Below are 269,686 nucleotides of genomic sequence, written 5' to 3' on the forward strand. Positions count from 1 at the left end.
TACTGCCGAGTTTATCTGGATGGCTTGAAACGATCTGAAGTTATTACAGACAAGAATCCATTGTTACGTTTCTGCTGAGAGGGTGGTGGAGATGGATTCAATTGTGGCTCTCAAAAGTAAATTGGACAAGTACCCGAAGAGAGAAAAAAATGAGGGCTGAGGAGTGCGACAAGATAAATTGCTCTCGCAGAGAGCTGGCACAGACCCAACAGGCCGAGTGGCTTCCTGTTCTATAATAATTCTATCAAGAATTTCTCTCCTCAAGTGATGTTCGACAGTTAACTTCATGTAGATGGATGCTATAATTCCTTATCATAAAAGCTGCCTTTGCTCTGTATCAGTCAATTTGGACAGGTTTTTCACAGTTACATTGTATAAGATGACTGATTTCCATAGGACTTTCATTGTTTCATGAAGTTAGCAATAAAAGCCATTCATGAAGAATTATTTACAGTGAACAATTATGCTTAAAATGTTGCCCCACTTCATTTCTTCCAACAATAATACAACAATGAGGGAAATATTTATTGTAGCAGCTACAGAAATTATTTGAAAATAAACCCAAATTTCCTTATTTGTTAGTCATAAAATCCTGTGGAATAGATGAAACACATTTAAAATGTTTACTCAATAATAATCAATTTAAACTACTTCTGTACTATTACTAAATGACAAAATTTTAATAACTTGTAAACTTGCAATATTGAGCTGTAAAGTGAGCTTTTAATCAGAAAACAGAGTACACCGACCAGCAAGAATGTTAACATGAAGCCTAGGCTGGGAAGTAGTGGCAGGGAAATTGCTGCTGGTCGATTTATTAAGAGTGGGTCCTTGAAGGACTAATTTAAATGTGATAAATACTGATTGTCTTCCAGGATATTTGTAAATGAAGAAGAAATTGAAATAATCCAGAGATAGTTGAAGATAAGATGTAGAAAAAATGTCTTCACAGATGTAGTCAGAGATAAAAATCTGAAATATTTCTGACCTTTCCTGCAAATTTAAGTCTATTGTGATGTGTGTAATGGACACATTGCATTTGACACTTAATATGTTTATAAAATAGTGCATCTCCTTTTGTGTTGATCAAGGGTTGTTGCAGAAAACAGTGTCAGCTCCTTGTATTTTATATATAAATTGTGCTATCTGGAGACATACTGCAAGGTAACAGTTTGAGCTTCCACTACAACTCCCACAATTTGATAGAAACTGTATGTGCTGCAATGGAAATGCTGCAGATGAGGCCGATGGAAGTAACTACCTGGTCCATGTTGGAACAAATGAGCTCCAAGCTCAGCATATGGCCCTGTGCTAAGTTGGTGCTAGATCCTTATGTTATGTACATAATATTCCTATTTTCTCCTGAGGCGGCCGCACACACCCGCGTGACGAAAAACAAATAAGCGGCGGAAATGAACAGCGCGCGCCGGACTTTCAGCGGCAAACCGCGGAGACAGTTCATCTGGATATGAAGGAATATCCTCCTTCATATTATGTGCAGGCTTTCATTCAGGCTTTCCAGTTCGACATGCATTTGGTTATGTATATCCAATAACCTGTAGCATGGTCCATCAAAGTTCTCATTTGTCTCATATGTTACAGAACTAATGTGTAACATCACTCCTGATGAGTTGGCAACGACGCTATCCCTTTTCTTGCACTAATTTCTGTGTATTTGTGCCAGTATCTTATGAACAGAGCCCTCTCTCCTGTAGCTTGGCTTCTAAATTACCTCCACTCTTTTTCCATGTCAAGTTCGGTCCTTCTTCATCTACTTTTCTTTCCATTATAGCTTTCTTATGATAAGCACATCAGTAAATGTACAACTGTAAAATGCAGCAGCAGGTCATTCATAATGCTTGTTTGTATTCCGTCTGCATCACATCAGACCATCACATGATGTTTTTACAGAATGACCCGAGGATGGTGCTAAAATGAAAAGGAACTTTTATGATATATATAACCAGTGCATATTCATGACAGTAAAAGGATGCATCAAAAATAATAACTGGGGAAATACTGCTAAAATACAGATCCTCAGTTTTTCAAATGGTGTTTTATTTGTGTAGGAACAGCTTTTGAAATCACACCAGTAAATAGGCAGTGCACTAAAGGCAGACAGAAACTGTCAGAAATTCACAGCCTCCAACAGAAAGCAAATCCAACTGATGTCTCCCTTCTGTCAATGCATAAACAAAGAAGTAGGGAGATAGGAAAACATAGACATGTTTCACAGATTTTAAGAAAAGTTGAGAACATGAACATTAACAAAGATTTTAGCACAAATCTCTTGACATAGTATCATCTTACAGCACAGAAGGAGGGCATTTGGCTGCTCAAGTCTGTGCTAGCTATGTGGAAAAGCTATCCAATTAGTACCAGCCCCCTGTTTGTTCTTTTCCCATAGCCCTGCAATTTTCAGCATGAAAGTATTTATCCAGCTCCCTTTTGAAAGGTAGTATTGAACAGCACGGTAGCCTAGTGGTTAGCACAGTTGCATCACAGCTCCAGGGTTCCAGGTTTGATTCCTAGCTTGGGTCACTGTCTGTGCAGAGTCTGCACGTTCTCCCCGTGTCTGCGTGGGTTTCCTCCGAGTGCTCCGATTTCCTCCACAGTCCAAAGATGTGCAGGTTAGGTGGATTGGCCATGCTAAATTGCCCTTAGTGTTCAAAAAAATTGGGTGGGGTTACTGTGTTACGGGGAGGGTGGAGGTGTGGGCTTGGGTAGGGTTTGGGTTAGGGCGCTCTTTCCAAGGGTCGGTGCAGACTCGCTAGGCCGAATGACCTCCTTCTGCACTGTGAAACCTATGAAATATGTTTCCACTATCCATCCACCAGGCATTGCATTTCTGATCACAATAACTTGCTGCGTAAAGGGATTCTCCTCATCTCAGCTCTGTTTATATTGTTAGTTGCCATAATTCTCTGTCCTCTCATTACTGACCATTCTTTCACTGGAAATAGTTTCTCTTTCATTACTCTATCAAAACTCTTCATGAATTGTCACTGTATTTACAAATTATGCAAGGGTTGTATCTGAACACACTAATCTTTTGTACCAGTTAGGTATCTGAACACAATGGCAAATGATAATACTGTAGGGAAGTCAGTCACTGCTTCACTTGGAGGGACTATTTGTAGCTTTGGTGATAGAAATCATCTTTTTATAGTTAACTATAGATAATAGATAAAAGATTTATAAAGAAGATCATTAAGAATAATTAACTAAATCAATATATATTAACCATAAAAGTAAGAAAAGCTTGTGAATTGATCAGATCAGATAAGCAAACTGCTAGAGTCTGCAAGGCCAAACTGGCAGAAAGGCCCTTTGTGTTAGAGAGCTGCACTAAGATCCCAGTTCCGTGTCCATGGCAACAACAAGTTACCCCATAGTTAGAATCTCTGGTGGGAAATTTGTTTCGCTATGGATACATACAGAAATCTTTTATCTCTTAATTTGACAGACAGACACTTCGGCTAAATTAAATGAATTATAGATTGATCAAAACCAATCACAGCTGTAAATAGGACGAAACTTAAAAGATAGTAATCTCCTTAAAAGTTCAGGTGTCGGGATGGGAAAGCCATTCTCGAATCAATTCAACCTATCTTCTGAAACCTATTCTGTCTGCTTGCTTTGCAAAACTGTTATTTTATTCTATTTTAAACTGCGCAGTCGTTTTGTACTGCGTATCTTGATTTAAAGAAATTACCAGGAGCTGTTATTGTACTTTGAATTCAACAATCTGTATTTGCGAAAGACAATCATTCTGATTAACTTGCTGCAGGGCGAGTTGGAACGTCCTAAATTTTGTACTTGAAAATTGAAGCTTACCAGTAGACACTACTAGCTGACAAAATAAAAGTTGAAAATTGCTTTTAACCCAAGAAGCCAGTCTTGAATTTCTGTTATTTGGTATATGGTACGGCGATACAGGTATACGAATAGACACAGTGATCCTACATTTGGACAGCGAGGAGAGAGGATGTAAAGGGCAGGTGTTACACCTCCTGCGATTTCATAAGAAGGTACTGTGGGAAGGGGATGAGGTGTTGGGTGTGATAAAGGAGTGGACCTGAATGTCGTGGAGTGAATGATCCCTTTGAATGCTGATGAGGTTGGAAGAGTACGTGTCTATGGTGGAGGCAGCATGCTGGAGGTGGTATAAATAGCAGAGGGTAATCCTTTGAATTGGGTGGCTGTTGTCAAGGGGAACCTGATTGTGGTTTTGGGAGGGAGGGGGAGGAGTGACAGAAGTACAATTGGGTCAAACACAGTTGAGAGCCCTGTCAACTACAATGCAATGTGGAGGGGAACGCTTGTTTGAGGAGAAAGGAAGCACCATTGGGGAAAATAACATCATCAGACAGTTGGGACAGAAATTGGGAAAATGACCAATAGTCTGACCTACAAGTGGCTCCAGTTCAACACTAAGGGTGGAATTCTCCCATTCCACCCTAGGGAGGTTTGGAGTGGAGAATTGTCATTGAGTGGCATGCCCAAGGCAGTTCAGTGTATGCTAGAGACTTTGAAGTGAGTGCAACACTGAAATAGTGCTGCCTTGTTCCTGGTGTACTGTTCACCACTCTACTGGGGCAAATTGATTCCTCTCCATCTCCATGCTGAGCTAATCTTCATTTACAGCACTGTTCCGCTGGACAACCCACCTGTGTCAATGTCTCGGATGTGGAGGATGTGGAGTCTGTGTGGGTAGAGTTGAGGAACCACAAAGGCAAAAAAACCATAATGGGAGTTATGTACAGGCCTCCTGACAGTGGTCAGGACCAGGGGCACAAAATGCACCACGAAATAGAAAGGGCATGTCAGAAAGGCAAGGTCACAGTGATCATGGGGGACTTCAATATGCAGGTGGACTGGGTAAATAATGTTGCCAGTGGACCCAAAGAAAGGGAATTCATTGAATGTTTACAGGATGGCTTTTTGGAACAGCTTGTGATGGAGCCCACGAGGGAACAGGCTATTCTGGACTTAGTGTTATGTAATGAGCCAGAATTGATAAAAGACCTTAAAGTAAGGGAACACTTAGGAAGCAGTGATCATAATATGGTAGAATTCAGTCTGCAATTTGAAAGAAAGAAGGTAGAATCAGATGTAAAGGTTTTACAGTTAAATAAAGGTAATTACAGGCGCATGAGGGAGGAACTGACGAAAATCGACTGGAAGCAGAGCCTAGTGGGAAAGACAGTAGAACAGCAATGGCAGGAGTTTCTGGGAGTAATTGAGGACACAGTGCAGAGGTTCATCCCAAAGAAAAGAAAGGTTATCAGAGGGAGGATTAGGCAGCCATGGCTGACAAAGGAAGTCAGGGAATGCATCAAGGCAAAAGAGAGAGCCTATAATGTGGCAAAGAGTAGTGGGAAGTCAGAAGATTGGGAAGGCTACAAAAACAAACAGAGGATAACAAAGAGAGAAATAAGGAAGGAGAGGATCAAATATGAAGGTAGGCTAGCCAGTAACATTAGGAATGATAGTAAAAGTTTCTTTAAATACATTAAAAACAAACGGGAGGCAAAAGTAGACATTGGGCCGCTCCAAAATGACGCTGGTAATCTAGTGATGGGAGACAAGGAAATAGCTGAGGAACTTAATAAGTACTTTGCGTCAGTCTTCACAGTAGAAGACATGAGCAATATCCCAACAATTCAGGAAAGTCAGGGGGCAGAGTTGAATATGGTTGCCATCACAAAGGAGAAGGTGCTAGAGAAACTAAAAGGTCTGAAAATTGATAAATCTCCGGGCCCAGATGGGCTACATCCTAGAGTTCTAAAGGAGATAGCTGAAGAAATAGTGGAGGCGTTAGTTATGATCTTTCAAAAGTCACTGGAATCAGGGAAAGTCCCAGAGGATTGGAAAATCGCTGTTGTAACCCCCCTGTTCAAGAAGGGAACAAGAAAAAAGATGGAAAATTATAGGCCAATTAGCCTAACCTCGGTTGTTGGCAAAATTCTAGAATCCATCGTTAAGGATGAGATTTCTAAATTCTTGGAAGTGCAGGGTCGGATTAGGACAAGTCAGCATGGATTTAGTAAGGGGAGGTCGTGCCTGACAAACCTGTTAGAGTTCTTTGAAGAGATAACAAATAGGTTAGACCAAGGAGAGCCAATGGATGTTATCTATCTTGACTTCCAAAAGGCCTTTGACAAGGTGCCTCACGGGAGACTGCTGAGTAAAATAAGGGCCCATGGTATTCGAGGCAAGGTACTAACATGGATTGACGATTGGCTGTCAGACAGAAGGCAGAGAGTTGGGATAAAAGGTTCTTTTTCGGAATGGCAACCGGTGACAAGTGGTGTCCCGCAGGGTTCAGTGTTGGGGCCACAGCTGTTCTCTTTATATATTAAAGATCTAGATGACGGGACTGGGGGCATTCTGGCCAAGTTTGCCGATGATACAAAGATAGGTGGAGGGGCAGGTAGTATTGAGGAGGTGGGGAGGCTGCAGAAAGATTTAGACAGTTTAGGAGAATGGTCCAAGAAGTGGCTGATGAAATTCAACGTGGGCAAGTGCGAGGTCTTGCACTTTGGAAAAAAGAATAGAGGCATGGACTATTTTCTAAACGGTGACAAAATTCATAATGCTAAAGTGCAAAGGGACTTGGGAGTCCTAGTCCAGGATTCTCTAAAGGTAAACTTGCAGGTTGAGTCCGTAATTAAAAAAGCAAATGTAATGTTGTCATTTATCTCAAGAGGCTTGGAATATAAAAGCAGGGATGTACTTCTGAGGCTTTATAAAGCACTAGTTAGGCCCCATTTAGAATACTGTGAGCAATTTTGGGCCCCATACCTCAGGAAGGACATACTGGCACTGGAGCGGGTCCAGCGGAGATTCACACGGATGATCCCAGGAATGGTAGGCCTAACATACGATGAACGTCTGAGGATCGTGGGATTATATTCATTGGAGTTTAGGAGGTTGAGGGGAGATCTAATAGAAACGTACAAGATAATGAATGGCTTGGATAGGATGGACGTAGGGAAGTTGTTTCCATTAGCAGGGGAGACTAGGACGCGGGGGCACAGCCTTAGAATAAAAGGGAGTCACTTTAGAACAGAGATGAGGAGAAATTTCTTCAGCCAGAGAGTGGTAGGTCTGTGGAATTCATTGCCACAGAGGGCGGTGGAGACCGGGACATTGAGTGTCTTTAAGACAGAAATTGATAAATTCTTGATTTCTCGAGGAATTAAGGGCTATGGGGAGAGAGCGGGTAAATGGAGTTGAAATCAACCATGATTGAATGGTGGAGTGGACTCGATGGGCCGAATGGCCTTACTTCCACTCCTATGTCTTATGGTCTTATGGTCTTATGGATCAGTATTGTGCTTGGGGTTGGGACTAGATGGGGCTCCTTGCCCCTGCTGCCACACACCAGCGTTTATCAGTGCTGCAGGACTCATGCAGTCATCACAACAAAGGTCAAAAGTTTGACCAAGGTTAGAGTGTGAGGTGAGGTGGGGATTGGCCTGACGAAGACGAGGAGAGCAATGTGGAAAGAGGGTTGTGCAAGGAGGTGGCAGGGAACGGCAAGCGCTCATGATGGCAGGCAGAAGGGCAAGGGGATGGATAAAGAAGATGAACAGTGGAGAACAAAAGGAAGAGAAAGGGTAAGGAAGTTGGACCTTGACAAAGCTGCACGAAAAGCTCACAAACAAGGCAATCAAAGGGATAGCACATCGTTTACTGGGTGCACTAAGACAGCAGTTGTGGTGGGTCGAGGTCCAAGCAGGGCACCTTGTAGGTGATGGGCTCAGGGAGGGGGTGGTTGAATTAAGGAATGGACTTCCTCTTGAGGCTTTTAGCCTTTTCCCTCTGTTGCTGACATCCTGCATAGCAAGTTGAAGACAGATAGGATGGAGAGAGTGATATGAGTATGCTGGATTGGTATTTAAATATGGCGCCGAGACCTTTGAGCCCACGAGCTGATGGCAGGCGGACAAATCAGCTGTCAGCTCATCACATAACTGAAGGGATGGCACTTGTGCATAATTAATGAGGTTCCAATTGCAGAATCTGGCATGGGATCCAACTAGCCTGGCCAATGGGAAAGGCACCGTCGGAGCCACCTGTCATTACACTTAGTCTGAAAATGAGAGAATTCTGCCTCAAATACCACAAGACAACTAGATGTTGCAATCCAGTTCCATTGCTCTCCGGTGCTGAAATTTCAGCAATGCTCCCCGGCAACTGAGAACTAGGGCTGGAAAGGTGGAAAATTTCCAAATAACTCTCATTAATAATCGCCACTGACAATGTCAAAAATTGATCATAATAATTTGTGTGTGTTTGTTAAAAAGATGCAATCAGAGCTTTTATTTTTGTCTGTTGACTCTTGAAAAGGAAGCAATGCAACAAACTGAAAATCTGAGAAAAGTGGTTGCAGTAGCAATGTATACTGCTGAAGGCAGCTGTTAGGCCGCTAAACCGCCTCTGTTGACTCCAGCAAATTGATGGGTGCTGGGGTGGGAAACAGGGTGACCAACCGTCCTGAATTTTCCGGGACAGTCCTGTAATTTGGCTTTTTGACCCAATTCCCAGGTCAGGCCTTCCAGGATGTGATATGTCTCAAATTTCTTTCTCTTGCCAAAGTCTTTCCACCCGTGCTTATGCTAGTCATGGCAGCTAAATGCTCTGTGAGTTGGGTTGTCCAGCGGGTGGTCGGGAGTAGCTTCGAGCAGCACAGGTTGTGCAGCGATAGTATCATCCATGTTATAAGGAACCGCCCCCGCTCCACAGTGTGCTCTTTGTGTGCAGTGTGTCCAGCAACCCCCTCCATCCCAACTTTTACAGATTTGCTTACACACCCCCCCCCCCCCCCCCCCCCCCCCCCCCCCCGCCCATGCCCTTTATTTTTCCCCTGCGGGAGTTTGTCACCCTGGTGGGGATGTGTAAATCAAGTCTTGGATTGCTTTTACACATTGTCAGGTACATTAATGCTGCCTCGTACACCTTACAGGGCTGTCACCAGTCACATTGCTAGTTAAATGTAAAATTACGGTTATAATGATAGAAGTAATTAGATAAAGCGTGTTGTTGTGAGATGCAGAGAAAGCTCAATATTGCATTTAACTGATGTTAAATGATATTTCTTTGGTTCCAAAGGAAAGTGCACAAATAGCTGTCACCCCCACCTGCACTCTCCTCCAACCCTACCAAAGAAAAAACATAGTGCTAGCAGCAAATTGGAGGGAATCATCAATAATGTGAAGCACCAGTCAGGTGAGAGTAGCAGAGTGCTCGGTTTTCTTTGAGGTAAAATAGTCGCAATGTTTTCAGGCTGTTAACGGATTGAACTCGTCATCATAATGAGTGGGTTCAATATCCATTCTCATTAGCACTCATCCTAATATCCATGGTGATGCAAAATAATCCTTCCACCACAGTGCTGCTCAAAAGCATGATCTCATTTTGATTTAAATGTATGGCATGAAGCATGCAGATGTTTCTGCGAGGGTATCTCAACTTGGAACGTCGGTTCATGGGGTATATAGTTTTATTTGTTTTGGAGAGAGACAAGTGTAAACCCAGTGAGAATAAACAGCCCAGTCGTCGTGTAACAATTATTAAAGACTATTTATTAAAGTAAAGAAAAGACAAATACACCTGAACAGGACTCCTCTGCTCAGACAATTACAGTATATGAATTACTAAGCACACACATGGTTTATGTAGAAAGTACCCCTTATTCTAAAATATATCTACGATTCCTGAACTCTGTAAGACTCACCCTGTTCCCCAAACAATATCCAAATTAAATAACCAGCCTATAGTTGCCACAAAAAACAGAGATGGGGAGAGACGCATATCAATTGGAGCCTTCTGAATACTGCCTACTGCTGCCTCAAGGCAGATTTCTACCTGGAGCTGGACATCTCGCATCCTATTATGTTTTGTTAAACTTTGTTTTACTGCTGATGCTAGGCAAATTCATGACAAGTAATATTTATCAAGTCCTTTTAACAATGAGGGAAAACAATTCAGGCAACAACACCACAGAATTTCAACAGTGCGGAAGGAGGCCATTGGGCCCATCAAGTCTGTACTGACCCTCTGAAGGAGCACCCTACCTAGGCCCATTCCCCAGCCCAATTCCTGTACTCCATAACCCCACCTAGCCTACACATCCTTGAACACTAAGGGGCAATTTAGCATGGCCAATCTACCTAACCTCCGCATCTTTGGACTGTGGGAGGAAACTCGAGCCCCCAGAGAAAACCCATGCAGACACAGTAAGAACATGGAAACACCACACAGGCAGTGAGACAAGGTTAGAATCGAACCCAGATCCCTGGAGCTGTGAGGTAGTAGTGCTAGCCATTGTGCCACCATGCCATCCAATAATACACTACAATAGCATAATGTTAAATAATAAATATCTGGTTCAATGTTGGAACTTCCAGATGGATCTGTAAATTTGCTGCCTGTTTAATCAAGTTTCTAATTATCAATATGAAACTTATATGCCAACTATAAGTGATTCACCATGACAGACAGCATTTAGACAGCCTGGTTAGAGTTTCCTCAAACAAATGGGCACAATTGCCCTGTCTTCTGTCCTGCTCCGCTTCGCCATTGTCTGGCACCTAATGAACCAGACTGGTTCCATCCCCTTAAATAACCCCTCAACCCCACCCACCTCCTCTTTGGATGCTCCTAATGCTTCTGTGATCAACTGCTACCTCTGTATACTGGAAACAGATGTTCACAAGAATGGGGGATCCCATCCCTAGCTCAGAGTGGCAGCAATGGTGCATTCCAGCTGAGGGAAATGGTTAAGACGGTTATGAATGGGGAGGAGAAAGGAGAGGTTTGAGCAGACTGCATTACACCAGACAAAAAGTAAGTGTGTTCCAGTGAAGGAGACGGGAAAACAGATAGAAGAAAATCAATGATAAGTGGCCACAAAATCCCAAGTAATCCAAGCACTTCCTTGGAGGGAGCTAGTAATGGGGAAACACTCTGACAAATGAAAACAAATGTGGACATGTAGAGTGATGTAGGAATAGGAGAATGTTGATATAACCCTGAGGGTATATTGTTTCATCCAGGCAGTATGTAGCTGCAATCAGGAACTGACAAGAGGCTGAATTCCAAGAGACATCCAAAAACCTCTGCCAGAATCCCCTCAACCTTGGATATGCCCAGAACATGTGGAGGTGATTCACACCGCCGGCCACCCCCTACACCGTGCACACCTATCTTCCATCCCTGCAAATAACTACTTTTCCGTGCAACCGGCATGTGGTCCCTATGCACCACCTTAAATTGGATGAGGCTTATTGCGGGACAGGGGTTAGCACTGCTGCCTCATGGTACCGAGGACCCGGGTTCAATCCTGGCCCCGGTTCACTGTCTGTGTGGAGTTTGCACATTCTCCCCATGTCTGTGTGGTTCACACCCCCACAACCCAAAAATGTGCAGGGTAGGTGGATTAGCCACGCTAAATTGCCCTTTAATTGGAAAAAATAGAATTGGGTCCTCTAAATTAAAAAAAAATTGGATGAGGCTTAGCCTCGCACATGACGAGGATGCATTCATCCTCCGCAAGGCTTCTTTCCATGTTCTGGCGCTCACCTCCCCACTCAACTCCTTCTCGCCTTTGTGCTTGATCTCCTCCACCGGAGCGCCCTCCACAACTATATCAACTGGAGCACAATGTACAAAAGTAAAGAGGTTATGTTAAACCTGTATAAAACCTGTATAGAATTTTGTGTCCAGTTCTGGGTCCCACTTTAGGAAGGATGCAACGGTATTAGCGTGTGGACAAAAAGCATTCTGAGGAATAGTTCTAGAGATGAGAACTTCAGCTACATTGATAGATTGGATAATTTGTATCATGTCTCCTTGGAGGAGAAAAGGTTTGATAGAGGTATTCAATATCAAGAGGGGTTTGGACAAGAGGGAGAAACTTCTCCCATTGGTGAAGCCATCTGGTTCTCAATCTCAAAGATTGAGAACCAGAGAGCACAAATTTCAGCATCATTTGAAAAAGGAGAATGTGCAGGCTACAGAGTAAAGTCGGAGGGTGAGGGTGAATTGCTACTTCTGAGAGCCAGTCTTAGACCTGATGGACCGAATGACTTTCTCTGCTGTGACCATTCTTATGTTCCTGATTACAGCATTGCCTAGTTCTCATTTTTCCTGACTAAATTCAAGAATAAAATATAATAGAGTTGTGTTAGAATAGGTTTCCTTTATTGCACTAAACTAACGTGGTTAGGTGTAAGCAATGGTTTGCTGGTAAGAATTACTTTTGGTTAGGCATCAGGCACATTAGGAATTATTTTAAGACGTCAAAAAGGGCAAGAGAGGGTTGGCGGGGAGGGGATTGTGGATTGTTAGAATTTCAAAAATCTGAAACTCCATTCCAATTTGCTTTGAATACACCGCTTTCTCTTCTTAACAGAGTTGAGTTGGGAGGCCAGAAACTAACCTGTCCTTGAGACACTAAACAGTTATATAAGTAAAATGATGAGGCTGTGTGCCTCATTTTAACAGCCGTTTACATTTAGCGGCTGCAGGCCAGCCTTCCACTGGCTCCGGAAACCTGGCAGCCGGATCAGAAAGATAAATGCTTGTGGGGCAGAATGAGCTGAGGTGCCCTGCCTGTGGCCCCTGTAAACCTGTTTCTCAATTCATGCAATTGGACCTCTGTGATCTCTCAATTCTCTCCCCTCACTTCAACTCTCCATGATCTTCAAAAGTTATGTTTTCGCCACAAACCCATGATACTGCCCGACACACAATGTCCTCCCTATTCTCCCAAACTGTGTTTTCACCCCCTCAGCATCTTACTGCACTTTGACTGCAACCTTCCTGCCCAATGGCTGGCCTTTTAATCTGGATGACGACCAGCTGGAGGGAAAAATTCAAACAAAATCGTGCCATTAAATTAAACCAGATCTCTGCATTATCCAGATTTCCAGTTTTCCTGACCATTACTAACTCCTCCCACATCCTCCCTGTATAAAATGAGACTATTTTATCAGACTTTCCAAATAATCTACCAATAAATAGACATACGTTTCATTTATCTGAGAAGGAGTGCACATTGTTGGAAGAGCACACCCGCAATCATTTGGGGAATATGAACCTGTGCCTTCATTCTCTTAGCCTTCGTTTAGTCAGCAATCTTTTAAATAGGTGAAACTCTGTATCTAATTGCAGCCAAACAGAAACTCGGCTTATTTTAAAAAAAAATTTAGAGTACCCTATTTTTTTTCCAATTAAGGGGCAATTTAGCATGGCCAATCCACCTACCCTGCACATCTTTGGGTTGTGGGGGTGAGACCCACACAGAGAGAATGTGCAAATTCCACATGGACAGTGACCCAGGGCCGAGATCGAACCCGAGTCTTCGGCGCCATGATGCAACAGGGCTAACCACTGCGCCACCGTACCATCTATGAAACTCGGCTTATAAGGATTTCCCAGCAGTTTTGTCTGGAAGTTTATTTTTTTTGTATTCTCAGGATAATATATTCTTCTACCTCACCGCCACCTCTCTTAACTCCTCTACTGTTATTAAATTATGAGATTGCTTATCTAACATCCAGTACTGGATGAGAAAAAACTTCCTCCAATTGAATATTGGGAAGACTAAAGCTATCATTTCTGGTCCCCACTCCAAACTCTATACGATAGCTATCAACTCCATCCCTCTCACTGGCAACAGTCATGGACTAAGTGAGTCTGTTGGCAAACTTAATGTCACATTTAATCCTGAGATGAGCGACTGACCTCATATTCATGCCATTTCTAAGACTTGCCTAAATCTAGCGCTGCAACATCACTCAACTTTGCCCCTGTCTCAGTTTATCTGCTACTGAAAACGTCAACCAAGTCTTCATTGCCTCTAGACTCAACTATGCCAAATCACTCTTGAATGGTCTCCCACATTCTACTCTCCGTAAGCTTGAGGTCATCAAAACTCTCCCACCTGCATCTTATGCTTGCTGATATACGTTGGCTCCTGGGCAAGCAACGTCTTGATTTTAAAATTCTTGATTTTAAAATGTCTTCAAATCCCTTCATGGCCTTGTCCTTCCCTATCTCTGTAATCTCCTCCAATCCCACAATCGTCCGAGATATCTGTACTCCTCACATTCTGTCTTCTTGTGTATTCCCAATTATAATTGCTCCACCGTTAGTGGCTGTGACCTCAGCTGCCAAGGCCCCTCCCTACATCTCTTCACCTCTCTATCTCGCTTGCCTCCTTTAAGGTAGTTCTTAAAACCAACCTCTTTGACTAAGCTGTAAGTCTTTTGACCTAAGATCTCCTTATATGCTCGGTGTCATACTTTGTTTTCTAAGCAGCTTGGGATGTTTCAATATTTAAGGCGTTTTATAAATACATGTTGTATGTTCACAGTTATATTTTATCTGGCCTTTTTACATTGGGTGTACATTCACAAGCAATACTAATCCTCATGAAGTCATTATACCTTTAGATTGCATGATGCTTATAGAAGGAAAGCATTGATTCCTCTAAGATATGTTGCATCATTGTGCCTACACCAAGAGCTTGTTTGATCTTTGGGTTTGTTAGGCCTCACCCCGGAGTCTAGAGGCCCTGAATACTCGTGATCATGTTGGTTGAGGTAATCGCTGAAACTTTACTTTGCTCAACAAGATAATATTGCCCACCCCATGGAAAAGACCAGAAAACACTTTGTGATTTACATCAGTTTTGGAGCAGCAAGGGGAAGTAAATTTATACTGAAAATCCTGGGTGCAGCTGAATCCTAAGATGCTATTGTCTCATTGCAGTATGTTTAGTCTTCTTATTGAAACCTTCAATGCATTTTCTATTTCTTTACTTTAAAAAAAATCATTAAAAATAAAATCTTTTGCAACAATTGTATTTGCTTCAACATATGTTTAATCTGCATAAATGATCTTAACCTTCATAATATCAGTGAGATAAAGGGCGAAATCTAACAGCCGTGCTGTACCTATCTCGGGATCCAATGCGACCCCCTTGACTTTTGGCGCAAAAAAAGTGCTCCCCGACACAATACACGCCCCCCAACCCGGCCCAACAGTTACAAGAAGCACAGCCAGAGGCAAAACAGCGAAGGAGACCATCCTAAGAACTGGCTACCAAAGGACCTTCGGATTTTGGGGGGTGTAATTACCCTCACAAGACCCACGGTGACACACCAATTGATCTCTCCTTATTAGACCGGCTGGTTGTACCTAAAGTTGATCAGTCACCAGGGCCAAATCAGATGGGAAATAAGGGTGAAAGTACTGAGGCACTGGTCATAACTTTCCAATCGGGAAAAGGGTGTAAGGATCAACACAATATAGGTCATTCAGTTTAACATCAGTTGTGTGAAAGGTTTTAGGGACGATAATCATTAAGCCACTTGGACAAATGTGAATTAGTTAGGGAAGACCAGCATGGATTTGTTAAAGGTAAAACCTAATTACCTATTTTCTTTTACCTTTTTTGTTAAAGTAACAGAGATGGTTGACGAGGGTAATGCAGTTGATGTGCGTTTTCAAAAGGCATTTGATAAAATGCTACATAATGGAATTGCTAGAAAGGTTGTAGCCTATGGAATAAAAGGGAAAGTGGCAGCATGGACACAAAGTGTGCTGAGTGACAAGAAACAGAGTACTGATGAGCATTTTGTGTTGGACTGGAGGAAGGTATGCTGTGTCATTCCCAAGGGGTTGGTACTGGGACTGCTGTTATCTGTATAAATATATATATTAATAACACAATTTCAAAATTTGCAGATGATACACAGCTTGGAAGTATTGTGAACTGTCAGGAGGACAGGGATAGAGCTCAACAGGCAATGGGCAGGCTGGTGAAATGGGTAAAAAAATAGAAGATGAAAGTTAATGCAGGAAAGTTTGAGGTGGTACATTTTGGAAGGAAGAATGAGGAGAGCCCATAGAAAATAAAGGGCACAATGCAAAACGAGTGCAGGAACAGAGAATCCTAGGGTTACACGTGCACAAATTGTTGAAAGCAGGTTGGCAAAGTGATTAATAAGGCATACAGCATCCTGGGCTTTATAAATAGAGGCAGAGAGGGGCGGCGCAGTCGTTAGCACTGCTGCATCACGGCATTGAGGACCCGGGTTCGATCTCGGCTCCAGGTCACTATCTAGGTGGCATTTGCACATTCTCCCTGTGTAGGATAGGTAGATTGGCCATGCTAAATTGCCCCTTAATTGGAAAGATTAAAAAGAAAAATTAATAAATGGAGGCAGAGAGTACAAAAGCAAGGAAGTTAGATGAACCTCTGTAAAATTGTGCTTTGGCCACAATTGGAAGGGGATTTTCAGGTCTCCTGTTGGCATGTTATCTGGCAGCGGAGAAGGCTCATTATTGTCCGTCGGCAGGATCTCCCAGTCCCACCGATGGATTTTGTGCAGCTTGCTGTCATGCCACTGGGGAACCCACCTTGGGGGTTTGCCTTCGATGGAACTGGAAGTTCCCGCCAGCAGGTAAGACCATAAAATCATGCCCATTGTGTTCTATTCAGGGAAACACACTTTAGGAGGACGTGAAGGCTTTAGAAATGGTGCAGGAAAGATGTCCAAGAATGGTTTCGGAGATGAAGGTCTGCAGTGGTTAGCTTGAACGAGCTATGGGTGTTCTCAGACGAGGAGATTTGATAGAAGTGTGTTGAAAATCTTGTGTAGGGGTGGCGGGTGGAGAGCTAAGGGTGTCTTGACAGAGTAAACAAAGAACATACAGTGCAGAAGGAGGCAATTCGGCCCATCGAGTCTGCACCGACCCACTTAAGCCCTCACTTTCACCCTATCCCGATAACCCAATAACCCCTCCTAAACCTTTTTGGTCACTTAAGGACAATTTATCATGGCCAATCTGAAGCGACCATCAATTCACTCTGAGTCACGAGTTGGAGTAAACTGTGGCTTTAATCGGCTCACAACTGAGCCTGCCTGTGACTGTGCTGAACTGAGGGCGGACTCGCAGGACCGCAGCACTTATACTTCCTGAAGGGGGCGGAGCCCGGTACATGCTCCTCATCTCCCCCTTTGGGCAGAGCCGCGCAACGGCTCACAGATGGAGACCACAGGGACTCAGTAATATTCAGTGTGAATTATAGTGGTTACACATTCACCACACACTCCACCTAACCTGCACATCTTTGGACTGTGGGAGGAAACCGGAGCACCCAGAGGAAACCCACGCAGACACTGGGAGAACGTGCAGACTCCGCACAGACAGTGACCCAGCGGGGAATTGAACCTGGGACCCTGGCACTGTGAAGCCACAGTGCTACCCACTTGTGCTACTGTAATAGAGAGAAATGATTCCCTTTGGAAAAAGGACCAAGGACCAGTGAACACCTATTTAAGAAGATCAGAAGAACAAACCCTGACATGAGTAAAAGCTTTCTTTACGCAGCGAGTACTTTGGATCGAAATGTACACCTGACAGTGCAGGGTAAACAGATGCAACTGGAACTTTGGAAAGAGAATTAGAAAAGTACCTGAAGCGAAAACATTTGCAGAGAAAATGCAGAAGAGTGAGACTATCGCAGTGAGCATGATTGGTCAAATGGCCTCTTTCTGTAACTATTCTATGATTCTGTCATGTTAGGCAGCATCTTCACCTGCCTCTGCTGTGTCTCTTGTGTGTTTTATTCTACTAAATAGAATTAATTTTAAGTTAACTCCAAGCCACTGACTTTGCCAGCTTCTGTACATTCTCCAATGTTGAAAATAGCATGGGTAAAGTTGAACAATAACTACAAATATTATTAGATTCAATGCTTAATATATTTGCTGAAAATATACAACCAAAGCATTGGGAATGGATATTTAAACATAATTCAGCAGTTCACCGAGACACCTGGATATACTCAACTCTTGAAGAATGTTCACTGGTCCCTCGTGCCACATGACAGAAAATATTTTAAAAAACTACAGGGGGAAAATCTAAACTAAGACAGGTACAACATTCTCCTTTTTTCTGTCGGCCTTAAAGGCCCATGTAAGATGGATTTTAATGGAACTTGTTACTGAATCAGTATTCCAGAATGGCTGCATTAGGACTGTAACCATCATTGTGGTGCAGTACATGGTGTCAGAATCAAGTGAGTATCAGGCACGTTATTAGGCCGAGTTAGAAGTATTATTCTGTCTGGGAACCTGCTACCAGAACCAAAAATATTTAATGATACTTGTACAGAAAGTTGGAAGATGCTGTATTTCAAATGAGGCCTTGCAGCATGAGTGACGCGGATTCAATTCCGGCTCTGGGTGACTGTCAGTGTGGCATTTGCCCGTGCCTGCATGGGTTTCCTCCTGGTGTTTAATCATAGAATCCCTACAGCGCAGAAGGAGGCCATTTGAGTCTGCACTGACCCTTGGAAAGAGCACCCTACTGAGACACAGGTCTCCACCCTATCCTCGTAACCCAGTAACTCCACCTATCCTTTTGGATACCGAGGAGCAATTTAGCATGCCTAATCCACCTAACCTGCATATATTTGGACTGTGGGAGAAAACTGCAGAACCTGGATTCCTTCCGTCCGTTCGTTTGTTTCAGTAGTGGATCATTTAGGGAACAGTGATCATAATTCAATAAGTTATCAAAGACTCATGGATAAGGAGGGGAGTGATCCCCAAATGAGGTGCTGGATGGGATATATCACAGGTTACTGTGGGAGGCAAGATAGGAAATAGCTGGGATCTTAAGAGATATCTTTGCATCATTTTGACTATACTTAGGGACAGAATTTATTCACATTTTTAAGCGAATGGACTTGTAAGTAATAGATGAGATGGTTTTGTGTGGCGAAGGTCATGTCTTACCAACTTGATAAAAAATTTTTGAGGAGGTGACAAAATTAATTGAGGGAAAGGCTGTGTATGTTGTCTACATGAACTTTAGTAAGGCATTTGACAAGATCCTCATGGCAGATTGGTATGAAAGGTAAAGTCAAATGGGATTTGGGATGTGCTAGCTACTAGATGTATAAACAACTGGCATGGGGCTTGGCAACAGAAGACGGAGTTAGCAGTGGAAGGAGGCTTCTCAGAATGGAGATCTGTAACAAGTGGTGTTCCACAGGGATCAGTGCTGTGGAACCACTGTTTGTAATATATTAAAATGATCTGGAAGAAAATGTAGATGGTCTGATTAGCAAGTTTGCAGATGACACTAAAATGATGGAGTTACAGATAGCGAAGGGGATTGTCAGAACACAACAAATTATAGATAGATTCGAGAGTTGGGCGGAGAAATGGCAGATGGAGCTCAAGCCGGACAAATTTGAAAGTTCAAATTCAGGTGTGAATGATACAGTAAATGGCAGACCCTTTGGAGCACTGACATACAGAGGGATCTGGGCATTCAGGTCAATAGTTCCATGAAAGTGACAATGCAGGTGGATAAAGTGGTCAAGAAGGAATAAGGCATCCTTTCCTTCATCACCAGGCCAATGAGTACAAGAGTTGGCAGATCATGTTACAGTTGTATAAAACTTTAGTTCGGCCACATTTGGAATATTGTGTGCAGTTCTGGTTGTCATACTACCAGAAGGACATGAATGCTTTGGAGAGAGTTCAAATAAGGTTTAGCAGGATGTTGCCTGGTCTGGAGGGTGTTAGCTGTATGGACAGGTTGAGGGCGGCACGGTGGTACAATGGTTAGCACTGCTACCTCACAATGCTGAGGACCCGGGTGTAATCCTGGCCCCGGATCACTGTCCATGTGGACTTTGCACATTCTCCCGTGTTTGCATGGGCCTCACCCCCACAACCCAAAAGATGGGCAAACTAGGTGATTTAACCATGCATAATTGCCCCTTAATTGGAAAAACAAATAATTGCGTACTCAAAGTTTAAAAGGTTTTGAGGACAGGTTGAATAAACTTGGATTATTGTCGTTGGAAAGACTGAGGCTGAGGGGAGACCTGATTGGGGTCTACAAAATTGAGGCATAGACAGGGTGAATAGTCAAAAGTTTTTCCCAGGGTGGAAGACTCAATTACAAGGGGAAACAGGTTCAAGGTGAGAGGGAGAAAGTTTCGGAGGGATGTGCAGTGGAAGTTCTTTATGCAGAGGGTGGGAGCCTGGAACGCATTGCCAGTGGAGGTGGTGGTGGCAGGCACAATAGCAATGTTTTAAGATGCATCTTGATAGACATATGAACAGGTGGGAAATGGAGGGATACAGACACTTTAGGCAATAAGTAGTAGGTCTAAATAATGAATCTGGATCAGTGCATGCTTGGTGGGCTGAAGAATCTGTCCCTGTGCCGTAATGTTCTTTGGTTACATGTTAGCCAAATGTGTGGTTTTTATTTTTGGTTTCAGCTAAAACTTTCTTCTATTGTGCTTCGAGAGGGTTATGGCATGAAACGTAAACACGCTGAGAGAAGTAAAAGGTACTGCTTAGCAACTAACAGCACCTCTAGGGTAGAAAGCCTTGTAGGTGTAGTTTTAGCTGTATTCATAACAGTTAGTTATAGAAGGCTAGAGGGAACGTCTTACTCTGCTTTGCTAGAAGAAAAGCCATACCAAGGGGTAATGGTTGAGAAAACAAGTGCAGAAAAGTTAAAGAACAGTTAGTTAAGGAATCAAGAGAAATCTCCAAGAAGTCTGAAGATAAAAGAACAAGGAGGAACTGGAACTAAAGCAGAATACTGTTCAGTAAAGCCACAGATAAAGCCGAAAAGAAGTTGGCTCATGAGAGGCCTGAAATATATCTGAAGATGTTCTAAGGTTTGTGAGATTTTATTACAGTTTGTGAGACATTATTTGAAATAATTTTGAAAATCAGTGGCTGGATCTCAGTGTTGGTATAAAAGCCTTTAAAATGAAGGAAACCTGAAAGGAGAAGAAGGAAACCTGGAACTGGATTCCTTATTAAAACAATGGAATGGAAAGGACAGTTGGAAAACCTGGAGAAGAGTCTTAAATAAACAGCTGGTGGAAAGCATTGTTTGAAAGAAGATTATAAAACTAATCTTTTTGGGAGTGGCGTTTGGAAACCCTGATATGACAATCACCTGGGGGGATTTTGAGAGAAATCCATTGGTCAGTTGAGTGACATTGGCCACTTGGTTCAGAGTGGTGAGTTATTTTTCAAAACAGTATACATTTATGAAGCTAAGGAGGCAGTAAAGGAGTCTTGCATCATAATCAAACTTTTCATGTTTAATAAATGTTTTTTTTCTTGTTGTTAAAACTAATCAGTTGTCCTAATTTGTTCCTTCACATTTTCTAGAAAAGTAACAGGAGACAGCATTGCATTCTGGAATCTTTCCATCCAATAGTAACACCACTGGAATCGTAACACTATTGTAACTGCTGGTGTTACCCCAGGTCACAGCCTATAATTTAGTTAGGTAATCAAGCTGGTGTGAATTGCTCCTGAATCAAGATGTCTTAGATTCTGTGTGTTTGTGCAAAAAGATACTGAACAAAAAGAAATCACTCACTAATTGTGCAACGAATTATAGATATTATTAAAATAAAAGCTTCCGTGAGTATTTAACCTACCGGCTAACACAAGATCCATACATGAGCATGTCAACAAGTCAATTCAGGGTTGCCAGCACCCATTTTATAAAAAATGAATCCTAGAATCACTACAGTGCAGAAGGAGGCCATTTGACCCATCAAGTCTGCTCCGATCCTCCGAAACAGCACCCTACCTAGGCCCACGCCCCATCCTATACCCATAACCCCACCTAGCTTTGGACATTAAGGGAAATTTAGCATGACCAATTCACCTAGCCCGCACATTCAGACTGTGGGAAGAAATTGGGGCACCCGGAGGAAACCCACACTGACATGGGTAGAAAGTGCAAACTCCACACAGCCAGTCACCCGGAGGCCGGTATTGAACCCGGATCTCTGGCCCTGTGAGGCAGCAGTGCTAACCACTATGCCGCCTGCACCTCTTCCATATTGCATTGGAATATCAGCCTAGATTTTATGCTCCGAGATTATGACTTGAAACCAGTTACTCCAGATTCCGAGGAATGACTGCTATTACTGAGCCACAATTGACCCATAGAGTACTGGCGCAACATATGAGCCACCATCTTCAGGAGTTGAGGGAGAAAACTAAAGCAAGAAAATCATGTTATCCAGTTTGATTTTTTAATAATTATTCTCCTATATTTCATCTCAGATGGCACTCTGCCCATGTCTTCATTTTGCATATTGTCTTTGTCATATTTCTATTGTGTAACCATGGGCAGTGCAAAGTTAACAGCAATTTCATTGTTCTAAAGGGGTTGATCTTATGCAGCATTTCACATCCGCACAGGTTAAGCTATTATGGGAGGGAAAAAATTAAATAGTTGATACTGAAAGGTGTCAACGTTAGGTCTCCATTAACACACTTATAGAGCTGTAGAGTAAGAAGTACTCACACATCACAGTCTATTTTGAAACATTCAAGGTCATTTTTCACACTATTATCCAGTCATTTGAAACATACAATTGAAATAAAACGGCATTTTCCAAATAATTTCAATTGAAATTTTGTGAATTCAAGTGAAGGAAGTAGAGTATAAAATATTTTATGAGTGCATATCATAATTATTCTATATAAAAGCAAATTACTGAGGATGCTGGAATCCAGAACGAAAGAGAAAATGCTGGAAAATCTCAGCAGGTCTGGAGCTTTGACAAAGAGTCATCGGACTCGAAATGTTAGCTCTTTTCTCTCCCTACAGATGCTGCCGGACCTGCTAAAATTTTCCAGCATTTTCTCTTTTGTTTCATAATTATTCTATATTGTATCAAAGTGGAAAATCTGTTCTTGGTCTCTGCATCCATACATTGTAAATATGTTCATGGAGGACACCTCTGGAGAAACTGAAAACACTTTTGAAAATACTTCAAAATGTTCGTGCTCCATAGTTTAACATATGGAGTGTAAAAGCTATGAAGTAACGTGATCCACTTCAATATTCTATGATAAATGATGGGTTCTGTGTTGTTGGAGTGGGAGAGGAGCTTGTCTGGAGGGGAGCAGGCCAGGATTACATAGAATGTGCAGCACAGAAACTCAACCTGTCTATTTTGTTTTTTTATACTCTACACCAGCATCTTGCAGTTCAGTTTACAGCATCTCACCCCTTTGACAGGTCCTTCTATGCCTTGGCCATAATGTACATGTTTTATCTCCTCTTTAAAGCAGTAATGAAAAAAATTGTATTTCATAAACCCCAGTTGCGATGTTGATAACACCATAGCTTAACCACCAGCCACCAAGGATGGATGGTAAAAATTGAAGGACGATGAATAGTTTGCAATTATGATTGATTATCTTTTGGATCAGGAAGTATAGAGAACCATAGAATTCTTACAGTGCAGAAAGAGGATATTCGGCCCATCGAGTCTGCAACGACCCTCTGAAGGAGCACCCTACCTAAACCTACTTCACCCCCCCCCCCACCCCATCCCTGTAACCCCACCCAACCTGCACATCTTTGGACACTAAGGGGAAATTTATCATGGCCAATCCACTTAACCTGCAAATCTTTGGACTGTGGAGGAAACTGGAGCACCCTGAGGAAACTAAGGTAGACAAGGGGAGAAAGTGAAAACTCCACAGAGACAGCCACCCGAGGCCGGAATTGAACCCAGGTCCCTGACACTGCGAGACAACAGTGCTAACCACTGTGCCACCATGCCGCCCCAGAACTTTTCTGAAGGGATTGAATTGGTGCACGATAAGATAGATTGCACATGATCTGCGGAGAGAGCAGGATCTTTTTTCTTTTTCAATAAATTCTTTCCTCATGTTTCTTATATTGGACTGCTTTTATAGGTTTGATATCTAGCCACGTCTGCACTATTTATAGTATTCCCCAAGCCTGATTTTGTGATGCCAGTTTGTACAAAACTGAGAACCACCATATAGCATCACAAAACTCTGGACAGAATTCTTTGTTTCAGAGACTTGAGTATTGACGCTGAGACTGAATTCCGTTGGGCTCACATTCCTGTTGGGGGCGAATGTTTTGGAGCAATTCGGAACATACCAATGATCCAGCACTCTGCCCATGTGAACCTGGAACAATTCTCATTGCCACTGGCTTCAGATTTGATGGGGCTTGAATTGACGCAGGGCAGCCTGACAAGCTGAAGCTGCTTACAAGCACTCCACTCCCCACACACTCCCATTCCAGCCAAGAAGATGGTCCCGTGAAGAGCTGCTCCATGATTCGCAGACCGAGCTTGGCTGGATGCTGGACATGGTAGTGGTGAGACAAGGCACTCTCTTCCCTAGGGTGGGCAGGAAGCTTCCACCTGCCGACGTCAATCGGGCCTGGGCAGAGGTGGCAGAGTGTTGTGGGCCTGACCAAGCAGACTGGCCTGAAGTGCTGCAAAAGATGAATGACCTCCTTAGGTCAGCTCAGGTGAGTCACTATTTCTGTGCCCCGAGCAGCATTCCTGTCCCCCACCCACCAGAGGCCAATAAGAACCTATTGATGAGACCATCAATTCACGAGACAAGGGCTTTAAGATATGAACAGTGGTTTTAATCTACTTACAACAGAGCCAGCCTGTAACACGATGACCCTGGATGAACTGGTCGGCTGGCTCTGGGCATCGATCTTTATACAGCAGTCCAGGGGGAGGAGCCGTGGGCGGAGCCAAGGGTGGAGCCCTGTACAAACTCCTATGCATTCCCAGTGCTACTCCCCCTAGTGGTCGGGCAACGCAACTGTGCTTACAATAATATGGTATATATATTACAGTGTGAATACATTCACCACACCTATATGCTCCTATTTCGCTAACATTCCTCCCTGCACCAAACCCCAACACTGTATTGTCTTCTCTGACGAGCTGCTTTGCACATACATGCCACCAGCTAGAGAACCCCATGTAACTCCCCTCCATGTGGGAGCACGGAGGGCAGCACGGTAGCATTGTGGATAGCACAATGGCTTCACAGCTCCAGGGTCCCAGGTTCGATTCCGGCTTGGGTCACTGTCTGTGCGGAGTCTGCACATCCTCCCCGTGTGTGCGTGGGTTTACTCCGGGCGCTCCGGTTTCCTCCCACAGTCCAAAGATGTGTAGGTTAGGTGGATTGGCCATGATAAATTGCCCTTAGTGTCCAAAATTGCCATTAGTGTTGGGTGGGGTTACTGGGTTATGGGGATAGGGTGGGGTTGTTGACCTTGGGTAGGGTGCTCTTTCCAAGAGCCGGTGCAGACACGATGGGCCGAATGGCCTCTTTCTGCACTGTAAATTCTATGATATCTAGGATGTGTCTCACCATGTCCATTATGTGTCCCCCTAGGAGAAGATGGTCCATAACACCCTCCACCATCCCACATCAGCGGGGGTCATAAAATCATAGAATTTACAGTGCAGAAGGAAGCCATTCGGCCCATCGAGTCTGCATCAGCTCTTGGAAAGAGCACCATACCCAAGACCACACCTCCACCCTATCCCCGTAACCCAGTAATCCCACCCATCCATTTTGGACACTAAGGGCAATTTAGCATTACCAATCCACCTAATCCGCACATCTTTGAACTGTGGGAGGAAACCAGAGCACCCGGAGGAAACCCACGCAGATGCAGGGAGAACGTGCAGACTCCACACAGACAGTGACCCAAACCGGGAATCTAACCTGGGACCCTGGAGCTGTGAAGCAACTGTGCTAACCACTGTGCTACCGTGCTGCCCATGCTACTCATGTTAGTGAAGAGGTTCCTGAGACACTCTCTGGGTCACACGGCACGCATGCTGCAACACAGCAGGTGGAGGTAGGATCTCCCGATGGGAGTGGACAGTCCGATCCCAGGAACCAGCTGTAGTCCGGATAGGTTTAGCACTTGTGGAAAGGATGATCCCATAACGGGTAGAGATGCAGACACAGAGCCAGGATTTGCAGGTGCAGTTGGAGGAGTCCAACCACCTCTGGGAGCAGGAGATGGTGCTGACAATGCGTGGCATCCAGGCAAATACTGAACAAGTGGCGACACGGTGGAAGCCTTGGGTGAAAAAGTCACAGCCTTGGGTCAGACATCAAAGGCTTGGCGCATGTTTAGTTGACGGCTGAGGCTCAGGACAGGGGAGTTCAGTCGCAGGCAGGCATTTACTGGGCCCACATGGACATTGCTGTGGCATTCCATATCTTGGCCCAGTCACAAAGGGTCATGGCTGTGAGCGTCAAGAGCATCAGTCGGGTTCTGACTGACCTAGGCCAGGCACAGACGGACCTAGCACGGTGTCAGAGGGACAGGGCCAAGGCAGTGAGGGCTTGCTGGCTGATGGAACTGCCCCAGTCCCAGTGCTCCATGGCTGAGGGTATCAGGACCCTGGTTGAGACGAGAGCGGGCCTCCAGGACTGGCAGCGCCAGTTTGACAGTGGAGCATCCGGAGAACAGTCCGCCTTCATCCCTGTCCCATGGATTAACCCAGGGGCCATCGTGCACTCCTTGGAAGGAGGAAGTATTCGGGTCCGTGCCTCCTGCAGGGGAGGTGCTGGAACACTGTTATCTGCAGCGTTGAGGGCCTGGGTTCGATCCTGGCCCCGGGTCACTGTTTGTGGAGTTTGCACATTCTCCCCATGTCTGCGTGGGCCTCACCCCCACAACCCAAAGATTTGCAGGTTAGATGGATTGGCCATGTTAAATTGCCCCTTAATTGGAAAAAAAATTAATTGTGTACTCTAAATTTATTTTATAAAAACTATAACTTCTAATGTTTACGAATACAAATATAAATTCCTTAAAATTACCTTTCTTTTTCTAACAGTGCATCCTACCAGCTAATATCATCACAAAGCCAACCAATTTTAGCCTGAGGAAATATTTTCCATATGTATTGCATCTATTTATAAAATCGTAAAAGGCTTGCTACATGCCCACCTCCTCTCAAGTCGCAATTATTTCCTTCAATCATGCTATTTCCATCAGACCTGCCTGTCAAACGCTTTGGTTAAAATTAAACTTACCTCATCCTTTTTACTCACCTCTGATCAATTCCACTGAGCTTGGTCTCTAAAGTAGATAGTAATATTTCTCATTGTTCATGGGAGCAGAACAAAATACTGCAAAGTGGTTATGTGCATGAAATCCTGTAATGGGGAAGGTATTAAATTCTGCAAAGGGGGTTTGTCACAGACGCTTTAAAAATGTTTCCTCCAAGTCACCCTTGAAGAATATATTTGTATATGCGTGTATATTTTATTCTTGGGTTGAGTAATTAAATTTTTTTCAAAAACAGCAGCAAATTATTTTATTAAAAAGAAAAGGTTAGTTTATTTCTCTTTGTTCCGTTGCTCAGGAGGTTACCTAAGAAAACAATCTAACACTAGACACACATTAGTTACAAATTAAAATAAAACTATATTTATACAAATGGAACAATACGATCTGTATTCGGTGCAGGCCTGGTATGTTTTGAAGTTAAGGTGTTATGCTGTCTGAAGTGATGACCTTGAGTTTGTAGCGTTATCTCTGCAGCTGTGATGGCTTCTATTGTTGAAATGCCAGAAGCTGCTTTAACAGATGAGCTCAGTAAATATAATCAGGTTTATAGGGGCAAGAACTTCTGTTCTGCAAGTGTGGCACTTTTAGGCTGCCAAGTTATTTAACAGCAACAGTAGCTTGTTTCTGGATGTCCCTCTTTGTCTCTCCCTGTTGCTTGTTATGTTGTTTGCTGCTGCACTGAAGCTTCTTCAAAGTGGATCTGCCAGCTTTCTTCTCTTTTCAAAGCTTTTTGAACGTAAGCTAAATGTGGCCACCATTATCATGTGGCCTGTACAAGAATATTAAGTCACTTTCCATACAAGGCAAGTGGTAATTCCATTACAGGTATCCAAAGTCTCCTTGCCTCCTGTGGTGCTCAAGTGTCAAGGTTGTTTACACCCTTGCAGTTAGTGTTTTTGTGTTTGGAGTTTCTGTTTATTCTTTTGTAAAACTCATAGGAGCAGAATTAGACCATTCGGCCCATCGATTCTGCTCTGCCATTCCATCAAAATTGATCTGTTCCTCATCTGCTACCTACAATGCTACAAACCAAAAGCAGGATTGCGAAATCAGCCAGAGCATCTCCTCCCTATAACATATGACCTAGGAGCAGGAGTAGGCAATTTAGCCTCCCGAGCCTACCACCCTCAGTGTGATCATGGCTGATCTCATCCTGGCCTCAACTCCACTGTCCTGCCCATTTTCTCCATAACCCTTCAACCCATTACCAATTAAAAATCTGTCTAACTTCTCCTTAAATGTATTCACTGTCCCTGCAACCACCGCACTCTGGGGTAGTGAATTCCACAGATTCACAACCCTTTGGGAGAAGTCTGTTTTGAACTTGCCACCTCTTATTCCAAGATTATGACCTCTCATTTTAGAATGCCCTTTAACATCTTGTTTTCCTCAATTATATCTCTCCTCACTCTTGTAAACTCCAGAGAGTCTGGTCCTAAACTGTTCAATCTCTCTCTCTTACGATAAATCCTTCATCTCTGGAATCAATCTAGTGAACCTCATCTGAACTGCCTTCAATGTCACTACATCTTTCTCAGTTAAGGGGACCAAAACAGTGCACAATACTCCAGGTGCGGTCTTACCAATGCCATGTAGCATTGTAACAACACTTCCTTGCCTTTTATATGCAATTCCTTTTGCTATAAATGCCAACATTTCATTTGCTTTCCTTGCATGCTTGTTTTCTGTGACTCATGCTAGTTACATCTTGCCATCCAGAAATAGACCTTTATGTCACCTGTGAATTTGGCTGTAGAACTTCTATCCCTGTATCCAAGTCATTAATATAGATTGTAAATAGCTGGGGTGCAAGGACTGAACCCTGTGGCACCCCACTAGTTACATCTTGCCATCCAGAAATAGACCCATTTATCCTGGTTCTCTGTCTGCTGTCCGTCAGCCAGTCTTCTATCCAAGCTAATACGTTACCCCTAATCCCATGTGATCTCACCTTGTGAATTAACCTTCTGTGCGAAACCTTATCAAATGCCTTCCGGAAGTCCAGATATACTACACCTACATGATCCCCATTATCCACTTTGCGTTTTACATCTCAAGGAAATTAGTTAAACATGATTTGCCGTTCAGAAAACCATGCTGACTTTGAAGGATAGCGCTTTAGCTTTCCAAATGTCCTGATATATCATCCTTGATGATTGATTCTTACAATTTTCCAACAAATGTTAAACTAACTGGTCTGTAATTTCCCACATCATGCCTCCCTCCCTTCTTGAATAAGGGTGTTACATTAGCATATTTCCAATCGACTCAAACCTTTCCCGTGCCTATGGAATTTTGGAATATCGTAACCAGTGGATCCACTATCTTTGCTGCCACTTCCTTTCGCACCATAAGATGTAGACTATCAGATCCTGGGGACTTGTCTGCCCCCAATCCAAGAGTTTGTGTACCGTTTCCCTATTGATGCTGATTGTTCCAAGTTCCACCCTTTCTATTACCTCTTAATTGCCCGTTCCTGTAGGAATGGTAGTGGTTCCTCCACTATGAAAACTTAGGCAAAGTATTGATTGAGCATCCTTGCCATTTCAGTGTTCCCTACTATTAACTCACCAGTTTCGCCTTCCAAGGGGCCAACATTCACCTTAGCGACTCTCTTCCCTTTCATGTATCTGTAAAAGCTTTTCTATCCTTTTTGATAGTCTGTGCTTTTTTTTTGTAATTTACTTTAGCTGTTTTATTACATTTTTAGTATCCCTTTGTTTATGTTTGAAAGTTTCCCAATCTTCCAGCCTGCCACTGGCCTTTGCAATATGATAGAAGTTAATTTTTGTCTTTATAATGTCCTTGGCCTTCTTGTTTAGCCATGGATGTTTTTTATCACTCTTCCTAACTTTCTTCCTCACTGGGATATATTTTAGTCATGAGGAATTGAGTATCTCCTCCTTAAACAACTGCCACTTCTCATTAGCTGTCCAACCTTTTAGCCTTTTTCTGGCCAGTCTATATGGGCCAAATCTGTCCTCAAGCCTATGTAATTCCCTTTGTTTAATTCCAGAACACTAGTCTGAGACTCCACTTTCTCACCCCCAAACTGAATCTTGAATCCTACCGCACAATGGTCACTACTCCCTACCTCCTTAACTATGAGGTCATTAATTAATCCCTCCTCATGACAGAATACCTAATCGAGAGTAGCCTCCTCTCTGGTTGGTTCCCCAACATATATTGTTCCAAGAAACAATTTCTAATGCTTTCAATGAACTCTGCCTCCAGGCTACCCTTGCCAATTTGATTCCACCAGTCTATGTGCATATTAAAATCACCCATTATTATTGCCATATCTTTCTTGCAAGCTCCCAGTATTTTCTGGTTTAAACTGAGCCCCACTGTAGAACAGTTTGGGAACATAGATTACTCCTACCAAGGACTTCTTCCCTTTGTTATTTGTTAATTCTACCCAGACCGATTCCACATCTTGATCTCCAGTGCTTATGTCAATTCTCATTACAGCACTGATACCATTCCTCACCAGCAGGGTGACGCCACCTCCTTTAACTTTCACTCTCTCTTTCTGAAATACTGCGTACCCTTGGATGTTCAATTCCCAGACCTGGTCTCCCTGTAACCATGCTTCAGTAATCCCCACAAAGTCATAACCTTTTGTTTCTATGTGTGCCATTAGCTCATTAAGTTTGTTCCGTCCCTGAAAAAAACAGGTAGTGGCCTTTCCGACGCTGCCGCCACTGAGGATACAGGACAGGGTGGTCTCCGGCACCTGGGTGGGGGAGGGGAGGGTGTCGGATATCTACCAGGAACTACAGGAGGCAGAGGAAACCCCGGTGGAGGAGCTCGAGGGCAAGTGGGAGGAGGAGCTAGGTGAGGAGTTGGAAGCGGGTCTGTGGGCAGAGGTCCTGGGCAGGGTTAATTCCTCCTCCTCCTCATCATGTGCCAGGCTCAGTCTACTTCAATTTAAGGTGGTCCACCGGGCACACAACGGCAGCGAGAATGAGCAGGTTTTTTGGGGTAGAAGACAGTTGTATGAGGTGCAAGGGCAGCCCTGCAAACCATGTCCACATGTTTTGGGCATGCCCGGAGCTTAGAGTGTTCTGGCAAGGGTTCGCGAGCGCAATTTCCAAGGTGCTTAACACACGAGTGTTGCTGAGTCCAGAGATAGCGATCTTTGGAGTGTCAGAAGACCCGGGAATTCAGGGGGCAAAAGAGGCCGACGTCTTGGCCTTTGTCTCCCTTGTAGCCCGGATTTTATTAACATGGAGGGACTCTAAGCCCCTGAGTGTAGAGACTTGGGTTACCGACATGGCTGGGTTTCTCAGCCTCTAGAAAATAAAGTTTGCCTTAAGAGGGTCTACGCTAGGGTTCTCTCGGAGGTGGCAACCGTTCGTCGACTTTCTCGGAAAATTAAAATGGCAGCAGCAACAGCAATCCGTTGGGGGGGGGGTGGGGGAGCAGGGAGGGGGGGTGAGTGCTTCATTGGGATGGTGTGGGAAGACTGGGTCGCGTGGGGTAATGTCTATTTAATTGTTATTGTATATTCTCTTTTTGCACTATGTTAATGTTCACTCTAGTTTGTTTTGTTATGGTTACTACTGTTTTATTATGAAAAATTCTGCAAAACCTTAATAAAAATACTTAAATTTTTCTTCTTTTTTTATTCTATAAATTTAGCGCACCCAATTCTTTTTTTCCAATTAAGGGACAATTTAGTGTGGTCAATCCACCTACCCTGCACATCTTTGGGTTGTGGGGGTGAAACCCACGCAAGCATGGGGAGAATGTGCAAACTCCACACAGACAGTGACCCAGATCGAACATAGAACATAGAACATAGAACAGTACAGCACAGAACAGGCCCTTCGGCCCTCAATGTTGTGCCGAGCCATGATCACCCTACTCAACCCACGTATCCACCCTATACCCGTAACCCAACAACCCCCCCCTAACCTTACTTTTATTAGGACACTACGGGCAATTTAGCATGGCCAATCCACCTAACCCGCACATCTTTGGACTGTGGGAGGAAACCGGAGCACCCGGAGGAAACCCACGCACACAGGGGGAGGACGTGCAGACTCCACACAGACAGTGACCCAGCCGGGAATCGAACCTGGGACCCTGGAGCTGTGAAGCATTTATGCTAACCACCATGCTACCCTGCTGCCCCAACCTGGGACCTCAGCGCCGTGAGGCAACAGGGCTAACCCTCTGTGCCACCGTGCTGCCCTTAAACAAAATTACTCCGAATGTGTCTTGTATTTAGATACAAAGTTTTAAATTTGTTTTAATATTAGATTTCCCTACTCTTCTATAATTCCTTGATGCATAAAGACAGTCACTTGTTTTGTCCCCCACTTTTTTATTTCCTGGTAACCATCCACCACATTGCTAACATGCACTCTTACCTCCTCCTTTAAATTGGGGTTTCTAGTTACCCCTACAACTGAACTCTTCCCCCACCCCCAACCTATTCAGTTTAAAGCCTTATCTACAGCCCTAGTTACCCAATTCGCTAAGACTCTGGTCCCAGCATGATTCGGATAAAGACCTTCCCTTCAGAACAAGTCCCCTCTTCCCTAGTACTGGTGCCAGTGTCCCATGAATTCAAACCCATTTCTCCCACACCAATCTTTGAGTCACGCGTTTACCTCCTTAATCTTATTGATTCTGTGCCCATTAGTTCATGGCTCTTGTAGTAATCCAGAGATTATTACCTCTTTTGGCTCTGCTTTATAATTTAGCTCCCAGCTGGTCATATCCCCTTCGCAGAACCTCTGTCCTTGTTCTACCTATGTCGTTGGTACCAACGTGGACCACGACAACTATATCTTTACCCTCCCACTCTTAGTTCCCCTGCAGCCCAGATGAGATATCCTGAACCTGAGCTAAAGGTAGGCAATACAACATTCGGGATTCTCGATCCTGGTCACAGAGAACAATGTCAATGCCCCTAACTATAGTATCCCCAATTAACACTACATTTCTTTTCCCCCGACTTGAATGGCTCCCTGTACCACAGTGCCATGGTCAGTTTGCTCATTCTCCGTGCACTCTACATTCCCGTCCAGACAGGGAACAAGAATCTCAAACCTGTTGGATAGGGATAAAGGCTGAGGCTCCTGCAACCCTACTTCCTGGATCCCTCTACCTGCCTCACTCGCAGTCGGCGTGACTGTTGCTACCACTGGCCGAATTTAAGTTTGTTATTCCAAGGGGTGTGACCGCCTCCTGGAACACAGGTTGTTGCTCATTCTGGGTGAGTGTGCTTAACACTCAATTTGTCTGTTTCGTTACTTAGCTTTGGAGTCGCCAGGTATCGTTAAGATACCGCCACAAGTTTCAAGGTCAAGTTCAAAGCAATAAAACCATACACCAATTAGTAAGTTCAAACAAGACACGTTTAATATATTACAGTAATCTACTAATCATGCATATAAACTATAAGACTAGGCTAATCCTACCACTACTAGGCCAAATACATATCTGGATAAGGGGACTGCCGGATCAGGGAACAATGGCTTCTAGCTTTGTCCTGGGTCCACAGGCTTCCAGTAGTTATGGTCTAAGGGGGTCAGGAGTGTCTATTCCTGTAGCGTGCGTTGTGACACTTACTTGTTGGCGGCTGCTTTTCCAGACCTCTCCTCCAAGGGGTTCTTCTGCTGCAACGGTGTTCTGCTGGGAGGGCTAGCTGGTCAAGGAGAGGCTGGCAGAGAGAGCGAGCTGGGGTCGGGGTCTCTGTTTTATACTCCTCTCATGGTCTTGCGCCCACCTGGGCGGACCCTCTATACTCTCTCAATCGATTGGGTCTCTTCCCAATCGATTGATTTGAATTCCCCAATAACGGGACAGTATCTCGATCACTGGGGCGGTTCTTGGGACTCATTGTTTTGGGCTTCTTTGGCGCCGGAAAGTCTAGCCTTCCATTTAATGTATCGATTAGTGTTAACTTGTTTCTTTTGTGTCTGGGGATCGCCTGGTATCACCTCATTAATATGCTAACTGTTTCTTTTCATAGCGTTGTCTGGTTTCAGCAACAGCCAATCTGGTTTCTGCAGCAGTCCAAATATACAAGCACTCTGCAAGCTGCTTGCTTTTTACAACCTGTCCAATTTTCCCTGCATTCCTTACAATCTTCCATTTTGTGTTTTGGCAGTGGTCCCCCCAGGTGGCTACAAGGTGTCCAGGCACCTCTCCCCCTCCCTCATGTGTCGCAGTGTCCAAAGCTCAGAATCCAGTTCATCAGCTCTGAGCCGCAGTTCCTCAAGCAACCAACACTTACTACAGACGTGCTCACTGGGAACCACAATCGGGTCCACCAGCTCCCACATCATGCATGAACAACACATCACATGACTCTCCATGTCTGTTTTATTGAATTAGTTCTTAATTTGGTTTTTGAACCCCAATTAGTTATTTTGTGAACTTTATAAAAAAACCTCTGAATAAGCAATTTATAAACTGTAATAAAGTGGGTTTTCAAATTTAACACAGTTTCCCTATTAGCCGATCAAATCGCAGCCTTCCTGTGCTGTCCTTTGAATTTTTTATGCCAGCTGGAACTCTGTCAGTGAGAGCCATGAAGAATCCAGCACTAGTTGTAGAATAGAAATAAATAATATTTTGTGTATACGCATGCGTCCTTCCACCTGCCACGCGCCTCCCGCCCCTATTCCTAGATATTCACATCAGTGGTGACTACCATATTCACCCCTGTTAAAAATGAGTCCGGCAGGGATGGTGGTGAACTATATACAGAATGTTGTGTTTTAAAAGTACAGATAATACAAATTCAGGCAGTCCGGTGCCTTGATCTGTCGTCGAGAGCGCCACTCCGTGGCCACTCCGGCGGCAGTGTGGTCTTCGGTGACTCCGGGAGTGAAATCCTCTTCGTCCGCAGGTGTGAGCAAGGGGAGGATGGATTGTCCCGGAGGGGGGGCTGCAGTGGGTTGCGCCGGGGGAAGGGAGGGTGGCGCGGGGGTGTATGTGGAACCAGCTGGTGCCAGGTCCCTGACAGAGACTGTGTCTTGGCTGCCGTCGGGATACGCTACGTAAGCATACTGCGGGTTGGCGTGAAGTAGCTGTACACTCTCAACCAACTGGTCCGCCTTGTGGAGTCGAACATGTCTATGGAGGAGAACGGGTCCTGGAGCTGCCAGCCATGTCGGGAGTGAAACCCCGGAGGTGGACGTCCTAGTGAAGGCAAAATTACGTTCATGGGGTGTTTCATTAGTCACGGTGCACAGGAGCGACCGAATGAGTGAAGTGCGTCGGGGAGGACCTCCTGCCAGCGGGAGGCCGAGAGATTTCTGGACAGTAGGGCCAGCAGGGCCTGAGGAATGAAATATTTTCCATTTCATGCTCTGAATGTTTGTCATCTCTTGGTTATGTCAGATGTGGATTAAAATAACCTCTATATTGGCTCATCAATTTTAGGATAATATCCCGTATATGACAATGTGTCACCTTCCATTTCCCGTATGCAGTAGTCATTCCTTCTTTTCTCTCTCGATCCTTTTTGTGCTTGTACTTGACATCATCCTTGTATGACTGCATAAGTCATTTGAGCTTTTTTCTGAGGAGATTATTTCATTATCTAATACCACTGAAGGACATCATTACAGTGCTGTAAATCTCGCCGTTTTTGAATGCGGCGTATTTTTGAGCCAATATCCGGGACAACCATGCTAAGGCGGGTGTGAAGTCTCCAGCCCATTAGGAGTTCCGCGGGAGCTACCCCAGTCACTGCATGTGGAGTGGTCCTGCATGAAAACAAAAACGAACCAGTCTCATGTCCATATACCCGGAAGACTGCTTCTTTAGGCCCTGTTTGAATGTCTGCACTGCGCGCTCCGCCAACCCATTGGAAGCTGGGTGGTATGGAGCGTATTTGGCGTATGCCTTTCATCTTCATGAACCTTGCAAACTCCTCACTTGTGAACGGAGTGCCATTGGCCGTGACCAGCACCTCCGGGAGGCCATGTGTGCTGAAAGGCAAATGCATCTTCTCGATTGTTGCGCAGGACGTTGTGCCTACCATTCTATGCACTTCTAACCATTTAGACTGGGCATCAATTAATAGAGGAACATGGATCCTTGAAAAGGGTTGGCGAAATCCGCATGCAAGCACACCCAAGGCCGCCCTGGCCATTCCCAGTGATGTAGGGGCGAGGCCGGCAGAAGCTTCTTGATGCTCCTGGCAAATGGAGCAGTCTGGGCCACCGTCTCAATGCCGGTGTTGAGGCCTGGCCACCAGACATAACTCCAGGCCAACATTTTCATTTTGGCCACACCCGGATGCCCATTGTGCAAGTCCTTTTTCCAGGACAATCACACGCATCCCCCACAAGACCATACAGGACTATGTGCCGAACCTTTGACAGGACTGGCTCCGGCTGGGTCCACTCACGGATCTGTGATGCTGTGACAGGCAAGGAGTCCATAAAATTTAGGGTTGCAACCACCTCACCAGTCGTGGGGGTTGACATGGGGCCGGTCGACAAAGGCAATCGGCTCAGTGCGTCGGCATTCCTTCCTGCAAAAGTCGCTGGACCTCTGACCTGGTAAATGCCTTGTCCTGAGCACTGTATCGTCTGCTCCTGGTGGCGACGGGCTTACAGTTGGGGGGTAAGAGTCGCAAAGAGCGAGGGAGGGGCGATCTTAATGGTCGCGAGGCTACAGACGGTGAGAGGGGGCAGGGGTCCACCGAACTTCAGGGTCAGGGGCCCACTGAACTTCAGGGTCAGGCTTCGGAGGTTACACTGGAGATCCAGTCCTAATAAGAGGGGAGCGCAGAGATGGGGGAGGACGTAAAGTTTAAAGTTGGCGTACTCGACGCCCTGTATCACAAGGTTTGCGACACAGTACCCCCGGATCTGCACGGAATATGATCCAGAAGCAAGGGAGATTGTTTGGGACACAGGTGAAAATCCAGAGGGAGCAGCGTATCCGAATGGACGAAGCTATCCGTGCTCCTGGAGTCGAACGTTTCATGCCCATTGACCCGGATGACCATCATAGAGTTCTTGAGGTGATGGGGCCGGGACTGGTCGAGTGTAACAGAGCCGTGCTGCGGATGACTGATCCGGTCGGCGGTAGTGGGGTGGTTGCAAAATTGCGACCTCCATGAGTCGCACATGACGGACGGCGTTAAAGGTGGTGGACAAAATGGCGGCCCCCACAGACTGCACAAGGTAGGTGACTCGTCAGAAGGGGGTGGTACTGGCAGGCATGATGCCACACTGCAGGATCTGTGAGCTTCAGGTCGGGCTTGGCAGGCTTTAGATTTGGGAACTTTAGGTCGGGCCAGGCAGACTTTGGCAAAATGCCCCTTCTTACCGCACTCGTTGCAGGTCGCGTTCCGAACTGGACAACGCTGCCTGGGGTGCTGGCCCTGGCCGCAGAAGTAGCAGAGCGGCCTCCTGGAGTTGGCGGGCAGATGTGCGGCACAGGCATGGGACATGCCCGGGTCGGGTGACGGCTGTGCCTCTGACGTCCACAAGGATGCCGCGTGGTCAGGCGTGAAGGCATCTAAACTCTGGAATGCTACCTCTAAACGAGGTAGATAGCTGTGCCGTGTCCTTGAGGTCGAGGGCACCCCCTTCGAGCAGTCGATGCCTGGACCGGACTCCGGCCACATAGGTGTCCCAGATCATGAGTTCCGTGTATTGCACTGCCGTAACTGCCTGGCAGTTACAATTCCTGGCGAGTACCCTCAGGTCATGCAGGAATTCTGCCAGCGATTCACCAGGGCGCTGCGCCGCGTGGTAAGATGTCGAGCGAACCCCTCATTCACCGGCCTCACGAACTGTCCTTTCAACAGTGCAACCGCCTCTTCGTACAAGGCCGCGTCTCTGATTAATAGGAAAATGTTGTGACTCACCCGAGCGTTGAGACGCAGCTTGTGCACCCCGGAGACGCCGTGAGTCGAGGAGTCGAGGTTGGCCTCGAACCAACTTAGCCAATGCTCAAAGATTGCAGTGGCTTCAGCTGCCTGCGGGTCAAGTTCAGTCGGTCAGGCTTAAGATCGGCGTCCATTGTGATATCTTAGCTTATTAAATTGATGGACCATCAATTCACACGAGTCGAGTTGTAGAAGAGAACAGTGAGCGATTTGGATCCCCAGGTAGTGGAATTTGTGTTGGGCTTATTTAAACGGCAGTCCCACCAGTGCTGCCCCTCCCCTTTGTAGGTTCACCTGGAAAACCCCACTTTTGCTCAGGTTGAGTTTGTAGCCTGAGAAGGCACCAAACTCTTTCAGGAGCGCAATGATTCCTTCCATGCTGCTTTGTGGGTCCGAGATCTAGAGGAGCAGGTCATCTGCGTAGAGCAAGTCTCCATGCTCTCTGCCTCCTCTTTGGATCCCCGTCCAGTTCTTTGCTGTTCTGAGAGTGATCACTAATGGTTCGATCGCTAGGCCGAACAGCAGCAGCGACAGCGGGCATCCCTGCCTGGTGCCCCTGTGCAGCTGGTAATACTGGGAGCTGGTGTTGTTTGTCTGTACTCTTGCCATGGGAGCATTGTACAGGAGTTTCACCCGTGAGGTGAATCCCTTTCCATGACCAAACCGCTCCAGCACCTCTATAAGGCACTTCCACTTGAATCTGTCAAAGGCCTTTTCTGCGTCCAGGAAGACGATCACTTCAGGTACTCTGTCCCCGGATAGGGTCATGATCACTTTCAGCAGGCGCTGCCAGTTTTTACACTTGATGCCCCGTCCATTGAAGGCAAGCATTCCGTATGCTTTCTTGACTACCTTGTCCACTTGTGTTGCCATCTTCAAAAATCTGTGGACCTGCACGCCCAGATCTCTCTGACTTTCTATATTCTTAAGTGCTTTGCGCGGTATATTTCCCCTCTATGTTAGACCTAAATGCTTTACCTCACATTTGTCTGGATTAAACTCCATTTGCCATTTCTCTGCCCAAGTCTCCAAACTATCTATGCCCTGTTGCATCTTCTGGCAATCCTCAACACCTATCTGCCACTCCACCAACCTTATTAATGAAGGAACTTCAATCTCCTATTGTCAAACCTCTCAAAATGGCATTGAAACATAGAACATAGAACAGTACAGCACAGAACAGGCCCTTCGGCCCTCGATGTTGTGCCGAGCAATGATCACCCTACTCAAACCCACGTATCCACCCTGTACCCGTAACCCAACACCCCCCCCCCCCTCCCCCCTCACCTTACTTTTTAGGACACTACGGGCAATTTAGCATGGCCAATCCACCTAACCCGCACATCTTTGGACTGTGGGAGGAAACCGGAGCACCCGGAGGAAACCCACGCACACACGGGGAGGACGTGCAGACTCCGCACAGACAGTGACCAAGCCGGGAATCGAACCTGGGACCCTGGAACTGTGAAGCATTTATGCTAACCACCATGCTACCGTGCTGCCCCGAAACAGATAGGAGTTCCATGGTAGCTTCTTTGCATATGAGTTTAATTAGTCGTTCTTTGTTCCTGGCAAGTTCTGGAGTCAGAAGTCTGGTGGCCTGAGAGTTACCAAGAGTTCAGACAATGGAGGTGTGAAGTCCATCAAGGGAACTGCCTAGAAATGACTCCTGGTAATCCACTTCCAGAGAATCATAGAACTTGCAGTGCAGAAGGAGGCCATTCGGCCCTTTGAGCACCCTACCTAGGCCCACTCCCATTCCCTATCACCATAACCCCACCTCACCTGCATATCTTTGGATACTCAGGAGTAATTTTAACAAGGCTAATCCACTTAGCCTGCACATCTTTGGACTGTGGGAGGAAACCGGAGCATCCGGAGGAAACCAATGCAGACATGGGGATAAAGTGCAAACTCCACACAGTCACCCGAGGCCAGAATTGAACCCGGGATCCTGGAGATGTGAGGCACTGTGCCACCATGCCACCCCTTCAACTTGTTAGCAGGAATTTACTCTTAGATGTGGCCTCAGTGGAGAGAAACTCCCTGATGGCAAAAATAAAGGCAAAGTGCCGTTGAATAGCGGGGTGTTTCTCAAAGCTGCAGCTGCCGAGAAACACCTCGCTAAACATACCCGACAGCGGGCTTAGTTTGAAATCTGCTGAATCACGGCTGATTTCGACACTTTGGTAAAAAGAAATTAAAGTTGACTTCATCATAGTGAACCAGAGTTCTTTAAAATATATTGTACATTGGTATGGTATGCCTGCTCTGCCTAAAGGGAGATCCTTCGTTCATGTCTGCTGCTGCTTCATTCTGAACAGTTTTCTTGCCAATTTTGTATCAGTGGTGATTTGTCATTGCTTTGCACTCTCAGGTGCAGGGCGAGGAGACAGGCAGGTTCCAAACCTACCTCCGCTAAAACAAGAATCAAACCCACACTCTTGGCATTTCTTTAAATCACATGCTAGCCATCTCGCAAACTGAGCTAACCAGCCTGAAATTGAATATTAAGTAACAGATTAAAAATAAAGTTGTCTAGCCACGGTTAACAGGTTTTCTGTCAATACAAAGTAATTAATGTTTTATCGACTTCTAAGTGTTACATCCTCATCATCAGTCCCAGGATATCATTGTACCCCAACTTCCTTAAGTCAGTGAAACATATGTAAATGTTTGTAGCTGGAGCCCTCCAGATAATATGGCATGAGTTACAGTTGTAAGTAACTCAAACTCTTACGTTTGCAACTTTATTTATAATAATCCATTCTCTCTCTACCCACACTTATTAAGTACAGTAATATCTGCAATTGTTCTCTGGAAATTTTGAAACTTAATTCATTATTTGTTCTAACAAATGCTGCAACACAAAACTTTCATAGTCAGCTACTTAGTAATACAAAGACAACAAAATGTTCTCATAATCTCCCTTCATTAACCAGGGTGACATATACTTGGGTGTTAATCCTACTGTATACATATATTTTTAACTCATTAGAATTATCTATTGTGTGGGATAGACAAATCTGTTTAAAATAAGACAGGATACACCCACAAGTTGAGCATCAGAAGGTAAAGCACAGGCATTAATAAAATGGAAAGTTTGTGTCATTGTGTGAATTGGGTTACCAAAGGTTACATTATTTTATTTATCCGAAAACAAAGTAGGCAGAAAATGTCATTCTGATTTGCATAAACGTCCATTCAATTATTAAACCCAACTTTTACATTCCAATGGTTTATTTTGAGGTTAAGTGAGAATTCAAAAGGGCAATTGTCAGTCAGTATTAAAATAAATGGATTCTAGAAACTTCCGATGTTCTTGAAAATTGTTGCTAATTATTACTTCTTACCTATCATTAAAAAAAACTCAGCGTTCAAACAAGAGAAAACGTAAAAGCAGTTATTTGCAGCTGTACTTCAGAATAACTCGAGGAAAGATTCTCTCTTGACTTTTTATTAGTTCATTGCCCAAAAGTCAACAAAAGAATATTAAAGGAAGCATCTTTGAGATCTTTAAACACAACTGAGTCACAATCTCTGATGGTTTAATGACATCATCCCATTTCACAGAGCTTTTCAAATGGCCTTTTTCCAGATGGTAAGATCCCCGATAACCACAACTTACACATCTATTCCAGCCATTGAACCTGCTAACCACAGTGTGAGTGATTCACCTCAGTTTTATTTATGTTATTGGGCCAAAATAACAGCGAAACTGATAGTGCACAACATCATTTGTGCTTAAATCGTACAGAAATATAGGGAAGAAGGAGATGAGTGCTTAAATACAAATATCCAAAATCTGCTGTCCATGTTGCATTGCCCCATCAGTAACTTTGTGTGAATAGCTGCTCACTGTCTGCATTTGAATGCTATGAAATTGCTGTATTTGTGCAATAGAGGCAAACTGGATCCACCACAAAAATTTAGGGCATGCAATTACTAATTCAAGTATGCTTTTAATAATATGATAATTGTTAATTACAGCCAATCAATTTCTCAAGCACTGGAAATTAGCTATTGCAAGTTGGAGTTTCTAAATGTTAATTTTTTTCTTACATTTTCTTTGTCTCTTTTACCCTCTTAAATCATTTTTTTCCATCTGTATATTTCTTTTTTTGTATTTTATTTAAGGTGAAATTACTCCCCTTTAATATACTCCCCTTTTTAGTTTATTCTTATGCTTAGTTCCTGTCCTTAAATCTAATTGGTTCTAAATTACCTTGATCGTTGCATTGGATCTCATCTGTCCTCTTGCCTCCAGTGTGCTATTCTCAGTTCACACAATAAATATCTTTGTGGGTGCTATTTCTTTGAGCTAAAGGTTGCAAGGGGTATGCCTAAGTAATGCTGCGAGATGCTGTATTACAGCAAGGTCTGGCCCATTATCCTCTTAGAAACACTGAATATTTCCACAGGGAAACGGAAAGTTGCATCTTCATCAAGTATACCGAATGTAACACATGGGGATTTCCACAATAAGTATGAAATGTGAGTGAGCTGTGCTTTGTTGCCTTTGAAAACATTTTTAAAATTGAAATTTTTTCAGAAGGCCATTAAAAATGGGTAAATGTGTTATTCTGTATGTCGGAAATTTAAACTTTAGTAACTTAATAACTAACGACAAACTTGAATAGATGATTTAATGTCAGATTAAATTTAGTAAAATATTGTTGTCAGAGGAAATGAATGGACCAGCAATCTTCATATTAGAGACAAACTATAGGGGCTGGTTTAGCACAGTGGGCTAAACAGCTGGCTTGTAATGCAGAACAATTCCAGCAGCGCGGGTTCAATTCCCGTACCGGCCTCCCCGAACAGGTGCTGGAATGTGGCGACTAGGGGCTTTTCACAGTAACTTTATTGAAGCCTACTTGTGACAATAAGCTATTATTATTATTATTATACTGCATAGTATAATGAGGGCATTAGTTTAGCTAATTGTATTTGTGGTTCCTCTGTGTCTCAATGTATAAATGCATAATATAGTCTGGCCCTAATTAATATCAACTTGGAAGATTCAAGAATTGATCTGTAAAAAGATGGATCTTTGCTGAGGCGTCAGTGAGCATTGATATATTTGTCCGGCATGGTAGCACAGTGGTTAGCACTGTTGCTTCACAGCACCTGGGACCTGGGTTCAATTCTCAGCTTTGGTCACTATCTGTGTGGAGTTTGCACGTTCTCCCCGTGTCTGCGTGGGTTTCCTCCAGGTGCTCTAGTTTCCTCCCACATGTCCCAAAAGACATGCTTGGAGGTGAATTGCACATTTTGAATTCTTCCTCAGTTCACCTGTGCACCTGAATAGGCGCCGTAGTGTGGTGACATGGGGGTTTTCATAATAGCTTCAATGCAATGGTATAATTTACAGTGCAGGGCCTTTTGGCCCATCGAGTCTGCACCAGCCCTTGGAAAGAGCACCCCTCCCAAGCCCATACCCTATCCCAGTATCCCCACCTAACCTTTTTGGACACCAAGGGTAATCAAGAGTTGCAGAGATATCTATATTTAGGAGGATGGATCCAAAATCGGCTGAAGATTGGTTGCAGTACGTTGAGTGTTCAGACTTTTTATTCAGAGCAAATAGAGTTGAGGAGGAGGGGAAGAAGAAGGCAATATTATTAAGCGTATGTGGGACCTCAAACCTACAATTTAATCCATAGCCTTATGTCCCGAAACCCGCACAATGCAAACTCGTTTTTAGAGATTACGGATTTGGTAAAAGGGTACTACCACCCAAAGCGCTCCATTATTTTGCAATGATTTAAATTCAATTCCATGGGGAGAGCCCCAGGGGAGGATATTGCAACCTATATAGCAAGAGTTAGGAATATTGTGGAACACTGTGACTTTGGGTCAACACTAAATGATATGCTGAGGGATTCTCAACATTTAGTGTGAGTGAAGAATATGGCAGCCGGCGCTGGGCAGCGGGGCGGGATTCTCGCCGTCCCCTGGGGATTCTCCAACCCGGTGGGGGGTCACATGCTACCAGAAGAGCCATTCTAGGCACAGCCGCAACAGTATTCAGAGTCTGCCGAGTGGCCATAGAATGAACAGTTCAACATCAATAAGCAGCATTGAAGATTTGAACATCAATAAGCAGCATTGAAGATTTTTCTGTGAGTGATCAGAATGTACTTCAGATGAATAATGTGAAAACAGGCAAGGGAGCCCCCATTACAGTGTATCATAGATCATAGAATTTACAGTGCAGAAGATGTGCACCGGCCTTTGGAAAGGGCACCCTTCTTTAACCCGCATCTCCACTCAGTGACCCCACCTTTTGGGCACTAAGGGGCAATTTCGCAGGACCAATCCACCTAACCTGCACATTTTTGCACTGTGGAAGGAAACTGTAGCACCAGGAAGAAACCCGCGCAGACATGGGGAGAAAGTGCAAACTCCACACGGATAGTCACTGAGGCTGGAATTGAATTTGGGACCCTGGAGTTGTGAGGCATCAGTGCTAATCACTGTGCCACCGTGTTAGAGATAGAGAAATACAGCACAGAACAGGCCCTTCGGCCCACGATGTTGCGCCGAACCTTTGTCCTAGGTTAATCATAGAATTTTGGACAATTTGTCATGGCCAATCCACCCAATCTGCACATCTTTGGACTGTGGGAGGAAACCGGAGTACCCGGAAGAAACCCACGCAGTCACGGGGAGGATGTGCAGACTCCACACAGACAGTGACCCAAGTCGAAATCGAACTTGGGACCCTGGAGCTGTGAAGCAATTGTGCTATCCACAATGCTACCGTGCTGCCCTTAAGAAGTTAACCTACACTCCCTTATTCTACCCTAATCCAAGTACCTATCCAATAGCCGCTTGAAGGTCCATAAATTTTCCGACTCAACTACTACCACAGGCAGTGCATTCCATGCCCCCACTACTCTCTGGGTAAAGAACCTACCTCTGACATCCCCTCTATATCTTCCACCATTTATCTTAAATTTATGTCCCCTTGTAATGGTGTGTTCCACCCGGGGAAAAAGTCTCTGACTGTCTACTCTATCTATTCCCCTGATCATCTTATAAACCTCTATCAAGTCGCCCCTCATCCTTCTCCGTTCTAATGAGAAAAGGCCTAGCACCCTCAATCTTTCCTCGTATGACCTACTCTCCATTCCAGGCAACATCCTGGTAAATCTCCTTTGCACCTTTTCCAAAGCTTCCACATCCTTCCTAAAATGAGGTGACCAGAACTGCACACAGTACTCCAAATGTGGCCTGACCAAGGTTTTGTACAGCTGCATCATCACCTCACGGCTCTTAAATTCAATCCCTCTGCTAATGAACGCTAGCACACCATAGGCCTTCTTCACAGCTCTATCCACTTGAGTGGCAACTTTCAAAGAACAATGAACATAGACCCCAAGATCTCTCTGCTCCTCCACATTGCCAAGAACCCTACCATTAACCCTGTATTCCGCATTCAGATTTGTCCTTCCAAAATGGACAACCTCACACTTGTCAGGGTTAAACTCCATCTGCCACTTCTCAGCCCAGCTCTGCATTCTATCTATGTCTCTTTGAAGCCGACAACAGCCCTCCTCACTATCCACAACTCCACCAATCTTCGTATCATCTGCAAATTTACTGACCCACCCTTCAACTCCCTCATCCAAGTCGTTAATGAAAATCACAAACAGCAGAGGACCCAGAACTGATCCCTGCGGTACGCCACTGATAACTGGGCTCCAGGCTGAATATTTGCCATCCACCACAACTCTCTGTCTTCTATCGGTTAGCCAGTTTGTTATCCAACTGGCCAAATTTCCCACTATCCCATGCCTCCTTACTTTCTGCATAAGCCTACCATGGGGAACCTTATCAAATGCCTTACTAAAATCCATGTACACTACATCCACTGCTTTACCTTCATCCACATGCTTGGTCACCTCCTCAAAGAATTCAATAAGACTTGTAAGGCAAGACCTACCCCTCACAAATCCGTGCTGACTATCCCTAATCAAGCAATGCCTTTCCAGATGCTCAGAAATCCTATCCCTCAGTACCCTTTCCATTACTTTGCCTACCACCGAAGTAAGACTAACTGGCCTGTAATTCCCAGGGTTATCCCTATTCCCTTTTTTGAACAGGGGCACGACATTCGCCACTCTCCAATCCTCTGGTACCACCCCTGTTGACAGCGAGGACGAAAAGATCATTGCCAACGGCTCTGCAATTTCATTTCTTGCTTCCCATAGAATCCTTGGATATATCCCGTCAGGCCCGGGGGACTTGTCTATCCTCAAGTTTTTCAAAACGCGCAACACATCTTCCTTCCTGACAAGTATCTCCTCAAGCTTATCAGTCTGCTTCACGCTGTCCTCTCCAACAATATGGCCCCTCTCATTTGTAAATACTGAAGAAAAATACTTGTTCAAGACCTCTCCTATCTCTTCAGACTCAATACACAATCTCCCGCTACTGTCCTTAATCGGACCTACTCTCACTCTAGTCATTCTCATATTTCTCACGTATGTGTAAAAGGCCTTGGGGTTTTCCTTGATCCTACCCGCCAAAGATTTTTCATGCCCTCTCTTAGCTCTCCTAATCCCTTTCTTCAGTTCCCTCCTGGCTATCTTGTATCCCTCCAGCGCACTGTCTGAACCTTGTTTCTTCAGCCTTACATAAGTCTCCTTCTTCCTCTTAACAAGACATTCAACCTCTCTTGTCAACCATGGTTCCCTCACTCGACCATCTCTTCCCTGCCTGACAGGGACATACATATCAAAGACACGCAGTACCTGATCCTTGAACAAGTTCCACATTTCACTTGTGTCCTTCCCTGACAGCCTATGTTCCCAACTTCTGCACTTCAATTCTTGTCTGACAGCATTGAATTTACCCTTCCCCCAATTATAAACCTTGCCCTGTTGCTCGCACCTATCCCTCTCCATTACTAAAGTGAAAGTCACAGAATTGTGGTCACTACCTCCTGTTATCGGTCAATAGTGGACCATTAAAAATGGAAGTAGACACCGCTACTAAAGATATCTTCAAGAAGGGGTTCAGCGTCTCAGGCTGCAAAACAGCTCAGTTAGATTGGCATCCAACAGCGAGAAGCCATTAAGATACTAGGAACGACTAAAATTCCTGTGAGCGATGGACAATAATCTTCCCAACTTCCATTAACTGTAATGTCTGAGGGGGATGGCGGCACGGTGTCAGAGTGGTTAGCACTGCTGCCTCACTGCGCCGAGAACCTGGGTTCGATCCCAGCCCTGGGTCGCTGTCCGTGTGGAGTTTGCTCATTCTCCCCGTGTCTGAGTGGGTCTCACCCCCACATCCCAAAGATGTGGAGGATCGGTGGTTTGGCTAGGCTAAATTGGCCCTTAATTGGAAAAAAAAGAATTGGGTACTTTAAATTTTTTTGTAAATTGTGATGTCTGGTTCAGGACCAGGTCTAATGGAGACTGGCTCCAGGAAATTAAACTCAACTGGCTGGAAATGTTCAGAATTAAAGAAGGGGGCCTGCATGAAGTAATTTGGAAGAATCAGGAAATATCAGACTTGGGTATCATCCAGCCAGTCCATTTTGCGGATGGACAGCCTCCATGTCCCTATGGTAAATATGGATAAAACAGTCCAAATGTGCAGAGACTATAAGTTAACAATAACCCAAGCAGCAAAGCTGGACAGATATCCTATTCCAAAGATAGAGAATTTATATGCAAGACTGGATTCTCATATATAAAATTGGATATGAGTCATGAATATCAACAGTTGGAGTTGGATGATACTACCAGAGGCTACATGACTATTAACACCTATAAGGGTTCTATCGATACATATGCTTGTCCTCCACCTTGCGGCATATTTTGAAGATTCATGGAAAGTTTATTACAGGGCTTGCTGTGTATTATTGTGTATTTGGATGCCGTATTGATTACGAGTACAACCAAAGAAGAACACAATGGCTAATCTAGAAGGAGTACTGCGAAGATTTTAGGAGGTGGGCGTTGAATTAAAAAGAGAAAAATGCACTTTCCAGCAAAGTCATTTACTTGGATTACCGTGTGGATACTCAGGGATTATGTCCTATGGAGGACAAAGTAAGGACAATAAAGGAGGAGCCGATCCCAAGAAACACCTCGGACCTCAAATCATTTCTGGGGACAGTTCATGATGAAAAATGAATGAAATGAAAATCGCTTATTGTCACAAGAAAGCTTCAAATGAAGTTACTGTGAAAAGCCCCTAGTCGCCACATTCCAGCGCCTGTTCGGGGAGGCTGGTACGGGAATTGAACCGTGCTGCTGGCCTGCCTTGGTCTGCTTTCAAAGCCAGCGATTTAGCCCTGTGCTAAACTAGCCCCGGGCGTTTCCTTCAAAATCTGTCATTACTATTGGCTCCTTTGCACACCTTACTGAATAAATAACTGAAATAGTTCTGGAAAACACCACAGAGAGAAATGTTTAATAAAGTCAAGCAACTATTGCATTCATCTTACCTACTGGTACATTTCGACCCGTCCAAGAAGTCATTGCTAATGTGTGATGCCTTCCCATACAGCGTGCGGACAGTTTAATCTCACGGAATAGATGATGGATCGGAGAGGCATATTGCATACGTGCGAAGGACCCTTTCAGAAGCTGATAAAGGGTATTTGCAGATAGAAAATAACTGTCTGTTGTGTACGGAGTGAGAATATTTCACCAGTATTTTTATGGAATACGTTTTATTGTTGTAATGACCACAAGTCACTGTTGGATCTTTTCAAGGAGGACAAGTCTATTCCGCCGATTGCATCAACCAGTGGCAGCACAGCAAATAAAATTGTGGACCAGCAGAGACCCACTGTTATCAAAGATAAGGCACAAAATATTAGCAGGTTGGCAGAATGAGAGGATTTCCGAAGACATGAAGTCATACCACATTAGGTGAACTAAGTTGTGAGGACGGCATCATCTTATGGGGAACGAGGGTAATCATCCCTGTATCAGGGACGGAATTGCTCCTTGCAGAGTTGCATAGTGCTCATCCGGGCATGTTAAAAATATGTAGATACCTGCCAGAAGCTATGCTTGCTGGCCAAGAATCGACACCGCTAATGAGAGATTAGTGAATCACTGTGATGAGTGCCAGTTACAGCAGACGTTACCTGCTGCAGCTCCTTTACACCCTTGGGAATGGCCAGGTAGCCATGGGTGCAGGTCCACATTGATTATATAGGACCATTTTTGGGCACAATGTTTCTATTAGTAGGTGCCCACCTCAAATGGCTGGAAGTATTTGAGATGAGATCCACAACCGCACATGCCACAGTCGAGAAGCTTAGTCAGTGCTTCACGCTCCATGGTTTATCTGAAATGCTCATATCAGATAACGGAACAGCTTTCCCAAGCACTGAATTTCAAAGTTTCAGGTCTTCCAATGGGATAAAGCACATTAGAACTATAGCATATCACCCCTCATCTAATCGACTGACTGCGCAGGAAGTCCAGATGTTCAAGGCTGGCTTGAAGAAACAATCAGCTGCATCCTTGGAAACAAAAATAGCTCGATCCCTCTTGGCATACTGCACTCGACCACAGGTATGTCGCCAGCAGAACTATTGATGGGTCGGCATTTAAGGACCAGGTTCAACTTTGTATTCCCAAATTTGGCGGGGAGGGTTTAGTAAGGCACGGGGAGTCTACAGAGAGTAAAAGTAAAATACATTTATTTAAACAACAAGTATTTACAAGAGCCCTGATTAAATCTCACCGGGTACTTTCTCCCTCTGTCTCGGTTCCACACCTTTTTATACAAGTGCTGGGAAGCTACCCCGCCCCTAACGGGGGAGCTCGTACTCCTCGAGAAGCACAAGGAAAACAATCATCCCCACACCGTATGTCCCGTGCTGGTTATTACAGAGGGTAGAGGCAAGACACTGCCACCAAAAGAAGAACCACAATTCAACTAAAGATGCAAGATCGTTCAAAATAAATGACCCAGTTTATGTGAAAAATTTCGGGAGTGGCTCGAGGTGGATTCCAGGAATTGTTGTGGCCAAGACAGGACCTTTAATGTATGAAGTGAGTGTACAAGACAGAACTTTGAGGAAACATATGGACCATCTGTGTGGGTGAGAGTCACCACAATAGCCAGATTTGTTATTACCAGCTGGAGGTGTTGTTGGCTGCCAGAGCAGTGAAAAGTGCAATCAGCCTGTGACAGGCGCGAACATTGTTCCGACTGAAACAGAGGAGGTTGATGCTTCTGTACCAGAAGAGAGACCCAGTGTGACAGTTTCTACAGAAACTACTCCAACAGAAGCACCCCAGTCGGGGAAGTTGCGCTGCTCTATGGGAATGTGGAAGCCATCAGAGAGACTTAAGTTTTTGATGGACTGATCAAAAATTTTGATTGTTGTAAGTTACGAGGAACTGAGGGGCAGCATGGTGGATCAGTGGTTAGCACTGCTGCCTCACGGCGCTTAGGGTTCGAGCCCCGTTCACTGTCCATGTGGAGCTTGTACATTCTCCCCGTGTCTGCGTAGGTCTCACTCCTACAACCCAATGATGTGCAGGGTAGGTGGATTGGCCATGCTAAATTGCCCCTTAATTGGAAATTTAAAAATAAAATTAGGGAACTGTCCAAGTTAACTATTATTCTGTATAGTAAGGAACTGCAAGGGGGAGGGATGTAGCTGCTGGCCCCTTTAAGGGGCGTGCATCTGAAGGGTCATGTGACCTGCTCGTCCAATCAGTCGCCAGCGCGCGAGATCGCCTGAGCAGATCATGGGCTTTTGCTCAATTCGATCCAGGAGGTGGACTGGCTGCACTACTCTGTAAATAGCGGGTTGTCCAAACATTCATTCTCTGTACCTAACTGGTGAAGCCAGGTTCCTACAGAAAGCATTGTGGAATGGCTGACACTGCAGCTTTACAGCTTTTTGTACCTCAGTTAACTATCAAATTTTTGAACTCAAGATTTCAACATGTTTGAAACCAAACAGATGTGCAAACCAGTGTTCTTTAACAATGAAGCACAGCAGCTAAACACTATGTCACCAGGCTCATCATTTTTGGCATATTTAACAGTGGCAACCACTCTATGCGGAACAAATGCAAGCCCCAGACATTCCATCACCTATGCAAAGTCTAAAGGGATAATATTGTTAGTAATAGTTACATTTGTTTGATGTTTTATCACACCCAAAACATCTTGTTCAATGAATTACTTTTGACGTGTTGCGACTATTATGTAGGAAAATGAGGGAACCATTGTGCGCGAATATCATCACAGACAGCAGCCACAGGAATGATCGGTAAAGTTTGAGGAAGGAATTTTGCCCATGACACAAGGGAAACTCCCTCAGTGCTCACTAGTATGTCAACCTAGATTGTGAACTCAAAATACTTACATGGAGCTTAGACCAATAGATAAAAATACTCCAGCCAAATTAAGCTAACCACTAAAGTAGTGCAATTTTTTATTCCTCCCCCACTCTCTCTCATCTGATGTGGGGAATAATATAGAGACCTAATCTCCCTTAGGTTTTCTCCCTACCTGACTGCTTCCCTCTCTGATCTTTAGGCTTTTGAAGCCCAATTTTGGTCTCATCTAATCACTATTTTCTGATTTTCATCCTCTTTTATTAATTTCTACTCTGATGGCTCTGTCACCTGTTTTATGAATCTTGGCACTTCACCTTGATTTTGTAATGCAATGAATCTGTACCTTAAAACATAAATGCAGCAATTATAGACCAGTTATCTCAGAGGCAGAAAGTACTTGGGATAAGGGAATATTTGATCCATGTTCATGTAAAATGTGCCCAGGTTATGAGCAATAGTCAGCTTGATAAATGGGAATTCTTTGAGGAAGTGATTAGATAGTGAATGTGAATGATGAGGTGGGTGTAAGTTACCTCAGTTTTTAGAAGATAGTTGCTAAAGTTCCACCATTGTGACTTTTTTTTGGAAGTTTAAGGCTCATGTAATTGATGGTAAATTAGTAGGGGATTAGGGTTAGGGTTATCGTTCAGTAGGTCTTATTGAACTCGTCATGGTCTTAAGTAGGTTAACTGTATATATGTATTAACTGCAAGAACTATGTGCATGTACACAGCAAAGGATTCAATTTAAGAGCTGTCTCCATGCTTGCTTGTACACACAGCTCTGTCCAACACTGGACTGACCCCTAGGTGCAGGTCATGTGTTTTGTTACATCATTCTGTGGGTAGCATTCCTGTACTTAATGCCATGTTGATCCTACATTTGCCAGACCTTTATACTACATCTGCTCCAAGTCTTTATCCAATGCATCTCAAGTTATTCTAGTTTATTCCTTGTATTTACTTTGTTATTACTCACTATCTCTAAGCCTCATAGGTTCAGACAGTCTAGAGGCCTTATAGGTTCCACATCTCATGTACACTACTGTCAGAGGAGTGGAGGCTCTGCTGTTGCAGGTAAATTCTGTTGATTTGGAGGATGTTCTGGAATCTGGGTATCTTTGTATCCTCTTTTTCCATTCCTTGGTATTAATCCGCTTTGTTGATTTGGCAATTGTGATGATAGGTGCTTTTTGTTCCATCCTGTTTCTTGTGGGGTGGATCTGTTCATTTGTCTACCATTTCATTTTCTTCTTCTTTCGTCGTGTTGGTTGCTGCAATGGTCTCTGTGACAGAAGATGGCCATTCCTATTATGAGGATGTGGTTTTTATTAAGCACATCTTTGCATTTGGCTGTGCGGTGTGTTGTCGGCAATGGACGGCCGCTACTTGGTTCCTGTATTGTCTGTGGTACTGTCATGTCAACTTGGATTTGCAGTCTTTGCTCTTTGCTGCAGTATTGACCTCATCAACAGTCATCAGAGACTGAGGTTGAACTCTTCTGGTTGTTAGTTTCTCTCTTGTCTATCATCCACTGGAGACGCCATGGTAACCATCTGAATGGTCGGCTGACCTGACCTATGAGGGCTTTCCAGCACCTGTAACGAAAATGGACAAACTGGCTCTGCAAAGAGAGAAGACAGTATGGAGTTGAAGTCCCAATCAGGATAGTCTTTCTTGTTTGAGCTTGAAGGAACTTGCAGTTCTGTATTATTTTAGACACTGGTTGTCTTGACATCTTCTGCTGTTTTGAAGAGATTCAGGGCCACACAGGCCACGATGAATACAGCACGAATTTGTAGAGTCAAAAGAAAAGAACTTTATTTACAATATGTACACAGCAGCAGTAGTTCACCATTGCTTCTTACTCTAGCTGGTACCACACTGGCCAGCTCTATTTATACAGATGAAACTGCAAATGATTTCCCTGCCCTCCTCATTGGGAGGGCTTGTGCTCCCCAAGAGTTCGGTGATAACCAACAGTCCTCAGCCAATAGTATTCAGCCAGGTTATAACATCCACCCCCACCCCCCAGAGTCCGAGGAACCCCGGACCCCCGACCCCCGGCCGGAATTCTCTGCCACCCGGGAATCGGCGGGGGCGGGAATCGCGCCGCGCCTGTCAGCGGGCGCCCGGCGGCGATTCTCCGGCCCGCGATGGGCCGAAGTCCCGCCCCTGACAGGCCGTTCCTGCCGGCGGGAATCAGAGCACCTCTGGTGCTGGCGAGAGCAGGCGGCACAAGTGGGCCCCGAGGTCCTGGGGGGGCGCGGGGCGATCTGACCCCGGGGGGTGCCCCCACGGTGGCCTGGCCCGCGATCAGGGCCCACCAATCGGCAGGCGGGCCTGTGCCGTGGGGGCACTCTTTTTCTTCCGCCGCCGCCACGGCCTCCACCATGGCGGAGGGGAAAGAGACCCCCTCCACCGCGCATGCGCTAGGGCGACGTCAGCGGCCGCGGACGCTCCGGCGCATGCGCGGACTCATGCCGGCCGGTGAAGGCCTTTTGGCCAGCTGTGGCACCGGTCGGCGGGGCGCCAAAGGCCGTTCGCGCCGGTCGGCGGAGCGGGAGCCACGCCGGCGCGGGCCTAGCCCCTAAAGGTACGGAGAATTCCGCACCTTTGGGGAGGACCGACGCCGGAGTGGTTCTCACCACTCCGGTACACCGGGACCCCCTGCCCCGCCGGGTAGGGGAGAATCCCGGCCCCGGTCGCCATGCAAACTGCCGGATCGGCTGATGTCGAGAAGGGCCATGTACCTGTCGTTCCTGAGTTTGGCGTGCTTTTGCGCCAATGTCCAGGTGAACCCTGCTGAGGGTTACGAAGCCTGCAGCTCATTAGGAGTTCCGTGGGAGCTACCCCAATCACCGCATGTGGAATGGTACTGTAAGAAAACAAAAAAACAAGTCAGTCTAGTGTCCATGGACCTGGAAGACTGTTTCTTGAGGCCCCTTTTGAATGTCTGCACTGCGTGCTCCACCAACCCATTGGAAGCCGGGTGGTGTGGAGCGGTGTGGGTATGCCGCTCATCTTCATGAACCCCGTAAACTCTTCACTTGTGAAAGAAGTGCCATTGTCCTTGACGAGCACCTCGGGGAGGCCATGCCTACTGAAAGATAAACGCATATTCTCGATGGTTGCACGAGACATTGTTCCCGCCATCCTATGCACCTTGAGCCATTTTGATTAGGTATCGATCAATAAAAGGAACATGGAGCCTTGAAAAGGGCCGGCAGAATCTGCATGCAAGCTTGCCCAAGGCCGCCTTGTCAATTCCCAGTGATGCAGGGTCGTGGCCGGCGGAGGTTTCTGATGCTCTTGGCAAACGGAGCAGTGTTGGGCCATCTCCTCAATGTCGGTATTGAGGCCTGACCACCAGACACAACTCCGTGCCAACATTTTCATTTTGGTCACATCCGGATGGCCACTGTGGAGGTCTTTTAATATCAGCTCCTGCACTTTATCCAGGATGACCACACGTGTCCCCCTCAAGAGGATACTATCTTCCATGCTGAATTCTGACAGCTTCGAGGAAAATGCCCGCAACTCACCCAAGAGCTGTCTTTGCTGCCCACCGTACAGGACTATATGTTGAACCTTGGATAGGACCGGATTTGTCTGAGTCCATTCACGGATCTGCGATTCTGTGACAGGCAATGACTCCATAAAATTTAGGGTTGCAACCACCTCACCGTTTGTGAGGGTCGACAAGGGGCCGGTCAACAAAGGCAGTCAACTCAGTGCATCGATATTCGCTATCTGGGTCCCTGGCTTATGCTCCAAAGAATACCTGTAGGCAACGAGCAGCAAAGCCCAGCGCAGGATCTGTGTGGAAGCAATGATCAGAATCAGATTATCATCTCTGAAAAGTCCCAGCAAAAGCTTATGATCGATCACGATAGTGATGTGGCAGCCATAAACATATTGGTGGAAACGTTTCACCGCAAAGACCACCGGCAGACCCTCCTTTTCAATCTGCGTGTACTTCTTTTCTGAAGCAGTCAACATGTGGGAGGCTCGATTCTCCATCTTGCGAAACAGGTTGGCCCCGATACCATATGGGGATGTATCATATGTGATGAGCAAAGGCTTTGCAGGATCATAGTGGGTTAGTAACCCGGATAATGACAATTCCTGCTTCTATCGCTGAAAAACGGTATCTTGCAGCTGACCGCAAACCTAGGCGTGATTCTTCTTCAACAGAAGGTGCAACGAGGCCAGCGTAGTTGCCAGATTGGGGAGAAACTTCAAATAATAATTTGAGGCCGAGAAAAGAATGAAGACCCGAAGCGTCAATTGGGGCGGGGGCCTGTTGAATTGTGCGCACCTTCTCCGCGAAGGGGTGCAAATCTTCGCGGTCCACCCGATAACCCAGGTAGACCACTTCCTTCGCCTGAAAGACACATTTTGCAAGACGTAAGTGGACCCCGTATAGGTGGCCAACCTGGCCTGTGCATTGGTCAATGTAAATGTCTGTATATCCTGCTTCATGTGGTCAAATGTCTTTTGGCTAACCACTGAGACCGCTGTGCCAGTGTCTAACTCCATCTGAAGTGGGTGACCATTGACCAGTACCATCACCTTAATGGTGGCCACTCGGGGAACTGCCACACAATGCAGCTGCAGACAGTCATCCTCCGTCTCCACATCCTCGGGAGCAGTACCATCAGGTTCATCCAAATGGAAAGTACGGCCCCTGGGATGGCCCCAGCTTTTGCCGGAACGACGGCCTCCCTGACTGGACCGGCATCTGCAATGGGGTCTGCATCCACAAGTACTACACTGACACGGTTCCTCGTCCATTGGTTCTGAAGAAGGTTCCCTTCGAGGAGGAATGTCTGATGGCCACTGGCATCAGTCCTTACGGCACCCCGCCCAAGGTACAGCAGGGGTGCGGGGAGATGCTTTTGGACAGAAGCGGTTGTGCCCCAAGGCGTGCACCTCCATTCCATGTAGCTCCTGCACTTCCTGTTCTGTGCTCTCTTGGGACAACGCTATCTGGATGGTCTGTTGATAAGTCAATGTTGGCTCGGCTAAGTTTCCTCTGGGTGGCCGCGTTGTTGATGCCGCAAACCAACTGGTCTTGGAACAAAGTGTCACCACAGTCACAGTACTCCGCAATCCTGCGCAGCCTGGATAAGAACTCAGCAAGGGATTCTTAAGGGGTCCTCTCTGCGATGTTAAACCGGTAATGCTGGACTATCATGGACGGGGTTGGGTTAAAATTCTGCCCCACCAAGGTCACAAGTTCATCAAATGTTTTACTGTCAGGTGTGGCTGGGTACGTAAGGCTTCCAAACATATGTGCACCAGAGGTTGTTAGCAAAATGACCACCTCCCGTTCGTTTATGGTGATGTTATTTGCCTGGAAGTAGTGGCATATCCGTTGTGCGTACTGGTTCCAGGTGGTGTGATGTGCCCCCGGGATTCTCTGTTTCGCCAGCCGGCCAATGGAGTTTCCCATTATGGGCAGCCCCACACCGTCGGTAAATCCCCAGGCTGACGGCGAAGTGGAGAATCCCGACAGTGCAGAATTCAGTCCAAGAACTTTATTTACAATAATATATACACAGCAGCAGCAATTCACCACTGCTTCCCTACTCTAGCTGGTACCACACTGGCCAGCTCTATTGTATATAGGTTAAACTACTAATGATTTCCTTGCCTCCCCTCCTCATTGGGGGGGGGGGGGGGGGGGGGCTCATACTCCCCAAGAGTTCTGGGATAACCAATAGTCCCCAGCCAATAGTTTTCAGGCAGGTTACAACACAGGCATCCCTGCACAAGAGAGAAAAAGACTGGTTATGGATAACATACATCAGGTCAAAGATTTGCTTTCCACCAAAACTTAACAGTTCTATAATCATGCCGATGACTGGAAGTTAGATCCCTCTGGCCCATAGACTGGTGTGTCTTTTGTTTGTAACTAGAGTCTCTCAACCACTTTGTCCAATAGGGCCGTAACACAGGCTCCCATTTCAATTTCAATTTTGTGAGATGGCCATTAACCAAAATGTGCACATTTCAATAGGAAAACCCAGGATCTTTGGCCACACCCAAGAAGCATGGCTGTATGTCCTCTTGCAGTCTTGACGTCGAATCATGTTTTGGTGGATTTTGTGTATTTAGATGTTTTGGTCTTCTAATTTGATTGAGTGTCCAATCCTGTTACATTGAAAGCATTGGGCTGAAATTGTAGGCCGCGGTCTTACCTGTGGGGATGCTTTACTCCACGAAACGGGCATGGTGGCTGCTGGTCTTTGAGGGTATTGCTAGTTTAGAGTGTCCCAGTTTCTGTGCTGGTTAACTAATTGGTCTGTGATTTCCTTTGTACCAGGGTATACGTCCCCCTCTTAAAATGGACCTGTGCTGCTCATGAAGTTCAGACTGCCTAACAATCTAGGTAGCTTTCTCAAGGAATAGATCTTTCTTTGCTTGCAGTATGTTTGAGATTGCAGCATCTGCTACCCTTACAACTATTCTACCCCTGATAAGTCCAGACTTTACGGGTGGGATTCTATGATCCTGTGGCTAAGTGTTGATGCCGTCGGAAACAACGTTGTGTTTCTCGACGGCGTCAACACTGTCTCAGGATCAGCAAAACTGGCCCCTATAGGGGGCTTGGAGGGCGCTGGAGCAGTTCACGCCGCTCCAGCTGCTGATCCGGCTGTGGGATGCACGCATGCTCAGTGGGTCAGGCACGAACCTGCGCATGCGCAGTCCCAACGGCGCGATTTCAGCATATGCGCAGTGTCTCCCTTGTTCACGACGGCCCCAACGCAACATGGCGCAGGAGTACAAGGGCCGGCGTGAGGAAAGGAGACAGAGAGGCTGACCCGCCGATCGGTGGGCCCCGATCGCAGGCCAGGCCACATCAGAGGAGCCCCCCTCCCCTCCCCACGGGCCGCCACCCGACCCTTCAACGCTTAGTTCCCGCTGGCTGAGAGCAGGTGTGGACGGTGCTGGCAGAACTCTGCGTTTCCACGACGGCCGCTCAGCCCATCCCGGCTCGAGAATCGACGGACCGACCTATTGTGGTGCATTTTCCAGTCCCACCCACCATGGACATTGTCGCGGGTGGGACAGAAAATTTGTCGGACCATTCAAAGTTCCGTTGACCTCGGGCAGGAATTTCGGGGCAGAAAATCCTGTCCGTTGTTCTACACTGCATGCGGTAGAACATTGCAGAGTGGAGTGTCCTCCAAACAAATAATGATGAGGCCATGGGCAGAGTTTCACTCTGAGGAGGAAGTAGATAAGGAAGAGGAGGAAGCCCATGTACATTGAGGCCATTCTATGTACATTAAGGCAGAGCAGCATCTAGACATGGACATGTATCCAGGTTTGATACCTTGCAGGAGGGGATCATTGTCAGACAGGTCCTTGTTCAGAATAGATTTTCATAATGTCCTTCAATATAGCAACTGCCATCAGACAGTCCCAGATGACTTACCTCCAAATAAGGATTCTTGTACCTTGATGCCACAGTTTCTCAAGGGACCACCCATCCCCACATTGGGTTTGATTCAGTCACATTCAAACTGTTGCAATCTTTCCATCAAACATATGCTCGTCAACATCTTATAAATGTAATAAGTCCCTGACAAGCTAGTCCCCTCACACTAATGCCATTGACTGAATGAGGCACCCATGCCACGAACTTGACCATAATCAAGCCATGTTCACAATGCAGATAATGACATAAATGAAGATTTAAAACCCTGTACACATTGAAACGAGTGTATATGTTGCATCAAACATGCAGACATGGCATCTCACACATGATGATTACACAACTGTGTAATAACAACTGATTGAATAATCCCATTTTAGAACTGGAGACCACATGCACCAACCGTGGCCAACATATGCCTCTGCAAACAGCACAAACTACCTTGTAACACCGGGATAGTCAATGCAACCACTGTAATGGGCACAGAAGACAATCTATATTAATTGGACAATACATGGCATACTGAGCTGCACTGACTGCTGGGATAGAAAATAGACCATACAGTGCAGAAGGAGGCCATTTGGCCCATCAAGTCTGCACCGACCCACTTAAGCCCTCACTTGCACCCTATCCCAGTAACCCAATAACCCCTCCTAACCTTTTTGGACACTAAGGGCAACTTATCATGGCCAATCCACCTAACCTGCATATCTTTGGACTGTGGGAGGAAACCGGAGCACCCGGAGGAAAAGGGGAGAATGTGCAGACTCCGCACAGACAGTGACGCAGCGGGTAATCGAACCTGGGACCCTGGCGTTGTGAAGCCACAGTGCTATCCACTGTGCTACCGTGCTGCCCACAATGGTGTTGATCAAAGAATATGTCTGTGAAGAAGTCTTTGTAGTCTTCTGTACGTTAACAACAAGTCTTTACTGACTGTCCGTAACTTTATATGTTTCTACAGTACAGAGTACAGGCAGGAACTATCTCCATGTCGAGGTCTTAAATGCCTCTGCTCAACACCACACAAACCCTATGATTCATGTGCCTTCTTACGTCACTGCATGGATATTAACCCCATATTTACCAGATCCTTATACTACACTGCCACACCAAGGTAAAAGTGAAACAAGATGAATGTCTAGCATCCAGCAATCATAGTATCTGGACATTAAGCGTCCATTAAGGGAACACTTAGATGGGAACTGAAAAATCGAGAACAACTAAGTGCTTGAGCCTTGGACCTCTGGACTCTTATATGACACAACAGAGAAGGAAGAAGCTCTCATATGCCTCACCAATCAGACCACATCACTGCTCCTAGTGAAGCCATGTTGAGATGCAACTCAGCAAGCAATACTCGACCTCATTTTTTTCTCATTCTTTTTGAGCTCTCTGTAGTACGGCACATACCAAGTCATGTAGAAGTGAAAAATATTTTTAACAATTGCTTAAATGTGTTGTATACATTGGGCAGCACGGTGGCGCAGTGGTTAGGACTGCTGTCTCATGGCGTTGAGGACCTAGGTTCGATCCCGGCTCGGGTCACTGCCTGTGTGGAGTTTGCACATCCCCCCCCCCCCGTGTCTGCATGGGTCTTACCCCTACAACCCAAAGAAATTTGCAGGGTAGGTCAATTGGCCATGCTAAATTGTCCCTTAATTGGAAAAAAAAAAGAATTGGTACTATAAATTTTTTTTTTTTTTAATCTGTTGTATACAACGTGAAAACAGTAACTACGGTGAACCCATTAGTGCTCAAGGCCCTGCATTTGCGCACACATCTAAAAGGTCCCCCCCCCCCCCCACATTTCCTTGGAGGAGGTAGAGGCAGGCTTCTCACCTCTCTGACTAAAGGGCAATGAAGAACGTGGTGGCCTACCACATTGTGTAGGTATCCACTGTGAATTCCTTCAGAATGTGACCTCTGCATGTCTGCATGGGCAGCCATGACGGAGCAGACCAGGGCTCTGACTGAGGGCCCAGTGAGGTGGAGGAGGTTAAAGACGCTGAGGAGCTCTCAATACCTTCACTGTCTTCAGTGACCTGCACAATCCTGGGTTGGTCTTCAGGTGTGGTTAATGGGGCCGGTTGCTGGTGCGCAGCAGTCATCCATTCTTGTAGGCACTGGGCCTATTGTGTGACCATCCTGTTAAAACGAGGCAGCTCCTTAGGTATTTAAAACAAAAATATTTTATTCAGACATTTTCATAAAAAACAAACTGAAGCAGAAGTAAAATTATACAATATTACAAATAATCAAAACCCACTCTGCCCCTGCTCCCCAACCATGCCCCTTCTTTCCGTCCTGCCATCCCCATTTTAGCCCCTTTATTCGCCCCTCAGTATACACATACAGGCGTCGGAATCTGGTGTCTAGGGGCTTTTCACATTAACTTCATTGCAGTGTTAATGTAAGCCTACTTGTGACAATAAAGATTATTATTCTTAACTCTACCAAATGTCCATACATCTGCCTGATTGGACAAGTACTGTCTCCCAAAAGGTGACTTCTCACCCCCAGTCTGGACCATCTCCTTGGCGTTATTCACCTTTTGTTGTACAACCACAACTATGTTACCCTCATGTATAGCGCACTTCAATGCATCTACGCATTACAATGTCTATTCACATGTGTTTTGAGTGCAGCTAAATGAGCTGCTTACACATATATGTCTCAATCTTAAAGCGAAAGTATGTGCCAAATCTTGCACATATGTAGCATGTAGATGTGACCCTTCCCTTGGACCTCTGAGTCTAACAGCCAAGTTACCCACTTTGCCCGAATGCACCAGGTCACTGAACAGTTTGTGGCACTATATCCGTGATCTCCTGTGGCACTCACCACTGCCACAATCTGAATCCAGGCCTTTTTGGCAGAAGCAGGCTGTTTGCAATGGCCAGTTGTGTACCTGATCCTCCTTCTCCTTTGGACCTCCTCTACTACGACTCGCAGGTCCTGGTTGGAAAGGCGTAGGGCAGCTGGCACCATCCCTTCCACAATGAATCCTCTGTGCGATATTTTATTAATTGATGAATTAATTCATGATAATGTGAGGCGAGAAGGGTCATTAGAAAATCAGAATATGTTGAATTGTTCTAATTCACTTTTGTATGCTTATGTGTGCTAACGATATACATCATTCCAGGTATGAAAACACAATGGTTTGGATGTGAGAAACACTCCACATGTAGGTTTGGTACAGTGTATGTTGCGGCTGGCATTCCAAGGTGACATGCTGTGCTCAACGACAACTAACAGCTTACTCCATCAGGCCTTACTTACTTACTCCATCTTATTCAGACTATTATACTGCTACACTGTATAAATGTTAGAGACCTGTCCAAGGGGCAACAGTGTGGACATATCCAGAGAGACGAGGGGCAATAGAGCAAGTGGCAAGGATAATAAGACAAATGTTGTTCATTCATGCACTGAGTAGCCACCTTCCTAATCATTGCATATTATTTGCATCAAGGAGTGGTGGCAAGACGATACCATCTCCATGGCTGTGTCTTGGGAATCCACTCAATGGTTTAATTCAGCACACTTTTCATTAGGAAACAGCAATGATAATACTCCCATAGGAAAATAAACCCATTACATAAGAAACATAAGAACTAGGAGCAGGAGTAGGCCATCTGGCCCCTCGAGCCTGCTCCGTCATTTGGCTGATCTTTTTTGGACTCAGCTCCACTTTCCGGCCCGATAACCCTTAAACCCTTTATTCTTCAAAAAATTATTTATCTTTATCTTAAAAACATTTAATGAAGGAGCCTCTACTGCTTCACTGGGCAAGGAATTCCATAGATTCACAATTTTGACTTTGGGTGAAGAAGTTCCTCCTAAACTCAGTTCTAAATCTACTTCCCCTTATTTTGAGGCGATGCCCCCAGTTCTGCTTTCACCCGCCAGTGGAAACAACCTGCCCGCATCGATTCTATCTATTCCCTTCATAATTTTATATGTTTCTAGAAGATCCCCCCGCATCCTTGTAAATTCCAACGAGTACAGTCCCAGTCTACTCAACCTCTCTTCGTAATCCAACCCCTTCAGCTCTGGGATTAACCTAGTGAATCTTCTCTGCACACCCTCCAGCACCAGTACGTCCTTTCTCAGGTAAGGAGACCAATACTGAACACTATACTCCAGGTGTGGCCTCACTAACACCTTATACAATTGAAGCATAACCTCCCTAGTCTTAAACTCAATCCCTCCAGCAATGAAGGACAAAACTCCATTTGCCTTCTTAATCACCCGTTGCACCTGTAAACCAACCTTTTGCGACTCATGCACTAGCACACCCAGGTCTCTCTGCACAGCGGTATGTTTTAATATGTTATCATTTAAATAATAATCCCTTTTGCTATTATTCCTACCAAAATGGATAACCTTACATTTGTCAACATTGTATCCCATCTGCCAGACCCTAGACCATTCAATTCACCGATCCAAAGCCCTCTGCAGACTTCCGGTATCCTCTGCACTTTTTGCTTTACCACTCACTTTAGTGTCATTTGCAAACTTGGACACATTGCACTTGGTCCCCAACTCCAAATCATCTATGTAAATTGTGAACAATTGTGGGCCCAACACTGATCCCTGAGGGACACCACTAGCTACTGATTGCCAAGAGAAACACCCATTAATCCCCACTCTTTGCTTTCTATCAATTAACCAATCCTCTATCCATGCTACTACTTTACCCTTAACGCCATGCATCTTTATCTTATGCAGCAATCTTTTGTGTGGCACCTTGTCAAAAGCTTTCTGGAAATCCAGATATACCACATCCATTGACTCCCCGTTATCTACCGCACTGGTAATGTCCTCAAAGAATTCCACTAAATTAGTTAGGCACGACCTGCCCTTTATGAACCCATGCTGCGTCTGCCCAATGGGACAATTTCTATCCAGATGCCTCGCTATTTCTTCCTTGATGATAGATTCCAGCATCTTCACTACTATCGAAGTTAAGCTAACTGGCCTATAATTACCGGCTTTCTGCCGACCTCCTTTTTTAAACAGCGGTGTCACGTTTGCTAATTTCCAATCTGCCGGGACCACCCCAGAGTCTGGTGAATTTTGATAAATTATCACTAGTGCATTTGCAACATCTCTTTTAGCACTCTGGGATGCATTCCATCAGGGCCAGGAGACTTGTCTACCTTTAGCCCCATTAGTTGGCCCATCACTACTTCCTTAGTGATAACAATCATCTCGAGGTCCTCACCTGCCATAGCCTCATTTCCATCAGTCACAGGCATATTATTTGTGTCTTCCACTGTGAAGACTGACCCAGAAAATCTGTTCAGTTCCTCAGCCATTTCCTCATCTCCCATTATTAAATCTCCCATCTCATCCTCTAAAGGACCAATATTTACCTTATCCATTCTTTTTTTGTTTTATATATTTATAGAAACTTTTACTATCTGTTTTTATATTCTGAGCATGTTTACTCTCATAATCTATTTTACTCTTCTTTATAGCTTTTTTTAGTAGCTTATTGTTGCCCACTAAAGATTTCCCAGTCCTCTAGTCTCCCATTAATCTTTGCCACTTTGTATGCTTTTTCCTTCAATTTGATACTCTCCCTTATTTCCTTAGATATCCACGGTCGATTTTCCCTCTTTCTACCGTCCTTCCTTTTTGTTGGTAGAAACCTTTCCTGAGCACTGTGAAAAATCGCTTGCAAGGTTCTCCATTGTTCCTCAACTGTTTCACCATAAAGTCTTTGCTCCCATTACAGGCCATCCGTTCTAGAATAATCTAATAGTTGGACAACATTTACAGCTTGACACTCACCTGACAACCCAAGGATCGGGAGGTGCGGCGTTCAGGAATTACTTCTCAGGCCAACAACTCAAGAATAGGGCGGCACGGTGGTTGGCACTTTTGCATCACCGCGCCAGAGACCTGGGTTCAATTCTGGTCTTGTGTGACTATCTGTGGAGTTTGCAAATTCTCCCATTGTCTGCGTGGGTTTCCTCCGGGTGCTCCAGTTTCCTTCCACAATCCAAAGATGTGCAGGTTAGGTGGATTAGCTATGTTAAATTGTCCCTTAATGTCTTAAGGTTAGATGCAGTTGCCGGGTTGGGGAGTGGGCCTGGGTAGGTTGCTCGTTCCGCGGGTCGGTGCAGACTCGATGGACCGAATGGCCTCCTTCTCCACAGATTGACAATTGCCGTTTATTTTTTAAAATTTTAGATTACCCGATAATATTTTTTCCAATTACGGGGTAAGTTAGCAAGACCAATCCACCAACCCTGCACATCTTTTTGTTGTGTTGGTGAGACCCACGCCGACACGGGGAGAATGTGCAAACTCCACATGTATAGTGACCCGGGGCGGGAATCGAACCCGGGTCCTTGGCGCCGCGAGGCAGCAGCGCTAACCACTGGGCCACTGGACAATTGCTCTTTATATCCCCTGGGCCATCCGATTTGCACTGGTGTCATCTCTGACCCCCACCCTTTCTAGGCTCGCCTATTCCCAACTCTGAGTGGGCCGCTATGGAAAGGGGGAGGAACAGGAGGTGTTGTGGGGGGGGGGGGGGGGGGGGGGGGAGAACCGCGTGCAGCACCAGTATGTCAACCCCTGGATCATCTCTACCCATTCTGGAGCAACACTAGCCCCAGCCTGTCTGCCCCACCCACTGCTGAGGCCTCTGGCCATGCAGCTGAAGGCTATTGCTAATAGAGAATTGGCAATCGTGATTAAGTGAGCACTTCACACAACCCAAGTGGATTCCAGTGGGTGGGTGGGCCATGTAGCATGTGGGAGTCACTGTCTTGCATCCCAATCACAGTTTGATTCATGGACACTGTGCCTGAAAACTGCGGGAGGCAACACCACACATGCAGCAGCCAACATCCGAACACCCAGGGGATGGGACACAGCTCCTGGGACATGTCCATGGCCGGAGGGTGGGTGAGTGCGACGGGGAGGGGAAGATGCCTGGAGAGATGGGCCAAGGGTTCGGAGGTCAGGCCACATTGTGGAAGAAAGTAACAGAGGTGTCATACTGGTTGTGGTCAAGGGTGTTTAATATGTTTTACAATTCTTCACTCTCCCAATGGTGCCACGGCCCCTAAACCCCTCACTCCCTAACTACCTCTCTCCCCCGGTACCCTCAGTGATCCTCGATGGGCTTTGCCTTCCTAGCTCTACCGCTACATCTCGGTGTGTCCCCAGGTTGTACATCAGAGGAGGAGGCAGTCAGCTGCTTACCACAACCCATGACCTTTGATGCCCCTGGTGGGAGTCCTCTGGGGGTTCTGGGGCCGGAGGGCCCCGGTGCACTTGTCGGCAGTTCAGCCGTGCTGCCCTGTTCCGGTTGGTGATTGTGAGATGCGGCCTCATCAGAGGGGTGGAACTCAGAGGAGCTGGTAGCCACCGTCGCAACTCCATGGGACAGGTCCGCTTTGCTACCAGTGCCCCCTCCTCCCACTCGGTGTCCCTAGGGCCCTGAAGTTCACCTTGGGACAGAGGGGCTGCTGGTTTGAGCTCTGCCTGAACAAAGAACAAAGAAAAATGACAGCACAGGAACAGCCTCTTCGGCCCTCCAAGCCTGCGTCGATCCAGATCCTCTATCTAAAACTGTCACCTATTTTCTAAGGATCTGTATCCCTCTGGTCCTTGCCCATTCATGTATCTGTCTCGATACATCTTGAATTACGCTATCGTGCCCGCCTCTACCACCTCCACCGGCAATGCGTTACAGGCACCCACCACCCTCTGCGTAAAGAACTTTCCACGCATATCTCCCTTAAACTTTTCCCCTCTCACCTTGAACTCGTGACCCCTAGTAATTGAGTCCCCCACTCTGGGAAAAAGTTTCTTGCTATCCACCCTGTCTATACTTCTCATGAATTTGTAGACCTCAATGAGGTCCCCCCTCAATCTCCGTCTTTCTAATGAAAATTATCCTAATCTACTCAACCTCTCTTCATAGCTAGCGCCCTCCATACCATACTTGGTGAACCTCCTCTGCAACTTCTCCAAAGCATCCACATCCTTTTGGTAATGTGGCGAACAGAACTGAACACAGTGTTCTTCAAAGTCGGAGGAGCAACCCGCGGGTGGGTCGCGGGCGGGTGTTGGGAGAGTCGCGGAGCCGTTTTCTGCGGTGCTCCAGATTGCACAAATCTCCGCGCAGCTGCCGGCTTTTCATAACGCCGGCTGCAAGCGGCCGCGAACATGTTAAAAACAAAAATTTGGCCGCATTGCGCATGCGCGCATGATAATCGGGCACACATGTGCAGTGCGGCCGCTATTTTTTTAAACGGTTGCTGCTTTTTGTTTTACAAGTTCTGTAGTGTTTTTATTCATTTAATTTTTTTTTTTTTCATTTATTTTATTCATTTTATTTTTAATTTGTTTTACAAGTTCGGTGAGTGCGGTTTATTTGATAGAATTTTACAGGAAAAAAATTCAGAACTTTGGACAGATGGAGACTCCATGGGCGCGATTCTCCGCGGCCGACTTTGCCGACGGCCCGACACGGCCCCGTTCCCGAGGTATTCACGCCCGGGAAATGGGCTAGGAGCGGGGCCGCGGCAATTACGTTCCAGATGATGTCGGAACGCGGCGACGCCACGAACACGCCCACGTGATGCCGCCCGACGTCGTAAAAAGGCACGGGCGAGCACAGCAACGGGAGGCCAGAGATGTCGGAGCCACGGAGGGCAGCCCCGAGGTTCATAGAGGCTGACATCGAGACGCTGCTCGATGAAGTTGAGCAGAGGAGGGGCATCATCCGCCCGAGAAGAGGACATCGCCACCCTGCAAGCGTGGTACGCCAGGCCTGGCGTGAGGTGGCTGCTGCCGTGAGTGCTGTGGGGCAGACCCCTCGCTCTGGGGAGCAGTGCCGCAAAAAGCTGCACGACCTCACCAGGGCTGCCAGGGTAAGTGCCAAGACAGTGCCCCCGGGTCACAACCATCCCTCCCCCCCCCCTTTACTTAATCACCCACCTCCCCCCAGGCACGGGGGGGTGGAGGGGGATTGGGGCAGAGTGAGTGGAGGGTGGTTCACTAAGTAGTCACAGACCCAGCGCTCTGGCCCCCCTGGAGAGATGCAATGGTCTCACAACACCCGTGAGCGGAACAAGACTGTAGGGGGTTCGCCCATTCTACACCCCCTCACCACGTTCGAGCAGAGGGCACTGGACCTTGTTGGGGGATCTGCCACCCGGGAGGTCGCGCAATGCGAGGTTGGCGGAGCTGCACCAAGTGAGACAACCCTGCATGAAAAACAACCCCCCCCCTCCCCCATCCTCTGTCCCTTCACACCCTGCCCACTGGGACACCCCCCCCCCCCCCCCAATCCTCTGTCCCTTCACACCCTGCCCACTGGGACACCTCTCTCATCCTCTGTCCCTTCACACTCTGCCCACTGGGACACCTCCCCATCCTCTGTCCCTTCACACCCTGCCCACTGGGACACCTCCCCCATCCTCTGTCCCTTCACACCCTGCCCACTGGGACAACTCCCCCATCCTCTGTCCCTTCACACTCTGCCCACTGGGACACCTCCCCATCCTCTGTCCCTTCACACCCTGCCCACTGGGACACCTCCCCCATCCTCTGTCCCTTCACACCCTGCCCACTGGGATAACTCCCCCATCCTCTGTCCCTTCACACTCTGCCCACTGGGACCGTCCAGCGCCCGGCCGAGCGTCACTAAATAACCCGTTTCATTCTCTTCCCTAGGACGTGATGCCGTACGACCAGGGCCGTCTGCCTCCAGGCGGAGACAGGCATCTGCCCCCACCGCACCCAGGGCCGCACGACAGAGGGTGCCCGATCAGCGGGGAGTCCCATCCTCCCCCACCGAATCTGTGGAGCAGGACATCCAGAGGGCGTCGACAGAGCAAGAGAGAGAAATGGCCCGCGAACGCCCTGCGGCCTCTCAGCGGGCCGATGACAGAGGAGGCGTCAACCCAAGACGACCTCGAGCTTGCGGCACAACTATCTCCCACACCATCCACCATCCCAGAGACACTCACCCCGGTTGGCCTATTTAGTGATGAGGCTCCTGGGTCACAGTCTGGGTCGCACATCACAGCTGAGCAGGTACAGCAGGTGGAGGTCGGAGCAGCCGAGGGCCCGGACTGGCGGAGGCCAGGCCAGGCCCAGCATCCAGCTGGCTCCCAGACGTTTTCCGAGTTCCTGGAGTTTCTCAACCCACCCGCACAGCCGATGCATCAAGAAACCCAGGGACACAATGACGGGATGAGGGCTGTCTTCCAGCATCTGCAGACGCAGTTAGAGGATTCGAACTGCGTCCAGGAGCAGGGAGTGGTGCCGCTCATGGCAGCAACCCAGGCCGACTCCGCACGGGTGGCATCCGCGGTGGAGGCAATAGGTCAGGTTATGCAAGGCGTTCGGCTTAATGTGCACGTGTCATCCTCGGCCCTGGAGAGGGTTGCCCTCTCACAGGCAGCAATGCGCCAGAGCCAAGACGACATTGCCGGCGCGCTGCTGGCCTTGGCCGAGTCTCAGCAGGTCATGGCCCAGTCGCAGCACGCCATGGCACAGTCACAGCAGTCGATGGCACAGTCCCAGCAGTCAGTGGCGGAGAGCATCAACCGCCTGACACACGTGTTGGATGGCGTCGTGCACTCACAGGTTGAGATCGCACAGTCCCTGGCGGGAATGTCTAACTCCCTGGACTCCGTCTCTGCAAACCTTCGGATCCTGGTAGAGGCCGTTGCAGGCCTCCAGGACTGGCAGCGCCAGGTGTCGGTGGCGCGACGGGGCATCTCCCCGCTCGCACCTCTGTCCCACAGTGAGGCCCGAGGGCCACCGGGCTCCCCGAGGGAGGAGGAGGTTTCGGGGCCCGTCCCATTAACTCCATCACGGGACGTCCCGGCATGCTCGGCCTCCCCCCGTCCCATCCCTGGTGCATTGGGTGGGCAGCGGGCAGAGCAGGGTGGCACAACGTCACCCGAGACGCTCGCAGAGCAGCCTGGCCCATCAAGGCCGGGTTGCCCCAGGAAACGCTTGCCGAAGGAGAAACAAGTCGAAGGGGGCGATTCGCAGCAGTCCTCCTCCACTCCTGCTGTATCATCTGGGGAATCACTTAGACGTAATGGTAGGGCCCGTAAGGCAACAAAGAGAGGGCACAGTTTAGTTGTAGGGGCTAGGGCATCTGTAAATTATTGTTAACATTAAACGCACTGTTCCACCTTACTTGTAATACCGTGTGATTGTTCCACAGCCACAGGGATCGTGATGGTGAACGAGTGTCGCTGGGGTTGACGAGCGGTGAAACTTCGGTGCCGGGTGTGTAGTCCCTTCCCCCCCACCCCCTCCCACAGCGTGCACGTGATGGAGTGTCCGTGACAAACTCAGCGGCCACCAAGGGGAATGGTTCAGCTATTGCCATGGGTCAGACTCTCTCTAACGATTCTGAGCTCACAGCTCATTGCTGAGCGGGCTGTCATCATTCCACATGGCACTGATCACACCCGCTGACACAGCCATCAATGTTGTGCCATACCGTTGTGCCGCAGTGGCAAGGGTGATGTCGAAGTGGAGCAGTGTACACGGAGAGGGTGTGTGGTGGGGGTGGTGGTGGTGGTGCCAGTTGTGTGTTGATCCTCTGCATGACTAGCGATGCAGGTGGTGGTTTGCGTTCAGCGGGGACATCGCATGCAACATGTGAACCGTGCTGCCACCAAGGCGTTGCGTGCTCGCCGGGTCCGTCGTGCCGCCTCCTGGGCATCACCAGCACCTGGGCCGTGTCTGCGTGCTGCGCACGCCACTCCGTCAGCCTCCTCCCTCTCCTCCTCCTTCGCCTCCTCCTCCTCCTCCCTCTCCTCCTCCTCCTCCTCCTCCTCCTCCTCCTCTGTGCTGGCACCACTGCCACTGGCTTCTCCATCCGCCTCCTGCAGCAGGGCATCTCCCCTCTGCATCGCGATGTTGTGCAGCGCACAGCAGACCACAACAATGCGAGCGACCTTGTCGGGCTGGTACTGCAGGGCCCCTCCGGAGCGGTCCAGGCATCTGAACCTCATCTTCAGGAGCCCAAGGCAGCGCTCCACCACACCCCTGGTTGCTGCATGGGCCTCGTTGTATCGGGTTTCCGCATTGGTCTGAGGCCTCCGTATAGGCGTCATCAGCCAAGACCTCAGCGGATAACCCCTGTCGCCCAGCAACCAGCCCCTCAGCCGGGGGGGACGTCCCTCAAACATCGCAGGGATGTACGACTGTGCCAGTATGTAGGAGTCATGCACACTCCCTGGGAACCTTGCACAGACGTTCATGAACCTCATGTGGGGGTCGCATACCACCTGGATATTCATGGAGTATGACCCCCTCCTGTTTGTGAAGACCTCCCTGTCCCCTGCAGGCGGGCGCATGGGGACGTGAACACAATCGATTGCACCCTGCACCATCGGTATCCCGGCCACTCTGGCAAATCCACGAGCTCGTGAATCTTGACTTGCTCGGTCCTTGGGAAAGGTGACGTAGCGATCGGTGATGGCATAGAGGGCGTCGATCACATCACGGATGCACCTGTGCACCGATGACTGGGAGATCCCGGAGAGGTCCCCGCTCGGAGACTGGAAGGAGCCGGTCGCATAGAAGTTAAGAGCGACCATCACCTTGATGGCAACCGGGACCGCGTGTCCTCCCCCCGTTCCACGTGGGGCGAGGTGCGCCACGAGGTGACAGATATGTATCACCGTCCGCCTACTCAGCCGGAGTCTCCTCCTGCAGGTGATGTCCGTCATTGTTAGGAAAGAGATCCGGGCACGGTACACCCTCGGCCTTGGTCGTCGACTCTGGCGCCGAGGCTGCACCCTCACTCTCTCCTCCTCCTCCCCCCCCCCCCCCCCCCCCCCCCATGCTGCTCGACGACTGGCAACTCCTCGGCCCTTCCCTCTGCTGCTGCAGCTGGCCCTGCATCCACTGCGGGTTGTGGCTGTGGATGCTGCTGCATCTCCAAATGCAGTGCAGCGGCCCCAACCACTGCGCAGAACATCGCCGTTCTGTTCACAGACATTGTGCTAACCTACAGAAGGGTGGTGGGGGCAGAGAAACGGGACATGTTAGACGGAGGTTAGTCGACACCTCGACAGTTGCCTGCCACGGGATACCTGTGTGTCCCGGTGGCCTGGTCGCGCTGCTGACACGCGGGCAGCCTAACCCCTGGTCACTTTCTGCATCCAGCGGGCAGTTAACTACGTCCTCCTCACCGGTGCATCAGTGGCCTGTGGCCTACCAGTGGCCGTGTCCTCGTGACCGGCACGCCATGGCATGGTGGCAGACATTTTGTAACCGAGGTTGGACGAGTCACTCGCTCACTCTCTCCCTACCTCCCCACTCCCACTCCCCCCCTCAGTCTCCCACTCCCCCCCTCAGTCTCCCCCACTCCCCCCCTCAGTCTTCCCCACTCCCCCCCTCAGTCTCCCACACCCCCCCCCGCTCTGGACCCCCCTCCCATTTCTCGGGGATGCCTTCCCCGTTGTGGCCAGACTCCAGCAGTGCGCTGAGCGGTGCGCTGAGCGGTGCTCTCACCTCCTCGATGCTCTCGTCAGCCAGCACGACTGGTTGACGAACTTGAAAAGCAGGTGTGTTGGCCGGCGTGAAAACATTGCGTGATGACGTCGGGACTTCGGCCCATTCGGGCCGGAGAATAGCGGGGGGCCAAAAGATCGGGCTTCTGGTCGTGTCGGGGGGTCTGTCGAGGCCTTTGCCGGGAATGTCGACGTGAAGTTTGTGCGGCGTTCGGAGAATAGCGGGAGGGTGTCGGATCGGCGGCGCCGTGAAAATCGGCGCGGCCCGCTTTTCTCCGAACCAGCGTGAGAGCGGAGAATCGCACCCCACACTTTCCGACACCAGAAGGCTTCACCTTCATCCAACAGATTCCATTGGAGGATCGTGTATGAGGGTCAAAGGGACCGAAAACCATTTCCTTCATTTTTGTCAGCAGCAAACAGTATAAGAGAAAATGGTGGGTCGCGCAGATCGGCCGGCGTGGGTCGTGAAGGTCGGCCGGCATGCGTCGCAAAGGTTGGCCGGTTGGTAAAAATGGGTCCCCGGAAAAAATGTTTGAAGAACACTGCTGTACGCAGTATTCCATATGTGGTCGAACCAAAGTCTTATACAACTGTAACATGACCTGCCAACTCTTGTACTCAATACCCCTTCCGATGAAGGAAAGCATGCCGTATGCCTTCTTGACCACTCTACTGACCTGCGCAGCCACCTTCAGGGTACAATGGACCTGAACACCCAGATCTCTCTGTACATTAATTTTCCCCAGGGCTTTTCCATTTACCGTATAGTTCGCTCTTGAATTGGATCTTCCAAAATGCATGACCTCGCGTTTCCCTAGATTGAACTTCATCTGCTATTTCTCCGCCCAATTCTCCAATCTATCTATATTCTGCTGTATTCCCTGACAGTCCCCCTCACTATCCGCTACTCCACCAATCTTAGTGTCATCTGCAAACTAGCTAATCAGACCACCTATACCTTCCAGATCATTTATGTATATCACAAACAACAGTGATCCGAGCACGGATCCCTGTGGAACACCACTGGCCAGAGTTCTCCATTTTGAGAAACTCCCTTCCACTACTACTCTCTGTCTCCTGTTGCCCAGCCAGTTCTTTATCCACCGAGCTAGTACACACTGGACCCCATGAAACTTCATTTTCTCCATCAGCCTACCATGGGGAACCTTATCAAATGCCTTACTGAAGTCCATGTATATGACATCTACAGCCTTTCCCTCATCAATCAACTTTGTCACTTCCTCAAAGAATTCTATTAAATTGGTAAGACATGACCTTCCCTGCACAAAACCATATTGCCTATCACTGATAAGCCCATTTTCTTCCAAATGGGAATAGATCCTATCCCTCAGTATCTTCTCCAGCAGCTTCTCTGCCACTGATGTCAGGCTCACCGGTCTATAATTATCTGAATTATTCCTGCTACTCTTCTTAAACAAGGGGACAACATTAGCAATTCTTCAGTCCTCCGGTACCTCACCCGTGTTCAAGGATGCTGCAAAGATATCTGTTAAGGCCCCAGTTATTTCCTCTCTCACTTCCCTCAGTATCTGGGATAGATCCCATCTGGACCTGGGGACTTGTCCATCTTAATGCCTTTTAGAATACCCAACACATCCTCCCTCCTTATTCCTACTTGACCTAGAGTAATCAAACATCTATCCCTAACCTCAACATCCTTCATGTCCCTCTCCTCGGTGAATACCGATGCAAAGTACTCGTTAAATTCTCACACATTTTCTCTAACTCCACGCAAAACTTTCCTCCTTTGTCCTTGAGTGGGCCAACCCTTTCTCTAGTTACCCTCTTGCTCCTTATATATGAATAAAAGTCTTTGGGATCTTCCTTAACCCTGTTTGTTGAAGATATTTCATGACCCCTTTTAGCCCTTTTGAGTCCTCGTTTCAGATTGGTCCTACATTCCCGGTATTCTTCCAAAGCTTCGTCTGCCTTCAGTCGCCTAGACCTTATATATGCTTCCTTTTTCCTCTTCGCTAGTCTCACAATTTCACCTGTCATCCATGGTTCCCTAATCTTGCCATTTCTATCCCTCATTTTCACAGGGACATGTCTGTCCTGCACTCTAATCAACCTCTCTTTCAAAGCTTCCCATATATCAAATGTGGATTTACCTTCAAACAGCTGCTCCCAATCCACATTCCCCAGCTCCTGCCGAATTTTGGTATAGTTGGCCTTCCCCCAATTTACTGTCACTTGACAACAACTCCTCCACAAACCACCTTCTGGACACAGTGACCGCAATGCACTGATGCAAATTTTCCCTGCAACAGCCAATCAGCGGCTCCACTCTGCTGCCCTCTGCTGGATACTTGCCTTCACTTGAACACGGAGGGTGTCTTGCTCAGGTACACCTTCTGGATACAGTGACCGCAATGCACTAATGCACATTTTCCCCGCAACAGCCAATCAGCAGTTCCGCTCTCTTGCCCCTGCATCATCTGGCTCTGCTCGTCCTGGCACCTCCCCGATGCCTCCTCAGTGATTGGGCCATGCCCTCCAGCACCTCGGCAATGCCCACCTGTGACTAGGACAAGCTCCGCAGCGCCTTGACCATTCCCATCAGAGGGCAAGACATGTTCCGCAGCACCTCATTAAGGTCAGCCTGGGACTGGGTCATGTCCACCAGCGAGTCAGACATTCTGCCAAGACCCTCAGCCATGGCCGTCACCAACTACGCGACGCCTTGGACACCTTCAATAATGCTGATGACATCATGCACCAGACGCTCCACTGTGGTTGCCACCCAAGCAGTGTTGCCTTGGTGCCACGCATTGCTGGCGACATCACCTCTGCCCATAGCCTTTCGGACTCCTCCAATCGCCTATGGATCTGCTGGATTTTCGCTGACATCTCCCTTGAATGACCTGACCACGCCCAAATGTCTCCATCAGCTCTGGGAATACCTCTCCCACAGGCGCAACACAGGCTGGGACCCAGCTGGGCCCTGGGACCTTCCCAGCACTATACTCAGCAAGGCCGTCAACAGTATTCACCATTAATTGGTCCACTTAATGAGGCCCCACAAGCTTCTCGCCACAAATGAAGTCTCGCTAGCTAATTCGCCGGCACAGCGCTCGCCAGCCCCCCACTAACAAGGTTTAGAGGCACTTGCTCAGCCAACCACAGTCAGCTCGCAAAAAATGGCACCGAGGTGTGGTGCCAAGGTTCGGGGATGCTGATATGGGGAGGCTCCTAGATGCAGTGGAGGCCAGGAGAGATAAGATGTCCTTGTGGTGAATGTAATATATGAATGTATATATACTAATTCACACTGTTATTGTAAGCACAGTAGTGCCACCCTACCACTAGGGGGAGTAGCGCTGGAAGCACTTAGGAACTTGTACTGGGCTCCACCCTTGGTTCCGCCCATGACTCCTCCCCCTAGTGCAGCTGTATAAGCATCCGTGTCCAGAGTCAGCCTGGGTCACTACGAGTTCATCAACTGTTACAGGCTGGCTCTGAAGTAAGTCGATTAAAGCCTAGATTCACATCGGAAACACGTGTCTGGTGAATTGATGGTTCCATCAGTCCTGTTCCCCCATGGGTCCCGGAGGGTCAGCCACAAAGCAGCCAGTGCTGTTTGGGACGAGGTGGCAGCAGCTGTAAGCTCTGGGAATGTGACCAGGAGGACTGGCCTCCAGTGCCGGAAAAAGGTCAACAACCTACACCGGGCAGCACAGTGAGTAGACACCAACACCCCTCGACCTAGACCTTACCGCTCCCACGCATGCATTCCACCCCTCACCACCCACACACAACTCACAATGCGACCCCAAACCCTCCTTTCATACTCCTCTCCCTTTAACCCCAACCCTTCCTTCACACAACCCCTCTGATCACTATGAACCACGTATGTGGCTAATGATGTCCTCTGTTGCACGTTTTACTATGGGCGTAAAATGCGTTTATTGGGGTGTATTAACTTCCAAGAGCTTAACACCGCTAGGCTCTGTTGTATGTATTTATTCAGCTTTAGGAGTCGCCAGTTGCCGTATAGACAATGTCACTAGTATTCCAAGGTCAAGTTCAAAGTAATAAAGACGATACACCGATTAGTAAGGTCCAAACGATAATATTTATTATACAGTAATAATAAATATTCATGCACACACTAAGAGACTAAGCTATGACTAAACTAAAGTAATCAGAATACTTATCTAACAGGAACAGGCAAGGTCAGGGAGCGAGGCCTTCGTCCTGGTCTTGGGCTGCAACCTTCAGCAAGCGTTCTGGTCACTGGGGGTTCTAGCGGGCTTAGTTCGCGTAGCGAGCGTCGTACTGGCACTTACGGTTCGGCGGCTGGTGCTCGACGGCTGGAGTCAGTGGATCTTCAAAGTCGTGGTCAGAGCCGGAGCACGGAAAAACAGACTGGACAACACGAGGTCCCTATCTTTTATAGGGGTTCCATTGTCCTTCCCTCTTCTTGGGCGGGCTCTACCTATTGGATCAATTTCTTATCGATACTGGATTAATTCCCCAATGCGAGGGGGTCTCCGTGATGGAGGGGGCGTTTCTTATGTCCTTTTGTTTGGAGGTTTCTGGTGCCTCGATGTCTGGGCCTTGATTAGAATGTGTCCATTCAGAACCAAATGTATCTATTGTGTGGGTGTTCAAGTCTGATGGCCTCATTAGCATGCAAAGCGTTTTGCCATTTGCACCTAGCTAAGGTCTTCTCACCTGAGCCCAAACTGGTTTCTGCTGCTGCAGAATGCAAAATGCTCTTTGCAGACTGCTGTTCTGGCTAAACTGTCTGTTTTCCAGCAGTCTTAGCGCTTGACCTATTTTGTAGCTCAGCATCCATTTTAGGTGGCTACACCTCTCTGTGTCTCCTCAGGAAAAGCTCTCCCACAATCGGCGGGAGTGGGCCCAGACTGGCGGTGGGGTGCTGGACTTGGAATCCTCGCCACCTTCGAGGAACGTGCCCTGGAGGCGATCAGGGTGGCCTAGGACAGAGTGGTCACCCACTCGGAGGTTGGCGGAAGGTTCCCGCTCACTAGAGTCAAAGAGTCATAGATGTTTACAGCATGGAAACAGGCCCTTTGGCCCAGCTGGTCCATGCCGCCCAGTTTCTATCACTAAGCTAGTCCCACATGCCCGCATTTGGCCCATATCCCTCTATACCCATCTTGCCCATGTAACTGTCTTAACTGTTTGAAAGGAAAAAATTATACCCACCTCTACCACTGCCTCTGGCAGCTCGTTCCAGATGCTCACCACCCTATGTGTGAAAAAAGTTCCCCTCTGGTCTCTTTTGTAACTCTCACCTTTCACCTTCAACCTATGCCCTCTTGTTCTAGAGTCCTCTACCTTTGGGAAAAGATGTTCCTATCTACCTTACCCATGCTCCTCATTATTTTATGGACCTCTCTCAGATCACCCTCAAGCCTTCTACGCTCCAGGGAAAAAAGTTCCAGCCTCTCCTTATAACTCAGACCATCAAGTCCTGGTAGCATCCTCGTAAATCTCTTCTGCACTCTTTCTAATTTAACAGTATACTTCCTGTAATAGGGTGACCAGAACTGAACACAGTATTCCATGTGTGGTCTTACCAACGTTGCCTGTTTTCGATCCCAACAGCGCCGCCAATACTGTTGCTAATATTAATGATAATGTTGATGAACCACAGGCCTTCCTTTATATCGATCAAATGACCACACGACCAGTTAGTTAGTTCAAAAGATGGTTTATTTACATACACAAGAGTAATCTCGACATGCAAACATAATATCTACTATGAGTTAAACTACACCCATCAGCTACAATAACCTATACTTAACTTCAGGGCGACTGACACTGTGCAAATGGATAAGGCCTCTATCTGGATTTCACTTGGCTGGTTCAAAGAAAGTGGCTCTGTCTCTGCTGGGCTCATCCATCAGGTAGCGATCGTTGGTCTTGAACTTGGCTGGCTGTTCCTGCTACAGTTGGGTTAGCACAGGCCGGATCCAAAAGAGACAGAACACATGGCTGTTCTCTCTTTTATCGCGCTCTTTGGGGCGGCCCTTAACCTTGGACCCAATAGTTCGACAGATCACTGTCTTCGATTTCGGCCAATAAAGGGGCGGGTGCCTTGGTGGATGGGCGGGTTCTTAGCGGTCATTGACCTTGGCAGTTGTGCTTTCTGAGTAAAGGGAGTGGCGCCGATCAGTCTGTGGCTGTACCGGTTGCGTGATTAGAATTCTATTGTCCTGGGAAAATGGGCCATTAAAATGTAAATGAGCGGGGGTTTTGATCAGGTTTGGTTACCTGTGTTTCAGATACACATAGGCTCTGTATCTGTCTGAGTCCTGGGTTGGCTATAATTCCCATGGTCCTTTGCAGGTGGCCATCTTCGATGGCTGCACTAATGTCTTGTACAACTTCAACAAGACATTCCAACTCCTGTGTTCAATATTCTGACCAATAAAACCTAGCATGCTGAATGCCTTCTTCATCACCCTATCTACCTGCGACTCCACCTTCAATAAGCTATGAACCTGTACCCCTAGATCTCTTTGTTCTGTAACTCTCCCCAACTCCCTACCGTTAACAGAGTAGGTCCTGCCCTGATTTGATCTCGCAAAATGCATCACCTAACATTTATCGAAATTAAACTCCACCTGCCATTCATCGACCCACTGGTCCAATTGGTCAAGATCCTGTTGTAATATTATATGACCTTCTTCACTGTCCATTATGCCACCAATTTTGGTGTCATCTGAAAACTTACTAACCATGCCTCCTACATTCTCATCCAATTCATTAATATATATAACAAATAACAGTGGACCCAGCACCAATCCCTGAGGCACACCGCTGGTCACAGGCTTCCAGTTTGAAAAACAACCCTCCATAATCGCCCTTTGGCTTCTGGTGCCAAGCCAATTTTGTATCCAATTGGCTACCTCACCCTGAATTCCATGAGATTTAACCTTTAGCAACAATCTACCATGCGGTACCTTGTCAAAGGCCTTGGTAAAGTCCATGTAGACAACGCCGACTGCACTGCCCTCATCTACCTTCTTGGTTACCCCTTCAAAAAACTCAATCAAATTCGTGAGACGTGACTTTCCCCTTACAAAGCCATGCTGACTTTCCATAATTAGCCCTTGCCTGTCTAAATACCTGTAGATCCTGTCCCTCAGAATACCTTCTAACAATTTACCCACTACAGAAGTTTGGCTCACAGGTCTGTAGTTCCCAGGCTTATCCCTACAGCCCTTCTTAAACAAGGGCACAACATTAGCTACCCTCCAATCTTCCGGCATCTCTGCTGTCGCTGTTGCTGATTCAGATATATCAGCTAGGGGGCTGGCAATTTCCTCCCTAGCCTCCCACAATGTCCTGGGATATATTTCATCAGGTCCCCGGGATTTGTCTACCTTGATGCGCTTTGATACCTCCAGCACCTCCTTCTCTGTAATATCCCGGCTGGGTCACTGTCTGTGTGGAGTCTGCACGTCCTCCCCGTTTGTGCGTGGGTTTCCTCCGGGTGCTCCGGTTTCCTCCCACAGTCCAAAGATGTGCGGGTTAGGTGGATTGGCCATGCTAAATTGCCCGTAGTGTAAGGTTAATGGGGGGATTGTTGGGTTACCGGGTATACGGGTTACGTGGGTTTAAGTAGGGTGATCATTGCTCGGCACAACATCGAGGGCCGAAGGGCCTGTTCTGTGCTGTACTGTTCTATGTCTATGTCTATGTACACTCCTCAAGATATCACTTTTTATTTTCCCAATTTCCCTAACATTTGTGCCTTCGCAACAGTAAATACTGATGAGAAATATTTATTTAGTACCTCTCCCATCTCTTGTGGATCTGCACATAGATGACCTTGTTTATACTTAAGAGGCCCTACCCTCTCCCTAGTCACCCTTTTACCCTTTATGTATCTGTAAAAGCTCTTTGGATTTTCCTTTGTCTCATCTGCCAAGACAGTCTCAACAGCATCTCGACAGCAGTTAGAAATCTTTTGAGAGAATCGCGCCCGTAATTTCTATTTCACTGCCAAGAGAGTAAACCTCACAAGTTTAACACAGGCCACAACTAGCCTCTACCTCACTAAATAAACTTACCTCCTATATTGCCATTTACAAATTGTCATTTGTAACTTTACTATAGGCTACAAATTTTAACATTTCAGAGTCTCTGTCAGACTCTATGGAAAAAAAACATTAAAAGAACATCTACAAAATATTAACATTTGTTGCAGACATCTGAGTTTCACTAATCATTATAATTACCACCACATTGCATGTGTGATAGGAACCTCAGCCAGCATTTTTAACTTTGCTTGTTACAGCATGTTAAAGGTGTCTTCTAAAACGGGCTGATTTGCATACATGGTTAGAAAAGGGCAGATCTTACAATGACTGGCAAACAGTTCTACTCCTTTCACATAAGCAGCTACTTCCTGGCTGGGGATTGATAAGATCTCAGTTCACCGGTCGGAAAGTTGTATCACGCTTAAAATATATTTCCTTTTGAAGGCAGACGTGAGGGGAGAGGAATCAGTTGATGCACAAGAAGCATGAGATGAACTCTGTCATTTTATTATCTGTTCTATTGTACAAGCGATGAGATACCAACAAAATGCAACATGTCAACCTACGGATAATATGGGAGCATTAGGAAGATACAAAGAAACTCAGTGAGTCAAAGTTTGTTACTCTTCATGTCTCTAACTTGCAGCGGTTTCCTTCCTAGACGTAAAGCATTTTGTTTGTTATTGACAGGCATTAAGCTTTGGTGACGTTGCCGTTCTTGTTCTGCTTCGAAGTATATTTAATCTTTGTATTTTGTCATGGGAATAGCATTTTGATTCTATAATAATATTCTTTGTGGCATACCTCTCATTTTGTTTTGCATTAATTGAAGTTTACAACTATTTGCATCTTGCATAGGAAGGTGGAAACAGATGTTTAACCCCTCAAGGCTTGCTTAAATCATGGCTTATCTGCATCTTAACAACATCTAATCAACCTTGGTTCCGTAATCAGTAATACCCATGCTGAACAAAGACCTATCAATCTCAGTTTTGAATGTTTCATCTGAGATAGTGTCAGCAGCTTTTTGAAGCAGGCCATTCCAAAACCTCTTGATATTTTAATAGTTCAGAAAATGTGATTTCTGCAAAAATATTGCACGTCTGAAAGGGAGTTGTGCCTATTATAAACTGAACTCCGGCTCGAACTCCCAGTATTAATAGTGCAAACTTTTCAAGATCTGAAACTAAATTGTTTTTAGAAGAGCCCAAACTGCAAATGACTTGTCCCAAAACAAACTCGGGAACTTGCCCATTTTCAGATCGGGCAGCTGTGGTTTGGGTTGTGGGGCGTTACAGTCCACTTTAATACTGGACTTATTTCTACCCTTAAATATTAAACAAATACTGTACCTTCAATTCCACAAAAGTCTCTGTAACTGGCTTCTATGCAGCTCCGCTTTCACAACTTGCTGATTTTTAAAAAATTTCACCAAGTTTGCAGTTACTCCAGAATCTGTTTATTTGGTGTATCTTGGCAGTGGGAGGTACTGAATTCATCTGAATTACAAAATAGCATTTAGTTCCCTTTTTAAAAATAAATTTAGAGTATGCAATTATTATTTTTTTTACCAATTAAGGGGCAATTTAGCGTGGCCAATCCACCTACCTGCACGTCTTTGGGTTGTGGGGGTGAGACCCATGCACAAGGAGAATCTGCAAACTCCACATGGACTGTGACCCGAGGCTGGGATCGAACCCGGGTCCTCAGTGGCATGATGCAGCAGTCTAACCACTGCGCTATTAAATAGCATATTAGAGCAATCATTTTTATGTTGCAATCAGAGTTTGACCTTCATTGTAAAAAAAAGGGCTTGCTAAGCTTGTTTTGCTGTTTCACTTCTCCTGATTATTATTTGAATGATGTCCATGGTCCATCCTTGAAATCTGCACTGTCTTAACTCGCAATTAGAGTTTCACCCGCTGCACATTTTCCACTGCACACTTCTCCAAAAAAAGTGAAGTGGAAGTGTGAGTAATATCTTCAATGTACAATTACTTAAAATTAGGCCAATGGTTTCCTCATCTCCTGCCCCATGACAGCAGTATGCTTTGCCGATATTTAATGCTTGCAAGTGGAGATCTAATAAGTGTAGATGCCATCAGAACTTTCATTCTTAGTTTCAACCCTAGGAATATCCAAATTGACAAACTGATAATGGGAGTTATTTGAGAGGTTATGGTCAGTGGAAAAAGCTCGTTGGGAAAAGTGACTACGTGAATTTTGCAAAGGTGTGTTCTTGGCCATGCTGTTCATAACATTTTCAAAAATCTGGAAAAGGGTGCTTGTTGCATTGCCATCTGACTAATATATATAAGGGGTTTTCACAGTAACTTAATTGAAGCCTACTTGTGACCATAAGCGATTATTATTATTATCATTATTATTATGCTAGCATTCAATAAGGTAAAGTCACCATAGTCCCAGATGACCATTGGGTGCTTTACCCTTTAAGGGGGCGAGCTGACAAGTGGTGATTTAACCTGAGGGTCAACACACCTCAGGTGAGAAAGCGAACCTTCATGAATAACCTCAGCAGGCATGGGAATTGAATCCACGCTGCCGGCCATGTTCTAAATCACAAACCAGCTGTCGTGTCAAAAACCACCTAGATAAACTAAGAAACAGCGTTGACCTGATGGGATAGGAAATGTGTGAAGAATTGAGTATTTGGCCTTAAGGAGGTCAGGTTTTTTTTATTCAGTATTATCTTTCCATTGTCAATGGACATTCTAACAATGTAAAAGCTCCCTACATCATAGAAACTCAGAAATGAATTTTGTTTTGAAATAAAGATAGAAAATGCTTGAAATACTCAGCAGCTCTGGCAGCATCTGTAGAGAGAGAAACAGGTTTAGCATTTCAGGCTGATGACCTTTCGTCAAATGTGTCATTGACCTGAACAGTTAACCCTATTTCTCACTCCGTACTCTGTTCCCAGAACTGCTGAGTATTTCCAGCAGCTTCTATTTCTATTTCCAATTTCCAGCATCTGCAGTATTTGCTGTTGTATTAATGAAGTTGTTTTCACGGGAGCTTAAATATGGAAGTACAAATAATATAGACAAAAGCAAGTATTTAACTTGGACCGCTGGCACAGAATTACAATACAAAATTAACAATTACCTCACAAGTAGCAGATCTGTGGTTAGATTCTAGGTAAAAGTAATTACTGCTGCATCACTTAACCCCTTTAAAAAAAATGAACTGGGCATCTGGAATGATTGAGATTGAACAAAGGAAAAATAAATATAGATAAAGATAGAAATGCTCTAATCATTTAGGAAAACATAGTGGTTGCTAACTTCACATGCCAATTTGGGTGAGGAAGGTTACTTGGTCCATCTTAATTCATTCATCCAGGAAAATTACAGTATTGCCACATGGCAGAATCAAAAAAAAATGATTCCAATGTTTTTATCTCCATTGCTGTAGTTGGAAGCTTATTCATGTTGATCACTCATTGTGCAAAGAAGAATTTCCTGATATCTATCGTAAAGTGCCCTTCTCCAGTTTATAACTGTGCTTATTAAATCCAATCCAGCATTGTTTAGCCCACTTAACATATCTTGTCCACTTTATTCTGTATTTTCTGAGCTGTTTCTTGCAATTCGACAGCCCCTTTGTTTTTTAGGGTGGCTGCAAATACAATCACTTTTCATTACGTTTACGAATCCAGGTCATTTATATAAATTAGCAACAGTATTGGCACTGAGAGCTGCTACACCAACCCCCCCCCCCCCCCCCCCCCCCATCTACATCATAGCTCATTTAATGAATATTTGTTTCCAAATTATTAAACCATACTTGAATCCATTATCAGGGTATACCCTGAATGTAACCAAGAAGCCAGTATTGGAAGAATACAGATATTTCAGAGGGTTGCAGGACTGAAAGAGGTTATAGGGAGAGGATAAGGCCATGGCCATGGAGAGATTTGAAAGCAAAGATGTGAATTCAACCCCTCCTCCCCGTACTCTATTTGTTTTAGCTGCTCACTCATTTCATCAAATTTAGTCTTCTGAAATTCTATACATAGCTCCTTGTCTTCAGTATATGACTCCAAGATCATGTTCAGCTTATCATTAAGTGATTGTCCAGCAATGATGCATCTTCTGTTTCTGCGTTATTTACAGATACCAGATTGAAATAAACATTGCGTCTTAGGGATTTCTTGAGAGAACAGGCCAAAAGGCGATGGGGACCATTACAATCTCTTGCCATTGAATCCAACTTGCCACATGTTGACAGTATGGGTTAAACAAATATCTCAAAGGTTTATTGATTAGACAACATAGAACATTACAGCGCAGTACCGGCCCTCCGGCCCTCGATGTTGCGCCGACCTGTGAAACCACTCTAAAGCCCATCTACACTATTCCCTTATCATCCAAATGACAATCCAATGACCATTTAAATGCCCTTAATGTTGGCGAGTCCACTACTGTTGTAGGCAGGGCATTCCATGCCCTTACTACTCTCTGAGTAAAGAACCTACCTCTAACATCTGTCCTATATCTATCTCCCCTCAATTTAAAGCTATGTCCCCTCGTGCTAGCCATCACCACCCGAAGAAAAAGGCTCTCGCTGTCTAATCCTCTGATCATCTTGTATGCCTCAATTAAGTCATCTCTTAACCTTCTTCTCTCCAATGAAAACAGCCCTAAGTCCCTCAGCCTTTCCTCATAAGATCTTCCCTCCATATCAGGCAACATCCTGGTAAATCTCCTCTACACCCTTTCCAATGCTTCCACATCCTTCCTATAATGCGGCGACCAGAACTGCATACAATACTCCAAATGCGGCCGCGCCAGAGTTTTGTACAGCTGCAACATGACCTCATGGCTCCGAAACTCAATCCCTCTACCAATAAAAGCTAACACTGTACACCTTCTTAACAACCCTATCAACCTGGGTGGCAACTTTCAGGGATCTATGTACATGGACACCGAGATCTCTCTGCTCATCCACACTACCAAGAATCTTACGATTAGCCCAGTACTCTGTATTCCTGTTATCCTTCCAAAATGAATCACCTCACACTTTTCTTTTTTTTTTTAAATAATTTTTATTGAGAAATTTTGATTTTATACAACAATAACGCACCTTAGTAAAATACCGAAAATAACAATAATATTAACAATCATATACATTCGCCCCATCCCCATGAACAACCCAGCATTTTAACAACAACGCAAATTAACACACTATAAAGTTACAGAATAAACACTACAATAATGCACCCCCCCCCCCGGGTTGCTGCTGCTATTGACCCAGTTACCTATCTCTGAGCCAGGAAGTCCAGAAAAGGCTGCCACCGTTTATAGAACCCTTGTGTTGATCCTCTCAGGGCAAATTTGACCTTTTCCAATTTTATAAATCCCGCCATGTCACTGATCCAGGTCTCCACGCTTGGGGGCCTCGCATCCTTCCACTGTAGCAGAATCCTTCGACGGGCTACTAGGGACGCAAAGGCCAGGACCTCGGCCTCTTTCGCCTCCTGCACTCCCGGCTCCATCCCAACCCCAAAAATCGCGAGTCCCCACCCTGGCTTGACCCTGGATCCAACCACCCTCGACACCGTCCCCGCCACCCCCTTCCACAATTCTTCCAGTGCTGGGCATGCCCAGAACATATGGGCGTGGTTCGCAGGACTCCCCGAACATCTGGTGCACCTGTCCTCACCCCCGAAGAACCTACTCATCCTAGTCCCGGACATGTGGGCCCGGTGCAGCACCTTAAATTGGATGAGACTAAGCCTCGCATATGAGGAGGAAGAGTTGACTCTCTCCAAGGCCTCCGCCCAAGTCCCGTCCTCTATCTGCTCCCCGAGTTCCTCCTCCCATTTAGCCTTCAGCTCCTCCACTGATGACTCCTCCACCTCCTGCATTACCTTATAGATGTCAGACACCTTCCCCTCTCCTACCCACTCTGTCCATCGTCCCCTGCGAGGGCAGCAAAGGGAATCCCTCTACCTGTCGCCTAGCAAACGCCTTTACCTGCAGGTATCTGAATATGTTCCCCTGGGGAAGGCCAAATTTATCTTCCAGTTCCCCCAGGCCCGCAAACCTCCCGCCAATAAACAGGTCCCTCAATTTGCTGATGCCCGCCCTTTGCCATCCCCTGAATCCCCCATCCGTGTTCCCCGGGATGAACCGATGGTTGCCACCCAGTGGAGCCTCCATCGAGCCCCCTGTTTCCCCCCGATGCCGTCTCCACTGTCCCCAGATTCTTAGGGTCGCCGCCACCACCGGGCTCGTGGTAACCCTCTTGGGGGAGAGCGGCAACGGTGCCGTTACCATGGCACCCAGGCTCGTACCTCTACATGACGCCATCTCCATTCTTTTCCACGCCGCCCCTCCCCCCTCCATCACCCATTTACGCACCATTGACACATTGGCTGCCCAATAGTACCCCAGAAGGTTGGGCAGCGCCAGCCCGCCTCTATCCCTTCCTCGCTCCAGGAACACCCTCCTCACTCTCGGAGTCCCATGTGCCCACACAAAGCTCAGAATACTGCCGGTCACTCTCCTAAAGAAGGCCCTGGGGATAAATATGGGCAGGCACTGAAAAAGGAACAAGAACCTCGGAAGCACTGTCATTTTGACGGACTGCACCCTCCCCGCCAACGACAATGGCAGCATGTCCCACCTCCTGAACTCCTCCTCCATCTGATCTACCAGTCTGGTAAAGTTATGCTTGTGGAGAGTCCCCCAGTCCCTGGCCACTTGCACCCCCAGGTACCTAAAGCTCTCCCCTGCCCTCCTAAGCGGGAGCCTACCAATTCCTTCCTCCTGGTCTCCAGGGTGCACCACAAACACCTCGCTCTTGCCTAAGTTTAATTTATAACCTGAGAAGGTCCCAAACTCGGCTAGTAACTCCATCACTCCCGGCATCCCTCCCACTGGGTCCGCCACATACAGTAACAGGTCGTCGGCATACAACGACACCCTATGTTCCTCTCCACCTCGCACCAAGCCTCTCCACCTCTCTGAATCTCTCAATGCCATCGCCAGCGGCTCGATTGCCAGTGCAAACAACAAGGGGGACAAGGGGCAACCCTGCCTGGTCCCTCGGTAAAGCCGGAAGTACTCCGACCTCCTCCTATTCGTGGCCACGCACGCCATCGGGGCCTCATATAGCAGCCTTACCCATCTTATGAACCCTTCACCAAATCCAAACCTCCCCGACACTTCCCATAGGTACCCCCACTCCACTCTATCGAAGGCCTTCTCCGCATCCAGCGCCACCACTATCTCTGCCTCCCCCTCAATCGCCGGCATCATAATGACATTCAGCAATCTCCGCACATTCGTGTTCAGCTGCCTTCCCTTCACAAAACCTGTCTGGTCCTCATGCACAACCCCTGGCACACAGTCCTCTATCCTGGTGGCCAGGATTTTTGCCAGCACCTTAGCATCCACGTTGAGGAGAGATATGGGCCTGTATGAACCACACTGCTGGGGGTCCTTGTCCTTCTTTAAAATTAACGAGATCAGTGCCCGGGACATCGTCGGGGGCAAAGTCCCCCCTTCCCACGCTTCGTTGAGTGTCCGCACCAGCAAGGGGCCCACTAGGTCCACGAACTTTTTATAAAATTCCTCCGGGAACCCATCCGGCCCCGGTGCCTTCCCTGACTGCATCTGCCCGATCCCCTTAACTAGCTCCTCCAGCTCAATCGGCGCACCCAGCCCCTCCACCTTCTCCTCCTGCACCTTCGGGAAAGAAAGCCCGTCGAGGAACCTCTTCATTCCCCTCCTCTCCCCCGTTGGCTCCGACCGGTACAGTTCCCCGTAAAAGTCCTTGAAGACCTCATTCACCTCTACCCCCTTCCGCACCACATTCCCACTCTTGTCTCTCACTCCAGCAATCTCCTTAGCCGCATCCCGCTTACGGAGCTGATGAGCCAGCATCCTACTCGCCTTTTCACCATGTTCGTACACTGCCCCTTGTGCCTTCCTCCACTGTGCCTCCGCCTTTCTAGTGGTCAACAAATCAAATTTAGCCTGCAGGCTGCGCCTCTCCTCCAACAGTCCCTCCTCTGGTGCCTCTGCATACCTCCTGTCCACCTCCAGCATCTTTCCCACCAGTCTATCCCTCTCACTCCTCTCGCTCCTCTCCCTGTGTGCCCGAATGGATATCAGCTCCCCACGAATCACTGCCTTCAGGGCTTCCCAGACCACCCCCACCTGAACCTCCCCCGTATCATTCACCTCAAGGTACCCCTCAATACTTGCCCGGACCCTCCTACACACCTCCTCCTCAGCCAACAACCCCACATCCAACCGCCACAACGGGCGCTGGTCCCGCACCTCCCCCATCTCCAACTCTATCCAATGCGGAGCGTGGTCGGAGATTGCAATGGCCGAATACTCGGCCTCCTCCACTCTCGGAATCAGTCCCCTACTCACCACGAAGAAATCTATCCGAGAGTAGACCCTATGTACGTGGGAGAAGAAAGAGTACTCACGTGCCCTCGGCCTCACAAACCTCCATGGATCCACTCCACCCATCTGATCCATAAACCCTCTCAGTACCTTGGCCGCCGCCGGCCTCCTACCCGTCCTAGAGCTGGACCGATCCAGTGAAGGATCCAACACCATATTAAAGTCCCCCCCTATGATCAGACCTCCCGCCTCCAGATCCGGGATCCGTCCCAACATACGCCTCATAAAGCCCGCATCGTCCCAATTTGGGGCATACACACTAGCCAGTACCACCTTCTCTCCTTGCAGCCTGCCCCTAACCATCACATACCTACCCCTCTTATCCGCCACCACCTCCGATGCCTCAAACAACACATTTTTCCCCACCAGAATCGCCACTCCCCGGTTCCTCACATCCAACCCCGAGTGGAAAACCTGCCCCACCCATCCCTTCCTCAGGCGGACCTGGTCCGCCACCCTCAGGTGGGTCTCCTGCAGCATTGCCACATCCGCCTTTAGCCCCTTCAGGTGAGCCAGTACCCTTGACCGCTTCACCGGCCCATTCAACCCTCTCACATTCCAGGTGACCAACCGGATCAGAGGGCGTCCCGCCCCCCTCCCCCGTCGGCTAGCCATAGCCCGTCGACTGCCCGCCCCAGGCCAGCATCCCCTGCTCGACCCCGTCCCCATAGCGACAACCCCTCACCTCTGTCCCCCCAACCCCCACCAGCTCCTTCTTGCCCCTACCAGCAGCAACCCGGTATTCCCCTTTCCCCCCCTCCCTTCCCCCCCAGGCTAGGAACCCTCCCAGCCGCGAACCGTCCTCCATTGTACTTCCGTGGGTCAGCTAACTTCTGCTGACCCCGGAAACTCCCGGCAATAGCCCGACCCCTCCCGAAGTGGGATCATCCCCCATCCTATCCCTCCTCCTGGCACCGCTCCAGCGCGGGGAAGAACCAGTTAAGGCCCCACCTCCCCCGTCACCGTCTCCACCCCCCAGCCCCGCAGTGCGGGAAACCAGAGGAAAGCCCGCGCTTTCGCCCTGCCCCACCACACCCTTCTGACGCAGCTCCCAAATATCAGCCCCCCTCCATACCCCCACTCCGACATAGAATACAACATACCCCCCCCGACCCTCCCCGCAAGATACACAGCCCAAACAATGCCTCAAGCACAAAAACAAAAACATAGCAGAACAACCCCTCCGTAAATAACCATATCAAAATTGCAAAAGTACTAAAACAAGACGAAAAAAACCGAAGAAAAAGAGAACACAGCAACAGCCGAATCCAGCACTAATATCTTACAGCCGACCTTGCAACCCCCAACCCCTAGTTCAAGTCCAGTTTCTCCGTCCGCACGAAGGCCCACGCCTCCTCCGGGGAATCGAAATAATGGTGCCGGTCCGAATAAGTTACCCACAGGCGCGCGGGCTGCAACATTCCGAACTTTATCTTTTTTCTATAAAGCACCTCTTTCGTCCGATTAAATCCGGACCGCCGCTTAGCCACCTCCGCACTCCAGTCCTGGTAGATCCGTACTACCCCATTCTCCCAATTGCTGCTCTTCACCTTCTTGGCCCAGCGCAGCATGCAGTCCCGATCACTGAACCGGTGGAACCGCACCAACACCGCACGCGGGGGTTCATTCTCCTTAGGCCTCCTGGCCAGTACTCTGTGTGCTCCCTCCAGCTCCAGGGGCAGATGGAGAGACCCGGCCCCCACTAGCGAATTCAGCATTACAGCCACATAGGCTGTCAGGTCCGATCCCTCTAGCCCCTCCGCAAGGCCCAAGATCCGCAGGTTTTTCCGCCTCATGCGGTGATCCAGCTCCTCGAAGCGTTCCTGCCACTTCTTGTGGAGTGCTTCGTGCCCCTCCACCTTACTCACGAGGACCACGGCCTCCTCCTCTCGTTCAATGGCCTGCGTCTGCAACTTCTTGAAGGCAGCACCCTGGGTGGACTGAATCTCTGACAGCCTTCTGTTTGTTTCCTGCAGAGAGCTCAGTACTTCATCCTTGAATTCTTTAAAGCAGCGCAGGAGATCAGTTTGTTGTTTCTGGGCCCAGAGTCTCCACTCCTCTGGAGCTTTGTCGGTGGCCATCTTGGATCCCTTCCCCCGTTTTTTCTGAGGAGCTGCTGCTGTTTTTTCCACCTTTCCACTCCGAGTTCGAGTCATGGACTGCAGGGAAAGTCGTTCAGCACACCTTCCCCCACCGGGAGACGTCGAAAAATTTCCATTTTGGGCTCTCAAAAGAGCCGAAAAATCTCTTTAAAACGGGAGCTCCCACATGTGTGGCTTACTGCTGCATAACTGCCACTGGAAGTCACCTCACACTTTTCTGCATTAAACTCCATTTGCCACCTGTCAGCCCAGGTCTGCAGCTTATCTATGGCCCTCTGTAACTTGTAACATCCTTCTGCACTGTCCACAACCCCACCGACTTTAGTGTCATCTGCAAATTTACTCACCCATCCTTCTACGCCCTCCTCCAGGTCATTTATAAAAATGACAAACAGCAGTGGCCCCAAAACAGATCCTTGTGGTACACCCCTAGTAACTGAACTCCAGGCTGAACATTTCCCATCAACCACCACCCTCTGTCTTCTTTCAGCTAGCCAATTACTGATCCAAACCGCTACATCACCTTCAATCCCATACTTCCTTATTTTCTGCAATAGCCTACCGTGGGGAACCTTATCAAACGCCTTACTGAATGTTCTTGCTTTGGAAGCAGTGCAACAAAGGTTTACCAAGCTGATTCCTGGGATGCTGGGACTGTCATATTTGAGACTAAGAAGGTTAGGATTATATCCATTATATTCATGAGAGTTTAGAAGAGTGAGAGGGGATCTCATAGACACCTCTAACAGGATTAGACAGGGTAGATTCAGAAGAATGTTCCCAATGGTGGGGGAGTCCAGACTAGGGGTCATAGTTTTAGCATAAGGGGTAAACCTTTTATGACTGAGGTGAGGAGAAATTTCTTCACCCACAGAATGGTGAATCTGTGAAATTGGATATGGAGTGACTCCCCTCAAATTACAAGCCTCTGGCGAGAGACTGGTGACTTGTTCCAAGAAAAAAAAATCACGATGGGAACAGATGAATGTCTGCCTTGCGCACCACTAGGTGCTGGAAGAGAAACACCAACTCGTAAAAATCACTGGCATTTAATGCAGCTTTCTCTGTTCTTATCCTGAACAATATTGCTCCTGGTGTTTGACTAACAGGATGGAAAAAAGAAGTTTCAGCCCAAATCATTGATTTTTTTTGTGAAAGTGAAAACCAATACACCATTGACATAATCTAACACTTCTCCACTAAACTATCCTGGATAACCCAGACACTCATGGGACTTCTGCTCTCTTTACTTTCCATTGCTGCTATGTGTCTTGGTCATACTTTCAACTGAAGTTGCCATCCCTTCCAAGATAGTCTCCAGGAATTTAAGATGAATCTCCAGGACACTGCTTCCAGGTACCCTGGAGAAATAGTATTGGCATTTAAAAAAAAATCAATTTTCTTTGCAAACTTTAATTTCTTTGTTGAAAGAAAAAATGGAGATGGTAAAATTGATAATTTGACAGTCAATAAATGTCCAATCTGGTAACAGTCTCCTCAATTTCCAATTAGAATGGGAGGTGATGTGCGGTTAGGATGAATGCATTGGGTGACTTATGGTGGAACCTAAATGCAGAACAGTCATGTGACAACACCTTTAGGAGTATTTCCAATCAGAGTTGGCAACCCTAGTTTTAGCATCAGTGATGTACCACAAATGAGGAAGAACCCTCCCAACCTCCACATCCACAATCCCTTGGTTTACAAAATCCACCTCGGAAATGCTAATCACCAGTAGTTCTTGATCCATGCAGGCTGAGCTCACCCACCCTATGCAGTTTTTACATCAAAGGCCTGACCTTGCAGAGCCACGATGGAAATCTCAGTGTTGAGAAATAAGGGTCATAGTTGAACACTTTTCTGTGCAAGTTGAACCACTGCCTCCTTAGCTCTGCAATATTTTCATGCCCACAAGCTTCCAAGTACCTGCACTCATCTAATTCTGGCTCCTGAACATCTCCAATTTTAGTTGCTCTGCCGTTGGTAGACTTAGACCTCACGCAGTTGTTCAAATAGGTTGGTAATCAGCCTGCTAACTATTCCAAATCTTCCCCATTATTTCCCAAAGGGGAAAAAGCGTGTGAAATTATAAAACAAACAAGTAAATTGGTGGCCATGCATTCAGCAGTCTAACCCAGGAATTCCCTGTGCAAACCTTTCCAACTCTCAATCTCTCTTTCTTTAAGATGCTCCTGAAACGCTACCTCTTTGACCAAGCTTTTGATGATCAGCGTTGATCATCTTATATGGCTTATTTTGTTTTACAACGCTCATCTGGAACATTATGAAAGTGTTGTGTTAAAGTTACAATACATGCATTTTTGGTGGTTGTTGTTGAAATGTTGAACCTAAAGCATTATTTACTTTTACATGAAAAGCAACAATCTGCTGGTTCTGGAAACCTGAAATAAAAACATCAGGTATTGGAAACGCTTAACAGATCAGACAGCATCCATGAAGAAAAATTACTGTGAGAACTGATGATGATCTGACCTGAGTGCTTTGAGAAACTTATGTTTTTATTTGTATTTGTTATTTACTTCTTTGAATGGTGCTGCAATTTTTAAGGTCCGTACAGAATCTGTAATATTCTAAATATAATTTCAATGACAAGCACAGGTAAAGGTAAGATAAAGCAGCATTTCAGGAATTTAGTAAATCTCTCCAATGCTAAGGTGACAGCTTTGAGAATTATTAGCTGTCCATTTCTAAAATTACTAGAAGCTAATTAAGAGATGTAAAATGTCCCCTCTAGAAGCAGTACTGTATGAGTGAATTTCACCTGCTTGCGGTCGAAAATTCAGTTCAGTGTTCACTACATATCCATACCAGTAAAATGAATGGAAGATAGCCATTGATAATGATAAATTCTCGGTTTAAATACATTTTGTTCATGTATTGGGATTTGCAAATGTACATCACCAACATTCCCCATTGTCAGGACTATAAAAATTGCATCCTAAACATTGGCCAACATTTCTAAATTCAATTTGGAAGCTTGCAAATAAGTTGGAATAACAAATAATATTGATTTTTTAAATTAAAATCTGTTACTGACGTAAACTACTTTTGGAATTCCTTTAGTGTCAGAATCGTGCCAGTAAACTCCAGTTCTGCGTTTTAACATGTTTTAAATAATTTGTAGAAAATAAGATTGTCTGTTAATTTTTTTAAAGTGGCATTTGGACGGTGTATTACTGGCACTTTATATAACAATGTTAATGACCTAGATTTCAGCTTACCCAATGGCATGTGACATTCAGATAGGTTGTAACATTCAGCTCCATGCCATGAATCGTTTACATCAAAAGTCTATGTTTTTAAAACAATAAAAGAAACAAGTATTTTATGCAAATTTAACAATAAGTAAGAGTCTCTTCTATATGTGCGCTTGTTGGTTAGAGACTTGACTTTCTGTCTGTTCCATGACCAGTTGATTTGAAACAACATGCTTGTGTTCACAGGCTACAGTGAACTTTTTTTTTTGTAGAGTTTGAATTTGCATATGAAATGCAGCCTCCACAATGTGTGCTATTTGCTTCAGTTGCCAATGGATGATGGCTCCTACCAGTCCACCTCGAGGGGGTTTTGCTTTTATACTCTGTGCTCTGCCCTGATGGTATACTCATGTGAGATTCAGCTGAGCATCTGACACTTCTCCAACTGCTCTTTCATCTTCCAGGAAACCCCAGCAAGAATGCACAAACCTTAAAGTTGCAACTGCATCTAGGCAAAGAAACTACGGTGTATCCAGCCTAAACCTTGCTCCGATCAGTCGGGTGAGCGTAATGATGTCCCTGGGACAGCTAGCTAAGGGGGCTAGCTTGGATGACCTAATCGAGACCTGCATTCAATCCTTTGGTAAGATTTCCTTTCCTTTCTGTAGAGCACATTGTTCACTGTGGATTGAAACCTTATCAATAGGTCTTTTCCCTCAACAACAGCTCATAGCAGCTGCCTTTCATTTAACAACTGTTTCATCATTTTGTAGAGTTGCTTTCTTTTAAATAAGTATGATTTTATTTTGTGATTTTTAGAACTATAAATGCATTTTGGAAGGTTATCTGATTAATGCATTTTGAAAGGTTATCTGATTTAACTGCCTATCACAAAATGTTTAATGGTCATTTATACCGAACAACTGTTGAAGGGCTTTATAAAATGTCATTTTAAGACCAGGTTTATAAAATGTCATTTTAAGACCAGGTTTTACTGTAGACAATCTGAAGCTATCACAGCTAGTTAACATGGACTACAGAGTATGCCTGTATAACATGGGCTTTGTTAAAAATAAATACAACCTTGGACAAAATATTTAATTGCATGGATGACAAAATATTTAATTGCATGGATACATGATTAAAAATCATTCTTTGATTTCAAACACGAGAAACAATAGAATGATCAAAAAATAAATCTTTAAAATATCAAAATAATCAGATTTAAATTATTTCATCATATTCAGATAACACAGCAGAAAGATTTCTTATGGTTATTCCTTCTGTGCAACCATGTTCCAAGGAATTATTTTTGATATGATGGGCTGTAATTGAGGGCTTGTGATGATAAGCTCCAACAATTTATCTTGCCTGAGCTCTGTGAGAGAAATGAATTCTGCCACAATACTGAGGAGAGTGGATGAGAACTGATGTGGTTCAGAAATGAATTTACATGTGCCTGTCTTTGTTTTGTACATACCTGGATCAGGGAGAAAGGTCGATCAGATAGAAACCAGTGTGTTTAACCAGTTTGAGAACACAGTATTCGTTATGACTAGCTCACAGAGTTCATCTTTCACAAGTACTTTGCAAAGCTCTATCAATTTTGGCAACTTCCTGTCAGGGTTAATAATGGGTTAGCCTTAAATAGATTGGCAGCAAAAGAAAAACACACATATAAATAATTATCAAACACCTGATCCAGACATTTTCTGCAGAGAATTGTAAAGCTGTATGTTCCTACTTGCATCAATTTGATGATTATTAAGCTTCAAAGCTTATGTGAGATGGCAGGATGGCATTCCGACTTTGTTGGTCAGTTTAGTTGTCCTTGAAAGACAGAAGATGAGATATATATTCTCCCTTATTCGGATGTTCTTTTACCTCTGCATAATACCTCTGGGAGCATCAGTCACAGGAAAGAAGTGTCAACATCCAGTGTGCGGTTTGGATTACAGTTTAAAGGACTTGAATAAATAAATAGGTGCTTAACGGCCAGCACGGAGGTGATGGGCTGAATGGCCTCTTTCCGTGCTGTAAAAGCTCTATCACTCTAAATAATCCCAAACAGCCAGTGTAAACCATTAATATTTGCACTACAGCCCTGCCAGGAGATAGATAACATGATCTCTCTGTTATTGAATTATGTTATTTCAAGCCTCCCACTATATCAATCCTGTTTCCTGGGACACTTCTTTGCTATGCATGTAAAGTTAAAGAAAAGTTGCTTTACTCAACCCTCATTATAAACGTCCCAGATATCCTTTAACATTACACATCTGGGCGGAGTATTACGGCCCCATCCCACTTTGGCGGGACTGGAAAGTCCTGCTGTTGGGAGGGGCTGTAAAATTCAACTCAACATATTTTGGATTTTACGTTATTTTGCTGCTTGATGGACTTGTGTATATACTTAAAAAGCAGCATGCAAAACTGCATCAAGATCAGCCCATCAGCATAACGATGTATTTCCTCATACTAATGTTAACATATCTCTCTATTCTGCTCAGACTATTTCACAGACTGAGAGCAAGCATGAAACAAAATCAAATTTCTGCTTTGTCATCATGTTCTTGTTTTAATAAATCTAGAGCATCCAATTCTTTTTTTTCCAATTAGGGGAAAATTTAGCGTGGCCAATCCACCTACCCTACACTTTTTATTTTTTGGATTGTGGGGGTGTGATGCACGCAGACATGGGGAGAATGTGCAAACTCCACACAGACAGTGACCCAGGGGTGGGATCGAACTCGGGTCCTCAGCGTTGTGAGGCAGCAGTGCTAACCACTGCACCACCGTGCGTCCTTTAGCCATCATGTTCAAATTGCTTGCTAATATCAGATTATAATGCCATTTAGACAGTAATAATTCGAGATATGAAATACTTAAGAAGCAAACTGTTTTGCAATGCCATTATCAAAGCTTCTTCAGGATACAACATTGGCTGTATAGCAAGCTTTGTGGTTGATTGGCAGCTGTCATCTGGATTGTTTTCTCTAATCTAGAATTACTTCTGTTTATGATGGTTGTAATCTTTGGAAAATTCATCCTTCTCAAATACACTCTTAATAGAATTCTAGAAAGAGCATTCTAGTTAGGCCCACTCCCCCATCCCTATCCCCGTAACTCCATAACCCCAAGTAACCTTTGGACAGTAAGGGGCAATTTATCATGGCCAATCCACCTAACCTGCACATCTTTAGACTGTGGGAGGAAACCGGAACACCCAGAGGCAGCCCACGCAAATAACAGAGAGAAGGTGCAAACTCCACACAGTCACACAAGGCCGGAATAGAACCTGGTTCCCAGGCACTGTGAGGCAGCAGTGCTCACCACTGTGCCACCGTGTGTTGCTGTCATGATTGTCCAGCCAACTGTGGCAATCATCTCTTCAACTGCAGTTGGTTGATTAAACCATCATTTGTTTCTGATGCTCAGAAACAAAACTTCCCTTGATCCTTTTTTCCGTGCTTACCAATGCAGAAAAAAGGATTTTTTGGTGAGAGGGGTTTCATGTTGAACGCACCCTTCGCTGCCGCAAAACCTGCGGGCGGGGGGGGGGGGGGGGGGGGGATGCCGTCAGCAGGACCGTGAGCTCCCGCCAACATGAACAGCCAGAAAATCCCACCCCATGAAAAATCATTGTGTTTAAAAAAACATTCTCTTCAACTTGCTTCAGTTTCTTTTGGCAATTATTCCATTTGTTAGTCTTCTTTCCCTTTACTTGAAAATGAAATGAAAATCGCTTTATTGTCACGAGTAGGCTTCAATGAAGTTACTGTGAAAAGCCCCTAGTCGCCACATTCCGGCGCCTGTCCGGGGAGGCTGGTACGGGAATCGAACCGTGCTGCTGGCCTGCTTGGTCTGCTTTAAAAGCCAGCGATTTAGCTGAGTGAGCTAAACCAGCCCCTGACTCTCCTTCTTTACCAGTAGTTACATCCTGTTGACTCTGGCAGCATCCTTGGAAATCTTTTCTGCATTTCCTCCAGTATTTCAATATCTAGCACTTTTGTAAGGTATTGTTCAATTATGTTTCAAGCTAGTGATTTCAAACTGAAATCCAATTGTTTCAGGATCCGTCCTCCTAAAGTCAAGTGAGTACATAAAAGAAAAAAATGAATTCATATTTAATGTAGGTCTAATAACCTGTTCATCTTAAAAGGTGAAATGAAATGAATGAAAATCGCTTATTGTCACGAGTAGGCTTCAATGAAGTTACTGTGAAAAGCCCCTAGTCGCCACATTCCGGCGCCTGTCCGGGGAGGCTGGTACGGGAATCGAACCATGCTGCTGGCCTGCTTGGTCTGCTTTAAAAGCCAGTGATTTAGCCCAGTGAGCTAAACCATGAATGGCAAATACAGCAAATTAAGAATACAGAATGCTGGAAATGCACAACAAATTCATCAGCTTACTGTATAACTGCAAATCTTTTCTCTTTGAACAGCCATAACCATATTGATTATTTTGTTTTCGGTGATGAATTGATATGGCAAAAAAACATTCAAGACAGCCTGTGATAAATGCTAAAACCAGTTTTGCATGACCTTAGAACAGTACAGCACAGAACAGGCCCTTCGGCCCTCGATGTTGTGCCGAGCCATGATCACCCTACTTAAACCCACGTATCCACCCTATACCCGTAACCCAATAACCCCCCCTTAACCTTACTTTTTAGGACACTACGGGCAATTTAGCATGGCCAATCCACCTAACCCGCACATCTTTGGACTGTGGGAGGAAACCGGAGCACCTGGAGGAAACCCACGCACACACGGGGAGTACGTGCAGACTCCGCACAGACAGTGACCCAGCCGGGAATCGAACCTGGGACCCTGGAGCTGTGAAGCATTTATGCTAACCACCATGCTACCGTGCTGCCGAGTCATATTGTTTTAATTAACAAAGACAAGCTAACAACTCCACCCTCTTGCTCGAATATTACAAAGGTTTATACTTGTTTCGTTTGAAGCTGCAGTTTCTTCAAACCGAGATAATGTTTCTAAAGTCTGCCATTAACACCACTAACCTATTGCAGGTGTGATTTGTGGATAATTTTCTCCCCTGTCCATTTTAAAATACCTTGAACTGCCAAGCAATACATTGTTAGGTTGGAGTGCAATTGCCAGGTTTCAGAAATGTTTAGGGTCTATCTGTAACACCAAGGCCTTATGATCATATCAGGCATTTGTATAACCCTGGAAGATTATAAATCACACTGGAACAAGTACATTTCAGAATGAATACATTCCCCGAAAGGAAATTTAAAAAGCGCTTGCAGATGTTGAGCACACCAGGAGGAGAAATTAAGTCCCATAGCACTCATTCTTTAGGCACTATGGGGCTGCTTAATATTTTCAAATGGCACCTTCTGACAGGAAATTCACAAGATGCCATCTTGGTAAAGGGGTAGGTCCAACCGTGCACTGAAAACTGCTTGCTGCTGATCATAGGCCAATTATACTGTTAATCAGTGTGCACCTCAGATTTGACACCAACATCACCATTGTCGACTGCCACGCTCCAAACTGTCCATATATTTTTTAAAAACAGAAAATACTAGAACAGTCTGGCGATATCTGTGGAGGGAGAAACACCGGTTAACATTTCGAGTCCATACGACTTTTCTTCAGAGTACAGCCCCCTATTTTATACTTTTTCGTAGACTATTGAAACATTAGATTAGACATTGACCGGAAAGCTTCAAAAATGCCTGCAATTGCATCAGAATTCAGAAGAAATAATCCAGCCACCAACCTGCAAGTAGTTCATGATCCTTTTTAATTAGTGCTGGTGATACGGTTGACTATGCCATTGAGAGTCATATTCAACTACGCATGCTCAATGGCATGGTCAACCGTACCACCAGCACTAATTAAAAAGGATCATGAACTACTTGCAGGTTGGTGGCTGGATTATTTCTTCTGAATTCTGATGCAATTGCAGGCATTTTTGAAACTTTCCGGTCAATGTCTAATCTAATGTTTCAATAGTCTACGAAAAAGTATAAAATAGGGTGCTGTACTCTGAAGAAAAGTCGTATGGACTCGAGGGCAGCAGGGTAGCATGGTGGTTAGCATAAATGCTTCACAGCTCCAGGGTCCCAGGTTCGATTCCCAGCGGGGTCACTGTCTGTGTGGAGTCTGCACGTCCTCCCCCTGTGTGCGTGGGTTTCCTCCGGGTGCTCCGGTTTCCTCCCACAGTCCAAAGATGTGCGGGTTAGGTGGATTGGCCATGCTAAATTGCCCGTAGTGTCCTAATAAAAAAGTAAGGTTAAGGGGGGGGGTTGTTGGGTTACGGGTATAGGGTGGATACGTGGGTTTGAGTAGGGTGATCATGGCTTGGCACAACATTGAGGGCCGAAGGGCCTGTTCTGTGCTGTACTGTTCTATGTTCTATGAACTAATTGCAGGTTGGTGACTGGATTATTTCTTCTGAATTCTGATGCAATTGCAGGCATTTTTAAAGCTTTCCGATCAGTGTCTAATCTAATGTTTCAATAATCTATGAAAAATGCTCTTGCTGGTGCTGAAGTAGTGTTTTTATTTAAAAGTTGTGCTAAACGTTGCTTCCAAACAAGGTGGTTGACAGGCCTTTTTCCTAGAATTGACCATTGTTCTAACAATGAAGAGACCTATGCAGAGCAGGTCTTCTTGTAGAGGGACGATGTACTCTCAGCAGATTGTCATATCCATCAAAGTTCTTTAAGGAGCAATTCTTTTCCTCAATTTCAGCGAGGACAAATGCATGAGATGTCTTCTTTATTGAAAAGGTTGTGACTGAAATCTGCCAACTGCTGCAACCTCAAAGCAGGGCAAGGACCACGTTGTCCAAGGTAATGTGACTTGTGGTTTTTAAATTTTATACATTTGACATCTTCCAAGCTGCTGCTGGAGATACAAGCAGCATCTCACAGATTGCAGTACATTAGTCCATAAAGGAGGCTACTGACTTTCTTTGAACAAACAGTTAACTTAATCTCATTCCATCTTGGAACAAACACCTGGGTTTGCATGGATTACAGACTTCACCTGTCATGCACACATGGGCATAATGAGATACAAACAGGCAGCTAATGAATACAGAGAACAGGACATCGCCAATCAGCAGGCAGAACACTTGGGGGTGGTTTCCCACTATAAAAGGCACGAGGCACGAACACTCCGCCTCTTTCCACTGGTGACATCTACAGTGTGAGTCAGGGTGTACATATCATATAGCTCCTACAGTACGTGGCTAAGAGCTAGTCTGGTTCAGTCAGACAGATTAATCACACTAGGTTAGCAGAGAGTTGAACTCTCAGAGGATTGAGCTAACTATCTGACAGGTTCAATAAATCATATTGAACTAACTTCAAGGTGTGGAGTATCTCTCAGGTAAAGCTGCATCCAGTTGCAGCCCGTGTTATCTTACTGTGCTGAACACGACATGGTACCAGGTGACTGCAATCCCTAGGTAATTTACCTTCATCTGTTCCGTGATGACCAGCAAATGTATCCCGGCACCATGGAGAAGATCAAGGCTCCTCAACAGTTCCGGACCTCCGGCAATCTCAGTGCCAACTGGCGGACTTTCAAGCAAAGGTTTCTGCTGTACATCAAAGCCTTATTACCTCGAGGGTGTGTCTTCTCCTTCTCCTCTCAACTGCGGGGGATCAAGCCATCCAACTCTTCACCTCGCTGAACTTCACCGAAGGCCAGGACAAGACAAAGTTTCAGACCGTCCTGGACAAGTTTGATAGTCATTGTAAAGTGGACACCAATGAAATCTTTGAGCGCTATATGTTCAAACAATGCCTCCAAGGTAAAGATGAATCTTTCAACTCCTTCCGAACTAATCTCCGTCGACTAGCGCTATCCTGCAACTTTGGTGATATTGCTGACTCCATGACCAGGAACCAGATCGTTTTCAGAGTTTACTCTGATCCTCTGAGAGAGCAGCTTTTAAAAATCAGGCATATGACCCTGCCAGTTGTGAGCATGAGCACGCTAAAAACCGGTATTTCCAATATAAATCAGCTGAAAAGGAGAAACATGCCTCCCACAAGGCTGAGAGTGTGCAGGCCATTTCCCGGATGCAGCATCTCAGCCTTGATGAAAGCAGCCATTTTGCGCGCTCTTCCTGGAGTCCCACGCATGCGCGATGTGACTAGGCCGATGAAGCGGCCGATTACCACTCTGCGCAGGTGCGAAAATCTGCCGACCGCACTGCGCAGGTGCGACGACGCAAGGAGCGTCATGACGTGCCTGAACTGCGGCACCGCCCACTTAAAGAAACACTGGCCTGCAAGAGGCAGACGATGTTTAAATTGCGGAAAGCCTGGACGCTATGCAGCCTTGTGCAGGTCTGCACCATCAGTCAAGGGCCAGCGCTCCCAATTCCAACGCAGACGCGTTCGGAGTGTACAGCAAGGTTTACAGGATTCTGATCTTGGCAGGACAACGGACCCAGAGGACGATTGCCTGGAGTCCTCCTACCATGTGGGCATCATTACCACATGTGAACATACCTCACCAAAATCATTACAACGCCTGCCCATCCTCACTGTGGATTCTGTGGACGAATGGCGTGTGGTGCTGCAAGTAAATCAATGCTCTATCCAGTTCAAGCTGGATACAGGTGCTTCTGCCAATCTCCTTTCACAGACGGATTTCAACCGCATCAAGAAGCCACCCAAGCTCCTTCCAGCAGTCTGCCAACTCCTGCACTATAACGGCAATGCCATCACAGCACTGGGATCCTGCCATCTGCTCGTCTCCAACAAGAGCGATCACGCAAGGCTACGGTTTGAGATCATCAAGCCAGACAGGGCCTCCTTTCTCGGCGCACACGCATGCAAGCAGCTACACCTTGTGCAGCGGGTCTACACAATGACCTCCCCCAACGAGGATCTTCAAGCCGGCATTGACGACATCCTGGCTCAGTATCCTGATGTGTTCGATGGGATGGGCACTCTGCCATATCGGTGCAAGATCCTGTTACGGTCTGATGCCACGCCTGTGGTCCATGCACCACGCCGGGTCCCGGCTCCATTGAGGGAGCGCCTGAAGGCACAGCTCAAGGATCTTCAGGACCAGGGCATCATTTCTAAAGTTAAGGAACCGACTGACTGAGTCAGCTAGATGGTATGTGCAAAAAAACCTTCAGGTGAGCTGCGCATCTATATTGAACCCAAAGATCTCAACCAGAATATAATGCGGAAACACTACCCCATCCCGAAGCAGGAGGAACTGACAAGTGAGATGGCACACGCCCGGTTTTTCACAAAGTTAGATGCATCACAGGGATTCTGGCAAATCCAGCTGGATGAGTCCAGCAGAAGGCTCTGCACCTTCAACACACCATTTGGCAGGACGACGGCACCTTGATAGGATTGAAGCCCGACTGGTGGCCTCGTGGTTGAGGTATCAGGAGGTGGAATAATAACGGATGGAAACAATGAAGAATGTGGTTGCGGGCGGGCAACAGTGCGCAGTGCCCGTCTGTTGCGCCGCACAACAGAGCTATCAGCAGTGACCCTGCAGTGCTCAGTGGAGAGGATATCAAAACTAACCATGCTGAGGAACAACCCTTGTCAGACAAGAAGCTGAGGTGTAGGCGAGGAGGAAGTGCAACAGGGAGTGGGCATATAAGAAGAGGATTGTGGTGAACACATCCTAACGCATCACACAACCTTGCCACCCGCACATTGATTCTGTATACACCTCCCGCTGCCTCAGAAAGGTAGACAGCATTATCAGAGACCTCTCCCACCCAGGCATTGCCTTCTTCCAGACCCTTCCATCAGGCAGAAGTTACAGAAGTCTGAAGACCCGCACATCCAGACTTAGGAACAGCTTCTTCCCCACAGCTACAAGACTCTTCAACAACTTCCCTTCGGACTGATCTGTTCTCTGTAAGAACACTATTCACGACGCCCTATGCTGCACTTGCTCATGTATTTGCTTTGTTTGGCCCCTTGTTCCGCACTGTAACCAATCACTGTTTGTTGATGTACCATTTGTCAATGTTCCCTGCTGATTATTCTTGTGTCTACTATGTACGTACTGTATACGTTCCCTCGGCCGCAGAAAAATACTTTTCGCTGTACTTCGGTACATGTGACAATAAATCAAATCAAATCAAAGATCAAAATCAAATCAGGAAAGGCAACTATAATGTAGACAGCCTTCTTGTGCCCAAACTCATCATGATATCACTGATGGGTAATCTCAACCACACCTCACCATGCACAATCATCTCACTCCTTACCTTTCCTCTATCACCATTACATAACACTATAAAAAAAACAACAAAATGTGCATTCCAATCCAAATTTATAGACTCATTATCACAATATAAATACAGGAAAAAATAATCAAGCCTTGTGTGTTTCCTTAGTGACTGCCTCCAATGTGTCTTTGCCTGTCGTGGTGTTCCTATGTAATGCCATCCAAGTGGCCGCGCCATGGCCGATGGAAAGTTGCTGACCTTCAATGGAGGACACTGCAGATGGACTTGCAGGTCAGCCTCTCACAGCTCTGGACACGGAAGGTTCAGTTTGAGTCTGTGCCATCTTAGCATGGGAGACAGCAATCTTGGCTAACTGGCTGACAGGGCACTGGCAGAGTGGGAGGGGTGGGAGTATGAATGGCTGTCACCCGCAGAGAGAAACACAGGTTCATACTGCATGAAGCCACTGCCATTCCCCAGGGTGTCCTGCACTCTTTGTAACCTGTTGGAGGATATATTGCCAGACTGATGTGAGGCTCTGGAGGAACACCTGAACTAAGTTGCCAGCAATCTGTGCTCGTGAGACAGAATACTGAGCTTCCCTGCAGCACCCTGACCTTAGTTTGTGTTGCACTGGAATCTGTGAAATAGGCCTACTAAATGGTCGTTTTACCAGGCTGTCAGCATTTGGCTGACTGCAGAGCTACCAGTCGCAGTTTGGGTGGTCCATGAGCAGACAATGCAGCCCCCACAGCTACAGTGCTTTCCTTAGAGGGATTTATCCTCCAACAATATTGTTTTTTATGTTTTTGAAAATAAATATCTGCTGTAAGCTGCAGCGCCCCTGCCTCAGCTGCCAACCATCAGATTGGGTCAGCAACCCGCGTGGGTGGGCAGTTCTCCTGAACAGGACAACAGCCCGGTGGTACCTACCCTAATTAGCTGCCACCTGTAGCAGGGAGGTCCCACCGGCCAGCCTTGTGTGTTGCTGACGTACATTTCTGTCTCAAAAACAAAGCATGACGAGCAGCAATGGTGTCGCTTGAGAACCCAAGTGGCATTAGTATAACCTTTTCATTTTTTAGCCTTCCTGCTAGCGATTTCTTTTCCATGTTTTCACTAACTGGAGAATGAGTGAGGGCAAAAATACAAATACAGTGGGAATGTTATCCCAGCATTCCTACCTCCAGTCTCTCATGAATCAAATGGAACATGATTTAATAGTGCACATTTGACATGCCATTGCCCCTAGCTACAGATTGCAAACCCCCCCCCAACACCGCTCCCCCACCGGCCACAGTGCCCATTCTGACCCAAAACCTTCTTGATCTTACATGGTCTAGCTAAATCCAGATGTGTCCTCAGGATACACATCAGAGGTAGGGACAGCCTGCTGCTTTTTATGGCCTTTGATGCCTTTGACGGATGTCCTCTGGAGGGCCTGGAGCCAGAGAGCCTGGGCTGGCTTATCGGTGTCACTGATGTCGCTGTGCCACCCTGTTCTGCCCGCTGCCTTTGAGATGATCTGGTGTCAGGAGGGGGGAATCAAAGGAATTGTACACTACTGTCGTCTCCCTGGTGGCAGGCCCCATGTTGGCCTCCAGCGCTTCCTCCTCACTGACTGTGCCCTTGGGTGCTGGAGGTCTTTATGGGATGGAGAGGCAGATGGAGTGAGCTCCAGAGGTCTCTGTGTTTTCCGGCTCCACCGATCCTGGCGCTTCCCCATTCTCCGCACTATGGTGTCGACTCCCTCAGCAATGCTCCTCTGTGACTCTGCCATGCTCTGCATTCCTTAAGCAATGTCCCTCTCTGTCTGGGACACGACTGTCAGTGCCTGGGACATGATATCGAGGCCCTCCGCCATGGTCAACACTGAGTGAGCCATGCCTTGGACACCAGCGCTCAAGCCACTGACCTTATGCTCCAAGCTTTCCACTGTGGTCGCCACCCTAGCAGTGTTAATCTTGGTACCACACATTGCCGACATCATCTCCTGCGCCCAAAAACCTTTGGGACTCCTTGATTCAGCTAAGCACCCACCAGAGTGCCGCTGACATACCCTCCTGAATCTCTCAGCTTTGTCCTAGCATCTCCATTAGCTCTGGGAGGACCTTGTCCAGAGGTTTGGCATCTGACTGGGATTCAGCTGAGCCCTGGGATGCAGCAGACCTCCGACTGCTGACCCCTTTGGATGTTGTTGCCTCCCCCTGATGTGCATCAGCAACTTTGTGGTGCTCACCAGATTGTGCCCCAGAAGCCTGTCCATTAATCTCTGCATTGGTGGAAGGTGGGGGTGATATTTGTGGCGCCTCGCCAGTGATCTCAATGGAGCTCTGCTCCAAGGTGCTCTCTTAGGTGGCAGCGGTGGGGACGATTCTGGATGGCCCAGCTCCATCAGATGGAGATCCTGCGAGAGAATGGACATGGTGTCAGTGAGAAGAATGGATGAATTTATCTGACATGAACAACTCACTTGAGACAGGTCATCTGGGTAAAGGGTCAGTGGATCCTCACCTCTGCGCGCAGGCCAACATTGCGGTCGATGATTGCTCTCTCCCCAGCCATCCCCGCGATCTCCAGGGCTTGTTTATCACAGTGGGTGAGAACTATGATCTGTGGTGTTCTGCCTCCTGTCTTGGCCCTTTTACAGCTATTATACAGAACAGACAGTGCAGAAGGAGGCCATTTGGCCCATCGGGTCTGCACCAACCCACAAGCCCTCACTTCCACCCTGTACCCGAACCCAATAACCCCTCCTAACCTTTTTCGACACTAAGGGCAATTTAGCATTGCCAATCCACCTAACCTGCATGACTTTGGACTGTGGGAGGAAACCGGAGCACCGGAGGAAACCCACGCAGACATGGGGAGAACGTGCAGACAGTCACCCAGCGGGGAATCGACCATGGTGCTGTGAAGACCCAGTGCTAACCACTGTGCTACTGTGTCGCCCAACTTATGGGCCAACTTAGTCTGCCGAAACAAAATGAGGGCATTGTGAGTCACATGCTTGATGGATCGGAGGCGGGGCTATGGCAGGTGGCATGCGTGGGGACCGCAATTGGATATGAAGGGGTTGTGCTCGTGGGAGTCAAGGGATGCTGAGGCACAACACCGGAAATGGGGAGGGTGTGAGGTGTCAGCCAGTGATTTGTGGGGGGGCAGGTGGAGCTGATGCCACGAGAGAGGTGGTAACGTACTTTTGCAGCAGAGCATGGTGCTGCAGTGGTTAGCACTGCTGCCTCACTACGCCGAGAACCGGGTTCGATCCTGGCGTTGGGCCTTTGACTGTGTAGAGTTTGCACATTTCTCCCCCCCACCCCCCAATGTTTGCGTGGGTCTCACCCCCACAACCCAAAAAGATGTGCAGTGTAGATGGATTGGCCACACTAAATTACCCCTTAATTGGAAACAAAACGTACCTTTGCAGCTTGATGGAGATCGTTTGTCTCCTTCCGACAATGTATGGCGGTCCTCCTGCTCATGCAGCCCACACTGACGGCTGCTGCCACTGTCTCCCAGGTGGCATTGGTGGCCCTGCTGCTGATTTCCCCCGCCCCCCCCCCAGGGCAACAGGGGGCAGGATTCTCCGAGCCCCGTGCCGGGTCGGAGAATCGCCGCAACTGCGCCATGCCGCCCCGACGCCGGCACACGATTCTCCAAGGAGTGGAGAATTTGCGCCGGCACATTGGGCGCGCGCTGGCCATGGTCCGCTGTCGGGCTGCCGATTCTCCAGCCTTGATGGGCCAAGCGGCCGTGCGGAAATGGCAGAGTCCCACCAGCGCAATCCACACCTGCTCGCAGTGGCGGGAACACTGTGCGCAGGGTCGGGGGGCTGGCCTGTGGGGGTGTGGGGGACTCCTTCACCAGCTTGGGGGGGGGGGCCTCTGATGGGGTCTGGCCCACGATTGGGGCCCATCGATCGGCGGGCCGGCCTCTCCAGCCCGGCACTATTTTGTTATGCGACCAGCCCCTGAACCCTCACGCCATGTTGCGTCGGGTTCGGCGTGTTGAGGAAGTTCCCCCAAGCATGCGCAGGTTGTCGCGGCGATACTGTGCATACACGGGTTGGTGCGGCGCCACTGCGCATGCGTGCTAGGAAGGGAGGCTGGAGCGGCGTACCGTTCCAGCGCCGTAGGGGGCCAGAATCGGTAGTGTCCGTGCCTGTTTCTTGCCGTTGTGAAAAGCGACGGCGTTCACAACGGCGTGGACACTCTGTCTCCATTTCGGAGAATCCCACCCAGGATGTCCCGTCCCCCTTCCACTGGGTCCTGAACCTGGCCAGGTCGGTATCCCAAAGCAAGGAGCAGGTCTGCGCCCTGCCATGCTTGTGTGTTGACCGGGTGTAAGTGGTGAGGGAGTGTTTTAAAGTAGCTCTTCCTTGTTAGGGGTAAGACGCTGAGATGCGAGTTTAGCGAATCAGATCAGATGGCGAGACAGCCATTAATGCCGAGAAACACGTGGAGCTCATTTCCAGCACTAAGTGCTGTTAAATATGGGCTGCAATCTTGCCAGCGCAGCCATCCGGAAACACCTCTGCAATCGTGCCCGAAATTATACTTGAAACTTTTTCCATACGCGTTTCTCGCTCTCTCTCCCACCCTTTCATTCCAGACTCCCCACCACACTCTGGGTGAAAAACATTCTCAGTGGGAGGGTCTGGTTAACTCAGTTTCACGGTGATCACATGGATCAAATTAACAGGAACATTACAGGGTTCAATCCTTGTTCCAGCTGACTCATGGCCTGTGTCCACATCCTACCAACAATAAAAATAGTCATAGCACTTTACCTTGTTGTTCCAAATACCAAAGGACTTGCCCTCAGGCAGAGAACTGAAGAAGATTGAATCAAGCATGAATTTAGTCTTTATTTGGTAAACTCACTGATTAACAGGAACACATTTTTGAAGTAGTTGTCACAAACTGATTCAAAGCCTTTGTCAGAATTATTCTAGTCTTGTTGGTGGGGAACAGATTCTAATGATGACTTGGATCACAGACGATAATGCTCATGTGCCTGGAGTTACCAAATGCTGTTATAGGAAACCATCAAGTGCCAGGCACATTACTCACAGGACAGAGATAAAACATGGAGGAAGAAATATTCCTGAACATGCACCGCTTCTGGTAGCTGGCCAGAATAGTACTGACAAAAGACAGATGGTCCACGAAAATCGATTAGAAAACATGAAAAGCAACTACCCAATTGGTTGTCCAGATGCCACCTCCACATATCCCAACTAAACTGGCAACTTGGAGCTGCACAATTAGCACAGCCTCATAATGCCCCTCGGCCTACTCACTCTAAGGAAGAGGGCAAAGCCCTGCCTTGCTCTACACAGTGAGATAGAGCGTTTTAATAGAGGTCAGGTGGTTCCTCGTGTCAATGACGAGGCCATTAAACAATGGAGAAGCATTTGTCATACATTGCCTAGTTTAAGATTGAAATATTGGCAAAGTCTTGCGTGTTCCAGCAAGGTGCGCATCCAACCTGGAAGAGCATAAAATAGCATGTAATGACGTTGGGCGCATATTGCGATGATATTTCGGTCAGCAGGCATACCCACTGACAATTATGGAGCTAACTGAAGGGATTACTTGCCCTATTACCTGGAATATTACGTTGCCGTGTGGTTTTTGGGTTGTCGCATGAGCCAAATGGGCAGGTGGGCAGAGGCGGAGTTACACTTTTGGGGGTCCGTGTTCTCTTTCATTGCAGGGCCCCTGCATCACACCCCACCCTCTGGTGACATGGCAGCCCTCCCCTAATGATGTAAAGCCCCACCACCAATGACATTAAGCCCTTCCCCCAATGACATCAATGCCGTCCTGACCCTCCCCACCCTCAGCTCACACAGTGCAAGGCACAGAAACCCAAAATCGCTGCTTAACTGTTGTAGTGCTCCTTAACTTATGACAAGAAGCCTGTACCGTAATTGATAAATTGATATCCAAGCTTACCTATTAGGCAGTATTACTGTAGAGATGGTCAATATTCTGAGGTGAAGGGCAGCACGGTGGCGCAGTGGACGGCGCCGAGGTCCCAGGTTCGATCCCGGCTCTGGGTCACTGTCCGTGTGGAGTTTGCACATTCTCCCCGTGTCTGCGTGGGTTTCGCCCCCCACAACCCAAAGATGTGCAGGGTAAGTGGATTGGCCACGCTAAATTGCCCCTTAATTGGCAAAAATTAATTGGGTACTCTAAATTTATAAACATTCTTTTTTAAATATTCCGAGCTGTATGTCTTGAGGTGAGTAAACTAGCTGATGAGCAACGGGGTGGAGAAATCAGCTGATGATATGACTGCAGCACAGCACAGGCCAGAATGAGCCAGAAAAGGTCCAGCGTAGGAGCAAATACTCCATTGAAGTGGAATATCCAGTCCAAATCTAATATCAGTCGCTTTGTAATTCTCTGGCAAGATTCCGTTCTTTGTCCAGAAAAGAGGAGACTTTCTGAAGACCTATACTGAGTGTGTTGGGGAATCCATCCATCCAAAAGGCAGTAACTTCAACTTGCAAAACAAGTGTTGATAGTTCTGCACCAACATTGCGAGCGACTCTGTAAAGGTGTGCCAAGTACAGGTTTCAAGAGACAATCCACTAAAAACGAGCAAACTGCACATGTCCAGAACTCCAACAGAGCTCCAGAAGAAGAACTGGCCTCCATAATGTGCACAGCAGAAACAGCGACCAATTCAGTCAGGTTTCAAAACGCCATGACAAAAATACACCCCCACTGCATCATCATGCAAAGAGACTGTGCGCATTTAAACTCTAATTATTCCCAAGATTTTCAATATTACGAAACAAACCTTCCAGTTCAAATGTCCGAATGGCCTGAGCCGCCTATTATTGACTCTCAAGCTGGGTCCACACCAGTTGAATGTCATTTGGTGAATGCTGAAGTAATGGAGCTCCCAGCAGAAACAAAACCACGGGGATCCCCTTCCAACAGCAAACTTGAGGAATGCCAAATGGGATTGCATCCCAACCCCCAAGAGGATGGATTGTTTGTTGGGGAAGAAACAAGGACAGAAACAATACTGGAATTTCCTGTCAACTGCCTGGCAGTAGAATCTAGCTTTGACTGCCAATCGACAAAATTCTCGATGTCCCAAAAAATGAAAATTCCTCTTGCTATTTAAACAGTGGAGTCTCTGGGCAAAAGCCAGCACACAAAATCCCCCTTTGAACTGCAAGGAACAGAGAGCCAATTTGAAAATCAACGGCCTCAACAATCAGTGTGAATTCAAAATAATACAATCACCGATCGAAGATCAAACGGCCAACATTAAAAATGGTGGATCAGGAATGTTAGTTCCTGACGGTTTCAAAAGTTGGGTCCTCCAGCTCCTCTCAAGATAACTAAACCGCCCCTAGAACCTGGTGTAGCTACCCCCTAGCGGCTGGAACTGCAGATTAATTGACTCTGGAAACGTCATCACACCTTGACATAAAACTGAAAGGTCTTTATCAAAGTATCAAGGCAGAATGTCCCATTAAATCTTTTCCCTACAGAATCTCAAATAGGAGAATTCATGGAATTGGATCACAGCACAGACGGTGCTGTTGCTTTGTGGACAGCAGCAACTGGATCATTTGTTTTGAATTAAGAATAGTGGAATTCCAAGTCAATATTCCAAAGCCCAGCCTTCTCGCTCTCAGCCGTGGCCTCTGGTCAAGTCAGCCCCGCCCAGCTTCTCGCTCTCAGCCGTGGCCTCTGGTCAAGTCACCCTGCTGCTCTCTGAAAACCAGAACACTGCCATCCGCCTGGCTCCCGCACCTCCCAACTGCTCACAACCATTGCTTGCGTGACCCAGCCTTGAGCCCCAACAACTTTGTGTGCTCCTGGCTGCTGCTGCTGGCTATCTGGCCTGGCTTCTGCTCTCCTGTATTCACTATCTGGTGTGATTGATGCACAGCCCTCTCATTCTTAACCCTGGCCTCTGCTTGAGTCGTCCCACTGACTGATACCCCCCCAAGAACCATGATGCTGGTGCTTGGCTGACCTTCGCACCTCCTGACTGCTCACGTCTTGGCCCTGGCTTGGTGGCCAGGGCTCAAACCTCTGTGACCACGTGTGTGCTCCTGCCTGGCCGCCTGGCTGATGGCTTTGTCTGGCCTCTATCCTTTGGGTGGTTTCCCACCAGCCTTCCTCATCCCTGGCCCAGAGGTCAAGCGTCTACCTGCTGCTCCCCTCAATGGCCGTTGGCTAGCACCACCACCTCACCTCGCTTAAAGCTTTGCCGCCTCGCACCCCAAAGTTAGGTCGGCGACTTCAATTTTGCCTCCGGCTGCCCACTGGGCCGAATGTTAGAAAGCTGGCTGCTGCTTCCTTCAAAGTTCAGAAACCTTCCACCAATTCAGGAGGTCTATCTGAAGTGCTCTCAGTCTCCAGCACCTCTCAACATCTGGCAAACTGTTTTCCCGCTCCAAAAGGGAGTCTGCCAATCAGCTCGATATTGTTCTGCATTGCCTGCTGATAGGCTCATCGGACAAATTCAGAGATACCAGGCTCTGATTTGTGCTCTCAGATCACAGTCACCTCTCAGTATGGGCCCCCCCATTTTCTGGCGCCCCATTCAGCAGCGCTGTGTGTTTCATTGTAAGTCCGTCTCTTCAGGCGGACAATCCATTTTTCCACTTTTCAATCACGGATGGAAAGGGGGCAGCTTTCCAATCAGAAGGCCCCTCAGATGTGGGGCACCCTCTCTTCCAGGACCTGAGTACTCGTGCCCCCCCCCCCCCCCCCCCCCCCCCCCGCGACGATCCAGAAAATCTCCAACTATCTTGCCTCCAAGACCCCTGGGTCTTACCTTGGGAATGGTCCCAGGACATAGGACCAGACTGCGCGCTGCAGTACCTCTTCTGGCCACTGCAGCACTGTTCCTGGAGGGATTGGAGAGCTGTCAGCTAATCAGACTGGCTGACAGTTCCAAAGCAGGACTTCCTTCCAAGGGCGAATGGAAGTCTAGCCCACTGCTAATCAATATTCAGCATTAAATGGCAGTTTGTTTCTAAGAGTCGGCCGCTGCGTATTATGCACCGACTCTCAGGTTGGCAAGCACTTTAATGCCTGATTGAGATATACTAAAACGGTTCTTCTAATTAGTTGATGTCAAAGTAATCATGATTGTGATCATTTTAATATTATACATTATTGATTCTGTAAGCTTTCAGGATGTTACAAGTTACATGTAAGAGCTTCTAGTGCTTCATGTGGATTGAGTGCAAAGAAAGATGGCTGAAATGAGCCAATTCAGTGGGAGAAATGTATGACTTGTAGGCCGGGATTCTCCCCTACCCCGCGGGGCGGGGGGTCCCGGCGTACCAGAGTGGCAAGAACCACTCCGGCGTCGGCCTCCCCAAAGGTGCGGAATTCTCAGCACCTTTAGGGGCTAGGCCTGCGCCGGAGTGGTTGGCGCCCCGCCGACCGACGCGAACGGTCTTTGGTGCCCCGGCACCACGGCTGGCCAAAAGGCCTTTGCCGGTCGGCGTGAGTCCGCGCATGCGCCGGAGTGTCAGTGGCCGCTGAAGTCATCCCGGCGCATGCGTGGTGGAGGGGGTCTCTTCCGCCTCCGCCGTGGTGGAGGCTGTGGCGGAGGCGGAAGAAAAAGAATGCCCCCACGGCATAGGCCCGCCGGGCGATCGGTGGGCCCCGATCGCGGGCCAGGCCACCGTGGCCCCCTCCCCCCCTCCCCCGGTATCAGACCCAGGGGCCCGCTCGCACCGCCTGCTCCCGCCGGCACCAGAGGTGGTTTAAACTACGTCGGCGGGAGAGGCCTGACAGCGGCGGGACTTCGGCCCATCACGGGACGGAGAATCGGCGCAGGAGTCCCGCCGACTGGCGCGGCGCAGTTCCCACCCCCGCCGATTCCCGGCTGGCGGAGAATTCAGGCCACGGCAGGGGCGGGATTTCCGTCGGCCCGGGCGGGTCGGAGAATTCCACCCGTAGATCGTGACACCTAACTGGACACCCAGATTTAGACTACCTGTTGCATCTCAGACTGAACTTGGTGACAAAGGAGCTCTGTGCTTGCATCGTTGGATGTATGGCCAGAGCTTTGCTGGTCAGAAAAAGTTGATGCTATGAGAGAATAAAAAGATTCCATACCAAGTTAAAAAAGATTTCCAGGATTCCAACAAACAGGTGCAAAGTTTAGAAATTTGTATTGCACAATAGCACAAATGGGGCATTGGTGCATCGGCTCTATATTATCCTCCCGAACATTCCTGTTGACTTCCATTGGATTGAATTGCAACAGGCATCCCATGCGATAATGCTCAATTAGCATCACCTCCGCCAATTGGATTTCGCCCCCACCCCAATGTTGGGACACCATTGTCAGGAGCAGATTTCAACTCTGCAGACTTTTGGGCACTGTGGGATTGGATTAGGTTTTAACTATTTTGAGTTGGTACAAGTCTGAAATTGCTTGGACTGGCAATTTTGAAGTGAATTTTTAAAATCTAGAAACGTAATGATGGTTTAATTTTAAAAAAAAGTGTATTTGTACTTTGCATATTTAAAATACGTGTGTTTATTGGATGTGAGCATCACTGACATGGCCAGTATTTTCTGTGTAATCCCTATTTATTTTTATTTGTCATGGAATGTGGACACCGCTGGCTAGGCCAGCATTTATTGCCCATCGTTAAATAGCTTTGAGAAGGTGCCGGTGCGCTGTATTCTGGAACCGTTGCAGTCCCTCTGCAGGCCATGTGGTGTAAATACATCCACAGTGTTGTTAGGTAGGGAGTTCCTGGATTTTGACCCAGCAACAGTGAAGGAACGGCAATATGTTTCCAAGCCAGGATAGAGAGTGGCTTGGAAGGGATCTTGCGGTGGTGGTGGTGTTTCCATGCATCTGCTGCCCTTGTCCTTCTAGGTGGTAAAGGTCTGGATTTGTAAGGTACTGTCGAAAGAGCCTTGGAGTGTTACTGTAGTGCATCTTGTATATTGTACTGTGCGTCTGCTTCATTGGTGGAGGGAGTGAATGTTGAAGGTGGTAGATGGGGTGCAAATCAAGTGGGCTGCTTTGTCCTGGATGGTGTCGAGCTTCTTGAATGTTGTTGGAACTGCACTCATCCAGGCAAGTTGAGAGTATTCCTTCACACTCTTTTTTCAATTTAGAGTACTAAATTCATTTTTTCCAATTAAGGGGCAATTTAGCGTGATCAAGCCACCTACCCTGCACATCTTTGAGTTGTGGGGGCGAAACCCACGCAAACACGGGGAGAATGTGCAAACTCCACATGGACAGTGACCCAGAGCTGGGATCGTTCCTGGGACCTCAGCGCCGTGATGCAGCAATGCTAACCACTGCGCCACCATGCTGCCCTTCCTTCACACTCTTGTCTGTGCCTTGTGGACAGGCTTTGTGGAGTCAGGAGGTGAATTATTCTCCGCAGGGTTCCCAGCCTCTGACCTGCTTTTGAAGCCACATTATTTACATGGCTGATCCAATTCAGTTTTTGGTTAATGGTAACCCCTAGGATGTTGATAGTGGGGGATTCAATGATGGTAATGCCATTGAATGTCAAGGGTTGATGGTTAGATTTTCTCTTGTCAGAGATGGTCATTGCCTGGCATGAATGTTTCTTGCCACTTGTCAGCCCAAGCCTGGATGTTGTCCATGTCTTACTGCATTCGCATGTGGACGGCTTCAGTGTCTGGGGAATCGCAAATGGTGCCCAACATTGTGCAATCACCAGAGAATATCCACACTTCTGACCTTATGATGGAGAAAAGGTCTTTGGTGAAGCAGCTGAAGGTGGTTCGACCTAGGAAACTACCCTGAGGAACTCTTGCAGTAACGTTCTGGGATGGAGATGTTTGACCTCCAACAAGTAGACATCTTCCTTTTGTGCGAGGTATGACTACAACAAGGGAACATTTCCCCCCTGATTCCCATTGATTTAGTTTTGCCAGGGCTCCTTGATGCCACACTTGGTCAAATGCTGCCTTGATGTCAAGGGCAGGCATTCTCACCACACCTCTTTAGTTCAGTTGTTTTGAACATGCTTGGACCAATGCTTTAATGAAGCCAGGAGCTCAGTGGCCTTGGTGGAACCCAGACTGAGCATTGGTGAGCAGGTTGTTGATCAGTGCCATTTGACAGCATGCCAATGACAACATTCACTTATGCTGATGATCAAGAGTAGACTGCTAGGGCCAGGAAGTGGCTGGATTGGATTTTTCCTGTATCCTGTGAATAAGATATCTTGGCAATTTTTCACATTTTTGGGTAAATGCCAGTGTTGTAACTGTACTGGAACAGCTTGGTAGGGCACATATCCTCAGTACTGTTGCTGGATGTTGTCAGGGCTCATAGCCTTTTCAGGATCCAGCGCCTTCATATCCTGTGCAGTGCATCAGTGATGCTGGTGATCTTGGAGGCTGAGGTAGTTCATCCACTCAGCGCTTCTTGCTGAAGATGGTTGAAAATGCTTCAGCCTTGTTGTTTTACTGGACTTGATGCGCTTCCCCCATTATTGAAGATGAAGATATTTGTGGAAACTCCTCATCCAGCATCTAGTTAGTTGTTTAATTATCCATCACCATTTATGACTGGATGTCACTGCAGAAAATTGATCTGCTCCATTGGTTGTGGGATCATTTATGCTCTGCCTAGCATATGCTGCTTCTGTTGTTTGAAAACATGAAGCCTATGTTGTAGCCTCACCAGGTTGTCACCTAATTTTTAGGTATGCCTGGCTCTTCTATACTCCTCATTGGACCTGAATTAAAAAAAAATTAATTTAGAGTACCCAATTATTTTTTTTTCCAATTAAGGGGCAATTTAGCATGGCCAATCCACCTAACCTGCACATCTTTGGGTTGTGGGGGCGAAACCCACGCAGACATGGGGAGAATGTGCAAACTCCACATAGATAGTGACCCAGGGCCGGGATCCTCATTGGACCAGAATTGATCCCCTGATTTTATGGTAATGGTAGAATGAAGTGATATGCTGAATCCTAAGATTACAGGTAGTGAGTGGCCACAGTTGTGCTGCTACTGGTGGCCCACAACATCTTATTCATGCTCAGGTGTGAGCTGAAATTTCTGTTCAGTCATGGACGATGTACCTGTGGCAGATACAGGGGTGAGGTCAATACATTGGTTCTTTCACCACCTGCCATAGGTCTAAGCTGACATATTTGTTTTTCAGGACCCGGCCAACTCAGTCAGTGGTGTTACTAAGCCACTATTGGTGATGGGCATTGAAGTTCCCCAACCACAGTGCATTCTTGCTAGTCTCAGTCCTTTTTTAATATGGAAGAGTACTGACTCCTCAGCTGAGGGAGAATGGAACTTTCCTTGGCCATGCCATGTCGACCCCCCCCCCACCACCCGGGGGGATGGCACAGTGGCATAGTGGTTAGCACTGCTGCCTGACAGTGCTCGGGCCCTGGGTTCAATTCTAGCCTTGAGTCACCACCTGTTTGGAGTTTGTACTTTTCCCCTGTGTCTAGGTGGGTTTCCTCTGGGTGCTCTGGTTTCCTCCCACAGTTCAAAGATGAGCAGGTTAGGTGGATTGGCCATGCTAAATTGTCCCTTAGCATCCAACAGGTTACGTGGGGTCATTGGGTAATGGAGATGGGCTTAGGTAGGGTGCTCTTTCAGAGGGTCGGTGCAGACTCGATGGGCCAAGTGGCCTCCTTCTGAACTGTAATGATTCTATGATTCTTCTAAGTTTGACCTGATGCCATGAAAGTTCTTGGGCTCCAGAGTCAATGCTGAGGAGTCCCTGGTCATTTCCCTCCTGACTGTATAACACTGTGCTGGCACCTCTGCTGTCTGTCCTGCTGGTAGAACAGGCTATACTCAGGGAAGGTGAAGGTGGCATAAGATATGATTTGGTGATTATGTCAGGCTGTTGCTTAACTGGTTTGTGGGCAGCTCTCCCAATTTTGGCACAAGCCCCAAGATGTTAGTAAGGAGAACTTTGCAGGATCAACAGGACTGGGTGTGACATTCTGTTGCCCAGGTTGGTATTTTGTCTCATGCCACTTTACCTAAACTTCACAACTATACTCATTTGTGCTATGGATATGAACTTTCCAGTAACACACAGGAGGGTGTGATCTTCATGGTGCCATACACCATTGGGACTGAAAGATCTCACGAGGATGTATATGTCATTTCTTCCTTTTACATTGTAAGGGTCCTTCTTGCTTATTCCCGGTTTATAAGAATTGTTGGTTAATTCACTTGTGTTATGACTCCAACTAGCCCAGGATGTTGTAACAACATTCTGTTCGTTTATTGGAGTCAGACCGAGCTCGACGACAGAATTATCTTCCTTTTGTGCAGTGTGCATGTTCTCTATGTAGCTAACTTCTATAGTTTCAGTTTCATAGGTTAAAATATGTAACACAGATGAAAAGATAAAAAAGATTCTATCACTAGTATTTTGCAGATTTGCAAGATTGTTTTTCTAATGAGCAGTTCCACAACAGATCTGCAAACTGTTTCGCTGTGATTTTGCAGTCAGTTTTGTAAGAGTAGTAAAAGCAGTTTATATCCAGCACTACCTCTCCTGCATTGTTCTCCCTCTCTCTCTCTCTCTCTCTCTCGAGCCCTCCATAGGTGTTCTCAAACTGCTTGTCCAACATCCAGCCCAAGAGCCCAAGATGAGTTGGGAAGACTAAAATCAGCTTTTGCTCTTTCCATAACATTCATGCATTCTGGGACTACCTCAGGATAGTGCTTGAAGAGGGCAGCATGGTGGCACAGTTCATGGTGCCTCACAGCGCCGAGGTCCCAGCTTTGATCCTGGCTCTGGGTCATTTCCGTGTGGAGATTGCACATTCTCCCCGTGTACGCGTGGGTTTCACCCCCACAGCCCAGAAGACGTGCAGGCTAGGTGGATTGGTCACGCTAAATTGCCCCTTAATTGGAAAAAAATAATTGGGTACTCTAAATTTTTTAAAAAAGGATAGTGCTTGAAGCTTAAATCCCGACGGCATTTTTTTCGTCAGAAGATATCAATAAACGTTCAGTTGGAAATGCTGCCATTGGTCTGTCTGTATGCTGACTGCAGATGATTGCAAAATGAAATGTTTATTTATTTGTGCACAGCCTCAACAAAGCCTCAAATACAAATGCAAAAGGTCTTCCTGCCAGACTCGGATCTTAGTATTCTGAATAGCGCCCAAAAGTCAGTACTTAAAGATCAATTCCTGGGTCACAAAGTAACTCTATTTAAGCAGTTGGGACATTTAAAAAACCTTATTGATCTGTTGTGGGGGGGGGGGGGGGGGGTGGGGGGCAGTATAATCACACAATCAAAGAGCTTGTATTGTGATTCTATGTTTTAACATTTTCTTGGGAGACTTTTCCCTAAAAAGACTTGAAGTGAAATACTCTCCTAATTCTCCACCCACTTAGGCTTTCCTCTCCTTTCCCCATGCTACTCTTATTTCTCCAGTAGTTGGGAGAGGAGATTTTGAGATAAGAACTCTTCCATGTTCATGTGCTCCTCTGGGTTGAGTCAAGTGATGATGTGCCGATGTAACATAGACCATAGACCATAGAACAGTACAGCACAGAACAGGCCCTTCGGCCCTCGATGTTGTGCCGAGCAATGATCACCCTACGCAAACCCACGTATCCACCCTATACCCGTAACCCAACAAACCCCCCTTAACCTTACTTTTAAGGACACTACGGGCAATTTAGCATGGCCAATCCACCTAACCCACACATCTTTGGACTGTGGGAGGAAACCGGAGCACCCGGAGGAAACCCACGCACACACGGAGAGGACGTGCAGACTCTGCACAGACAGTGACCCAGCCGGGAACCGAACCTGGGACCCTGGAGCTGTCCCAGCTTGTTCATACATGTTCAGTATGGAGCTAATTCGTGGCCTGACTTGCTTCCCACCACTTCTATACCTTCTGTTGCCATGACGTCTTACAACTTGACGTCAGACTTTGTTTTATAATGCTCCTGTGAAGGTCCCTGGGACATTTCATTTTATTAAAGGCACTATAGAAATGTAAGTTTCAGATGTTGTTGGCCAAAAGTTATTTGGACTTATCAATGAAAGTCAGTCAGTTTGAAATGCAAGTGAAACCTAGGATTTAAACTGGACCTGCTCTTCCACTTGAATCTTCACAGGGTTATACATTGAAGAGCTTCATTTGATAAGAGCAAAGGGTTAAGGAAAAACAAAATGCCTGACTGATAAATACATGATGGCTTTTAAGAGGAAAGCTTTCCTGCTGTGCTCCTACACATCAGAGCTACCCTCAGAAGTCCAGGGGCCAAGCTGCCTTTGGAAGTTGAGACGTACACAAGCTCCAATCGCTACCTATTTGTGGGGATAATGCACTACCCGATCTAACACATGCAGAGCCGAAATGTCACATCTCCAAATGAGGCTTCGGAGTAGTGTACATTGCTTTGAAATGTTTAGTTCTTTGAGAGGAGGGATCAATAATGTTCGACAGAAGAGTTCTGCATCACGCACACTCTGAACTTTAACAACCAAGCTGATGATGGAATACATTTTGGCCATTAGAATGTATTTTGTTTCAAACACAAGAGTCAACCATATAATTTGATGCACGCCCCATCAGATCTTTAAAACTAGAGCTGGATTCTTATTCTAGTTCAAAAGCACATTCTGTTTTCTACAACAGTAACTTTGGTGGGTAAGCTGTTCTTGCCACAAACGGCAGCTATTTATTCCATCTACATTTTAGTGGTTGATTTGACAGAATATGTGGTTAGTCCCAGTTACAGAGTACAGATTCAGAATCATGAAGGTACATTTAATTCTTAAAAGATGCACAGAAATTTAAACAAATGTCTTCTCATGCAGCTCAAATTCAATCCCACATAATGAAAGTACAAACAACCACAAAAAAACATAGGAGAAAGATTCCTGTGTTATTTCCGTTTGTTTGGTCAAATCTTTTGATGCAGAAACCGTAACTATTTCTACATCTCCCTTTCCCCATGTTTAGCTATCTCTGTGCAGTACCCAGGACACCATATTTTGTGCACAATTAGTTCTGAAGCTCCACTTCGCACACATTAAAGTCTCTTTGACAATAATTTTGAACGACAGCTGACAACAATTAATATTGCAATGCTGCAATTGGCTAAAGAATATTTATTGTTGACAGTTACGCTGCTGTCACTTTTGACTTTTTGGCAGAAATAATACACTTCCCCTCAACAGAACAAATGGAACTATCTTTGAGTTTTTGTGCATTATGTTATTCTAACTATTAGCACTGTGGAAGAATATAAACAAATAGTTATTGGTCTGTGTGTGACTGTGAGTGAGGTTGTATGAAGTGGATCAATCGCTGATACTAAAGTCCTGAATTTGACCCTGCCTGCCTGATTGGACTGAAAGCAGGTGATTAAAACAGTGGTAGACCATTTCCCACTGCATTTCTGATGTGCTCCTGTTGCCACTATTTTGCACAGGTACTTTTCGGAGATGGCAGATGCACCTGTTACAGTCAGATGGAGACCACATGAACGTATTAGTTTGGGTCCCACGTTGCAATTAGGGACCACAACACAGTTTTACCAACAAGTCATGGTAGTCTCGTTCAGTGCCAGAAACTAGAAATCCTATTCAGCAAATGGATCCAGGGCCAGAGGAAGCCTAGAAAATTAAGTCACTTTTCAATTATAAAATTTCCTTTTGGATCAGGTGAAATTGAAACAGTCCTGTGGACTCCATAGGGAAACCCTGGACCGACACTGGCCCATATTTCCCACTCACCCCTCTTAAGAACATATCTGACTACCAGAAACCATTCCTTTGGATCCCAATGCTGAACTCCTGAGGCCATAAACAGGCACTTCCCACTTGGCCTGGGTGGCACACTGCTGGTCTCATGCGGATGAGTTAGATTCCAGGAATGCGCTCCGTGGAGGACCGATGGCTTCCCTTCACCTCAGCTACCACCCACATCATTACTGCCAGGTGTTAAAATCTGGTCAGCTCAAGATAATACGAATCCCCACAATGCTCCATCCATCCCTGGGAGATGTAACTGCGGTCCGGAAAGCTCACCGTTAGATATGTACTGCATTCGGCCACACAAATAGCAGACAAAAGAATAAGATCACTTTGGTAATCGCTGCAGACACTAGCCTTATTTGACCTATTGGAGAACAAGCTCCTTGGCAATTTATCAGTTTACACATCTGTCAGTTAGCTGCAAAGGATCTCAGCCTTCCCCTGTGGTAAAATGGATGACAAATGGGGGTAGATGTGTTTGTGACATATACCAGTTGGAATTGTTTTGTTACCTGTGTGGTAGGTAACATGTGCTACTCAATCCTTGGTTAGTGATGAGGTATTCTGAATTTCGATGAAGAAGATTCAAACTCGCCCAGTAGTAACAAAAGGTTTATTGATTAACTACAACAATATTTACATGAGTTCTTTACTTTAACTTTGATACTACTGTAGTGATAAGGTTAACAAGATCTAACTACGGTAACTATACGTAACTCCACTAGCCATCTAAACTAGTCTGCTATTGCTTTGGTCACAGTGCACCCAAGAGAGAGAGAGACCCAATGTGGCTGCCTTTTATACCCCTGTTGGTCCGGCCCTCTAGTGATCATGTGGTGCTACTGATTACACATTAACCCCTTGTGTACATGCACACATAAAGATCACTACAGGAATGACTTATGACTTTGCCTAATATTCATCCCTTTTTTTTAAATTTAGAGTATCCAATTATTTTATTTTTCCAATTAGGGCAAATTTAGCGTGGCCAATCCACCTAACCTGCACATCTTTGGGTTGTGGGGTGAAACCCACGCAGACATGGGGAGAATGTGCAAACTCCACACGGACAGTGACCCAGGGCCGGGATTTGAACCTGGGTCCTCAGCACGGCAGTCCCAGTGCCAACCACTGCACCACATGCTACCCTTTCTGCCTGATTTTCATGAATTAGAATGCTTTCCCAGGAAGCTACGCAACTGAGACATCTTGCCACCCAAACACGTACATACTTGCTAACTACCACTGCAATCTGTGAACATTGCCATCAGCCAGGAGAGGCTTTTAAACACCACAGAGGACACTATTGTATTGCTGGAGGGAAAGGAAACAATTGTTCCAACTGCTAATAAAATCTATTTCATGTGTAGGTAACAGAGGGAGCAACAATAATAGACAAGAATTTAAGAGAATATAAGGAAGCACTGAAGGCGGTTATCAGAGGGGAATTCATCTTGATTTGGGCCCACAGGGAGAAGACAGAACGGGCGGAGTTGGACAGGCTGGTAGGGGAAATTTTACAGGTGGACAGGAGATATGCGGATTCTCTGGATGAGGAGCTCCTGAAGGAGCATCAGAGACGGCAAGTGGAATTTGGGCTCCTGTCCACAGGTAAGGCAGAGGGGCAGCTGAGGAGGGTAAAGGGGTGGTGTATGAACATGGGGAGAAAGCTAGTAGGATGTTAGCACATCAGCTGAGGAAACAGGAGGCGGCGAGGGAAATTGGGAAGGTAAAGGATATGAGGGGGAAGGTGGTGGTGGACCCGGGGTGGTAAATGATGTGTTTTGTGAATTCTATAGTTGACTTTATAAATCGGAAACCCTAGCCGGGGAGGAGGGTATGAAGTGATTTCTGGGGGGGCTAAAGTTCCCAAAGGTAGATGAGGAGCAGGTGAAAGGCCTGGGGGGCCCAATTGGGCTTGGGGAGGTGATAGACGGATTGGGGGCGATGCAATCGGGTAAGGCCTCGGGACCTGATGGATACTCGGTGGAGTTCTACAAAACGTTTTCTGGGTTACTGGGGCCGCTCCTGGTTATGGCTTTTAATGAGTCAAAGGAGTTGGGAGTGCTCCCCCAACGTTATCACGAGCATCGTTTTGAAGCGGGATAAGGACCCAGAGAGCTGTGGATCATACAGCCGATCTCCCTTTTGAATGTAGACGCTAAATTGCTGGCAAAGATCTTGGCCACACGTATAGAGGACTGTGTCCCGGAGGTAATCGGGGAGGATCAGACGGGATTTGTGAATGGTAGGCACCTGACGTCCAACATTAGATGGCACTTAAATGTTATAATGATGTCAGCGGAGGGGCGTGAGGTTAAGGTGGTAGTAGTCATGGATGCAGAAAAGGCTTTTGACCAGGGGCATGGAAGTATCTATGGGATATTCTAGGCAGGTTTGGGTTCGGGCAGGGATTTGTGAATTTGTTGCTATACCAGGCTCTGGTGGCAAATGTAAGAACCAACTGGGTTCGGTCAGAATATTTCAGTCTTTGTAGGGGGATAAGACAAGGATGTCTGCTCTCCCCACTGCTGTTTGCCCTGGCCATAGAACTCTGGGCAATGGCCCTTAGGCCATCGAATGTCTGGCGGGGGATAGTGAGAGGGGGGTGGAGCATAGGGTCTTGCTCTAGGCGGACAAATTACTCCTTTATATCACAGACCCGTTGGGGGGGGGATGGCTGGAATTATGGAGGCACTGGAAGAATTTGGGCGGATTTCAGGCTACAAGCTAAATATGGGAAAGAGCGAGGTGTTTACGATTCAGGCACGGGGGCAGGGAAGGAGACTGAGGGAGTTACCTTTTAAAGTGATGGGGAGGGGTTTCGGGTATCTGGGGATTCGGGTGGCTAAGGATTGGGGGCAGCTTCACAAGTTAAATTTGGGTAGAGCGGTTGATCAGATGAAAAGGGATTTCCGCAGGTGGGATTATGCTCCCGCGGAAACTGGCGGGGAGTGTGCAGACGGTGAAGATGACCGTCCTCCCGAAGCTGCTATTTTTTCAATGTCTCCCAATTTTTTTCCTGAAGGCCTTTTTTAGGAAAATGAATGCGGTGATTTTGTGTGGATGGTAAAACCCCAAAGGTGAAGAAGGCACTCCTGGAACGGGGTCGCAGGGAGGGGGGCTTGGCCCTCCCGAGTTTTATTAACTAATACTGGTAGGCCAACATATCGGTAGTCAGGAAGTGGGTAGTGGGGGAAGGGCCGGTTTGGGAGCAAGTAGAGGCGACATCTTGTCAGGGCACGAGCTTGGAAGCTTTACTAACGGCGCCCCTGCCGTTCTCGCCGGCTTGGTACTTCACAGGTCCGGTGGTGGCAGCCCTGAGGGTGTGGGGGCAGTGGAGACAGCACATGGGACTGTCAGTGTGGTCACCGATTTTGTGATAATCACCGTTTTCCTCCGGGGGGCTGGATGGGGGCTTTAGGAGATGGCAGTGGGCAGGGATTGAGAGATTTGGGGATCTCTTCATTGAGGAGGGTTTCCCGAACCTGGAGGCATTGGAGGAGGAGTTTGAGTTGCCCGGTGGGAATGGATTTTGGAACCTGCAGATACGGAACTTTGTTCGGAGGCAGGTTCCAAGCTTTCATTGCCTCCCTCTGAGAGGACTACAGGATAAGGTGATGTCAAAATCAGGAGTTGGGGAGGGGAGGGTCTCGGAGATAGACAAGGAATTAATGGAGTGGGAAGGGGTCCCAATCGGGGAGGTGAAGAGGAGGTGGGAGGAAGTGTTGGGAGGGGAGTTGGAAGTCGGAATATGGGAAAAGGCCTCAAGGAGAGTTAATTCATCCTCGCCGTGTGCTAGACTTAGCCTGATCCAGTTCAAGGTGGTTCATAAGTGGAGGATAGGTGAGGATATTGTTGGGGAAGCCTGCCGCATCATGTACATATGTTCTGGGCGTGTCCGAAGTTGAGGGGATTCTGGAGGGATTTGCGGACGTCATGTCAGACAGGGTGACTCCGAGTCTGGAAATGGTAATATTTGGGGTATTGGATGATCCGGGGGCCCGGCGGGGGGAGGGAAGCCGATGTTCTGGCCTTCTCCTCCCTGGTGGCCCAGAGATGAATTTTGTTGGGATGGAGGGACTCGGAGCCTCCAAAGTCAGGCATATGGGTTAGTGACATGGCAGGGTTTCTCAGTCTGGAAAAAAATTAAGTTCGCCTTGAGAGGTTCAACTCGGGGGTTTCCCCCGGAGGTGGCAGCCGTTCATCGACTTCTTTAGGAAAAATTAAACGTCACCAGTAAGGGGCGTGAGGGGAAAAGTGGGGGGGGGGGGGGGGGAAAATGGGAGGCTTGGTGTAGTGTAAGACAAGGACAGAGAACTTAATATGCGGGTAATCAGGAGATAGGGCTGGGGGGGTAGTAATAGGGTATGTTATTTTAATGTTGCAGCGTGTGTCGGCCCGCTCGGTTGTTTAAGAAATGTTAAATTGTTAAACTGTTACAAATACCTCAATAAAATATTTTCTAAAAAAAAAATGTAAGAGAATATCCAGAACCTAATGGGTTTAAATTCTGCTGAGTGGTGCTTTTGGTGCATTGTTAAAACACTCCACTGCGCTCTATTTTTGCAAAGCTATCTATTTTAAATAGGTGACTTAATTAAAATATCTCATGGAGAAAGTTTATACGAGTGTGTTAATCATCAGACTCAAGGGGCAGCACGGTGGCCTAGTGGTTAACACAACCGCCTCACGGCGCTGAGGTCCCAGGTTCGATCCCGGCTCTGGGTCACTGTCCGTGTGGAGTTTTCACATTCTCCCCGTGTCTGCGTGGGTTTTGCCCCCACAACCCAAAAATGTGCAGAGTAGGTGGATTGGCCATGCTAAATTGCCCCTTAATTGGAAAAAATAATTGGGTAATCTAAATTATTTTTAAAAATCAAAAAAAAAATCATCAGACTCAAATAATTTTCTGACTCAGTTGTGTGGGACTCATAGGTTTACGTCGGAAGTGATGGATGGAGATGGAGGGAGGATGGGTTAGTGCGGGTCAGGGACATGTTTGTGGACGGGATGTTTGCTGGGCTAGAGGAGCTGAGGAAGGAGGGAGTTTAGATATTGGCAGGTGCGGGACTAGTGCAAGGAGCTGCCTTCGTTCCCTCAGGTGCCGGAGTGTATCCTTCTGGAGAAAATGTTGCTCCCGGATGTGGGGGTAGATGGTAGGATTGGGGAATGATATGGGTGGTTAGGGGAGCAGGGTCCAGCCTTAAGTTGGGAAGGGAGATAGGATGGAGGCTTTGGTGCAAAGTAATGCGGCAAGGGAGTTCAATCTCCTCCTGCACAAGGACGAGTCTTATACAATTTAAGGTGGTGCACATGATCCACATGACTCGGGCCTGGATGAGTTGTTTTTTTTCCCCAGAGGTAGTGAAAGGGTGCGAGAGATGTGGGAGGGGGCCAGCAAACCATGCCCATACGTTCTGGGGGTATGAGGAATTAGAGAACTTTTCGGAGATGATGTTCAGGAACTTAGCGAGGATTGTAAGGGTTATGATGAAGCCGGACCCTATGGAGGGGACCTTTGGGGTGTCACAAGTGCCGGAGCTGCTGGAGGGGAAGGGGGCCGATGTCATGGCCTTTTCCTATCTGATTGCCCAGTGATGGATACTTTTGAATTGGAGGTTGGCCATTCTGCCGGGGGTTGCAGCATGGTTGGAAGACTTGTATGCGTTTCTCCGGTTGGAGAATCATATTTGCTCTAAGTGGGTCGGAGGAGGGCTTCGAGGTACGGTGGTTGCCGTTCGTGGCTATATTTTGAGGACATAGAACAGTACAGCACAGAACAGGCCCTCCGAGCCATGATCACCCTACTCAAACCCACGTATCCACCCTATACCCGTAACCCAACAACCTCCCCCTTAATCTACTTTTATTAGGACACTACGGGCAATTTAGCATGGCCAATCCACCTAACCCGCACATCTTTGGACTGTGGGAGGAAACCGGAGCACCCGGAGGAAACCCACGCACACAGGGGGAGGACGTGCAGACTCCACACAGACAGTGACCCAGCCAGGAATCGAACCTGGGACCCTGGAGTTGTGAAGCATGTATGCTAACCACCATGCTACCCTGCTGCCCCTAAAGGAGCTGTTTGTCGTGGGGGTTGTGGAGTAAATGGGGGGGGGGGAAATGTACAAACTATACTCTGTTGGATGTTAAGGTGTGTTATTATGTTGCATATGTTTGGAATAAAATAACCGTTTTTAAAAAATATATATTTTCAGTACAATTTCGACCTTGCAGAAGAAAATGTATGCTTAAGGAAAGTCGCTGTTCCAAAAGGATCAGGGTCGGGTGTATTTCCAGGTCATTGTACAACCAAACAGTGTAACTGTCCAGGCTTGCACATGAAGACTGGTCATTTGGACCACAGTCCCTACCCAGGGAAGCATACCTTCATGATCTCAGCGCCTTTGGAAAATTAAAGGGGCGAGGAATGAAAGTAGAAATCGGCAAATAAAATTACAAACTTAAACCTGTGGATTGCAAAGCAGCTTCTGTAATGAAAAGATCTGAGTTTGGAGTACATTTGGATTTGACATGAAATATTATTATTTTTTAAATGGTGACAATCAGGCATTGTTGAAACCGATGTTATATAACTAATACTTAGAAATTATTTGTAATATGCTTGTAGTTTTAAATGCTATCTTACAGTCACATGGGAATTCCCATTATAAAATGCGCGACTTATGTCTCAGTACCTGAAAAACATTCACTGTCCAGTCATTATACTGATAGCACTGATGTGTTCCTAAATGGTGTTCAAAAACAATTTTATCTGCACATTGATTGTCAGTACCACTGATGAGATAACTACCCTCATATTCTATGGTCTATAAATGTAAACTAGCATACACTTTCAGATTTAATCTTGAACAAAATGCATCCTAAGTGGCACATTGACAATAGTTCTGGTTGCCATAGCAGCTTGCTTTTTTGTGCGACTACAATACTCGAGGATGTAAAGTGCTTTGCAAAATTGCCGTTCTTTTGAATTTTCAGCAGCAACCTTGGTTGCATTACACCAAGGTACAGTTTCTATGAGCATGGAAAGATTGCAAAGATTTCTTGTGGCTCTTGCTGAACTGAAAGGGCCGCGCCAATATTTAGCACAGGAGCCAGCTGAAGTTTCATCCGAATGATGGGAGGGGGAACAAAATGGCAATTGGTAAAGGTTTCCATGGTAATACAAAACAGCCATTCAAGTAACATGCTGTGGCTTACAGCACTTCAGAGAATGCTATTCAGAACAGCTCAAAAATGAAATTGAAATTTCAAGAGGGAAATAAACTATATTTGCATTTTCATTCCTTGCACCAAGCATTGCTATTCATTAGAATTAGCCAAGTGGTTTTGGATGGACACGGCTTTTATTAAAAAGTGGACCATTTGAAGTACTTGTGCCACTCATGGAACATTCCAGTCTTTCCCTATTAGCAACTATTATTTTTACATCGCCCACAGCAGTACAGGACAATAAACAACATTATAGATCATAACCTGGGGCAGTTTACCATCATTGTTATTCCTTGCTCCCAAGCATAAAAGGAGAAAGAGGATATTTCCTTTTTTTAGTTCTCTGCATTTGCCACCAGCTTTTGTGACTTGGAAAAGCATTATATTTTACTAATGTACTTCATGAAAAATGTATTTTACGGTTAGCGTTTCTATATTCACTTCCTCGCTTTTCTCTGTCCAAAATTAAATCTCTTAACTTTTCAAATATTGCATTCAACTACTCTCCTAATCAAGCATTAGCTGAATTTTGGGAAGGCTCCCACCTCCCGCCCCACTCCACGCCCTACCAAGTAGCCGTAAAGACCAGGAAGTATCAACCAAGAGTTGGTTGCCCCAACTCATTAGCCAAAGGTGCAAATTAATAATGGAAAGCTGCACCTTAGCAAAGGTAGGCATCATTAGAATTGGAAAGAGAAGCAGATTCTGCCATGCACAATAATCCTGTTCAGTAATAGTAGCATCTGAGGCGGCACGATGGCGCAGTGGTTAGCACTACTGCCTTACGGAACCAAGGATCCGGGTTCGATCCAGGCACGGGTCCGATCCCGGCCCCGGGTCACGGTCTGTGTGGAGTTTGCACATTCTTATGTTGTAATATAAAAAAAATAATATTAGCATCTTATTCACAGCTATTTCTGCCCGTCTTGTCCTTCTTTATTGGATACCTGGACTATATTAACTTGGCAACTGATCCGCTCTCGAGTGATAACACCTTAATCAGCAGAAAAAATAAAATATATATTCAGATTAATTGAACATGATGGTGAGTAATTGGGGAGGAGAGATTTCTTACGATATTAGACACACAGGATGCAAGAAATCAGCCAGTAAAGCTTTTTTAAAAATAAATTTAGAGTACCCAATTATTTGTTACAAGTAAAGGGCAATTTAACATGGCCAATCCTTACCTAACCTGCACATCTTTGGGTTGTGGGGGTGAAACCCACGCAGACACAGGAAGAATGTGCAAACTCCACACAGACAGTGACCCAGAGCCGGAATCGAACCTGGGCCCTCAGCGCCATAGGCAACAGTGTTAACCACTGTGCCACCGTGCTGACCTAACAGACAGTAAAGCTGATGGTGAAAACATTATTACAAATATAGAAAATTCCTAGCTGCCGCAAGGATTAAAGTAAACATTCCTACAGTCAGACGCCATCACATCAGTTGACAATGTTTCGAAAAGCAGTTCCTTTTTGCAACTGTTTTCCTGATTGCCATGGTGGCCTGGTGGCTGTGGCCTGCCCACAGACCTCTGGTGCAAGTCGTGCCAGAGTCCATTTTGGTGAGAGCATCAGCACAACCACAGTGTGCATTCTACTGGAACAATGCAGAGCGGGCAGCACGGTGGCGCAGTGGGTAGCACTGCAGCCTCACGGTGCCAAGGTCCCAGGTTTGATCCCGGCTCTGGGTCACTGTCCATGTGGAGTTTGCATATTCTTCCCATGTTTGCGTGGGTTTTGCCCCCACAACCCAAAGATGTAGGTGCAGGGTAGGTGGATTAGCCATGCTAAATTGCCCCTTAATTGGAAAAACTGAATTACGTACTCTAAATTTATTTTTAAAAAGAATCCAGAGAAAGCAGATCATGACATCATAATAATAATAACCTTTATTGTCACAAGTAGGCTTAGATTAACACTGCAATGAAGTTACTGTGAAAAGCCTCTAGTCGCCACATTCCGGCGCCTGTACGGGTACTCAGAGGGAGAATTCAGAGTGTCCAAATTACCTAACATCATGTCTTTTGGGACTTGTGGGAGGAAACCAGAGCACCGGAGGAAGCCTGGGGAGAACATGCAGACACTGCACAGACAGTGACCCAGCCGGGAATCGAATCTGGGACCCTGGCGCTGTGAAGCCACAGTGCTAACCACTGTGCTACCGTGCTGCTTTAGCATGTAACGCTGATTTGATGCCAGTCCTGCCATTTTGGAGCTCAATGATCCAGTTAATGTCCTGTCTTAATCCACTCTGCCGAACATGTGGTTAGCTCCAGAAAGGACCCTTTCACCAATTCTACTTGAAGGGATAATCAAGCATTTTTTGATTAGTTGCTGATTGATTTATTTTGGCTGTTGTAACAATTGTCAAAGTGTTCGGTGCTCCCCAGTGTTGTGTGAAGTTGATAAAGTCTGCAGGGGGTGATATGGCACGTGCAGAAGGACTTGGCCCTAACTTCAGGAGTTCTGCACAATCCAGTTGTTCCAAGACATGGGTTCAGTTGGAGGCTCTTGGAATACAGCATGACAGGAAGATTGAGAGGAGGCCAGCAGAGCAGAATAAGCTGCTAGAGGAGGAAGGGGCGAAAGATTCTCACCAGGAGGCCAGGTGGCTTAGCGTATTGGGCCCATAATTCTCCTGGACAGCAAGGGTTATCAGCTTACCACATGGGGGCTGATGATTGCAGTGCACAACCTGCGCACATGTAGAAGCACTCATTCGGTGAAAGCCATTCTGCCACATGAAGCGTGATAGAGCTGAAAAATCATTCCACTTCCGGGGTCACTGGAGGAGCCCTGTATTTGGCAGAGTAGGTGTTAAGATTCATGATGGTTTGTTGTATTGCATAGCCTCAGCATCAGCATGACACAGTCTCTGCCACGACCTTTACTTCAAACAGCTGAGGAGCAGGAAGTGGAAGAGACGAAGTGGAAGAGAGGAGACAGCCAACACTGTGGGGCTGTCTGACAACTGATACCAGTAAACGCATCCACAATTCCATATTTGTCAACCTTACCTTCCCGCTGTCACAGATCATCACAGCGTCTGTGTGGTCACAATGCAAAAATAAAAGCCAAAGCAAGTTAAACAGTTTCAAACCAAATTTATAAATCAAAGCATGTTGCACACGAACATTAACTAATCATAGTTGTGCACTCCCTTAGTACCTGTCCTTTGTGTGCCTTTGCCTGTCCAGTCTCCGACAATGTGGTTGGTGGAACGCTGCTGAAGTTTGTAGGGAGACTGCAGATGACCTTGAAGGACGACCTTGAACAACTCTGGGCCTAAAAGGTCTGACTGGGGGACTACAGAATCATTGACAGCAGCAGACCGGTAAGAGAAAGGGTGATGGCATGGTGGGAGGACAAATACTGTCATCCACAGTTTCTGCTCCACAGAGTTACTGTCACCACACCTTGGCTGGTGTCTCAGCAGTTCAAGTAATCTGTTGCAATACAGGTTGTTGACCTAGGCCCCTTTGAACAATAGTACCTGCAGTTATCATGGCAGCAATTTGAACTAGCATGAGTGGAAGCTGAGCTTACATGAGAGCAAGCTGACTTTGCATGACAGAAGTCTGAGTTTCCAATAATATTGAGTGGATGATATTAGGGGGCGTTTACTATTTTGCAGTGGAAGGTAAGATTTCTTTGGCCATCGGATGCTGAATCATGCTTGGGTCCAAAAGTGCACTAATAGAGGTGCCCACCACTTTCATGGTAGCGAAGATTGGTTCCAAGGTCTGTGCAAAACACCATGCCAAGTTGTTGCCAGGCTCCTGCATACTTCTTGACATTCTCCTCAAGCTTTCTGGTAGCCCTGGCATACATGGTGCATGCCCATAACCCTTATATATGCAGTCTTCTGAATCCTCTCCAGTAGAACTTCTGTGCCACCTCATTTGGCAAGCTGACACCTGCACCACCCTTGCCCTGCCTGCAGCCACATGGACTCCTGGTGTCTCACTATGTAGATAGCAGTTTGAAGCTATCCTTAATGTGCTGTGTCAGTGGGCAAAATTCGCCGGTCCTTGCGATTCACTTTTCCCACCGGCAGCGCACCCCCGCCCGTGAGTTTCCCAGTGAGGTGGGGTGGTTACAATGGGAAATCAGTGGGAAGATAGAATCCCGCAGACAGCGAACGGCGCACGACTGAGCAATATGCGGCTGGGGGACTGGAGAATCCAGCCCAGTATTTGAGTAGATGGCGAGTGTGAGAGCCGGTGATGGTATTCATCTTCAAGTGTGAGGAGGAGATTTGGGAGGTAAGAGCTGCATGCTTATACCACCTGTAGTTCATAAATCAGAAAAGATTGTGGGATGATGGAGAAGTAGGATGTGAGGCGGAGGTTAAGGTGTGAGGACACCATCATCTTCAATGGATTCAGCCCTGCTACTGGTCATGGCCTCAGCAGTGGCCATTCTGATAATGGCCAACACTCTCTCCTCCATAGGGGTTTTAGGACATTCAGCCAGCCCTAATCCTTTCTGGTTTTTACCGACCCTCTATTTGTCTTGCAATTAGACAAGACCAGTGAGTCTGGTGCAATCTGTTTGGGAGATGTGGCTGTCATGCTTGTACAGCTGGCAGTGCATGTAAGCTGGGAGTTGTGAGGTTTGATGTAGTGCTGTGTGTGTGAGGACGAGGTATAGCAATGAATGTGAGGTATGGGTTCTGATTGAGCGAGAACATTCTTCAGTGAGTGAGAAGGGTATGGTGAATTGAACAGTGCCTGAGGCTGGTAATTGGATTGGATTTGTTTATTATCACGTGTACCGAGGTACAGTGAAAAGTATTTTTCTGCAAGCAGCTCAACAGATCATTCAGTACGTGGAAGAAAAGGGAATTAAACAAAATTCAAGAAAATACAAGAAAAGAAGATGGTGGGATATAACATGTTCAGACTCATTCACTGACATTAAGCACATACGCGTAATTCCACATTTTACAGTACTACCCCATGCAGAGGCGGATTTACAGTTTGTAAGACCCCATGTTCACCTTCATTTCTGGGGTCCTCGCACTTTTTCTCCCTCCTCCCACTCCTCAGTCTCTCCCATTCTCACAATCTCATTTACCTCGCTCGTCTGGGGTCTTCAAGGCGCCTCCTGTCTCACTTGTTGTCTACTCGTGGATAAGGCTGAATTTGGGGTGTGACGCCTCGCGTTTTGCTATTGCTGGCCTGCCCTTAACCCTGTGTCAAGTCACCTGCTCACCCCGACCTCATCTCATGGTGGTTTGACTTAGGTATCTCACTGTTGCTGGCCTTCCCTGGTCATGTCTCAAAACCATATACAATTCAGACCAGTGTTTCCCCACTCTTTCAGACTCACTAATCCGAGTCTGAATTTGCTCTGCCTTGCCTCCTGATCAGCAAATGCAGAGTAACCAGGCTCTGATTGGATGCCCAGTGAGCCGGCTGGCGTGGCCCACCCCCCCATTGGTCAGGGCCCTGTGCCTAAGGACAGTCTGTTTCATTGTAAATCCGGCTCTGATCCTAGGCTTGACTCCTGACATGGACAGCCATGGACACCTGGTCCCGATGCCCTCTGAGAATGTCTCTGAAGGGCATCCTGGCCTCTTATGTATAGAGCACATTGCTCCTTCTCGCAACTCCTCAACCATGGTGCTCGTGTAGCATTGGCAAATCTTGGAGTCTACTCTCCCCCGTATTGTACCATTCCTCTGTACTTCCCTGGTTAATATCAATTGTAGAATGACCTCCAACACCTGCTTCAGCCATGATGCTCCTTGCTTTGAGAGGTGTTAGTCTGAAGTGAGATTTACCTCATACTCACCTCTCCTGGTTTAGATCCTCTGCTGAGGCATGCCACCACTCCTCAATACAGTTAATGCAGGCTGCATACTGCAATCATGTTAATTAGCAGGCAGCAGGATGTTTATGTGCTGGCTACATAGGATGCAACAGATGCAGATTAGTCAAGCATTGCATTCCCGGCACCCATTTTCGAGCGCCGTCAAATTTAGCCACCAAAGTCTTAAATTCTGATTATTCCCCATTCATGTCAACATTATCTTTATGTGGGATAAAGGACCAACCATGGGTTACTTGTTTAGAAATAAATCACATACAATAACTTTACCAATGGAAATGTAGTTTAGAATATCAGACGGATGGCAGATGGCATTTTACAATTTAGTATTGCAAAAACAGTGTGATTTGCCCCATTAATCTGCTCTGCTTTCAGTCCCTACACCACACTGCATTTAATTTTTCTGAGGAGAATTAACTGACAACCTTCCAAATTTCTGCTGATGCCAAGCTCGATTTCGCCATCAGGGGATAGGAAATCTGTGATGATTATTTACCAATTTTTCCATGCAAATCTAGGTCTTCTTACAACCTCTTCCGCAACCTGAGTATGAAATGGAACTTCCCACATAGAAACCTCCAGATTCTAACCAGTATCTTGCTACTTTGTGCCACAGCATCTATTTAATGCAGTAATGACACAAGGGTATTGTCGACTGTGCTAACAAATTGCTAAGCATTGTTTTTATTGACTATAGACTAAACTATGGCCTACAGACTAGATACAACCCAACGTTTGCCTTTGTATTTCTTACTCCACTGCTTGCAACTGTTTCAATTTGCAGGTCTGAGGTTTAGAAATATTCTGTGCTGCTTTCACTGGTGGATATATTCTAAACGTGAGGACTGAAATCTGTTATCCCTGGAAGCTTGAGATGTGCAAATGAGTAGGACCTTTTATTTAAACTTTCTGTGATGTGTGAGGCTTTTTGACACTCAACTAAATAGCCGAGGATGACAGAAAACGTGGGTGATCCTGCTGAAAGGTACAAAACAAAGGAAAGTATCAGTATCCCTTTCACATTTCTGTGTCACTTTCTTGTAGTTGTCCCAGGGAGACGGAGACATTTTGCAGCATGTATTCAATTCTTGAATGCCTTCAGCAACGTCTCACTATCCATAGATTGGATCAGGATCATGAAGCTTGTAGTAGTCACCACTGATGTATATATTGTATATAGAGGATGTTGGTGTAGGTGTTCTGTGGTAAGGCCCTGTACTACAGGTACGGGGGTAGTTCCCTGCTTGCTGGCTCCGCCCAGTAGGCGGAGTATAAATATGTGTACTCCCTGTACAGCAGCCATTTCGCCAGCTGCTGTAGGAGGCCACACATTTTAGTGTAATAAAGCCTCGATTGCATCCAACTCTTGCCTTTGTGTAATTGATCGTGCATCAAAGCTTAACTGTTCCGCCTGTCAAGGTAGCCCAGAGAGCGTGAGCTGATGGGAACAGGGGACCAGATGGAAGCCTTCTCACCATATTTTTGGAATTGAGAACAAAGCTTTTGTACATAATAATTCTAATAGTCCTCTCCATTGTTTCTGGATGTCAACAACCACCACCAGGCAGGCAATGTTTCTTCAGCAGGGGGGTTCAAGAGACAGATATATTGACCAGATTGCAAATGCAATCTGTACCATTTGTTCAATCAAGCTAGCCCCAAAATCTTCCAACAAGTGGGATAGAATGAGCTGGCTGAGATTCTTGGCAAAGAAATAACTGAGGGGAAAAATGACGAAGGTCTTTAAAATGATGAAGTCATGAAGACATGGGTGGCACAGTGGTTAGCACTGTTACCTCACAGTACCAGGGGCCCGGGTTCAGTTCCAACCTTGGGTCACTGACTGTGCGGAGTTTGCATCCTCCCTGTGTCTGCGTGGGTTTCCTCCGTGTGCTCCGGTTTCCTTCCATAGTCCAAAGATGTGCAGGTGAGGTGGATTGGCCGTACGTAGTGTCCAACGGTTAGACAGGGTTACAGGGATTGGGTGGGAGAGTGGACCTGGGTCATTTCAGAAGGTCAGTGCAGACTCCATGTGCTGAATGGCTTCATTCTGCACTATAGGGATTTGATGATTCTATGATAGGGTATTTGTGGAGAAACTCTTTCCACTTGTCGGTGAGTCAAAATCAAAGGGAAATAAATATAAGATAGTCAGCAATAGAGATATTGCTGACGATAGCAATAAATAAAGATTTGAGGAATAATTTCTTTACACACTAAAGGAGAATGTCAAAGGAATGTGGGACTCTGTGACAAGTGGAGTAATTGAAGCAGATAGAATTAATGCATGTAAGGGTAGGCTTGGTACATGCACCGCAGAGACCGGATTAGTGGGATATTGGGTAGACAGGAGGGGAAAGCTTAGTCCCGACAGTGCAGAAGGAGGTCATTTGACCCATGGAGTTTGCACCGATCTATGTCCCAACCTATCCCTGCAACCGCATAACCTAACCTTCACATCCCTGGACATAAGGGGCAATTTAGCATGGCCAATCCACCTACCCCGTACATCTTTGGACTGTGGGAGGAAACCGAAGTGCCCAGAGGAAACGCCTGCAGACACAGGGAGGACGTGCAAACTCACACATACAGTGACCCAAGGCCGGTATTGAACCCGGGTCCCTGGCGCAATGAGGCAGCAGTGCTAACCACTGTGCTATCATGCCGCCCTAAATGTGTGGAGTAAAAACACCAAGTAGATCAGCTGGGCTGAATAGCTTGTTTCTGTAGATTCTATGTAATGTTGAAACATCAGAAACAAATATGTTTAAGCAGCATGGACATAAATGGACAGGGGCTGGTTTAGCTCACTGAGCTAAATCGCTGGCTTTTAAAGCAGACCAAGCAGGCCAGCAGCACGGTTCGATTCCCGTACCAGCCTCCCCGGACAGGTGCCGGAATGTGGCAACTAGGGGCTTTTCACAGTAACTTCATTGAAGCCTACTCGTGACAATAAGCCATTTTCATTTCATTTCATTTTCATTTCATTTCAAATGTAGGACATGATGTCTGTTGAAGGTGAAGCAAAATAATACTGCACATTTTTAAAAAAAATAATTTTTATTCAAGTTTTTTAATAACAATAACAAATTTTCTCCCCGCAAATTAAAACAAACAAAGCGTGTTTCCACGCCAAAACAAAACAAGAAAAGAACTCTCCCCCCCAAAATAAATAATAACAAATAGCAATACATGAAAGAAGAAAATAACATAACAAACCCACCGCCGCAAACCCCCCCCCCCCCCCCCCCCCCACCCCCCCGGTTGCTGCAGAGACCGACCACACTCTACCCCTTCGCCAGGAAATCGAGAAAGGGCTGCCACCGCCGAAAGAACCCCTGTACCGACCCCCTCAGGGCACATTTCATCCTCTCCAACTTGATGAACCTAGCCATGTCATTGACCCAGGTCTCCGAACTCGAGGGCTGCGTATCCCTCCACTGTAACAGAATCCTGCACCGGGCTACTAGAGACGCAAAAGCCAGAATGCCGGCCTCTCTCGCCTTCTGCACTCCCGGCTCCGAAGCTACCCCAAAGATTGCGAGCCCCCAGCCCGGCCTGACCCTAGACCCAACCACTTCCGACAATATCCCCGCCACCCCCTTCCAAAACCCCTCCAGAGCCAGACATGCCCAAAACATATGGGTGTGATTTGCCGGGCCACCCAAACACCTTCCACACCTGCCTTCCCCTCCGAAAAACCATCTCATCCTTGCCCCCGTCATGTGATCCCTGTGCAGCACCTTCAGCTGAATTAGGCTGAGCCGTGCGCAAGAGGAGGAAGAATTCACCCTCTCCAGGGCGTCCGACCACGTCCCATCCTCAATCTCTTCCCCTAGCTCTTCCTCCCATTTCGCTTTGAGCTCATCTACTGAGGCCTCCTCCTCCTCCTGCATCAGTTGGTAAATAGCCGAGATCTTCCCTTCCCCGACCCACGTCCCCGAAAGCACCCTGTCCTGCACCCCCCTTGGCGGCAGCCGTGGAAACTCCTCCACCTGCCTCTTAACAAAGTCCCTGACCTGCATATACCTAAAAGCGTTCCCAGGGGGGAGGTTCCACTTCCCCACCAGCTCCTCCAGAGTCGCGAACTTCCCATCCACGAAGAGGTCCCCAAACTGTCTGATGCCTGCCCTGTGCCAACTCCCAAATCCCCCACCTGTTCTCCCTGGCGCAAAACGGTGATTGCCCCATATCGGGGCCCAAACTGAGGCCTTCACTTCCCCCCTATGCCGCCTCCACTGTCCCCAGATTTTGAGAGACGCAACCACCACCGGACTCGTGGAGTACTTTGCCGGGGGGAGTGGAAGTGGGGCCGTCACCAAGGCCTCCAGACTCGTACCCACACAGGACGCCACCTCCAGTCTCTTCCATGCGTCACCCTCCCCTTCCGTCACCCACCTGCAAATCATCGCCACGTTCGCCGCCCAATAATATCCACACAGGTTGGGCAGCGCCAGGCCCCCTACCTCCCTTCTTCGCTCCAAAAATACCCTCCTTACTCTCGGGGCCTTCCGCGCCCACGCAACCTCAGAATCGACTTATTCACCCTTCTAAAAAAAGCCTTCGGGATCAACATGGGGAGGCATTGGAAAATAAACAAAAACCTCAGGAGCACTGTCATTTTAACCCACTGGACCCTGCCCGCCAACGAGAGCGGCAGCGCATCCCACCTCCTGAACTCCTCCTCCATCTGCCCCACCAGCCTTGAAACGTTAAGCCTATGCATAGCCCCCCAGGTCCTAGCCACGTGGACCCCAAGATACCTAAAGCTCCCCTCAGCCCTTCTCAACAGGAGTTCCCCTATCGCCCTCTCCTGACCCCCCGGGTGCAGGACAAACAGCTCGATTTTCCCCACATTTAATAATACTATACATTAATTACAACAAAGGCAGGTAGCTTGCATTAACAAAATTGCTGATCCTTAAGAGTAGAAGCATGACAAGTAGGATTATTACTATCATGCACTTACACAACAATTTTTTTTTCTTATTGCTTTTGGATAAATCTGAAGTGGATAAAGAAACCTGATGATTTTTATTATTATTTAACTGTTCTTGAACAGTGAATTATAAAGTGAAGTTCGGTACTCCTGACGATCGCAAAAATATTCTCTTCACTCTGAGGTACAGGGATGTTTAAAGTCAAAGACAAAAGCCTGCTCACTTCAATACAATCCAAGGTGCTGCACTGTTCAGTGTCTTGGCAAAAATAGAAATACAGTGCCCTAGCATGAGTCACGTGGCATCACTTATGCAACAGTGACAACCAATTCACTCCCACGCAGTGGTACTCAGGCTTCCACTGACTAGCACTCCCCATTTCGCTGTGCAACCAAAACCCCAGCCAATACAAACTTGACAAAAACAAGTTTTATTCATACCAATGCAGCAACCGGGTCCAAGGCTCTAAATACTTTATAAAGTTCAGATAGAGTTTATAAAATGACAGCACAGCTTTTATTTTTTTGTTGCACTCTCCATAATACATTCCTGCTACTATACCTTTTATGCATACAGCAGTATAAGATGGTCATTATTACAATGTTTTGCAGCATCTTTGTACACTGAGTTAGATTGTCAACTAATTACTGCCAATCTAGCATGCACCAGTCAATCCATTAGAATTTTCATCCAGATCCATCTGATTTATCTTTGCATTTTAAATAAGTACTTTGTTGCATTAGTGCTGGAAAGGCATAACTTTATGAAATAATGTCTGGTGCATGGTTTGTTAATAAGTATATATAATAGGGCAGCACCGTGGTGCAGTGGTTAGCACTGGTGCCTCACGGCGCCGAGGATCCGGGTTTGATCCTGGCCTCGGGTCACTGTCCGTGTGGAGTTTGCACATTCTCCCCGTGTTTGCGTGGGTCTCACCCCCACAACCCAAAAATGTGCAGGTTAGGTGGACTGGCCACGCTAGAGCTGGGGGGAGATGGTGGGGGTGGGGGGGAGATAGGACTGGGAGTGTGGAGTGAGGCTATGCATAGGGTAAATTGGACCTCCTTGTGCTCGAGGATGGGCGTGATTCAATTCAAGGTGGTGCACAGGATACATATGATCTGGGCGAGGATGAGTGTTTTCTTCCCAGGAATGGCACACCATAAGACCTTGAGACATAGGAGCAGAATTAGGCCACTCGGCCCATTGAGTCTGCTCCACCATTCAATCCTGGCTGATATTTTCTCATCCCCATTCTCCTGCCTTCCCCTCATAACCCCTGATCCCCTTTTTAATCAATAACCTATCTATCTCTGTCTTAAGACACTCAGTGATTTGGCCTCCACAGCCTTCAATGGCAAAGAGTTCCACAGATTCACCACCATCTGGGTGCAGAAATTCCTCCTCATCTCTGTTTTAAAGGATCATCCCTTTCATCTGAGATTGTGTCCTCTGCTTTTAGTTTTCCTACTCGTGGAAACATCCGCTCCACGTCCACTCTATCCAGGCCTCGCTGTCTCCTGTACATTTCAATAAGATACCCCCATCATCCTTTTAAACTCCAACGAGTATAGACCCAGAGTCGTCAACTGCTCCTCATATGACAAGCTGTTCATTCCAGGGATCATTCTTGTGAACCTCCTCTGGACCCTTCCCAAGGCCAGCACATCATTCCTTAGATACAGGGCCCAATACTGCTCACAATACTCCAAATGAGGTCTGACCAGAGCCTTAGAAGTACAGCCCTGGGGCGGGATTCTCCCCGACCCGGCGGGGCGGGAGGTCCCGGCGTGATGGAGTGGCGTGAACCACTCTGGCGTCGGGCCGCCCCAAAGGTGTGGAAGTCCCCGCGTCGGAGTGGTTGGCGCTCTGCCGGCCGGCGGGAACGGCCTTTGGCGCCACGCCAGCTAGGGCCGAAAGGACTTCGCTGGCCGGCGGAAGTCCGCGCATGCGCCAGAGCGTCAGCGGCTGCTGACGTCATCCCCGCGCATGCGCAGGGGAGGGGGTCACTTCCGCCTCTGCCATGGTGAAGATTATGGCGAAGGTGGAAGGAAAAGAGTGTCCCCATGGCACAGGCCCGCCCGCCGATCAGTGGGCCCCGATCGCGGGCCAGGCCACCGTGGGGGCACCCCCGGAGCCCGCCCGCGCCACCTGGTCCCGCTGGTAAGGTAGGTGGTTTGATCCACGCCGCCGGGAGAGGCATGACAGCGGCGGGACTTCGGCCCATTGTGGGCCGGAGAATCGTTGGGGGGGGGGGGGGGGGGGGGGGGGGGGGGGGGGAGGGGGGGGGGGGGCGCCGACCGGCGCGGCGCGATTCCCGCCCCCGCCGAATCTCTGGTGCCGGTGACTTCGGGACACAGCGGTGGCGGGATTGACCCCGGCCCCCGGCGATTCTCCAACCCGGCCGGGGGTTGGAGAATCCCGCCCCAGGTCTTGTACTCTCGCCCTCTCGACATGAATGCTAACATTGCATTTGCCTTCCTGGCTGCCGACTGAGCCTGCACGTTAACCTTAAGAGAATCATGAACATTGTGAACAGACGCGTGTGAGCAGCGTGGGCAAGGACCAGCGAATCACATGCACATGTTCTGGAGCAGCGAGAAGCTGAAGAGATACTGGGAGAAATATATACTGGGATGCTATATTTGGAACACTAGCTAAGACTGTTGGGGTAGAGCTCGGGGCGGAACCAATGGTGGTGATCTTTAGTGTAATACCGGAGCTGATGGAGGGAAGGAGGACCGATGTGGTGGCCGTTGCCTCCCTAATTGCCCGGGGAAGGATATCGTTGATTGGGGGCCTGCATGGCTTCCTACTGCTGGAAAAGATCAAGTTTTAGTTGAGGGGATCAGCGGAGGGCTTTGAGACACAGTGGGGACTGTTCATGACCATGTTTGAGGAATTGTTTGTCGTGGGCGGGAGAGAGGAGGGCGGGGTGAAAAGGGGGAAAACTGTGAACTGTGGAGGTGTTACTGATTTGTGTTTTTGTACTTTTGAATGTGTTTGGAATAAAATATATTTTGAAAAAAGAATTGGCCACGTTAAATTGCCCCTTAATTGGACAAAAAAGAATTGGGTACTCTAAATTTATAAAAACAGTAAGTGCACAATATGATATCAAAATCCTAATAATGTGGGATTTGCATCTGATATGATGGAGTCAATTTACAATTTTTCTTGTGAAGTAAAATGGCTCTCAAAGCTTCTCAAAATAGCTCACTTACTCAATGATTGCTGAAACCAGGTGTGCTCTCTAATTCCCTGGTTTGATAAACTCTTCACTCCCAGTCAAAGGTTATAGCATAAAGTGATCAGAACTGTAGTTTCCAAAGAGGCTGGCATGTTAAACTATAGTTTGACACTAGTTTGAATCCTCAACACTTCCGCCAATGTATTTGCAACCTTCTCTTCTGTAAGGAGAACAGTCCCAGATGCATCACTTTATTCATATAAGTCTTTAATTCCCGGAGCCATTCTTGTAAAGCTTGTCTGGACCGTATCCTAAAGTGTGGTGCCCAGAATTGGACACATTACTCCAGCCGTGGTCAAACCAGTGTTTGTGAACGTCATCATTGCTTCCTTTTGCACTCCTCTATGCCTCCATTTATGAAGCTGAGGATCCTGTATGCTGTCTTAATCAGTTTCTCAACTTGCCCAGACGCCTTCAATGATTTCCACACATATACCCCCAAGACCCACTGCCCCTGCTGTGGAATTGTATCCTGTATTTTATGTTGCGTTTCCTAATGCTTTATGCCAAAGTGTACCACTCCAGTTCCTCTGATATAAATTTCATCCATCACATGTCTATGCATTCCACCCAGACGACGCATGACCTTTTGAAGTCTATCACTATGCTCCTCACAGTTCAAACTATTTGCAAACTTTCTGTTCTTTGCATATTTTAATTGTGCCCTGCACACCCAAATTTAGGTCATTAACATAGATCAAGAAACACAATGATTCTACCACACCACGGAAGCCCAACCTTCCTCCTGTCCGAAAAACAGATATTCACCACTTCTCTCTGTTTCTTGTCACTCAGCAATTTCAAATCCATTCTATCAATATCCTTTTATTCCATGGGTTTCAACTTTGCTGACGAGCCTGTTATGTGGCACTTATTCAAATATCTTTTGGGAATCTATGTAGACCACAACAACTGAACTATGCGCATCACACGTTTGGTTATCTCATCAAAAATCAATCAAATGAGTTAAACATGGTTTTCCCTGAACAAATCCACGCTGGCCTTCCATAATTAGTCCATATTTTTCCATTTACTTTGTAATGGTCAGGTTTAGAGATCACAAATGCATGATGGTACTTTCAACAGAAGATTATATTATGATCCCGGGCCAAATCCCAACATTTGATAGTATACCGGACAGAAACACCAATATTTTATTTAATTTCTAAGATTGTGAGGAAAGGCTACTTCACTCCAGGAGTGATTTAAGCACCAAAAGGATATGGTGTATTAAAACAAACTTTATTATTCCCACAGTCTTAAAACTAACTTTAACATCATAAAGAAAATAGCCTATAATTATCATTTATACAATGCTTAACAACGAAATGAAATGCTAACTCCGAGCTGCTATCCTTTATCTCCCCTCAAGCAAAACCCATTTCAGGTTAAAATCCAGTTAGCAGACCCAGAAATACTTGCTGTAAAGAGATGTCTTGGATGGACTGCTTTGAGCGAGAGAGAGAGTCTTCAGGAATTAGCTTGCAGATTCTTGCCTGTGTCAAACTACAGTTTAACATGCCAGCCTCTTTGGAAACTACAGTTCTGCTCACAGGCAAAGTCTTTTTAACTAAACTGCTTTTGAGAGAAGCTGCTGGTCTGCCACAGTCAAATCTTTAACTGAACTGAACCTCAACACCTGACTGCTTCAGCCCCTGGCTCCTCCCATTAACTACATCATCTTACATGAAACTAAACACAATGGGCGGGATTCTCCATCCCGCCAGCTGGTCAATGGGGTTTCCCATTGTGGGCAGCCCCACACCAGGATTTTTTAAAAAAATTACTGCAGTGGTCATGCACACACACACACACTAACCCACGCTTTTAACCCTTACTGCACAAATACATATAATACAATATATCTGAAATTTCTACATTCATCACAATGAACGGAGTCAAGTGACATTACAAGGTGGAAATAGGCAATCTTAGTGATCAGGAGTGGGTCTGTGGTCAGAAAGTTATCATAACTGTACAGTTTGGTTCAACTTCAAGTAGCTTCCGGGGAGAGAGATGGAGTTAATGAACACAGTTTGTGGCAAGACTGAAGAGAATGGCTCTACTCCCCAATATTTATTTGCTTGAAATTTCAGCTCATCCGGTACTAAATGTTGGATAAGCAGTCTGATAAATCACAGATTGAGGGGATGGGTCGAGAGAGTTGGTGAGTGACGAGATCGTACTTGTGGAAAGAGATGTTGTGTTTTCAGTTGATGTCACCAGAGATGAAACCCAAGATGCACATGTTCTGTATGCTTCTAAACTACACTGGGAAGTCCATTCATACAGAGTCAATGGCATTTGTCTTTCAACATGTCTTTTCTACCAATAATTGAAGCATGCACATGAGAAATTGGACTTGTATGAAGGGAAGATGGGTTCAGGCTATTGAATTTGATGATCAGCCATGATCATAATGAATGGCGGAGCGGGTGGCATGCTGCCTCATGCGCCGAAGACCCGGGTTCGATCCCGGCCCCGGGTCACTGTCTGTGTGAAGTTTGTCCATTCTCCCTGTGTCTGTATGGGTCTCACCCCAACAAACCAAAGCTGTGCAAGGTAGGTAGATTGGCCAAGCTAAATTGCCCCTTAATTGGAAAAGAAATAATTGGGTATTCTAAATTTATTTAAAAATAAGATATATCAAAGTTCATGAACGGAGGTTGACTGGAGGGTTGATTTTTGGAGGGTGATGATTACCTTAAATTTTGCCATTCATTCATGTATTTAGTTTTCCAACAGAAAGGCCCGGCAAGATGTTTAGTACCTGTCTAGGACACTGAGTGTGCACGTGTGTGTGTATACTTTCCTGCAGATTAATGTACAGTCAGAGGTGATAGTGGAAGCAAATAAAAGGCAAAGCTGAAAGTTTTGTAGTTTAACAAATGCTCCCGTTTCATTCATTTGTAGATGTTTGAGTTTGGTTTGTGTTCGAGTGTTGACATTTTCTGTAGTATTTAATAAATCACTTCCTTTGCTCAAAAATCTACCTAAATATCTGAAGTTCTTTTGGAAGCTAACATCTTTACTGAGCAAGAGGATGGGTTTGGGGTTGACTCACTGAACCAATCGTCTCAACAATAAATGTCAACTCCATATTGATGTTGAGAGGCTACTGTAAAAATGCTTCTGAAGCATCACCACTCAAGGGTAAGTAGGGATTGGCAATAAATACTGGCCGAGCCAGTGATGCCCACAACCTGTAAATTAGCCTTTTAAAAAACTGACCTACAAATAATCATAGGTAGCAAGGAGGAGGCAACCAGATCAGAACAAAATATCCAGCCAGAAAGGCTAATGGATTACTCACAAGTGAAAAGAATCTGATCAACAATATAAGGATGTTTGGAATGAAAATAAAGTACAATCAATTCATTTTACCTAACTGCCATCGTTTCCATTCCAAATCAGAGGGCTATGGAAGCATTTGAAATAAACCAAATCAATTATCAACACAAACCCTTTAACGCTGCATGGCGAACATTTGCATTTTTATTTTTTTTTTAGAAAATATTTTATTGCGGCATTTATAATTTTAACATTTTAAACAGAGATCCGACACACACAAACACCCCACAATAACATACCCAACTCCCTCCAGCCCTAAACCCTAACTACCCATATATTAGATTCCCTGCCCTTATTCGTCACTACCATGCACCCCCGCTGCTGACGGTCAATTCTCCTTGAAGAAGTCGATGAATGGCTGCCACCTTCGAGCAAAACCCTGTAATGAATCCCTTAAGGCAAACTTAATCTCCTCTAGCCTGAGAAACCCTGGCATGTCACTGACCCAAACCCCCAACTTTGGAGGCTCCGAGTCGCTCCATCCCAGCAAAATCTGTCTCCGGGCCACCAGGGAGGCAAAGGCCAAGACGTCAGCCATTGCCACCTCTGGACTCGGGAGAGCACCCTCCCTACCAGGACCTCTGACATGACATCTGAGAATCCCTGCCAAAATCCCCTCAGCCTCGGACACGCCCAAAACATATGTACATGACTCGCAGGACTTCCCCACATCGCCCACACCTGTCCTCCACCTCCTCAAAAAACCTACTCATCCGGGCCACAGTCATATGAGCCCTGTGAACCACCTTGAACTGGATCAGGCTGAGCCTGGCACACGATGAGGATGCATTGACTCTTCTCAGGGCCTTCTTCCATAACCCGACTTCCAACTCTCTTCCCAGCTCTTCCTCGCACTTCCTCTTCACTTCCCCAATTGGGACCCCTTCCCACACCATCAATTCCTTGTATATTTCCGAGTCCCTCCCCTCCCCAACCCCTGTTTTTGACATCACCTTGTCCTGTAGTCCCCTTAGTGGGAGGCGAGAAAAGTTTGGGACCTGCCTCCGAACAAAATCCCGAACCTGCAGCTGCAGATACCGGAACTCATTTCCACCCGGCAACTCAAACTCCTCTTCTAGCCCCTCCAGGCTCGAGAAACCCTCCTCAATGAAGAGATCTCCAAATCTCTATATCCCTGCCTGCTGCCACCTCCCAACCCCCCCCCCCCCCCCCCCCCCCACCCCCCCACCCCAGAGCGAATCGGTGATTATCACAGATCGGTGACCACATCGACAACCCCTCCAGTCTCATGTGCTGCCTCCATTGCCGCCACCCTCGTCAGACTCGTGTCCTTACAAAATGCCGCCTCCACTCGCTCCCACACCGACCTCTCCCCCACTAACCATTTGCTAACCATCAATAAATTAGCTATTAGCTGGCCAGTAGTAATTAGTGGCCAAGTCCCCCTCCCTGTGCCCCCGCTCAAGAAGGACCTTCTTCACCCTCAGGGCTTTCCTGGCCCATATAAAATCCGAGATCGCCGCATTCATCTTCCTAAAAAATGCCTTGGGCTCTGTGGATAAAGATTGGAAGACACTGAGACAGGAACAGCACTCTCGGGAGGACTGTCATTTTCACAGTCCGTACCCTCCCCGCCAATGACAGCGGGAGCATGTCCCACCTTCGGAATTCCCCTTTCATTTACTCAATCAATCTGCCCAAATTTAATTTATGAAGCTGACCCCAGTCCCTTGCCACCTGAATCCCCAGGTACCTAAAACTTCCTCCCATCACTTTGAACGGTTTCTCCCTCAGTCTCCTCTCCTGCCCCCTTGCCTGGATCACAAAAACCTCACTCTTGCCCATATTCAGTTTGTAACCTGAGAACCGACCAAATTCTTCCAATATCCCCATAATTCCTGCAATTCCCCCCAACGTGTCTGTTATATAAAGGAGCAAATCGTCCGTATAGAGCAAGACCCTCTGTTCCACCCCCCCTCTCACTATCTCCCGGCAAATGTTCAATGCTATCAGCGCCATTGCCAAAGGCTCTATGGCCAGGGCAAATAGTAGTGGGGAGAGTGGACACCCCTGTCTCGTCCCCCGACACATACTAAAATATTGCGATCGAACCCGGTTTGTCCTTACATTTGCCACCAGTGCCTGATATAGCAACTGGAACCAATCCGCAAATCCCTCCCCAAACCCAAACCTTCCCAGGACATCCCACAAATACTTCCACTCCACTCGATCAAAGGCCTTTCCTGCATCCATGGCCACCACCACCTCAACCTCACGCCCCTCCACAGGCATCATTATCACATTTAGGAGCCACCTAATGTTGGACGTCATGTGTTGTCCCTTAACAAATCCCGTCTGGTCCTCCCCTATTACCCCCGGAACACAATCCTCTATCCGTGTGGCCAAGATCTTTGCCAGCAATGTAGCATCCACATTCAACAGGGAGATTGGTCTATGCGAACCATCCGCCTCAGAATAAAGGAAATCGATGCCTGCGATAACGTTGGGGGGAGCACTCCCACCTCCTTCGACTCATTAAAATCCTTTACCAGGAGCGGCAACAGCCCGTAAAACTTTTTATAAAACTCAACCAGGTATCCGTCTGGTCCTGGGGCTTTACCCGATTGCATCGCCCCCAACCCGTCTATAACCTCCCAAACCCAATTGGGGTTCCCAAATCCTCCACCAATTCCTCATCTATCCTCGGGAACTCAACCAGGTATCCGTCTGGTCCTGGGGCTTTACCCGATTGCATCGCCCCCAACCCGTCTATAACCTCCCCAAGCCCAATTGGGGTTCCCAAATCCTCCACCAATTCCTCATCTATCCTCGGGAACTCCAACCCCCCCCCCCCCCCCCCCCCCCCCCCCCCCCCCCCGCCGCAGAAATCGTTTCATACTCTCCTCCCTGGCTGGGGGTTTCCGATTTATAAAATTTACTATAAAACTCCCAAAACACAACATTCACCCCCGCCGGATCCAGAATTACCTTCACCCCCTATATCTCTCACTTTCCCAATCTCTCTCGCTGCCTCATGTTTCCTCAGCTGATGCACCAACATCCTGCTGGCTTTTTCCCCATATTCATACACCGCCTCCTTTACCCTCCTCAGCTGTCCCTCCGCCTTACCTGTGGACAGGAGCCCAAATTCCAGCTGCAGTCTCTGACGCTCCTTCAAAAACCCGGCATCCGGAGACTCCACGTACCTCCTGTCCACCTGTAAAATTTCGCCTACCAATCTGTCCAACTCCGCCCGCTCAGCCTTCTCCTTATGGGCCCGAATTGAGATGGGTTCCCCACTAATAACCCCTTCAGTGCCTCCAAAACAACCCCCACCGAAACCTCACCAGTGTCATTGATTCCTATATGTCCCCGGATGTCCTCCCTCATCCGCTCACATGTCTCCTCCTTCAATAACAGCCCCACATCCAACCTCCATTGCAAGCACTGGGCCTTCCTTTGCTAACTTTCAAATTCACCCAGTGCGGGGCGTGGTCTGACACCGCTATTGCTGAATATTCAGCATTTATCGCCTCAGCCAGCCGCATCTTATCCATAACAAAAACGTCTTTCAGGGAATACACCTTATGCACATGGGAGTAGAACAAAAACTCCATACTCCTCAGTCTCCCAAATATTCACGGATCAACCCCCCCCCCCCCCCCCCCCCCTCCCCCCCCCCCCCCCCCCCCCCCCCCCCCCCATGCGCTCCATGAACCCCCGGAGCTTCTTTGCCTTGGCTGATAGACCTAAAGATCGACCGGTCCAATCCTGGATCAAGGACCGTGTTGAAATCACCCCCCATAATCAGACAATGTGAATTCAGGTCCTGGATCGTCCCCACAAACCACCTAACAAACTCAACGTCATCCCAGTTCGGGACATATATATTTACCGATACCACGGCCATTCCCTTCAGCTTCCCACAGACCATAACATATCTACCCTCCAGGTCCGCTACTATATTCCCCACCTCGAATGCCACCCATTTATTAACCAAGGTTGCCACCCCCATCGTTTTAAAGTCCAATCCCGAATGGAACACCTGACCAATTCATCCCTTCCTTAACCTAATCTGATCCCCCATCTTCAGATGTGTCTCCTGCAACATGGCCACTTCCACCTTCAGTTTTCCTTAAGTGCACAAACACACGGGCCCTTTTGACTGGCCCATTCAGTTCCCGAACGTTTCTCGCGACCAGCCTGGTCAGGGGGCACCCCGCCCCCTCCCCTGCTGATCAACCATAACCTCTCCTAGTGGCCCATGCCTTGCACCTCCCCTGGCCCACCCTCAGGCAGCCACCTTCATCAATCCTCCTCCTCCTCCACTTTGCAAGCCCCCTCCCCATCAGCAGTATAATCCCCCAAAGTCGATCTTCAGCTCACCCCCCAATTTGCTTCCGTGAACTAGCCCGCCCAGCTAGCCTGGCAGCCCCCGCCCATGACGTCTAGCATCCTACCCCCTCATTGATTCCCCTCTCCCCACACTTAGTGCAAACAGTCAAAACAAAGGCAAGAAGTAAAAACAAACAAACAATCCTTCCCAAGGTCCGAACACATAGACCCACCCCTCATCCCTTAACAAAGCACCATATACCAGCCTAACCCCAAACAGAACTGAAAAACAAGAAAAACGAAAGAAACCCAAACAACAAAAACCTAACGTTTTTCACAACATAGTTCAGTTCTCCTCAATCAAAGTTCAAGGTCCACCATCCCATGCCAGTCCATTCTCCTTCATGAAATCTGCTGCCTCTTCCGCTGAGCCAAAGTACTGTACCCGACTCGCCTATGATTGACCGATGGGGGGCCAAACTTAACACCCTTCTTGTACAGGGCCGACTTGACAATATTGACGCCCTGCTCTTTGCGAGCTCTGCTCTCAGGTCCTGGTACACGTCTTCAATCTCAAAGTCTTCCAAAGTGCATCTCGTCTGCCTGGCCCACCTCATGATGCAATCGTACCACCATCGCCCTCAGCAGCTCACCACATTGGGGTTTGCGCATCAGTGCCCTGTGGGCCCGATCCACCTCCCAACTGCCGGTCAAACGCACCTTCCCCAAGCAGCTTCTCCAGCATATTCCCAACCCGCATCCGATCCTTCAGTTCCCTCCGGCAGACCCACGATCCAGATGTTCTGCCTCTAAAAACGGTTCTCCAGGTCCTCCACTTTCTCAAGCAGTCACTTCTGCTGGTCTCGCATCAGCCCAATCTCTGCTGCCATCGAGGTGGACTGCTCCTCATGCTCCCCCGCCAGCTCCCCCAACCTCTGGATCGCCTGTCCCTAGGCTGCCAGTCTCATCTCCACGCGGTCAACCACCGCCTTGATCGAGTCCACCGCCCAGGCCAGGTCCTCTGAACTTTCCTTTCGCTGTTGGGTGAACTTCTCATTCAGGAAACTCACCAACTGGTCCATCGACCACTGAGCTGACGGGGCCAGACTCTGCCCATCCGTCATCTCCGCGTGCATTGTCCGCTCCTCACTCTCCTCAACCAACTGGTTCGCTTTTTCCCGGGCACTTTTGGACCGCAGCGGCGCCATAAACTAGGGTCACTCTCTTCTGCTCTCACTTCTGCACCTTTTTCCTACAAAATTCCTGCGACAAACCAGCGTAAAGGCCACAAAAAACAACCTTGAGTGGGAGCTGCCAAATATAGAACATAGAACACACAGTGCAGAAGAGGCCATTCGGCCCATTGAGTCTGCACCGACCCACTTAAGCCCTCACTTCCACCCTATCCACATAACCCAATAACCCCTCCTAACCTTTTTTGAACACTAAGGGCAATTTAGCTTGGCCAGTCCACCTTATCTGCATGTCTTTGGTCTGTGGGAGAAAACCGGAGCACCCGGAGGAAACCCACGCAGACACGGGGAGAACGTGCAGACTCCACACAGACAGTGACCCAGTGGGGAATCGAACCTGGGACGCTGGCGCTGTAAAGCCACAGTGCTAGCCACTTGTGCTACCGTGCTGCCCAAATATGCGACCACTCACTTCATGGCCGCCATTGGAAGTCCGGCATTTAAACTGTATATATTCGAATGCGCTCCAAAAGTTCATTTGAGCCATAAGATATGTTTGTTAAGTTAAGAGACATAAAATTTGTTGTGATACCTATTTATTCTTAATTATCATGTCGAGGCTACTTGTCTTTCAACAACTACAGTTGCTACTGGGAGGTAAATATACAATGAGGCAACATGGATGGGTTAATTTGTTTGCTGGTCCTTTTCTGGTTAAATGGGCTGCAAAGAACATCACTTAATGATATGGCTGATCACTGAAGAGAGCTATACACTGACTATTTCATGTGACAAGTCGCATGGGAAATGGACACATGATGTTAATATTTATGCTGTGGAACAACAGTTGTCTCAGTGACTAGTGTAATACTGGAATTTCATAACTGAAAATTTTCCTTGTTAATACATGTTCTATGTAATAATGGGTAACCATTACTCCACTCAAAGACGGCACAGTGGCACAGTGGTTAGCACTGCTGCCTCACGGCGCCAAGAACCTGGGTTCGATCCTGGCCCCTGGTCCCTGTCCGTGTGGAGTTTGCACATTCTCCCTGTGTCTGCGTGGGTCTCATCCCCCACAGCCCAAAGGTGTGCAGTGTAGGTGTATTGGCCACGCAAAATTTCCCCTTAATTGGAAACATTTAGAAAAAAACAACTCCATTAATTATCAATATATTACACAGTATTTACAGCACAAGGAGGATGTCTTATGGAACAATGGGTAGTGTCCCGGTCTCTGATCCAGAAGTTCCGGGCAAAGGTTCCACTCTAGGCTTTGATGGCTATGGAAGGTGCATTCATAAAGTGGCCAAACAGGCTGATTGTCAACCTGCAAATCCATCCAACACACCAATGTCAGACGGTAAGATTGAGAGCGATCTTGGAAAGAAAGTTGGATCCATCAGTATCTATAATTCCAGATATTTTAAAATAATAATCTTTATTGTTACAAGTAGATTTCAACAAGTGTATTAAAAAATACATGTTGCCACAGCAACCCAGGCTCCCTGGGTCATCTGTAACACAGTATAGAAACAGGCCATTTGGCTCAACAAGTCCTTGCTGGTCCTTTATACAATGCATGGGCCTCCTACAACACTTCTTGATTTAATCCCAGCAATTGTAATAAATACATTGGAACTTTTATCAATATAGCACAAGGAATTGTTTTAAAATTAAATGGGGAGTAATTAACCATTTTCTCATGGTGATAATTAGAGGTATTGTAAAACTCACCACATAAATGTCACCTTATTTATTTTCTATATAACTGTGGCTGAATTATTGATATGTGACTATTGGTTTATCCAACCAATTGACTGGACACATTGTATAACCAATGCATCAGGTATCCCAAATTTTTACAACAGGAAATGATTTTCTAGCCCAAATAATTAATGAGTAGATTGTGCGGTGCATTGTTCAATAAAAAGCCCTTCATTGAACAAGTAAAATTTTAGGAAGAATTTAATGACAATTGATCTGATCTTACATGTGACAAGACTACACTCAGTTGGATTGACCCTTTGATGTAGCGTTTTTGTGCCAGCTCTAATGGAATTGAGTATTACTGAAAGAATATATTTTGTCAAAGCTTTTCATCTTGCACTCATCAGGCCAATGGAGGTGGGTTCCAGGAACACATATATAGACAAAGCCAATGACACAAGACGATACTTTGAATGCAAGTTTCTGGAACCCACCTCTTCACTCACCTGAGGAAGGAGCTGTGCCCCGAAAGCCAGTGATTCAAAACAAACCTGTTGGACTTTAACTTGGTGTTGTAAGACTTCTTACTGATTGGTTAAGGTATTACCATTGGAAATGATGCAGGAAAATACCTTGATTAATCAGTCCACCTTTCTGGTTTCAATTTAAACAAAGCTAGGAGTTAACTATCATAGAAAATAGGAGCAGGCGGAGGACATTGCATTTCGAGCTTGCTCCGCCATTTTTTGTGATCATGGCTGATCCTCCAACTCGATAGCCTAATCCCGCTTTGCCCCCCATATTCTTTGATCCCCTTTGCCCTAAGTGCTGTATCAAACTGCTTCTTGAAACATGTAATGTTTTGTCCTTAACTACTTCCTGTGGTATCAAATTCCACACGCCGACCACTCTCTCTGGGTGAAGAAATTTCTCCTCTTCTCTGTCCTAAATGGCCTACCCTGCATCCTCCGACTGTGAACCCTGGTTCTGGACACACCATCATCGGGAACATCTTTCCTGCATCTATCTTGTCTATTCCTGTTAGAATGTTATAGGTTTCTATGAGATTCCCCCTCATTCTTCTGAATGCCAGCGAATACAATCCTAACCAATTCAATCTCTCCTCATATGCCAGTCCCGCCATCCCAGGAATCCGTCTTTACTGCAGGCCCTCTAGAGCAAGAACATCCTTCCTCAGATAAGGAGACCAAAACTTCACACACTATACCAGGTCTGGCCTTACCAAGGCCTTGTATAATTGTAGCAAGACATCCCTGCTCCTGTACTCAAATCCTCACACTATGAAGGCCATTTGCCTTCTTTACCGCCTGCTGTATCTGAATGCTTACCTTTAGTGACTGGTGTATGAGGACACCCAGGTCTCGTTGCACATTCCCCTCTCCTAATTTATGGCCATTTAGCTAATAGTCTGCCATCTTTTTTGCATCATTCATCAGTTAATTGGTGCATCCTCCATATCAATGCCTCTGCCAAACAGAGTTCACTTGCCAACCAAACAGCACTCTCTGTTCATGAAGTATAAATTGTTGTTCCCTTTACATCAGTCATTCTTGTGAATTGCCTTGCTGAGTGCAAGCTGAAAAGCTTTGACAACATGTCTTTTTTCAGCAATACTCAAGATCTGTACTACCAAATGACTATGAATAGAATTGGTAAAGTCCACATGTTGAAACTATTCCAGATGGGTGAAGGTAGACCAGAGCATTCAACTCCTGTGCCCATTCCTTGATCCTTGAATCCATGACAATGCAGCAGAGTATTTTTAGAGTATGTGATATCATGCCAATTGCTAAGGAAATATTAAAACATGCAAGGTCATGTCCCTAAATGAGTAAAGTTCCAAAATTGAGTTCACAACTGATTTTTATGATAATTGCAAATTGGATTTACCTGAGCTGTGAGCTACAATCCCTGACATTACAATAGCTTTGGTCAATCATAAATGAGTAACAGAATGGTGGTGCAGACAGATGTAGCCCAAACTACATATAAATAGAAACTTTCTGCACATCTGTGATAAAACAAGACCTCTTCTCTTTGAGTCCCATGAAATCTATACTTCAGATTGTATTTTTGACTGTGAAATTGGCCAACACCAATAGCACTAAACAGTGTAAAACAAGGTGTCAATTCATTATCAGTGTGTTTTTGTGCTCCTGACGTTGACTCTTTCCAACACTCTGACATCATGGTCTGGCAAGTGAAATATTTCACCACTGAACAATGTGCCGTTCTCAAAGCAGCTTCTGTATAAAATTATTGGCATGATCTGAGTATGGAACAAATTACCAAAATAATTGTGGTTAAATTCCAAGACTTTATGACTGCAGGAAAATAGGAATGTTTACATAAGCAAAATGGGAGTACACAGAGATTAAAGAGTTGGCATTCCAATTTGTGTGACCTTCCCTCTCTGACAGATGCGGATGGGAACCTATGTCGAAACAGCTACCTGCTGGAAGTTATACTGACTATGCACCGCTTCAACATGTCATCCACAGAGCTGCTGCAGAAGCTCATCACACTATATCCTTTTGCTATGATATCAATTGAGCTGCACATCAGCACCGAAGTGAAACGGAACGTCTGGGTGGCAAACCATTCATATTAAACGGAATAGCCGAGTGGCAGAATAAGATGAATTTTAATTTAGTGACTTGTCAACAGGTTTATTCTCCTTTAGAATGTTTAAAAGCAAACTTGTTTTTTGATTATGGTCTACTATAAGAATAATCTCTTTGTTTGGTAACGAAAGTTCAAATTCACTAATCAGCCTATGTTTTACCCATATCACCAACAAATGCAACTCATATAGCCAGTACTAATGTATCCAAATTTAAATAAAGCTATCAGTGTTTCATTTTAAGACATAAAAAAATTGATTGATTTTACCTTTGTGTTGGTGAAAAGAAGGTTGACATTTCCATATCTTTTAGGAGTTTTTGCAAATGTCTCCTCTTTGGTAGAAAAGAGGGTTTTCATTCCAGATTAGCAAAAGTAAAAAGGAAAAACATTTTGTGCAGTTATGCATTAATGCAAAGCAAACTTTGTGAAATTCCCTCCTGCTGAGACTGATCCCCCCCCCCCCCCCCCCCCCCCCCCACCGAGAAGTTTGTCACAATAGAGTAATTTTCACTTCCGTTCTCAATTTTGCACTCTTACTCACTTCCACAGTTGATTAGAGGCCCATATTATCAAACAGTAATTCAGTAATAGGTTATAGTTATATATTGGGCGGAGTCTTCTGGTCCCACCAGCAGTGGGAAGCTTGGCGAGCGGGTAACAATTTGGCGTGAGGCTATGAATTGATTTCCTGATGGCGGGATGAACTTTATCAATTTCAGGACTTTAAAGGCCGGTTAAAGTTGGGTTGAGCTACCCATCAATTTCTGGAAGCACTTTTGCATCCTTTAGTAAGTCATGCATGCACATTAAAAGATCACCTCTCCGAAATTCAGCTCCCATCCCAAATTAAGTGACCCATCAACAATAAATTAGAACATTCACTTTCCTCATGCACAGAAGTGCACATAGCATGGTATCTTACTTCCATGATTAACAGTGAGTTGCCAGTGCATTTCCCTCTTAGAGCTGAGCAGCACAAGATCACGGGTGGTCAATGTCCTGCCTCACAGTGGAAATCAGCCCCACTTCAGCACCGGTCACCAAATTTAGACTCTAGAATGGAAGATTCCGGCCATCATCCTAAAGTTTCATCGCTCGCTAAGGAATACAGTAGTTTCTGTGTAAATGTTGAATACTTCAAGCGGTCTTCATTGCCTTGTTATTACCAATGAAGGTCTTTTGAAACAAAATTGTTTTCTGTGCTTTTATTTTTATCATTAACCAGAATTTAATAAAATTAGATATTCAATTGCAGAGCAATATCAGATCACCAGGGAGGATTTTGATCCCAGATCAAAATAATGAGAGCCCCATAGCTCAACTGAACCATTCTATATTGAAAATGAGGCCTGATATGAATAAGTGGGAAAAATAGACTTCTACAGAACAACAAGCTAATGGTATCTGGTTTCAACTTCAGAAACTTATAAACATTCTACTGGAAAATCAGACTGTCTCGACTAAATCTACATGGGTATCTATCCAATAGGAGTCTTACGACAGATGCAATGTTTAAACTTCATGCTATTAGAATTATATTGTGTTATAGAAATGATGATGGATACCCATTATAAATATCTATTTTATCTATTAAACTCTTAACATTGCAGAATGTGCTTGCACTAATTTTTTGTTTCCCAATGTGTCCAATTGAAACTTTGTTCAAAAACAGACCCTAATCAATGAAATATCCAGTGTTTAAAATAACCTAAGCCGCAAAAGCTACTTCAGAAGATGCATTAGCCATTATGATAATTAGCCTGCCATCCCACAGAATGAATAGAAGGCTTGTAGAGGGATGAAAAGCTTCCCAGATACTTGAAGAGGACACAACCATGCAGCTAATCATAGTGAAGTACTCCGTATGAGTGACACCGCATGATATTGGTTTATATGACACACATCATGTTGAGAACAAAAGATTGTTTTCCGCTGTTGCCCTCATTTTAGATTATAAAGAAAATAAACCCACAGTACAGGCATTTTCACTTGTCGGTGAAGACAAATATCATAGAATTTTCGTCCGTTTTGACCCTTGGGGTGATGATGTAATTTAATCAAATCATTAGATCGCTTTGTAAAATTGTTCTGAAAGTGAATTAGCTTAGAACCCAAACCAGAGCACCCCAAGATCATAATCATGAAGAGTGTGATTCTCCAGTGACTAATATCTACAAGTGGTGATTGCTTATTTGTACGTTTGCACAATCATTAACACATACTCCCAAGCTCAAATGATCATAAACTGCTCAGCTGAGTTTGATTCAATTTAAGGTTTTGCATAGGACACACCTGACCACAGCTTGGATAGGCGGATTTTTTTCCTGGGTTGAAGATAAGTGTAGTGCTGTTCTCGTGGGCCAGCTAACCATACAAAACTTCAGGTCCTGTCCCAAGTTGATAGGCTTCTGGGCCCTTTTCTTTAACAGCATGAGATACTCCACGTAGATTTGGATGCATATCCGCTGGTGGCCATATCTGGGGTGTCGGATTCGCCAGTGCTTCAGCCTGAGATGAAGGCTCGTTGATAGCCCGGAGGTGAATTCTGCTCGGGTGGAGGCCTCCTACTCTGCCTAATGCCTCGACTTGTTTAGGTGACCTCATGTCTTTTCTGCATTTGGAGAAGGTCAAGTACACCATCGAGGGGACAGTCAGTGGGGAGAATTCTACTTAAAATGGCAACCATTCATTTCCTTTTTTAAGGAGTTAGTCACCATCAGCTGTTAGGGGGTTCAGTTTAGTTTTTGTGTTAATTAGGTGTTCTGTGTGTTTTTGCTTTTTTTTTTGTTTTTCTCTTCTATTATGTATTTTGTCTGATTGCATTGGATTTTGTTTAATATGGAACATTTTTAATAAACATATCTTAAAATAAAAAAATAGTCTCCTTTTCAGCTCAGGATCAGTCTCACTCTTGCTCACCTGAAATTAGCATAATCCATAACTGGGGCCTATCTGTTCTGGAGTGCTTAGTCTACACTAGATAATTACCAATTACCAATCAAATATTCGTCAAACACTAACCAGAGAGTCTTAAAGATCTAATATGCCTTGAACAAGAAAATTATAGATAGGGTGTTTTCTCAGGCCATGAAAACAACCTTTGTGAATAGCAAGGGTTACCAAATGCTAATGGTAAACAAGTCTTAATTTCAAGTAAATGTTTCAATTGTGTTCAATAAGAAATTTGAATGATTTGTGCATGTAGTAAAAGAGTTTGCATTGTCATTGGCATTCTGGCATCTATTTTGTTATTCTGCCTGAAGATGATTTGCACCGAATGCTCTATTTAATTCTAAAGAAGATGTTGCAATATTCTCTTGTTGCTCAACTTCCTGCCCAACAGCAAGAAGGGAAGCAACATCAAATGCACCAGTGAATAAAAACAAAGTCTGAAAGACAAATTAAAACTGACTAGCCATGCAAGTAAATAAATGCCGCTACTCTCATTAGTCCTCACGAATCATAACCAGCATAAAAGGCAATTTCTTTGACCAGCATGTGTGACTGATTTCAGACAGATCTCAACTGTGACCTGGTAATATATTGTATATTTTTAACCACTGCTTTTAAATACATCTTAACATTGCAGATAATCGCCTCTGTTATGCTCACCATTGGAGATCTGAAATTAATTTCAGGGAATCTTTTGGTGTTGGTGGGGAGATATTTGAGATGTGCAAAGGGATAATGCTGCCCAAAGTAAACTATAAAGTGCTATCTTGTCCAGCAGTTGTCTTACAGAAGAAGTCTTTCATACTGGACTCAGTAATTCTCTTGTTGAATATAAATAGTGTTTCTTGGACACTTCAAATGAGAACTGTTTTCCTTAATGGTGACCTACATATCAGAATGCTCTAGAACAAAACTGTGCTGCAGCCTGCCTGAAGATCTGTTACTTTATAAGGTGAGGCTTTTCCTGGAAATAGCAACCACATCTATGAAAAGACGAAAAGCAAAGTGACTACCTGCAGAAGCTGCACATCTCATTTTACTCAGTTGGAAAGAATGTGGTTTAGTTTTGCAAATGCTTTATAGAAAATGAGAAAAGCTGTTTTTGTGTGTGTGTGCAGAGTGTACTGTGCTGTTTTTTCAACCTATAGTTTACTTGAGATGAAAGTTATTTTATAATACTATTTTAGAAGAGTGAGGGATCATCTTATAGAAAACTTATAAAATTCTAACAGGATTAGACTGGGTAGATTCAGAAAGAATGTTCCTAATGGCACGAGAGTCCAGAACTAGGGGCCATAGTTTGAGGATAGGGGGGTAAACCTTTTAGGACTAAGGTTTCCTCCCGTGCCTAAACACCCTCAATGTGATCATGGCTGATCCCATCCTTTCCTCAACCCACTGTCCTGCCCGTTCTCCATAACCCTTCAACTCATTACCAATTAACCATCTGTCTAACTCCTCCTTAAAATTACTCACTGTTCCTGCATCCCCTGCACTCTGGGGTAGCGAATTCCACAGATTCACAACCCTTTGGGAGAAGTAGCATCTGCTCCACGTCTACTTTATCCACATCTTTTGGCATCTTGTATACCTTGATTTGATCTTCCTTTATTCTTCTAAACTCTAGAGAGTCTAGGCCTAAACTATTCAATCTTTCCTCATGCAACAAACCCCTCATCTCTGGAATCAATCTAGTGAACCTCCTCTGAACAGCCTTCAATGCCACTACATCTTTCCTCAAATAGGGAGACCAAAACTGTGCACAATACTCTCGGTGCGGTTTTACCAATGCCTTGTACAGTTGCAACAACACTTTCTTACCTATATACTCAATTCCTTTTCCTATAAATGCCAACATTCCATTTACTTTCCTTATTATCTGCTGTACCTTCATGTTAGTTTTCTGTGACTCATGCATGAGGACACCCAGATCCTTCTGCATCAGAGCAGCCCGAAGTTTCTCCTCATTTATATCATAAGTTGCTTTTCCATTTTTTCGACTTCACACTTATCCACGTTAAACTCCATCTGCCACATTTTGGCCCACTCTCCTAACCTATCTATATCCATTTGTAAAAATTCTTAATTCCTCATTGCAACTTACTGTCCCACCTATTTTAGTGTCATCTGCAAATTTGACTATAGAACTTTCTATCCCTGGATCCAAGGCGCTAATATAGATTGTAAATAGCTGGGGTCCAAGGACCAAACCCTGTGGCACCCCACTATTTACATCTTGCCTTCCAGAAAAATACCCATTTATCCCAACTCTCTGTCTCCTGTCCGTCAGCCAGTCTTCTATCCAAGTTAATAAGTTACCCCTAATCCCATGTGATCTAATCTTGTGTATTAACCTTCTGTGTGGCACCTTGTAAAACGCCTTCCGAAAGTCCAGATATACTTCATCTACAGGGTCCCCATGATCCACTTTGCTTGTTACATCTTTGAAGAACTCGAGCAAATTAGTTAAACATGATTTGCCCTTCAGAAAACCATGCTGATTCTGATGGATAGCATTTTGGCTTTCCAGCGACAGATGTTAAACTAACTGGTCTGTAATTTCCCACATTCTGCCTCCCTTCTTTTTGAGTAAGGGCATTACGTGAGCATTTTTCCAGTCCACTGGAACCTTTCCCATGTCCAGGGAATTTTGGAATATTATAACCAATGGACCCACTATCTCTGCTGCTACTTTTTTTTAACACCCTAGGATGTAGGCCATCAGGCCCTGGGGACGTGTCTGCCCTCAATCCCAAGTGTTTGTTGAGTACTGTTTCCTTGTTGATGCTGATTGTTCCAAGTTCCACACTTTCTATTACCTCTGAATTGTCCGTTCCTGTAGGAATGGCACTCGTGTCACTACTCCCTAGTGGATCCTTAACTATGAGGTCATTAATTAATCCCTCCTTATTACAGAATACATAATTGAGAGTAGCCTCCTCCCTGGCTGGTTCCCTACATACTGTTCCAGGAAACAATCTCTAATGCATTGAATGAACTCTGCCTCCAGGCTACCCTTACTAATTTGATTCCTCCAGTCTATGTGCATATTAAAGTCCCCATTATTATTGCCATATCTTTCTCGCAAGCCCTAGTATTTCCTGGTTTATACTGCACTCACTGTAGAACTACTGTTTGGGGACCTATAGATTACTATTATCAGGGACCTTTGTTATTTGTTAATTCTACCCAGACCGATTCCACATCTTGATCTCCAGTGCTTATGTCAATTCTCATTACAGCACTGATCCCTTTCCTCACCAGCAGGGCAACATCACTTCCTTTTCCCTTCACTCTCTCTTTCCGAAATACTGCGTACCCTTCGATATTCAATTCCTAGACCTGGGGCGGGATTCTCCGACCCCCCGCCTGGTCGGAGAATCGCCGGGGGCCAGCGTCAATCCCGCCCCCGCCGTGTCCCAAATTCTCCACCACCAGAGATTCGGCGGGGGCGGGAATCGCGCCGGTCGGCAGGCCCCCCCCCCCGGCGATTCTCTGGCCCGCGATGGGCCGAAGTCCCGCCGCTGTCAAGCCTCTCCCACCGGCGGGAGTCAAAACACCTACCTGACTGGCGGCGCAGGTGGGCTCCGGGGTCCTGGGGGGGGGGGAGGAGGGCGTGGGGGTGATCTGGCCCCTGGGGGGGGGGGGGGGGTGCCCCCACGGTGGCCTGGCCTGGCGGAAGTGACCCCCTCCTCTGCGCATGTGCGGGGATGACGTCAGCAGCCACTGATGCTCCGGCGCATGTGCGGACTTACATCGGCAAAGTCCTTTTGGCCCCGGCTGGCGTGGCGCCAAAGGCCGTCCACGTCAGCCAGCGGAGCGCCAACCACTCCGGCGCAAGCCTAGCCCCTCAATGTTAGGGCTTGGCCCCTAAAGGTGCAGGGACTTCCGCACCTTTGGGGCTGCCCGACGCCGGAGTGGTTCACGCCACTCCATCACGCCGGGACCCCCCGCCCCGTCGGGTAGGGGAGAATCCGTGCTCTGGTATCCCTGTAACCACGTTTCAGTAATGCCCACCAAGTCATAACCTTTTGTTTCTATTTGCGCCATTAGCTCATTAAGTTTGTTACGAATGCTTCTTGCATTTAAATACAAAGCTTTTAAATTTGTTTAATGTAAAATTTCCCTACTCTTCCAAAATTCCTTCGTGCATAAAGACATTCACCTGTTCTGTCCCTTACTTTTATTTTCTGGGAACCATCCGCCACATAGCTTTAAAAAAATTAATTTAGAGTACCCAATTCTTTTCCATTTAAGCGGCAATTAAGCGTGGCCAATTCACCTCCCCTGCACATCTTTTTGGGTTGTGGGGGTGATACTCACGCAGACAGACATAGGGCGAATGTGTAAACTCTGCACAGACAGTGACCCAGGGCCGGAATTGAACCCGGGTCCTCGGTGCCATGAGGCAGCCGTGCTAACCCACCGTGCCACCTTGCCGCCCCATCCGCCACATTGCTAACCTGCATTCCTGTCTCCTCCTTTAAATTGGGTTTTCTAGTATCTCGTCCAACTGAACCCTCCCCCCCTCCCTCCCCCATATTTAATTTAATGCCCTATCTGCAGCCTAGTTATGCATGGGTCCCAGCATGATTCAGATGAAGACCGTCCCTTCGGAACAGTACTGTTCGGAACAATCCAGGGATTACTACCTTTTTAGTTCTGCTTTTTAATTTTGCTTTCTTTGTATGTTGCTATGTATATGGTCCAATGGAATTTGTCACTAAGCCGTAGAATTATAGAACTTACAGCGAAGAGGGAGGCTATTCACCCCATCGTGTTTCTGCTAGCTCTTTGAAGATGCAAATAATTGCATTATTTTGTTTTACACATATATTTTATACAGACAAGCAGCAAGGATTCATTTTAAATATGACTATACTTCCCAGTTATTGGGCGTTAATATTGCCTGCACCAATAATTCCACCTTTGTTTGCAGGTTATGTTGCAACTGCTCAAGAAACCTTGACTGTGACAGGGTAGAAGGAGACAAAGCACTGCTTGGTGTTTTGTTTGTTTACATTAGTTATTTAAGATTGCAAGGGCACTTAATGTTATACGTGTTGCAGATAATCAAATGTATTCATCAGCATTAATTAAAAATCAAAACAAAGCAAATTATCCACCAGAAAGTGAGGCAAATAGAATTGAAGAGTTATTGAAAAATGGGAATTACAGTCCTATCTTCAGTCAACCTTTCTAAATAACCATCTTTGCTGTCATGTTAAATAGATGCAATAGTCAGCAGATGGGAGTTTCTTTCAAATTGTAAGTAGATCTAAACTAGGTCAGACTGATCTATTCAGACTTTGAACTGCTCTTAAGCTTGTTCCAAGCACAGCGACAAGTGCTATACCATGTAACATCTGAGACTGCCTGAAGGATCAGTGGTCTAATTAAGTAATTGTAATTCAAAGTAGGATTTTAACTTCCTGCAGTCTGGAGAAGGGAGGCACAGCCTTAATAATGAGGGTCAGATCGCAATTTTCCACTAGAGATGTGTCATAATGCCAAAGATCAGCTTACTACCTGACTCGCAACCACACTACATGCAAAAAGTGGTATGACAGTACATTCAGGAGTAGTTTCACACAGCATCGTCTTCACAGCAACTGCAGTATAACTCCAGTTCAATGTGGTGTCAAGTAACAGATGAGAGCAATGTTAGCCCTTTCTGCCAGGCCTGTATTACACTATGTAGATAATATTCTGAGATCATTATCGGAAATATAACTGGACTCAGGGCGGCAAAGTGGCACAGTGGTTAGCACTGCTGCCTACGACGCTGAGGACCGGGGTTTGATCCGGGCCCTGGATCACTGTCTGTGTGGAGTTTGCACATTCTCCCCATATCTGCTGGTTTGGTTTCGCCCCCACAACCCAAAAATTTGCAGGTTAGGTGAATTGGCCACATTAAATTGCGCCTTAATTGGAAAAAAATAATTGGGCAAAAAAAAAGGAAATATAACTGGACTCATAGTGACGATGGCCGCAGTTCAAGTAAATTGGAACAAAGTCCTATAACGAGCACGTTTAGCCACGGTGTTTGCAGTGTCAAGAAACACATAGCTATAAAACACCACTCGGGTGTAATTCAGGTGATCGCACGGCCACACGCAGCCCCGTTTTCTACACCGAGGAGCTCCGTTCACCGGAACTCCTCAGTATAGTGAGAGACCAGGATGCCATTTTTAAATGCCATTCGGATCACCAAGGCACCTGACCCACCCCCAAGTTCCATGGGAGGGTCCCCAGCCCACCCACACAGGGCACCCCCAGCCCAATTGCCACCAACAAAAATGCCAGCTTGCAACCTGGCACTGCCAGGCTGGCACCCAGATGGCAGTGCCAGGTTGTCAGTGTGCCCAGGTGGCACCAACATTGCCAGAGTACCACCTTCAGGGCCTCCAATTCCCCAGGAGACCCCCACAAAAGTGCTGTTCCATCTGGTCCCCATTTGTGGAGAACAGTGCTGAACAGCACTTGCCCAAAGTCTCCAAGGCAAAGGAGATAGATCCCACCCCTCAGGTAACTCAGGAATTTGCACATTAAAGTGAGACTAGCTGTCTCACTCTAATTTGCAGATTTGTTAAAAAGAAATCCTGCCCACAATGGGTGGGATTTACATCTTTAAAAAAAATAAATTTAGAGTACCCAATTAATTTTTTCCAATTAAGGGACAATTTAGTGTGGCCAATCCACCTACCCTGCACATATTTTGGTTGTGGGGGCGAAACCCACACAAACACGGGGAGAATGTGCTAACTCCACATGGACAGTGACCCAGAGGCATGATCGAACCAGGGACCATGGCGCCGTGAGGCAGAAGTGCTAACCACTGCACCACCGTGCCACCCTATGGGTGGGATTTACATTGCAATGTCTCGTGAGATCTCGTTAGATCTCACAAGGCTTGCCTAGCTGGTTACATCCCCGGAGCGGAGTCTCCCGCCTTTTATCGGTCACGCTGCGCCACGCCGAGCTGCTTTTCAGGCACAGCGTGGCCGTTGGATCGCACCCATAGCTGTAGAGTTTTTTTCTGTTATCAGTAATGTTGTAGATTTTATTGGGAACTGTTTCAATGGATCAAATCAGGGAATGTGTCTCTTAGCATTGATAAGTCAATATATTTTAACAAAATAAAGGCATTGATGTTTCTGCTTCATTGAAAGTTAATTGATTCCTATTGCAGGTATTGGATAAAAGAGTTCTGGATCATGTTCAAAATGGATAAAAGTCTTTCAGAAACAATGGAACATTTTCAGGAATTGGTCCAAAAGATAGGCGAAGAGTCTCACTCCCGATTCATCGACACCTCTCAAATGTGAGAAAAACATTTTCACCCCATTCCTATATAAAGCAATTCCATTTGTAAAACTGTTAAAGTAGCACCAGAACTATTACATGTGTTTTACGAGTATGTATTGAGAAATACATATGAAGTGTAAGGGAGAAAATTGGAAGAAAATTGAAACATAATCTCTCTGGTCTCATACGTGATGGGACCTGTTGCGAGTGAAAATGGAAAATTTGGTGTTCCAGCCAAAACTTTATTCACTGTCAGCGCCATTAGAAAATCTAAACCGTGGATAAGGTGGGAAAATTTTGGCCAATATTTCTCAGCTAACCTATGAATTCTAGCCTTGGAGTCGCAGCACCAGACAGGTGCCGCACGAAGTAGTCGGCCGGGATTCTCTGAAATCCAGGCCAAGTGTTGACGCCGACGTAAACACCGGAGTGGTGTATGCCGCCGTCACCAGCCTCCTGGCCCAGCAACGTTTAAGGGGCTAGCATGGTGCCGGAGATCTGCGCGCTGCTCCGGTGCCGAATGGCGGCCCTGCACGGCCGGCGCAGATCCACGCATGCGCGTGACGGCTGTCTCCGCACCGGTCCCCGCGCAACATGGCGGAGCCCTACAGGGGCCCGGCGCGGAGGAACATAGCCACCGCCCGGAATGAGCACGCCCGCCGATCGGTAGTCCCGATCGCGGGCCTGGCCACCGTGGAGGCCCCCACGGAGTCGGATCCCCCCGCCCACCCTCAGGACGGCCCCCGGAGCCAGAACGCCGAGGTCCCACCGGTGGGACCACATGTGAACCACGCCAGCGGGACTTGGTGGGCACTCGGCCCATCGAGCGTGGAGAATTGCCGCGGGGGCTGCCTTCAACGGCCCGCGACTGGCGCCGCGTCAGCCCCGCTTGCGACTGGCGGGCCCGTGGAGAATCGTGGAAGCACTGTCTTGCTGGATTTCCTGCATGAACGCTATTCTCCGCCCCCGCGCCGAGCGTGATTCCGGCACGGAGGGTCAGAGAATCCCGCCCAGTATGTCTGAAAATGAACTTGATCAAGTGCATTGCCCTTAATGTTTGATAAAATAAATTGCATTTATAAAGCATCTTGTGTGATCTCAGGATATCCCCAAATACTTCAAAACCAATGAGATATTTGAAGAGTAGTCACTGTGGTAAGGCAGGGAATCTTGGCATTCAGCTTACACACAGCAAGATCCCAAAAACAGTAATGCTATAAATAACAAAAACTCCTGTGCCTTTGTTTGAATCTTTAATGTCCACCCGATAGAGACCACCGCCTTGATTTAATAACTCACCTGAAAGATGACCCCTCCGACAGTGGTGCATGCCCTCAGTGCTGCATGATCACATATTTAATGATATATAAGCTATTTGGTTGCTTATATAATATAATACATCTGGCAAATAATGTGATGCATGCAATGCACAGGTGACTCAACAGTACAGTAGTCCTGTTCTTTATTAAAGAATTCATGACTTTTCACATCAGTGATGAGAAGTGCTGACAGTTGGAAAGTCATTTTTATTGTGTTTTGAAGAAAAGTGGTTTAAAGAAATGCCTATTTTAGAACGATCAATTGTTGGAAGGTCAGGATAGAGTGACGTGGTAGCAACAATTATTCCTTTTTTTTAACCAAACACCTCTGACATTTAGGTAAAAGATTCATGGTGTGAAGAGAAGTCAATCAATTTGCCCTAACAAGGCACCTTAAATTTAAACTATCCTTTGCCTCATTGGGGATGTTTTTCTCCGTATTGTTAGTATCAGACATTCCTGTGGCTTCTTTAAAATTGGTAATTTCTAAGCAGTTTTGTGCCAGGGTCCTTTTGAGAGCTGGTTACGATTGTCTGAACCTATTTCACTGAGGACGCTCGAGCTATAAGAGAAAACCAACGCTGATCATATCATTGTAACTGTATTGCCGCTCAGTTTCCAGAAGAAAAATGACACTGTGCTCAACCGGTATCTCCCACAATACCCAATTCATATATATTTTTAAATGTCTGTTCAGTATGTGAAAGACAATAAAATAATATACAGTTTGTTCAAGTTCTGCTCCAAAATCCAAGTGTGGAGAAAAGAAATTCCAATTGTCTGTGGTACAAATAACTGATAACACATAATTTTTCATTTAATGTGAATTTGCTGAAGCTACGTTATCCATTCTGTGGTTTCAAACTCTCTCCCCATGTTCTGTCTAACACACTCTTGGGGATCTCAATTGTCTATTCTTTATTTTAACCATTCGGTTCCAATTTCCAAACTGCCTTCTTAAAATTGAACAGCTTCAAGATCCCCAACAAAATATTTAGATGATAGTTGAATTTGGACTGGGATTCTAGTCTTGTAAAACATTTATGATACTTGCTATTCCACAGTAGGTTCTAAAATTACAGCCCTACAGCACTCAGCAGAGTGCTTTACTGAAGGAATGGGAGTAGCAATATCATTTGGCATCATTACATGTAAGGAAAGAGCCAGAAACAAGGGAAGGACTTTTCCTGCATTGGAATTGATTAAAAGGGGAATTCGTTAATTCTGAGAATAATTGCTGGTTTGAAGCTGGTGTGAGATCTACAGGCTGGCAACAGTAAACTTGGAAGTGGAATATAAAGTATGGGAATGTGGTTAGAGATATGCGGGTTAGGTGGATTGGCGATGCTAAATTGCCCGTAGTGTTCTAAAAAGTAAGGTTAAGGGGGGGTTGTTGGGTTACGGGTATAGGGTGGATACGTGGGTTTGAGTAGGGTGATCATTGTTCGGCACAACATCGAGGGCCGAAGGGCCTGTTCTGTGCTGTACTGTTCTATTCTATTCTATATACAGATAAAAATGTTGATATTTCAATGGAACAGAATGAGATATCGATCTAAGATAAGGGGAGAGGAGAAGAGAATATTTAATTACCATGGTGCAAACATGGCAGCAGATTCTCAGAAGTACAGAACAGGTCTTGGGGCATTCCAACACATGCCTCATCTTGCCTAGTATGATGAACACTTTTGGAAGCAATATCTAGACCTCTTTTTGCTTACCTGGCAGAAATACGCGTGACTGGTCACGGAAAATCACTCAACGGATCAAACCAAACTGTAGCAAAAAACGTAAAGTTTCCCTCCTATTTGATCACTTGGAGCCAGGAGAGCTGGCCGAACACCTAACTTACCTCGAGTTCAAGTCCTTCCGCAGGATTTCAGTAAGTGTGCTGTCAACAAAATTGAGATATTGGAGGGAAAGTACTAAGATCAGATCTCTATTTTAAAATGATGTCTTCCCTTTACTATACGGAAAGAGACAAACCCTTCATCAGGTTATTCATTTAAGCCTCACACACTTACAGATAAATTACAAAGTAGAAAATTGTGATAGATACTGCAGTGATACTGCAGTGATTGATGGTGTGTGGGACATCATTAAATTCTGACAAAGCTGACAACACCAGCGCAGGAGTGAAGACAATGATCCACGCACTCCATTTACAATGCAGTCATATTCCATCAATCAAACTTGGAGTGAATCTCTTTCAGTTTCACTTTGAATTTCAAGGATTGATTCATATTGGCACCTCCAAAATCCCATCATAATGTCTAGTAGTTTGTTAGCCAGGTGACATCTTTATCCTTCTGTGGAAACAGTATATCTGTCCAAGTTTGGGTAATTTTGCAGCAATTAAAAATATTTTTCACGTTATCTCCAGAAAATACAACTTGAAGTATTGCTACATTTTTGCTCAAGGTTACCCTCATAGTATAAAATCATAAAATGGTTGCATGTCAGGAAGAGGCCATTTGGTCCGTTGTGTCCCTGTCTGCCCTCTACAAGAACAACTCAGCTAGTCTCACTCCTCTGCCTTTTCCTCATGGGCCAATTTTCTATACACCTAATTATTTAATTCCCTTTTGGAAACCAACATTGAACCTGCCTCCAGCACACTTCCTGAACTACAGAAGAACTTGTTTATGCTAAGATCTGAGGATCAGGGGCAGGATTCTCCGACCCCCCGCCGGGTCGGAGAATCGCCGGGGGCCGGCGTGAATCCCGCCCCCGCCGTCTCCCGAAGTCTCCGGCACCAGAGATTCAGCGGGGGCGGGAATCGCGCTGCGCCTGTCGGCAAGCCCCCACCCCCACCCCGGCGATTCTCCGGCCCGCGATGGCCTGAAGTCCCTTCGCTGTCATGAAAATGAAATGAAAATGAAAATCGCTTATTGTCACGAGTAGGCTTCAATGAAGTTACTGTGAAAAGCCCCTAGTCGCCACATTCCGGCGCCTGTCCGGGGACGCTGGTACGGGAATCGAACCATGCTGCTGGCCTGCTTGGTCTGTTTTAAAAGCCAGCGATTTAGCCGAGTGAGCTAATGCCGGTCCCGCCGGCGCGAATCAAACCACCTACCTTACCGGCGGGACCAGGCGGCGCGGGCAGGCTCCAGGGTCCTGGGGGGGGCGCGGGGCGATCTGACGCCGGGCGTGCCCCCACGGTAGCCTGGCCCGCGATCGGGGCCCACCGATCGGCCGGCGGGCCTGTGCCATGGGGGCACTCTTTTCCTTCCGCCTTCGCCATAGTCTTCATGATGGCGGAGGCGAAAGTGATCCCCTCCCCTGCGCATGCGCGGACTTCCGCCGGCCGGCGAAGTCCCTTCGGCCCCAGCTGGCATGGCACCAAAGGCCGTTCCCGCCGGCTGGCGGGGCGCCAACCACTCCGCGCAGGGGCCTAGCCCCTCAAGGTTAGGGCTTGGCCCCTAAAGGTGCGGAGACGTCCGCACCTTTGGGGCGGCCCGACGCCGGAGTGGTTCACATCACTCCATCACGCTGGAACCCCCCCGCCCCGCCGGGTAGGGGAGAATCCGTGCTCTGGTCTCCCTGTAACCACGTTTCAGTAATGCCCACCAAGTCATAACCTTTTGTTTCTATTTGCGCCATTAGCTCATTAAGTTTGTTACGAATGCTTCTTGCATTTAAATACAAAGCTTTTAAATTTGTTTAATGTAAAATTTCCCTACTCTTCCAAAATTCCTTCGTGCATAAAGACATTCACCTGTTCTGTCCCTTACTTTTATTTTCTGGGAACCATCCGCCACATAGCTTTTAAAAAATTAATTTAGAGTACCCAATTCTTTTCCATTTAAGCGGCAATTAAGCGTGGCCAATTCACCTCCCCTGCACATCTTTTTGGGTTGTGGGGGTGATACTCACGCAGACAGACACAGGGCGAATGTGTAAACTCTGCACAGACAGTGACCCAGGGCCGGAATTGAACCCGGGTCCTCGGTGCCATGAGGCAGCCGTGCTAACCCACCGTGCCACCTTGCCGCCCCATCCGCCACATTGCTAACCTGCACTCTTATCTCCTCCTTTAAATTGGGTTTTCTAGTATCTCCTCCAACTGAACCCTCCCCCCCTCCCACGGTTGCCTCATAGTGCCTTGGGTGCCATTCTGTGTGGAATTTGCACATTCTCCCCTTGCCTACATGGGTTTCCTCCGGGTACTCCGGTATCCTCCCACAGTTCAAAGATGTGCGGATGAGATGGATTGGCCATGCTAAATTGCTCCTTAATGTCCAGGGATATGCAGGTTAGGTGGGATTGTGGGGATAGGGCTGGGGAGTGGGCTTGGGTGGGATGCTCTTTTGGAGGGTCAGTGCAGACGCGATGGGCTGAATAACCTCCTCTGCACTGTAGGGATTCTACGGATAACCAGAGCCAAAAATATTGGCCATTTTTATTTTCTCACAGCTGGTTGTTCGTGTGCTCAATAAGTTTAATTGGTGGAATTTCTTACTGCTATTGAGCTGTACAAATATTTCTGTCACATATGGGAAGGTCCATAGTCAAACAATTTGCTGTAATTGTGATTTCAACAATTGTGCACTTCAATTTTGCAATTTAAGGTAGATTGAGACAACGAGGTATGAATTTATAACAACTCGAATATAACCGGCCTTTGCTTTGTCCAGTTTTCAGATTATCAAAATTATGTGTTGACTGGTTGTGTAAAAGACAATCCCACGATGGAACGCTCTGTTGCTTTGTGTAATGGTATCTCACAGTGGGTCCAGCTTATGGTTCTCAGTAGACCTACACCACAGCTACGGGCTGAAGTCTTCACCAAGTTTATTTGTGTGGCTCAGGTATGGCTGGCACGAGCTCATTTGATCAAATAATACTGTCAGCGTTGTTTGGTCACATTTACTATCACACTGTTAACCCAGTCGTCCCTGAGGTAAAGAAAATAATAAATCTAGTTTGTTTTACTTGTTCCCCACCTTTGTGTATCATAAATGAGACTGAGACAAATAAGTCAATTAAAATTTGTTTTATCCATGTTTTGGCTATATCTTGAAGTATTGTGAGGTACTATAATGATCCAAGGTTACACTTACAACAGTGCTATTCAATGTTATCTATTCACAGGAATGCAGTGGCAGACCATACTGAGTCAGAAACTCATGCAACTTTGAGAACCAAGTACAAAATGTAAAACTATGAAAAATGCTGTCCAAACAAAGATTTCAACAAAAGATAAAATATTAATTTGCCATTTGATCATAATTATAACTTGTAAGGGAATTTTTCTTTAAGACCACACACATAGGAAAATACATATTTCAACAATTACTATTTTGAATCCAGGTGGAGGTGTTAATGATGGGTTGCGGTACTGTAGATCTGAATCATTCATTGTTGTACTATTCTACTTGTTTGATTTAGAATGCATTGTCATCTTACCTTCTCCACAGAAACTCCAGCAGTTGCAGAACTTTAATACACTAATGGCTGTAGTTGGAGGTTTGTGTCATAGCTCGATCTCCAGACTCAAAGAAACTAGTGCCTGTGTCCCTCATGATGTTAATAAGGTTGGTGTTTTCTTGTCTGTCAGCCGCTTGTTACAGAGGTTGGTTTTCATATCACTTTGTGACGTTGCAAGGCAGCAATCAACTAATGCAAATTTGTTGAATATTGCAATTCTGACTGCAACAACCTCATTTCGCCCCCCCCCCCCCAACCCCCCCCCCCCCAACCCCCACCCCTCGCCCCCCAAATCCCATCTCTTCAGGGTGTGACTCATGCTGGGGTGTAACTCCATGGGCATCAAGTACCCTTTGATATCTTGTGGCCATTCTTCGTGTTTAAGCCTAGACAATATAGGTACAGGCTATTGGACTGTGGGAGACATTACCGGAAAGCTCAATGGTGTCATCACCAGATACCCGTTGATATGGAGCTTCGAGCAGCAGTCAGTGAATAGTAATCAGTATTCGAAACCCTGACTGACTTTCCCTTCCGAGTTCGGAAGTCCTTGGTCAACTTTTTGCAGCCCCTATTGCCATCCCATTGACAGCTTTTCTCTAGTAATTGACAGCAACATTCCAAGGGGCCAACAACTTTTTTCCAAAGGCATCAAGCAATCTGGTCCCTTTGTAATTGGCAGGTTCACATCTGCAGCCAGTACAATACAGTTGTTCCATTCAAGCATAAATGAAATGCCATGTTCTCTATGTACCTTAGAAGCTGTCAGTCAGTTGGAAATAAAGAAGTAAAGCAAAAAGTAATAGAAAATAATTTTGTCTTGATAGGAATGTTGGGGTTTAGCTGTTCTGATTAGGATATCGAATACAAACAGTGCTAAATATGGCATCAATGTGTCAGTGAAATGATAGGTTAAATGTTCTTCCCCTGTTTTTCTGTGCAACTATAAAAATCTCCACATCATATACCCTCTGTGAAAAATTACACCTTGTTAAAGAATTAGTGTCATCCATTTTCTGAAAATCTCTTTCAGTTTCAAATTGTCTATTTCCACCAGAACATGGCTGCATAAAGTGGAAAATCAGAAAAGAACAGTCAGCTCATCCAGCATATGCTTTCACAATGAAGGCAACTTGATTAGTATTCTATTCAAAGGACTTCTATGTTAGTCTCACTCCTGTACCTATGTTCACATCTTCCTAAGAACAGTGGGTGAAATTTCATGTAATTGATGGGGCAGCAGGGTAGCATGGTGGTTAGCATAAATGCTTCACAACTCCAGGGTCCCAGGTTCAATTCCCGGCTGGGTCACTGTCTGTGTGGAGTCTGCACGTCCTCCCCCTGTGTGCTCCGGTTTCCTCCCACAGTCCAAAGATGTGCGGGTTAGGTGGATTGGCCATGCTAAATTGCCCGTAGTGTCCTAATAAAAAAGTAAGGTTAAGGGGGGGGGGGGGGTTGTTGGGTTACGGGTATAGGGTGGATACGTGGGTTTGAGTAGGGTGATCATGGCTCGGCACAACATTGAGGGCCGAAGGGCCTGTTCTGTGCTGTACTGTTTTATGTTCTATGTTCAGCATGCCGGTTGGAGAGCCAGTGGGAAACCTGTGGCACATGTGAGGGGGAAGCCTGACTAGATGAAGTGCCTGTCACTGGGATTCAGGACCCCAGGGATAGAAATCCCGCCTGCTGAGAGATGTCAGCCAAATGCTACAGGCAGGTGCCATCAGGAGTGGTGGCTTCTGCCTGTAACGGATCCATATAGAGGCTTGGAAGGGCTACAGGCCACAGGCAAGCGCAGGTGGGTGTGGGGGTCATGGTACGACAATGGTTTCATGGTCATCATTGGACTTTTAATTGCAGGTTTCGTTTTTTAAAAATTGAATTCAGATTTCACCATCTGCCATGGCAGGATTTCAACCCGGGTCCCCACAGCAGTAACCTGGATCTCTGGACCACTAGTCTGGTGACAATACCACTACGCCACCTCCTCCCCCAAGTTGATTAGCCAATACTCTTCCATATTGAAGGTTACTTGGAGGAAGCATTGAGGGTAGCAAGAGCACAGAATATACATTGGATAGTAGTCTTCAATGTATGTCAACAAGAGTAGAAACAACCACTGTCGGCGCTCAGTAGCAGCATGTTTATATACTGTCACAATCTGTAATCTCCCAGCCCGACAAATCCCTTACTCCAGCATTGCATCAACCCAGAAGACAAAAACAGTGGGGAGTTTAAAAGAGCCTGCCAGAATCAGTAGCAAGCATGTTTTAGATTGAATTGAGTTGCTATAAACACTCATAGGATAAATAAAGCAGCTAGGCTGAATTAAGCAGTTCCACAACCAACAGAGCAAAGAAAGGCCATACCATCCTGGTCAAATACAGTATAATGATGGACGATCTCAGGCAGCTGGTGTGATACTGACCATTTGTATTCCCTCTTGAGACAAATTTCTACCCCCTTGTTGGACACTTGTACCGCACAGCAATTAAAAGGAAAACATGCTAAAGATAAAAGATTTATTTAGGTAATGACATTCAAACACACTTGTCTGTAACTCTGGGTTTTTCCAATATAGGTGATGAATGAAATGACTGAGCTGCTTTCGTCCAGTGGAAACTACAACAACTACCGACGCGTGTACAGTGAATGCATAGACTTCAAGATCCCTATTCTGGGCGTCCACCTGAAAGATCTTATCTCACTACATGAAGCCTTGCCAGACTATGTTGAAGATAACAAGATTAATGTACACAAACTGCAGACTCTCTACAACCACATCAATGAGCTTGTCCAGCTTCAGAACACTGCACCTCCACTGGATGCAAACAAGGACCTGTTGCATTTGCTCACAGTACGTCTCCCTTTACTCTGATAGTTTCTTAACTCATCTGGTGATAAACAATCTAAGGTCGACCACTAGTAGAGGCAAAAAGATTTATTTCATGAATCACTGGAGGTAAGGAGAGTCCCAGAGGTTTGGAAAATGGCTAATGTAACACCGCTGTTTAAGAAGGGAGGGAGGCAGAAGACAGGAAATTATGGGCCGTTTAGCCTGAATTCGTCAGATTTTAAAGTCTATTATTAAGGATGAGATTTTGAAGTACTTTGAAGTGCATGGTAAAATATGACTGAGTCAGCATGAATTCGTCAAAGGGAGATCATGCCTGACAAATCTGTTAGAATTCTTTGAAAGCAGTAATGAGGAAGCTGGACAAAAGAGAACGAATGAACATGATCTATTTGGATTTCCGAAAGGCCTTTGACAAGGTGCCGAACAGGAGGCTTCTAATAAGATAAGAGCCCATGGTGTTGGGGCATGGTACTGGCATGGATAAAGGCTTGGCTGACTGAGACAAGACAAGGCAGGATGTCAGCCGGTGACTAGTGGTGTTCCGCAGGGGTCAGTTTTGGTACCACAGCTATTCACGATATACATTAATGATCTGGAAAAAGGAACAGAGGGCACTGTTGCTAAGTTTGCAGATGATACAAAGAACTGTAGAGGGACAGGTTGTATTTTTCTGAAAACATTTTTTATTTAACATTTTTACACAAACCCAGCACCTCCAAAACACAAAATTAACAACCACCACTTCTGCTGGAACCCCCTCCTCTACCCCTCTTGGTGCAAATTTTACCTTTTCCAAGGCGAAAATCTCCAGCAGGTCCCCCAGCCACACCAAGACACGGTGGTGAGAAGCTGACCGCCACCCCAACTGGACCCACCTGCAAGTGATCAACGAGGTGAAGGCCCCTGCTCCCGACTGCAACTCTGACTGGTCCAACACCCCAAATATGGCCTCCGTGCAGAACTTCGGACATGGTGCTGAAAACTGACCTCCAATACCTCTCCAACTTCGGGCAGGATCAGAACATATGGACATGGTTGACTGGGCCCTTCCCGCACTGCTCACCGCTATCCTCCAACCCTCTCAAACAACCGGTAAGTCCTTGCCCTTGTCAAGTGCACCCTATACCCACTTTCAGCTGAATCAGCCCCAGAATCACACAGGAGGTCGAGGCACTTCAAACCATAATCCTCTAGCATTGTCTCTAACGCTTCCTCCCAATTTGCCATAATCCTCTCAATTGACTATTTCTCCTCCTCCATAATCCTACCATAAATCACTGAGACAACCCCACTCTCCAGCCCCCACCAACAGTATTTTCTCCAGCAATAAGGAGGGCTGCACCACTGAGAAACTCGGAAAAGTCTTTCTTGCAAAATTCCGCACCTGCAAATCTTAATTCCCTCCTCACACTGCAGCCCATTCTTCACCCCTAACCCCTCTAAACTTGAAATCTTCCCTCCAGAAACAGATGCTTCATCTCTTTCACTCCCTTTCTCCTCCCATCCTGGTACCTGGCATTCTTCCTCTCCAGCTCAAACCCATAATTCCCTGTTTTATTTTTAATTTTGAGTATCCAATAATTTTTCCAATTAAGGGGTAATTTAACATGGCCAATCCACCTACCCTGCACATCTTTTGATTTGTGGGGACACAACCCACGCAAACAGGGGGAGAATGTACAAACTCCACACGGACAGTGACCCAGAGCCAGGATCGAATCCGGGACCTCGGCGCTGTGAGGCTGCAGTGCTACTCAACTGTGCCACTGTGCTGCCTCATAATTCCCTCTTAAAGACATAACCCCCCGACCCTGTCCTCAACTTGAAATGCTGTTGAAATTGCCCTCCTTCAGCGTGGCCATCACTACTGAATTCCCAGACATAACAAGGCGACACAACAAGACACAGGGATAGGTTGTGTAGAGGAAGCAGAGAGGCTGCAGAAGGGTGTGGACAGGCTAGGAGATTTGGCAAAGAAGTGGCAGATATAATACAATGTAGAAAAGTGTGAGGTTATTCACTTTGGTAGGAAGAATAGAGGCATAGGCTATTTCTAAATGGGAAAAGGCTTCGGAAATCAGGAACACAAAGGGACTTGAGTCCTAGTTCAGTTCACAGTTAGGAAGACAAATGCAATGTTAACATTCATGTTGAGAGGGCTAGAATACAAGAGCAGGGATGTACTGTTGAGGCTGTATAAGGCTCTGGTCAGACCCCATTTGGAGTATGGTGCACAGTTTTGGGCCCTGTATCTAAGGAAGGATGTGCTGGCCTTGGAAAGGGTCCGAAGGAGGTTCACAAGAATGATCCCCGAAATGAAGGACTTGTCATAGGAGGACCAGTTGAGGACTCGGGGTCTGTACTTGATGGAGTTCAGAAGGATGAGGGGGGAATCTCATTGAAACTTGCAGTATACTGAGAGGCCTAGATAGAGTGGATGTGGCGAAGATGTTTCACTGGTAGAAGAAACTAGAACCCGAGGGAACAGTCTCAAACTGAAGGGACTATCCTTTAAAACAGAGATGAGGAGAAATTTCTTCAGGTAGAGGATGATGAATCTGTGGAACTCATTGCTGCATTGTGGAGGCCACGTCACTGAGTGTCTTTAAGACAGAGATAGATATGTTCTTGATTAATAAGGGGATCGGGGGTTATGGGGAGAAGGTAGGAGAATTTGCTTCAGCCATGATTGAATAGCGGAGCAGACTCAATGGGCTAAATGGCCTAATTCTGCTTGCATGTCTAATGGTCTTATGGCACCTCAATCACTGGGACATAGGTCTTTCAAAAATGCCAAGATAAGGATAGCCAAATCACCCAATTTGGCTCATTAATTAAGCACCTTGGGACATGTTACTATGGAAAAGGTGCTATATAAATTCAAGTTCTTGTGGAAACAAGCTGATTAACACTGGGTGAAATTCTCCCAAAGGGAGACAAAGTGCCGACGCCGGAGTGAAACCCAGAGTGTTTCACTCCGGCGTCGGAGGCCGCTCCTCGCCCCCTATCCCCCCCCCCCCCCCCTCCCTGGAGTGCTAGGAGCGGCGGCGCGTCAATCTCGCGTGCCGGGCCTTGACGCTTGCGTCAAAGCGGCATTGCCTGAATGACGCGGCCGGTGGCGCCTGAATGACGCCACCCGCGCATGCGCAGGTTGGCCAGCGCCAACCTGCGTATGGGCAGTTGCCGTCTTCCCCTCCACTGCCCCGCAAGACATGGAGGATTGATCTTGCGAGGCGGCGGAGGGAAAATAGTGCGCCTTTCAGAGACGCCAGCCCGACGATCGGTGGGCACCAATCGCGGGCCAGACCCCTCCTGAGCACCCCCCCGGTGCTCGATTCTCCCTCCGCCCCCCACAGGCCCCACATGCAGCGGTCGCACGCTGTTCACGCCGGCAGCGACCAGGTGTGGTTGGCGCCGGCGTGAACCGGTCGGGTTCGGCAGGCCGCTTGGCCCATCCGGGCCGGAGAATCGGCGCTCGACCGGAGCGGCGATTCTCCGAGCGGCCTGTCGCAAAATGCGACACGCCATTTTGGGGGGGGTGGGAGAATTGCGTGCGGGTGCCAGGGCGGTGTGGCATGATTCGCCCGGCGCTCCCGCGATTCTCCCACCCGGCGTGGGGTCGGATAATCTCGCCCACTATTTCTTCAAAGAATATAGAAGGGAAGTTTGAGAAAATATACTAATAATGCAGAATACTTAAGAGAAACCTAACATTTGGATAAAATAGTTTGAATCCTCAAAAAACCATAGAACCCCTATGGTGCAGAAGAAGCAATGAGCAGCATTGGCCACCAAGAGAGCACCCTCCCTGGGCCCACTACCCTGCCCTATCCCATAATCCCACCTAACCTGCACATCTTTGGGCACTGGGGGCCAATTTTATCATGGCCAATCCACCTAACCTGTACATCTTTGGGCTGCGGGAGGAAACCAGAGCACTTGGAGGAAACCCACCCTGACACAGATTTTGCCGCTAATCGATGGGGTTTCCCATTCTGGGGCAGCCCAATGCCATCGGGAAACCCCCAGGCTGCCGGTAAAACGGAGCATCCTGACGACGGAGAATTCAGCCCTTGCTATTTATGTTTTAAATATAAATTTAGAATACCCAAATCTTTTTTTTCCCAATTAAGGGGCAAATTAGCATGGCCAATTCACTTACCCTGCACATCTTTTTGGGTCGTAGGGGTGAGACCTAGGAAGACACGGGGAGAATGTGGCAGCTCCTCGCAGGCAGTGACCCAGGGCCAGGATCGAAACCAGGTTCACTGTGCTGTGAGGCAGCAGTGCTAACCACTGCACCACCGTGCTGCTATTGCTAATGTCATTTTCTGCACAATCCTATGATTGGTGCTAATATATCTCGCAGACTGGTGACTATTGGTGCTAAACTGACCTTAGCCCATATTCTAAATTATTGATTTTGGATCTAGTCATTGGTCACAAGCAACCAGTTCAGAATCTCTGGATCTGCAGCGGTGGACACTATTAATAAAACTCTTTGTCTCGTCTTCTAATCTGTTGTTCCCTGGGGGAAAAAAACTATCCTTTTGAAACCAACTCCCCTCAAAAAAAAATCAGCCTGAAAGCTACAAGGTGAGAAACGACCATTCTGTTGGTAGTTTGGTTTCACCTATGCATTCCATGTGAAAATGCCTGCGTCTAGATTTTATATCTGATAATTTTACTATTAAAGTCTGCAAAATAAAACTGTAAGGAGGTGCCATCTTCTTATTCATGTATTTAAACGGATATAATTAATTTTGATGTGTTGAATCAAAACATATCAGCAAATCACTTACACATGATTTCATCCCAAAAAAATGAACACAGAAATGGCGGAGACGCTAAATCAATATTTTGCCTCAGTTTTCACGGTGGAGAATACGAGTACCATCCCAATAATAACAGGTAATGCAAAAGTAATAGAAAGGGAGGAACTTAGTACAAACACTATCCACAGGGAAAAAGTGCTGTACAAACTATTGGGATTGAAGGCAGACAAGCCCCCAGGGGCTGATGCCCTAGTTCCTATGGCTTTAAAGGAAGTGGCAGCACAGATAGTGGATCCATTGGTCATGATATTCCAAAATTCTCTAGACACGGGAAATGTTCCAGTGGATTGGAAAAATGCTAATGCAATGTCCTTATTCAAAAAGGGAGGGAGGAATAAAGTAGGAAATCACAGACCAGTTAGTATAACATCAGTCGTTGGGAAATTGTTAGAATCCATTATTAAGGAAGTAATAATAGGAATTTGGAAAGTCAAAATGCAATCCATCAAGAGTCAACATGGTTTTATGAAGAATAAATCATGTTTGACTAATTTCATAGAGTTCTTCAAAGATGTAACAAGCCAAGTGGATAATGGGGATCTCATAGATGTGGTACATCTGGACTTACATAGAACAGTACAGCACAGAACAGGCCCTTCGGCCCTCGATTTTGTGCCGAGCATTGTCCGAAACCAAGATCAAGCTATCATTCTGGTCCAGAAGACATTTGATGAGGAGCCGCACCAAATGTTAATACACAAGGTTAGATCACATGGAATTAGGGTTAATTTATTAGCTTGGGTAGGGGACTGATTAACCACCAGAAGGCAGAAAGAGAGTCAGGATAAATGGGTCTTATTCTGATTGGCAAGGTGTAACTAGTGGGGTGCCACATGGTTCAGTTCTTGGGCTCCAACTATTTACAATCTATATTAATGACTTTGATAATTTGATAGAAGGTACTAGAGCCAAATTTGCAGATTGTGTTAAAATAGGTGGGATAGTAAGTTGCAATGAGGAAATAAGAAATTTACAAATAGATATGGATAAGTTAGGTGAGTGGGCCAAAATTTGGCATATGGAGTTTAACGTGGATAAGTGTGAGGCTATCCATTTTGGTCCGGAAAATGGAAAGGCAACCGATAGAGAAAAATCTCAGAGTGCTTCGATGTAGAGGGCTCTGGGTATCTTTTTGTGAATTGCAGAAAACTAGCATACAGGTGCAGCAGACAACAAGGAAGGCAAATGGAAATTTGGCCTTCATAGCTAAATGAATAATAATAATAATAATAATGATCTTTTATTGTCACAAGTAAAAGTAGGGAAGTGTTGCTGCAACTGTATGGGGCATTAGTGAGACTGCACCTGGAGTATTGTGTACAGTTTTGGTCCCCTTATTTGGGAGGGATGTAGTTGAGGTAGTTCAGGCGAGGTTCACTGGATTGATTCCAGAGATGATGGGTTTGTCTTTTGAAGAGAGATTGAGCAGTTTAGGCGTATACTCTCTCGAGTTAGAAGAATGAGGTACATAAGATGATAAAAATACTGACAAAGTAAATGTAGAGTGAATGCTTTCCCTTGTGGGGTAATATAGATCGAGAGGTCATAGTTTTAGGATAAGGGATAGCAGATTTAAAACCGAGATGAGGAGAAGTTACTTTTCTCAAAGGGTCGTGAATCTGTGGAATTCGCTACGACAGAGTGCGGTGGATGCCAGGCCATTGAGTAAATTTAAGGAGGAGAGATACAAAATTTTAAATAGTAATGTGCTAAAGGGTCATGGAGAACGGACAGGAAAGTAGAGTTGAGGCGAGATGAGATTAACTATGATTGTATTGAATAGTGGGGCAGGTTCGAGGGGCTGGATTACCTACCCTTGCTCCTAGTTTTTATGTAAGTCTTTCTTTAATTTTTTTAAAAAAGCTTTGCTAAGCACACATTTCATAAGGATCGAGTCCTTTAAAAGCATGCAACCTTTCCCTCCTTTGGTTTGTCTAAAGTGCATGGCCAATAATGAATTGAATAACTTATGAAAGGCAATGCAATGAGAATATAGAATACACATTATACATTGCTGATTCTCTTTAATCTTACCACACCACTTCCTTTGTGTTATACCGATAGCATTGAACTGAGCAGAACTCAGTAATAATGCTCTCTGAAAATTGGTGAACTTAAATTAAAGCAGATGAGCATTAATCTGATTCCACTGTTTCCAGCAGCCATTATTTTCAGCAAGTTCACTCACACTCAACCAGCTAGCTCCCCTTTGTATTTGTAGTTCTGTCGGCAGGAGGTACTATGCTTGAAATGGCAGCGGAGAGCTTGTATTAGCACAGATTCCCATGATCTGCCTGGAGCCTGTTCCTTGACCATTATTAGATGTAATCATACAAATTCAAATGGTGTTCTTAAATGCAGGGCGTTATGAGGGATTATTACCCTCTGGGCAGCCCCATTAGGACATGTGAAATAGAATCCAATTACTGATAATAAATCAAAACGTTAATCAGTCACTTAAGGCCCTGCAACTTCAGAGTGGGATCGAGTTAAATTGCACCTGCATTATATTTTGAATATTATCTTTCTCCAAAGATATCAGTCTATTTATTAAATAACATAATATCTAACATAAATCAATTCTTCCGAGGAGCAACAATCATTGTCTGATTACTGCTCCGTCGGACATTGCCCTGACTCAACACAGTTCCATATTTCTTCCGGGACCTTCCAAATCCAGTTTTCCCAGAAGTGTGGAGTACAGCGACCTGTAGAGAGGTCAGTCATAGCCAGCGGAGTAGAGTTGGGGAAAAGCAGGGCACACCCACTTTTTATAGCACAAGCTGATGTATGGTAAGTTTAAAGGTCCAGTTTAAATATCCGTGAGTGGGTAGGGTGGGTGAGGTAGGTGAAAAGTTTGGGTGAGGTGGCAGAGGAGTGATGCGGTAGTCTGGTCTGGGGGATAGGCAGTTCAGGTTGGGAGTAGTCAGCTTGGGGCGAGAGGTAGTCAGGTGGACAGGGGGTAGTCCATTTCTCAAGGTTGTGGAGAACATGAGCGGTCATCAGAATACCTGAACACCTAGCTGCATGCTCAGTTGCAGCATTGATGGAAGACTAGATTATGTTAATCACCTTGCCTGTTTACTTGGTCATAACTCTGGAATGGGGTAGGGGTGGGGTGGAGAAATAAAGAGATGGATACCCATTGACCTTGATATTGGTACTAGGATGGAATTGCTCGTGATAAGTATTGTAACAAGTGAAAGTTTCCTTTCACATAACAATGCATTAGGGAAGAGTCATACATTTATCATGTGTGTATTAAGCACTTGTTTTCCAGGAAGGTTATTTGTTTCCCGCGAGGGTTCTTGAATGCTCTTACTGGACAATAATTTACTGTTTGCTTTGTCTGGTTACGATGTGCTTTACTAGTGATCCTTAAGGAATGTCTTAATGCTAAACACAATGTTTCAATGTGTGAAAAAAAAATCCCAAGGAGCCACTCCAATAGTTCAGGTCTGCCCTCCACCTCTGAATTTCTTGCTCATCTCCGTGGTCCGGCAATAGAGTCACTACAGTTAGCCACACTGTTTCTGGATTAGGAAAGACTACAGTTAGGATCCTGATCCCCTAACTAGCGCATTAATAAACAGCAGGTGCGAATAGGATAAGACCTTGAATCATAGGATGGTTCAGCCATTCAGCCCATCATGTTGTGCTGGGTATCTGGAAGGAACAATTTACCTAGTGCCACTCTCCCACCTTTTCTACATAGCCTTGTTTCTTTTCAGTTAATAATTAAATTCCCTCTTGAATGCCTTGATGGAACCTGGCTTCACCATATTCTCAGATGTTGCATTCCATAATTATTAGCTATGTGAAAAGCAACTTTCCTCGTATCACCTTTGCTTCTTTTATCAATTACCTTAAGCCCTTGCACTCTTGTTCTTCATCCGTCCACCAGTTGGAGCAATTTCTTCCTATCTATTCTTCCCATGCCCCTCATGACTTTGAATACCCCCATCAAATGTTCTCTTTGCTTTAGCAATGCCAACCTTTACAATCTATCTAAATGAAGTTCCTCATTCTGTCAGTCTATCTGCAGTTAGCCCAATGCCGATCATCATTACTGCTCATATGAACAATGCTCACAGGGGTAAGGTCTTCATGGCCTGGGACAAGGTGCTTGCAAAGTCGTACCCCAGTGAGATAGTCAAAAGGAGGAATACAAGAAAGAAAACAGAAGCAAAATCAAAATGTTTGGTCACAATAGAGATCTTTTTCTGAAATATTCTGAATCTGAGCTATATTAAAAGCAGAGTTTGGTGCAGTTAAATGAAGCGTGACTCCAGCAACTACCATTCTATCATAAGCCATCAGTAACCACGGTTACTGGTCTTTTCTGTTAGGCAATAGGTGTGGTTTGAATAATCAGTAATCATTAAATCATTAATTGAAATGAATGAGTATAATGTTTCCGAATTAGCAAACCTGTCAATTGCTAATAGAAGATGCATGTCGAAAATGAGTCATATATATAGCACAGTGAGTAAAATCTAAAATATTTATTTCAAACTGCTGATGTAATTGGTATTCTGCATTATTTCAGCTTTCACTGGATCTCTACTATTCGGAAGATGAAATTTATGAGCTTTCATATGCACGTGAGCCAAGAAACAATAAAGCTCCAGTAAGACCATTTCTATCAAATGATGTTTGGTATTTCACACTAAATGCCATGTTGTGACACCCTTTAATGCTGATTATAGCTGTGATCATCTTGTCAGAGTGATCAATTAATTTCACGCAGATGGAGAAATTTGAAAGACAATCAGATTGGATTATATTCAAATCAGATGCTCCATGGCTCCTAAGACGTTAGTAACTGATTTCAGTTTGGAAGCAGCTGTGAATTTTTCTGGGAAACATTTTAGTTGAAAGAAAAGACATTCATACAATTTGGGAGTTAAACCAAAACCTATAACACAAACAGTTTCATCTCAGCATTTATAAATATCGTACAGGGTCAATGCTAATCCCAGTTGAGAAGCAAAGTGACCTGAAATTAGTCATTTTGGATTTCTCTGCAAAACATCTGAATCTGATTAAAGGAGGGTTGGATCATTTTGACTTTGGATCAGCCACCTGTTATCAGTACGGGTACATTATAAGTAGCTGGTAGTGTAAAACAGACAATATTCTATCAGCCAATATCAAAATTACTCCCAGGTTATTTAAAGTTCCGATATGTCTGGCTATTTAAATAACACGGCAATACTTGCCTGGCCCTCTTTTGTGTGTATATTCCTGTCCAACAGGAGTGCTCCAGTTAAGCCACTTTAGAATAATTCACTGATTATCTGTTTCAAAGTGTCTGTCGTCTTGCAAACAAAATAGAATGATTATGTGCACAGATGTTTCTGCATAAATGATATTTTACCAACCTTCGTAGGAATTTTCTACTTGACTTAATTATAGGGTCTACAATTGTCAGTATAACTGTTATGGATCTAGAAATGGTGTACATGCACTGCTTCCCAATCTAGTTAAGAGGTTAGTGATAAATCTCTGGTGACTATTGTTAAGGCTGTATTGGGTAGGTGTTTACACTGTATTCCTGCTAGTGTTGTCATGAATACATTTTAGACAGTCTGATGAATAATATGCCCATGCCTAGTGGTGCAATGGCCTCAGTTTCAGATCTCAGAGACCCAACTTAGAGGTCTACAAAATTCCAAATACATCACATATGTTACAATTCTGGCAAACAGTTCAATACCAGAGTTTCCACTTCATGTGAGACTCCTTACACCTTCTTAATCTAACCCCCTAAATAAATCCTTTTACTTCTTTCTCTTTCATGTGTTTATCCAGTTTCCTCACCCTAATCCTTAAGTGAATCCATGCTAGTCACCTCGATTACTCATTGGGGTTGTGAGTTCCACATTTTAGCCACTTTCCAGAAAAGAAGTTTCTCCTGATTTATTGCCAATGAAACGTTTTTAAGAAATGTGCTTGTTGTGCTTTTATTGTTCTTCATTTACCAGAGTTTAATAAAACTATGCATTCTGTTCCATTCCCTCTAATGCACATATCTAGTCTCCCCTTAAATGCAACCATGCCGATCAACTGCTCCGAGCAGTCGTGTATTCCACATTCTAACCACTCTCTCCAAGTAGTACGAATCCTTGTTGCATTTATTAGTGGCAACCTTATATCTATGGGCTCTAGTTTTGTTCTCACAATGGGTGATAACATTCTTTAACCGCTACCCTATCAGAACCTTTCAAAAACCTCCACAGGTCACCCCAGTGTCTCCTTTTCTGGAGTAGAGTCCTAAGCTTGTTCAATCTTTCCTGATACTTAGGGCGGCACGGTGGTGCAGTGGTTAGCACAGCTGCCTCACGGTGCTGAGGACCCGGGTCCGATCCTGGCCCCGGGTCACTGTCTGTGTGGAGTTTGCACATTCTCTCCTTGTCTGCGTAGGTTTCACCCCCACAACCCAAAGATGTGCAGGCTAACTGAATTGGCCACGCTAAATTGCCCCTTAATTAGAAAAAAAATAATTGGCTACCCTAAATTTTTTTTTAAAATCTTTCCTGATACTTCTCATTCCTGGTTACTTTCGAACAAATGTTATTTTCACCTTTTCTAGTGCCTCTATACTATATTCTTTTAAAAATAAATTTAGAGTATCCAATTCATTTTTTCCAATTCAGGCAATTTAGAATGGCTAATCCACCTACCCTGCGCATCTTTGGTTTGTGGGTGCGAAACCCATGCTGAGATCGAACCTGGGATTTTGGCGCTGTGAGGCAGCAGTGCTAACCACTGCCCCACTGTGCTATCCTGCCTCCATACTATTTTAATAATATGGAGACCAGAACTATTTATAGCACTCCAAATGTGGTCTAACTTCTACAAAAGTATAACTCAACTTGTCTGCTTTTCAATTCTGTTCCTCTAGAAAATAACCCCTGTGCTTTTTTTTAATTGGCCTTATTAACCTCTGTCTCAACTTTGTGATTTGTGTATCTGTACCCTCCAGACCCCTTTGGTCCTTTGCTACCACTGACATTAATTTAATTGGTCGATAGCTCCCTTAACTTATCTTGGACTTGTCCTATCCCCTTTATAAATATAAGAATCGCATTAACTATTTGCCAGTCCTCTGCTGCTCTTTCCTTTTCTAATGAATTATTGATCTATGTAATAGTACTGTAGCTATCTCTTTCCTAATTTCTTTCATCACACAATCCACCTGGACCACCTGTTCAGTATATCAATCTGCCCCTTTCTACCTTGTGTATCTTTAAATAATTCTTAATGTCATCTACTACTGTTGTGTCCAAAATGTTAATCGCCGCCCTGCTAAATTCCAAGGCAAAGTAATTATTTAAGATTTCTGGCATTTCACTGTCAATACTAATGCGTTTACCAGGTGTAACCATTAGTGGCCTTGTCTCAGTCCTCTTTTTTTAAAAATGTAAACAAGAACAATTTACTATCTCTTCATATTCCTTGATAATTTAATTTCTACATCAAATAAGTAACAAATACATCTGTCGTTAATTTAATAATTAAAACACAATGTCATGGAAAAGAAAACCTGCTTTGTTACTTGTCAACAGTTAATCAGCTTAGAACAGGGAAGATACAGAAAGTATACTGACATTGACACAAGTAACCTGAACAACGTTAACATCCAATAACTAATGCAGAAAACAAATTTGTTTGAAATTGTGCCAGATTGTCCAAACTACTGATGATAAAAGCATCCAACAATCATTTGAAAAAAAATGTTTTGCATTGGATGATTTGCAGATCAAAAGTAATTGATAGCTCTTTATGATTGTATCATTTAGCCAGCAACTCCTTGCAAGCCACCTGTTGTAGCAGACTGGGCCCCCGGAGTGTCAACAAAGCCTGATCCCAAGACCATCAGTAAACATGTTCAGCGGATGGTTGATGTAAGTTTTTCCCAATGACAATGCAATGTCATATATCTAGTTATTAGCTTTTGTTTTACTATTATAACAAGCTGTTATAACTGACTCAAATTCAAAAGGGACAGTACAGCTACATCAGAGATCCCTTTCTTTCCAAAACATTTATTCTCAAAAAGGGACTGATTTTATTTATTAAGATTGAACAGAAAGAATGCTCAATGTTTCCAGGTACTGAGCTTCCAGTCTAAGGAAAGCACTGAAAATGAGAGAAGCTTCCCAACAAGAGAAGGAATATCAGACACGGGTACTAAACATCGGATTTTTCTGTGGACATTTGAACCCGTTGTCAAATTCAAATGGGAGTCAATAGTTCTGTGTAAAACAGGGGAGGTGGTGGCATAGTGGTATTCTCACAGACTGGTAATCGGAGCGCCAGGGTAATACTCTGGGGGCCAAGGTTCAAATCCCGCTGTGGGTAGATGGTTGAAATTGGTTGACATATCTGGACCATGAAACCATTGTCAATTGTCGTAAAAAAAACCCAGCTGGTTCATTAATGCCCTTTAGGGAAGGACATCAGCCGTCCTTACCTGATCTGGCCTACATGTGATTCAAGATCCACAGCATTGTGGTTGACTCAAATGCCCTGTGGGGTGGACAATAAGTGCTGGCCAGCCAGTGACACCCACTCACCCAATCACTCATTGTGATTTTTCCCAGAGAGGCATTAACTGAGAGTGGGTGCCGCATCCAAAGTATAGCCGGTAGGCTCTCAAAGCAGAAGGGCCTTCTTGATCAGAGACTTCTAGCTTGAAAGCAGCAGTCGGTTTCCATGGAAAGCAAGTGCTGCAAAATGGAGATGCCCTCACTCCAAACATCTTCAAATTTAAAATAAAAAGTGACATCTGCAGCTGGACTACCCCTCTGGTGGTGGGAGGAAGTGCTACATCTAAACAGGACTGTAATAAAAGCAAAATATTGCAGATGCTGGGGATCTTAAATAAAAACAGAAAGTGCTGGAAAAGCTGAGCCGACCTGGCAACATCTGTGGAGAGAGAAACAGAGTTAACGTTTCAAAGTCCAATATGACTATTCTTTGGAACAAGGATGGGCAAGCCTGCCTGCAACTCTGGTTCTCCGATTTGCTGCAAGGAGGCCACCTCTAGCCAGCTAAACTGGCCCCCAGTGCCTGTGGAACATGGGGGCCCTTAATAAGTTTGATTGCTGTATGCACCACATGCGGGCAGGTAGCTGCATCTCATTTCCTCCAGAAAAGTGCCACTATTTTTGGTATTATGAGCTCCCATCTGCTTCTATTCCTGGCTCCTGTGGGGCCTAAAAATCAGGCGCCTGGTTACAGAAACTTTATTTGAAATTCCAATTTTTATTATATCTTCACACTCCTTCCTTGGAGCACAGTAGGAAATAGTGGGAGGATGCACTGACTGATTAACAATCTGAAAGGCTATGATGTGAAACATATCTTTAACAGATGTAATCATTTAAAATCAGCCAATAGGTTAGTCCTATATGGAGGAGAGTTTTAATGAGTACATACAGCCCATATGTTGCAGAAGGTATCGATATTCATTGGACACAAGTATCCTGTTGGATGCCAACCCACAATTTAATTCATTGCTCCACAACTGCTGTCTGCTCGGCAAAATAAGCTGTGTATTTTTCTAATTAATGAACAAAAGTGCATTTTTGGTTTGAAATTTGGCAGAAACAATTCAGTGAGTTGGCCAAACTCACCTGTGCCATTATGTAAGATTCATCTCCTGTGATCACTATCACAAATACTGGGCGGAATTCTCCACTCCCGCGATAAATCAGGAAGGCTGTCGTGAACTCGGCCGAGTTTCACGACGGCCTCGGAGGCCGCTCCTCACACCTTATTCACCCCTACCCGGGGGGCTAGGAGCGGCGCTCCGTAACTCTCGGCCGCCGGGCCTTGCGTCAAGGCGGCGCGCCGAGAATGACGTGACGGTGGCCCCTATGTGACTTCAGCCGCGCATGCGCAGGTTGGCCGGCTCCAACCCGCGCATGCGTGGCTGACGTCACGATGGCTGACGGCTCCAACCTGCGCATGCGCGTTTGCCGTCTTCCCCTCCACTGTCCCGCAAGACGTGGCGGCTTGATCTTGCGGGGCGGTGAAGTGGAAAGAGTGCGTCGCTTTGAGACGCCGGCCCGACAATCGGTGGGCACCGATCGCGGGCCAGTCCCCTCTCGAGCACGGCCGTGGTGCTCACTCCCCTCTCCGCCCCCCACAAGCCACAAACGGCACTTTGGCGTCCATGTTCACGACGGCAGCGACCAGTTGTGGTTTCCGCCGTCGTGAACCAGTCGGGAACGTCAGGCCGCTCGGCCCATCCGGGCCGGAGAATCGCCGGTCACCGTGAAAAACGGCGAGCGGCGATTCTTCCGAGCAGGGGGTTGGAGAATCGCGGGGGGGGGGGGGGGGGCTGGGGGGGCATGTCGTAAGTCGCCCGTCCCTCCCGCGATTCTCCCACCCGCTGTGGGGAGTGGAGAATCGCGCCCACTATTTTTTTATTTTACTTGTTTAATTTTTTTAACAATGTAGTCTACCCAATTAATTTTTTCCAATTAAGGGGCAATTTAGCGTGGCCAATCCATCTACCCTGCATATCTTTGGGTTCTGGGGGTGAAATCCACGCAAACACGGGGAGAATGTGCACACCCCACATGGACGATGACCTGGGGACGGGATTGAACCTGGGACCTCAGCGCTGTGAGGCAGCAGCACTAACCACTGCATGACCGTGCTGCCCCACAAATAGTATTTATATGTGTTAAATCCTGCGTGAAGTAATTCAATTGTTTTCTCACAGTCACTAAAGATGAGTGTAGAAAGGCACAATGCAATCATCTCTGCCATAGTGGATTGCTGCGTCAATTAATAATACTGCCTGCATTCAGTAAAGACAGGTTTTAGCCACTGTTCCACTTTTTTGATGTTTGCAAACATATGAAAGAGGAGGAGTAGGCCATTCGGCCCCTCAAGCCACATTTTAGCTGAATTTATGGTAAAGTTTGATTTCATGAAATGTGTTGCCCTAGCAATTGGCATTACAACATTCTCAGCAAACAGTTTTGACTTGTCTTCAGTGGTCGAGAAGAGGAGGAGAGTGCACATACATAGTGCACGAGGTCTGCCATGAGTCATCAGTGGAACCAGCACTCTCACCGCACGACAGCAAAGTTAGAGCTGTGAATTCAGACAGAGTACAAACAGCGATAGAATATTATAATAAAAAGTAATTTTTGTGTGGCTGTACAGTGACTTGTGGCTGCAGTTAGTTCAAAGGCATCTTGATGGAACAGCACACCAGTTTACAAGGGGAAAATATTGTTATGGAGGCAGCGAGATGGATGAACTGGGTACATCTAGTTATATACAAAAATGAGCAAGCTTTCCAAATACCTTTAACAGGACAACAAAGTCCATCAACAATTACATGAACAAAATGACTAGTACTCATGATTGCTCATTTCCATTGATAGATCAATTGATGCATTTATTCTTTTTCTTAATCTGTGCAGTCAGTGTTTAAAAATTATGACCATGACCAGGATGGCTATATTTCCCAAGAGGAGTTTGAAAAGATTGCTGCCAGTTTTCCGTTTTCCTTCTGCGTGATGGACAAAGATTGGTAGGTATAGCAATTTCAGGATGGTATAAAATATTACAATGATGTGACAGCAAACATCGGAACAGAATCACATGTTATAAATAGGCATCATGGATCAAACAGCATGGCTGTTGAAGAGTGGTATAGTCATCTCTCAAATGTAAGCTTATTGAATTTAGATGCACTTTTGCCCACAACAGAGCATCATACAGCACAGAAGATAGCCATTTTCCCAGTACACCTGTTTAACTATTTGAATGATTGATTCAATTAAGCCCACTCGCTTGCTTTTTCACTATTGCTTTGCAAATTTCCCCTATTCAAGTGTACATCAATTCCCTTTCAAAAATTAGTACTGGAGTTTGCTGGCAATGTAATAGCAAGGTAAAGGTGCAAGCTGTTATTAGTCTGTTTAAAAAAAAATCCAGCAGTTTGCAGCAAGAAGAGATACATGATAAATTGCTGGATAATTTATGAGATTGTATTGATAGTTTACAATCAACATCCCAACATGTTTCAATAAGTTGCTGTGGGGAGAATCTCATTTTATTTAGGAGGTCTTTGCTGATGTCTCTTTATTTAAAGGAGTCTCTGGGGTGGGGAGAGGGGGTGCGGGTTGGGTTACTCCCGTACTTGAGACAAGGGGGGGTGACCTGAAAAATCCAGAGATAGGGGCCTGAATAGTGATGTGGGGGATGGGGGTGGGGGATGTTTAAATTATGATGTGGGTGCGGGAGCGGTGGCCAGCTCAAAACGGCAGCCCGATAGTTTTGATTAGAAGTTAGGGAATCCATCGCAATCCTCGCTTTGCATAAATTTGCATGGTGAAGGATAGTGATTGCTTCCTGATAGGAGCGCGAATCAGTTACAGTTCACCTCCGGTGGGAGAACAGAGGGCGGGATTCTCCGTTGTCCGACGCTGACATCCTAATCGGCAATCGGACGGAGAATCCCTGGCTACATACGAATCGGAGATAATGTCTGTTTTCGGATACTCCGCCCCCGCCAAAATGGCATCATCGAGGACCTTACCTGAAGGCCTCCCCCGATGCTCCGCCCCCGATAGGCCAAATTCCACACGCCGCGGGCAACGTGTGCTCTCAGTTTTCGGGAACCCGGCGTGGTGGCTGCGGACTTTGTCCAGTGCTGCCACCATCGAGGGCGGGGTGCCGTGCTGCTGGCCGGGGGGGGGCTTCGGCGTGGGCTGGGGGGACTAGTCGGGTGTGCGGAGGGGGTGTTCAGGGAGGCACTGTTTGGCAGATTGGGTCCATGCTCGGCCGGCGTCATCTTATACAGCACGATTGCTGCAGGTTGTCACCGTGCGCATGCGTGGCCAACGACCTGGCAATTCTCCAGGCGTTTATATCGGTAAGGCTGTGCGTTTTACGTGGCATGGCTGCTAGCCCCTCACCGGTCGGAGCATCGTTGCGGGGGGGCACCAACGTTTTTGTCATGAAACCAGACACTTCCTCTGGACATAGCCTCAAAATCGGAGAATCCAGCCCATAGTTCCCAAACAGAGAATCTCGCCCACCTTTTCAGCCCAGAAAGGGAACAATTTAGAGGTTCACTCCTGCGGGTATTAAATTGTTCCTCGAGGTTTTCTAAAATATGTATTTTAATACATTTTTTACATTCCTTTTGCCTTGTATCTCTGCCTCTTATCTGAATCTTTTCATTTATTCTCTTTATTTCTCTTTCTGCATCAAATTTGATTATAATCCACCTTATTTGCTTCTCCATTGCAACTCTGTTTCTTTTGTCATCCTTAAACTCCATTGCTCAAGAAAATTGTTTCCATCGTTGACCAGGGTCCCAGATGTCCAATTATCAATTCACTCTTTCACAATTTGAGCCGGAAATGTTTTCATGAACTGAATGGTGAGGAAAAAACAACCCGACCCGCAGGACAATTCATGAAATGCCTCATTCCAACAAATTCTGGCCCATACCAACCCCAGCATATTTTCAGGCAGTGCATTCCACATCATAACTCACTATGTTTTTTAAAAAGTTCTCCTCATCCTCCTGCTGAGGGATCATTGACCTGTAACAGTAACCCTGTTTCTCTCGCCACCTGCTGATTATTTCCAACATTTTCTGTTTTTATCTCTACGTTTCCTCCACTGGCGCTTTTGCCAATCAGCTTAATTGTGCCCTCTAGTTATCCCTAACTGCTAATCAAAACTCTTCAGAATTTTGAATGCCTCTATTAAATTTCCTCTGTCTTAAAGAAAACAATATCCACTTCTTTAGTCTCTCCATTCTTGTATTTATTTCTAAATTGCTTGTGCTAGAACAGATAAAACACTGAAATCAAGGTGATTTATGCATATATCCTTTCTGTAATGTTATGGAGCACTAAATGACAAAGTATTAATTCCTAAAAATCACAAATATAGACACGACTCACCAATCCCACCAACGCTGCGACAGAAGATTCTAACCCTACAAAATTAACTAATTTATCTGCAAAGCAACAAAAAGACAGACTAAATTAACAAAGGACTAGCTGACTAGTTAACATGAACCAACTCTTTATACACACTGGAGGAGAGAATATTTTGCAGGGCACATGACTCATAGGCTTGTAATTGTAATGCTTGACACTGGAGAAAAAAAGATTTAGAAATACACCACTGCCAGCCTAATGTTCTGTTCTTGCGCATCATTTATTAGTCTAATAACAAATCCATTCTCTGTTATTTGGCATTACTGGAATAGGAATATATTTAACAGAAAATCTTTAAGTATGTATTTTAAAGATGTTATCAGTAAGCAAATCACCATTGTAAAGACTATTGCCATCAGAAATGCATTTAAAAGGATTTTCTAATGTTCTCTTTGTAATGCAGAAGTACCTCTTGATACAGCTCCCAGAATGTCATGCCCAGGAACATAGCCCATTTACAATGCATGAGCAACTGTTGAAAAGGCATGATACGCTCTTGGGTTGCAGACATTGTCAGTTTTGGAGAATGAGCTATGTAGGCTGACATGGTGGAAACCAATTTCTAGCCTTATGGACGGTCTGAAATCTAAGTCCACCTGTGACCACGAGTCGTATCAATGGCTCCAGTCAGTGTTCTGTTGTGGTTAAAGATTGAAACCACTCCAGTCTGTAAGTTGCAGTAACTAAGACTTTATTCTGAACAAATTTGAGAGACATAGCCCAACTCCTACAAAATATCTCACTGGTACTAAGGCTGTGTAACATATTTATATCTTTTGATTATCATCCTTTTAATAAGGACACAGGAGACCACACCGATTAAAATAAACGCCAATTTATTTACAACACAATGGGCGGGATTCTTCGGCCTCGCCTGCCTGGCAACCGGAAATTCCTGCCCGCGATCAATCAGCCTTTACATGGTCTGCATCCCGTCCGTGGCGATCTTGCGGCGGGCACAGCCAAAGAATCCAGCCCGATATATCTACTGCCTGGTAGATCCCTACCAGGTTCCTGTTCTGGCTGGCTGACCTTTTATACAGGAGTTGCCCCTAGCGGGAGAACTCATACTCGGCAAGGAGAACGGGGAAGATGATCATTCCCATCCTGTAGGCCTCGTGCTTGTAAATCTCATAAGAAGCATTATACTGGCTGCAGCTGCAGTTTAACTAACCGAAGGCTAAAGTCTTTATTCTTATTACAATTTTTTCTTACCCGTCCTGTGAAGGTCATTAAGTTTGTGATTGTTACTTCCCACACCAACATGCTGAGAAAGGGCTCTAATAACTTATTTTAGACCTGTTAATGCTCATACCTACATTTGCCTACTTTAAGTTAGCAATTTTGAATTATTTCAATTGCCACACTTCAGTTGTTAGGTGTGCTCCTAATGACACTGACCCTCCATCACCACAGGGGGATACAAAATAGCACGCCATGCCACCAAGGCACGAGCAGCACCTCATTCATATTACACTGAACCCATCAAAACTGGTGCTGACTGCAGCCAGTTATATATGCAACCAAATGGTCCTTTCTCTCACAAGAGACATATACGATATATTTGAAGTACATAATTGATACCTCCCCAGAAAAAATCAAAATCATCAGCATGCAGAACAGGGTGCTTCCTGAGTATGAACACAAACAGTTGCTAAATTACAGGTTTGCCTGTGGAAGAATTCTTCGATTGTATTCAGTATTGTACCAACATTGCTGTCAGTTGTGAACTATTTAAAATGTTGTGAAAAACATAGTGATCACTGAGGAGTAAATTATTTTTCATTTTCCATTACATTTTGGATAGTGAAGACTGAAATGATGATCCATTCTCTATCCAAAACCACTTTTTGCCAAAATAGTTTTTACAGACCTACTATATTTGTGTCATTCCACGTATGTAGAAAACGTATAAAATGAAAGATTCTCATTTTACAGTGAAGGACTAATAAGCAGAGAGGAGATAACAGCCTACTTCATGAGATCCAGCTCTATCTTCTCCAAGTCAGTCGTAGGCTTTCTCCATAATTTCCAGGAGACAACATATCTGAAACCAACTTTCTGTGACAACTGTGCTGGATTCGTAAGTTCCATTCATCTACTGTATAGTCTCCCGGCTTGTAAGATCTCACAGTGTCAGTTGTACAGTGGCCACTCTTTTATTTTAGTATCCAATTCTTTTTTCCAATAAGGGGCAATTTAGCATGGCCAATTCACCCACCCTGCGCATCTTTAGGTTGTGGGGATGAGACCCACGCAGACACGGAGAGAATGTGTAAACTCCACACGGACAGTGACCCAGGGCCGGGATCGATCCCGGGTTCACAACGCCATGAGGCAGCAGTGCTAACCGTTGCGCCATCATGCCACCCAAACAGTAGCCACTCTTGATTATTCATACATTTTCTACAAGTATTTTATGTGAATGTAGCTATAAAAGTAATAGTGTTGGAGAAGGTAGCTTTTCTGTATCTTTGTGTAATGGGTATGGTAATTAAATGCTGCTGAACTTGAAACCCAAAGGCCAAACCTCACCATGGCAAGTAGGGGGAAATTAGAATAGATTAAAATAGAATATAATCACTACAGTGCAGAAGGAGGCCATTCGGCCCATCGAGTCTGTACCGATCTTCTCTCAAAGAACCCCCTACCTAGGCCCACAAGCCACTCTATCCCCGTAACCCCAATAACCCCACCTAACCTTTGTACACTAAGGGGTAATTTATCAAGGCCAATCCACCTAACCTGCACACCTTTGGACTGTGGGAGGAAACCGGAGCACCCGGAGGAAACCCACTGGGGAAAACATACAAACTCCACACAGACAATGACCCAAGGCGGGAATTGAACGTAGGTCCCTGGCACTGTGAGGCAGCAGTGCTAACTAATGTGCCATCATGCCGCCCCAAATTGAATTTAATCAATCAGATCATTTGTTGGCCCCTAAAAATGGCCAGGCGAGCTGTAAGATTTTATGTTGGCCTTCACGAAAGGAAATCTATCACATGTAATCTGTCTGGCCTCGAGCCAAATATTTGATGTTTAATATCTCAGAGCAAATAAGGATGGGCAATATATGGTTGTGGCCAGATCCCAAGATACAATTTTTAAAAACTTTTATTACGTTCAATTTTCTGAAAAAAAATACTCTCAGTTTTGTCAAATTGCAATATCCTCAAAAGTAAAATGATCTGCATTTTTTTCCTTTTCAGATCTGGGGTGTTATAAAACAAGGCTACAGATGCAGAGGTAAATGACATATTAAAATGTCTCAATTATGCCGAAGAAGCTGATGAATTTCATATCAAACTCATGGTACATTAATTCAGATGAATCAGTAATATTGCTGAATTAATAGATTTACAATTACAAACAATTGAACAATTCTTTTTACAACTTCCAACTTTCTTATATACAGAGTTGTTAGATTTGCTCTAACACAGAATCCAGACTGTTTCTAGATGATGTTCCTCCAGAAAAATGAATTTTGTTGAAGTACATACTGAAATCAAACAATGTACAACTTGTAACCTTTTTGTGAATGCTTAAAACAGTACTAAACTTTCACATAAAGCATATGTAGTAAGAATTGGTGACCATCATTTTACCACAACCTTCAGTTAATGTTTTCAGCAATATCACAAAACCCAAACCAACCACACAAATAATGCTTAATATGTTATCCAACAACTTAATGTAAATCCTAACTGTCATAGAATTTACAGTGCAGAAGGATGTCATTCAGCCCATCAAGTTTACACCAGCCCTTGGAAAGAGCACCCTACCCACCCTACACCTCCACCCTATCCCAGTAACCCCACCTAATCTTTTTGGATCCTAAGGGTAACTACCAACATTAAAAGAAGGATTTCTGTTTCTTAAATGGAATTATAAATTCAAAACAGCTGTTGCAAAGACTTTGAAAAGACAGTTAGGCTGGCCGATGAGTTGAGTACTGATCCTTAAGTTAGAAAGGGTGAGTTTTGTACCATTCATATTATCCCAGGCCAGGGCAGCATGGTGGCGCAGTGGGTTAGCCCTGCTACCTCACAGCGCTGAGGTCCCAGGTTCGATCCCTGCTCTGGGTCACTGTCTGTGTGGAGTTTGCACATTCTCCCCGTGTCTGCGTGGGTTTCGCCCCCACAACCCAAAGATTACAGGGTAGGTTAATTGGCCATGCTAAATTGCCCCTTAATTGGAAAAAGTGAATTGGGTACTCTAAATTTTAAAAAAATATATTATACCAGGCCAGCTATATCTAACTTTTTGAACAATCTTAATGTGGTCTTGAATGTGAACAATTCCCTAACTGGGGATTTAGATGCAACACTTTGGGTGAAGGGAGTCAAACAAAATTTGCCTTCAAGTTGGTCGCAATGATGCTGAAAATGTTGGTTTAAGATCACTTGGAATGGGGCGGGGGGGATTAAAATGTGTGCTCAAGCTGGTGTAGTCTTTTCACCTCAACGTTAGGAATTTGCAGTGCAGACCACGCTGATGGGGCGAAAGTCTCATGTAAAATAAAATTAAGTGGTCTCAATCCAATTTTAACTTTTGTGACTCAGGACTATCCATTAATGCACTCAGCAGGATGTCAATAGATAATCCAGGCTGAAAAGTAAGCCAGCAGTTAGCATGTAAAAAATAAATCCGAGTAATGTTTTCAGAATACCTTGGGGCGGTGGCTTTATATGCAAGTACTTCTACATTCAAGAGGGTACGAGGGCTGGGCTTTAAGAAAAAAAACCAATATCACTCCCAAAGTATGCACGTGTAAGGATTATGATTTTATCGATGCTGAGATTGTGTAATTGCCTCTAAATTAGCAAGTAGATCATCTGCAAAGCAATATTGAACATTTAAAAATCTAAAGTTTTGTTCTAAAATCGTACAGCATGGTATGGAACAACATTATTACTATTGCCATAATAGAATCAGAAACATCATTTGTCTGTCTGTGTGGAGTCTGCACATCCTCCCCGTGTGTGCGTGGGTTTCCTCCGGGTGCTCCGGTTTCCTCCCACAGTCCAAAGATGTGCAGGTTAGGTGGATTGGCCATGATAAATTGCCCTTAGTGTCCAAAATTGCCCTTAGTGTTGGGTGGGGTTACTGGGTTATGGGGATAAGGTGGAGGTGTTGACCTTGGGTAGGGTGCTCTTTCCAAGATCCGGTGCAGATTCGATGGGCAGAATGGCCTCCTTCTGCACTGTAAATTCTATGATTTGTATTCTTGTAGCTCCTCAAAGCAACATATTTGGCTTTGCAATTACTCATTACTGAGCAGGAAAAAGTGAGAATTTATCGCAACAGTAAATTTTTGTCTTGCATCTGTTCCAGAACATTTTAACGCAGCATCAAATTCCTATCCATGCTCCCAACCTCTTTCCGAGGAACGTCCAGTGAGTTTATGCGGATGTAAAATAGTTCCTTTTCTGTTTGCAGATTGTGGTATGAACTGCCACAAACAGTGCCGAGACCTGGTAGTCCTGGAATGCAAAAATAAACCCAAGACCACAGATGCTAGTCCAACATCAAGCTCCACGCCCACGGCACTCTGTCCTGCAGGAACCAAAGGTCACAATACTGGTAATATTACACTTCCCACAGCATTGTACTGTTACACTTTAAACAAAATCAGAACCATTTCTCTACATTAATATATAATATACTTTAAATTGATTAGGATAAAAGATGTAGGGATTATGATCTTATAGATGCTGAGATTAGCAAGTAGCAATCTGGAAAGCAATATCGAACGTTTAATTTATTTTTAAAAATCTAAAGCTTTGATTTTGAATACTGGCACTTGACAAAATGTAAGTACTTTTCTTTGTTAAACACCTACAAAAATGTTTAAGAAGGTTTTAATGATGGGTATTATATGGGTATTATACTATTTTCCATTTTGTTATGTTTTATATTATCATTTAAAATTATCTGAGAATAATCAATTATGCTATTTCAATAGCTTTTCAGCCCTTCTTGGCCCTTCTAGGTCACAAACTGGCACCAGGCAGGAAGCCAAGCTCATGGGTGACTTGTTTTGAGATCTCTGTCAGTGCCATTCTGAAAATAGTTTCTCGAGATGCACAGAAGTGGTTTTGTTTTAGCCTGACTTTCCCTCTTGTTTGCACAGGTAATGCAGCCAACTTTGGGAACAAGGGCAATATTGGAAAGGGAGCAGGAGCCCTTTCTAATCAGCCTGTGTTGGTAATGTAAAGACATCCTAGTTCCCTGGGCTGACTTAATGCTAGACAAAATTAATCTTCAATAGTTGTCCAAAGTTATCGTTCAATGACCAATAGAGATAATGGGCGCAATTCTACCCCCCCCCCCCCCCCCCCCCCCCAACGCTGGGTGGGAGAATTGCCGGGGTGCCGTGCGAGTCCCGCCACGCCGCCCCGGCACCCGCACGCGATTCTCCCACCCCCCACCAAACCGGCGCACCGAGATTTATGGCTGGCCCCTCGGAGAATCGCCACTCACTGTTTGTAACGGGCGAGCGGCGATTCTCTGGCCCGGATGGGCCAAGCGGCCTGCCCAATACGAGGGGTTCACGCCGGCGCCAACCACACCTGGTCGCTGCCGGTGGGAACAGCGTGGGAACGCGGGGGGGGGGGGGGGGCGGCCTGTGGGGAGGGGAGGGAGGCAACCGCGCATGCGCGGGTTGGCGCCGGCCAATCTGCGCATGCGCGGGTGGCGTCAATTTACGGGGCGCCGGTTTTATGTGGCGCCAAGGCCCAGTGCGCGTAAATGACACAGCCCCACTCCTAGCCCCCTGGGGGTGGGAGAATAGGGGGCGAGGAGCAGCCTCCGACGCCGGAGTGAAACACTCCAGTTTTCACTCATGCGTTAGGACTTAGTCTCCCGATGGGAGAATCTCGCCCAATACAACAAAGTCAATTTGAGACCTTTATCTCATTTGTTATGAACAAAAGGGAATTTACCACGGCCTCGACCAGTCCTTGGATACTCCTGTCTTAATACAGGAACATAGGAATTGCTGGACAAGAAAAGATTAAGCTTGATCTAGTTGTTTTTTTACTATCCTGCTAGCTGAATGATACAACAGTATTGCAGTTTTTGACTAATCAAATCTGATCACCATCAAAAACTGACACGGGCAACAGATTTCAGCCAGCAAGTGGATATCAGGGTATATTATACAACTGAGTTTAATGTAATATCAGCTTATTTACAGAATTAATCATGTTAAAGGCATTTGAGCCAAAACAATCTTGAGATTGTTGGGACATTAATAGCATAAAGGTATTAATGTCCCAAACAAAACTCCTATTTCCAAAATGGTGTTGTTAGCCCCGAACTATACTCCCTATATACACACAACTGTGTAGCAAAATCTGTCTCAACTCCATCTACAAGTTTGCTGATGACAAGACCATAGTGGGTCGGATCTCAAACAATGATGAGTCAGAGTACACGAGGGAGACGACACAATCTCTCCCTAAATGTCAGCAAAACTAAGGAGCTGGTCATTGACTTCACGAAGTGAAATATCGTACACACTCCAGTCTGCATCAATGGTGCTGAGGTGCAGATGGTTGACAGCTTCAAATCTCTAGGGTGCACATCACCAACAATCTGTCCTAGGCCACCCATGCTGATGCTACGACGAAGAAAGCACAACAACACCTATGCTTCCTCAGGAAACTAAGGAAATTCGGTATGTCCACATTGACTCTGACCAACTTTTACAGGTGCACCATAGAAGCTAGCTGCATCACAGCCTGGTATGGCAACTGCTCGGCCCAAGACCGTAAAAACCTACAGAACGTCATGATCACAATCCAGTCCATCACGTGAACTCGCCTCCCATCCATTAACTCTGTCTACACCTCCCACTGCCTTGGGAAAGCAGGCAGCATAATCAAAGACCCCTCCCACCTGGGTTATTCTCTCTTCTAACCTCTTCCTTTGACAGGAGATACAAAAGTCTTGAGACCACAAACAGATTCAAAAACAGCTTCTTCCCCGCTGTTACCACACTCCTGAATGACCCTCTTGTGGATGGAACTGTTCTCTCCACGCATCTTCTCTATTGAGTAGTACTCCAATCCGTATGCTTCACCTGATGTCTATGTATTTACATTGTATATTTATCGTATGTTCTATGTTTTTCATTTATGGATCGATCTGCCTGGACAATCGCACAACAATACTTTTCACTGTACCTCGGTACACGTGACAATAAATCTAAATCTGTAAGTGGCCTGGTTGGATTTGTCCTGCTTTTTGTGGAGGTAGTTCCTATGTTGCAGCCATACTGAAACAGTTTATCTTAGTTCTGGAGCACAAGTCTCCAGCATGGGCTGTTTCAGGATCCCTAGCCTGTGCTGTATTCAGTATTCAATGTAATCTCTACCTTTTCTTTTCCAAATTGCACACCCAACCAGGTCATTTACTTCCTGAAAGTTATGCATGTAAGAATAAAGAGGTTTACTTGCAGTTCAAACACTCTAAATCTCAATCACTTATTTTAAAAATTTATGACACCTTTCATATTAACAATTTTGCAGGAAATGAGGATGGACCATTTACATACTTCAATGAGGAAGTGAATGATGATTCTGAACGCAAAGACCGCACTATTGTACTAATGGGGGGCTCAGCACAGAAGATCTCAGTAAGATTGAAGCCCATTGTAATGCATAAGGCTACACAGACTGATGCAGCTGGCTTGGACACAGATATCTCAGGGAATCAAACAACCTCTTTGGGAAGAATGAAGACACCAGATGCCTCCATGCTATCCCCAAACATACTTCCATTGTGCCCAAGTCCCATTCCAGCTCGCAGAAGACCCTGTGTAAAATGGGAAAATATGGCATCCTTTCACAAACCTAAAAGTGATGACTTTAGCAAGGAGCATCGACTATATCAACTAGACAAGGTACAGACACATTTTTATTTCAGAACATTTATCACAGTTGTGCAATGTAATAGGTAATTAAAAGGCAGAGTAAAATCTGGACAATATGTTTTGTTCAAAAGCCCTGTTGTTCAGCAAAATAAGATTTTGGCATGAACCTCATCTGTTCGAACTAAAACAATCCTTTAAAATCAAACTTCAGAAGACCCTTGACAGCTGGCTAATCCAGTGGTTTTATTAATCTGGAGAAACACCAAAATGTGGCAATTTCAAACCAGCACAGGAGACAATTGACTGCAAACGTGCAGTGGTAGCGAGGGACAGATGATGAAGGGATACTTTGAACAAATGTTCCTTTTCCCTCTCATTTTCTTCCTTGTTAAGTACAGTAAATGGTGGCTTTTTAAAACATTAAAGTACTTGCTTCTGATTAATGAAGCAGCTTCACAAAGTAAATTATTGAAGTCCCAGTTTTAGCTTCACATCAGCAAAGGTTAGCATCTGCTGATGTACTCCACTCACGCAGCTGTTGGGTTGCTGCAGACTAACATCTTTGAGCACATGACAAAGCTAATGTGAAATAATTAGACGTTCAAAACATGTGGAGATTTAATTTGGCCATTGCTGCTGTTTAGTGAGCAGAAGCAAAAACTGTGTCCAAATTTTCCTTTCCCTGATATGTGGATTCTGGGGACAATTTCAGCACCTCATTATTGCCCCAGCTCCTCACCATTCGCACAAATAACTTTACAGAGACTGTGAATCAGACCTGGGATTTCTCTGGGCCATACCCAATTATTCACTGGATAAGCATCCGTATTTTCTAGCTTTTGTTCCCATTTATCTTTCTTCTCATCCTTTCCTATTGCAGTAATTTATCCCGCAGATATACAAGCCAACCAGACTCTGCCTCAACCAAATGGCTATCTCTTATGTACATACCTATGTGCCAGCAATGTCAGGCTAGTCAGACCATAGGGGGTATCAGAGGTGAACACATTCCCGTGGTCATCTAAAATTCACATTTGGCCTCTATCCAGCAGAGGTAAGACTGTTATCGACACTTGGAACATATATTTAATCTCAGCATGGTTCCTGTGGTTTATCTATTGCGGATACTAGGTGAGTTGGCGTGGTTGGTGTAAGGGCAAAGTGTGGTGGGTGGGGCATGTGATGGCATTGTTGGCATACAGGTTTCTAAAGGGCCATGGGAGTGGGTGGTGGCATAAGTTGGCATGGAGGCTCTAAAATGCCGTGAGAATGGGCAGGGGATATAGGTTAGCATTGAGTGCATGAGGTGACATTAGTTGGCATGGATAAGGCATGAGGAGTGTGAAGGGGGATGAGTGTTGATGCAGTGCTGGTGCACTGAGGCAGGCCTTCGTCCCGGCACACCTTTGCACCCGGCATCGTCTGCGCACGGTCTGGATTCAACAGACCTGAACCCAGATAAACCTGCCACCCCAGAGCTTAAGTCCGACCTTCTGTGCCACTTTTTCCTGGGTTGTGTTCGCGAAAGCAGATAAATATCCTGATTCTGCGCCCCCTAGATTCTAGGCCTAAAAATCTAGGCCTATGTCTTTGTGTGCTGGCATTTCACCACCAGAGCAAATAGCTGCTCTGTGTAGTCTGTCAAATCCCTTTATCATTTTAAATACCTCCATTAGATCAGTGTTTTTCACATTTTTTTCCGGGGACCCATTTTTACCAACCGGCCAATCTTCGGGACCCACGCCGGCCGGCCTTCGCTGCCTACGCCGGCTGACCTGCCCAACCCACCATTTTCTCTTAGCTTGTTTGCTGCTGACAAAAATGGAGGAAATGGTTTGGGGTCCCTTTGGCTCTCGTACACGGTCCTCCAATGGAACCTGTTGGATGAAGGTGAAGCCTTCCGGTGTCGGAAAGTATCTGTCCAAAGTTCTGCATATTTTTCCTGTAAAATTTTATCAAAATAAATCGCCGAACATGTAAAAAAAATTGAAATAAAATGACTAAAATAAATGAAAAAATAATGAATAAAATAGATGAACAAAATAAAATGAATAAAGCCCCCCCACCGAACTTGTAAAAAAAGGCTGCGTCCGTTTTTTTAAAAAGCAGCCGCACTGAGCATGTGTGCCCGATCACCGATGCACATCGTTTTGCGCATGCGCACCGATGATCTGGCACGCATGCGTAGTGCGGCCGCATTTTTTTACATGTTCGTGGCCATTTTGAAGGCCGCTTGCAGCCGCCGTTATTAACAGCCGGCTGCTGCGGCTGTTGCGCGCAGATTTGCGTGATCAGGAGCGCCACGACAGTCGGCTCCACGACCCACCCAACACCTTCCTGCGACCCACATGCGGGTCGCACCCCCGGGTTTGACAATGACTGCATTAGATCATCCTCCGACCTTCTAAACCCAAAGGTAATAGAATAGAAATAAAATGCAGCCTGTCTTCAAACTTCAATCCTTTAGATGTAATGCTGGTGTGAAGATTGCCCAGGAGTGGAGAAACCAATTGAGATTTGACTTAAGTTTTACTGTTTGGCCATTAACACGAGTTATGCAAGAATATTGGGCGTGATTTTCCGACTCCACGCCGGGTGAAAGAATCGCGGGAGTGCTGGGCGAATCACGCCACGCCGCCCTGGCACCCCCACACGATTCTCCCACCCCCCCCCCCCAAAAACGGCGTGTCGCGTTATGCGACAGGCCGCTCGGAGAATCGCCGCTCGCTGTTTCTAATGGTGACCGGCGATTCTCCGTCCCGGATGGGACGAGCGGCCTGCCGAATTCGACCGGTTCACACCGGCACCAACCACACCTGGTCGCTGCTGGCGTGAACATCGCGCGAACGCAGAGTTTGGGGCCTGTGGGGGGCGGAGGGAGGATCGAGCACCAAGGGTGTGCTCAGGAGGGGTTTGGCCCGCGATCGGTGCCCACCGATCGTCGGGCCCCGCAAGATCAATCCGCCATGTCTTGCGGGGCAGCGGAGGGGTAAACGGCAACCGCGCATGCGCGGGTTGGCGCCGGCCAACCTGCGCATGTGCGGGTGACGTTATTTAGGCGCCACCGGCCGTGTCATTCAGGCCGCGCCGCTTTGACGCGAGCGTCAAGGCCCGGCGCGTGAGATTGACGCGCCGCCGCTCCTAGCCCCCCGGGGGGGGGGGGGGGGGGGGGGGGGGGGGGGGAATAGGGGGCGAGGAACGGCCTCCGACGCCAGAGTGAAACACTCCAGGTTTCACTCCGGCGTCGGCACTTTGTCTCCCTTTGGGAGAATTTTGCCCGTTATCTTAGCTCTGATGTTTGTGGTAGTTACCACTGATGTATTATAATGTATATATATGTATTTTGCGGTAAGGCCCCTGTACTACAGGTACAGGAGTAGATCCCTGCCTGCTGGCTCCGCCCAGTAGGCGGAGTATAAATATGTGTGCTCTCCGTACAGCAGCCATTTCGTCAGCTGCTGTAGGAGGCCACACATCTCTGTGTAATAAAGCCTCGATTACATTCTACTCTTGTCTCATCGTAATTGATAGTGCATAAATTTATTACACAGAGATGACCCGCAGTACGCTTACGTAGCGTACCCCGACAGCCGCCAAGACACAGTCTCCCTCAGGGACCTGGCACCAGCTGGTTCCCCACACACGCCCCCCTCTGCCCTGGCGCCACCCTCCCTTCCCCTGGCGCACCCCACCACAGCCCCCGCTCCAGGACAATCCATTCTCCCCTTGCTCACACCCGGGGATGAAGAGGACTTCGACACGCTCCCGAAGTCACCGAAGACCAAGCTGATGGCTGAGTCGCCACCAGCACTGCGACGCTCTCGACGACAGATCAAGGCACCAGACCACCTAAATTTGTAATATTTCCTGTGATTTTAAAAAGCAACTTGTCTGTATATAGTTCACCCACGCCCCTGCTGGACTCATTTTTAACAGGGGGTGAATGTGGTAGTCACCACTGATGTATTATACTGTGTATATATATGGTTTTACGGTAAGGCACCTGTACTACAGGTACAGGGGAGATCCCTGCCTGCTGGCTCCGCCCAGTAGGCGGAGTATAAATATGTGTGCTCTCTGTATAGCAGCCATTTCGTCAGCTGCTGTAGGAGGCCACACATCTCTGTGTAATATAGCCTTGATTACATCCTACTCTCATTCATTGTAATTAATAGTGCATCAATGTTATTAGGGGCGGGATACTCCGGTCCGCGGTGCAAAATCGCGTTCAGCGATCGGCCAGAGAATCCACTTTTATGCTGGAATGCGGTGCGGCGCCATTTTTGTGATGCTTCACCTCCTCAAAAACAGCATACTCGGGGAGTACGCGCACGCCATCGGGACGGCCTCAGGACATCACCTGAGGCCCTCCCCTGATGCTCCGCCCCCGATGGGCTCAGTCCCCGATGGCGTGGATTGGTGCTGGGGCAGCGCATAGCCGCAGAATCGGAGAATCCAGCCCCATGAGTTCCTGTGACTCTCATCTGTTCATTTACAACCTTATAGTGAACATTATCTGATTCAGAGCAATAACATTGCTTGCTCCAAATAACAATTGCATTAACATCAGCAAGATACAACGCGGACACAAAAAGGACTTTTTGACGACAGTTATCCCTACAACATGTTAAATCCAAACATCTGAAGGATTACATGCAATGATTTAAAAATATATATATTTTATTCAAGTTTTAGCATTTTATACAAAATTACAAAAAATTGGAAACAATAAACGCTACCAAGCGCAACCTCCCAAAACAACCCTGCAATTCAAGAAACAAGAACCCCACACTTACCTCCTCTCCATTTATACCCACCCTTACCCTTACCCCCCTCTAACCGGGCAGCATAGTGGTTAGCACAGTTGCTTCACAGCTCCACGGTCCCAGGTTCGATTCCCGGCTTGGGTCACTGTCTGTGTGGCGTCTGCACGTTCTCCCCGTGTCTGCGTGGGTTTCCTCCGGGTGCTCCGGTTTCCTCCCAGAGTCCAAAGACGTGCAGGTTAGGTGGATTAGCCATGCTAAATTGTCCTTAGTGTCCAAAAAGGTTAGGTTGGGTTACAGGGATAAAGGGGAAAAGGTGGAGGTGTGCGGCTTAAGTAGGGTGCTCTTTCCAAGGGCCGGTACAGACTCGATGGGCTGAATGGCCTCCTTCTGCACTGTAAATACTATGATTCTACCAGCTAACAATGACCAACTCTCTGAAATACAATACAAATGCCCGCCATCTCTGGTAGAACCCTTCAATCAACCCCCTCATAGTGTCTTTGACCTTTTCGAGTTGCAAAGATTCCATTAAATCTGCTAGCCATGCAGAAGCACTCAGCGGCTTTGCTAGCCTCTAACCCAACAGGATCCGCTTCCACTCCACCAATGGAGCAAAGGCAAGGACATCTGCCCCAGAACCCGTCCATAGCGCTGACACATCCGAGACTCCAAATATAGCCGCCAAAGGATTAGGGCTCCAGCTCAATATTTAGGATCACTGACATGGTTCTAAAAAAGGACCTCCAAAAACCCATCCGGGCTTGGAACAGGACCAGCATGAGCATGATGCGTGGGCCCTCGAACAGATCTCACACCTATCCTCCACCCCTTCAAAAAACTGACTCATCCTAGACTTGGTGAGCTGTGCCTGAAACAGTACCTTTGGCTGTATCAGGCTCGGTCTCGCACACGACGATGTGGTGTTCATCCTCTGCACTGCCTCACTGCATACCTCCTCCTCCAATATTGGCCCCAATTCCGCCAACCATTTAGCCTTTATCCCTTCCACCGAACTCAACTCTTCCCCTTCGATCCGTTCATACATTCCGGGTGCACTGCCCTCCTCTGCTCCCGAACAGGAGGGAATCCCCTCCAGTAAGGTGGCAACACCGGGAAATCCAAGAATATCCTCCTCACAAAGCTCCGTTGCTGTAGGTGTAGAATCATAGAGTCATAGAATTTACAGTGCAGAAGGAGGCCATTCGGCCCATCGAGTTTGCACCGGCCCTTGGAAAGAGCAGCCTACCCAAGCCCACACCACTCTGTCCCTTTAACCCAGTAATCCCACCCAGCCTCTTTGAACACTATGGGAAATTTAGCATGGTCAATCCACCTAACGTGCACATCTTTGGACAGTGGGAGAAAACCAGAGCTCCCGGAGGAAATCCATGCAGACATTGGGAGAATGTGCAGACTCCGCACAGACTCCCAAGCTGTGAATCGAACCCGGGACCCTGGAGCTGTGAAGCAACTGTGCTAACCACTGTGCTACCGTGCCGCCCTCAACATGTCTGAGCCAGACAGCCCAAATTACTGTTATATGCAATAATGTTTTTGTTCTTTTGCTGATGTAGGAAAGAACTCTGCTTCGAGAGGAGAAAGAAAAGCTGCACATTGAAAACACAGGTCTGCAGACAAAGTTATTGGAGGCACAGCAAGAGATTAAAGCTCTCACTGAACAACTAGATTTATTCCGAAAGCATATGATTATGGAACCAAGAAATTCCTCACTGACGCAAGAATAAATGTACAAAATTAGGTAGACTGTTTGTAACTAGTATTTCTGTACAGTACTGGGATCTATGTAAAATGTGAACAAAATACGAGGACTTTTGGTGAAAATTGATGGACATTTTCACATTACTTAACTGTGTTTTCTCATCAAGAAGAACTCGTAGCTAGTTTTTAAATTGGAATACGTAGAAGTAAGCATTACTACAAACACTAGACACTTTTATTAACAAAAAACATCAACTTTATAAAGAATCAAATGAACAGGAGTTTGAGATTGGGAGCAAATGGGCAATTGATCACTTCAAAGAAAGCTAAAAATGATAATGTTTTTAAGAGTTACATAATGGAGTTAATTTTTGGAGTTAGGATAAAACAACTGATCAGATTTACTGCCTATTATACATCTTTTATTGATAATTAGGAGAGTTGGATAACGAGCAGCTTTTCCAAAATCACTCATTTATACTACCGCTAAAAATTTATCACCTTGGTTTGTGTTACTCAAGTCTGGGGCTGGATTCTCCGCAACCTGACGCCGAAATCGCATCCAGCGCCAGGGCGGAGAATCCACTTTCGTGCATGGAATCAGGATCGGTGCCAGTTAACTGATTCTCCGGGCCGTGTATCCTCTACCTGTGGCCTTTGCTGGAGGCCTGCCCTGCCTCTGACCGGCCGAAGTCCCAAAGGCGTGGATCTAATGTGGTCCTGCCGTTCGGAATGCTTGCATGGCAGCTGCAGTCCGCAGCCGCCATGGTCGGGGACGGGCCAATCAGAGGGCATGGGGGGCCTCATACGGGACCGGGCTATTTTTGGGCGGGTGGTCCGGGTCAGACGCATGGCCGATCTGGGACACTATTTCCATGGTCCAGCTCTGCGGTTTGAGTCCGCCATGGAGCACGGTGCGGCTGCGGGAGGCTGCCGCCGTGTGCATGCATGGCCTCTGACCGGAAGTGCTAAAGCTGCCAGATTCACAACGGGTCCCTGCTAGCCCTCTGCAGGGCTATGAATATGGGGCCTTTTGATGCCAGTTTTTCTGGCATGAAAGGTCAAAGTTTTTACGGCAGCGTGGGGACACAGCTCCTGAAAGGGAGAACCAGCCTCTAATTTATAGACATTTCAAATGTGTTTGTGACTATTTTAAATAAACACAATGCATTGCAGCCACATTTCTTGATATATAACGAAAAATTCTGAAAGTTGTGAAAAGCTATATTGAAACAGTTGCATCGCCTTTGGGCAAGGAAGTTTTTGGGCAACGATTTGCACACTATACTCACCTACATAACAACAGTAACTGCACTTCATATGACCTTTGTGTTTGCAATGTCAGGAGAGACACAATAAGGTGTTCTCTTAGTACAAGTACTTTTTTTCTTTCACCCAGAAACTTCTTAAAAACATGAGAATACTGTACTTTTAAAGCCTCCCAAATAATGGATTGGCATGAAGATTTTATTTAAAGCTACAGATGTTACAAGGCCAATTATCAACCTAAAGCTATCTATTGCATTCCTCTCAATCTATGTACTTATACTTGATAAACCTTACAGGCATAATCAAGTCATCAAAGATGAATCATAATGACTTGAAGTTACCCGAGGTAGGATTACTCAGAAGCTTCACAGTTATAGCCCTAAGAATGTCACAGCTATTGTGAGAAAATCTCAGTCAACATATGCAATCACTTTTCATTTTTATGGGTGTTTATGGTCACGTAACACACAAAAACAAACTAGCCATATTCAGAGTTAACATTTCAGCTTGATGACCTTTCATCCAGCATTTTATTTTTTTAATTTCACATTTCCAGCATCTTCAGTATTTGCTTTCGTATTGTTGGCACTGTCTTCAGAACTGAGTTAATGAAATAAGCAAAATACTGCTGATGCTGGAATCTGAAATAAGATTAGAGGATGCTGGAGAATGGCAGTCCTCGGTTCTCAATGCTGAGTTCGGCAACTCAGACTCTGACCTTTGTCCTCCATCTTAAACTCCCCCTTTTTTAATATCCCATACATGTGTATCCTTAATGCAAACCTCCCTGCCCCACACTAGGCCACCCATCTTTTGTTCTTAAAGTTGCTACATGTTGCAATCTCTCACAGCTCAAACACATTCAGTTTCAGTGGTTAAATTCAGTAAGTGTACAGTAGCACATTCAGCAATAGCTCAAATATTCATTCACAAGTCCCTACAAATGAAGACTCTCATCGGGATTTTCAGGCACCCCCATATCATGTTTTGTGGCGGCTAAGGCTGCCCGCCAATGGGGTTTCCCGTTCTTTGCACCGCCACCTGTGGGACTGAAAGATCCCGTCAGCAAGAACGGCCTCTGTATTTTGAACTGGAATAGACGTAACTTGTTTGATTATACTGACCAGTTTATAACCAAACCACGCTGTTTAATTACTGCATGTTATACATCTCTCTGATGGTTAGCCATAACATTTTCCAGTTCATTCAAGCCACAAGCCTTTTGAGTTATAAAACAAGTATGCTGACATTTTAGCCGAGAAGCACCCATGAATGTTTGCAATGCCTATGTCAACGTAATGAAAAGATCCTTGTTGTCCAGTCATAATTCTGATGCAGCATCAACAAAGAAGTTGTCCTTAGCGTTTAGAATTAAATGGTATAAGGTTTGATTTGTCAGAAAACAAATGTCATGATTTTTGTCTGCCTGCATCAACTCAGGTAAGAGCACAGGCTGATACAACAAAACTAAGAGACATGTACATAGTTGAATAATGTAACTTTGTGTTTGTTATCTGAATGTAAACTCCACAGCAGCAACAAAAAGATATTCCATTAGCTCAATAAACCGACACTTCATTCTGTGTGTATTACAGTTTATATCAGCTAATGTTATTAATGAGTATGCATTGCAGTAAATTAGATTGGCATTTGGAAACTATGAGGCTCCTGTATATTCAGACTTACCTTAAAGTGTACATTTAAAATTGTCAGATCGGCAAGATGTAGGTAAAGATGTCAGCAGTAATTTTACTCAGATCGTAATGTAAAATGAAAAGTGGTCTGATGCCATTCACATTGAATCACCCCTTAAAGGCCCAAAGAGCTTTAAGGCTCTGTTAAGAAACTTTTAAAAAATAAAATAAGCAAGTAGTTGTGCTTTTTAGTGAATGTATATATGTATAATTGTACGATAAATATTTGTTTTTGTAACTTGTCTCGTTTGTGATGGTAAGTAATCTGTAGCATGATGTAATAATTAAGATGAATTCTTTTGTTTAAAGTAGCAAACATTAAACAAAATGTTAAAAAATCTATTTATTCCAGTCTGTTATTCTTTCAGAGAGAATCTGGGGCCCATTAGGCTACAGTTCCTATCTGGCCTTAACCTAGAGGGTAAGATTACCAATCGCAGCATTCTCTGTAACGTCAATCAGGGGCCAATCCTAATTTGTTTCAGCACAGTCCCAATGGGTCACAATGAACTGATTGATGCCAACGTCAACTTGTTTGGATGAATTGGTCTATTCCATTCTGAAACATTGGAATGGTAAGCTAACATTTCCACAGAACATCCAGGTGAATCTTTTCAGAAGTCCTTGGCAGCCGGGCACAAGCTCAGGCTTGTCTCTGAGATTTCCCGTACATTTCTGGAATATCTGCGGAGAACAGGCACAGCGCCTATAGCATTCGTTTGACACAGGTGGTTCTGTAAAGATATGTGCCCTAGTTGTGCAACTTGTTATCTTAAAAGGTAATTGACAGTGCTTGCTTGTGAAATCAGGAGTTCTGGTTTTTGGCATTTTCTTTTCTGCACTGTTTTTTGACATGTTAGTGGAGTGGCTTTGCCATGACGGTTTGCATATTTTGCACTCTGTTTTCCACTGTTCACTGATACAATTTCAAGAAGCAAAATTCTAAATATGATGGACGGATCCTTCCTGTTTATTCCCTTATTTTCCCTTTCGTTTATTTTTGGTCATTACATCTTTTTTTTTTAAATGTTTATATTGGTTTTCACAATTTTTATGGTACACTGTTCAGTTCGTATGTTAAATTACAAGTGTCATAACGCGCATGCAATCAAATAAAAGTAACCAAGGAGAAATTAAAATGACAAAAGAGATGGACCAAAGGACAAGATAAACAAAACACAAACAAACAAAGATCAGTTATAAATATTTATATCTCCATGTTTTCCCCTCTCACTGTAGTTCTGGGCCCCATTTGGCCGATCTGCCTCAGTTGCACTGCCTAGTGTTGGCCCTAGCGAGTATTACCCAGTGTGTTGCTTCTCCCTCTGGTTTTCCACTTGCCCTTGGGCCTGTCCCCTGCAACTATGCCCCACAAACTTTTTTATGGACTTTTCCCCCACTCCCCCCTACCCCTTTCCTCTGATGTGGAAGCCCTTTTCCGGCCCACGGAATGGCGCATTTTATCTTCTCCAGTTGGAGAAATTCAGTCAGGTCGGACAGCCAGTCTGCAGCTTTGCTGGTGCTGCCAATCGCCAGCCAAGCAGGGAGGCAAAGACTAAGACATTGGCCCCCCTCCCTATAAGGAGTTCTGGCTGATCTGAAACCCCGAAGACCCCCACAAATTTGGACATTGCCTCAAAGAAAGTCATCCAGATCCCGACAAGTCTGGGGCAGGCCTAGAGCATGGGTATGTGGGTGGCCAGGCATCCCTGGTACCGATCGCACTTGTCCTCCACCACCGGTTCTGGGTGAACATGGGTTCTGGGGTGGCACAGTGGTTAGCACTGCTACCTCACAGCGTCAGGGCCCTGGGTTCAATTCTAGCCTTGGGTCACTGTCTGTGTGGAGTCTGCACGTCCTCCCCGTGTGTGCGTGGGATTCCGCCGGGTGCTCCAGTTCCCTCCCACAGTCCAAAAATGTGCAGGTTAGGTGGATTGGCCATGCTAAATTTCCCCTAGTGTCTAAAACGGTAGGTGAGGTCATTGGGTTATGGGGACAAGGTGGGGCATGAAGGCTCTTTCAGAGGTCCAAGGTGAGACTTCTTGGGCAAAATGGCCTCCATCTGCACTGTAGTGATTCTATGATTCTAGGTGCGCACTGTGCACCAACTTTAGCTTCATTAGGCTCAGCCTGCGCATGTGGAGGTGGAGTTCGTTCTGTGGTGCTTCAATCCAAGGTCCTCCCCCCCCAAACATACACACTTCTGAGCCCAGTTCTTACTCCCATTCTTTCCTTGCTTCATCGGGGGGGGGGGGGGGGGGGGGGGGGGGGGGGGCATGCATACCTCTTCCAACAGTCATCCATACTGGTCCCCACAGTTCCTCTTCCTCAGGTCGCCCATGTCCAACAGTTCTTCAACTAGCGAGTGTCCTGGTATCTGGGGGTATATCATCATTTCTCTACGGATGATATCACCCTCTATATACCTCATTTCATTCTCTTTAGGTAGCCAGAAACTTTCAGGGAGTTCTTCCAGGGTCGCTAGTCTGTCGTATGTGCATGTCACTAACGGTCAGTATTCCCTAGTCGTCTCTCCACCTTTTGAAGATGGCGTCTACTGTTGCAGCCGTGAACCTGTGACTTTACAGATGGGGGTCATAGGGGATATTTCGGCTAGGTTGAAGTGTTTATCCTGGCCACAAGGTTTGCTAGTGTACACGGGAGGGTTTAAACTAGTACGGCAGGGGGTGGGTACCAGAGCAATAGGTCAGGAGATGAAAGCATTGAGGGAGAACTAGGGAATAGGGCCAGTATGGCTCTGGGGAAGAGCAGACAGGGAGATGTTGCTGAAAACAGCGGGTCTGGTGGCCTGAAGTGCATATGTTTTAATGCAAGAAGTATTACAGGTAAGGCAGATGAACTTAGAGCTAGGATTAGTACTTGGAACTATGATGTTGTTGCCATTACAGAGACCTGGTTGAGGGAAGGACAGGATTGGCAGCTAAACGTTCCAGGATTTAGATGTTTCAGGTGGGATAGAGGGGGATGTAAAAGGGGTGGAGGATTTGCGCTACTGGTTAGGGAGAATATCACAGCTGTACTACGGGAGGACACCTCAGAGGGCAGCGAGGCTATATGGGTAGAGATCAGGAATAAGAAGGGTGCAATCACAATGTTGGGGGTTTACTACAGGCCTCCCAACAGCCAGCGTGAGATAGAGGAGCAGATAGGTAGACAGATTTTGGAAACGAGTAAAAACAACAGGGTTGTTGTGATGGGAGACTTCAACTTCCCCAATATTGACTGGGATTCACTTAGTGCCAGGGGCCTGGACGGGGCAGAATTTGTAACGAGCATCCAGGAGAGCTTCTTAAAACAATATGTAGACAGTCCAAATAGGGAAGGGCCTGTACTGGACCTGGTATTGGGGAATGAGATCAGCCAGGTGGTAGAAGTTTCAGTAGGGGAGCATTTCGGGAACAGTGACCACAATTCAGTAAGTTTTAAAGTGCTGGTGGACAAGGATAAGAGTGGTCCTAGGGTGAATGTGTTAAATTGGGGGAAGGCTAATTATAACAATATTAGGTGGGAACAGAAGAACCTAGATTGGGGGCGGATGTTTGAGGGTAAATCAACATCTGACATGTGGGAGGCTTTCAAATGTCAGTTGAAAGGAATTCAGGACCGGCATGTTCCTGTGCAGGAGAAGGATAAATACGGCAAATTTCGGGAACCTTGGATAACGAGAGATATTGTAGACCTCATCAAAAAGACAAAGGAGGCATTTGTCAGGGTTAGAAGGCTGGGAACAGACGAAGCCTGTGTGGAAAATAAGGAAAGCAAGAAAGAACTTAAGCAAGGAGTCAGGAGGGCTAGAAGAGGTCACAAAAAGTCATTGGTAAAGAGGGTTAAGGAAAATCCCAAGGCTTTTTACACGTACATAAAAAGTAAGAGGGTAGCCAGGGAAAGGGTTGGCCACTGAAGGATAGGCAAGGGAATCTATGTGTGGAGCCAGAGAAAATGGGCGAGGTACTAAATGAATACTTTGCATCAGTATTCACCAAACAGAAGGGATTGGTGGATGTTGAGTCTGGTGAAGGGTGTGTAGATAGCCTGGGTCACATTGAGATCCAAAAAGACGAGGTGTTGGGCGTCTTGAAAAATATTAAGGTAGATAAGTCCCCAGGGCCTGATGGGATCTACCCCAGAATACTGAAGGAGGCTAGAGAGGAAATTGCTCAGGCCTTGACAAAAATCTTTGGATCCTCACTGTCTTAAGGTGATGTCCCGGAGGACTGGAGAATAGCCAATGTTGTTCCTTTGTTTAAGAAGGGTAGCAAGGATAATCCAGGGAACTACAGGCCAGTGAGCCTTACGTCAGTGGTAGGGAAATTACTGAAGAGAATTCTTCGAGACAGGATCTACTCCCATTTGGAAGCAAATTGACGTATTAGTGAGAGGCAACATGGTTTTGTGAAGGGGAGGGGGGGGGGGGTTGTGTGTCACTAACTTAATAGAGTTTTTCGAAGAGGTCACAAAGATGATTGATGCAGGTAGGGCAGTGGATGTTGCCTATATGGACTTCAGTAAGGCCTTTGACAAGGTCCCTCATGGCAGACTGGTACAAAAGGTGAAGTCACACGGGATCCAGGGTGAGCTGGCAAGGTGGATACAGAACTGGCTAGGTCATAGAAGGCAGAGAGTAGCAATGGAAGGGTGCTTTTCTGATTGGAGGGCTGTGATTAGTGGTGTTCCGCAGGAATCAGTGCTGGGACCTTTGCTGTTCGTTGTATATATAAATGATTTAAAGGAAAATGTAACTGGTCTGATTAGTAAGTTTGCAGTTGATACAGAGGTAGGTGGAATTGCGGATAGCAATGAGGACTGTCAGAGGATACAGCAGGATTTAGATTGTTTGGAGACTTGGCCGGAGAGATGGCAGATGGAGTTTAATCCGGACAAATGTGAGGTAATGCATTTTGGAAGGTCTAATGCAGGTAGGGAATATACAGTGAATGGTAGAACCCTCAAGAGAATTGACAGTCAGATATATCTAGGTGTACAGGTCCACAGGTCACTGAAAGGGGCAACACAGGTGGAGAAGGTAGTCAAGAAGGCATTCGGCATGCTTGCCTTCATTGGCCAGGGCATTGAATAGAAGAATTGGCAAGTCATGTTGCAGCTGTTTAGAACCTTAGTTAGGCCACACTTGGAGTATAGTGTTCAATTCTGGTCGCCACACTACCAGAAGGATGTTGAGGCTTTAGAGAGGGTGCAGAAGAGATTTATCAGGATGTTGCCTGGTATGGAGGGCATTAGCTATGAGGAGCATTTGAATAAATTCGGTTTGTTTTCACTGGAACGACGGAGGTTGAGGGGCAACCTGATAGAGGTCTACAAAATTATGAGGGGCATAGACAGAGTGGATAGTCAGAGGTTTTTCCCCAGGATAGAGGGGTCAATTACTAGGGGGCATAGGTTTACGGTACGAAGGGCAAGGTTTAGAGGGGATGTACGAGGCAAGTTTTTTACACAGGGGTAGTGGGTGCCTGGAACCTGTTGCCGAAGGAGGTGGTGGAAGCAGGGACGATAGTGACATTTAAGGGGCATCTTGACAAATACATGAATAGGATGGGAATAGAGGGATTCGGACCCAGGAAGTGTAGAACATTTTAGTTTAGATGGGCAGCATGGTCGGCACGGGCTTGGAGGGCCGAAGGGCCTGTTCCTGTGCTGTACTTTTCTTTGTTCTTTGTTCTTTGTTTTTCATTTGACAACACATTCGGAGAGCGGCTACTACCACTGGGTATCTTCAATGACTGGTGGAGGGGGGGGGGGGGGGGGGGGGGGGGAGTATGGTCATGACCAGGGCTCGGAGGGATGTCCCTGTGCACCTTCACTCAGCCCCTCACTCTTTCTGCTGTGGCCATCCAGTGGTAGAACTGTAGGTTTGGGAGGACCAGGCCTCCCTGACCTCTTTTCCTTTATTGGAACCCCAGATTCCATCTCCCATCCACAACACACACACACACAGACGCAAATGTCATGATTAATTTGTCTATTTGTTGAAGAAGGCCTTGGGGATGTAGATTGGGAGGGATCTGAGCAAGAGGAAGAACCTGGGCAGTACGTCCATTTTGATCATCTGCACTCTCGCTGCCAGCCAGAATGGGAGTGGGCCCCACCTCTGCAGGTCCCATTTACCTTCCTCCATCAGACTCGTCAGGCTCCACTTGTGGATCTGTCTCCAGTTGTGGGCTATTTAGAGCCCCAGGTAACAGAATTTGTTTTGGGCTTGTTTGAATGGTAGTTCCTCCAGCTCTGCTTCTCTCCCTTGTGGGTTCACCAGGAAGTCTTTGCTTTTGCTCAGATTGAGTTTGTAGCCTCCTTTAAGAGCTTCATGATCCCTTCCATGCTGGCTTGTGGGTCTGAGATATAGAGGAGCTTGTCATCCGCAGACAGTGAGACTCTATCCTCTCTTTCCACCCCCCCCCCCCCCCCACCCCCCAAAATACCTCTCCAGCCTTTCGCTGCTCTGAGGGCAATTGTCAGTGGCTAGTTTGCCAGGGCGAACAGCAGTGGGGACAGTGGGCATCCCTGCCTTATGCCCCTGTGCAGTGGAATTATTTAGAGTTGTTGGTGTTTGTCCGTACGTTCACCATGGGAGTACTGTACAGGCCAAGCCCAAACTGCTCCAGTACCTCTATGAGATATTTCCACTCAACTCTGTCAAAGGCCTTTTCTGCGTCCAGGGAGATGATCACCTCTAGTGTTCTCTCTTGGGATGGGGCCACTATCACATTCAGCAGGCACCTGTTTGATGTTAGCTGCCTGTCCTTGACAAAGCCCGTCAGGTCCTCCGCGACTACCTCCGGCACGCATCTCTCCAGCCACCTCACCAGTGTTTTTTCCAGGACATTCGATCTACATTGAGCAGCAAGATGGGTCTGTAGGACCCACACTCAGTCGGGGGGTCTTTGTCCTTTTTGGATATCAGCGATATTGAGGCCTGTGTCAGTGGTGGTGGCAGGGTGCCCCTAACCAGTGAGTCTGTGAACATCATCCGCAAGTGCGGAGCCAGTGCTGTTGCAAAGTTTTGTTGAAGTCCACCGGGAATCCATCTGGTCCCAGTGCCTTCCCCATCTGCATGGAGTTGATATTCTCCATGATTTACCCCAGTTCTAACGGTGCTTCCAGGCCCCGTCTTCTATCTTCCTCCATGACTGGCATGTCCAGTCCCCGAGTCCCCCTCAGGGCCAGGTGTACAGCCCCATGTAGAAGGTCTCAAAGGCCTTATTGCCCCTTTCCAGCGCGGCGACTAGCGGGTCATTGCTGTCCCTAACCTGGCCTATTTCCCTCGTGGCTTCCTCCTTTCTCAACTGGTGAGTCAGCAGGTGGCTGGCTTTGTCTCTCTGTTCGTAAAAGGTCCCCTGTGTCTGGTAGAGATGGGGCACTGCTTTCCTAGTGGAGAGCAAATCAAAGTCCATTTTTCCTCTTTGCCAGTAGTTCTACAGAGCTGTGGAGTACTGCCGGTCCACCTTCAGTATGGCTGTTGCCTATCTGCCCTCTCCTTCCTATCTCTGCAATCCTTCTATGCAATAATTTCTCCTCCAATCACAGCCTTCAGCGCCTCCCAGACCATGGAGGATGAAACCTCCCCATTCTGTTTGTTAATAATGTACCCGTCTATGGCCTGTGATATCGTTTGCAAAATGCCTTATTGGCATGGAGGGCCGTGTTCAGCCTCCATGGGGAGCGTTGGGCTCAGCCCATCTCCAACCTCATATCCATGTAGTGCAGAGCATGGTCGAAGATCACAATTACGGAGTATTCCGCTCATACTACCCCTGGAAGCACCAATTTCCCCATTACAAAGAGATTGATCCTGGTGCAGACCCTGTGTACCTGGGAGAAGAAGGAGAACTCCTTCTCCCCTGGGCGTGTGAATCTCCATTGGTCCACTGCCCACATCTGTTCCATGAATGTGCCTAGTTCCCTAGTTCCTTCACCATGTTAGATTTTCACCCCCCCCCCGCCCCACCCTGATATGGGGATAGATCTGTGTGTCCGTGGGTCCTATACACAATTAAAGTCATCCGCTCACAGCGCCAGGGACCCGGATTCAATTCCGACCTTGTTCTTATAAAGTGCTGCCTAGGCTCTGTTGAATTCTGCCCAGAGCTTGGCCGGGTCTGCCCCGATGTCCTGATACACCCAAATCGAGTGAGCGTACCAGTTGCAGGACTTGTCTGTCTTACCCACTTCAGGATTCTATCCTGGCCCTGGTGTGATAATATACACCAATATATCATGGTGCAGACACACACTGATGGACACACACAGGGACCAATCAACATGTACAAACACCGCAGCCAATCACCAGTTAGAATACACACACTATAAAGGCAGCGGGAACCATGGTGCCCTCTCATTCTGGGTGCTGCCTCTGAGTGTAACAGGAACTTATTCAGCCCAGCACAGACTTACAACACGTGCTGAGAGAATCAACTGGTTCGGACAAGGCTTAGGTCTCTAGTTCAAGTTAGCATTAATTAGACCCACAGTCATCGTGTGTTAGTTAGTTAGAAGTAGTTAATAAAATTGAGTTAAACCTTCATCAGTGTTGGAAGTGTCTGTTCATCTCTCAAGCCTACATAAGCCAACACATCATGGTACCAGGAGTTGAGGAATGCTCGCACTTCTGAGACCTACCCTTCAGTGATCTGCCTTCCACCAGTCTCCAGCCATCCTACAGAATGGACTCCGCTCGCCTGCCGCCGCCTCTCCACATTGCAGGGAATCTGGGCTCCAACTGGAAACTTTTCAAACAGCGCTTCCAACTGTACCTCAAAGCCAGGGAAGCTGCCTCGGACGCACGGAAGATTGCTCTCTTCCTCTTCACAGCCGGTGACCATGCTCTGCGCATTTACAACTCGCTCACCTTCGATGAGGGGGAGGACAAATCGAAGTTCAAGACCATAATTCTGAAGTTCGACAGCCACTGCGCGGTCGAGGTCAACGAGAGCTTTGAGAGATACATGTTTCAGCAGCGAATTCAGGGTAAGGACGAGCCTTTCCAGTCCTTTATTACCCACCTCCGCGATCTTGCGCAGTCCTGCAACTACGGATCCACCTCTGACTCCATGCTCCGTGACCAGATTGTTTTTGGTGTTCAATCTGAGCCCCTGCACCAGCAGCTACTAAAAGTAAAGCAGCTCACTCTCTCCACGGCCATTGAGATCTGTGTGCTTCATGAACATGCCTCCATGCGTTACTCCTGTATCCAGGCTGCTGAAACAGCGCGACAAGCCCCCTACGAGGCAGAACGGGTCCAGATGATAAAATCTCTTCAGGCTCTGGACCTGAATGATGGCGGCCATTTCGCACGTTTTCTGCGGAGTCCCGCACCCACACGCAGCGAGTGCGCTGACGCCACAGACCGCTTCGCGCAGGTACGCGCTACGCTGGATCACCCCACGCATGCGCGGTGGCGCGACGAACGTCCCAACAATGCTCCGGCGTGCAGCAACTGCGGCTCCGCCCACTTAAAGCGGCAATGTCCTGCGAAGTCCCGACGCTGCCTGCAGTGTGGCAAACGAGGCCACTACGCTGCAATGTGCAGATCTTCCATGCCTACTGCTTTTCGAAGGTCCACCCAGCCCCACAGAGACGTCAGGACTATCCAGCCTGCCATCAATTAACCTACTCCAGACCTTGCTTCCGACTGTGCCTGCAATGAACTACAGGTCCTGTTCCAAATCGGCGTCATTACTACCAACAGGGTGTCCCCCAACCGTGGCACTGAACCTGTCCAAGTCCACAGCGTCAGCCAGGATGATGAGTGGTGTGCCACCCTTACGGTCAACCGGTCCCCTGCCAGGTTCCGCCTGGACACTGGCACTTCTGCCAATCTCATCACGTCATCTGATTTTCGCAAGCTCTGCGTACAGCCTGCTATCCTGCCATCTGCCTGTAAATTGCTGGACTACAATGGCAATGCCATCGCCGCCAGTGGCTCCTGCTGCCTTGAGGTGACACATCGTGCTCACACAGTCATTCTCCCGTTCGAGGTTGTTGCTGCCTCAAAAGCCTCCTTGCTTGGTGCACAGGCATGCAAGCTGCTCCACTTAGTGCAGAGAGTACACTCTCTCTCTTCAAGCAATATACCTGCATCCTCTGACACAGACTTCAGGGTGCAGCTCGACTCCATCATCCAACAATACCATGATGTTGCCGAAGGCATGGGCACGCTCCCTTACACATACAAAATCTTACTCAAGCCCAACGCCACGCCTGTCGTTCACGCACCTCGCAGAGTCCCAGTGCCCCTCAAGGACCGCCTCAAGCAACAGCTCCAGGACCTCCAGGACCAAGGAGTCATCTCTATGGTCACGGAACCAACAGACTGGGTAAGCTCCATGGTCTGCGTCAAGAAACCATCCGGCGAGCTGCGGATCTGTATTGATCCTAAAGATTTAAATCAGAATATCATGCGGGAGCACTACCCGATTCCGAAACGGAAGGAGCTCACGTCCTAGATGGCCCACGCCAAGCTATTCTCAAAACTGGATGCCTCGAAGGGTTTCTGGCAGATCCAACTAGATGAGTCAAGCAGGAAGCTGTGTACGTTCAACACACCTTTTGGCAGGTTCTGCTACAACCGGATGCCATTCGGCATCATCTCTGTGTCCGAAATGTTCCACCGGATCATGGAGCAGATAATGGAGGGGATCGACGGCGTCCGGGTATATATCGACGACATTATTATCTGGTCAACCACCCCGCAGGAACACATTGCCCGCCTTCAGCGTGTTTTCAGGCGCATCCACGAACACGGCCTCCACCTCAATAGGGCCAAATGCTCCTTCGGCCAGCCGAGTATCAAGTTTCTGGAGGATCACATCTCCCACCAGGGGGGGCGTCCAGATGAGGCCAAGATTGGAGCAATCACGTCCATGAAGACGCCCGAGGACAAGAAAGCGGTTCTCCAGTTCCTGGGTATGGTGAATTTCCTCGGGAAGTTCATCCCGAATCTCGCCTCACACACCACGGCCCTCAGAGACCTGATTCGCAAAACCACAGATTTCCAATGGCTCCCTGCTCACGAGCGTGAATGGCAGGAGCTGAAGGCCAAGCTTTCCACGGCCCCAGTGTTGGCTTTTTTCGACCCGACAAAAGAGACCAAAATCTCTACTGATGCCAGTCAATCGGGCATTGGTGCTGTGCTCCTCCAACGAGACGAGGCCTCGTCATGGGCCCCTGTTGCGTATGCGTCACGGGCGATTACTCCAACAGAGCAGCGCTATGCGAAAATCGAGAAAGAGTGTCTCGGCCTTCTCACCGGAGTCGTGAAGTTCCACGACTACGTCTATGGGCTTCCGCAGTTCACGGTTGAAACAGACCACCGCCCCCTTGTAAATATTATCAAGAAGGACCTGAATGACATGACGCCTCGCCTCCAGCGTATCCTACTCAAGCTGCGCAGGTACGACTTTCAACTGATCTATACCCCGGGTAAAGACCTTGCCATTGCCGATGCCCTCTCAAGGTCAATCACAACTCCATGTGATAATGACGGCTTCATTTGCCAAATAGACGCTCACGTCCAGTTTGCAGCCTTTCATTTGCCAGCTTCGGATGCACGACTGATGCAAATTCGCCGCGAGACAGCGGCTGATCCACTTCTGCAGCGGGTGATGCGCCTAATGTCGGACGGGTGGCTCAAGGGCCAATGCCCGCAATTTTACAACGTCCGCGATGACCTGGCGGTTGTCGACGGGGTGCTCCTGAAATTGGATCGCATCGTTGTCCCACAAAGCATGTGCCAGCTAGCGTTGGAGCAACTCCATGAAGGGCACTTCGGGATCGAGAAGTGCCGCCGCAGGGCCAGAGAGGCCGTCTACTGGCCGGGCATCAATGATGACATCGCCAATGTGGTGCTCAACTACTCTACCTGCCAGCATTTTCAGCCCGCCCAACCACGGGAGACCCTGATGCCCCATGAGCTCGTCACATCACCTTGGACCAAAGTGGGCATCGACTTGTTCCATGCATTGGGCAGGGACTACGTCATTATCATCGACTACTTCTCAAGTTACCCGGAGGTCATCAGGCTGCACGACCTCACATCCTCGGCTGTGATCAAGGCGTGTAAGGAGACATTTGCCCGACATGGCATTCCGCTGATGGTCATGTCAGACAATGGCCCCTGTTTCGCGAGCCAGGAATGGGCCGGCTTCGCACGACACTACAACTTCGAGCATGTTACGTCCAGTCCCCTATACCCCCAATCCAATGGGAAGGCGGAAAAGGGGGTCCAGATTGTTAAGCGGCTCCTCAGCAGGGCCGCCGACGCCGGCTCAGATTTCCATCTTGCTCTGCTGGCATATCGGTCCGCCCCGCTCTCCACCGGCCTGTCGCCTGCTCAGCTGCTAATGAACCGCACCCTCAGAACGACGGTGCCATCGATTCTCACTCCCAACCTCGATTATGTCCCCGTGCTCCACCGCATGCACATGTCTCAACTGCAGCAGAAAACTTTGTACGACTCACGGGCTGCTGACCTTCCCGACATCCATCCACGTGACAAGGTTTGCATCCACCTCCCTGATGGTGGCTGGTCTGCGCCTGTTGTCATTCTAAAGCAGGTGGCCCCCCCGCTCCTTTCTGGTCCGCTTACCGGATGGATCCATTCGGCGCCGCAACAGGCGTGCCCTTCGCCTGGTTCCAGGGTCGTCACGGGATCCTCCGCCCAGCGCTTCTACTGATCCCGCCGTGGACTGTGTGGCGCTTCCGGTCGCTCTGCCTGCCCCTGACGGTGCTGCAGCCCTCCCGGCTCCTGAGGCCAGCCATTGCCCCTCCCTTGAGGCGGTCAAGCAGAGTTCGTCGCCCACCTCAGAGACTGAACTTATGAACTCTGCACGCCTTGCAGACAATAGATATTGGAATTTAACCAGCAATGGCCTTCCTCCTAGTGGCCACAGCCCTGGGGAAGCACTGAGGCTGTACAAGCTGAAGTTGCTTGAGGGGGAGGAGGAAGGTGCAGGTGCGGAGCCTGCTGCAGAGGAACAGGAGGCAGCTGTTAAGGATAGAGAGAAGACCGCCCAACAGGCCGAGGAGGAGGAGGTGCAAAAGAGGCTTTGCATGAGGCCTCGTGTGTACCGGCAGTGCCTGTCATTCAAGGACCTGTTAAACTGGGCATGCTGTCAAACACTCCGGATGAGCAGGGAGACACTGCGACATATCTGCCAGATCATGGCACACCTGGCATCGCAGGAATATGGGGGAGGTCACCCACTCCCGATGGCCGGCAAGGTGATAATCACCCTGAACGTTTACATCATGGGGTCCTTCCAGGCACGGGGCCCTGTCCGAGATCTCACGGACCTCGGTGCACAGATGCATCAGCGCCGTCATGAGGCCCTATCTGCCTAGACAGCACAATACAGCCAGTTCAATGTGGACCAAACCCGCCAGGATGCCTTCAGGTGCACGACACCTTCAACCTGGCACACTCAATGATTCCTCTTTAAGGCGCACACCTCAAAGGGGTTTGGCTCCTGGGCGACAGAGGCTATCCACTGCAGTCGTGCCTGATGACACCAATTCGGAGATCACAGACCGATGCGGTGACTCGCTACAATGATGCCCATAGAGCAATCACTAGGAGAGTGATCAAGCAGTGCTTCGGCATCCTGAAGATGCGGTTCAGGAGCCTGGACCACTCTGGAGGGGCTCTCTTGTATTGCGCTGGGAGGGTCGCCTGCATCGAAGTGGCCTGCTGCATCCTCCACAACATTGCATTGCAGAGGGGCGACATGCAGGAGGAGGAGGATGAACGGCAGTCCTCATTCGACGAGGAGGATGTGGGGGAGGTCAAGGATGGACAGGGCATGAGGCCCTCGCAGGCACAGGGTGGTCGCACAACATGTACACCAGGGCCAATGTGCACGGGATGCTCTGATTGCCTCCAGGTTCTCCGACTGGGGGGTGAGAACTGAACAAGGAGATGGACACCACATCCCACACAGCCCCCACCCCACTTCCCCCAGCCCCTATGCAACCCCTTCCGTGAGGGGTACCTGCCACACTATGGGGTGCGGGCCCTGAATTGGCAGGAACAGCGGGTATGGTCTATGTGATGGAGGATGTTGACAACCCACTTGGGTTGATCTCTGATGCTGCAAATCGTTTGACAACATTTGACTCCTGCCCACGGTAGCAGTTTGCACCGTCTACCTGAGTGATCACTGCATGTGAACTGGCCATTTCATTACAAGGTCCCATCGATTCCTTGGTGGCGAATGTGGGGACAGAGGGTGGGGTGGGGGTGGGGGTATTGCGGTAGGAGGGCGGTGGGACACCAGAGTGGTGAGCACTGGCTGAACTGCAGTCCTGAACTAAGACCACCCCCAACGTCCAGCCCGCACCTCACATGCATTAGACAGAAGCACCAAGGCAGGTTGTAACATTGTGTACAGATGTTTAATGTGAAAACATATGTACAGACACGTGCTCTAGCCCCTATCACTGAACAGTGCCCTGCTCCTAAGCCAACTTAACCGGTGTCTACTTTTCTGGCCTTATGAACCCGAACACTATATTTAGGTGGATCCCCAGAAGGTACATTAGGAATGAAGCAGCCTGCTGTGATTCCTATCCTGCGATCTGGGTCCCCTTTAGTGGGCGTTTACTGGGATGGCCCGCCCTGGATGGGCCCGGTTGCTGCTTGGGTGTCTCAGGTGGCGTGGTGCTGCCCTGTTCTGCCCGCTGCCTACCAGATGCGGCAGGGAAATGGGGGGTGGGGGAGTCCGAGATGCTGCATTGTTCCAGCACCTCCTCCTCCCTCACGGTGTCCTGGGCTATTCCATGGGACGGGGGTGCGAGCGGAACAATCCCCAGAGGCTCCCCTGCCACCTGGCGCTGCCAGTCCTGGAGGCCCGCTGCCATCTTGACCAGGGTCTGCATGCTCGGTGCCATGGAGCACAGGGAGTGGACCATCTCCATCTGGGACTGCGGCACATCACACTGTGACTGTGTCACCACTTTCTGGGTCTGTGTCCCTTCAGCCAGTGAGTGCGCCATCTCCCTCTGGGACTGGGCCATCTCCCTCTGTGTCTGCGCCACGTTAGCCAGCACCTGGGCAATGCCGTCAACGCTCTCAGCCATGGCCTGCTGCGTCTGGGCCACGCTCAGGAATGCAGGTGCAATATCTTTGAGAGGGCAGCCTTGGCCTGAGCCTCAGCAACCGCATGCACAGATTGCCCCTGGCCTAGGACATGCTGATCCATAGCCAAAACCCCAAGGCTCCAACGCGGACATCACCCATGCGGTGTTGACCTGGGTGGCACGCATTGCCTGCACCCCCTCGTGTTCCTTTACGCAGTTGGACTCTCCACCTGGATCTGCAGGTCCTGGATCCTCGCCGCCAACCCCTCGTGTAGTTCCTGGCTACGTGGCAGCCCGTTCCAGAACCCTGAAACCCATCTGGACGGCAGCTAGTCCCTGCGGTCGGACCATCCTCCGACAATCCGTCCCCTCGGGGTTCCTATCTCCACCTGCTGTACCGGATCAGCTGTGTGGTGGGCACCAGATAGTGTCCCAGGAGCCTCTTCACTAAAACGCCCAACCGAGGTGAGTGTCTCTGGAATGGCGGAGAGTGTTGGAGACAGCTGTGACAGGAAATCTAGTGTCACCATAGGACTCAAACTCTGGTGTGTCCTGAGTCTTGGGTATGTGGCTCGCAATCCTTTTGGTATCTTCATCGCTGCCCAGCACCTAGACTTCTGGCTGTGGCTGGAGTTGGGGTCACTTGAAGGTCCTGTCCCATCACCAGCAGGACCTGCAAGACCAAAGACAAGACGCATGATTAGACCGCGGGCCCGAGAGGAAGTGAGGGTGGTGGAATGGGGTGTGGGGGTGGTGTACGGGTGAGGGTGGTGTGAGGGTGGTGTGGGGATGAGGGTGGTGTGGGGATGAGGGTGGTGTGGGAATGAGGGTGGTGTTGGGATGAGGGCGGTGTTGGGATGAGGGCGGTGTTGGGATGAGGGTGGTGTTGGGATGAGGGTGGTGTGAGGGTGGTGTGGGGGTGAGGGTGGTGTTGGGATGAGGGTGGTGTGGGGATGAGGGTGGTGTGGGGATGAGGGTGGTGTGGGGATGAGGGTGGTGTGGGGATGAGGGTGATGTGAGGGTGGTGTGGGGATGAGGGTGGTGTTGGGATGAGGGTGGTGTTGGGATGAGGGTGGTGTGGGGATGAGGGTGGTGTGAGGATGAGGGTGGTGTGAGGATGAGGGTGGTGTGGGGATGAGGGTGGTGTTGGGATGAGGGTGGTGTTGGGATGAGGGTGTGTGAGGATGAGGGTGGTATGGGGATGAGGGTGATGTGGGGATGAGGGTGGTGTGGGGATGAGGGTGGTGTGGGGATGAGGGTGGTGTGAGGATGAGGGTGGTGTGGGGATGAGGGTGGTGTTGGGATGAGGGTGGTGTGGGGATGAGGGTGGTGTGGGGATGAGGGTGGTGTGGGGATGAGGGTGATGTGAGGGTGGTGTGGGGATGAGGGTGGTGTTGGGATGAGGGTGGTGTTGGGATGAGGGTGGTGTGGGGATGAGGGTGGTGTGAGGATGAGGGTGGTGTGAGGATGAGGGTGGTGTGGGGATGAGGGTGGTGTGGGGATGAGGGTGGTGTGGGGATGAGGGTGGGGATGAGGGTGGTGTGAGGATGAGGGTGGTGTGGGGATGAGGGTGGTGTGAGGGTGGTGTGAGGATGAGGGTGGTGTTGGGATGAGGGTGGTGTGGGGATGAGGGTGGGGATGAGGGTGGTGTGGGGATGAGGGTGGTGTGAGGGTGGTGTGAGGATGAGGGTGGTGTTGGGATGAGGGTGGTGTGGGGATGAGGGTGGGGATGAGGGTGGTGTGAGGGTGGTGTGAGGGTGGTGTTGGGATGAGGGTGGTGTTGGGATGAGGGTGGTGTGGGGATGAGGGTGGGGATGAGGGTGGTGTGGGGATGAGGGTGGTGTGAGGGTGGTGTGAGGATGAGGGTGGTGTTGGGATGAGGGTGGTGTGGGGATGAGGGTGGGGATGAGGGTGGTGTGAGGATGAGGGTGGTGTTGGGTTGAGGGTGGTGTGAGGGTGGTGTTGGGTTGAGGGTGGTGTGGGGATGAGGGTGGTGTGAGGGTGGTGTGGGGATGAGGGTGGTGTGAGGATGAGGGTGGTGTGAGGATGAGGGTGGGGATGAGGGTGGTGTGAGGATGAGGGTGGTGTGGGGATGAGGGTGGGGATGAGGGTGGCGTGGGGATGAGGGTGGGGATGAGGGTGGTGTGAGGATGAGGGTGGTGTGGGGATGAGGGTGGTGTTGGGATGAGGGTGGTGTTGGGATGAGGGTGGTGTTGGGATGAGGGTGGTGTGGGGATGAGGGTGGTGTGAGGGTGGGGATGAGGATGAGGGTGGTGTTGGGATGAGGGTGGTGTGGGGATGAGGGTGGTGTTGGGATGAGGGTGGTGTTGGGATGAGGGTGGTGTGGGGATGAGGGTGGTGTGAGGGTGGGGATGAGGATGAGGGTGGTGTGGGGATGAGGGTGGTGTGGGATGAGGGTGGTGTGTGGATGAGGGTGGTGTTGGGATGAGGGTGGTGTTGGGATGAGGGTGGTGTGGGGATGAGGGTGGTGTGAGGGTGGGGATGAGGATGAGGGTGGTGTTGGGATGAGGGCGGTGTTGGGATGAGGGTGGTGTGGGGATGAGGGTGGTGTGGGGATGAGGGTGATGTGGGGATGAGGGTGGTGTGGGGATGAGGGTGGTGTGGGGATGAGGGTGGTGTGGGGATGAGGGTGGTGTGAGGGTGGTGTGAGGATGAGGGTGGTGTTGGGATGAGGGTGGTGTGGGGATGAGGGTGGGGATGAGGGTGGTGTGGGGATGAGGGTGGTGTGAGGGTGGTGTGAGGATGAGGGTGGTGTGGGGATGAGGGTGGTGTGAGGGTGGTGTGAGGATGAGGGTGGTGTTGGGATCAGGGTGGTGTGGGGATGAGGGTGGGGATGAGGGTGGTGTGGGGATGAGGGTGGTGTGAGGGTGGTGTGAGGATGAGGGTGGTGTTGGGATGAGGGTGGTGTGGGGATGAGGGTGGGGATGAGGGTGGTGTGAGGGTGGTGTGAGGGTGGTGTTGGGATGAGGGTGGTGTTGGGATGAGGGTGGTGTGGGGATGAGGGTGGGGATGAGGGTGGTGTGGGGATGAGGGTGGTGTGAGGGTGGTGTGAGGATGAGGGTGGTGTTGGGATGAGGGTGGTGTGGGGATGAGGGTGGGGATGAGGGTGGTGTGAGGATGAGGGTGGTGTTGGGTTGAGGGTGGTGTGAGGGTGGTGTTGGGTTGAGGGTGGTGTGGGGATGAGGGTGGTGTGAGGGTGGTGTGGGGATGAGGGTGGTGTGAGGATGAGGGTGGTGTGAGGGTGGTGTGGGGATGAGGGTGGTGTGAGGGTGGTGTGGGGATGAGGGTGGTGTGAGGGTGGTGTGGGGATGAGGGTGGTGTGAGGATGAGGGTGGTGTGAGGGTGGTGTGAGGATGAGGGTGGGGATGAGGGTGGTGTGAGGATGAGGGTGGTGTGGGGATGAGGGTGGGGATGAGGGTGGCGTGGGGATGAGGGTGGGGATGAGGGTGGTGTGGGGATGAGGGTGGGGATGAGGGTGGTGTGAGGATGAGGGTGGTGTGGGGATGAGGGTGGTGTTGGGATGAGGGTGGTGTTGGGATGAGGGTGGTGTTGGGATGAGGGTGGTGTGGGGATGAGGGTGGTGTGAGGGTGGGGATGAGGATGAGGGTGGTGTTGGGATGAGGGTGGTGTGGGGATGAGGGTGGTGTTGGGATGAGGGTGGTGTTGGGATGAGGGTGGTGTGGGGATGAGGGTGGTGTGAGGGTGGGGATGAGGATGAGGGTGGTGTGGGGATGAGGGTGGTGTGGGGATGAGGGTGGTGTGGGGATGAGGGTGGTGTGAGGGTGGGGATGAGGATGAGGGTGGTGTTGGGATGAGGGTGGTGTGGGGATGAGGGTGGTGTTGGGATGAGGGTGGTGTGAGGGTGGTGTGAGGATGAGGGTGGGGATGAGGGTGGTGTGGGGATGAGGGTGGTGTGAGGGTGGTGTGGGGATGAGGGTGGGGATGAGGGTGGTGTGGGGATGAGGGTGGGGATGAGGGTGGTGTGGGGCTGAGGGTGGTGTGAGGGTGGTGTTGGGATGAGGGTGGTGTGGGGATGAGGGTGGTGTTGGGATGAGGGTGGTGTGAGGATGAGGGTGTGTGGGGATGAGGGTGGTGTTTGGATGAGGGTGGGGATGAGGGTGGTGTTGGGATGAGGGTGGTGTTTGGATGAGGGTGGTGTTGGGATGAGGGTGGTGTGAGGGTGGTGTTGGGATGAGGGTGGTGTGGGGATGAGGGTGGTGTTGGGTTGAGGGTGGTGTGGGGATGAGGGTGGTGTGGGGATGAGGGTGGTGTGAGGATGAGGGTGGTGTGGGGATGAGGGTGGTGTTGGGATGAGGGTGGTGTGGGGATGAGGGTGGTGTGGGGATGAGGGTGGTGTGGGGATGAGGGTGGTGTGAGGATGAGGGTGGTGTGAGGGTGGTGTGAGGATGAGGGTGGTGTTGGGATGAGGGTGGTGTGGGGATGAGGGTGGGGATGAGGGTGGTGTGAGGATGAGGGTGGTGTTGGGATGAGGGTGGGGATGAGGGTGGTGTTGGGATGAGGGTGGTGTGGGGATGAGGGTGGGGATGAGGGTGGTGTTTGGATGAGGGTGGGGATGAGGGTGGTGTGGGGATGAGGGTGGTGTGGGGATGAGGGTGGTGTGGGGATGAGGGTGGGGATGAGGGTGGTGTGAGGATGAGGGTGGGGATGAGGGTGGTGTGGGGATGAGGGTGGTGTGAGGGTGGTGTGGGGATGAGGGTGGGGATGAGGGTGGTGTGAGGATGAGGGTGGGGATGAAGGTGGTGTGGGGATGAGGGTGGGGATGAGGGTGGTGTGGGGATGAGGGTGGGGATGAGGGTGGTGTGGGGATGAGGGTGGTGTGGGGATGAGGGTGGGGATGAGGGTGGTGTGGGGATGAGGGTGGGGATGAGGGTGGTGTGGGGCTGAGGGTGGTGTGAGGGTGGTGTTGGGATGAGGGTGGTGTTTGGATGAGGGTGGTGTTGGGATGAGGGTGGTGTGAGGGTGGTGTTGGGATGAGGGTGGTGTGGGGATGAGGGTGGTGTTGGGATGAGGGTGGTGTGGGGATGAGGGTTGTGTGGGGATGAGGGTGGGGATGAGGGTGGTGTTTGGATGAGGGTGGGGATGAGGGTGGTGTTGGGTTGAGGGTGGTGTGAGGATGAGGGTGGTGTGGGGATGAGGGTGGTGTGGGGATGAGGGTGGTGTGGGGATGAGGGTGGTGTGGGGATGAGGGTGGTGTGGGGATGAGGGTGGTGTTGGGATGAGGGTGGTGTTGGGATGAGGGTGGTGTGTGGATGAGGGTGGTGTTGGGATGAGGGTGGTGTGGGGATGAGGGTGGTGTGAGGGTGGTGTGGGGATGAGGGTGGTATGAGGGTGGTGTTGGGGGGCGGGATTGACACACGTTTCATGGAGAACCACAACTCAGCAGGGCCTCACCCAACGCCGATCTCCACCCCGGCGACTGCCCTTTCCTCGGGCCCGCCGACCATGTCCAGGGCCGGCTGCTCTGCCGCGGTGAGGGGCCGCAAGTCCTGCAGTCCTCCTCCAGTCTTCTCCCACTCCTGGCGGTTATGGGCGGCCTTCTCCTGGGTGGGAGGGAAACAGAAAACACACAGTGTTAGACAATCTTATGCATGCAACTTGGGGTAGGTAGCTGGTGGCTTCAGTGACCAGGGCTTCTGGACATGGGTGCTGGCATGTGGTGCAGTGTGGGAGTTCTGCTGCCCTCCTGGTTGGGGTGGAGGGGTTGTCGGGTTATGGGTGTGTGGGTTGGTGCCAGGTGCACAGTGCTGCCTACTCATCCTGGCTGTCCTGAGGAGATTGTGTAGTTTTCTTCTGCATTGCTGGCCGGTCAGGACAATGTTGCTGACGGCGCTGACCGCCTCTGCCACCTGCGACCAGGCACGACAAACGGCAGCGACTGGCAGCCTCCTTCCCGGGCCTGAGTATAGGGTCACAGCAGCACAGTGGGTACTGTGGGTCCACAGCTCCAGGGTCCCAGGTTCGATTCCCGGCTTGGGTCACTGTCTGTGCGGAGTCTGCACATTCTCCCCGTGTCTGCGTGGGTTTACTCCGGGTGCTCCGGTTTCCTCCCACAATCCAAACGGGGATAGGGTGGAAGTGTGGGCTTAAATGGGGTGGTCTTTCCAACGGTCGGTGCAGACTCGATGGGCCAAATGGCCTCCTCCTGCACTGTAAATTCTATGTCACCCGCCTCTCCTCCATGGCGTATAGCAGGGTCTCGAGCTAGACGTCCCGGAACCTTGGTGCCGCTCTCCTCGCTGCCATCTTGTTGGCTGGGATGGTGTGTGTGGGGAGTGAGGTGTGTATATGCGGCTGCAGCTTGTCAGCCTCCTGAGTGTCAATTGCAAATCCGGAGAATCTGGCACCGTTTCTCATTGGAATGAATTGTGTTCCACGTGATAGCCCCTCAGCGTTCACTGAATCGTTCCAGTGCGTCACCAGTTTTGTTGTTGTAGAAGTCCATGAATCCTGCACTAATCACTTTCAGGGACGGGGAATTCTGCCACTGAGGTTTGAGTTTTGATTCTGTTAGGATATTGTCTGTCTGTCCTGTGTTCTCTTTTAATGCCTATCCTGCTGCCTGTTTTGATACACATTTCTGTTTAAATTGGAGTCTTTGGACACTGGGGGAAAAAACCCTTTCAGGTGGGCTGATCCGAAACATCCTCTTTCGGTTCTGTGGCAGAACGTTCAATCTCGATTGACAGACTTGACAAGCAGCCAGTCAGTACAAATAATACTTTCAACTTTCTCCTATTGCGGCCTGTGGTTGGTGAAGCCAGTCAGTAACTTTCAGGGAAGAAGGTGGGTCTTCTCGAGAGTGCCATCTTTTATTCAGTTATGTTAAGCAGCAAGTGAAGTAAGGACCCAGAAGTCTCCCTCTCTCCTCTCTCTCTCTCTGCGCTGGATGGTTTTAAGATGCATTGTAGCCAAATCTGTGAAGGCGTTCCTGTGTTAAAGGAGCAGACACCAACAGATCTGGGAAAGAGATCTGGAGTGTGAGAGTACAAGTTTTCCCAACGGTCAGTATCCTTCAAACTGTGTATGTCAGGAAAGAGCTGAAGAATTAAAGCTTAAGGTGGCATTTGTGGTGAAGATCCAGTCTTGTAAAGAAATCAGGCAACTAAAAACAGCTGAATTCCAGGACCAGACTGTATTGTTCCCACAGGGAGGTGAAAGCTCCATCTGGTGGTAGAAAGGCAGAAGTGCACCGACCTGAGTATCCTGCAAAGAAGTGTACCGACAACTCAACAACCAGGAACACTATAAGCAGTTACCCTCAAATCCAACTAAAGAACATACCTGCCAACTCAACAGACTGATCAAGACTTTGGACCCAGACATTCAGAGCACCCTACATGCTCTCATCCCACGTACTCCCCGCGTTGGAGATCCCTACTGCCTCCCGGAAATACACAAGGCCAACACACCAGGCCGTCCCATCGTGTCAGGCAATGGACTCTGTGCGAGAACCTTTCTGGCTACATCGAGGGCATCTTGAAACCCATTGCTCAGTTTCTGTCGCGATATGATGGACTTCTTACAGAAACTCAGCACCCATGGACAAGTTGAACCAGGAACATTCTTCGTCACAATGGACGTCTCGGCACTCTACACCAGCATCCCCCATGACGACGGCATTGCTGCAACAGCCTCAGTACTCAACACTGACAACTGCCAATCTCCAGATGCAATTCTACAACTCACCCTGGATCATAATGTCTTCACCTTCGACAACAAGTTCTTCATCCAGACACGGGACAGCCATGGGGATCAAATTCGCACCTCAATACGCCAACATCTTCATGCATATGTTTGAACAAGATCTGCTCATCACACAGGAACTTCAACCGACATTATACACCAGATACATCAATAACATTTTGTTCCTTTGGACCCACGGCAAAGAATCACTGAATTAGCTACACAATGTCATCAATAAGTTCCATCCCACCCTCAGACTCACCATGGACTACTCTCCAGAATCGGTTGCATTCTTGGACAAATTCATCTCCATCAAGGACGGTCACCTCAGTACTTCGCTTTACCGTAAGCCCACGGATAACCTCACGATGCTCCACTTCTCCAGCTTCCACCCTAAACACATTAAAGAATCCTTCCCCTATGTACAAGCCCTCCGTATACACCGGATCTGTTCAGATGAGGAGGAACGTAACAGACATCTACAGACGCTGAAAGATCCCCTCATATGATCGGGGTATGGCGCTGTACTCATCGATCGACAGTTCCAACGCACCACGGCAAAGAACCGCACCGACCTCCTCAGAAGTCAAACATGGGACACAACGGACAGAGTACCCTTCGTCGTCCAATACTTCCCCGGAGCGGAGAAACTACGACATCTTCTGCACAGCCTTCAATATGTCATCAATGAAGATGAACATATTGCCAAGACCATCCCCACACCCCCACTACTTGCCTTCAAACAACTATGCAACCTCAAACAGACCATTGTTTGCAGCAAACCACCCAGCCTTCAGGAGAACAGCGACCACGACATCACACAGCCCTGCCATGGCAATCTCTACAAGATGTGACAGATCACCGAACTGGGCACCACCATTACACGTGAGAACACTACCCACCAGGTACGCGGTACATACTCGTGCAACTTGGCCAACGTTGTCGACCTCATACGCTGCAGGAAAGGATGTCCCGAGGCATGGTACATTGGCGAGACCATGCAGACACTGCGACAACTGTTGAACGGACATCGCGCGACAATCACCAGGCAGGAATTTTCTCTTCCAGTCGGGGAACACGTCAGCATTCGAGGGCGTTCAGCCTCTGATCTCCGGGTAAGCATTCTCCAAGGCGGCCTTCAGGACGCGCGACAACGCAGAATCGCCGAGCAGAAACGTATAGCCAAGAGCCTCAGCCAGTACCTTTGATTCATGTTGCATTACATTCATCCCCCACCATCTGGCCTGGCCTTGCAAACTCCTACCAACTGTCCTGGCTTGAGAAAATTCACACCTCTTTAACCTGTGATTATCCCTCTCTCCAGTCACTCAGTCTGGACCTGTAAGGACTTATTACTTGCAAAGACTCGCATTCAAAGTAGCGTCTTGCTGCAAAGTACCGTATATGTGTTTCTGGAACCCAACTCTTCATTCACTTGAGGAAGATTGAAAGCTAGTGATTCGAAACAAACCGGTTAGACTTTAACCTGGTGTTGTAAGACTTCTTCCTAGGTATAGCATCATCTGGTGGTCTGCAACGTGAACTGCACTGACCTGGAATTCTTAGGTGAAACACCATCTGGTGGCCAAAGGACAGAATTGCACCAACCTGAACCTCTCGAGTAGACCTATTTCCCAGAGACTGCAACCGCAGAGTGAAGACTATCTCTTTAATCCCCGTTTTATTTTATTCCTCGCCAACCCTTACCCGGTGTTTGTCTTGTGTGTGTCTGGGCAGAGGGGAGGACGGGATCTTGGGATTAGGTAGTCTGGTAGACGATTATCCTGTTATTTTCTTATACGTTCATCTTTTCTCATTTTTAATCATGAATAGTTTATTAATGTTTTGCTTACAAATCTGGGGCGGGATACTGCGGGAACCGACGGGTTGGGCAACTCCGGAGCAAAGGAGTGGTGTGAACCACTCCGGCGTCGGGCCTCCCCGAAGGTGCAGAATCCTCCGCACCTTCAGGGGCTAGGCCAGCGCCGGAGTGGTTTGCGACGCTCCAGCTGGCGCGGAATGGGCTTGGCGCCACGCCAACCGGCGCCGAAGGGCCTCCGCCAGCCGGCGCAAGTTGGCGTATGCAGGGGATCGCCAGCGTGTGCTGACGCCATCCCAGCGCGTGCGCTGGGGGTTCATCTCCGTGTCGGCCATCGCAGAGGACCACAACAGCTGACGCAGAGGAATAGAGTGCCCTCACGACACAGGCACGCCCGCGGATCGGTGGACCCCTGATCGCGGGCCAGGCCACCGTGGGGGCACCTCCCAGGGCCAGATCCCCCCGCGCCCCCCCCGAGGACCCCAGAGGCCGACCGCGCAGTCAGGCCCCGCCGGTAAGTACCTGTTGTAATTTACACCGGCCAGACCGGGCTAAGACGGGCGGCCACTCGGCTCATCGTGAGCCGGGGAGGCCGATGAATCACGGGAGGCTGTTGGATATGGGGTGGCTCTCGTTAATTGTATGGAAATTGAGCTTAAGTGGTGATAATTGGTTTCTTACCTGGCGACGGCGAGATCCCAAGTTCACCTACAGGAGGGGGCCTGTTGTATCGCAAACTGTTTGGTGCCTGGTACAGTTCTCGTTTCTCGCTTCTCCCGCTATTCACTGGCCTGGTTTAGCTTGAGCGAGAGCGTAATGAGGCCGGAAGATCGTGCATTTGCTCTCACTTGAGCGCATTGCGGCAAGAGAATCGCCCTCCACATCTCTGAAGCATAACAACACTCAGTTCATAATTTGGAAACTACCCTGTGAGATGTAGCACTGAAATGAGACGAATGCTACCTGTCATCATAGTAACTCTGATGTTTTTTAAAGTATTTCCTTGATGATTTATGGTAAGCTGCCACTGTTCCCAGAATACATTTGAAATACTTATTGCAGGATATTTTCCATTACAACTGGAGGGATCCTTATTGCCATTTTGTGAACGGGTTTGGAATGCTTACACTTTACACATTCAAATTAGATCAACAGAAAAAGAAATGTGGGAGGGATTTGGATGTAAAATTCTCACATCCTCAATTTCAGATCACTTCATGACTTTGCGCCCCCACCCCCCTCCCCATCTCTATAATTTTCTACAGCCCCACAACCCAAGGCTAGGTGGATTGACCATGCTAAATTGTCCCTTAGTGTCCAAGCATGTGCAGGTGGGGTTATGGGGATAGGGCAGGGTTGTGGGTCTAGGCAGAGTGCTCTTTCAGGGGGTCCGTGCAAACACGATAGGCAAATGGCCTGGTTCTGCATTGTTGGAATTCTATGGTTCTAGGCCTAAGTGGTGAAACTCCAATGTTTGCAAACATTGACCACATCACAGAGAGCTATGTGCAGTAAAATCACATGCTTGAGTTATTGGAATGCACTTACATCTCTTTGATGTGGTCAGTGTTTACAAACATTGGGGAGCCAATCTGGGGGTGCTGCCATTTAGGGTAGCCAGGGACAGTTTCATGTATTTGGGGGTCAAGGTGAAGGGGGAGTGGTTGACGATGCACAAATGAAAAAAGAAAATGAAATGAAAATCGCTTATTGTCACAAGTAGGCTTCAAATAAAGCTACTGTGAAAAGCCCCTAGTCGCCACATTCCAGCACCTGTTCGGGGAGGCTGGTACGGGAACTGACAACTTTGGTGGAGAAGGTATGGGGGGATTTTAGGAAGTGCGATACACTGCACCTATCACTGCGGGGACAACCCACGTGGTTAAGATAAACATGCTGCCGAGGTTCCTGTTTGTATTCCAGACTCTCCCAATCTTTATTCCCAAGACCTTTTTCCAGAAATTGGACATAATGATCTCGAATGGGCAGTGAAGGTCCCAAGGGTAAAGAGGACCTTGTTACAGAGGCAGAAAGGGCGCATTGGCGCTACCAAACCTGCTGCATTACTACTGGGCAGCGGACGTGGAGAAGGTGAGATGGTGATGAGAGGGATGATGTGTTGGGTATGCTGGGTCTGTGAGGACTGCGTTTACCAGAGCAATAAGATAGATAGGCTACCAACACTTAGAACATAGAACATAAAACAGTACAGCACAGAACAGGCCCTTCGGGCCTCAATGTTGTGCCGAGCCATGATCACCCTACTCAAACCCACGTATCCACCCTATACCCGTAACCCAACAACACCCCCTTAACCTTACTTTTTTATTAGGACACTACGGGCAATTTAGCATGGCCAATCCACCTAACCCGCACATCTTTGGACTGTGGGAGGAAACCGGAGCACCCGGAGGAAACCCGGGGGGGGGGGGCCAGGGGGGCGGGCCCGAGGCCGGGGGGGGGGCGGGCCTGAGGCCGGGGGGGCGGGCCCGAGGCGGGGGGGCGGTGCCGGAGGTGGGGGGGGGGGGGGCGGGCCGGGGGCGGGGGGGGGGCGGGCCCGAGGCGGGGGGGGGGTCGGGCCCGAGGCGGGGGGAGCCCGAGGCGGGGGGAGCCGAGGCGGGGGGGGCGGGCCCGAGGCGGGGGGGGGCGGGCCCGAGGCGGGGGGCGGGCCCGAGGGGGGGGGCGGAGGGGGCCGCCCTGGGGGAGGGCGGCCACCGCGCATTCGCTGGTTGGCACCGGCCCAACTGCGCATGCGCGGGACCCGAGTCTCTGGCGCCCCCTCGCACATGGCGCCCCGGGCGACTGCCCGAGTTGCCGGTGCCTTGGGCCGGCCCTGGCTAACCACCATGCTACCCTGCTGCCCCCTTGTAGAAGTACAACTTGTAGAAGTACAACTCTATTTTATTTAACTATGAGCTGTTAAACATACTTGCACTGTGGGTCGACACTATGTTAGGTTGACCGAAGACCTGAGGCTAACCTGACCAGACTATCCTGCTGGCACATGGTAGATGTTCGTGTTACCTACTGTGGGCTCTGTCTGTCTCAGAGGCTGCATCCCGAATGAGTGGGAAAACTAGTGCCCTCTGGCTTTATAGTGACCGTGCCCTGTCTGGTGATTGGCTGCTGTGTTCTGTGTGTTGATTAGTCTTTCAGTGTGTTAGTGTGTGTGTCTATGCACCATCATATACTTGTGTGTGTATTATGACATCCCCCTTTTTTTAAAAAAACATGTGTGTATGTGGCAATAAATAGTGTGGTATGTGAATGTTCCTGACTATGTGGGGCATATGTGAGCATATTTATAGGACTATATGTGTGTATATTATGACAAGGGAGAGCGGTCAGAGCGGGTTAGGATGGAGGAGTCCTGTAGACGGTCCAGCCTGGGGTCATGGTGATGGTGTCACTTCTGCTGGGACAGGGGAAGTACACAGTGAGCCCGGTGGTACAGTCCACAGTTAGGGCATGGAACCAGTTGAGGAGACACTTTAGAATGGAGGGGATGTCGGCGCTGACACCGTGTGGAAACCACACGTTTAGGCCAGGGAGACGGTGGCATGAATTGGAGATGGATAGAGGTGGGGCTGGTGAGGGCAAGGGATTTATATCTGGAGGAGAGGTTTCCAAGTCTGGAAGAGCTGCGGGAGAAGGTGGAGCTGCTGAAGGGAAGGAAGATCAGGTATATGCAAGCGAGGGACTTTCTGCAAAAGGAATGGAGAGGGTTTCCCAAGCTGCCGAAGTATACCTTATTGGAGCAGTTGCTGCTCCTGGATGTGGAGGGCAGGATTGGTTATGTTGGGTTGACTGGGGGAGCAAGGGGGAATGCAAGTGGTGAGGAACAAGAATGGGAGGAGGAGCTGGGGAGGGGTGGAGATAGGTTGGGGAGTGTGGAATGAGGCAATGCACTGGGTGAATTTGACCTCCTTGTGCGCGAGGATGAGCTCAATTCAATTTAAGGTGGTACATAGGGAACATATAACCCGGGCGAGGATGGGTCATTTCATCCAGGGGGTGGCAGACGAGTGGGAGAAGCGTGGGTGAGGACCAGCAATCCGCGCACATATGTTCTGAGGTAATGAGAAGTTGGAGAGATACTGGGAAACGGTATTTGGGACACTATCGAAGATTGTGGGGGTGGAGGCCGGGCCGGACCCAAAGGTGGCGATCTTTGGGGTATCAGAAATGCCGGAGCTGATGGAGGGGAGGAAGGCCGATGTTGTGGCCTTCACCTCTCAAATTGCCCGGCGAAAGATCAGTCGAGGGATCAGCCGAGGGTTTTGAGACACGTTGTGGAATGTTCATGACAATGTTGAGGAATTGTTTGTCGTGTGGGGAGGAGGGAGGGGCTGAAAAGGAGAAAAATTGTACAAACTGTGAACTGTGGGGCTGTTGACAATGTTATTGATTTATGGTTTTGTATTTTTGAATATATTTGGAATAAAATACATTTTAAAAAATCCGGTTTCCTCCCACAATCCAAAGTTAGGTTAGGTAGATTGGCCATGCTAAATTGCCCCTTCTTGTCTGAAAGGTAAGGTGGGATTACTGGGTATAGGGATAGTATGGGACAGTGGGCCTAGGTAGGGTGCTCTTTTGGTGGGTTGGTGCAGACACAATGGGCTGAATGGCCTCCTTCAGCACTGTAGAATTCTGATTACTGAGACTAGTCCAGAATTGGATTTAAATTCCACCAGCTGCCGTAGTGAGATTTGAACCTGTGTCGCCAGAGCATTAGACTGGATCCAGAATGAAGCTGTAAGACCATTAGAAAATAGCACAAAAATACTTACTCAGCTATATTTCACAGTTTTTAGCCTGGATGTTCCGCTGATGGCTGAATGTTCACCAACACTGCAGTAAGCTGTACAGACCAGGGGAAATTCACTCGATGGCGAGTCGTTGAATTTGGTCAAACCAGATGTCAGAACGCTAAAACAAAAACAGAAAATGCTGGGCAATCTCAGCCTTCCAATTGTCCAGCGTTTTCTGCTTTTGTTTCAGATTCCAGCATCCACAGTAATTTATTTTTGTCAGAACTCTAAAACTGTACTCAGGACTAGTTTTGGAGAAGCATTTCCCCAATTTCTTTCCTGACTGCTATCCAGTATTCTCTGTTGGAAAGTGTGTATATGAACACATTGGATCAAGGGACAATAGTAGCCACTATGTTTGAAAAGTCCATTAATGCGCAGCTACACTTGAAGAATGACCATTAATAATAATAATAACCTTTTATTGTATGAAGTTTCTGTGAAAAGCCCATTATGTCGAAATGTGTCCTGGGGGATGAAAATCCAGCAGGGGAGGGAGAAGAATTTGTGGTCGAAGCTCAATTCTGTCATGTTCTTTCTCTCTTCTGACATCGTTCAAAGGGTAGCTGCTATATTTGCCAAGCTCCCTCGATCACATCACTTTTGGCAATGTGACAGGCAACAAAGTGGGTTCGGATGGGGATCCGCCAATACTGCCCCACTGCACAGCCAGCAGTAGGTATGCTGGCAGCTGGGCCTCATGATGCCATGTCCAAATGACAATTGCTAGAAGCGATTGCAATTGCAGTTTGGATATCTGTACAGAAGGGAGGAGGCCGGTTTGAGGAGGATTCCACAGATTTAAAAGTTTGGTCGTACTTACCTTGTCACTTCCCTCAATGAAGTGATAAAATAGTGCTCCAAAATCCCCATCAACTCAGCAAGTGCACAGGCCAACAGTGCCAGTATTGGTGCTGATTTAGCACTGCTGCCTCACGGTGCCGAGGTCCAAGGTTTGATCAGAGCCCTGGGTCACTGTCTGTGTGGAGTTTGCACATTCTCCCCGTGTCTGCGTGGGTTTCGCCCCCACAACCCAAAGCTGTGCAGGATAAGTTGATCGGCCACGCTAAATTGCCCCTTAATTGGAAAAAATGAATTGGGTACTCTAAATTTAAGAAAGAAAAAAGTACTGGTGCAGATGTCTACCTCAATTGGTAAAAAAAACTCTGCCTCCAGGATTTGGGATTTGGTGGCATAGGTAAATGGCTGGGTAGATCTTAATCTCTGCACTGTTAGAGCCAGTGCCATAGCTACAACTTTGGAGCTTCACATTTTTCCAGCTCATGACTTATATCTGAGAACTGAGCATGAATTGAACCGTTCCCACGGCAACACAACCTGCAGCTTGTATCTTCACTAGAGAACACGCATGACTAAAAATAACTGCAAGCCAAGTCCTTTACACTAATTTAAGTCATGGTGATGTCAGTGCAGAAGTGCAGAACAAAGGCATATAATAGGAAGTGTTTGCAGAGGAGATTGTCTTTGCTTAGATGCTGGGATGTTTTTCTGTATCCTTGCAAAACTCAGTCAGAATCATTAAGAAGTAACCAGAAGTGTAGATTAATAATAGCGTGCCAATTTCTTGGGTATGTTCAGTTACGTAATTATTCACAGCTCCCAGCGCACCTTGGGCTTGAGATCAGGAGCCGGAAAGAAAACCGAGTTGCTGCTATTAGAGGAAGCCAGTTGCATAGAGAGGCAAAAGTTCTTACAACAAGAATTTGACCTTTGGCTTGGATGAAGAACACAGTGGGGGGGGGGATGCAATCTGGCACAAATGATATCCAGTGTAGTGACACCACATGTAATCAAATGGCAAGTGGTGAAATGGCCCAGTATCCAGACCAGGGGTGGGCAAACTTTTCCGTGCAAGGGCCACATTCAGAAATTCACAATTTTAAAGGGCCGCATACTATATTAAGTAAAATAATTACTTCACCCGGTTATGATTCTTGGCGCCTCATAGAGAACATAGAACAGTACAGCACAGAACAGGCCCTTCGGCCCTCGACGTTGTGCCGAGCAATGATCACCCTACTCAAGTCAACGTATCCACCCTATACCAGTAAGTAACCCAACAGCCCCCCCCCCCCATTAACCTTAAAAAAAAATTAAAAATTTTAAAAAAAATTTAAAAATTTTTTTTTTTTTAATGACTTGGTGGGCCGCATAAAGACCTTTGGCGGGCCGCATGCGGCCCACGGGCCGCAGTTTGCCCACCCCTGATCCAGGCCATCCTGGCTAGAAAGGTGGAGTGTTTTGAGGAGAGTTTGAAGGCTACCTGTCCTTCAATAAGGCAACAATACATTCTGCTTGCAACAGGGCTGAGGCATGAAAGGTAAGGGCTAAAACGCCTGTGGAAGGTTGGGGTCTGTGCTGTAGTTTGGGTGTGGATAAAATTGTGACTGGAACCATAATTTTGACATGGGTCCCGGCCTGGAGAGTCCATGCCCCCAGCGTTCTTTGTGCTAATCCAGGTGACTGGGTGCCAGGGTAAAGGCAAGTGGGTTTTGACCACCTGAATCGTTAGTTGCATCCTTCTAATACTCTTTCCTCCTTAAAATATCAAAGTTGCAGAATTCCCAGGGCAACCTGCTGTTAAGAATTGCAGAATTCCCAGGGCAGCCTTACATGGCGGCTCCAACATAGACTCTGCGTTAACATGTGTGTGTTTAAGAGGAGAAATATTGGCCCTGCTAAGTTTGACTATGTTTCCTTCATTACCATGTCGGCAGTGGGAAATAAACAACAAGTGGAAGAGCCACTTATCACTAATAACAAGCGATTTTGAAAATATACCACACAATTCTACTTGAAAATGGAACACTTCACCTTTAGCATCCGTTTTATTAAACACTTTGACAAATAGGTAGATACACTCTATTTTATTAATTAATTTTGTCATCCTACTGAAAGGAGGAAGGTTTATTCTAATATATATATATACTACCATAATAACATAAGCATGTATATTGAACCCCTTATCAAAACCTCTCAAAAGCTACACAGCCAATTACTTTGTGAGATAGATTAACAGAACTGTTCAAACCAACCGGGCAGTCTACAAATCTCAAATATTATTGTTGAGAAAGAAAATACATGCTGTCAAAATTTTTCATCTTGCACTCATCAGAACAGACACAAGATTGCCAAATTTCAAAGAGAGAAACAACTTATACTGCATGAGAAAAGGACACTGAATGGATTAGATGCTCACCTCTCTGGAATCAACAAGTGAACTCATGACCTTCTGACTCAGGAGCAAGGGTATCGCCACTAAGTCAAGGTGGAATGCAATACAAGTCTCAACATATATTAACAAGTTCAAAAAGGTGGGGTGGGGCCATGTAATGTGAACGCAGGAGCAGCTGAGTTTTCGCGAGCTACGGCTCTGCTCGTCTTTTAACCTGTTTGCACACCTTTTAAATGTCTTTTCTTGGCATACATAGTAAAAAACTATGTCCCGAGATTTGGTCGATCAATGTTTCAGCACTATTGAGACAAAATGCTTAAATCCTCGCTGATTCGTGGCAGCTGGAAGGAATTGGGGTGAGGCCTTTTCATTAGTGGCGCAGCTGCTTCTGGAAGGCTTCCCGCCCTCATGAAACACGGTATTCTAACGGATGATTTCGGCTAACAATGATGTTGATTCGTCCGAATGTCTTGGCACTGCGCTGCAGATTGTTAAAGCCCAATTTCAAGGTCGCAAAGCATTTTTATGGAGGAATTGGAGGCGCACAAGGTGCTTCTTTAAAGAAAGGGAGCACTGTCCTTGGTGGACCAAGGGAACACATTTAATCCAGTCTTGGAGGCCTGGGGTTGGGTTGGCCTTCTGACCCTTGGTTCTATGTTGTCCTTCTGACCCCTGGTTCTATGTTGTCCTGTCCCTGATGTCGGTAAAGAGGAGTTGGAGATGGTTGAGCCTGCGGGTCATCCACCTCCGTTGGAGTCTGTGCTGTCGGGTGAGAAGGCATGTTGGAAGCAATGCGGTTTCATGCTTCGATTGTTGGAATCCTTGGAAGATCCTGAAGCGTGCTGTCTTTGATCCAACTTTATCCTTGATTTCTGCTTTCTCCGTGCGCCAGTGGAGAAGTCTTTATCCTGAATATTGCCGCACATCTCAGTTGTCATCCTGGTCTTGGCTCTCTGATAATTATTTTGGTGTCTGTTGATGTCGTCAATTTATTTTTTGCAGGGAAGTGAGTAAGTCTGGTGTGAAGTCCGGCACCACCGGTTTTCCCGATTTAATAAGTTTATATCATGTTAAGCTGAATGTTGAATTTGTGATTTGTGCGAAGTATCTTTATTCTAATGTATCCTGGGAGAGTTGGGGGTTGGGGGGTGGGGGAGAGGACGAGCAGAACCAGTTCGGGAGGAGGGGTGGAAGGTTTGGATTGATAGGAATAGTTCTGTCCTCACTAAGTCCCAGGAAGGTCCTCCCAGCGAGACCTAACCTTTTTTGTTGTTTAGCACCCTTTCCTTTTTCAGGCCAGGCAGACTGTGTTATCCTGCTGAAGACTGGGATTAGTTTGGCTAGAATTGATGCTTGGTGGTGCCGGGTCCTCTCCTTGTCACCCTGTGGTTATATCAGGGCTATCTGTCCTGGCCTGCACATGGGCAGGAGTCTAATTTACGCTGTGATTGTTAGTATATTTCCCCTTTAGTTGAGGGGTTCTTGGGATATTGTTTTCTTCTTTCTTTTTGTTTTGAAACGGGCCAAAACTCTGTTGATGCTCCCATCACTGAACCAGACATCATTGACTGGAGATCAATGCCTCAAGTTGCTCAGAAATGTACACGATTCTGCCTAGAACTTGTACTCACAGGGGTAGCACCAGGCTTGATGGGGGGGGGGGGGGGGGGGGGGGTGATTTACAGCAGAAGCTGTATCGGGAAGGACCTTATTTTTAGAGGTAAACTTGCTGAATAACCCCCATCCCAAACCCTCACCAACTGACCAGAAAATCTGGGCCTATGTATAAATGTTCACCGATTTTAGACAGTACTCAGTATAATTTTTATCTTTCCTCTACTCTGGGCAGCATGGTAGCAGAGTGGTTAGCACAGTTGCTTCACAGCTGCAGGTCCCAGGCTCGATTTCCAGCTTGGGGCACTGCGAGGAGTCTGCAGTTTCTCACCTTGTGTGCATGGGTTTCCTCCGGGTGCTCTGGTTTTCTCCCACAGTCCAAAGATGTGCAGGTTAGGTGAATTGACTCAGCTAAATTGTCTCGAGTGTCCAAAAAATGGTTAGGTGGGGTTACGGGGATAGGGTGGAGGTGTGGGGATAGGGTGGAATTGTGGGGGGCGCTCTTTCCAAGGGCCGGTGCAGGCTCGATGGGCCGAATGGCCTCCTTCTGCACTGTAAATTCCATGATTCTCTCAATCTCTGTATAAACATGTAGTTCATAACAAAACATAAATTTGCTTTTTGGTACAAAGTAACTTACTTTTCCCAATGTATGGAAACCGTACGAAACTATGTAAAGCAATGCTATCATCTGCGTCTCCCCGTTTTACCATCAGGGTGATGATTCCTGAAGAGCAGTACCATTCTTCCATGTTTTGGGAAAGCTGACGTTCTTCACTTACAACTTTGGACACCGTCTACTGGCTATTCAACCGTCAAGGCCATCACAAGCCACTTAGCACCATCCCAAATATCCAGAACCTTTCTATTTATAGAGAAGGCAGACAGGTACAGATACAAGTAACATTTGCATTATATAAATTCCAGGCAGTGAAGGTCTCCAACAAGACAGAATCTGATCACCACCATCACATAACAATCAAACAGGGGTACTATCCCTGAATTTCCCTACCATCAGCAACCATTGACTAGAAACTTAACCAGATCAGCACATAAATACTGTGGCTATGGAAGTATCTCAAAGATTGGGTAGTTTGTAGTAAGTGACTCACCTCATCATTCCCAAAACCTTTTCACCATCTATGAGGCACAAGTCAGGAATGCACCTTGTTTTTGGACTGTGAGCAACGCAAACATTTATTGGCCATGCCCATTTGCCAGGATTGGTGCAACTCCAAACTCACCCAGGACAAAGCAGCCCATTTGATCAGCACCAAATCCACCACCTTAAACGTTCACTCCCTCTGTCACCATCGCACCATGGCTCCAGTGTGTACTATCTACAAGGTGCACTGCAGCAACTAACCAAGAACTCCTCAGCTCTCTCCCTTTTTCTAAGGCAGGTCCTCGGGATGGGGGAATGACTTCCACACCAATTTGTTGGGTTTGGAAATGGCTGGCAAGTCCAATGTGCGATCTGCAGACGCTGCCACAAGTGGGGCAATGGTGCTTGAAGGGTTGGGTAGATTGGTTGTTTGGAGCACTCCCTCCAACGTCTCGACTTCACTTCTACACGTTCCTGGCGAAGTCTGTCGATGGATTTGGTCACTTCCCAGGCGAGCCTTCTTCATTTGGTCGTGTTCACGCCAGGATCTGCCATGGATTGGCCAGGATGTTTGACCTTTTCTTCAAATCCCACAACCTTTCCCACCAAGAAGAACAAGGGCAGCAGACGCTAGGAAACACCACCAGCTCCCCAGCAAGTCACATTCAAGCCTGGCATGGAAAGATATTGCCATTCCTTCTTTGGATCAAAAATCTTGGAATTCCCTTCCTAACAGCACTATGGAAGTACTTTAATCAATCAGACTGCAGCGGTTCAAGAAAGCAGCTCACCACCACCTTCTCAAGGGCAATTATGGGTGGGCAATAACTGTTGGCCTAGCCAAATCCCATGAAAGAATAAAAGAAAAAGCTTCTCAAATGTGGCCAGCAAGCTAAAGTGCCACACAATAAATAGAAATTGAATTCAAAAAATCTAATCTTCAATACAAATACTTGGGTTGTGCAGCAATTTTTAAGAATTATTTTTGGCTGCACCTTGAGCTTTTATCCTGCAAATCAGTAGCTGGAACTCCCCCTGATGGCTCAATGGATAATGTGAAACCAGTTATATCTACCTATACAACACAAGGCACTTCACAGGAATACTATCAAACGAGGTTTGGGGAGGGAATGCCAGAGCTTAGGACCCAGGCATTTGAAGACATGGCCACCAACGAAGGAGCAATTAAAATCGGGGATGCTCTAAATGTCCAAATTAGTTGAGTGCTGATATCTTGGAGTGTTGTAGGGCTGGAGAAATTCATAAGAGGGGTGAGGCCCCGGAGCGAATTGCAAACAAGGATGAGAATTTTAAAATCAAGACATTGCTTGACCAATATCCACTGTAGGTCAGCGAGCATAGGGGCAATATGGAACAGGACATTGTGCAAATGGACAATAATGTTTTGGATGGGTAGAATCTGGGAGGCCAGTCAGGAATGTGTAAGAATATTCAAGTCTAGAGGTTACAATGTGAATGAGGGTGCAGCAGATAAGCCAAAACAGGCACGAAGTGCTATGCAGTGTGTTATCCTGGAAACTCTATGGTCGCTGAGGGCGGCGGTAAACCACTTGGCATTTAGTTTGACCGAGCATTGCTTTGACAGAATACTTGGTGAGGTATTCTGATGTTTTACAGAACCAGGAGCAGTCTGAGAGAAGCAGTGCAAAACTGCAAGACCCAAGAGCTGATAATGTCTAGAGGCATTAATTAGGCGAGCAGGAAAACGTTAATCTATATTACAGAGAGACGAAGCAGCAGAAGACTTGGATGGAGATTGAGCAGTGACCGAGGAGTCAAAGCCAGGAAGAAAGCCTCTAGTGAAATCTCAAACTAAAGCAATACCTGCTAAACAGTCACAACAATATTCCAGGCAGGAAAGAAGCTGATTCGTAAGTGTTTCTGGATCATAGTCTAGAAAATAAAGCATGGCAGTGAACCTCAGCCCCATGAAATGCACATCCTGTACCAGGTGGGAAATCCTGGATGTCTATTGTAGCCTGGGCAAGCACACATACATGAAGTGTCACCAAAAAGAGCAGTTCGTGCTCTGGGTATCGGAGCTTGAGTAGCAACTGGAGTCACTACAGTGCCGTGGCGAGGTTGAAAGCTTTGTGGGTACCATATTCCTGGAGGTGGTCACTGCACAACTTAAGAACATGAATGAATGACCAAGCAAAGAGTTTATCATGGGAAGGAAGAAGAGTGAAAGGCAATAATGATCGTGGATTCAACAGAGCAGACAGGCATTTCAGTAGCAATACATCTGAATCCATGATTTGTTGTCTTCCTGAAAATATGGTCAAGGTTGTCACTGGCCAGCTCCAAGACATGGAGGGGCGAGGACAAACAGCCAGATATCATGGCCCATCTCAGCACCATTATAAGTAGAAGAGCGATGAGGTCCTGAAAGCAGAGTTTAGGGAGCTAAGAAAGATTGAAAAGCAGAACCTCAAAAGGTAGCAATCCCTTGATTACTCCCTGTACACACTGGGCTAAATCGCTGGCTTTGAAAGCAGACCAAGGCAAGCCAGCAGCACGGTTCAATTCCCGTACCAGCCTCCCTGAACAGGCGCCGGAATGTGGCGACTAGGGACTTTTCACAGTAACTTCATTTGAAGCCTACTTGTGACAATAAGCGATTTTCATTTCATTTTTCATTTCATTTCATTTCATTTCACATGCCACTAAGTGCAGAAAAGGTAAAATATCATTAATGTATATGTGGCTGACAAGATTATACAGAATGGAGGGCTTCAGATTTCTGAAGCATTAAGACCACTTCTCGGGGTACAGTCGAGATGGGTTGCATCTTAATAGGGCTGGGACCACTATCCTCACAAGAGGTTTTCCTAGTGCTATTGGGAAACTAACTATATGATTGTGGCAGGGAAGCTGGAGGGGAGGTTAGTGGCGCTGGTAAGTGTATACGGTCCCAATTGAGACGATGTGGGATTCGCGAAGGTGTGTGGTGCTGTCCCTGACTACGACTCACACAAACTGATATGGGGGGAGGGGAGGACTGGGACTTGGTGCAGGAACCAAGATTGGACAGGTCACGGCCGCGCTGGCTAGTCCCGTCAGGGGGTGGGGCGAAGGCGCTGGCTGGACTAATGGTGGAAATGGAAGGGGTGGCTTCTTGGAGGTTTCTGCACCTGAGGGAGCGGGAGTACTAGCTTTTCACTGCGGTCCATAAGGTATACTCGCGGATCGACTTTTTTGTGATGGGGAAGGCGCTGCTGGCTGGGGTTGAGGTCGGACTACTCGGCAATTACAATATCAGATCATGCTCCGCATTGGGTGGATATGGTATTGGAGAAGGGGATGGTACAGAAACCAGGGTGGAAGTTAGATGTGCAACTGTTGGTGGACCAAGGGTTTTGTGACCAAATTGAAAAAGTAATCGAGGAATATGTAGGTCTCAACTGCACGGGTGATGTGTCGAGGGCGGTTGTCCAGGAGGCTTTAAAGGCAGTGGTGTGGTGATCTCATGCAAGGCTAGGCTAGACAAAGATAGGTTGGAGCGCCAGAGGGTAATATGTGAGATGCTGGAGGTAGATAACAGGTATGCAGAAGGGGACCCGGCAAAGTTGGAAAAGAGGAAGGAACTACAGGCGAGTTTTGACCGACTATCTACCAGGAAGGCGGAATGCCAATTGAGGCGAGCAAGGGGTGCAGTTTACGAGCATGGAGAGAAGACGTATGTTAGCGGGTCAGCTCTGGAGGGAGGCTGTGGCAAGGGAAATTGTCCAGGTGCGGGACAGGGCAGGGAAGTTGATGGTAACTCCAGATCAGATTAACAAGGTCTTTAAGGCCTCCGGTGGCGGTTTCAAACATGGAAAAATGCATTGGCGCTTATTGCACAGCTGAAATCCCATAGCAAACCTACAACCACTTGGACGGTTTTGGAGTTCAGCTTCCTACTTTGCAACAGTATCTATTGTTATGCAAGTTGTCATCCCGTTGTCTCTTCTCCCACTTGTGTTTTCTGACTATCTGACACAAATGATTGGAGAATTACAAGCAGAAACAATCTATTCCAGGAAACTGGGTCAGCATTTTTTCTGAACTTTGGAACATTTAACAAACTAAAGTTAATTAAAGGGGATTAATTTGTGATTGGCCCTTTTACCAGCAATACACATTGCTGTGAGTGTGAGACATTTTCAGTTTAACCTGTTTTTAAAAATGCTTCAATGGGTGGTCCCATTCACTGAGGATCAGCATCCGCTGGTCAATATTTCCTCTCAATTACTGCCACTAATAATAAGATTAACTAGTAATTCATGTTGTTGGTGTTTGGAGTGGAATACTATCATATTTAGATCACTGAACTTTGAAATAAATCTCCAGCACTTACAAACACTGCCACTTGGTGAAGCCTTCTAGATGTTGCCAAGTGTTTGAAACTGGGGAGATGCTTTGATGTTTTAAGGGAAATTAATATTTCTCTTGTCCTAAGTGGGTATGACTGTGTAGATAGTAATCCACAACAAAGAGGCCTCGGCTCACCTCTGGAATACAGTGAATGTCATATATTTGAAAAGTGAGTTTGATTTTCTCGCCACATGTGAAACTGGGCAAAAGTGTTTCTACTTCAAAAATTGTATTCATCCATTTTTAGCAAAAGAAAAATATCTATTGTGATCCAAAATTATAACTTGAGGCGTATTTTAATATACATTGCCCTCCCTGTTTGTAGAATTGTGCAAACAGAAGGAAGCCGGTCGTGTTTTTGTCATCTAAAGTTATCCACCTAGCCCCCTATCTTTTCCTCATAATGCCATAAATATTCATAGAAATATACATAATGAAAGGAAGTGATTCAGCTCAATACAGTGATTGGGGTTGATGTAGTCATTCAATTTAATTCCATTTTACAGCTCTTGGTCTTTATGCCTCTACCATCCCTTGTGGTGGCAAGTTCCCGATGCCAATCACCCTCTGGATGAAAAAATCCCCCATCTTACCTACGTCTATGCTTTCTCGTTACAGATCCCTCAAGCAAAGGGAAATAGGGCTTTTCTGTCCACTCTGCACCCTCTTCACTTGGGCCTCCCCTCAGTCTGCTCTGTTCTAAAGGAAAAGCCCAGGCCTTTCCAATCTTTTTTCATGCCTAACGTTCTTCAGTCCAGGCAACATCCTTGTAAATCTCTTTTGTGCCCTCCAGTTTAATTGCATCTTTCCTATAATGCAATAACCAGAACTGCGCGCACACCTCCATTTATGGCAGAACAGGTGTTGTGTACATGTTGTGTAGATGAATACAACCTCCCTGTTCTTAAATCCTATGTCACAGTTAATAAAGACAAGTGCATATCTACCTTCTTGACTACTTTATCTTGCCACCTACAGGGGTCTGTAGACATGAACTCGAGGATCCATTTGTTCCTGGACACTTTTCTGGACTTTATTGTGTATTCCCTTGCCTTGTTTGATCTTTCCTTTTTTTTTTTTTTTAAATTTAGATTACCCAATTATTTTTTTCAATTAAGGGGCAATTTAGCGTGGCCAATCCACCTACTCTGCACATTTTTGGGTTGTGGGGGGCAAAACCCACGCAGACACGGGGAGAATGTGCAAACTCCACACGGACAGTGACCCAGAGCCGGGATCGAACCTGGGACCTCAGCGCCGTGAGGCGGTTGTGCTAACCACTAGGCCACCGTGCTGCCCCTTGTTTGATCTTTCCTAAATGCACTTCCCATTTCTCTGGTTGAACTCCAATTGGTGTTGTTCTGCTTACCTGACTGATCCATTGCTATCTTTCTTGTTAATTATCAACCATATGGCTAATTTTTGCATTATCTGCAAACGTCTTCATCGTATCCCCTACATTCAAGTCAAAATCATTGATATATACCATGAAAAGTGAGAGACCTACCACTGCACCCTGTGGTACCCCACTGGAAACAACCTTCCAGTGACAAAAATGCCCATCAACCATGACCCTTTGCCTCCTGCCTCTGGCCCAATATTGGATCCAATTTGCCACTTTGCCTTGATCCCATGGGCTTTTACTTTCATGACCAGTCTGCCATGTGGGACTGTAACAAAAGCCTTGCTAAAATCCATGCCATCAGTGGGGGAGGCACGGTGGCACAGTGGTTAGCACTGCTGCTTCACAGTCCAGGGACCTGAGTTCAATTCCAGCCTCAGGCCATTGTCAGTGTGGAGTTTGTACGTTTCCCCCCGTGTCTGCCTGGGTTTCCTCCGGGTGCTCCAGCTTCCTCCCAAGTCCAAAGAAGTGCAGGTTAAGTGGATTGGCCATGTTAAATTGCCCCTTAAGTGTCCAAAAGAATAGGCAGAGTTACTTGGTTACAGAGATAGGGTGGAGGCGTGGGCTTAAGTAGGGTGTTCTTTCCAAAGGCCTGTGCAGACTTGATGGGCCGAATGGCTTCTTTCTGCATCGTAAGGATTCTATGATTCTAATCAGACACAGTAGTCTCATTTGCATCCCTTGCTACCTCCTTGAAAAAATGTAATCAGGTTCGGCAGACATAACTTTCTCTTAACAATCCCGTACTGACTAATTAATACGTGTCTTTATGAATTAAAATTTATCCTGTCCTTCAGAATATTTTCCAATTTTCCCAATACTGAGCCTGACTGGTCTAATTAACCAGTCTATCCCTTTTTACATAATAGTTCAATTTAAAAAAAAAATATTTTTATTCTCCTTTTTCACATTTTCTTTTTTTTTTTTTTTAATTTAGATTACCCAATTATTTTTTCTATTAAAGGGCAATTTAGAGTGGCCAATCCACCTACTCTGCACATTTTTGGGTTGTGGGGGCAAAACCCACGCAGACACGGGGAGAATGTGCAAACTCCACACAGACAGTGACCCAGAGCCGGGATCGAACCTGGGACCTCAGCGCCGTGAGGCGGTTGTGCTAACCACTAGGCCACCGTGCTGCCCTCTTTTTCACATTTTCTCCCAAATTTACACCCACCAGCAATAAACAATAATCAGTAACGAATGCAATGTCAATCCCCATATCAATAACGACAATCCGGGCTTTCGGTTGCGGCAATGACCGAGTGAGCCGCACATTCGGGAGCTCTCACTCCGGCGGAGCTTAAGGACCAGATTCCCCGCGATAGCGGGACGGTGGAGCAGTGAAAAGACGGCCACGGAGGTGTGGAGGAATGGGCAGCATTGTATGGAACCGCGGGAGAGCAGGAGGCAACGGAAACGGGAGAGAAAGGGACAAAGACAAGGTGCAGGGGAAGCTGACCTGAGACCCAAGATGGCGGACCTGCGAACCTCGGACCCAGCAATCCAGCAAGCGCTGGGAAACATGCGGCAGGTGATAAAAAGTAGTTTTGAGTCGCTGAAGCGGGATAACTTGGACCCACTTCAGAAGGCATTGGATCAGCTGAATCAGAGGCTGGATGCCCAGGACGTAAAAGGAGCTGGGAGAGGCGGTGGAGGAGCAGGCGGATGCGCAGACGATTGCGGCGTTAGAAGTCGACGGGTTGAAGGAGAGGCAGAGAAGACTGCTGGACAGAGTGGAGGAGTTGGAAAATAGAGCCCGCAGACAAAATCTGAGGATCATTGGCCTCTTGGAGGTGGCTGAGGGAGCTGATGCCACAGCGCTTGTGGCTGACCTGTTGATGCAGCTGATGGAGGCTGAAGCCTTTCCGCGACCGCCGGAGCTGGAGGGGGCATACAGAGTGCAGGTGAGGGAGGTGCGTCCAGGGGGACCCCCCCATCCGATGGTTCCACAGGTTCGTGGAAAAGGAGCGGGTGCTGCGGTGGGCAAAGAGCGCCAGGAGCAGCACGTGGAATAACAGTGTTCTTCGCATCTACCAGGACCTAAGCCAGGAGGTGGCTCGGCGGCGAGCAGCCTTTAAACAAGTCAAGGAGGTACTGTTCAAAAAGCATGTGAAGTTTGGTCTGATGTTCCCGGCCCCTCTTTGGGTTACGCATCAGGGTCAACACCACTACTTCTCCGAGCCCGAGGAAGCGATGGACTTTGCGAGGGATCAGGGGCTGGTCCTGAAAAGAGGCCCCACGGACGCAAACTAGGGTCCGAGAACTACCGTTTGAAGGGACGCCGAATGTGCCTAGACTGCTGGACAACTGTTTACTGTTTTAAAGGTGCCATGTGGGGTATTTGGGGCTCTTCTTTCCGGGTGGGGGCTGTATGGGTAATGGGGTGTTGCGGGGCTGTCTTATTAATGCTCGGAAAGGGATGTAGGTTAACACTTTTCTGTGTACGCGTCGGGAACTGTATTGCACCTGGAGCGACCTTGCGGGGCGGTGTGAGGTTTACGTTTTGTTTGCCTTCCTGTGCCAGTGAGATTGCTCCAGTGGGTTGGAGAGGGGGAGGGTGTGCTGGGGAGAGGGGATGAGGACGGGGAAACAATGGGAGTGAGACAGGTGGGCGCCGGAGTGATGAGTCACTGGGCTAGCAGATTGGCTAGTCAAGGGAGTTAGTTTGGGGGGGAGAATACAGCCAATGAATGGCAGGGGTGGGGCGAACTGGGGATGTTGTTGGGGGGGGGATGTTGCTGGAGGGATCTGCAGTAGGCAATGGAAAGGTCGAGGGTGGACGCGGCTAAGAGGTGGGCCAAGAATGGCTGACCGACGTGGGGGTGTGTGTGGGGGGGTGGGGGGGGGGGGGGGGTTGTGCCCCTCAATCAGGCTGATCACCTGGAATGTCAGGGGACTAAATGGGCCAGTTAAAAGGGCACGTGCATTCGTGCACTTGCGGGCTCTGAAGGCGCACGTAATTATGTTGCAGGAGACACATCTGAAAGTGTCTGACCAGACTAGGCTAAGGAAGGGCTGGATTAGCCAGGTCTTCCACTCGGACTTGGACTCTAAGTCCAGGGGGGTGGCAATCATGATCAACAAGCGGGTGCAATTTGAGGCGGAGGGCATAGCCGCAGACAGGGGGGGGCAGATACCTGATGGTAAGCGGCAGACTGGAGGGGAGAAGAGTGGTGCTGGTGAATATATATGCTCCAAACTGGGACGACGTGCACTTTAAGAGTGCTGGGGAAGATCCCAGACCTTCCCGTAGGTTGACAATGGGGGTGGGGGGGGGGGGGGGACTTTAATACGGTCCTTGACCCGGGGCTGGACCAGTCGTGTCCCAGAACGGGTAGACTACCAGCAATGGCAAGGGAGCTGAAAGGGTTTATGGAGCAAATGGGGGCAGTGGACCCATGGAGAGCCAGACAGCCGACAGGAAGGGGCTACTCGTTCTACTCGCATGTTCATAAAGTATACTCTAGGATAGATTTTTTTTATCCTGAGCAGGGACTGTGTAGGGGAGGTAAAGAATACGGAATATTCGGCAATCACTATCTCGGACCATGCCCCGCACTGGGTGGACCTGCAGATCGGGGGGGGGGGAGAATTACCAACGCCCACAATGGAGGCTAGACGTAGGACTGTTGTCGGAGGAGGGGATATGTGACAGACTTTGGAAGTGTATGCAGAACTACTTGCAGGTGAACGATACGGGGGAGGTTTCAGCGGCGACCCTGTGGGAGGCGCTGAAGGCAGTAGTGAGGGGGGAGCTGATCTCAATTGGGGCCCACAGGGCCAAGGCGGACAGAGCAGAAATGGACAGATTGGTTAGGGAAATGTATCGGATAGACGAGGAGCATGCGGAGCCCCCAGGGGAGGACCTACTCAGGGAGAGGCGGAGACTACAGGCGGAACTGGGGGCGTTATCAACGAGTAGGGCCGTGGAACAACTTAGGAAGGCGAGGGGAGTGGTGTCTGAGCATGGGGAGAAGGCCAGCAGATTGTTAGCGCAGCAACTCAGGAAGAGGGAGGCGGCCAGGGAAATAAATAGAGTGATTGATGGGGAGGGGAGCAGAGTGGAGGACCCGGCAGGATTGAATAAGGTATTCCGAGACTTCTATAGTAAGCTGTATACTTTGGAGCCCCCGGAAGAGCCGGAGGAGATGAAAAGGTTCCTGGACGGGCTAACATTCCCAAACGTAGGCGGGGGGCTAGTGGATGGGCTGGGGGCCCTGATTAGAGTGGAGGAGGTATTGAGGGGCCTGAAGGCCATGCAGTCGGGGAAAGCCCCGGGGCCGGATGGATACCCAGTAGAGATTTACAAGAAGTTCTCGGAGTTAGTGGGACCGGTTTAGGCGAGGGTTATTAATGAGGCAAGGGATAGAGGGACCCTGCCGCCAACGATGTCGCAAGCCACCATCTCGCTGATATTGAAGCAGGACAAGGACCCGGAATCCTGTGGGTCAAACAGGCCAATCTCCCTGGTCAATATAGATGCCAAGCTACTGGCAAAGGTCCTGGCGATTAGAATTGAGGACTGTGTACCGGAGGTGATTGGGGATGACCAAACTGGGTTTGTGAAAGGCAGGCAGCTGTCAGCTAACTTGAGAAGATTACTCAATGTGATCATGATGCCCCCGACGGGCAAGGAGGTGGAGGTAGTGGTGGCGATGGACGCTGAGAAGGCCTTCGATCAGGTGGAGTGGGGCTATCTGTGGGAGGTGCTCGGACAGTTTGGGTTCGGGGAGGGACTGGTGAATTGGGTCAGACTACTGTACCAGGCTCCAAAAGCCAGTGTTAGGATGAACAGTCAGATTATTTCAGACTACATCGCGGGACCAGACAGGGATGCCCACTCTCCCCGTTGCTGTTTGCGCTGGCCATAGAGCCGTTGCCGATTGCGTTGAGAGCCGCAAAGGGATGGAAGGGAATGACGGGGGGGGGGGGGGGGGGGGGGGGGGAACATAGGGTCTCTCTCTATGCGGACGACCTGCTCCTATACGTGTCGGACCCATTGGCCGGGATGGAAAGTATACTGGAAACACTGAGGAGGTTCGGCCAGTTTTCAGGGTACAAATTAAATATGGCCGAGAGTGAGATGTTTGTGGTGCAGGCAAGGGGCCAGGGGAACAGACTGAAGGAGCTGCCATTTAGGCTGGTTGAGGAAAGTTTCCGGTACTTGGGGATACAGGTGGCGTGAGACTGGGGCAGGCTACACAAGTTAAATTTGACCAGGGTGGTGGAACAAATGAAGAGGGAGTTTCGGAGATGGGATGCACTCCCGCTGTCGCTGGCGGGGAGGGTGCAGATTGTAAAGATGACAATCCTCCCTAGATTCCTGTTAATTTTTCAGTGCCTCCCTATCTTTATCCCACAGTCCTTCTTCAAAAGGACTGGCAAAATTATCATGAGTTTTGTCTCGGCAGGAAAATCCCCACGGGTGAAGAAGGCGATGCTTGAGAGGAGCCACAGCGAGGCGGGCTGGCATTGCCGAGTCTGATCAACTATTACTGGGCGGCTAACATTGCCAGGATAAGGAAGTGGATGGTGGGTACGGGGTCTATCTGGGAGTGGGTGGAGGCGGCTTCGTGCAGGGGCACCAGTTTGGCAGCCCTGGTCACGGCTCCCCTACCGCTGTCGCCGGCCAGGTACTCCACCAGCCCGGTAGTGGGGGCGACCCTGCGGATATGGGGCCAGTGGAGGAGGCATGTAGGAGAGGTGGGTTCGTCTGTCTGGGCTCCAATATGTGATAACCATTGGTTTGCCCCGGGGAGCATGGATGGGGGGTTTCGAGCATGGCGGTCGGTGGGGGTGGGGAGGGTGGGCGATATGTTCCTGGAGGGGAGCTTTGTGAGTTTGAGGGGCTTGGAGGAGAAATTTGGTCTGGTAAGGGGAAACGATTTCAGGTATCCACAGATGCGGGACTTTGTCCGCAGACAAGTCCCATCCTTCCCACGCCTCCCGCCAATGGGGATCCAAGACAGAATAGTCTCTAGAGGGGAAGGAGGAGAGGGTAGAGTCTCAGATATTTATAAGGTGCTCATGAAGGGGGAGGAGCCCCAGACGGAGGAACTGAAACTCAAATGGGAGGAGGAGCTTGGTGGGGAGATGGAAGATGGGCTGTGGGCGGAAGCCCTAAGTAGGGCAAACTCAACTGCAACATGTGCCAGGCTCGGCCTGATTCAATTTAAGGTCGTTTACCGGGCCCACTTGACGGTAGCTCGGATGAGCAAATTCTTTGGGGTAGAGGATAAGTGCGGTAGATGCGGGGCGGACCGGCAAAACATGTTCACATGTTTTGGGCATGTCCGATGCTGAGGGGGTACTGGGTGGGATTTGCGGGGATCATGTCCCAGGTGCTAAAAACAAGGGTGGTGATGGGTCCAGGGGTGGCAATATTTGGGGTTTCGGAGGACCCGGGAGTCCAGGGGGAGAAAGAGGCCGATGTTCTGGCCTTTGCTTCCCTAATAGCCCAGCGGCGAATGCTGCTGGCATGGAGGGACTCAAAACCCCCGAAGACTGAGCTATGGCTTTCGGATATGTCGAGTTTTCTGGGTATGGAAAAAATTACGTTCGCCTTGAGGGGATCTGTACAGGGGTTCGCCCGAAGGTGGCAACCATTCATCGACTTCTTTGCGGGAGAGTAAGCGTCAACGGCGGGCGGAGATTAGAGTAGAGTAGGAGGGATAAATAGGCGGGTAGTGTCTCTGGGAGAGGAGCGGGCCGTGCAGTATGGTTCGATTGAAGTATTGATTCTACGTTGATTGCACATTTTTGCCTTTTTTGTTTTCTTTTTGTTGTTGTCTCTAACTGTTTACAATGCCGAAAAATACCTCAATAATATTGTTAGTTAAAAAAAAAAATAACGACAATCCCATCCTCCTGCCAAACCCTCAAACACTAGCCCGCATGTTAACATAAACAAATGACAAAAAGGAATCAGGAATCACCCATAGTCACCATTAAAACATGCAGTCAGTCCCCCTCCTCTCAGCACGCTCCCCGCCCCCCCCCCCCCCCCGGCCCCAATGTTCGACATAATCCAGTTCTTAAAATTGCATAATGAATAACGCCCATGAATTGTAGAACCCTTCCATCCTTCCCCTCAGTTCGAATTTGACCTCAAGAGTCAAAAATTCCATCAGGTCCCCCCGCCACGCCAGGGCACAGTGTGGAGAGATTGATCGCCTTCCCAACAGGATCCGCCTTCGGGCGATCAATGAGGCGAAGGCTATATCTGCCTCCGCACACCTTTCCAATCCCGGCTGGTCCGACACCCCGAATATGGCCTCCCGGGGGCCCGGGTCCAGTTTCACATGCACCACTTTAGAGATTACCCTAAACACCTCCTTCCAGTATTCCTTCAGCTTTGGACAAGCCCAAAACATATGAACATGGTTTGCGGGGTTCACCCCCCTGCAACGTTCGCACACATCTTCTGCCCCCTCAAAGAGCCGGTTCCTCCTCGCCCTTGTGAGGTGTGCTCGATATACCACCACCATCAGCTGTATCAGCCCCAACCTCACGCACGAGGTGGAGGCGTTCACCCTCTGAAGCACCTCACACCAGAACCCCTCCTCCATACCCTCTCCCAACTCTGCCTCGGTCCCATCCAGAGGTGCCTTCTCCTCTTTCAAAATAGCCCCGTAAACCACCGACACTATCCCCTTCTCCAGTCCCCCTGTCATCAGCACCTCCTCCAGCAATGTGGAGGCCGGCTCTATCAAGAAGCTCTGTATCTCCTTTCTGGCAAAGTCTCAAACCTGCATGTATCTAAATATTTCCCCCTGCTCCAGCCCACACTTTGCTCCCAGCTCCTTCAATCCTGTAAACCAACCCCCAGGAACCCTTTTAGTGTCCTAATTCCTTTCTCCTCCCATCTCTGAAAATTTCCATCCCACTTCCCTGGCTCAAATCTATGGTTCCCCTGAATTGGCATTTCCCTTGACCCTGCCCCCAACCCAAAGTGCTGGCGAAACTGCCTCCAAATTCTCAATGAAGCTATTGCTACCGAACTCCCTTGAGTATTTCCCTGGGGCCGTCAGGAGCAGCGCTGTCGCTAGCGCCTTCAATCCCGACTCCCTGCACAAACTCTCCTCCATTCTGACCCACTGGTAGTCAACCACTCTGTCCCAGCTCCGTACAAACAAAGAAAAGTACAGCACAGGAACAGGCGCTTCAGCCCTCCACGCCCGTGCCGACCATGCTGCCCGACTAAACTACAATCTTCTACACTTCCTGGGTCCTATTCCCATCCTATTCATGTATTTGTCAAGATGCCCCTTAAATGTCTCTATCGTCCCTGCTTCCACCATCTCCTCCGGCAGCGAGTTCCAGGCACCCACTACCCCTGTGTAAAAAAAATTGCCTCATACATCTACTCTAAACCTTGCCCCTCGCACCTTAAACCTATGCCCCCTAGTAATTGACCCCTCTAGCCTGGGAAAAGCCTCTGACTATCCACTCTGTCTATGCCCCTCATACTTTTGTAGACCTCTATCAGGTCACCCCTCAACCTCCGTCGTTCCAGTGAGAACAAACAGAGTTTATTCAACCGCTCCTCATAGCTAATGCCCTCCATACCAGGCAACATCCTGGTAAATCTCTTCTGCACCCTCTCCAAAGCCTCCACACCCTTCTGGTAGTGTGGCGACCAGAATTGAACACTATACTCCAAGTGTGGCCTAACTAAGGTTCTATACAGCTGCAACATGACTTGCCAATTCTTCTATTCAATGCCCTGGCCAATGAAGGCAGGCATGCCGTATGCCTTCTTGACTACCTTCTCCACCTGTGTTGCCCCTTTCAGTGACCTATGGACCAGTACACCTAGATCTCTTTGACTTTCAATACTCTTGAGGGTTCTATCATTCACTGTATATTCCCTACCTGCATTAGACCTTCCAAAATGCATCACCTCACATTTGTCCGGATTCAACTCCCTCTGCCATCTCTATGCCCAAGTCTCCACAAACGATCTAAATCCTGCTGTATCCTCTGACAGTCCTCATCGCTATCCGCAATTCCACCAACCTTTGTGTCGTCTGCAAACTTACTAATCAGACCAGTTACATTTTCCTCCAAATCATTTATATAGACTACAAACAGCAAAGATCCCAGCACTGATCCCTGCGGGACACCACTAGTCACAGCCCTCCAATTAGAAAAGCACCCTTCCATTGCTACTCTCTGCCTTCTATGACCTAGCCAGTTCTGTGTCCACCTTGCCAGCTCACCCCTGATCCCATGTGACTTCACCTTTTGTACCAGTCTACCATGAGGGACCTTGTTAAAGGCCTTACTGAAGTTCATATAGACAACATCCACTGCCCTACCTGCATCAATCATCTTTGTGACCCGTTCGAAAAACTCTATCATGTTAGTGAGACACGACCTCCCCTTCATAAAACCATGCTGCCTCTTACTAATATGTCCATTTGCTTGCAAATGGGAGTAGATCCCGTCTCGAAGAATTCTCTCCAGTAATTTCCCTACCACTGACGTAAGGCTCACCGGCCTGTAGTTCCCTGGATTATCCTTGCTACCCTTCTTAAATAAAGGAACAACATTAGCTATTTTCCAGTCCTCCGGGACATCACCGGAAGACAGTGAGGATCCAAAGATTTTTGTCAACGCCTCAGCAATTTCCTCTCTAGCCTCCTTCAGTATTCTGGGGTAGATCCCATCAGGCCCTGGGGACTTATCTACCTTAATATTTTTTCAAGACGAAAAATATTATACCTTTTCCACATTCGCCACTCAGTAAGAATACATCAGGTTCGGAAGACGCAAACCCCCTGCCTGCCTTCCTCTCTGTAGTAGCACCTTTCTAATTCTGGCCACCTACCCTTCCCATGTGAATGAGGTAATCATCCCTTCAATCTCTCTAAAAAATGCCTTTGGGTGGAAAATCGGCAGGCATTGAAAAATAAACACAAATCTCGGCAACACATGCATTTAAAACCGCCTGTACCCGACCCGCCAGTGACAGAAGGAGACCATCCCACCTTGCCGCCAAACTAAAATGTTGTATCTACGGAGCCCCTACCCCCCTCCCCCCAATCCCGAGCAACTTGCACCCCCAGGTATCTAAAGTGAGCCCCTGCCCTACAGAATGGCAGCGCCCCCTACAACTGGCCGAGACACCACAAAATACTCACTCTTGTCTAGATTTAATTTGTATCCCGAGAAAGACCCAAATTCCCGAAGCAGCTCCACTATTCCCCCTATTGACACACTCGGTTCCAATACATATAACAAGTCATCAGCATATAAGGATATTCTATGCTCTATCCCCCCCGAACTTCTTAACGCGATGACCAACCGCTCAGGACGGACAGGGCAGAGACGGACCGACTGGTATAAGAGATTCTACAAGTGGTACAGGAGGTACGCGGAGACTCCAGAAATAGGGCTTTTAAGGGAACGGCGGAGGCTACAGGCGGAGTTCGGCTTGTTAACCACAGGGAGTAAGTGGAACAGCTCAGAAGGGCAAGGGGGGCGATCTACGAGAATGGTGAGAAGGCTAGCAGGATGCTTGCACAGCAGCTCAGAAAGAGGGAGGCAGCTAGAGAAATAGGGAAAGTTATTGACGGGGATGGGAACTTAGTTGGGGACTGGGCAGGGGTGAGTAAGGCGTTTCGGGATTTTTGCAGCAGGCTGTACAGGTAGGAACCCCCTACGGGGCTGGAGGAGATGAGGCACTTCCTGGAGGGGCTGACTTTCCCGAAGGTGGACGGGGAGCGGGTAAAAGGACTGGGGGTCCCAATCGGGTTGGAAGAAATAGTGGAGGGCTTGAAGGCCATGCAGTCAGGTAAGGCCCGGGACCAGACGGGTACCCAGTGGAGTTCTACAAAAAGTTCTCCGGGATATTGGGACCGGTGCTGTTGAAGGTGCTTAACGAGGCAAGGGAAAGAGGGGTTCTGCCCCAGACGATGTCACAGGCACGATTTCACTGATCCTGAAATGGTACAAGCACCCGGAGCTATGTGGATCTTATAGGCCAATTTCCCTGTTGAACGTAGACGCCAAACTGTTGGTCAACATTGTGTCCTCCAGGATTGTGTACCGAACGTCATTGTAAGGATCAGTCAGGGTTTGTTAAGGGCAAGCAGCTGGTGGGCAATGTAAGAAGGCTGTTAAACGTGATCATGATGCCCCCGGAAAGTAGAGAGGTGGAGGTAGTGATCGCGATGGATGCGGAAAAATCCTTTGACCGGGTTGAGTGGGATTATTTATGGGTGGTTCTGGGGCGGTTTGGATTTGGGAGGGGCTTTATTCACTGGGTCAGGTTGCTGTACCAGGCTCTTGCGGCAAGTGTACGGACGAACAGGACAACTTCAGACTATTTTAGATTGCACTCGGGGTCGAGACAGGGATGCCCCCTCTCCCCACTGCTGTTTACACTGGCTATAGAGCCGCTGACAATTGCTCTGAGGGCCTGAAGGGGCTGGTCGGGTGGAGCACAGAGTCTCGCTGTATGCGGACAACCTGCTTCTGTATGTTTCAGATCTAATTGAGGGGATGGAAGAAATCATGGGAATTTTGGGGGCATTCGGCCGGTTTTCGGGGTGTAAGCTTAATATGTGGAAGAGCGAGATGTTTGCGGTCCAGGCGAGGGACAGAGGCGACTGGAGGACCTGCCGTTTAGATTGGTAGGGGACAGCTTCAGCTACCTAGGTATCACAGTGGCGCGGGATTGGGACCGGCCACATAAATTGAACTTGACCCGGTTGGTGGATCAAATGAAACATGATTTCCAGAGATGGGATACGCTCCCATTGTCTCTAGCTGGTAGAATCCAAACGGTGAAAATGATGGTCCTCCCGAGATTCCTGTTTGTATTTCAACGTCTTTCCATCTTCATTCCAGTTTTTTTTGAAGTGGGTCAATAAAGTTATAGCGGGCTTTGTATGGAGGGGGGAAAGTCCCCGCGAGTGAGGGTAATGCTTGAGCAGAGTCGGGGAGGAGGGCTGGCGCTGCTAACTTTTGCAATTATTACTGGTCGGCTAACATAGCCATGATTAGGAAGTGGCTGGTGGTGGTGGGGGGGGGGGGGGGGGGGCTAAGTGCATATGGAGGCGGCTTCTTGCAAGGGCACAAGTTTGGGGCGCTGGTAACTGCACCTCTGCCGTTCCCGCGGTACTCCACCAGCCCCATGGTGGTGGCAGCATCGAGAGTCTGGGGGCAATGGAGGAGATATGTGGGAGCATCGGTCTGGTCCCCAATCTGCGATAAACACCCGTTTGTCCCAGGGAGGATGGACGGGGGGTTCCGAATATGGCGGAGAGCGAGGATTGAGAGGATGGGGGACGTGTTTATAGAGGGGAGCTTTTCGAATATGAGGGCGCTGGAGGAGAAGTTTGCGTTGGCGGGGGGGAAACGAATTTCGATATCTGCAGGTGCGGGACTTTCTGCACAGACAGGTACCAACCTTCACACTCCTGCCGCTAAGGGGGATTCAGGACAGAGTAGTTTCCAGGGGATGGATAGGTGAGGGGAGCGTTTCTGACATTTATAAGGGACTTATGGGATCAGAGGAAACGCAGACCAAGGAGCTGAAGCGAAAGTGGGAGGAGGAGCTGGGGGGAAGAGATAGAGGAGGGCCTTTGGGCGGACGCGTTGTGTAGAGTCAACGCGACCGCAACTTGTGCCAGACTCAGCCTGGTACAATTCAAGATCGTTCACCGGGCTCACGTGACAGTGGCCCGGATTAGCAGAATCTTTGGGGTGGAAGATAGGTGGGCAAAATGTGCAGGAGCCATGTCCACATGTTCTGGGCATGTCCAAAGCTGAGGGGATTTTGGCAGGGATGACATAATATTCAAGGTATTAAAAACAAGGGTGGCATTGAGTCCAGAGGTGGCGATTTTTAGGGTGTCGCAAGATCCAGGAAGAGAAAGAGGCAGACATTCTGCCTTTGCTTTCCTGGTAGCCCGGAGGCGGATATTACTAGCATGGAGGGACTCAAAGCCCCCGAAGTCGGAGACCTGGCTGTCGGACATGGCTAGCTTTCTCTGTCTGGAGAAAATTAAGTTCACCTTGAGAGGGTCACTGTTGGGATTATATTTTCATGTACATTGTTTATATTGCTGCTGTTACAACACCAAAAAAAATCTCAATGAAATGTTTATTAAAAAAAAACAAACAAGGTCTTTAAGGAATTCTATGAGAGGTTGTATAGGTCAGAGCCACCTGGGGGAGGCCGGGAGAAGCAGGAATTTCTAGATGGGCGGAGTACACGAGGTTAGGGGAGGGGGACAGGGCTACATTCGAAGGAGCGATAGTGGAGTAGGAGATAAAAGATGCAATTGGGTGGATGCAGTCGGGGAAGTTGGCAGGGCCGGATGGGTTTCCAATGGAATATTATAAAAAAATCAAAGATAAGCTGGTACTGCTGATTGTGAGGATGTTTGAGGAGGCGATAGGGAAGGGGGGGTTACCACAAACTTTGGAGCAGGCACCAATTTCCCTGTTGCTTAAAAGAGATAAGGATCCAACAGAGTGTGGGTCGTATAGGCCCATATCACTTTTAAATGTGGACGCAAAGATATTGGCGAAGCTACTGGCAGGTAGGCTGGAGGAGTGCCTCCTGAAGGTGATAGATGAAGATCAGACAAGGTTTGTGAGGGAAGCAGTTATTTTTGAACATTAGGACATTGAACGTGGTATGGCACCGGCGGAGGGAAGTAAACAAAGCTGGTGTGGCCTTGGATGCCGAGAAAGCGTTTGACCGGGTAGAATGGGGGAACGATGGCAGTTCAGGAGTGGTTTGGGATTGGACCAAGATTTGTGGACTGGGTAAAGCTATATAAGGAGCCGAGGGTGAGTGTCCGCACAAATAACATCAGCTCGCAATACTTTTCTCTCCACAGCGGGAGTAGGTAGGGATGTCCTATGTCCCCCCCTGCTGTTTGCACTTGCACCGTGCCTCCCCCACTGACGGCATGGATTTTAGCAAGGCTTTTGTTACAGTCCCACATGGCAGACTGATCATGAAAGTAAAAGTCCATGGGATCCAAGGCAAAGTGGCAAATTGGATCCAATATTGGGCCAGAGGCAGGAAGCAAAGGGTCATGGTTGATGGGCATTTTTGTCACTGGAAGGTTGTTTCCAGTGGGGTACCACAGGGTGCAGTGGTAGGTCTCTCATTTTTAATGGTGTATATCAATGATTTGACTTGAATGTAGGGGATACGATGAAGAAGTTTGCAGATAATGCAAAAATTAGCCATGTGGTAGATAATTAACAAGAAAGATAGCAATGGATCAGTCAGGTAAGCAGAACAACACCAATTGGAGTTCAACCAGAGAAATGGGAAGTGCATTTAGGAAAGATCAAACAAGGCAAGGGAATACACAATAAAGTCCAGAAAAGTGTCCAGGAACAAATGGATCCTCGAGTTCATGTCTACAGACCCCTGTAGGTGGCAAGATAAAGTAGTCAAGAAGGTAGATATGCACTTGTCTTTATTAACGGTGACATAGGATTTAAGAACAGGGAGGTTATGCTGCAAGTGTACACAACACCTGTTCTGCCATAAATGGAGGTGTGCGCGCAGTTCTGGTTATTGCATTATAGGAAAGATGCAATTAAACTGGAGGGCACAAAAGAGATTTACAAGGATGTTGCCTGGACTGAAGAACGTTAGGCATGAAAAAAGATTGGAAAGGCCTGGGCTTTTCCTTTAGAACAGAGCAGACTGAGGGGAGGCCCAAGTGAAGAGGGGGCAGAGTGGACAGAAAAGCCCTATTTCCCTTTGCTTGAGGGATCTGTAACTAGAAAGCATAGACGTAGGTAAGATGGGGGATTTTTTCATCCAGAGGGTGATTGGCATCGGGAACTTGCCACCACAAGGGATGGTAGAGGCATAAAGACCAAGAGCTGGAAAATGGAATTAAACTGAATGACTACATCAACCCCAATCACTGTATTGAGCTGAATTACTTCCTTTCATTATGTATATTTCTATGAATATTTATGGCATGAGGAAAAGAGAGGGGGCTAGGTGGATAAATTTAGATGACAAAAACACGACCGGCTTCCTTCTGTTTGCACAATTC

The 269,686-nt window shown here is 47.2% G+C and overlaps 1 protein-coding gene across 1 annotated transcript; it reads left to right on the top strand.

The window, feature by feature from the left end:
• The first annotated feature begins 80,612 nt into the window (after positions 1–80,612).
• On the top strand, positions 80,613–213,816 carry LOC119957737 (RAS guanyl-releasing protein 1-like). The gene is made up of 17 exons (XM_038785822.1): positions 80,613–80,826; positions 94,453–94,631; positions 156,248–156,353; positions 160,294–160,356; positions 166,597–166,728; positions 169,760–169,913; positions 172,669–172,842; positions 173,452–173,568; positions 176,043–176,318; positions 185,703–185,783; positions 188,959–189,063; positions 192,607–192,716; positions 197,086–197,230; positions 198,360–198,396; positions 200,590–200,733; positions 203,685–204,058; positions 210,369–213,816. The coding sequence occupies exons 1-17, from the start codon at positions 80,753–80,755 to the stop codon at positions 210,537–210,539; spliced, it is 2,442 nt and encodes an 813-aa protein (XP_038641750.1). The 5' UTR covers positions 80,613–80,752; the 3' UTR covers positions 210,540–213,816.
• Positions 213,817–269,686: the final 55,870 nt, after the last annotated feature.

The sequence above is a fragment of the Scyliorhinus canicula genome, chromosome 2 (genome assembly GCF_902713615.1).
Source record: "Scyliorhinus canicula chromosome 2, sScyCan1.1, whole genome shotgun sequence".
Taxonomy (NCBI): Eukaryota; Metazoa; Chordata; class Chondrichthyes; order Carcharhiniformes; family Scyliorhinidae; genus Scyliorhinus; species Scyliorhinus canicula.

Bases quoted from the DNA above. Each gene is read 5' to 3' on its own strand.
- LOC119957737 (XM_038785822.1), top strand. From the start codon at position 80,753: ATGAGATACCAACAAAATGCAACATGTCAACCTACGGATAATATGGGA. The intron at 80,827-94,452 runs GTGAGTCAAAGT...TTCATCTTCCAG, and splicing joins GGAAGATACAAAGAAACTCA to GAAACCCCAGCAAGAATGCA. The intron at 156,354-160,293 runs ATATCCTTTTGC...ATGGTGACCTAC, and splicing joins CTGCAGAAGCTCATCACACT to ATATCAGAATGCTCTAGAAC.